At 37.5% G+C, this 288358-nt stretch overlaps 1 protein-coding gene and 3 pseudogenes across 1 annotated transcript; 1 reads left to right on the plus strand and 3 right to left on the minus strand.

The window, feature by feature from the left end:
* The first annotated feature begins 2670 nt into the window (after positions 1–2670).
* On the plus strand, positions 2671–234437 carry Gpr158 (G protein-coupled receptor 158). The gene is given in 11 exon segments (XM_090319031.1): positions 2671–3618; positions 26148–26253; positions 122748–122850; positions 130079–130302; positions 155312–155380; positions 195393–195502; positions 214433–214671; positions 221114–221252; positions 226269–226374; positions 229104–229250; positions 230015–234437. Coding segments are annotated over 11 exon segments (3567 nt in total). The 5' UTR covers positions 2671–2788; the 3' UTR covers positions 231509–234437.
* Positions 20648–20867, minus strand: LOC150046012 (NADH dehydrogenase [ubiquinone] 1 subunit C1, mitochondrial pseudogene; annotated as a pseudogene).
* LOC150046013 (nascent polypeptide-associated complex subunit alpha pseudogene) lies at positions 33072–33713 on the minus strand (annotated as a pseudogene).
* Positions 234438–269201: 34764 nt separating the features above from the next.
* Positions 269202–271167, minus strand: LOC150046014 (melanoma inhibitory activity protein 2 pseudogene; annotated as a pseudogene).
* Between the last annotated feature and the right edge of the window lie 17191 nt (positions 271168–288358).

The following is a 288358-nucleotide window of genomic DNA, read 5'->3' on the forward strand; positions in this document are numbered from 1 at the left end:
GTCTTACAGCAAAAACTTGCATCACTGCTGGGCGCGGCTGCTCACACCTAGTTCTAGCTACTCAGGAGGCTGAGATCTGAGGATCTAGGTTCAAATCCAGCCCAGGCATAAAACTGTGAGACGCTTATCTCCATTAATCACTAGAAAATGGAAAGTGGGGCTATGTTTCAGGGGTGGGGTGGTAGCCTTGAGCTGAAGAGCTCAGGGACAGTGCCCACACCCAGAGTTCAAGCCCCATGACCCACAAAAACAAAACCAAACAAAACAACAAATACAAGTTGCATCACTGGCACATAAGGTATAGTTCTCCTCTTAGATAAGGAAAATAGTTTTAAAATCAGTTTTAGCTTTATGAGCTTCTTTTAGTTTATTCATTAGTTTAGAAGATACTAGGTTAGAAACTTTTCAAGTTTGTTCTGGGCACTCAAGATATTATAGTGATCAAGGCAGATTGTTCTTTTCTTTTCGCTTCTTTAGAGTTCACATTCTATCACTTAGGTACTGCTATGGCTTGTATATGGTTTTTCTCCCAAAGGCTCATTCCCTGGGAGTGCATTCCTCAGTGAGGTGGCATTAAGAAGTTAGGACTAGTGGAAGAGAATTGGTTCTTGGGGTCTTTAAATGGATTAATGTGTTCTCTTGAGAATGAGCCAGGTTGTATGGGATTGAATTCATTCCTATAAGAGTTGGTTATTAGATAAGAAGCAGTTTCATTCTTCCAGGGTCTCTTTGTTTTCTCTCCTGCTTAGCAATTTCTACCTCTTCCATATGTTTCAATGTCATCCATGGTGTTCTCAGGTAGCCACAGGCCTTCCTCAGAGGCTAAAATGATGGGGTTTCCTGACCCTGGCACCCACATTCAAAACTATGAGCTAAACAAACCTCTTCTCTTTATGCATTATTGGTATAATGTGAAAGGTACACAAAACAGGCTAAGACACATGTTGCCAATAGAGAAGATGAAATGGTGCCTAAATCTAAGCAGTGTCATCTTGTAAATGCTGTGAGTGACATTTTTGTTATTTGGGGATTAAAGTGAATTAGAATGTTTTGTTTGTGTCTTTCTGGTAGAATTTGAAAATGGAGATGTATCCATGAAGTACAGACACATACCATGCTATCCACAATTAGTCTATTTCCAGAGTGACAGAAACACTCTTCAAATGCTCAAGAAGTTTCAATTTGACTGTGTTATGAGATTTCCCAATAATTTAGGAGATTTGGCCTATTCCTTGAGAACTTTTTGTTTGTTGTAACCGAAAGCAGAACTAACCAGAAATCTTAGTTCTTAGCCACAACTTCTAGTAAGTCCCCAGCATCATCTTCTGTTCTCACGACAGATGAACTGCTTTTCCATTCTTTCTCTCACAGTCCACAACTTGTATCATGTTCTCTGGCACATTATTTTTTTCTCACATATTTTTCTCAGAGGTTCCTTTCCATCCTGGTTCTTAAGAAGAGATGTCTTACATATGACATTTCCCCCTTAAAACTCAGCCGGTAGATGTCTCTGTAACTCTCCCATAGCTAAGACCAGCCTCAGCAAGCAGATTTTAATAATTTCTTTAGCCCACAACAAGGAAGAGGATTTGGTAATTTGCTTAAAAATGAGCAGATGCTCGGGAGGACACGTCTCCTTCCTAAGTCCCTCCTCTCCAATTTCAATCAGAAACGAAAACTACTCCCTTCTCCCTCTTTTCCAGGCAGAAGAGAAAGCGACGCGAACTAAGCATGCAAGATGCCAACACCCTCCACCTCAGTACCTCCAAGTTTCCTTGCTCTCAGCCACCACCCAAAGCCCTGACACTTCCCTCCCTCCGGCCCATCCCTGCTGGTCTCCCAGTTATCCAGAGGAGTGGGTGAAAGGACCCTCCTCCTCTCCCTCTCCTCCCTCCTCCTCCTCCCCCTCCTCCTCCTCCTCCTCTCCCCCCCCCCCCCCCGCCCCGTCTTCAGGCCGCCTCGGGTTCAGCACTGGACAGCTCCCGCCCCCCAGCCCAACAACTGTCAGTCAGCTGATTGACAGCGGCGCCGACCAAACAGGGCCCAGGACGACTCTCAGCCGCCCTGCCAGGGTTTGGTTGCGGCCAAGCCGTGTCTTTAAACTGGTTTCCTCCCGAGAGCTGGGTGAGGCGGCCGCGTGTGGTTTGTGGCCAAACCCAGAGGCTGGGATTCACCAGCCGCCGGGCCCTCCGGGCTGCGGAGGGACGGGCGTCTGAGGAGGGAGCTCGCCCGGGGCTCCGCGCGGGCCGTGCGGGTCCGGGTGCGCGCGCCGCCAGCCCCGCTCGCTCGCTCGCCGGCTCGCCCGGGGCGCCGGGGTTCGAGGCGGAGCCCGAGCCGGGGGCGGGGACGGCCGGCGGGCGGGCGGGCGCGCGCGGGGATGGAGCGGCGCGCGGGGCGGCCGAGGTGGCGGGCGTAGCCGCCGCCGCCGCCGCCGCGGGCGCTCCGGAACCCACCTCAGTGAGCGGGCGAGCGGCGCGGGCCGCGGCCGAGCGGGAAGACGTCAGCAGGGGGATGGAACCTGTTCGCGCCGGGCCGCCGCGGGCTGCGTAGTCGCCGGGCGCCCCGGGGTGGAGCGGGGCGCCGCCAGCCAGCCCGGCACCGCCACAGGTGACGACGGCGGCGGCTCAGCCCGCGGGGCCCCGTCTGGAGACGCGCGCGGCGGCCGAGTCCTTCGGACGCCGAAGGGAGAAAACCGCCCGCCCCCCGAGCCCCCCGGGGAAAAGTCTTCCCGCGGAGACCGTCGACGGCCCCCCACCCGCCGGGGGCCCCCGCCGTCCCGAGTGGAGCCATGGCCCGCCCCTTGCTCCTCTGCCTCCTGCTCGCTCCCCTGGGCTGGGGAGGGCTGGGCGCCGGCCGCGACCCTCGAGCCCCGGCCCCGGACCCCTCGGCTCCGTGGAGCCGCTCCGTGGATGGCACCATCTTGGCGCAGAAACTCACCGAGGAGGTGCCGGCGGACGTGGCCTCTTACCTCTACACCGGGGACTCGCAGCGGCTGAGGCACAGCAACTGCTCCGGCCGCTTCGAGTTGGCGGGGCTGCCGGGGAAGTCGCCGGCCCTGGCCGGCTCCCAGCCCTCCCTGCACGGGGCGCTGGACACGCTGACACACGCCACCAACTTCCTCAACACCATGCTGCAGAGCAACCAGTCCCGGGAGCAGAACTTGCAGGCTGACCTGGAGTGGTACCGGGCGCTGGTGCGCAGCCTCCTGGAGGGCGAGCCCAGCATCCGCCGGGCGGCCATCACCTTCAGCACCGAGTCGCTGTCCGCGCCCGCCCCGCGGCTCTTCCTCCAGGCCACGCGCGACGAGGGCCGCGTCCTGCTCCAGGACCTGTCCTCCTCCGCGCACCACCTGGCCAACGCCACGCTGGACAGCGAGTGGTTCCACGGCCTTCGGCGCAAGTGGAGGCCCCACGTACACCGGCGTGGCGGCTCCCACGCGGTGCCCCGGGGCCTGGGCCACGGCTGGAGGCGCCGGGATGGGGTCGGTGGCGACCGGAGCCACGTCAAGTGGTCTCCGCCTTATCTGGAGTGCGAGAACGGCAGTTACCAGCCAGGGTGGCTGGTGACTCTGTCAGCCGCCTTCTATGGCTTACAGCCTAACCTGGTCCCGGAGTTCAGGTAGGGAGAGGGGACACAGCCAAACCCCCAAGTCTCCCTTCCGGTTTCCAGGGTGGGGAGGGAGAGGGGGGGGTTGGCGAGGACGCATTGTTGCTCCTTTTGAACACCTTTCTCTCCCACTTTCAGATCAAGCCCCAGCGGGCTTGCGTGTCTAGAGGTGAAAGCACCCCCACTTTTGTCAGCTTCAGGCACATGTCCAAAGTCGACCCTCCCCTCCCCCAGGAGATGACCAGTTTCCCTGCAAAAGGACCAGGGGACGGGGGGGGGAGGGGGGAGACCGCACAGCCTCTCTGAGCCTCTCTCTTCATCCCAGTGTATGGGAAGGAAGGGGATCCCCCCTCCACCCCCCCCCACCAGGGATGGTGCCATTGAACTTGGAGAGCATGTGGGACAGACATCAGGCAGAACATCAGAAGCCAGGAGAAAAAGGGAGCTGGAGAAGAAGAGGAGAGTTCTTTGTGGCTGTCACTTCGGGGTATCCTCTGCCTGCTTCCGGTCTGTGTAGTTTGGGGCACCAGTTTGCTTGTTAGTCAGCGACCGAGCTTATAATTAAACCTGTGCTGTCCCCTGGGCACTTCTGGCCACTCAGCAGTGAGTCACTCGGCAGCAGAGCTGTCTGGAGGATCCAGACTTGGCAGCTTGGCCAGTGTGTTCCTACTATCTGGTTTTCCTCTCTTCCCCGCCCATCTTTTCTTTGGTATCTTTATTCTCTTGGTCCCTGGGTTTTCTTAAGGGCTCCTTGTCAATCCCTTCTATGCTCATGCACTTTATAAATGAACCTAGTAGTATCCCAGGGAGGAAGAAATCAGTCCTAATGGAAGCGTGGTGTATCTCCTGCTTGGAGCTATAGTATGACATTTGAGAGAAGGTGATAACTTGGGGTTATCAGGTGGCCTTTGTGGTGAAGAGCTCCAGGAAGCAGTCTCTAAGAATGATGCAATGGCTCATGCCTGTAATCCTAGCTACTAAGATCTGAGGACTGAAGTTCAAAGTCAACCTGAACAAAAAAGTCTGTGAGATGCTTTGCTTCGATGAACCACCAAAAAGCTGGAAGTGGATCCATGGTTCAAGTAGCCCTAGACTTGAGTAAAACAGCTTAGGGACAGTACTCAGGTCCTGAATTCACACACACACACACACAGACACACCTCACATAGAAAGAACAGATGAAAGGAAGGTTTGGGAAAGGCTGTAAACTGACTGTTCTCCTTAAGTCCTGTGGGGGAGGCTCTGGATGGAAAGTCTTGGAGATGGAGATAAGGCTGCTTCTTTACCTTGTGAGACCTGGGAAGAAGTGAGGAAACTGCACGTGGGTGGTTCTGCTCTGGCACAGCTTTCATCAGGATGCAACCTGATGAAAGTCACCAGATCAAGTACTGAATGATCCAGAGGGAAAGTCAGAGGCTTAGTCATCTTGGTGCTGCCAGTTACTGCTGAGTGGCCTCAAGCAAGTGACTTGAACCTTCCTGAGAATTATGCAATTATGAATTCTGTAGCCTTTGAGGAGGCATGCATGAAAAACAACCCCCTTTCTTGGATTCTGTATGACCTTATGATTTGTTATAATGATCATGTCTTAAACCACAATAACATTTCTACTTTCAGAATAATCTCATTTCCTCCTATAAGAGCTTTGAATCTTTGTCACAGTGCTTTCTCAAAAGAAAGGCCAGTAGATGCCATTGGCTACAGCAAAGAAAGCCTTTAAAAGAGTCTTTCAGGGAGCATAGGATTTCTCTCTCTCTCTCTCTCTCTCTCTCTCTCTCTCTCTCTCTCTCTCTCTCTCTCTCTCTCTCTCTCTCTCTCTCTCTGTCTTTCTCTCTCTCTCCCTCTCCCTCTCTCCCTCCCTCCCCCTCTCTCTTTCCCCTTCTCCATGTTTATTTTCCAATCTCTAGCTCCTTCTTCCTCCCTCCCTCTTTCCCTCCCCCCTCTCTCCCACTGCTCTGTATCTCACCCCAACCTGTCTCTTGTTTATGTACATATTTAGTCTGTGTGAGGCTCTGTGTCACTTTGCAGGCACTGTCTTGTTTAATCTTTACAACAATCCTATGAGTTTGGTTTTATTCTACTTTGGTGTCTAAAATCACAAAGGAGTTAAATTTCTTGTCCAGAACTACGCAGTGGTTAATAGATCTAGCCTGGATTTCAGCCCACTTCATCCTGTTCTGACTATACTGATCCACATTTTTTGAAGGTGGCCTAAGGGAGAAGCACACAATGTAGCTAACACATAATATCAAGGAATGTATTCCCAAAGGGATGAAAACCATTCATTTTCACAATTGTTTCTCTAAGGACCCAAAAATATAGGTTACCTTAAATAACCCAATGCCTTATACCAGCCAGGATGAAAGGCCAAGTGTACAAAGGGTCAGAGGCTGTGAAGGATTTACGAGGCCCCTATATTCTTAATGTGGAGTTAGTTTAAGTGCTTTCATAGCCATTGGTGTTCTTCAGCCAAAGCACAAAGCCAGGACATTTTGACCAGTCTTGAGAGCTCCTTAAAGAGCAAGACACGAACTCCTAGAGCAAATTTGCTCTCCAAAAATAGTGTGGAAATTCTGCACAGATGCTCATCCTAGGAACTAGAAGAAACCGTAAAGGGATCAGAACTTTCTACCTGTTGTTTCTTATAGAGATTGAACCAGAAAAGAGAGTGAGTTATCCCAATATCACAATCAAAATTGTAACAACATGCATGGAAAGCAACCCTTCTGCTTCTGGTTTAGAAATATGCTTTAGTAAAAATCTAGGACATACTTCCAGGACAACTGCACATGAACCATGTTGGGTACATAACATTTTCCTTTTGAGACAAGGTCTTGCTAATCCTCAAACTCATGATACTCTTGCTTCTGACTCCCAAATGCTAGGATTACAAAAGTGTGCCAATGTGCTATGTTCTCCAGTATTGTTGTTGTTGTTTTTAACAACAAAAAGCACCTACAGAACACAGCTGTTGAGGTGCTTTTGTTTTTGTTTGTGATTTTTTTTTGCCAGTCTTGGGATTTGAACTCAGGGCCTGGGCACTGTCCCTGAGCTACTTTTTGCTCAAGGCTTGCACTTTACCATACGAGCTGCAATACCACTTCCAGCTTTTCTGTTTATGTGGTACTAAGGAATTGAATCCAAGGCTTCATGCATGGTAAGCAAGCACTTTACCACTAAGCCACATTCCCAATTTTTTTTTTGGATCAGTCATGGAACTTGAACTCTGGACCTGGGCTCTGTCCCCGAGCTCTTCAGCTCAAGGCCACCACTCTACCACTTGAGCCACAGTGCCACTTCTGGTTTTCTGGTTAGGGTGGACCTTTCTTGCCTGGACTGGCTTTGAACCTCAATCTTCAGACCTCAGCTTTCTGAGTAGCTAGGATTACAGGCATGAGGCACCAGTGCCCAACTTTTTTTTTTTTTAAATAAAGGATTATATTCACATATTTGAGAGATTTAAACAGCCCTTCTTATAGTGTTTTGTGGTTAATACTCTATTGTCTAATATGTGTAATCTAATTGTATATAGACCTGGTGCTGGTGGCTCAGGCCTGTAATCCTAGCCTTTCAGGAGGGTGAGATTTGAGAGGTTTGAAGCCACCCTGGGCAGGAAAGTCCATGGCACTCTTATCTCCAGTTAATCATAGAAAAAGTTGGAAGTGATGCTGTGCCTCAAGCAGTAGAATTCTAGCCTTGAGCCAAAGAATCTCAAACACAGTGCCTGAGTTCAAACACCAGCATTGGTGTGCGTGTGTACATGCACATGCACATGCACACACACACACACACACACACACACACACACATAAACAGAGATGCTTTAAGTGTTGTTGAATTTACATGAAGATGAGTTGGGAATCATTTTTTTTGACAAACTGAGCAAAACACTAGAATTCATTTGGTTTCATCTCACTTCACAGGTGAGGATACCAAGTCTCAAACAGCTAAAGGAATTTGCTCAGTACTTATTGAGATGTTTATCTACATAACTAAATTCAATACTTAGAATGCTAATGTACTTACTCTTTCAGAATAGTGGGCCAAAATCGAATGTAAATCAGCTGTTTATAAGGATCATGTACTGGATCAGATTCTGTTCCATTTTATTTTATTTTTAATTATTTTTGCCAGTCCTGGAACTTGAACTCAGGGCCTGAGCACTGTCCTTGAAATTTCTCAAGGCTAGTACTCTACCATTTGAGCCACAGCACCATTTCTGGCTTTTTCTGTGTATGTGGTACAGAGGAATCAAACCCAGGGATTTATGCTTGCTAGGCGAGTACTTTATCACTAGGCTAAACTCTCAGCTCCATGTTCCTTTTTTTTTTAATGTTATTGGTTTTTTGTTTTTGTTTTTGTTTTTGCCATTCCTGGGTCTTGAACTCAGGGCCTGAGCACTATCCTTGGGCTTTTTCCTCAAGGCTTCACTCTGCCAATTGAGCCACACCACCATTTCTGCTTTTTTATATGTATATGGTTCTGAGGAATTGAACCCTAGTCTTGGTGTCTGCTAGGCAAGGACCCTACTACTAAGCCAAACTCCCAGCCCCCTCATGTTCCACTTTAACAAAAATAAAAATAGAGGGCAGGCACTAGTGACTCATGTCTGTAGTCTGTACACAGGAGACTGAGAGTTGAGGATCACATTTTGAAACCAGTCAGAATAGGAATGTCTGAGAGGCACTTATCTCCAATAAACTACTTAGAAAAAGCCAGAAGTGGTGTTGTGGCTCAAATGGTTGAGCACTAGCCTTAAGCAAAAAGAAACAAAGACAGAGAGCCCAGGCCTTGAGCTAAAGCCTTGGGGCTGGCACAAAAAAAATTGAAGATAGCATTGACTAGAATTTATATATTTGTTTCAAATAGGTGGTATGTATTTACTTTCTTTCTATGAATCATACAATTAAGTGTCCTGTATTGTGAGAAACATGATAGCCTTGATTTAAAACTTCATTAAAGTCTAACTTTTGTGTCTAGATGTTTGGAGATCAGATTCTTCATAATTACAGTGTAGCATTGGGCTTGCTCATCTGCATACCTGAGACCTCTGTAGTAAGATTTTTTTTTCCAGTCCTGGGGCTTGAATTCAGGGCCTGAGCACTGACCTTGGGCTTTCTCAAGGCTTGAGCTCTACCACTTGAGCGACAGTACCATTTCTAGCTTTTTCTGTGTATGTGGTACTGAGGAATCAAACGTGAGTCCTCATTTATGCTAGGCAAGCCCTGTATCAGTAGGCCATGCTCTGGGCCCATGTCATGAGAATCCTTAAGTGGCCTGGCTACGTAAACAACAGGAAACTTTGGGAACAGGTCTGATCCAGATAGCTCCAAAATCCTTCAGAAGTGACATTGATGAGAAGAGAATGTCAGATGTGGTATTTGGTTTTGTGATGATAGCAATTCTCTCACAGAGTATTTACAGAAAGTCCAATCCATGTATACAGAGATAATCAGATAAGTTAAAGGAAATGAGAGCTCTATTTCAAAATAAGCATAAGTATTATGAGTTTCCTGATCTTAAAACATTCCCTCCTACAAGTATATTTAACCTCAATATGGAATTGTTTCACAGATTTCTAAACCAAGGACCTCAGTATAAATCTGTAATTTCCACTAAGATAATCAATGTTTGGACATTTTTGGAGTTTCTTACTTACTCTTAAAAATGTTCTGTTTTCAATTTGCCTCTATAATTATCTTTAAGTTTTCAGAAAGAGCTATTTATTGTGGTGTGGAAGTGACACAGAATTTTCTTGCCATGTTCTAGAATATGCATTTGAAAGCAGAAGTGGGACTTCCAAAACTGCTAACTGAATTACAAGAATATATGCTTACCCTCTAGCCAATATAAGCATATACAGTACATTTTGTATTTATATTTTAGAATACTTCGATACCATGAAGTATGTTGTTGTTATTTTGTAGTTGGTTGATACTGCAGCATCAGGGCTTGAACTATTTTCTCTCTTCATTTCTGGTTGGCATTTGAAGGATTACTTATGCAGAATCACTAATAGAGTGCATTGGGTGTTTATATATATATATATATATATAATTTAGGCAGCTTGATGATTACTATGTGCAAATAGACAGTTCACTGGCACCAGGGTTGTGTTTCAGAGAGTTTAAAGCCAACAGTGTTATTAAACTCTTTCCCAGCACATCAATAACACATGCATTGGTAGGGCTTATTTTGCTGGCCTTATCTGCTCTTCATTTTTTCATTAACAATTTATTTCTGTGTGCAATTTCTACTCCAGTTAGAGATTTGCTCATTAATAAGTCTTCCTATAGGAAAAAAAGGTCTATAAAAATATTTGGGTATGGCTGGTTGTCTATGGTCCATGCTTATAATCCTGGCTACTCAAGAGGCTGAGATCTGAGGTTTGAGGTTTAAACCAGTGTGGGCAAGAAAGTTCATAAGACTCTAATTAACTACTGAGAAGCCAGAGCTCAAACAGTAGAGTGCTAGCCCAGGAACAGTACCCAGGCCCTCAATTAAAGCCAGAGAATGGAAACACAAAACAAACAAAAAGCATTCAGACAGAGTGCGTCTCCATGAAACACTTCTTTAGTTTAGAAGTTTTAATCCTCTTGGCAAAAAAATCTTCTAGTATTTTCCCCCTTTCTTCCTTCAATGCCAGAGCAATACTAGCTTTAGTATAGTAGTGCTATATTATACTGGAATATACCCATGTAGAAGCTGTGACTGAATTTATTTTTTATATCCAAGTATATGATAGTGCCTCAAAAAAAATCCTAGGATGCATCTAGTTGGATGCATCTAGTTTAAGCACTTTCATTATAGATAGTGTTTATGAGCTTACATGTGATTTAACCTCATAACTGGAAAATTAATTTTACCAAGCAATAGTCTGGTTACCTAAGAATCATTTCAATCTCCAAGTCTGAACCCCTCCTTGCAAAAACAATAGAATAAAGAAAATAAGAGTTTTAAAATTTTTATTTTATTGTAAGCATGTGATATCAGAGGGGCTACAGTTACATAAGTAAGGTAATGGATACGTTTCTTTCCAGCATTGTTACCCTCATTATTTTCTCCCACTTGTACTCCCCGGACTCCCCTTCCCCGCCCAAGTTATAAAGTTGACATCTAACACAGTGTCTTGTGGATACCGCTGTTTCTAACACAGTGTCTTGTGGATACCGCTGTTTCGTTGACTCACTCTCTGCCCTTTGTCTCACCATTTTGTTACTCCCCACCCAGTCCCTCAAATCATAAACATATGTACAAGATACAGGGCACTAAAATAAAAAAAAAACAGTGACATCAGAGGATAAACCAAAGGGAAGAAAAATGAAAGAAAAAAGAAAGAACTTTACACAGTGCATTAAAACACAAAAGCAAAGAAACGAACAAAAAATCTCTCATTTCCATATCTTGGAGTTCATTTCAATTAGCATATCTTAGGTGGTCATATGTACATAGCTATTGAGTTATTGTGATCCTCTGCTAGGACAATCCTAGACATATATACTCATTATTACAATGAGGGAAACCATGGAGCCTATGTTTCTTTGGGTCTGGCTTACTTTACTTAGTAAGATTTTAGCCGGGCACTGATGGTTCATGCTGTAATCTTAGCTACTCAGGAGGCTGAGGATTGTGTTTCCAAGCCAGCCCAGGTAGAAAAGCCATGAGAGATGCATTTCTCCAATTAACCACCAAGAAAGCAGAAGTATATATATATATATATCTTTATATAAAAATATATGAACATATATATATATATGTAGGATTCTTTAAGTCTTGTCTAATTAGCAAATTTCTTAGTACACCCATATCTTAAAAGAAATCTTAAAGTTAGGAACAATTTTGAATACTTCTTTACATTAGTTTTGTCACCATTTATTTGTTCTACTAATATATATGACTTGTTAAATCATTATAGACAGACCTATAGAATAGTATCATACATTAATTTTTATCCAAGAGAGGAAAAGATGTAATATTAAAGACTAATACATATTTATAACCTCTAAGCTTTTCTCATTTTCTTATCTCTAACTAAAATGGGTTGATTTATTCAAGATGTTCCACAATATATACATAGAAACATGAATGTAGACCTCACTTAGTGCTTCTCTCTCTCTCTCTCTCTCTCTCTCTCTCTCTCTCTCTCTCTCTCTCTCTCTCTCTCTCTCAGTAGATTTCTAGTTTTCTTTTTTAGTTTTCCAGTCCTGGGGCTTGAACTCAGGACTGGACACTATTCCTGAGGTTTTTGGCTAGTGCTCTACCACTTGAGCCACAGAGCCACATCTGACCTTTTCTGTTTATGTGGTACTGAGGAATCAAACCTAGGGCTTCATGTATGCTAGGCAAGCATTCTACCACTAGGCCTCACTCCCAGCCCCTGTGTAATTATTTTAAAGATGATAGCATATGATTACAAGCACCTGAAATTGGACTACATTCATATGATAGACAAAATCCATGATCTCATTGACTATTTTATGGATGTGGGGAGAGATATGAAAAACAAATATTCCTAACCAAAGAAAAACATATAGTTGATAGTACTATGGTTTGAATTCAGGGCCTTGTGCTTAATAGGCAGGCATTCTACCAGTTGAGTCACATCCCCAACCCTTTTTTTTGGCCAGTCCTGGGGCTCGACTCAGGGCCTGGGCACTGTCCTTGGACACTTTCTAAGCACTGCTCAAGGCAAGTGCTCTGCCACTTGAGCTACAGCACCACTTTGGGTTTTCTTTTTTTGGTATATGTGATACTAAGGAATTGAGCCTGGGTCATTGTGCATGCTAAGCCAGCACTCTACCACTAGGCTATGCCCCTGTTTCCTCCCTCTCCCCTCCCCCCCAGCAATTCTTTTACTTGAACTTTTCCTCAGTCTCTAGACTGCTTTTGTGGTTTTGTGGTTGGAACTGGCCTCTGGCCTGGTCTAGGAAACATACAACCCCCCTTTGCTTACGCCCCTCCCCCCAGTCCCCTGGGACTATGGATGTGTACCACAATTCCCAGTTCATCGACTGAGACAAGGTACAACTTCTTGACTGGGATGGCTTCAAACTTTGATCCTCCTAATATCTGCCACTAGAGAGCAGATGGTATTAAAAATGTGAGCCACCCTTCCTGGCCTAAAATAATAATTCTTGATGTGATCAAGTGCTTCAGGGAAATAGAAGCACCTGATTTATAGTCAGGTGAATAACTTGTTGCACCCAGGGCCCCCTTACTATATGGACATTAGACAGGATAATGTAGAGAATGGCTGAGTGCAAAATAGGATGCATTTAGTACAATGTTCAAGAGAGAGGTTTCTTTGAAGAGGTGACCTTGAGCAGAGAAATGAAGGATGAGAAGGAGACAGTTTTGACAAGCAGAGGCAATCATATTCCAGATTGGAATAGCAAGAGGGAAAGTCTTCAGACAGAAATGAGCTTCTAGTGTGTTTGGCACAGAAAGAAAGAGAATGTTGCTGGAATGTAATGAGATGTGGGTAAATGGCACAAGATGAGAGTAAGGTATAGAGAAGGTGCTTGAAAAATGATTAAGGTGTTGTGGTAATGTAGAAACATATTAAGTGCTTAACAGCCCAACTTTAGTAACATAATATGTGAACATTCTCATCTGTTTTTTTGAATGGTTTTTTTTTTTTGGCTAGTTCTCCTTTTTTTACTCTTCTTTTCAGTCTTGGCATTCTTACCTAGTGGCTCCTTTAGCTCTGGGAATTTGGCTTTTTCAGTTTCTCTGAACAGATATTAGCCAAAGAATAAGCTATTTTGAGTTGCTCCATTCTTGAATGTGAATGGCTATATTGGGACATATTAGTAGGCGAAAGTTTAAAATCCAGCATTTCTTAGAAAAAAATCAGGTGCTTTTGTTGCTTCCAATCTGGGCCTTGTAAAGTGAAACAGTTTTTGGATACAAATAGCAAGTGAAGGAAAAGGAGAGACAGGTGTAAATAAACACGTGGCAAGACATTTCCTCCTCTCACCAGCAAGACTGCCATGACATCTTGCCTGATCTCTTTGAAGCCAATGACTAGCACGGCTGGCTTGGCATTTCCTGGGATACACTGGGCTCTCTTTTATGAGAGAGGTTCAAGGTGCTGAGGTCAATCAGAGGCCCAGATCCAGAAGTGAGATTGGAAGAGGCAGAACAAGGGCTATAAACATTAGGGACACGAATTTGAAGAGGTAAACTCTGCTTGACAGGAAAAGATGTATAGATAGGTATGTCTAGACAGGCATTGATAATAGAAGATTTGGATTATTGGTCTGAAGAAATCATCATCATTACCTTCTCTAGGAGGACAAATGCAGAATTTAGCTTTTTTGTTTTTGTCATTTCTTTGTGGTTCCCATTGTTTCAGTAACTTTATTTTCATTTAACTTTTATTCTGTTGTTTACTATAAATTTTAGATGGGATTTTATATCCTTTTCTTCTGTCTTTCTAGCCCTATTATATATGCAAAATACTTTTGCATAATTAAAGTCAGAAACATTAATGTTTTATAATTATGTTAAAAAATATTCTGTGATCTGTTGGTCAGTTGTTCCTAAGAACTGAACTTTCTGTGGCTGAATTTATTCTATTTAAGAATGTTCTAAATTTAAAGGTCCAGAAGATTTTCTTTTTAGATGACTTAGTTAAAACTTTGTTACACTGGACCTGGAAGGTGGCCTAGAAGTAGAATGTTCGCCTAACATGCCCTGGGTTCAATTCCTCAGTACCACATACACAGAAAAACCAGAACTGGTGCTATGGCTTAAGTGGTAGAGTGCTAGCCCTGAGAAAGCTCAAGGACAGTGCTTAGGCCCTGAGTTCAAGCCCCAAGTCCAGCAAAAAACAACAACAACAAAAATACACTTTGTTGCATTTAGTTTGTGTCTGTCTCAAGATTTTTTAATATTCCCTCCCACCTTGTGGTTTGCTAATTTGCCTAGTTTTCATATTAATAAGAAAAAAGGAATTATATATGATTCATATATTTTTAAGGCCACCTAACTTCTTAAATTAAAGCAATTTTTACATTTGTTAAATAAAATTCGTATTTTTATTGGTGATGTTTGTTTTAGGATCTCATAATTTGTACACTATTGTGCTTTCTGAAGTACTTTCTTCAGAAGATGTGTGGATGGGAAAGATCTCTAAGTCTTTTCTTGTCAGAAAATGTCTGTTTTGATGAATGATTGATTGTCAGAAACCAGGAGTATAAAGTTATTCTGCTTGCAGGATTAAAAAAAACATTGTTATACTGCTTTTAGCATTTACTGTTCTACTAAAATCTTTGATGCTAAACTTATTTATTATACCTTTGTAGATAATCTTCATTTTTCTTCATGACAACTTTTAAGACCTTTGCTTTTTCCTTGGGGTTTTGAATATTTAAAAAGATGTCCTTGGATGTGAGTGCTAAAAATTCATTTCCTCTGTACTTATTGGGCTCTTTTAGACTTTCATTTAGAAAATCTTTTGTGATTACTTGGGAATTTCCCTACTATCCTATTTTCTCTGAATGGAACTCCTGCAGTTGGTCATTTGACCTTCTGTGTATTTCTTAATTTTTCTTCAGTTTCCATCTCCTTTTCTGTTTTTAATATATTTTCTGGAAAACTTTCTTACTTTTTTGTTAAATTAGTTTTCAATTAACTTATTTTTCTCTTTTGTGCTGGTTCTGGGACTTGAACGTAGGTGTAGGGCCTGGGTATTATCCTTGAACATTATAGACATGAGCTACCTGCACCCAGCTGGGCAATAGTTTTTATTGACCTTATTTTCTGTTACTATTTCTGGACTGAAGTGTCTATTGATCTTAATTACCGTGAATGACTACTTTATATATAGTATTCCAATAAAGAACAATCTTATTTAGAATTTAAAAGTCTATGCTGATTGTCAGCTTTGTAATTTGATTTAAAGACCTATATGAATAAGAGCCAGTGGGGGGGGGGAGAGAGAGAGAGAGAGAGAGAGAGAGGCAGAGAGAGAGAGAGACACACACAGAGAGCGAGACAGAGACAGAGATAGAGAGAGACAGAGAGAGAAAGCGAGACAGAGAGATAGAGACAGAGACAGAGAGAGAGAGTGACAGAGAGAGATAGAGATAGAGAGAGAGAAGCAGGGAGGGAAAAAGAGAAAGCAGTTCACATAATTGTAAGAAAGTATTAACAAAAGATATATTTTTTTGCTTAGATATTGCAAAAACTAACTTAAAATGGTAGGTGTAATAAAATTGCCAGAAATTTTCCAGGTACAAAACACCTATTATTTTTTCATTTATTTTTAAAATTGTGTGTGTGTGTGTGTGTGTGTGTGTGTGTGTGTGTGTGTGTGTTGGTACTGGAGCTTGACCTCAGGATCTGGGCCCTGTCACCTAGTTTCTTTGCTTAAGGCTACAACAACAAACCAAAGCTGCCACTTCTGGCTTTTTTTGTGAATTAATTGGAGATAAGAGTCTACTTGGGCTTGCTTCGAACCACTATTTCAGTCTCCTGAGTAGCCAGGATTACAGGTGTTAGCAACTGCTATCCAGCTATAATTTGCTTTTAAAATCCAACACTTTTTTATTTTTGTATATGAAATTTTTAAGACCATAATAAGTAAGGCTTGACCTGATTGCCAAAAAGACTTCTCAGTAGAAAAAGCTAGACAGATGGAAGACACATGTACTACATACAGTTCTGGCAAGCTTCTCCGGACATGTCTGCTACCAAGTGGTGTGGGGGAGGAGAACATTTGCTTGCTTTAGGACATATTTCTGTCAAATACTACTGCATGAATATCAATTTGTGAGTAGTTATATTGTAGGGAAATAGACTTCAATTAATAGCTGGCAATCTTTTGGGAAGATCAATTATTATTACATAATGGAACTAGATAAAATTGCTAAAGTACCTCTTTAAATTTGGTCTTTTAAATAAGCAGAATAACATTTGATAATCACATATTTGTACAACAAGTGAAGTGTTATTTTATGGAAATACAAGAAACCAAAAAATGAACTTATTTTAGGGCTGCATAATAGGTCACTATGTGCTAATAAGGGAAAAATAACAGCAAATACCATGATACTATGATTGCTCATTACCCTTAGTTGTCAGGTAGACCACAATTGTACTATTATTGTTCGTGTTCTTGTTATTAGTGATGGTCCTGGAAATTGAACTCAGATCATGAGAACTTCCCTGAGCTTTTTACTCAAGGCTAGTGCTCTATCACTTAGCCACAGCTGCTTTTCCAGCTCTTTTTCTTTTGGTGGTTAGTTGGAGTCTCACTAACTTTCCTGCCTGGGCTGGCTTTGAAGGATGATCCTAAGATCATCCTAAGGCTCTAATGAGTATCTCGGGTTACAGGCATGAGCCACCAGTGCTCAGTTTATGTTATTAACTTAGCATTCTGCTATAGGCACCATTCACTTAGGACCCATTTAGAGTGTGGATGAAACCTGACATGGAGCTAAGCCAAGAAAATTCTACTATTATGCCAATAATGTCTTCACCCTCCTTGTCTGTTTAAAGCCCACCACAAAAATATTTCTAATCAGGTTTCTGAAATTTAGAGGAGTAACTCTAAAGTTTTTAAAAAATAATCATTAGTCTTTTTTGCCTTGACCTATATCAAACACAATTGCTTAAATGGATGAAAGGGCTCATTATTGGCCCAAACAGCTCTTTTTGGTTGGTTGGTTGTGGGGCTTGAACTCTGGGCCTGGGCACTGTCCTTGACCTCAAGGCTATCATGCTACCACTTGGGCCAAAGCGCCACTTCCCAAATACAGATATTATATATTCAGGATCTCAAAAAGTAGTTGATTGAAGATGAGAATTAACAATTTGATTAATGGAAGAGATAAAATGCTTGGAAGATTGGGAAATGTTTTCCTATAAAATGCTCTTGTGAGTGAAATAAATGACAATTTTTAAATGAAACTTCTTTCTCTTACAAAAATGCATTTTTTATGGTAAGCAAAACCTACCCTTTTGTCAGGTGGAAAACATTACTTCCTCCCATAAGAAATAGGCTAAGTGGAGAAGTCAGGACCTCTCATTCTTGGCATATTCAGCAAGAGCCAGAAGAGAAACCCAGGGACTCATGTTTCTCCCAATCCAATTGCAAGTTTGAGTATGTTATAGTACTACTAGCTTGATTTTATATAATTTGACTTAATGTTCTATATCATAATGTACTATATCAGTTGGCAGAATAATTAGGTTTTGGTATGAATGGACTATATTTTTACTTATAAGACAGTAACAGACTCATATGACAATATAAATGCTACTTTTCCTAACTAATATATTCCAGATATGAGCTACCTACTTTTGAGATTATTTTACTTAGTCTTCTAAAGCTATGAATCAGACAACTGTGTATTTTATACCTAGTATTATAGTAAAGATCAGATATGTGTTAATTTTTTGAAAACTGAAAAGAACTGTATAATCGTAAGGATTTAAAATGTAATGTTTAGCTGGGCACTGGTGGCTCAAGCCTATAATCCCAGCTACTCAGGAAGCTGGGATCTGAGGACTGTGGTTTGAAGCCAGGGAAGGCAGGAAAATATGGGTCTCTTATCTCCATGCACTATCAAAAACCCAGAAGTGGAGCTGTGGCTTAAGTGGGTGAATGCTAGCCTTGGGCAAAAAAGCTCAGGGACAGTATTCAGGCCCCAAGTTTAAGTCCCAGAATTGGCACACACAAAGAGCACTAAATCATAAGGTTATTAAGTGGTATATTTAGTTGTGCAGATTAGGGTTCATAGATTATGTTTACTTTTCCCATTAGTCATATGACTTATTACTGGCTGGGTTTAGTTAACATTGTTTTAATTGATTCTTCACATTATTGTATGCTGTTAATAATGACAACTGTATCTCTAGTGAATTATTAAAAATAACCAGAAGTTATTAACCAGAGGTTAGATTAATAATTTCTGGTTATTTTTCTTGCTGTTGCTTTAAATTTAGCAATTTTTTTAGAAATGGAAAAATTCAAAAAAGAAAAACTTTGTATTCTAATTACTATAATTGAAAGAGGAGGATAAATGGAAAACGGAATCTTTGAAAGTTAAGTGACAGCTAAAGAAATCATTGTATTCAAGAAGGTTTTTATAAAATCATCTAAATTAACATCTTGTACAATGTATCCTGGTATATAAGACATGCCATCTCACCACTGTGCTACTGTTCTCAGGATAGAGATTCTTGGTGTGTGTATGTGTGTGTGTGTGTGTGTGTGTGTGTGTGTGTGTGTGTGTGTGTGCATGTGCATGTGTGTATTAGAACTAAGCAAAAGAGAAGGAGGTATTGGAACTGTTTAGCATGCTGCTAGAAACAAGAACAATATAAAATTTCTTGAACACAGGGTGACCTCTACAAAATATCCAATTGAATTACCCTGCAAACCCAATCCTACTCTATCTAATTTGGGGGAATACAATATAGATACCAGGTTATGTCTTGTTTTCTTTTTTTATCTTTTGTGCTTCTGAGGATAAACTCAAGGTCTCATGCTTGCTAGATTAATGTTCTACCATTGGAACTAAACTCCAATCTTTTTTTCTTTTTCTTTTTAAAAATTTTATTGCTGGGGTGATGACAGAGGGGTTACAGTTACATTCGTCAGGTAGTGGGTACATTACTTCTTGAACACTGATACCCTTTCCCATGTTTTTATCCCACTTTCCCTCCTCCACCCACTCCCAATCATCTTATTTTTCCCTTTCCTTTTCCTATTTCAAATAAACAAATACATATATATATATATATACAATATACCATGTACCAAAGTCAGATACAGTAACAACCTGAGATAAACCATAAGGGGGAAAAAGAGAAAAGAAATAACTTCACATAATACATTAAGAACAGCAATCACAAAGATAAATCACTTATTTCCATATCCTGGAGTTAAATTTGGTTTAGCCTCATCCTATATGGCAATATGAACATAGCTGTTGAACCATTGTGATCTTCTGCTAGGAGAATACTAGCAGATGTATACTAATTTCCAATTCTTTTTTTTCTTAATTTAGTGAAATCCATTTACCAATTCTTGCTCTTTTTTCCAGAGCTATTAGAATTCTCTTAAAAAAATCATTGCCCACGCCTATATCTTGAAGTACTTTGCTATGGTTTCTTTTAGTATGTTTCAAGTCTTATATCTGTCTTTGATCCATTCTGAGTCATTTATTTTTTTAATACTGATTGAGAAAGAGAAATCTATTTTTCAATGCTCTCTATACAAACTTGTTAAAGAGGCTTTTTTCCTGGCTGTGAGGGTAGCTTAGTGGTAGAGTGCTTGCCTAGCATCCACGAAGCCCTGGGTTTGATTCCTTGGTATCACATATTCAGAAAAAGCCAGAAGTGGTGCTGTGATCAAGTGGCAGGGTGGTAGCCTTGAGCAAAAAGTGTCCAAGGACAGTGCCCAGGCCCTGAGTTCAAATCCCAGGACAGGCAAAAAAAAGAGACTTTTTCCTAACACGTTTTTTAACACTCTTCCCCCCTAGAATTTAGATGGCACTACTTACTTGGGCTCATTTATGGATCTAATGACCTTACGTTATTTCCTCATATGCTGTAGGCTTGTCCTATTTACTCTTCTATATTAAAAATGCCATTTGCCCATTAAGAAAAATTATGATTCCTGTGTTTTTTATCTACAATTCAAGATATTATTTCCTTGTCAATTTTAGACACTTCTAAATCAACCAATATATTGTCTTTCAGTTACCTGTGTCCTTAATGTCCTTTCTGGAACAAAATCAAAACAATCCTTTTGTTATTTACTTAATCCAAAATTTGCTCAAGATTTTCTGCTTTAGATTTTGTTCATGAAATTTTTTTTTAAGGAATAAACAAGTATTTATTTTTATTTATTTATTTATTTTGCCAGTCTTGGGCTTGAGCTCAGGGACTGAGCTCTGTCCTTGGGATTTCTCAAGGCTACAGCTCTACCACTTGAGCCTCAGCACCACTTCCAGCTTTTTCCTATGCATGTGGTCCCGAGGAATCGAACCCCGGTCTTCGTGCATGCTAGGTAAGCACTCTACCACTAGGCCAAACTCCCGGCCCCTCCATTTCTTTTTTTATACTCTAAAACATCTTCATGACGTTGTGTGATGAGTTTGTACCACAGGAAGGCCGTGGTGGCAAAGGTCAGCACGCCCTTGGGCCAGTTGGGCTGGACGTGCAGCAGCTCGCGCACATAGAACTTGGACCTTGCGTGGCGCCAGCAGCAGGGAGAAGGGACACAGCAGAGCAGAGGGCGCCATCTTGCCAGCCGGGGACTGCCCCTTCCTCCTGAAATTTTTTATACATGATCACAAAAACAATTCTGTGCTTCCAGCCTATGGACTTAAGTTTTATTTTGTACATTCAAATCTTTTAACATCTTGTGCTTTTCTGTATGCAATAGTATCGAATAGGGTTATACTTCTCCTCCTCCTCCTCCTCCTCTTCCTTCTCTTCTTCCTCCTCTTCCTTCTCTTCTTCCTCCTCTTCCTTCTTTTTTGATTTGCAGCCATATTCATTATGGTCAAGCAGTCTGTCTAATAGCTGGTTGGGCAAATTATCCTCTTTTATTTTGTCCAAATGACTTTTATTAAATGTGAACTATCAAGTTTCAGAACTTCCATCTGGAATTTTGATTGGTTGTGCATTTAATTTATAGTTCAACTTGATGAGAATTGACATTTATTACAATGTATTATCCCCTTAGAGAGCATGGAATGTTTCTCATTTTGCTCATACCATCTATTTTTATTCATCTTTAGAGTTTACACAATTTTTCTGTAGAAGCTTTGTATAATCATGATTGATGTAACTACTAGAGAATTATGGATCTTGTTATTTTAAATGGAATCTTTTTGGTGATAAATTTTTACAGGATATTACTGATTTAGAGAAATACATACATTTCCCTCTTTGAGCTGGTTTCCACCAACATTTCTGATCTTACTATTCTCATATTTGTCTGCTGATGGTCTTATTGCTAGATAAATGAACACATTATCTATAAATAAGAACTTAATCTGTTCTGATCCTGTCTCATTTATCTCTTTATATTTTGTGAACTGGGATTTACATGTCTCAAAGGCTATATAGATAGCAGTGTACATAGCATTTAAGATTCAGACTCCATGTTTCCATGGGTATCTTCTAAAGTTCTGGAATGGGTACTATGAATGGGTTTTATGATCAATTGCTGTTTTGTAAAACTTAAAAAAGGTAAACATTTTAACTGCAATGGTTAACACTGCAGTTAAATTCTAATGTGAATCCATACTTTAGGATGTGGGATATTTTTTGGTTGTGGTAAAGCGGAAGCTGGATTTAGTACTATGTATTAAAGCAGTTTGCAGACATGTTTATAGCTAAATGAGTCCTAGTCATTCTGGCATAGAGTGGCTGCTGCTAAATTTATTATTTTCCATGTGCCCACCTATCATGCAGTTGTAACACAAATAGCTGTAGAGCCATAGGTCATAATGTACTTTGTCTGTCAATGACTCTTTATTTGCTTCTGCAGCAAGGCTCCTAAGCCATCTGTAAAATTTAGAACCCATAAACCATTACCTTTACTTGGTCAGCAAGGCAGAGCATGTATTTTGGGGAGACTATTTACATACTTCCCATTCTCTAGAGGCCATTTTCCCAGGCCCCTGTCCTGAAGACACACAACAGCAGCCATTTCCCCTTGGCCAGTGGCCCGCCCTCTTGTATGTAGAGCGGCACTTCCGCCGGGGGGGGGGGGGACCGGATATCCGGATATGCGACAACACTTCCGCCCCAGCGGGCCAGGGCTCCCTTCCGGAGCTGTCACCATGGAGGTTTCTAGTGTCTCTTGGCTAGCCTGTGCGGGGAGGGAAGGTGTCTGACATGTGTGGGTGTCAGCGTCTTATCTCAGCAGACTACTGAACCCCACAGAGGTGCATTTTCCCGGAGTCCCCCAAAGCCTGGCTTTCCTTTCAGGGAGCTTGTGGCCCAGCCTCCAGGGCTCTACAGGTCTCAGAGGGCGCCAAGGCCCGGCGCTAACGAAGAGGAGGAAGAGGAGTTCTCGTGCTTGATTTCCCAGCGGATGAACTCAGGCCCTGGCCTCACCTCATTGCCTCTGGGGTTTGCATTTGCCAACCCAGCCTTTCCCAGATGGCTTCAAAGCCTGCTGGAAGGAAGTTGGTGACTCGGTTACCTGTCTGTGTGCAAGGCTGGGTTAGGGCTGCTTTTTAGAATAGCCTCTTCTGAAGCCAGTTATATGGAGGAAACTTCCAGAACGCTTTGTAGCCTCTTGTAAGCTGATGATGAGGGAGCAGGAAGTTTCTGAGATTTCACAGTTCTGTGACTTAAGCACTCTTTGTGCTGAGGACAGTTGAGAAAAACTTGACCTCATTTATTGCTAGGGATTATGGTAGAAAATAGAATTGTTTTCATTAGTTTACACTTACATACACTCTGTAAATAAGATTTATTTTGTGCGTAGCACTGTCCTTGCGCCTTACTTCCCAAGGGTGGCATGCTATCATTTGAACCATACCTTCTACTCTGGCTCAAGAATTTCCTGTCTAGGCTGATTTCCAACCATCACCTCCAGATCTCAGCCTCCTGAGTACCTACCATTCCAGGTGTGAGCCATAACACAGAGTTATAATATGAGAGAATTTCATTGTGATATTTTTATATGAGGTTTTTTTTTTTAAATACTGATTTATTTAACTGATACTGTGTTTGAACTCAGGACCTCACTGCTTTCTTGTTTTGCACTCTACTACTTGAGCCATGATGCCTCTAGTGCACGTTTTTGATGATTATTTTGGAGATAGAGTCTTGATGCCTGAACTCCAATCTTTTGGATCTCAGCCTTCTGAGTATTAAGGTTGTAATTGTGAGTCACCATTAACTGGCTAAATTTAATTATTATAACCTTTATTTATTATCTGTATATTCCATGCTAGAATTGAGTTTCACAATCATTTCCCCTTTCTTCAAGCTCTCAGTAACTGTTTCTTAAATGAAAAGAGTTTCTATATTTTTTCTATTTCTATTATTTTCTAAAGAGCATGACACAGAGTCAGAAGTGGGCTTAAGGATTGGTACAACCTCTGTTGAAGGAAGTCAAAAAAACATTCACCAGATCCCTTCATTATTCTGAATGATGGTTTTCCACAGTCTCCAAAATATGAATGTGAATTATTTTTCTCCATTAAATGCGTTATAAAATGTCATCCATTTTAATTTTATTTGAGAGCAGGATATGTGTTTAACCTTCATGTCCACTGCAGATGAACACTTATGTCTTTAAAATATTAAGAAAAATAACCTCTGAAAATAATGAGGTCAAAACAGATAATCAGTACGAATTGAGAAAGAACAAAGGACTGAGCTAGGTTAAAAACAATAGGTCACTTGGAATTACAATAAAAATATATAAAAAAATTAAAAAAAAAACGAGCCCCCAATAGGTCACCTGGGAATCCAGTTACTTTCTATATGAACTTTTATTTCATAGTGTCAAAGCCACAATGGTATTTTTATATGGAGTACATTATCCTGAAGGATTTGCAGGTTTTGGGGGTTTTATTTTACTGAGCATCTGAAAAAAATTAAACATACTGTGGGTTATCTGTATAACCAAAATCTGGCTGGAAGTTTAGTAGTCCTGTTTGGTTTGGGGCCTATTTTGAGAACATTAGCCATAAATAGCACAGGATTTTGTTAAACTAACAGAAGAAAAAAGTAATTTATTCACCCTCGATTATAGACTAACAAGCCATTCCATAATACTTCACAGTAGATTTTTAAAAGAAAAGAAAAAAGAAATGTGAGAAATTAATCATAATTCATGGTAAAATAGAAGTGCCAGATTCTAGTTTTGAGAACTGACTTAGTACTGTCAAAATTTAAAATTACTTGTTTTCTTCATATTTTAAATTTAATTTGAAAAATTTTAAGTTTTGTTTTTAAGTTTGTGGGTACTTCATGGCTTTAAGAGCCAAAAGGAGGAATTTGTGGTGATTTTTTCTTTTGGCAAGTCCTCGGGCTTGAACTGAAGACCTGGGCACTGTCTCTGAGCCTCTTTTGTGCAAGGTTAGCACTCTATCACTTGAGCCATAGGGCCACTTTTGGATTTTTCTGTTTATGTGGTTCTGAAGAATCAAACCAGGGCTTCATTCATGCATGTTAGCCAAGCACTGTACCACTAAGTCACATTTCAAGCCCTGTGGCAAATTTTATGTTTTATATATTAAACAAGTTTAAGTTGGGGTGTGGGATTGAAAAAACATTTTTACTTTTAATGTTAGTTGGATGTTTATGCTCTACTCAAGTTTTTGGAAAACTCATTGGTAACTTTTAGGTTTCTGGGACCAGGGCACAGAATATTTATATTACTAAAATCCAAAGGACAGCTATTTTAATAAAATCAGGTAGATCAGCTGTTTCTACAAATGTTGCTGTTAATGAAAAATAGAAGGGATGGATTTTAGGAAATATAGAGAATTTGGTTGGAAAAATGGAGGAATTTTAATTCTATTAATTGATTTCACAAATGGCTAAGGGTCTTTTTGCTCCTAGATTTAAAAGAAAAAAATATTAGTCATTGTTTCTGTAGATGAGATGCTTCTGTTTGTGTGTGATATTGGAAGACCTAAATAACTGTTTAAAGTCATTGTGATCAGAGGAAAGAACAGCTTATTTTCTTATGCACTTCCAACCTTCCTGTACTTCACTCTGTAATAGGAATTAACATTAAAAAAAATGACGCCCGTGGCTCACACCTGTAATCCTAGCTACTCAGGAGGCTGAAAGCTGAGGATCCTGGTTCAAAGCCAGTCCAGGCATGAAAGTCAGAGAGACTCTTATCTCCAATTAACCACCAGAAAAACAGAAGTGGAGCTGTGAATCAAAGTGGTGGAACACTAGCCTTGAGCTGAATAGCTCAGGGACAGCTCCTAGTCTCATAGTTCAAGCCTCATGACCGAAAAAAAAAAATAAAAAAGAAGGAAGGAAGGGAGGGAAAAGAAAGAAAGAAAGGAAGGAAGGAAAGAGGTGAGGAATTGGTTTACTTTACTAGAAAGGATTTGGGGGCCAGGTATTATTTCAGAGAGGAGGTTGTTGGGATTTTTGTTTGTTTTTGTTTTTGCCATGCCCATAGTAGTATGATCTGGGTTCAAATTTATTGAGTATGTAGACATTGTATGAGGAGCTAAAGACAATCAACAATACAGAGTACTTGTCTTTGAGGCTTAGGTAAACTTTCTGCTTGCTGACTTTGTATCTTTGCTTATATTTCGGTTAAATATGAGAGGGCAGTTTGGAAAATTTTAGTACATTTCTTCTGCTGGTTTGTCTGGTTCCTTCCTTCCTTCCTTCCTTCCACTCTACCACTTGAGTCATACCATCACTTCTGGCTTTTTCTATATATGTGGTACTGAGTGCTAGGCAAGCACTCTACCACTAGACCATGCTCCTGGCCCGGTTTGTCTGATTTCTATGACAGAACACAAAGTTAGAAATTGTAAAGGCTCAGATTAATTTTTTTCTATTTTGTTCAATTTTAGGGGTGTCATGAAAGTTGATATAAATCTTCAGAAAGTGGACATTGACCAATGCTCAAGTGATGGCTGGTTTTCAGGAACTCATAAATGTCACCTTAACAATTCAGAGGTAAGAACATGTGATTTTCTGAAATCAGATGCTCAGAGGTAGCTTACTTTAATGCTTTATTTGAGAATGAGTGAACAAGAAGAATCCTATTGAGAAAAAAGTTGGGGGCATATCTCAATGTTGCCAAATGAACAGAAAAAGGAGCAGAAAAAAATTAATAGAGAAAGAAGGACTATTCATTTTGGAGACCAAAAAGAAGACTATATTTAAAGGTTGACTTTAAAGTGTGATCCTAGTCTTCAAAATGAACATGGAAATTTAAAATGACCATGAAGTAAGAAGATAATCCCAGAGGATGAACCAGATGATTCACATTTTTTTTTAGAGTAAAGTCCTTATTGTAACACTGATGGGATTCTTTCAGAAATAATTCTATGCGATAACAGAGAAGGTATGACAGGCCTATTTTGCAAAGAAAAACTATGCATGAACTTGGAAGGGGATTGTGTATAGTTGTGTGTGTGTATGTGTGTGTGTGTTTCAGTATTCAGCTCCTATCTATACTTAATTTGATAAGGAACAGGATCATATTTCTGAAAATAAGATTATTCTTTCCCTCAGAATAAAGACTCATTATTTTTTTTGTAGTTTCAAAGAGGAAATATGATGTTATCTTACTGATTTTGTATTCCATAATCAACATCTTGATGTTACAGTTTAGCCAGAATGGAAATTTTTCTGAATAGATATCATCTTACAGATATTAATCAGTATTTATTTATTTACTGTGGTACTTGGATTTGAAGCCAGGGCCCAATTCAGGAATATATTAATTTTTGAGATATAGAAATGAACCAGCCCTATTAAAAAAAAGTCTTCATACAGTTTCCAAAGTACAAGAATTTACATGTTGGATACACACACATATACACACACATAACATACAAAGTGCTGATGCATTTTTGATAGGAATGTGTTGTTACTTAACCTTTTGGAAATGTGGTAAAATCTTACCATTATTAAAAAGTGTATCTTTTGGGGCTGGGAGTGTGGCCTAGTGGTAGAGTGCTTGCCTAGCATGCACAAAGACCGGGGTTTGATTCCTCAGTGCCACATACACAGAAAAAGCCGGAATTGGTTCTGTGGATCAAGTGATAGAGCACTAGCCTTGAGAAAAGTCCAAGGACAGTGCTCAGGCTCTGAATCCAAGCCCCAGGACTGGCAAAAAAGTATATCTTTTTACCTTTGCCTCTTTACTTCTATTTTATATAGGTCATTTAGGAAAATGTTCTGATATTGTTAGAGCTTTTGGTACATGAATATATACTTGCCAGGCTACTCTCACAGTATCATATAGTGTACCAAAAAAATCTGAAATGGATTAAATGAACTATAATAAAGAATCATATGACCAACAAAAAGTATTAGTCATTGTTACGTCTGCCTGTGAGAACAGTTTGCTGGATTCCATCTCAAAAGTAATGGGCAAAAAAGCATAGCTAGAAGTATGACTGAAGTGGTAGAGCACAAGCCTAGTAATCTGAACTTGAGGCCGCAAGTTCAAATTCCAGTATTGCCAAAAGATAAATAAATGAAAGTGGACAGATCTTTTTCTTACTAAATAACAGTATGGGCCAGATGGAGCCCAAGTAGATTTTCTTGACAAAAATAATGGGATTCTATGCTTCCATCAGAAAGAATGACATCACCTCATTCATAAGAAAATGAAAAGACTTGTGAAAAATTGTATTAAGTGAAATAGGCCAGACTTACAGAAACATGGGCTTCATAGTTTTTCTCATGTGTAATAATTAGTATATGCCTAGGATAGTCCTAGCAGAGGTTCACAATAGCCCAATAGTATGTATATATGACCACATAAAATGTTGATGATCAAAATGATTTCTGTGATATGGAAATAAGAGTGGTTTTTTGTGGTGGCTTTGGTTTTCTTTATTAGTTTACAGTTATTTCTTTGGAATTTCTCCCCCTTCCCCCACCCTGGTCTGATTTATTCCCTGTGGTTACTGTTTCTGACTTCCATACTCTTTGTCTTGCATGAACGTATATTCATCTGTTTTAGGGAAGGAAAGGGGAATCACAGAAGTGATAGGATAAAGGGTGGCTACAACAGTGACATCACAAGACACTGTTGGAAATGAATTTTACAGCTTGTGGGGAGGAGATTTGAGGAGGGGAGGGAAAGCTGGAGGAAACATGGGAGAGGGTAACTGCTGAAAAAGTTATTACTGAGTTCAGAGACCTTCATTCTTAAAGATTGGCAGTATAAACAAACCCACCAAAATCAAATGGATGTATCCACAATAAAGAATAAGGAATGCCACTTTCTGTATTTCCTTTCAATACTTGAAAGTCTAAAATGTTGAGGTTAATAACAATGAAGATGGCAGCTGTCAGTAATGGTTGCTTTGTATCATGAGTTGTTTCTATCCTTTTGTTAGCCTTTCCTTGCATTCTTACATTTGATGTGCTTTGTGTATGCCAAACTGAAGATTTGTGATTTTTCTCTCAGCTAATAGTCAAGCTAACCATTATTCAGCATTCATACCTCAATTCAAGCTAGCTTATCAGATTTCATTTCTAGCCATTCAGTAAATGCATTTGGGTTGGTGCCGTAAGACTGATAAATTTGAATGAAATGAGAAGGAAAATAAAATGATATTTACTTGTCAATATATTACAAGTCTGAGGTAATTTGAGCCAGAATATAATATTGGGGATAACTGGGGATACAACTGATTAAAAAAATCCTAATTTGCCTTTTCTTTGCCTTTTGGGGTAATTGGACACTTTAGAATATGAGATAAACACATTTCCCAGCTACTCTAAGGCCATGATGTTTGGTGTCTGCTTCTGAATGACACTCTTGTCTATATTTTACGTCACTGAAATGTATCACCAACTTTGCTGAACCTGTTGATTTAATGTTAGGACCTTAAAGTATTTGAATTAGAATGAATTAGGAGAGAGCTGCCTCTTTATTCAAGGTGAATATGCTGTGTTTCTATTTGAGATAGAAAACCTAGCTCTTTACGGGGCTGCAATAAATTCCTAAGAGGCTGAGGCAAACTCACCAATCTAGGTTGGGATCCATACGAAAGTGATCTCATCTTGTAAGTGTGAGTATGGTGGCAGCAGGAGTTTCTTGCCGGCCATGGTACTCTTAACTTACTATATCATTATAACTTGAGATGTTAGTAATGGCGAATCTCGAACAAGATCCAAGGGATGAAGGTGGGTGAAAAACTATGCATTTGTCTAGACAACATTTAAGAAGCTTGTGTTAAGGGAAAGGATTCACTCTTTGTAGAGCAAATTCACAAATAAAATCAGAATACAGAAATGAAAGGGAGTGAATATGGAGGATTACAACTCGTTGTGAACAAGAGATGCCAGTGGGAATGTCTACATTCATGATAGTATATATGAGTAAATTTTAGACTGTTGCTGAGGATAAAACACTAATGATGCTGTTAAGTTTCTCTGTGGCTTAGAAATCAGGATTGAGATCTATAATTTATAGTGTAGGGCAAAGGCTAGGTTGGGGTAAGAGGATTAACTTGCGTACACTGGTGTTCACAGTACCAGCTTGATTGCCTTTTCAGTTTGGTGAGTGAATGTCTGTTGAAATGTGAAGTTCCTGAACAGATCTGGACTATGTAGATAAATTTATATTGGAGCCAATCAAAGGTAAAATCTACCTATGAAGACTTGGCTTTTGTTGAATTCAGCAGCAGAAAAATTGCTAGTTATCCAGTTCGAGGTATGAGAAGCAATCAGAATATACAGTGAGTTCCTGGGGGTGAGTTTTTGGGAGCTAAATATAACTTTGCATCATTAGTTTATGTGGCAAAAATCCCATTATGATAGCAAATAAGATCTAATCTGGCACTCCCTCTGCTACAGTTATATAAAATACAGTGGAAACTTGTCAAAGCTTTTGGTGAGAAATGAGACTACTGATGCTTGACAGCCCCTCTTTGAGCACAGTGAAAAATCATGTTGCTTAGCTGCAGCCCTTGGCTGATTTAGAAGGCTTTAACTGACTATATTATACAAGAGTAAAAGTTTTCTTTGATAGCCCTCTCTGCTCTAAAATTTAAAAAGCCCTATTTATCATCTTATTTTTTTCTTGGTATCTTTACAAAGTCATATATGTGTATTTTCTCAAGAAGGGTTATGATTTAGATTTTTTCCTTCTCCAGGGCTTATAGATTGAGAGGAAACTAGTGAGTGGTGGTGACACAAACGGAACAGAAAAAGAATGGAGATTAACTTGAAAATACTTTTAGCCATCAAAGTAATGTGCTTGTGTCAGTCCTGGGATATGAACTTAGGGTCTGGATGCTGTCCCTGAGTGGTTTGTTTAAGGCTAGCATTGTACATATTGAGCCACAGTTCCAATTCTAGCTTGGTGATTAATTGGAGGTAAGAGTCTCATAGACTTCTCTGTCTGGGCTGGCTTTGAACTGCAATCCTCACATCTTAGCCTGCTGAGTAGCTAGTATTATAGGCATCAGCCACTGGTGCCCAGCTGTATGTTTTCTTCTGTCATTTGAAGTCATGTGCTTACTTCCTGTCTTTTAGCTTATTCGTGATTTGGGTTGCTATTCTCTAAAATGCCTAAGATTACGGCTAAGTGAGTAAGATTTATGTTTTTTTTCAAAATATACACTCACATGTAGGTATATGGAGAACTAGGCAAGAGTGAGTGTTCTAGATGACACAGAAATGAGAATAGAGTTGGAAGTGGAACAAGAAGCCTTTGAAAACAGAGGCATTAAAGAAAAAAAAAAACAAACCAAAGAACTGTGCACAGAAAAAAACTCATAGCAGTGATTACAAATGAAGTAGAACAATGTGCAGAGAGAAATGTCAGATGACCACAGTCTATTTTAGTGGGATAAAAATCCTCAGAGACTGGGGGAGAGTTTAAGCTTCTTAATTATGCTTATCTCTAGGAAGTTTACATAGTTCTGAATATGTGGTTATCTACTTTATTTTAACAGCTCTTCAGGAAAGAGAGCTGTCCCTCAGCAATGCTTTCTATTATCTTACCATAATTACTGTAATGAAGTGAATCCATGACCTAATCTTGATTATGTAATTATCTTAGTAGATTTTATTGTTGCTTGTACGTACAATCTCTGTTTTGTGCACACAGTCATTTTTCTTTGCTGTTGCTTACAATTCCATGATCATTTGGAGGAATCTTTTTAGTTTATGTTATACTTACATAATCGTAAAATAATTGATAATGGTCTCTACAGGCTTGACTCTATTATAATTGTAGTTTGCAGAAGCCGAGAATTCATAAGCTATGCAACCATGCTTATGGATCTTTTTTCATGCTTGTCTGCAAATTACTTTCATTGTTGCCTTTTAAAATATGTTTTGTCCAATGTAGTTGTTTCCAAAAGTGAGATCTTGGAACCCTGGTGAGTTCTCAAGATTCTAAATCTGAAATTAAAACTATTTTTATGGCAATTCTAAGTCATCACTCTACTTTTGACCTCTCATTTTTTTTGAGTGTACAAAGATTTTAGAAGATGTAATATTGAAACTGAATGGAGAACAAGCTGAAAATTTAATTGTTTGATAAATAAACACTAAAATAATGATTTACAGAAATGAGAAACAGTAATACCTTTCTTGCTATTTAAAAAATATAGTTGCTTTTAATATATTAAAATGTTAAAGGCTTGTTTATTAAGTGAATTAATTTTTAGTTTCACAGTTTTAATATGTAAGATACTCAACATCAATAATTATAAACATATAAATCAATTTTTTCTTCTTAAGATTGGTCTGACATTTTATGCCTGTCCTTTGGTATTCTTGTTAGCAGCTAATTAATTTTTGTTTTTAATGAGCAGATTGAATTCTGTAATTTTCATTTGTGGTGTAGACAGAAGACAGTCTTAGGACCAAATGAATAGCCATGTGTATGTACAAAATGGAAGGTCAGTTTGGTATTTTATTCCTTTATTATAATAGTTTTCAGATCCCAAGATCTTTGTTGTTTTAAATGAAAGACTAGACCATTTTAGTAAGTAGTTGAACTAATGACTTGGCAGCACATACTGATATTTTGTTACCTGTGCCACAATGAGGGATGTGTGGTAGCTTAAGGGTAGATTGGAGGAGGGGATGAGTTGCAAGGAAATGCTTCACTTTTCTCCTGATTCGGAATCAGTTAGACTTTTGAGCTATAAATTAAAGTGCTTTGTAGTGTAGTATGTTTTTACCCTTCCAACTTTTTCCTCTCATGTCCAGTCACTGGTGCTGCTTTATGGGTTTTTACCTAAGTATCTCATATATCTGTTTTATTCTCTTGTTCTTACTAGATCTGACAGATTTTTTCCTAGTCATTTTTCTTGCTTTTCTTTAATAACTATAATAGTTTAAAAATTATAGTATATCTTATTTATTCACTTTCTTTTTTCTTTCCTTCTGAAATGATTTTAATATATATATACTTTTAGATGTACTTATGTATTTATTTATTTTATTTGTCTTATTTTATCTTTTGCCAGTCCTGAAGCTTGAACTCAGGGCCTAGGCACTGTCCTTGGACACTCTTTTTCTTTTTTTTTCTTCATATATTTTTTATTGTAATTAATGGAAGGGTTACATGATATTTGCCAGATAGATGGTGCATTAATTCCCATATATTGATACCCTTTCACATGTCTTGGTCCTGGACACTTTTTTTCATCCCAACAAGAAACCATAGCATTATTAATAATACAAGCAGTACAAATTTCAAACCAAGCTTCAGCTACCCTCTTGAAATACACACACACACACACACACACACACACACACACACACACACACACAAAGTTTCCTTGTTTTCATTTGGTTACATTGCTAATTCCATAAATAACATTTACAATATCATTACTATTATTCTTCATGGCTTGGACTGCCTTTGCTCTTGACACATTTGCTTGTGACATAACCAAGTCTATGTCCTTAAATTCCACACCTGTTTCATCAACCTCTTCCTCTTCACTCTTCTCTTGTACAGTTGGAGTCTATGTGTTTTCTTGAATGTTTGAGACAGCTTCACCTTGAACTTTGAATTTCTCAGCAGCTGCTAACTGACTGCTGAGATAAGTCTTCAATCTTGGCTTCCCCCAAAACTATGTAGGTATATGAAGCGGGGCTCTTGCGGACATTGGGTTTTGTGATGACAAATGACCCTAGTAACTCGTGCAGCTTGTTGAAGACCCAGTTTGGACCTAGCTTTTCATGACTTCTTTTCACTCTGACTCTTTTTTGCTTTACTGACTGGCAAGTCAGTAAAGCAATTCATCAATTTCTGCCGCTGCTGCCAAGTGGGCTTGTTGTGTGACTACTTGTGTGGAGTCTTGTTCCTCGAGCTCTGGTATTGATTCATCACTGTCAGATTCTGTTCCAGACCCTGTCTCAGCCTGGTGCTGTGGCAACTCCTGCTTTGTAGCAGGGATAGTTTCTGTGGCTTCGCCAGGCATTTTGTGCAAAGAACACGGAGCCAAGGTGGTAGCAGAGAGAGAACTGGCAAGAGCGTGCCCCAAGCTTGTGCAGCAGACCCTCCTTGGACACTTTTTGCTTAAGGCTAATGCTCTGCCACTTGAGCCACAGCATCACTTCCAGCCTTTTCTGTGTATGTGATACCAAGGAATCGAACCCAGGGCTTTGTGCATGCTAGGTGAGCACTCTACCACTAGGCTGCATTCCTGGCCCACAACATGTATTTAAATGCAATTCTACCTCAAGCAAAGTAGTACATCTATCATTTCACATATCCATCATCCGACGTATTAATCCTCTCCTCTCTTTTTTTTTTCTTATGGTAGGAGCACGTAACTTCTCCTGTGTTAGCTTGTTGGACTTTTGCAACTCACTCTTTTTAGTTTACCACTTGATTGCTGCCAGTGAGTTTTAAAAATATACTTGATATGATAATCATGCAAGACATTTTTTCATATTTTTTCTTTATTAACGTTGATTTTTATATCATATTTTAAATGACAGGTTTAACAAACAAGTGTTCAAGGAAGGAATCTCTATTTAAAATCACTGGGACTTAGTATTTAGAACTTAATCAAAATTAGGCTAAGGGTTTGTATGTTATAGAAACATATTAATTTTAGAAAATAAAACATGTCTATAGAGTCATAGGTTTTTATATCTATATAGTTATGTTTATATTTCCGTTACCATTTCCATAGCATTGGGTATACAGATATTGAGTCCTCGATCTTGTACTCTTTGGATTTAATAGCCACATATTAAGGATACTATGTGCCTTTTGTTCCTTAGGTCTTGACTTGTCTCACCCAACATGATTTGCTCTAGATTCATCCACTTCCCTGTGAATGCCATTATTTTATCTTGTCTGTTGGCTATGTAGAATTCCATTGTGTACATATACCATATTTTCTGTATCCATTCATCTGCAGTAGGGCATCTGGATTGTTTCCATCTCCTGGCTATTGTGAATAGTGCAGAGATGAACATAGCTGAGCAGGTGTCCTTATAATATCTTGGGTTATGATGTTCAGGGTAGATGCCCAGAAGTAGTGGTATGGCGGGATCATAGGGAAGGTCTATTTTCAGTTCTTTAAGAAACCTCCACACTGCTTTCCAGAGTGGCTGAACTAGTTTACAATCCCACCAGCAGGGTTCCTTTTTCTCCACAAACCTGCTAGCAACTGTCATTGTCTTGAGTTCAAAATCTTGGCCATTCTTGTTGGGGTAAGGTGGTATCTTAGGGTTGTTTTTATTTGCATTTCCTTTATGACCATAGATGATGAAGATTTTCTCATATGCTTTTCTGCCATTTTAATCTCTTCTTCTGGTAAGTCTCTCTTTAGTTCCCTTGCCCATTTAGTGAGTGGTTTATTGGGTTTGGGTGGGATTAATTTATTGAGTTCCTTGTAGATACTGGATATTAAGCATTTGTCAGATGTATTATTGGTGAATATCTTTTCCCAGTTGGTTGGCTGTCTCTCTAATTTTGCGACTATGTTTTTATCTGTACAGAAACTTTTTATTTTTAGGTAGTCCCATTTATTGAGTCTCTCTCCTATCTGTTGTGACCTTGGAATTCTGTTCGTGAATCTTTTGCCTGTGCCTATGAGTTCCAGAGTCTCTCCTACTTTATCATGTAGCAGTTTCACGGTTTCCAATCTGACGTTGAGGTCTTTGATCCACTTTGGGTTAATGCTTGTGCATGGCAAAAGGCTAGGGTCTATTTTTAGTTTTCTGCATGTGGCTGCCTAGTTTTGCCAGCACCAATAATTGAATAGACTGTGTTTGTTCTACTGTATATCTTTGGCTCCTTTGTCAAATATAAGTTGCCTATAGGTATGTGGTTCTATTTCTGGGTCTTCTATTCTGTTCCACTGATCTTCTGATCTGTTTTTGTGCCAATACCAAGTGGTTTTGTTATTATGGCTCTATAATAGAGTTTGAAGTCTGGTATTGTAATACCTCCAGCATTGCTCTTTTTGCCTAGAATTGTTTTGGCTATTCTAGGTCTTTTCTTGTTCCATATGAATCTTTGAATTATATCTTCTATTTCAGTAAAGAATGTCTTTGGGATTTTGATGGGGATTGCATTGAATTTGTATATCAGTTTGGGCAGTATAGCCATTTTCACTATGTTAGTTCTCCGTAGCCATGAGCATGGAATGTCTTTCCATTTCCTGGTGTCCTCTTTAATTTCTTTCATTAGGCTTTTGTAGTTTTCATTGACTCTTTCAAAAAGCCAACTTTTTGATTTATCAATTTTTTGTATAGTAGATCTTATTTCAATCTCTGATATTTCTGATTTTATTTTTATTTCTGTACTTCTAGTTGTTTCAGAATTAACTTTTTCTTGCTCTTCTAGGTGTTTCAGTTTTTTTTAAGGTTATTTACATGCTCTTCTTCTGTCTTTTTAATATGCGCTCCTAGTGCGATAAATTTGCCTCTTAGAACTGCCTTTGCTGTGTCCCATAAGTTTCTTTGTGATGTTTCTTGATTGTCATTACATTCAAGGAAGTTTTTAATTTCATTTCTGATTTGATCTGTTACCCAGGAGTTATTCAGAAGTATGTTGTTCAGTTTCCAAGTGATTGAATGTTTTTTGACTTTGACTGCATTGTTCAGAATTAATCTGACTCCACTGTGGTCTGATAGAATGCATGGGATTATATCAGTCCTCTTGTATCTGCTTAGGTTTTCTGTATGAACTATTATATGATCAATTTTGGAATGTGTTCCATGTGCTGCTGAGAAAAATGTAAAAAGTTTCCCCTTTGGGTGGAAGACTCTTGTGTATATCTATTAAGCCCAGCTGGGCTATGGTGTTGTTTAAGTCGATGGTGTCTTTGCTTAACTTTTGTTGAGTTGACCTGTTGTTTGTTGAGAGTGGTGTATTGAGGTCTCACACTGTGATTGTGTTTGAGTCTATCTTGTTCTGTAATTCTAAGAGAGTTTGTTTGACAAATTTGGGTGCTCCCCGTGTTGGGGGAGTAAATGTTTATAACTATAATATTATGGGCATGGATTGTACCCTTTACTAATATGTAATGGCTGTCTCTATGTTTATGTACTGATTTTACTGAGAAGTTACTTTTGTCGGAGATTAAGATTGCTACTTCTGCTTTTTTGCACGGTGCATTGGAGTGGAAAATTCTTTTCCATCCTTTCACTTGGAATTTGTTTCTGTCTTTGGCGGTGAGGTGAGTCTCTTGGAGGCAACATATGGATGGGTGGTGCTTCTTAATCCAGGCTGCTGCTCTGTGTCTTTTGATTGGATTGTTCAGTCCGTTTACATTTAGGGAAATTATGGAGAAGTGGTCAGTGTCCATTGTTATTATTTATTTTTACTTCTAAGTTTCTTTCTCTCTCTTTTTCTCCCCTTTTGTGTTTAGTGAATTATAGATAATTGCTTCTTGATGGCAGTTGTTGATGTTCTACAATTTGTTCTCGATTAATTAATATTTTTTGTAACGCTGGTTTAGTGTGCACGTATTCATAAAGCTTCTCTTTGGAGTGAAATATTTTTGTTTCTCCCTCAAATGTAAATGCTAGTTTTGCTGGATATATCAGTCTGGGTTGGCAGTTGTTGGTCTTTAGGACATCAATGATATATTTTTTCTATTGTAATTAGTAAAAGGGTTACATGATATTTGCCAGATAGAAGGTGCATTAATTCACATACATTGATACCCTTTCTCATGTCTTGGTACCCGTTTCCCTCCCCCCCCACACCCCCCACCCGTCTTGGTTTTCCCCCCTTCCCTATCAAATTTCAAATATCCAAATACAAATAAATTCAATATATCAGATAACAAAGTGAGATACTATACCAATATGAGATAACCAAGGGATAGCAAAGGAGATGAGAGACAACATAGTACATTAAGGACAACAATCATTCATTATATGGCCTTTGTTTCACTATCCTGGAGGTCCTTTCAATTAGCTTCACATTATATGTCCTTATGTATCAAGATTTTGCTCTATTGCAAATCTCTGCTAGTAGAGCCCAAGATTTCTACTGATTATGACGAATGAGGGAAACCATTGAGCCTAAGTTCCTTTGAGTCTGGCTTACTTCACTTAATATGATTTTTCCTAAGTCTTTCCATTTCCGAACAAATGGGGCGATGTCATTCTTTTTGACAGCGGCATAGAATTCCATTGGGTACAAATACCACAACTTGTTGATCCACTCATCAACTGAGGGACATCTAGGTTGGTTCCATATCTTTGCTATGGTGAATAGTGCTGCAATGAACATTGTTGTGCTAGTGGGTTTAGTATGTCCTTGTTTCTGGATGGTTGGGTAAATGCCAAGTAGTGGAACTGCTGGGTCATAGGGGAGTTCTATGTTTAGCCTTTTGAGGCACTGCCACACTGCTTTCCATAGTGGTTGAACGAGTTTGCACTCCCACCAACAGTGTAGTAGTGATCCCTCCTGGCCACATCCCCTCCAGCATCTGTTGTCATTCGTTTTCCTGATCCTGGCCATTCTAGCTGGAGTGAGGTGGAATCTTAGAGTTGTTTTGATTTGCATTTCTTTTATGACCAGAGATGTTGAGCATTTCTTCATGTGTCTATAGGCCATTTTTGTTTCTTCTTCAGAGAAGAGTCTCTTTAAGTCTTTGGCCCATTTTTTAATAGGATGGTTGTTACTTTGGAGGTTAGTTTTGGAGTGATTCAATTTTTTGAGTTGTTGACATATTTTAGATATGAGGCCTTTGTCCGTTGTTTGGTTGGTGAAGATCTTCTCCCACTCTGTAGGCTTCCTGATTAGTTTACTAGCTATGTCCTTTGCCATACAAAAGCTCTGCAGTTTAATGCAGTCCCACTTATCCAGCCTTTCTCTGATTTGTTGTGATTCTTGGTCCTTATTAAGAAAGTTTCGACCTGTGCCAAGGAGGCCTAGTGTATCTCCTATTCCTTCCTGTAGAGTTTTCAGTGTGTCAGCTTTTACCTCCAGGTCTTTGATCCATTTGGAGTTAATTCTAGTGCAAGGTGACAAAGAAGGATCCAGCTTTAGTTTTCTGCAGGTGCTTAACCAGTTCTGCCAGCACAACTTGTTGAAGAGGCTGTCTTTCTTCCATTCTATTTTTTTGGCTCCCTTGTCAAAGATTAGGTAGCCATAGGTCTGTGGTTTAATATCTGGGTCCTCAGTTCTATTCTATTGGTCTTCAGGCCTGTTCCTGTGCCAGTACCAAGCTGTTTTGAGAATTATAGCTCTGTAATAGAGTCTAAAGTTTGGAATTGAAATTCCTCCAGCGCTGTTCTTTCTGCTAAGAAGTGTTTTTGCTATACGGGGTCTTTTATTATTCCATATGAAATTTTGGATTGCCTCTTCTATTTCTTTAAAGAATGACATTGGTATGTTGATGGGTATTGCATTGAATTTGTAGATAGCTCTTGGCAAGATTGTCATTTTCACAATGTTGATTCTTCCAATCCAGGAGCATGGGAGGTTTTTCCATTTCCTTAGTTCTGCTTTAATTTCCTTTTTTAGGGTTTTAAAGTTTTCATCAAAAAGGTCCTTTACATTCTTAGTTAAGCTAATTCCTAGGTACTTTATTTTCTTTGAGGCTATTGTGAAAGGAGTTTCTTTCCTGATTATTGCCTCGTTCCTCTCACTGTTGGCATAAAGGAAGGCAGTTGATTTTTGAGGGTTGATTTTATAGCCTCCTACTCTTCCAAAGCTTTGAATCTGCTCGAGGAGCTTGGGAGTAGAGTCTATAGGATTCTTTAAATACAGAATCATGTCATCTGCAAAGAGGGATAGTTTTATTTCCTCTTTCCCTACTTGGATCCCCTTTATGCTTGCTTCTTGCCTTATTGCACTGGCTAGGAATTCTAGTACTATGTTAAAGAGGAGTGGAGAGAGTGGGCATCCTTGTCTCGTTCCTGATTTTAGAGGGAATGGCTTTAGATTTTCACCATTAAGTGTAATACTGGCAGTAGGTTTCTCATACACAGCCTTTATTACATTGAGGAATGTTCCATGGATTCCTAGTTTCTCCAGAGCTTTTAACATAAAGGGGTGTTGGATCTTGTCAAATGCCTTTTCCGCGTCTGTTGAGACAATCATGTGATTTTTTTCTTTGCTCCTGTTGATGTGTTGAATTATATTAATTGATTTGCGTATGTTGAACCAGCTTTGCCTTCCTGTGATGAATCCAGTTTGATCATAGTGTATAATTTTTTTGATGAGTTGTTGTAGACGGTTGGCCAGTATTTTGTTGAGAAGTTTTGCATCGATGTTCATCAAAGATATAGGCCTATAGTTCTCTTTCTTTGATGAATCTCTGTCTGGTTTGGGGATGAGGGTTATACTGGCTTCATAGAATGAGTTTGGTAAGGAACCTTCATTTTCAATTTCGTTGAAGAGCTTGAGGAGTATTGGTGTGAGCTCTGCTTTGAAGACCTTATAGAATTCAGCTGTGAATCCATCTGGCCCTGGGCTTTTCTTAGGTGGAAGTTCTCTTATTGCCATTTCTATTTCAGAGCTTGAAATAGGCCTGTTGAGTTGGCTTAGTTCTTCTTGGTTCAGTGTGGGTATGTTAATATTGGCTAGGAATTCATCCATTTCATCTAGATTCTCAAATTTGTTGGCATAAAGGTTTGAGAAGTATTCCCTCATGATATTCTGGATCTTGGTAATTTCTGTCGTGATATTACCATTTTCATCTGCGATTTTGTTTATTTCGATATGCTCTCTTCTTTTTTTGGTAAGATTTGCTAAGGGCTTGTCAATTTTGTTAATTCTTTCAAAGAACCAACTCCTTGTTTTGTTGATTCTTTCTATAGTTTTTTTGGATTCCAAATCATTTAATTCTGCTTTGATTTTAATTATTTGCTTTCTTCTACTGGGATTAGGGTTGGTCTGTTGCTCTTTTTCCAGGAGCTTAAGGTGGGACATTAACTTGTTGGTTTGCAATTTTTCCAACTTGTTGTTGTAGGCACTCAGCGCTATAAATTTTCCTCTGAGTACTGCCTTTGCTGTGTCCCAAAGGAGTTGGTATTTTGTGTGCTCCTTACTGTTAAATTTCATAAACTGTTGGATTTCTGTTCTGATCTCTTCGATGACCCATTGGTGATTCAACAATGTGTTGTTCAGTCTCCATGAGTTACAGGGTTTTCGTTGGTGGAGATGTGTGTTCAGTTCCAGTTTGATGCCTTTGTGGTCTGAGAGTGTGCATGGAATAATTTCAGTGTTTCTGAATCTGTCCAGGTTTTTTTTTATGGCCTAAGATGTGATCTATTTTGGAAAATGTTCCATGTGCTGCTGAGAAAAACGTATATTGTGTTGTTGCTGGGTGGAATATTCTGCAGATGTCTGTTAGATCTAGTTGGTCTATATAGTTGTTCAGTTCTAAGGTTTCTCTGTTGAGTTTTTGCCTTGTTGATCTGTCCATAGGTGAAAGTGGTGTGTTAAAGTCACCGACAATCACTGTATTTCGATCTATGTATAGTTTCAGTGTAAGTAAAGTTTGCTTGATGAAGTTTGGAGCTCCGGGATTGGGTGTGTAAATATTTAGGATCGTTATGTCTTCCTGGAGGAAAGATCCCTTTAGTAGTATGTAGTAACCTTCTTTGTCTTTTCTTACTAATTTTGGTTTGAAGTCTATTTTATCTGATATGAGGATGGCAACTCCAGCCTGTTTATGGGGGCCGTTAGCTTGATAGAGTTTATTCCAACCTCTCACTTTCAAAAGATGCTTGTTTTTTTGGGTAAGATGTGTCTCTTGAAGACAGCAGAACGATGGCTCTTGCTTTTTGATCCAACTAGACAGCCTATGCCGTTTAATTGGAGAGTTGAGTCCATTGATATTGAGAGTTAGGACTGAGAGATATTTATTAGGTCCTACCATTTTTAAAAGCTTTTATTTGGGCCTATGTCTTGACAGTTCTTGTTGTCCTTAGGTGGTATGCTGTTTAGGTGCCATTTCTTTCCCTATATTGCATTAATTTTGGTTTTCTATGTATAGAACATCTTTCAGAATTCTCGGTAGTGTTGGTTTTGTTGCGACATATTGTTGCAGCTTTTCCCTGGAATGGAATGTTTTTATTGTTCCCTCAGTTATGAATGAGAGCTTAGCTGGGTACAGTATTCTTGGTTAGTAGTTATTTGACTTAAGGGCATGACATATATGCTTCCAGTCACTTCTTGCTTGCATGGTCTCTGCTGAGTAATCTGGGGTTATTCTGATTGGTTTTCCTTTATAGGTTACTGAACCCTTTTCCCTGGCTGCCTTTAGGATCCTTTTTTTGGTTTCTACTGATCCAGTTCGGATTACGATGTGGCGGTGAGATGTTCTTTTCTGGTCAGGTCTGTTTGGGGTTCTAAAAGCTTCTTGTATCTGGATGGGTCTGCCCTTCTGGATATTTGGGAAATTCTCTGAGATGATTCCCTGAAGTATATTTCCAATACCATTGACCTCTTTCTCCAGACCCTCCTCAATACCAATTAGCCTTAAATTAGGCTTCCTAATTGTATCTTGGACCTCCTGAAGCGCTCTCTCATTTTTCCTAGATTTGGATTGACTCATTTTGTGTTCTTTCTCTATAATAACTAAATTATCTTCAGCCCCGGAAATTCTCTCCTCTGCATTGTCTAACCTGCTATCAAAGCTATCTACTTTATTTTTCATCTCCCTTGCTACTAATTGCTCATTTTTGATGCCTTGCATCTCTTCTTTTAGATCATGTATGGATTTCTTTAGCTCCTTGATTTCCATTTGAGTGGTTAACTCAGTAGCTTTATTTTCTTTGAACATTTGCTGGAGTTCGGTCACATTTTTATTTGTGGATTCTATGAATTCATCCATCTTTCTTTGAACAGCCTTTATTATGGCTTCCTTTATGGCTCCTTCTTTTTCACTTATCACCTTGTTTATGGTTTCCTCTTGTTCAGCTATGGCTTCCTCCCTTATCTCTTTCTTTATATTTTCAAATTTTTCATTAATGATGTTTATCAATTGCATTTGTACAGCACTTGGAAGACTCTCCTCTAGGCTTGCCAGTGACTGTTCCATTGGCTGTTTACATTGGGTGGGGGAGGTGGGAGGTGTTGTTTCTTGATTTGACATTTTTCTTGAGTTTCTTGTTCTGCCCATTTGAAAATGGGAGCAAGATTAATACTAAACACGATTATAGTTTTTCAGATATAACCAACCTAGACCTCTGTAGCTGGCAGACTCTAGATGTTCACGAGTTTTGATTGGTGTTATCACTCTTTCTTTTCGTGCAGTTACCGACTAGTCTAATTTTTCACTGATAAGCAATTTATATTCAAAACAATAAGCCTCTCAATCCAATCTCTATTGTCTTTAAGTCCCTCTGAGCCTAGAGGATAATTAAACACCTAGATATACAATGTTGCTCAACAGCCATCAAGTGTAGATCCATGCAGTATAAGGATTGAAAGAGGAGCAGAGGTCCAGAGATAGAGAAATAGAATGAGAGAGGTCAGGGGGTAAGTAGGTAGAGTATTTGAGTACAATGTTTGGAAAGTATTAGAATAAAACTTATGTGTTGCTGCACGACTAGCTCTTAGCCCAGCCAGTGGCCTCACAGTGGACCATGGGATGGACCTGCGAGCTTCCGTCTGAGCGCGGTGGGGGAGGGGTCCTCGCGTTCCGAATTCTTTGAGAAAGTTGGATGTGAGCTTTATCTGGATTTCTTTTCCGGTTTGAGTCCTTCTCCGTTGCTTTTTGAGTTTGTTGTTGTGGATTTGTTTAGAAAGTTGGCTCGTGGGACTCCCTGGTTCTCTCTTTTTGTCAGAGAAAGCTAGGCAGCGTCCCTATTGTCTCGGCGCCATCTTCCTTCTCCCATCAATGATATTTTTTCAAGCTGTTCTTGCATTTAGGGTTTGCGTGGAGAGATCTGCTGTAATTCGAATTTTTCCCCGTTTTAGTATAGCTCTTTTTTTGTTTTTGCAGCATTTAAGATCAATTCCTTGGTATTCAGGTCTTGTGTCTTTACTATGATATGTCTAGATGAGTTCCTTCTAGGATCTTGCCTGTCTGGAGTCCTGAAACCTTCAATAATATGAGTATTTTCCCTTTTGAGGTTGGGGAAGTTTTCTGCTATGATTTTGGTGAATAAGGGTTGCATTCCTTTGTCCTAAAATTCGGCTCCCTCATCAATCCCTATTATATGAAGATTAGACTTCTTTGCTGCATCTGCCAGGTCCTGGAGTTCTCTCTGGTGGATTCTGACTAATCTTTCCAAGGTGGTGATTGTCTGTTCCAGCTCTTGTGTTTTATCTTCCATTCCTGATGTTCTGTTCTCCATCTCAATCTGCTGCTTAATGCCTCCATTTTTGCTTGAAGTGTGGACACTGAGGTGATCAAGTCTGCTTAGAGGGTATTGAACTTTTCTTCCACTTCTCTTTTGAATTCGAAGAGTTCCTTGGAAATTTCTTGCTTTTGTTTTTGGAATTCAGCCTTCATTTCCAAAATCATCTCCATGATTTGAGTCATAGTTTGTGTCTCTTCAGGTGCCATTTCTTGGGATGGTGACATCTCTCACATCCCTTTGCACTTGTTTCCTTTTTGGGCTTTGCGTGGGACTTTGATTATTTATGTATGTCGTAATTCGTCTTTGTGCTCTTCTAGGCATGGAGAACTGTTGTTGTAGTTCGCTCTGTGGTCGGTAGGTGGCAGTCTTTACTTGGATTGGGACAGGTGGTTCTGGGAATCTATGTATACCTGTGGCTCTCGGCCAAATTGATTCCACTGCTGACTAGGTCAGAGTTTGCAGTTTTTGCAGGTGTTCAGCCTGTTCCCAGCTCTCAACCCAACCAGTGGCATCACAGTGGGCTGTGGGATGGGTCTGCGCGCTTCAGTCTCAGCGCGCTGGGCAGATGGTTGGTTTTCTTGTGCTGTTTCGAGGGGCGGGCCCCTCGCTAAGGGTCTGGAGTTTGGGGGTTTTCAGGAGCTCTCAGCTGGACCAGCTGGTTTCTGCTCTGTTCCCAGGGGCGGGGCTCAGCCCGGATGTGGGCTCCAAGGGTGGAGCCACGCCTTTCTGATTCTCAGAAGGTGAGCTGGGCTACTGGTCTACCCTTCAGTTCCCTGCTGTGTTTCTGCACTTTGGCCAGGAGTCTGTGACTATGGGGAGCCCCTTGGTGCGGTCTTGCTGGGGATTCCCAGCTGGAGGGTGCCCGGCTCAAGATTTGAGTGGGACAGTTGCTTCTCGACTCCCGCACACCCCACCCGCTTTTGGAAGGCAGGGTCTCAGTGTCCCCCACTCTCCAGACCTAGTGGCCTGGGAGAGGAACCTATTCGGCGGGTGGTAGCAGGGACACCTCCACCCCTTTGGTGGGGTATTGGGTTTTAGCACCCACCCACCTGTCAGTCTCCAGTCCCAGGCCTGGGGGAGGAGGCTGTTGGGAGAGTGGGGGCTGGGACACCTCTGCCTCCCTTGGTGGGGTGCTGGGTCTTAGCACCTGCCTGCCTGTCAGTCTCCAGTCAATGGCCTGGGGGAGGAGGCATTTGAGGGAAGGGACAGGATTCTAAATTCCTTGCCTCCCTGCACTTGCCAGTCTTTCTCAGGCAGGGTGGAGGGGTCTGAGTTAAGTTCTATAGCTCGCACCAGCTCTGCTTTCCCAATGGGTTTGGGCTATCTACTGGGCTACTCACTCCTCTGCCTTTGGCTGTGGGCTGCTCCACAGTGTTGGAGAATCAATCAGTCCCCTCAGATCTCAGCTGCCGCCTGTGTTCGGCGTCTGTGTTCCGCTGCTTGCTGGCCGGGTCTATGGTGGTTTCTGCTGTGATTGGGGCTGCCCGCCCGGCGCCCTCCCCCGTGGCTTTTCTGGCTAGGGATGGGGGAGGGGTCCTCGCATTTTGAATTCTTTGAGAAAGTTGGATGTAAGCTTTATCTGGATTTCTTTTCTGATTTGAGTGCTCCTAACGTTGCTTTTTGAGTTTGTTGTTGTGGATTTCTTAAGGTAGTTGGCTCATGGGATTCCCTGGTTCTCTCTTTTTGTGGGAGAGAGCTAGGCGGCATCTCTATTGTCTTGGCGCCATCTTCCTCTACTGCAAGACATTTTTCTTGAGAAAATATTGCTTTGTAATATGTGCTGGTTTGGGATTAGACTGTCCATATATCCTAACCTTTTTGAGCCTCCATTTTAAGTAAACAGTGATAATTCTATGATGTAAAACTGTTTGTACATGGTGTTATAAATGTTAGTAATGCTCTACAACATTTTGTGTGCATGAAAGAAGTACTTATTCATAATTGTTTAGTCATATTAATTTTCTGTACTGTAAGTTTCATGAGGTCAGAAACCCCATCAGTGTGTTTATAGTGTCATATCAGTACCTCTAAAAGAGATATGCAACAAATATTATTTATCGATTATCTAAATCTAAATTCAATCTCATTCTACAATCTATGTTTCCATGCATTATTTTCACATGTTCTTCCTTTGGAAGAACATACTTTTATCCACTTTGGTCATCTGATATAGCCTCAGTCCTTCAAATTATCAGGTTGTACCTTTGGGACCTCTTAGTAGTCTAATTCCCACTATAGACAAATTGTTTTCTTCTATGTTCTACTGTTGTATATTGTACATATATTTTAACACTTCTGTTAATTATAACTTCATTTACTAGATATATTCTCTTTTACATTTTTTGTGCATACAAGTATATATGTACATTTATAAATGTATAGTTTTTATTTACAGTTATAGAAAATATTTATTATTCTGAGAAATTCTGAGAAAACTGAGGCTTAGAAATTTTATAAAACTAATACAGGTTAAAGAAATAAACATTTGGCTGGGATTTGGCCTAGTGGTAAAGTGCTTGCCTAGTGTGCATGAAAACCCAGGTTTGATTCTTCAGTACCATATATACAGGAAAAGCCAGAAATGGTGCTGTGGCTCAAGTGGTAGAGCTCTATCAAGCCCAAGGACAGCACTCAGGCCCTGAGATCAAGCCCCAGGACTGATCAGTTGCTGCTGCAAGATTTTAGTGGGGCAAGGTTGTTTATCTAATTATTAATCTCATAGATAAGGCTGGTCTTGTTGCTTAAATCCATGTCTTGTATCAGAATAATTTTTATCATTATCTCATGCCCATATAAAGGGTTTAAGTGATATTTGCCCTTGTTTGCCAGATATTGTCACCCTGATTCAAGACCAAAAAATTCCAGGTAGAGTCTATTTACTCATGAAAGTCTTAGTATTGTGAGAACATACTTGGATATTTAGATTCTGGATCTAATTTTATTTTATGTTTTACTTTAACTCATTGAAAATAGTTCAATTAAAAATGAATACAGGTTCAATTAAAATTAGCAGTTGAAATTCTTATTAAAGAACTCTATTACCATACACACTGAAATCAACTGTTATCTTTAGAATCAAAAATTGCACACATCATGACTTAGTTATGTGTTTCAGTTTCTATTGTTTTTCATTTGTAAGAGATGCATTTTATATAAAGAGTATAAAGGATTTAGAGTAGGTGGCTCTACAAATTGTCGAGTGTTCTTGTCATTCAGGTACATTTGAGTGAATGAACACAAAGTACTTTAAAAAACTGCACTGTCTTCCTTTTTTGACATAGTGTGTTCCACAAATAATATTTAACTAAAGTTATATAAATCTCACTCCATGATTGAACTACCAAATTAAAACTGAAGTTATGTTCTTGAAATAAACTTTTTCATTTTATATAAATGGATAACTGAAAAACATATCTAGCCACAAAATGTGCACAAGAATAGGAAAGGGAAGGTGGACCCTGGGAGTTCATGTCTGTAATTTTAGCTACAAGAGACTGGGATCTGAGATTCACAGTTTGAAGGAAGTTCAGGAAGGAAAGTCCAAGAGAAACCTGATTTCAGTTAACCATCAAAAGGCTGGATGTGGAGCTGTTGCTCAAATGGTAGAGCAGTGGCTTTGAACAAAAGAGCTTCAGGGCAACTCTCAGGCCCTGACACCAATCCCCAGGACCAATAGCTTTAAATAAATGAATAAATAGAATAAGAAAGAAATGCAGGCTCATCCTCCTGAAGGGGCCTTGCGTATAGATCTCAAATCTTTTCCCATAGCCACTTCCCTGGTGTTGCCCAGCAACTCCTCACACAGCTGCTTTATGAAATCACACTGCTGACTGCCACACCCTTTGACCACCTGGACCCCAGAGTTTCATAATGTGGAACACATTTCTGCAGTGGTTCTAACCACAGGGTGTGTGTTAGGACTGCAGAAGGAGCATTGATGGTTTGTATTGACTTTTGAGACTCAGCCTAGTTCTGGCAGCAGCCAGACCAGCCTTGGAGCAATGGAGGAGCCTAAGGCTAACATTCAGCCATACGTTTGGCTTATTTGGACAGAAATCTTCAGGATTGTGAAAACAAGACCTGAAAAACTGATTTTAGATTTAAATCCCTACAGTTTTCTATGGGAACTCGTGGGGTGTGTGGCTATTGTAATCTTGATCATTCCATTAATCTTGTGGGTAAGCTTTCAGTCAGTCAGAGGTTGGATTTACCTGAAAAGACAAAAACAGCTTGCCCAAACATATTCAGGAACAATTGAAGAAACCTGCAAACTACCTTCAGAAGGTAGCCTTGTTCAAGAAGAGCATGAAGGCTTCAAGTCATCAGTAAAGGATGCCAGTTTTGAGAAAGGCTCCTCAGAGTTAGAGAATTTGGAGGCAGCATGTGAAATGCTGGCCAGGTCCAGCTCTCAACTTGAAGAGCTAGTCTTTCTAGAAAAGACTCTAGAAGAAGTCAGAAGGAAGAATTCTGAGCAGGATGCAATGTTGAGCATGTTATCAACAACAGAACAGCAGCTAGAAGACATGTCAAAAAGCCTCAGGTCAGAAGTAGATGAGGCTCAAGAGAACCTCAGTGTGTTGTGGACGAATAATGCACAACTACAGGACTCCCTCACAGATACTTTGGATGAGAATGCCCAGCTGCAGCAAAGTCTACAAGACCTTTCCCAGCAAGCTGAAATCCTGAGACAACAGGTGAGTGAGCTTGGTAAAGAGAGAGTAGCAGTTGAAAACTGCCAAGTCCATGCAGAACAAGTTCTGAATGATAAAGAGAATGAAGTCAGGGCTCTTACTGAAAAGTTGGTAAAGATGAATGATTGGGATGCTGTGCTAGAAGCAGACATGTTAGAGGATGGTGCCTTGAAGCTAAAGAGTGAAGTAGAACTTGGTGCCTCTAGCTATTCAGCGCAACTTTGAAGCTTTGCAGAAACTAGTATATGCCGGCAATTTAAGTGCTTCCTTACAAACCTTAGAAAGAGAAAGAAAGCAAATTTACACTAAGCTGCGTGAAATTGATACGACAAAGGAAAAGCTTCTTGAACATGTTAAATATCTCCAGATTGAAAAAGAATCTTTACAGAGTACAATTGATGATTTAGAAAGAGAGATGCCATTGCTTCAGCAGAGATCTAAAACCATGGCTGAAGTATATCAAGAGAAAGTACCAGAACTTTATAGGAAATTGGTGTTTGAGGAACAGAAATGGCTAGAAGTAGAGGAGAAAATTTCCAAAGCAGATGAAAAGCTGTGTTATGTAACTGTTCAGCTGGACATCTATAGAGAAGTAGCTGGAAAGGTTGAAGAGAAAATGAAGAAATGTGCTCTTCATTATCAAAATGAAATTATGTCTTACGAGAAAAAAGTAAGTGTCACACGGTTGGCATCTGAGGCAGCTGAAAAAAATCTCAGCTACTTTAGAAGCGTAAATGCCTGCAAGAGACAAAAATTAGCTAGACTGAAGTTGGAACATGAACTTTCAGGAAATGGTCCTGATATGTTTGACATCCCAAGTACCACATTTGGCAGACGACATTTCTCTAATGATCCCATTGCAGTAGGGCCACTTCCATGCAAGAGGATGGATTGTCTGAATACTACAATTTTTTGGGGGGGTCCAATCAGACCCCCATTTCCATGGTCACATGACAGAGGAAGAATCTTAAGAGTTGACAGTGTCCCAAGCTATCAGGTGAAGAAATACATAGCAGGCTCAAGGTATGACCCACCTGCCGCCTGCCCAGCCACCTTCTGATCCCAAGTCCCTATCTGATGTGTGCAAAGGAGAGCAAGAAATGTTGTCTCCTCCATCAGGTCACCTATATCCTGACCGAGCTCTACCTCTGCACAGTCAAAGTAGACTTTACCCTGATTCTGCTAAACTGCCTGAACCCGAAGTTCTTAGACATTTGAATATTCCTTCTTTGTATAAAATGAATGCATCTGTCTCTTCGGAAATGGAATCCAGAAGAAAAGATGCCAAAAGTCATCTTGTTTAATACTAATGTGTCTGATTTAATTCTACATGTTGAGAGAGAAGCATAGGTCCTGTTCCTGGTCCTCCTAGAGGTTTACCAGGAACAGTGGACCTCAGGAGCCAGTGTGTGGGGAGGGGCCACCTCGTCCTCCAACCCCAGAAAGCACCAGGTGTGGACTTAGTCCGGATTATTTTTCATCAGGGGACTTTTATGGACCATCACATCCTCAGTTACCTGTGAAAAGTGTCAATTTCCACATGGATTTTGATCATTTCGTTTCACCAAGAACTGGTTTACCAAATCAAGTCTTACCAATGGATACAATGAGGAAGTCAGTGAGAATGGGCCCTCCTGGTCCCCTGTCTCATCCGCGTTGTCCATATTTTTGTCCACCAAGGAGCTTTGACCAATGTTTTCTCTGAGAAACGAGTATCACCAATGGCTTTTCTTCATTCAGTACCCCCAAGACATGAATTTCCTTTCCCATTTCCCCTATTCTCCAATTAGTAGTGCATTCAAATAAAGATGCTACTGCTTTCTAGAAAAACAGAATGTTGATAATGTTTTTCATCTGTTTTCAATGTGATTTTTAATCTTGTTTTCTTTTAAACAGATGTTATTCAAGGGATTCTATTCTTCTAATTCATTTTTGTTTTTGTTTTAGTCACTTGTGGGGCTTTACCCAGGGCCTAAAGCTGTTTTGCCTTAGGTTTGCACTATACCATTTGAAGTACTGCTCTACTTTTTCCTGGTGATTAAATGTAGATGAGAATCTCATGGACTTTCCTGCCTGGGATGGCTTAGATCTAAGATCCTCAGTTCTCATCCTCCTAAATAATAGGATTACATGTGTGAACTACCAGCTCCTGAGTGAAATGAATATTAATGAAAATCTTCTATGTATAGTATTTTTCAAATTGATTACTGAAATATGAATATGATTTCCATTTTATTGTATTAAGGTGGTATATTTTCTATGGATAACAATCTGCAAATTTATATTTAAATATGAATATATTTCCAGTTAATATTACTTAGGCTGTATATTGTCATATATTATGGTAGTGTAGATTACATGTGTCTCTATTATCTATTATTACCTAAACAATAACTGGAATTTTATCCATATAATCTTTTTTTTTGGCCAGTCCTGGGCCTCAAACTCAGTGCCTGCACACTGTCCTTGGGCTTTCTCAAGACTAGAGCTCTCCCACTTGATCCACAGCACCACCTCCAGCTTTTTTCTATGTATGTGGTATCAAGGAATTGAATCCGGGTCTTCGTGAATGCTAGGGAAGCACTCAACCAGTAAGCCAAACTCCCCACCCCCACACATATAATCTTGAAATTTAATATTTTAAATATGATATATAGATGGGTTAAAGTTATGTAAGTAATGCATTGTGTACATTTCTTGTCCAACATTGTCATTCCCTCCCTCATTTCTTCTCCCACTTTCCCTCCCCCACAGCTTTCCCCATCCTAAATTGTAAAGTTCATTTCCAACATGGTGTCTTGTGAGTATCACTGTTTCATTGATTCACCCTTTGCCCTTTGTTTCATTATTTTGTTATTCTCCTGTCTGTAGCAAATTGGATAAATGTATATGCAATATACAGGGTACCTAAATCAAAAACAGCAACAGGAGGGCATAAAAGGGAAAAATAAAAAGAAATAATTTCACGTAGTACATTAAAAGTAACAACAACAACATAACCTCTCCTTTCTCTGTCTTGGAGTTCATTTCTATTGAGATTCCTCTTCACCCCAGTTAGAATGGCCATTATCAAGAAAACAATAGTAGATGCTGGCAGGGATATAACCCCCAAAAGGAGCCCTATTACAGTTGGTGGGAATGTAAACTGGTTCACCCATTCTGAAAGCACTATGAAGGTTACTCAAAAGACTAAACATGGAGCTCTCCTATGACCCAGAAATCCCACTCTTGGGAATTTATTCAAATAATCACAAAGTCACACGAAAGCTTCCAGCACAACTATCTTCATTGTATCATTACTTACCATAGGTAAGATATGGAACCAATCAAGGTGCCCCTCAGTAGATGAATGGATCAAGGAAATGTATGTGTACACAATGGAATTTTATGCTTTCATTAGAAAGAATGATATCACCTCATTTGTAAGGAAATGGAAAGACTTGGAAAAAATCATATTGAGTGAATAAGCAGACCCAAAGAAACATAGTCTCCATGGTTTCCCTCATTTCTAATAATGGGTATATGTCTAAGATAGTCCTTTCAGAGGATCACAATAGCTTACTAACTCTGTACATATACGTATATAAAATGATAGTAATCAAAGTGATGATATTATATACACTTCAAAGGTCTCCTTTCATTTCAAGAAATGTATTCACTTCAGTTGCAAAGAAGTATGAAAATATGTTTATACTTTAATAGATTTTTAATATGACTTCATGTTTGTCATTGATAAAAAAACACTAGCTAATTTTATATTAAAAATATATAGGTTAACTGGGCACTGGTGGCTCAGTTTTGTAGTGCTAGAGGTTGAAAGCTAACCTGGGCAGGCAAGTTGTATGAGGTACTTATCTCCACCAAATACTAAAAAGTTGGAAGTGGGTCTGCAGCTTGAGTCAGAATGCTAGCCTTGAGGAAGAAGGTTATGGACAGAGCCTTGTCTCTTGAGTTCAAGGCCCAGAAGTTTGTGTGCACACACACATAAGCTCAAACTGTATGTGTGTGTGTGTGTGTGCATTTTTCTGGGACTGTCAGGATTTGATCATAGTAATAAAAAAAATGCTGAACTTTATGCTATGTTTTTCCTCAATTAAAAGTTCTGAATCAGGGTATTCAAAGGAAGACCTTAAAAATTGCAGATATAAAATATCTAGAATGTTTTTTTCTTTCAGCACTGCCCTTCTAAAGTGCCAATGAACTAGTGTGTAGAGTGTGATACGTGCAGTTCTCTAGTCCTTACAGAAATGGAGTCAGCAGCTGGCGTGGCAGCTTAGTCATCAGGTAACTGTGCGTCCAGCCTTTGCCTTCACATGAACATCAAGTACATTTTATAAAACATCATTGCTATTCATTAAAATATTTCAACCCAACTAACACTATATAAAGACTATGTTAGGGCTCAACTAGGCGAGCCTCTAAATCTTGCTGCTCTGGAGGCACATAATTGCAGTAAGAGTTGAACTAGCCATAAAATGTGCACAAGATTCTTCATAGGAAGAGTATTATAGCCTGCATCTCTTACCCTAGCTACAGAGAAAGCACATTGGTTGCATACAATGACAGAAGCTTGTCATCTTCAGTAATGCAGGGAAACACAAGTCAGAGAATTACAATCCAGGTCAGCCCAGGCACAGAGTGTAATCCTAACTTGAAAATTACTAAGGAAGCCAGATAATGGTTCTCAGCTGGAATTCTCTCTTCTCTGGCGGCCAGAAATTTCAGTTTAAGATTGTCTTGCTCAGAAAAGTATGTGGGAATGTGATCTATAAAATAACCTGGAAAAAGCCAGGGTGGAGCTGAGGGTCAAATGGTAGCTCTTCCATTGGCAATGAAAGCCATGCATGAGCAAATGATCTTGAATTCAAACCCCAATTGGGGGGTGGGGGGAGGGTAAAAAAGCAGTGTTAGGAACCACCTGATAATTTTTAAAGTGAAAGCTCCAATCTTTTGTTATTTAGTTTTTGATGTCCTCAAATACATGAATCAAAAAATTTAGGCTCCATTTAGCTTTCTGTTAAAATCTATTTAATCAGTAATATAACTTCAAACAAATTACAAATGTTTTTTCTCATTTTCTTCACTTATAAAATATAGACATTTTTTATTTCTGTGTATACTTTTAATATCCCTGGACCCTATCATACGCAGAACCTAACAAACATTTGTCACCAGTCTTTTTGTTTTTTGCCAGTCCTGGGCTTGAGCTCAGGGCCTGAGCACTGTCCTTGGACTTTCTCAAGGCTAGAGCTCTACCACTTGAGCCTCAGCACCACTACTGGCTTTTTTCTATGTATGTGGTACCAAGGAATTGAACCTGGGTCTTCATGCATGCTAGGCAAGCACTCAACCACTAGGCCAAACTCCCAGCCCGTCACCAGTCATTTTTAAAAATAAATCAATAACCTCATAATACCAGTTAATTGATGGGTTAATCATGCTCAAGTAGTGTAGATGAAAGATGTATAAGAGACAGGAGAATGTTGAGACATGAATTTGAATTTTAAATCATTGTAGATTTGAAAGATACATTTGAATAGTCAAGAAAAGGTGAAGACATTCTACTGTATACCTTTTGCCTAAAACCTTTTTACCCTCATGAGTCTAGAATGATAAAATGATTTACACACATACACGCACAGAGGCAGTACTGGTGTACTGGAACTTCAAATCAAAGCCTCGTGATTCATAGCCTTATGGTCTTTGAGCAATGCCCTCAGCCCATTTAACTTCAGTTTTTGTAGGGAGATGATAGTCTCAAGTTTATGTACATGTCCAACTTCTATAACAATCTCCCTATTTCTGCTTCCTTCATGTAAAGCTTCACAGGTGCATGGTTTTTTTTGTTTGTTTGTTTGGTCATGGGGCTTAAACTCAGGCTCTGTAAACTGTCCCTGAACTCCATGTTTTTTCTTGCCACTTCTGGGGCTTGAACTCAGGGCCTGAACACTGTCTTCAGGTAACTTTTGCTCAAGGTTAGTGCTCTGCCACCTGAGCCACAATGCCACTTTTGGCTTTTTCTTTGTATATGGTATGGAGGACTCAAACCCAGGGCTTTGTGCATCCTAGGCAAGCACTCTACCACTAGGCTATGCTCATTTGTTTTGTTGAAGATTATCGCTCTACCACTTTGAGTTACAGCTCCACTTTTGTTTTTAGAGTAGTTGATTGGAGGTAAGAGTCTCAGATTTTTCTGCCTGGGTGTCAAACAATGATCCTCAGATATCAGACTCTGTTCCCAGTGAAATGCATTTTTTTTTCGGCTAAGGGAGAAGCGGGGGAATCGTCTCAGGCATGAACATAGACCCTGGATGCTGTGCCAGAGCTTTTTCACTGAAGGCTGGTATGCTACCACTTTGAGCCACAGCACCACTTCCTACACTTATCATTTATTGGTTGAGATGGAGGTCTAATGATCTTTTGGGCAGGGAAGGCTTGAACAGTGATCTTTCTGAATATCTCCACCTCTGGATTACAGTTGTGAACCACCATGCCTGGCCCAGAAAAATATCTTCTAGCCCAGAAACAGGCATGCATTTGCTTACATGGCTGTGATGTCTCATAAGTTTTTATTGTAGGATAGAAACTAAGATTTAAATTCAGGTTTTGCTTTTACTAGCCTTGGGAACTTTCACTGATAATTATGACTCATTTTACTGAGTGCCAAAAGAACACTAAATAACAATATTAGTCAATTTTGAACCAGGCACTCCTGTAAACTTTCCCCAAGTCAAGTCATTGAGTCCTTGTTACAATCACATAATAAAATATTTTCTCACTTGATGGATGAGAAAACAAAGGAGCAGACATGTTGTTGCCAGGTTGTTGTATATTGTTACTCATGCAATGATATTATTCTGATACACAGAGGCATTTATGCACTCTGTTGCTTTCTAGAAACATAAGGTTTGGTTATTTGCTTTTTTATTCCTTTTTGTCATGGTTTTTTTCTAACAAGGAGAAAATAATTTGGCCTTACTCAGGTACCAGAGATGGTATAATATACTCTGGATTTTAAGATGATTTATGTACTTCCCTTATTTTATATCTCTTCTCCACCGCTTTTTAAAAAATCTTTCTTACCGTCTTCTTTGTATCTTCTTTTTGCTTCACCCTGTCTGAAGATCCCAGCTCTTATTGACATGGTTTCATACTTATTTCAATATTTCCTGAAAGTCCTAGAAATGTCAACTTTCTTTTTTGATCAGGAAATCACAGAATGTTTATAAAAATGGGTTATTTCTCTCAGGGAATTCATTTCTCAAGACAGAAATTGGTCTTCCTATATGAAATGGAATGGAAATAGAAACAATCAAAAATATTCTAGGATAAACACAGCAATCATAAGATTGGGTATGGAGGGGAAGCTTAATTTGGAGGAAATATGTTGGCTGCTTGCGAAGCAAAGAAATAGAAACAGCAAATGTTCCTTCCAATTGCAGCAAGAGAAAAATATTATTCAAGATGTACTAGACTTAAAACTTTATTCAGGACTGCTTTAACCAAGGTTGAATACCTAGAATTATCTATGAGTTCATTTCATATATTAATATCAGCATTTTATGAAATTTTAAGTCATTAGAGCTTGAGGACACACTAAGACAAAGAAAGCCGTGTGTCATCTGAACAACTCTTCATATCACAACTGGGACTATATTTTAGAGCTTCTATTTTCCACTGCTTGAAAGATGATCCCACTAACTGTCAAAGCTATGTAACTATTACAGAGGAACTAAGTTTTTTTGTTTTTGTTTTTTGTTTTTTAAGAACATCACAGGGGCAGGACCTAGTGGTAGAGTGGCTGCCTAACATACACAAAAGTCTGGGTTTAATTCCTGGGTACCACATACACAGGAAAAGCCTGAAGTGGTGCTGTGGCTCACATGGCAAGAGTGTTAGCCTTGAGAAAGCCCAAGGATGGTGCTCAGACCCTGAGCTCAAGCTGCAAGAGAGTGGGGGGGGAGAGAGAGAGAACATCACATGCTTTAAAAAAATGAATGAACCTTAACTAACTTTATGGTATTCTTTCATATGTGATGAGTTGAGTGGATATTTATTTTAAAATATTCTGCATCTTTTTTTTTTCTTTATGCCAGTCCTAGGTCTGGAATTCAGGTCTTGGGCACTGGGCACTGTCCTTGAGCTTTTTCTTTTTTTCTCAAGGCTAGTGCTCTACCACTTGAGCCACAGCACCATTTCTGGCTTTTTCTGTAGATGTGTTACTGAGGAATTAAACCAAGCCTTCATGCATGGTAGCCAAACACTCTACTAAGCCACACTCCTGGCCTTATCATATATATTTTTTAACAGAACTTTGTAGTTGTTGTTGTTGTTATCTTTAAGTAGTTGTTCAGAGTGGTGTTATCATTCAGCATACCAGGTTATAAGTACAATGTTCTTTAAAAAAAAGCACAATGTTCTTGTTCTCTTAACTCATTAACAACTACAATAATAAAAGAGACAAATGGCCTTCAGAACCTACTATCAGGAAGAGAGATTTGGGAGGTTTTCAAAGGTGGGATGCTTACAATTTGAATTCTTCAAGCCTTTCCTTCCTTTATTGCTCCAGTCAAATTGATCATGACAATGACTATTGTTCATATACCCCTCTGAAGCTGAAAAAGCATTTATCACACAGTATTTTTATAATTTTATATAACTTGTGCTTCTATGGACATTTCAATCATTTTGTCCAATTTATTTTATGCATAAAGAAAATGGTACTTAGGATGTGAGATTGTTCAAGATCACTATCCTACTTATTGGAAGAACTGAAAAGAGAACTATTATGATTCCCAGGCCATTTGGGGGTGATGGGGAGCATACTATTTAAAAATACATGCAGTTATTTATTTATTTAAAGAACAAATTATTTTCTAACTATTTTCATCTTTTATATGTTAGTCTTAAATAGCCTGATTGCTTTCCAGATCTGTTTCTGCTTATTGTTGTGTTGTGGGGAAACAGCTGAAAAACATAGTTCTTATTATGAGCTTTTGAGCAAATTGTACTTTTCAGAGGAATTGGATCCCTGCTGCTTGGGGTTGAATTTGGTAACACTTTGTTTTAGGTGTCAAGACATGGTACATTTAATTAGCATTCACTGTAATAACACTGATCTGTGTGAATTCCGTTGATTAAATGTGGATAGTAGTATTACTGTACCCTGGGCAGAATCCACCCACATACTGTGATGTTCACAGAATTTTCTCTCCTTTGCTCAGTTTTGATTTAGCACAACAACACTGCTTTTTAATTCTTCTTTTGGGATGTTTAATGATAGTTTTGGGGCATACTTAGATGTTTGATAGAATGGGTAGAAGAATAAAAGTCCTTTACCTTTTATACTGTCAGAACTGAGTTGAGAGGGTGTTTGAATTTGCATATGGGGCATTTTATATAACATACTATAGTGGTGAAATTGTACTCTTAAGACAAAATTTAGATAGAAAGCTAAGAAACACAGAGCATTAAAACATTAGTGGAAATCATTGTAGTTGGACCACAATGGAAAGAGATAAGGTATGAGGAATATGATATTTTCTAGTCTCTAAACCAGTAGAAAGCTATTATTAAACTATTTTTAATGAAATAGTAATATTCTAGTGCTTTCTTGTTGCTTACCTTTTTGAACTAAGTTTTTGTGTACCAAGTTATAAGCTAACATTAACCTGTTAAGATTTAGACACTCCTAATTACTGAAACCACATCCAGTGAAATACCCCACTGAGTTCTATGCAGCTTAAACATCTCTTCGGTAAAAAGTCAAACCAAGTGAGTTTCTCTTTCCTTCAGATTTCCCAACTCATTGAACTAAAGTCTTTATGTAAGAATATTCTAACTCAAATGAGAAAAATAACAGATGAAAATAACATGAAAAATAACAGATGGAGATAACAGAATCCATTGAGCAAAGAAATCAATTTTAATCAAGAAAAATGTTGTGTATACATTCCTAAGCATGTAAGTTACCTGAGTGTACACATTTCTAAGCATGTAAGTTACCTGAATCATTGAGAGATTTCTGAATGAAGGAAAAGAAAGACAAGTAGAATAAATTATCACAAAAACAATAAGGTCATAAGTGAAAGAGAAATAAGCATATATCAAGAAAAATTACTTTTCATACTGAGTATTCACTCATAAATTCAATTTGATTGAAACTTTTTATAAACAAAACCAAGGGAAGTAGACACTAAAAATAATGGGAATTTTCAGGTAAAGTTATAGTTAATAGAATAGCATTGTTATTTTATTATTTATTATTTATTGTTATAGGGAAAATTAATACAAAAACTTAGGCTTCTGGAAGCATAATAGAGATATTTTGGAAATCTAGATTAAAATAATCTTAATTGAATAGCTGACTGTATAAAATGAAAAGAAAATTAGTAAATTAAAGTACCTTCTGCTTCCTCTCAACCACAAAAACAAAAATTAAAACAAAAATCAAACTCAAATGAAAATCTCAACCAAAACCAAATAGAAAATCAGAATTGTTTGGGAATGTGGGCTGCTATGGGAGCCAATGCTGCTGTGATGACTTGTGTCCTTTACATGACTGGCTTTCTCACAAGAAACTGTCACCATTTAAAAGTGGCTAAAACTAGACCCTTAAAAGCAGAGTGCTCTTCATAGAAAAGTGGCAAAGACTTCTCCTGGCTGGAAAACTGAACAAAGAAGCCTTTCACACACAGTGTTGACTCTGGTTTGAAGGAAGGAAGAAGAGCTTTGTCAAGAATTTGCTACTGCAGGCCTCAGGCTTGTCCAACTCTGGACTTCATAACTGAAGATTTTCAAGTGTCTTTTTAGAAGTAAAAGAAGATTTTTGTGAAAGCTAATAGTAAAACCCTTTAGATAGTCTTTGAGCCTTCAGTCTTGAAGGGGGATGGAAAGATTGGTATCACCAGCTTTTAATAAATACTTCTATAATCTATTATGTGCTTACATGCAGAGTTAAGCAGGAGTCTGAACTAAAGTAAAGGAAAAAAGATAGAAAATAAAGATAAGAGGGCTAAGGTGTGTTTTCTGCTTTGTTAACCTTGTGGGTCCAAGTGAGAAGTCAAAATCTATTTTTCATACCTGATATATAATGAATAAATGAAAAAGTCATGTTTTAAATATGTTAAACTCAAGTTGTAAGAGAATGTACAAACTGAAAGACTGAAGGAAATGCAGACAGACTGAGACAAATGGGGAATTAACTAAGAACTGCAATTAGATAGACGCCTGGATAGTCAGTTGGCTGAACAGAATGAAGAAGAGGCAATGTTTGAAGAAATAATTGTGTAGGAAAATCAAATTTATTTTCTTTTAAATAATTTATACAAAGATATATCATGACAAAACTGTAAAATAATAAGCAAGAGAAATAAAAAGTGGCCTGAGTGAAAAAACTAATTATAAAGGAAGAATAGTTATAAATTAATACCTTTGAAATGTTGGGAGAAAATGCTCAAATACTCAGCAAATCTGTATTTTAAGATAAAGTATTAACTAATTAAAAAGCTGAGAGCACTTACCATTAGCAGATCTTTAGTGAAGGAAGTTCTAAAATATAAAAATAGAAGAAAGTGATGCCAGAGATAATATAAGAAATAAAAAGGTAAGCAAAGAAATTATACACATGCTTACAAATGACATAATCTTGTGTTTAAAGAACTTCATAGACTCCTCTTCCAAGCTACTTGAGCTAATCCAAAACTTTGGCAAAGTAGCAGGGTATAAAGTCAATTGCATAAACCAGCAGTTTTTCTGTATGCCAACAACAAGAAGAGCAAGGATAAAGTCATAAAAAGCAACTCCTTTTTGCAATTGCCTCAGAAAACAAAAACTCTAGGAATTAACTTAGTATTGTTTTCTCAGTGTCTATTTTAGATTCAGTTTTAGGCCTTATCTCATTGCCTTACACAGAATTTCTACACATTCTTGCTTAGGATTCCAACAGTGTACCATTGTTACTGGATGCTTATTATCCTCATGGTAAGGGCAGAAGAGATTTAAAAAATAGCTACTATCGTTCCTTTGTTCTAGCAGATACTATATTCATGAGCCTCAAGGCTATGACTTCTTCTGTGTTCCTACTCTATCCCTACTTTGAAGGTCTGGGTCTGGCATGTACTCTTCTTTCACTTGGGAGAGAGATTTTCCTTTCCTTCTAGCATCAGAGTTCTCTTTAGAGACTTCAAAGTAAGCAGCTTTGTTTGCTTCTCACCTGTAGTTGAAGGTTTCCCTTTTTTCTTTTTCTTTTTTTGGCAGTCCTGGGACTTGAACTCAGGGCTTGTGCATTGTCTTTGAGCTTTCTCAAGGCTAATCCTCTTCCATTTGAGCCACAGCACCACTTTCGGCTTTTTCTTTGTATGTGTTACAGAGGAATCAAACCCAGGGCTTCATACATGCTAGGTAAGCACTCTACCACTAGACCACACTCCTGGCCCCAAAGTTTTTCCTTTTTAAAGAAGGAAGATAACTTTCAGACTTCATAAGTTTTTTTTGTTTCCTATGCCTTGCACTGTGAAGGATGCTATCTTCGACTTGACCATTTTTTCCTTTTTTTATGTGAGCAACAATCCACAACTATGTAACAGAGACTGTAAGTGGTATGACTTCTCACATATATGGATCATAAATATTTTATACTTTCATGAGCCCGCATTTGACCTCTGGCAATTTGTTAAAAAGTGTAGCTGAATTCTTAACTGGTGTCTAGCAGTGTCTATCCCATGTAAACAAATAAGCAAATACTGTGTCTTGTCTCCTGAAGGTGTATTTCCTTAAATTGTGTTTTGTTTTTGTCAGTCCTAGGGCTTGAACTCAGGGCCTAGGCACCGTCCTTGGACACTTTTTGCTCAGGGCTCTGCCACAGTGCCACTTCCGTCTTTTTCTGTGTATGTGGTACCAGGGAATCGAACTCAGTGCTTTGTGCATGCTCAGTGAGCACTCTACCACAAGGCCACACTCCCAGCCCCTATATTTCCTGAGATTTTATGTTAATTTGTTGCCCTGTTATCTGATGAGTTCAAGAAAATCTGAGAATTTGAGCTCCTTCGTACCTTCTCAGTTTGGCAGTAGCTTAAGCTACCTAGAAAGACCCTCCACAACAACAAAGAAATGTTTGTACTTTAGGGAATTCAGCATTTTCCATTTTTTTTTATATTAAAGGGGGAACAAGACTCTTCAGAGATTTCTATATTTCAGTAGATACTGGCAGAATTCATTTCTTAATGAATGTGGACAGTGTGTTGTATTTGTGCGTGGATTATATTTAGAAATCAACAACTCCTTGGGTTAGATTAGCTGGATCAGAACTCCAGTTAGAGTGTTTTCCTTTTCTCTTTCCAATTTTCTGCTATTGGGTGCAAAGAATAGCTAAAGTATACATACTGCATACTATATGTTAGATTCTATTTCAAGCATATTTCACATGTTAATGTACTCCTCACATTTTTTATATTACTTTTAGGGAAGGTGAGGCAAAATGAAGTTGTTACTTGCTAATGATATAAGTAACTTCTAAATAGTAGATCTGGAGTTTGAACCCAAGTGTTTCTAACCACTAAGTTTTAATGCTTCACAATTAAAATTATATAAAGAACACAAATGAAGTTACCTTCATTTAGAATTCTGAAAGGCACACAGTCCCATTCTTTCATCTTACAAATGAGCTTCTTAAAAAAACTGAATGAAGGGCCGGGAGTTTGGCCTAGTGGTAGAATGCTTGCCTAGCATGCACGAAGACCCAGGTTTGATTCCTCGGTACCACATACATAGAAAAAGTCAGAAATGGTGCTGTGGCTCAAGTGGCAGGGAGCTAGTCTTGAGGAAAAAGCCCAAGGACAGTGTTCAGGCCCTGAGTTCAAGCCCCAGAACTGGCAAAAAAAATGAGTGAAATGATTTACCTAGAAACAAGCACATAGTTTGTGGATGATTCTATATAGAACTATGAAATTCAATTTCCCATCTTATTTTTATTAAATAATAGCAGTTGATTACAGATAATTCCAGTGTTTCAGGATAGGATTTCATTTGTCAACTATTTGTCATTTGAGCTAGGAGTTATTTATAACTTTAGTTTGAATTGTGGAAATGAAGGCAATTTTCAGTTTGCTGTTTAATTATATAACTTCCATTTTTACATGCCTAAGGCCAGAAAGCATCCAAAGTTAAAGAGCCTTTGTTGTTCAGGAAGTGGAAAATGAGATATGTATAGTTGGGAATGTCCTGTCAAGGGTTTATTTTTCCCCCAAATTGCTTGTTATTGCTTGTATTTGATTGTAGAAGCCATTTGTTCCTTCAGCCCTTTCCAACAATACCTAACTTTTGTTAGTCTTCTGACAAAATCTAAACATATAGTTAATTCATCAGCATGACCTTATTTTAGTTCTTAACTTCTGCTTAATGAAATGTAATGGAGAATCTGCAAGAACAGAGATTCCATTGTATATTCATCCATTTTTCCTTTTTTTCATATCATGGTCACATAGGTACAGTGGGGAAAATCAGAAAACTTGAATTATTTATCAAGTTCTGATTTATTAGTTCTGATTTATAGGAATTATTTTATTGTTTTTGACTTTTTTCTTCCTTACCTTGAACAGTATTGTGAGGATTGTATTAGGTCATTCATTAACTTACTAACATATGTTGGCTCTTATTATAGGACAGACCCACTATTGGGGTTTGGGGGCTGAATAGGACATAGCTACAGCTTCCCAAAGAGTTCCTACTCTAGCATAGGATTGATATGTAAATAATTAAGACACATGCTGATATTTACAAAGTTAAAACAGGCAGATATGAGAAAGTCAAAATATTCTCAATCTGTGAGTATAAAATATGAGAAAGTATTCATCAAGCCCCTGATACGAAAGCATTTTAAACAATGGGAAAACATTTAAATATTTCCTGGACTGGAGGCATAATGCAAGTGGTGGAGTACTTGCCTAATAAGTATTGAGGACCTAAGTTCAATCCTCAGTATAACCAAAAACTAAATTTTTTCTAAATGTTCATCAAAAAGTGATCGAGGTCCATAAATATGAAGGAGGGTCTTAATTTCACAGACTGAATATCTATGAATAACCCTTATAATATAGAATTGTTTTTCTATATTATTATTATTTTACATTATACGTAATTCTTCTATTTTACACTAGAATGGAGGAATTTTTACTGTCATTTATTACTAAGTCATTGGAAAAAAAACATAACATGGCTACTATGTAGAGTCAGGAGAGCTATCTGTCCAAAAATCCAACTTGGTTCCTAATACTTTCACTTAGGTACTATTGTCTAATGAAGCCCAGCATGTTTTCAATAAATGAGGTAAGCTTTACAATGAGATAAATTTTTGTTTAACTGATGAAATGAGATATAATGTACCTAATACAATGGTTAGAAATGTTTGTTAAAAATTTGTGGCCATTGTTGGCAGAAATGCATATGAGAAAATGTTCATCATCCATGGTCATAAATGAAATGCAAATAAAAACAACCCTAAGATACTACCTTACCCCAACAAGAATGGCCAAGATTTTGAACTCAGACAATGACAGATGCTGGCGGGGTTGTGGAGAAAAAGGAACCCTACTGCACTGCTGGTGGGATTATAACCGAGGTCAGCCACTCTGGGAAGCAGTGTGGAGGTTTCTTAAAGAACTGAAAGCAGACCTTCCCTACGATCCCACCATACCACTTCTGGGCATCTATCCTGAACACCATAACCTAAGATATGGTAAGGACATCTGCTCAGCTATGTTTATCTCTGCACTATTCACAATATCCAGGCGAAGGAAACAATCCAGATGCCCTACTGCAGATGAATGGATACAGAAAATGTGGTATATATACACAATGGAATTTAACATAGCCAACACACAAGATAAAATAATGGCATTTGCAGGGAAGTAGATGAATCTAGAGTGAATCATGTTGAGTGAGACAAGTCAAGACCACAGGAACAAAAGGCACATGTGGCTATTAGCTCCAAACAGTACAATTTCAAGGACTCAATATTTACATACCCAATGCTATGGATATGGTACTGGAAATATAAACACAACTACATAGACATAAAAACTTATGACTCTATAGACATAATATTTTATTACATAGATTAATATGTATCTATGATATACAAACCCTTAGCCTAATTTTGATTATGTTCTAAAAACTAAGTACCACTGATTGTATATAGACATTCCCTTGTTGAATACTTGTTTGTTAAACACATCATTTGAAATATGATGTAAAAATCAATGTTAATAAATTCTTTAAAAAATGGTGGCCATTGTTATATTATTTGTGGTATTTGGGGAAGTAAATTGGAAAAATTATCAACCATTTTCTTGAAATGACTTTTATAGTTGCTATATATTTTGTGGACAAATATTTCATATGAGAAAGAATGTGAGGAAGTTGATAATGAATTTTTCTCATATAAATTTATATCCTGTTATTTCCTTTCTTTATTTTTGAAGTACTTCTGTTTGAACTCAGAACCACACATTTGCTCCGCAGGCACTCTATCACTTGAACTTCTCCACCATCTTTATTTATGTTGGCTGTTTTTGAGATAGAATTTCACTTTATGTCAGGGCTGGGCAAGCATGGCTTTCAATCCTCTTTTTTCTCTTCACAGTTTATGTTGGCTGACACATGAAGCCATTGTTCTCAGAGCAGCAATGACAGGCACATGTCTGCACCCAACCATGGATCTCAGGGGAGTCTTAGGAACTGTTTTTGTTCTGAGTTGGCATCAATTGTGGTATTCGGATTTGTGCCTCCTAAGTGGAATTATATGACTCATATCTCAAGTTATCACACTGATCATACAGATCAGATCATCCCATATCCCGATCCTAGTTTTGGATTTGAAAATGTTCTTGAAATACTTAAATTCTTATACATCTCATGATGTATATTTACTTATAAACTATTTTGTGGGGTCATTGTTGTATCAACTGTTTAATAATCATTAAATCACATGTTAATTTTAATACTTTTCTAACTAAAAAGAAGAAGCATATAATCTCCTCTTTAAATCTGTAGTCTGTTCCACAAAATTCTTGCAGATCATAAAAACATCCCCTTGCTCAGTTTTCTGAGTTGTGCTTGTGACTCACTGGGCTGGCTTTCATAAAGATGAGTCACTGCAGGTTTTCTGGGAATGAGGGTATACATGCCCACCACAGTGCAGTCTTTGGGTTGTGATAAGTAGAGGAAGTACATAGTCATTCTGGGTGGTCATAGAGATAGCAAGGGGAATGTGGAAAGGAGGCCTATGAATTGGATGTAATCACTTGCTGGTAACTGCTAAAAGAGACACTCTGTTAGTCCAGAACTTCCACCACACTCAGAAAATGGAAGGAAGCAAACGTCCCCATACACATTGGAATTGCTTTTGCCTTTGAAACCTCAGATTATAGTGGGAAAAGAAGTTGGTCCTATCTTCAAACGAGATCAGACTGTTGGTCGATATATCTAGCTTGTGAGGTAACTTATGTACATCTATAAAATTCATCAAATCTGAAGTAAAAAGGAGAACAATCATTAATATCTGAAAATATTCTAACCTCTGCCAATTTAATTCTTAAAAAAGTATTAAAATATCATGTGAGTTGATTCCTTGATAATTTTATTTGGATATTCTTTTTCCCTTTCCTAATTTTTTCCTTTCCCTAGTCTTCCTCATGTAAGTACCTTTTGATGAAAGCTGTGCATGTGGCCCAAATCCCAAGTTATCCACAATTATGCTTCCAATTATCTCCACTTCTGCCTTTTTTTTCTGGTTAATTGGAGTTGTAAAGCTCAAGGACTTTACTGCCTGGGCTGGCTTTGAACTACAGCCTTCCAGTCTCAGATTCCTGAATAGCTAGGATTATAGGTATAAGCCACATTTTTCCCCCACCCGAAGTCCTGGGGCTTGAACTTGGCCAGCATGTCTCACAGAGATGTTATTTCTTTTTAAAAAATATTCTCTCCCAATTGCAAATTTTTGACATGTCTCCTCAAGTATATGGACTTAATAGAAATGCTTTTTTCTTTCTACTCTTATGCTAATATATCCTTTAATAGAATTGCTGCAGAAATAGACATTTTGACTCATACCAAAATCTTAAGAAGATTTTAATTTTACCTCCAGTTTTTATTCCATATGTATTATCTTTAGCTGACTTAAGTATAATGATGTCAGTACGGTTCTTCTTATTTTCTAGACTGTTTTGTCAGGAATGATTTGAAGTTGTGGTTAGCATAATTGAAAAGTTTTCTCTGAAGTTTGTTCTGAAAGCTAGACTTAGAACAGTTTGAGTGTATTCGCTGTACAAATTTTTATTATTGCATATGTTTAGTATACAATATGATGATTTAGTGTCTATTTACATTGTAAAGTGATTGCCATAGTTATGCAGCATTTTTCTCTCTTTATTTTACTTAGCATGACATCTTCTGAATTCTCACACACACATAATCAGGGTCTCCACCAAAAAACTGAATAGTATTCCATTGTATATACATATTTTATTTTCTTTACTAGCAGATGTATTTAAGTTGTTTCTTTATCTTGGCTATTGTCAATAATGCAGCAATAGATATGGGAATGTAGTTATGTTTCTCTCAGATCTCAGAAGTCATTTGCCTTTTATGAGTAGAAAATTTGAAGGGAGAAGTTTATTTTATATTAAATATAGGCTATGTTAATGTTCCATTCTTGTTGTAACAAATCCTCTACATTTTAGTTATTTAAGGCAACACATGTTTTGTGGGGGGAGGAGGTGGGGAGTGTCCCAGGACTTGAACTCAGGGCCAGGTGCAGTCCCTGAGATTTTTTACTCAAGGCTAGTGCTCTACCACTTTGAGCCACAGCACCATATCCAGTTTTGTGTGGTTAACTGGAGATGAGTCTCATAGACTTTCCTGTCCGGGCTGACTTCAAACTGTAATCCTCAGATCTCAGCTTCCTGGGTAGTGAGGATTATAGAAATAAGTCACCAGCACCAGGAGAAAAATATTATCTTGTACATATTAGAACTCAGTTATCAGTGAACCAAAATCAATCAATATGTCTACAGCACTGCACACTTTTTTAAGAGTTGTTTACACTCCTTCTCTAGTAGTTTCTTTTATCTCCTTGATGAGTAATTTACATCTCTCTATCCCTTTAAAGTCACATTACTTTTTAATTTTCTTTTTCTCCCTCTTCATTTCACTTCAAACTGGAAGTGTCTTCACCTTTAAGTTTAGAATAATATCTCTTTTTTAAGGGAAGCAGTCTTAGCTGAATTCCATTGGTAGCCTAGTTCTCCTTTGAATCATAAAGTAGCATTTACAGATTTTTGAATTAAGATGTGGGTGCCCTCTGAGTTTATGTCATTTAGATGATTTTTCCTTTTTTCAACCATTTGTTTACCATTAACCTACAGTTTATATTGTAACTACCTATGGTTTTTCCTGTCATTTTTTTTTTTTGCCAGTCCTGGGCTTGGGCTCAGGGCTTGAGCACTGTCCTTGGACTTTCTCAAGGCTAGCACTCTACCACTTGAGCCTCAGCACCACTTCCGTTTTTTTTGCTATGTATGTGGTACTGAGGAATCGAACCCGGGTCTTCATGCATGCTAGGCAAGCACTCTACCACTAGGCCAAACTCCCGGCCCCTTTCCTGTCATTTTTAATCACTCCAAGATGTAACGTGAATATTTGGTGAAAAATCGTAACTATCTACAAATAAGAGAATTAGCAAGGAGAAAACCTCTTCAGATAGTGCTCATGTTACTGGAAAGTCAAAGCAGCTAGTCCACCTTAGTCTTTGAGTCTGACAAGAAAATTCAGGAAAGACCAGAACATAGTGAAAGTGATTATGAAGTGTACTAGGAAAGGAATATGATAAAGAAAGACAATTATGTGCAGTATCAGAGGGAGATAATACTTGAGTTCATATTCAGCCATATTCAGTGTATAGACATTAGTATTAGATTAAACAGAGGAAAAATAAGGGGCAGTGAACAAAATTATGCACAGTTTAGAGTGTTACTTATTTACATAGTTACAGGTGCTATTTAGCTTATCAGAGTTGTGATTCTCCTGGGTTCCAGAGATGTTATCAGTGTCATCATTGAAAGGGAACAGTCTGGTTCCCATGAGATGACTTCTCTGGTTCCAGAGTACAGCTTTATTATTAAAGGTGATTGTTTTTATTTCAATGTAATCTGTTCTACAAAGCTCTGCTGTTCCTGGGGGGTAATTTAGTCCCTTGTGAAGGTTTTTATCACTCACTCTTGTCTTTCTCAGAAGTCAAGGTGATTGCACAATGACTGTGGAAAGAAGAGCTTACAATGACAAACACAAAATGGAGACAAGATGCCAGGGTTTTCTCCTGCTTTTATTAATCATGGCATCAAAAACAGTTTACCTGTTAGACATGTACTTCCAGTAGAGTGAAAATGGGTTGTCTTTATGGTGAGGACAACAGAATGAGCCTTTAGGGTTTGAACACTTAAAGAGGTTACCTGGGAGAAATTCCCATTTCTTGGTGCAGTTTATAGGATTGAGGTTACCTGTGAATCAAGAAGTTCAATTATAATATTTCTTTTCAAAGACTGCTCCATTTAGGTTTCTTTTACATTTCCCCATTGCCTATGCCTAGTGGTGAACTATGTTTTTCTAAAACAAGACGGTCTGGTTAGGTAACCTTTTAAGATCCCTCTTCTTGTTGAAAAGTCTACTCCTCTAGGCTAGTTTCTCAACCCAGGCTAGTCATTGAAAATTAAATAACAATGTCAGTCTATGGGCCTTACCTTCAGTGATAGTGATTTAATTGACAGAATTCCTCAAATTTCATTTCAATTAAATGTTCTTCAAAATCAAGGACAAAAGGAACAGAACAAGTTAAAGTAAAAATACATACCAGAAGAGTGAAGAATACATAAGTGGACATTTATTGTCTTTATATTACATCTTGGTCTGGGTACATCTTATTCTTTGTGTTAGATTATGTGGAATTTTTGAAGAGTTGGAATGGTGGTGTGGAAAGGCAAATGGTCTGAAATTTAAAAAGGGAAAGCAGTCGAATACTGTGTACTGCAAATAGCTTTGTCACTGTTGTTGCTTTAGAAGATATTCTAGAAAACATTTAAATCAACTCTGGTGAGGTATAGTTTATGTGTAATAAAATATATGTTAGGGTCATCTACTATTGACCCAGATTTCATTTGTATAATGAGATGTGTGGCATTTTCGAGAAGAGTTGTCTGGTGTTGCTCTATGATAAATCTCTTACTATCCTCTGCCCCAGGGAACTACAGATCTGGTTTCTACCACTAGAGATTCAAATGTTCTATAAGTTTATGCAAACGAAAACATAAATTATACAGTGTTGTGTTTTTTTTGTATAGCATACTGTCTGCTTGATTTATCTCTTTTTTTCAGCTATCTTACTTTTTAGTGTTACATGTTATACTCCATAACAAAGAATGGAATATTTTCTGAGCCACTCTGCTTTTGCAGGAATCAGCTTTTAAACTCCTTTTGAAATTTGTTCAAGGCTTTTGTTTTGTGCTTTTTGAGGACTAGAATATATTGTACATTTCAACATAGTCAACAAACTTTTCCTGTACATGTCTAGGTAGCAAATATTTTGAGATGTGTGATCCGTGTAAGGCTTCTGTCATGGTTTCTTCCTAGTGTCTTAAATAACTCCTTAAATATGTAAAAGGAATTCTGGTGGTTAATTGGATAAAAGTCTTATGGATTTTCATGCCCAGGCTGGCTTTGAACTGTGATCCTCAGATCTCAGCCTCTTGATTAGCTGGTTTAGAGGCATGAGCCACTGGTACTTGGCTTGAAATATTTATTTTTATTGAACCTATATAAAGAAAATCTTTATGTACTTGGAAAACAAAGGAATATCTTATCTATATTTTTTAGGAAATTGTAGGTGTTTTTCTTTACACCTAAAAACCTGATGTGGGAGATTTAAAATTTTTATTTGCAGTTTAAATTTGGAAACCACTTTAATACAGTTTTTTTAAATTACATTAAAAGTCATTAATATATCTTTTAGTTTTAGAGAACTTTTACTTAAGTATAACATTGTTATAGTATGCATTCAAGGTATTATTTCACCATGTAGATATTCTAAATGATCGCACACCTGATCACAAAATGCCAAAAAAGTCACAGTTGTCAAAATTATTATTAATTTAATGAGAACTATCATTAACATTAAGAAACTGTCAAATTCATGCTACTACATACACGTTTTCCTAAATCTGAATTTTGTCACGGACAGAAAATCTCAACAATTGTTTTCCCTGAAGTAGAGTTTACTTTGTTCGTGCTTCTAGACAATGCCTGCCAGATATCCAATTTGAATAACCACAATTTGTCAATTTTTCTTTCAGGGAAAATGATTTTCCACAACTAAGTGCTAATTCAGCAGACAAGTGAATAATTGTACAAGTGATTTTTCTTGAGATATACACATTGCCATTTGGTAGGCAGCATAATTTGTACAAACTTTCTCTTTTATTGCACTGAATATGAAATGTACTCAAGGGTCAATATGTAATAATATTTGTTTAACTGAAAAGAAAAATAGTCAAAAGTTGGGACGGAAAAACTTATTAAATGAAATCGGATGTTTTTTTTCTTCTAGCAACTTAGCTGAAGAATGCGAATAGCGGGTGTCATTTCATTTGTGTGCCTGGATTCATGTTACAGTGCCAACAATTTTAAATGCCATGCTTTTGTACCATCAGCACAAGTTAAAAAGCAATATCATTGGGAGGAAACATTTGCTATTATAGACACTTTGCAAGTCTTTAGGATTTCGTTGAGATTTGTAAACTGCACTCTTGTGAACTACTGAGAAAGTAAATGTCTCTCTTCTAGTTGTGTTTATTGTTTAAGTCGTAGTAAGAAAGAAGATATTCTTGCCTTATTTCTGGTCTTAGGCAAAATGTATTTTGTATCTCTTCATTAAGTAAGGCCTAGGTTTTAAGATATTAATTTTGTGGTTATTTGAAATTGGATAGGGAAGGGGGGAATCAAGCAGGGGGGAAGGGGGAGGGGGGAGGGAAATGGGGACCGTGTCATGAGAAAGGGTATCAATGTTTGTGAAGTTATGCACCTTCTATCTGGTGAATATAATGTAACCCTTCTTTTAATCACAATAAAATTTATTTAATAAAAAATAAGACATTAATTTTGTTTCTATTAAAGTATATTTCAAGTTCTACTTTGAAGGCTTTAGTTCAGAAAAAAATTGAAATAAAATAATGTTTACATTTTGTTCCTAATTCAGTTCACCTAACCATTAGGATGTGTGAGTCTATTTTTGATTACTGCATAATATCTCAAACTTTGTAATCAATTTGGAAATCATATGTTCCATATTGATTTCATGTTAGCTTTTATTTTTAGCACAGTAACTGCTGAGGACACACCTTCACAGTGATTTTGTTTTGCGGAAATAAATACAAATGCTATATAATGTTCAATTTGTGAATTACTATATATTACTTGTTCGTATAAGTATCAAACGGTCAAATGCAAATATTACATATTTCTGTTTTGTTAAGAACCTAAACTATCCCATACTTGTGCTGGTATTAGAGTTATATGAACAATGTCCTTTTTAGCAGATGTATGATAAAAAATATTTGATATGATGGGTAATCAAGTTGGCAAAATTTTCTCAAATAGTTCAGGATAAAAATGTTTCTGGCACATTTCCTACACAGATATTTTATTTTTAATTTTTAATTGTTATTATAAAGATGATAGAGAGAAAAGATGATAGAGGGATTACAGTTAGAAAAGTCACGTCCTCCTCCCTCTTCCTCCTCATTTTTTTCCTCTTATTCCTTCTGCACCTCTTCCTCCTTTTTAAAATTCCACACTGTGGTGTGGGTCAACTCTGAAACCATACTAACTCTCTGTTTCTTGTTACCAAAGAAGAGATAAATAATAATTATAACAATGTTAGTAGCAAATAGTATGTTTACATGGAACCTCATTGAATCTTATCTGCACACTCACACAATTGCAACGAACATCTGAGCTTTCCCATCTCCACGTAAAATTCGACGAAACAGAATGATTATGACAATTAGGAAACTATTTAAAATGTCTGTTGCAGTGCTAGATGCAGAGTACTTACTGAGTGATGATGTTGCTTACCTAATTTATAACTTTTCTTTAGAGTTGTTAGGAAGGCTTCTTTATCCACTACATTATATATATTTTTTCTAGCTTTAAGTAGCCATAATAAATGAAACTTATTTTTTATTTTGATAACAACTGAATTCTTATGACATTCGAATAGCTCCTGGATAATTCAAATTCATATTCCTATCCTGTCCTATCAATCCATTCATATACTTATCCTATTCATTCGTTGAGGCATGTCAATGCAATTCTTTAATACGTACTTAATGAATATTGATTAAATGAGAAGATGTTTGGCCTTAATGAATTGAATGCATATATAGAGTAGGTAGCAATTTTTACAGATCAGTACTTAAGTGCCTTTCTGTAGTCATGTGGATTTGTGGGAATTGGAAAGGAACCCCCCCCCCCGCCCAAAAAGGGGAGCAGCTACTGTTGATAGCATAAAGCAACCTTGGACATGCTTGAGGCAATTAATCCACAGATGCAGACAAATATTGGCAGCAGATCTGGTGAATCTTCACTAAATAGTATCAAAAGCTAGATTGGTGGTATCAAATGATGAAATAAAATCAGATTTAAAAACCTGGTCAGTAAAAAGCTGCCTGTTAATTGCATAGGAAAGGTATTCATTAATTAGAACCACGGATTTTTTCTTTTTTAAAAAGAGAAATAAAAAAAGTGAATTCATCTCAGTGAACAAAAACTTCCATATTTTTTGAGTGATTGAATTTCTTAGGAAAAATAAACTGGAAGAAGATTTCTCCATAGAATTCTTTTTTTAAATTGTATTTTATTGACAGGAAAACATATAGAGGAGTTACAGTTATATTTGTCAGGTAATGGGTATATTACTTCTCGAACTTAGAGGAAAGTAAGTAAGGGAAGTTAATACTAAGGGAAAAACATCATTTATGGGAACTAATTATTAACAGAAACTTTGATGTTGATTTTTTGAACAAATTGCCACTCATTCTCCATCATAAACTGGATTTCTTCAGTTGATTTGAAACATTTTAGATTTAGGCTTGATTTACCTTTACTTAAGATGAATGCTAGAATAACATGAAGTTGAAAATTTATTCTTTGACTGAATAACTCAAATATATATATTTTTTTTACCTTTTTACCGATGAAACTTGAAGTACTGTAGTCTTAACTGCTATATACGGGGAATCTCAGATGGTATATATCACGTGGTTAGTTTTCAGGCCTGGCAAATTGAAATACATAAGGTGGGTATGCATGTTGTTATAGTTGTAGCTCCCAGAACTTAGATAGTAAAATATTTATCATCAGATACCTACTTCGTAAAGATATCCAGTCCTATACTAGATCTGGAATTCACTGTCTTGGCAACATGGCAAATCTTCTGCCACAGTTCACAGAACTGTAGTTGAGATCAAAGACAGAAACAGATATTGAGCATTTACTTGTATTAGAACAAGCACAATCTTGTTACTTAAGATAACCTGTAAGGGCCTTTATGATGATTTTATACAGTCTGCCTAATCTCCCTCTCCATAACTTCTTTTCAGATTATACTGTCTTTCAAATATGTCATACAATTTACCTTCCTCTGTCTATACTTAGTGTGTTATCCTTGCTTGAGAATGCTAGTTAACCTCTTTAAAATTTATCAGTTCTTCAAAGCCCAATTTAAGACCTGTCACTGCATTGATCAATAGGACCAAACTATTTTACTTTAAAAATGGAAGGGATTTTCTATATCATGCTATTTAATTTGGGCTTCAGTCATGCATTGTGTATGTGAAATAACTGCATATGTTTCAAAACCCATTCTCAATGGATTATTTTAAAAGCCTTTCTTGAAGTGCCAGTTTCTCATGTATAGTTCCTTTGCAAAGAGTTATCATCTCAGGCTCTTGACCTGTTCAGACATGGATAAGTTTAATTCCTGAAGCCAATCTTGATATTTTACCCTTTTCCTTGATTTCTTGTTTATTCCACCAAAGCTGTGTGTGTGTGTGTGTGTGTGTGTGTGTGTGTGTGTGTGTGTGTCTGATTTTTGGAGCCCGTTCCTGTCACTCGATTCCATTAACATTACAATTTTCAGTACCACATAGAAGTAATATTCTACATTTGATAGTTACTTAGCTATCTACCATTTTAGATACTGCTTCTGAATTCTTTTTTATTCCAGCTTAGATTTTATTCCAAATTCTAGGTCTGACCTGTCGTTCCTAGAGCAAATGGAAATGTTTATAAAAACATCTTTGTCCATGAAAGTTCTGAGGAGGACTGTAGATTCAATTAAAAGGAGATAAAGGAGAAGGCTTCAGAGGAATCAATGCCTTGGTTAGCACACAATCAGTCCCTCACAAATGTAGGATCAAAGGTCAGGTCTCTAGGGTGACCCTGGCTCAGGCCATGGTTCCTTGTCAGTGAAATATGTAAGTGAGTCACCAGGTTATGAGAATTGATGATCTTTCTATTCAAAGTTAGAGACAATTAATTTGAAAAAAATCAATCTATTAATAGTAATGTAGGAACTGATGATCTATTTCTGGAGTGTAATCTGTTGTTGAAAGGAAAATGACTTCTACTTTCATTACAGGTGTGCGTGGGGGTGGAAGAAGGGGTGTGATATTGTGCTTATCAACCTTGGTTTGTGACAACTTTGACAGTTTCCAAGGTTGTAGTAAGATTCTTTTTCTTTTTAAAAACTAAAGCAAAGAACTTTGCTTAGTAAATTCTGACCATGGATGACCTTATGGGACTGAATGAAGTGCAGTTCATCAATCCCTGCACAGAGTTTATTCTCTCATCTGAGATAATAGAAGTTATGTTTCCAACATAGTCAGCTAGGCCTTATTTTCTATAATCTTATTATACTGAGAAGAGTATAGTACTGAGAAGAGTCTAGGATGCTGACTTATACCTGTAATCCTAGGTATTCAGGAAATGAGTACCTTGTCCAGGCAAGGAAGTCTGTGACAGACTTATCTCCAATTAACCACAAGCAGATGGAAGTTAAACTGTAGCTCAAGTGATAGATCATTAGCCTTTAGCCCAAAACTAAGGAGTATCGACCAGGCCTACTTCAAGTTCCAGGACTGACACATATACCCATGCATACATGCATGCACACGTACATGCATACTGAGAAGAATGGAAATTGTTCATCGTGAAATCTGTTCTAAATCTTGAAAGCATCACAGAACTATTTCTGATATAGATATAAATCATGAAATATTGTCATTTTCTCATCACAGTAGGCATTTACTTTATTAATAATTAATGATTAATTTGCTTTACCAAATTATTATTACTGAAAGATACTTTAATAAGCTTAACTTGTATTTGAAAATAGGTATTTGGGTTTGCTTCAGTTTTGCCAGAAGAAGCAGGCGGGGCTATTGTTGCTACATAACTGTGTTTACCTCTCAAGAGAAATCTAGGAAGATGAGTTCCTTCAGTTCTTTAATAGTGACTCTCTTATTATTATTCTATTGGATAAATCGCAATTTTCAATTTAGGTTTTTTTGTGTGATGGTACTGGGGCTTGAACACATGGTCTGTGCAATATCTTTTTACTTCATTACACAAGGTCAGCATCCTAACATGTGAGCCATAGTTCCACTTCCAGCTTTTTGATGGTTAATTGGAGATAATGGGAGTTCCTTCCAGGACTGCCTTTGAACCATGATTCTCAGATCTCAGCCTTTTAAGAAGTTAGGATAGCAGGCTTGAGCCACTAGTGTTCAACTTTAAAGGCTTGTTATTTTTACGCAATTAGAAATGCCAATTGCAGTGTTGAAAACCAATCACAAGAATATAAATAAAATATTTCAAGTTCCTAATGAACTGTCTCTATGTAAAAATGAAAATTGCTCATTTTGTAAAAACCTAGTAAACACCATTTTTTCATATTTTTTATTGTAATTAATAGAAGGGTTACATTATATTCACCAGATAGAAGGTGCATTACTTCACATACATTGATACCCTTTCTCATGTCTTGGCCCCCATTTCCCTCCCCTCCACCCCCACTCCTCATCTTGTTTTCCCCCCTTCCCTATCCAATTTCAAATAACCAAATACAAATATATCCAATATAGCAAAATGAAATACTGTAACAATATGAGATAACCAAGGGACAGCAAAAGAGATGAGAGATAACATAGTACATTAAGGACAACAATCACTCATTATATGGCTTTTGTTTCTATATCCTAGAGGTCCTTTCATTTAGCGTCATACTGTATGGCCTTATGTATCTAGGTTTTACTCTATTGCAAATCTCTGCTAGGAGAGCCCAAGGTTTCTACTGATTATGACAAATGAGGGAAACCATTGAGCCTATGTTCCTTTGAGTCTGGCTTACTTCACTTAAAATGATTTTTTCTAAGTCTTTCCATTTCCTTACAAATGGAGCTATGTCATTCTTTCTGACAGCAGCATAGAATTCCATTGTGTATAAATATCACATCTTGTTGATCCACTCATCAACTGAGGGGCATCCGGGTTGGTTCCATATCTTTGCTATGGTAAATAGTGCTGCAATGAACATCATTGTGCTAGGTAAACACCATCAACAAAGACAGTTTTAAATACTAAGGGACTTGGATTCTAATCCATGATAGTAACTCCTTCATAAACATAAGATTAATTTTGTAGGTTACTTACTGTTTCATGGAACTGATAACCGTGGACTTAAGGATGTGGGAATTTAGCAAACTTGGAATTTTGGCCATAGAATCTTCATTATACTCTCAATTGAGAATGTAATTGAAAATTTTTCTGAAAATGAAATTGATGAGGCAATAATGCATGCTTGTTTATAAGTATTGAGAATGGGCTTCAAGTGAACTACTTATTCTGAAATCATGCTGTTGGAAGCTTCAGGTGTGTTGATGAAGATCAATATTGCCTTTCGGCAACTAGATGATATTTGGAAAAGTATAACAACACCATTTTATAACTGTTTCTTGGTTAGTGTAACAAGCTTTAAGGGATTGTTTTATAACTTACATAAGCCTCATAATAATGCAATGCTAAAGACATGGTTTTTCTCAACATTTATATTAGTACTAGCTGGTGCCATTCTCTTTTTCATCAAAAGGTTCTTTCTCACTGTCTCTATCATGCATGACCATTCATTTTTTGTTTTGTTAATTCAAACTTTGATATTATGCTGTCTGTATTTCCAAATTTTGCTGTAATTTACTTTTGAGCCCTGAGCTTAACTCTTGTATAAAGTAATTCTTTAGTGACTCATCACATGTCTTCTTTTTTTAACACTGAATCTTACATCATATTTCAAATGTCATGTTTAACAAACAAGTATTCAAGAAGGGAATCTGTGTACAATCACTGGAACTTAGGTTTTAGAACATGATTGAAATTAAGCTGAGGATTTGTATGTCATAGATACATATTAATCTAAGTAATAAAATATTATGTCTATAGAGTATATAGCCCATCATAGATTTTAATGTCTATGTAGTTATGTTTATATCTCCAAGGTCATGTCTACAACATTGGATACCCAAATTTTGAGTCATCGCTCTTGTACTGTTTGGATCTAATATCCACATATCAAGGATACCATGCACTTTTTGTTCCTTTGGTCTTGACTTGTCTCACTCAACACGATTTGCTCTAGTTTCATCCACTTCCCTGTGAATGCCATTATTTTATCTTGTCTGTTGGCTATGTAGAATTCCATTGTGTGTGTGTGTGTGTATATATATATATATATATAATCACATTTTTTGTATCCATTCATCTATAATGGGGCATCTGGGTTTTTTCCATCACTTGTCTATTCTGAATAGTGCAGCAATGAACATAGCTGTGCAGGTGTCCTTATGATATCCTTCTTAAAAATTTATTAAAATTTATTTATAAAATTTATTTCTTCTTAGAGAAGGTGTCTCTTTTTGGTCAAGTCACTTATGGAGCTGATGCTAATACTTACTGTATTTATGCTAAAGAAAAAAGCTATGAAAATCATCTCCACACTTATGGGAAGCATAGGAGCAGAATCCTAGTTCTAGAAATTTAATCTCAGCTTCAAGAAGATTGGAAAGAAGTTTCATTAATGTGGCTAATGTTACAAAGAATATTCATTGACACAGAGAAAACATAATTACAGAAGCTATGCTAATTTCACAAGTGGAGAATATATTAGTATGACATGAAATGTTTTCTAGTAGAGATGCTTTGTAAACATATTAATCCTGGTCAACCACAATTTATATAGCACTTTGATAGTTTCTGGGCTAGCCTGGAATTAATTGCATAATCAAGGTAGTTCTTTGTTCAAAGGGTAACTGTTCATTTGAAATAATTTTTACTTTTTGGAAGAAAATTACAAAATTTGCCCTGAAACAAAAATCAGAAAATGATGTTTTCCACTGCTGGTGGCCAATTTAGTAATTATAAAAGTAGTACATCAGAGTGATAACACTTGTAGGAAGTATAGCAAAGTTTCTATTTCTGATATTTCCAAAGAGCCCCCCATTCCAGGCAGGGTTTAAAATAAAAACCATTTTAAGGCATCTAGGTTTCAAAAAATAAGAAAAATAAAATAACTGATCTGAATAGGCTACTTTTGTTTTTACAGATAACTTGGTTTTGATATGTATGATACATAGTAAAAGCCCAAATGCAAATAACAATATAAACCTTAAAAATGTTTCTTAAATTTTAGCCTAGAGAAGTACTCTTTAGTAATTCATACATTAATGAATGCCACACATTAGTCAAAGCCCTCATTTTTAGGACATGTTAAATAACGTAATTTAAATGACTGAAATAGCTCTTTGGTGTTGTTGTATAAAGCTCAGGCCTAATTTACCAAGAAGTGATATGTCCCTAAGCAACTGTTAGTTATCATATTACTTACTTCCAGGGATTTATTCTTTTCATTCTTGGCCTCTAAAAGAGGCCAAGCTCTTACTAACTTTGAAAGGTATTATAATGTTTAAAATGTTTTAATTAACATTTTTATTATGCTATAGCAGGAAGAGACTGTATCCTGTTTTGCTAGATTACTGAAACAAATATGTCCCATGTAAGCTTTACTTACAATCCTAATTTTGTCCTGAATCAATCTGTTTGATATTGCCTAATTTTCAGATCACCAGTTCTTCATTCTTGCTGTATACTGAAACCCCCTAGGAAGCTTTTAGGAATCCTAGCTCAGGACACACACCAGGTTTATTACATTGGAATATCTGAGACATTAATAATATTTTCCACTTTCCTGTAAGAGTTCATTGTGTAGCCTCTACTGACAATAACTGTTAAGAATCTAGTTTCTTGTTTTGATTCTTGCCTATGTCTGTTCACCTGTTTTTTTCACTATTATCATCAAGTAGTTTCCTTGTGAGCCATGTGTTCATATTTCCACAGAACACCAACATCCTTATACTCCCGACCCACTTTTAGCGTGTGCACTTTCTGTGAAACCAAGTCTGCTACACCTATGGTCGTATACAGTTTGTTTTTACTCCCGACCCACTTTTAGTGTGTGCACTTTCTGTGAAACCAAGTCTGCTACACCTATGGTCGTATACAGTTTGTTTTTACAGTATTCTTTTTAAAAATACTTTTACACTCTACCAATGTATTTTATTTTTCTTTTCTGAGCTTTTTTTTCATAGTGGAAAACCTAAAATTTGGCTAATTAATCTTGGTAGACTATGTTCATAGTCTCAGGAAATCAGTGTGTGATATTCTTAGGTTACGAAGAGTTTAGAACAGAAAAATGTAAATTCTTCAAAATAAATAATTAACATGGCAGAGTTAGTTCTTTTTGAATAATGCCAATTCGTTTAAGAAAGTATTCTTCTCTTAGCAGGAGGGTTCATCCACTGCGTAAGATCAGCTAGCAGATAAGTCAAAATAGGAAAGACATGTCATCATATTGGGTTGTAGGTCAGCAGATATTAATTGACAATAACATGTGACTATAACAATATTTTATGACTGTCTTTAATGTATGGTCAGAGAATCTAAAATATGCTACATCACAAATTTATAATTTTCTATTAGGTACAGAGTAACTTGTAAGTAAAATAGGTTGTTTCATTTTCCTGGAGTTTTCTTTTATGTCATTAAAATGTAGAGATAAATAAACTAACAACAATATTAGCAGCTTATTAGCTTAACATATTTTTAACCCCTACAAAATAAAAGATATTTAAAAAAGTAAACGGATGTCTTAAGATTTAATGAGAAGAATTGAGGTCTTCTGTACTCAAGAGAATCATAATTTTGCTTATGAAACTGGGCAAGTTGGTTTTCAGAAGCCTGCTTTTTCTTCCTATAATAATGGACAATTATCATTCTTTTCCTCAGGGAAACATTGTATGGAATGACTAATAAGTGATTTCACTTTTGATGGCATTCTGAAAAATTTCTTAGGTTTAAAACTTGAGTATCAGAGGAAAAACTTGCATATTCAGATGGATAAAGGAAACCTGGGGGAAAAATTTATTTCCAAATTTTGTGATATATTTTTCCCATAGTTTTAATTTCTTTATATGTTAATGTAATTCAATTTTATGTTTAAAAGATGTTACTCATAGGGACCAGGAGTTTGGCCGAGTGATAAAGTGCTTGCTTAGCATTCATGAAGACCCAGGCTCAATTCTTCGGTACCACATACATAGAAAAGCTGGAAGTGGTGCTGTGACTCAAGTGGTAGAGCCTTAGCCTTGAGGAAAAAAGCCCAAGCACAGTGCTTAGGCCCTGAGTACAAGCCCCACGAGTGGCAAAAAAAGATGTTACTGATTGTTTTCCAAATTTCTGCTGCTTTATAACTATGAATACAAGGACATAATTTTGGCACAGTAAATCTTATATAAATGTAAACCTTTGGTTAATGTTATCTTTTGTCATTTGGACACTTAAAACCTTTTTTTCCCATTAAGTACATTGGAAATCTGTTTTCAAAGTAATTGCAACAACTACTGCCTATCAGTGTTCTGCTATGTATCTCTAAAGCCAGTAGTGTGATTAATAGCTTCTAAAGGTATCCCTTTCAATGGTTCACATTTGTGATATTTATGCCTTTACCTAGTCTTTACACAGTGAGACCAAGCAGTCTCTTTATAACCAATAGTCAGTAACCAGTTGAGATACAGTAGAGGTCTTTTAAAGTTAGACCATAAGTACCCTTAGAACTTGACTGGTTTCTTGGAATGATTGCTCTGGGGAAGCCAGTTTCCATGGAAGCAATTCAACTAACCAGTGATTTCTGTGCTGCATGGATGTTTAAACAAGGCATTTAGATTGGTCATATGTCAAAAAGGAAGACCCTTGGTTCACACAGTAAGATGTATACCCTTATCCTGGGTTGGCATACAAATTTGGTTCATATCAATGTTATAAATCATCTTAACTTGAATGTCAGACATGTGAGTAAAGAAAGATTTTGGTTGTCCATACCAGACAAGCCCTCATATGACTCCAAGCCCATATCATTTGACCATAACTGCATAATGTTCAGGTGTCAGCCTCCTGAGTAGCTAGGATTAGAGGTACGTGTCACCACCTCTCGGCTTTCTATTTTATTTTTTAATTTTTTAAGTAGTTGTACAAATGAGGTACCATTTTGTATTTCTCAGTGTAGCTGGGCTGACAAATGCATGCTACCACTCCAAGTCTTGTTATTCCCTAATTGTTGAGATGACAGGTACATAGCACTGCATCCAGCTATTGATTTTAGTAGAGGCTTAATGAAATATTTTTTGTCCTGGGTTGGATTCAAACTGTGTTCTTCTGATCTATGCCTCCCAAGCAGCTGGAATTTATAGGCTTGACTCTCTGAGCATATCTCAAGTTATCATCTTGATCATATCATCCCGTATCCTAATCCAAGTTTGGGATTTAAAAATGTTCCTGAGGGCTGGGAGTTTAGCCCAGTGCCTAGCTTGCACGAAGACCGGGGTTCAATTCCTCAGTACCACATACATAGAAAAAAAAGCCAGAGGTGGTGCTGTGGCTCAAGTGGTAGAGCTCTAGCCTTGAGAAAGTCCAAGAACAGTGCTGAGGCCCTGAGTTCAAGGCCCAGGACTGGCAAAAAAAAATGTTCCTGGCAAAAAATTTAAATTCTTAACATATTTAAATGGTGTATGCTTACTTACAATTTTTGTATCATTGTTGCATCAGCTGTATTCATATTGCTGCCATATAGTCCATAAAGTAATAAAAGATGAATGAGATTCCAATTATGGGAATTAAGGAAGAAACATTAGTAAGAGTATGCAAACAAACTGAGGGAGAATAATGGGAGAAACTGCCAGCCACCATATTTAACAGAAAATTTAACAATCAGTTAAATCACATGTTAATTTTTAAATCTTTCTAACTACAAAAAAGAGGAGTAGAATTCCCTCTTTATGTTTGTAGTCTGTTCCACAAAATTCTTGCAGATCATAGACATCAGTTTTCTGAGTTGCTTGTGACTCACTGGGCTGGCTTTCATAAAGATGAGTCACTGCAGGTTTTCTGGGAATGAGGCAATACCTGCCCATCACAGTGCAGTCTTTGCGTTGTGATAAGTAGAGGAAGTACATAGTCATTATGGGAGGTCATAGAGATAGCAAGGGGAATGTGGAAAGGAGGCCTATGAATTGGATGTAATCACTTGCATCTGATAAAGGGTTGCTGGTAACTGCTAAAAGGGTGCAAATGCCTTTTCACTGCTAAAAGAGGCACTCTGCTACCAGAACTTCCACCATACTCAGAACATGGAAGGAAGCAAACTTCCCCATACACATTGGAATTGCCTTTGCCTTTGAAAACCTCAAATGAGATCAGTCTGTTGGTCAGTATATCTGGCTTGTGAGGTAACATATCTACACCTATAAAATTCATCAGAACAAAGTAAAAATGAGAAGAAGCATTAATACCTGATAATATTCTAACCTCTGCTAGTACTAAAAGTACTAAAGTACCATCCATGTAAGCTGATTCCTTGATGATTTTATTTGGAAATTCTGTTTATTCCCTTTCCTAATTTTTTCCTTTCCCTAGTCTTCCTCATGTAAGTACCTTTTGATGAAAGCTGTGCATATGGCCCCAAATCCAAAGCCATCCACAGCTAAGCTTCCAATTATCTCCATGGGTTCTCTTGATGAGTTCTCTATCTTCATTAAAAATGCAGTCTGCTTCCAGGTTACGTCATCTCTGCTGTAGTTATGCCTTCATCTCAACCATCTTAAGTTCTTTTGTGCTATTCTCTAGCAGATTCTTATCTCTCATCTCTTTTAATCTGCTTGTCCTCTCCAGCTTCTATTTATTCATCCCAGAGTAAATAATTATAAGATGATTTATCCCTTGTGTCAAAACATCCCTTTACTCATCAAATAAAACCTGAAAAATCTCTTTGTGGATCAATAGAGCATTTTTGGTCCCCTGAATGCATCAGTTTTTTTGAAGATCAAGAACCTTTGCTTTGCCTAACATACTTCATCTAACCTTACCAGTGTGTTAGGTCAGGGACTCCAGAATGTTAAGGTATTGTTGTGAATGCCGTTGATAGTGCTTTTAGGGGAAGAAAAATGAGAACATTTTTGAACCAGTAAGGATAGTCCATCAGGATATCTCTGAGCTGGAGACTTGGATCTGCGAGATTGTGGAAGGAGAACACAAATGATATAATAAGGCTTAGTCCTACCTGAGGAAAGGAGACTGGCCTTGGGTAACATTCTTGCCACTACTTTAATTAATATTAAATCTTTAGTACTTACCTATTTAGTACTTAATAGATATTAATTTAATGCAAGTTAGGCAACACTTAATACTTGCATTTACTTATGGAGATAAGGGGAGGATACCTTCCGGATTAGGCAGCTTTTTATTCAGGTGAGGGCAGATCTCATGAAGAGGCACCTGTATGCCTGAACCAGCCAACATTCACAGTACGTATGGGTGATGGAAATGTCACTGAATAAGGTAGTCTGTAAGTAGTCTCTCCAGTTAGGCACCCTCCTGAAGTTTCCATTACAACATTCATTCCTTCTATCTTTGTATTGTGTATTTGACTCTCTTTCTGTAATTTATCCCACTCTATCTGCTTGTCTGTTTGTCTTTACTTGTCAATATAAAATTGTAATCGTCATAAGGAAAGAGGTTTTGTCCTTCATTTTTTTTTAGCAGATGCAAAGGTTTTTTGAATGTGAAAGTAAGACTCCAGGGAAACTAGGGAGTTGCTGTAAGCACCCAACTGTGACTCCCAGATGGGAGGTAAGTCTTATGTAATATGAGGTCCTGTTCACCAGCTTCCAAGGCAGTGAAGGCGGAGAGGGAGCAAGAGGGGGAGCGGGAAAAGGGAAGATGGAATGAGGATGGAGGGGGTGCAAAAGGAGAGTGGGCTATTCCCAGTGCAAGAGAGTGAGAAAGAGACCTAGAAATTGGTAGCTTGTTTTAGCACTTGTGAGGTCTTCCTTTTATACCCCTTTTGAATGAGTCTCTGTTGTTCTGGCATCTGGTTTATTCACTGTCCACCTCGGGCACCACCCCCATGCCTAAGTCTGGTCCAGTTTAGTGATGTTGCTTTTATCCTGGCCACTGTCTCTTTCTTTGGCTTTTCAGGAAGAAGGAAGAGACATTATTTCCACCTGTATCATCTTTCCAGACTTTCTCTTTCTGCTTCTCCCTCAGTCCCCTATCCCCAGTTGTAATTGAAACTACCGTAAGGGAAAGGGGGTCTATGTCCAAATTGGCTTCTTCAAGCTGAGAGGGAGCATTGAGCTTCCTGAGTAGGTACACAAGCCACAAGCACCCTCTTACTTTTGAGATGCTCTGTATTCCCAAAAGCTGGGAAGGAGTATCCAGCTTTTTTTCTGGTCCTATACAAATAGTAGGTAACAGAGGCAAAGTGACAGTTGGAGGGAAGACAGGCATGAGCATCAGGAAGCCATGTTTGGGAATTATTCTTATTTTTTTAATCTCTTGGCTTTACTTTAGATAGTATGAATACTAGAGACTCCTTTAAAGCGCCTCCTCCTTTTTCATTGGGTGAGATTTTCACATTACTTGTACTATATTCCTCGTACTCCGGTCAATATCTAATACCTGCCGTATTAAGGAATCATATATGAGTGGCTATAACTAGCATTCATAATTGCTTTCAATGTACCAATGTTTAAATCTAAAATAATGCTTTGTAGCATCAAATCTATTTCATTAGACTGAGATAATATTTTATAAAGTATTCTTTCATGTAGCCTTTGTCAAGTACATGTGAAAACTCCAGGCTAAAGTTAAATTGATTTCTTTAACTAGATTTTCCAAAACTTGAAAAATGCCAGAATGCTTTGAGTTTGTAAGGGAAATAAATAATTCATAAGTTATTTTCAAATGTTTATCAAATGTAGTTGCCCGGGGCAACTTTTTCAAGAGCCTCCTGCTCATGAAAGGCTAGGTAAAGTCAAAATACATTACTAGAGAACATTCATAAAATATTGTTATATATAGAATATTAAGTCCAATTTGTGCATTGTATTGGCAAAGAGCAGCACTTTGAAGGAATAATCCAGAGGCTTTTATAGTCAAAGGACAGGCTCTATAGAAACTAGGGCAATAGTTTGAATAACCAACAACTATACATGTGATGTAGCAGAAAATTCACACATGTGGGAACACATGTATAATTCAGGTTCTTCTTTATTCTTTGTAAAAACATCTACATTCTACATTTTAGAACAATTCTGTAACAACTCTAAGTTTCTCATTGCCAAAGAGGTGATAAATAATTTTGGCAGTAACAAATAGCATGTGTACATTAAAGCAGATACTATCTAATCATTTAGTATGTATTTACTCATTGAATTTTATCTTTACACTTACAGAAGCATACAGAACATATGAACTTTTCTTATCTCCATGTAAAATTCTCACCACACAGAATTGATGTGACAATTCAGACATTGATATAAAATGTCTGTTTCAGTGCTGAGGCCAGACTGAGAACTAATTAAGTTTAATTAAAATAATAATGATACTTATAGTTATCATCATCATCACCATCACCATCATCATGGGGTCATTAGCACTGGGAGTTTAAGCAAGAGCTAAAGCTGAAAGTAATGTGGTGGCCTAGAAGGACTAGAGGAGCATTCAAGATAAATTTTCATAGCTTTCACAGCCTTCCCTGGAGCTAATTAAGGCCGTAAGTTCCTCCTCTTTTTTTATTTTTACATACTTGTAATGTTGATTTTCTTCCTACAACATTATGTCACTTTCACCAAACAGATCTGGTTTCTGTTGATACTTACATGCCATCACTGCTTCATATTCTGGTAATGAACTAGCATGCACACCTACTCCCAGAAGCATACCTTCTCATAGTTGAGGATGGATGGCAAATGATATCTTTAAATATATCATCTATCAGATGTTCATAAGAACTATGTAGAAAAGTAAATCGGAGAGACAGAAAGTGTTCAGATGAGACTAACAATGACATTTTTGTCTTTCATAATCTGAGATTTTCATAAATCAAGTCTACACATCAGAAGGAAAGGCAAAAATGGAAGAGATGGGGATAGAGGGGAAAAATCTGCTTATAAAAACTGTGATTAGAACTTAGTACTTGTTTTATGTAATATGGTATTTCTGTTTCTGTACATAGATTTTTAAACATAATATCCTTCAGATTTACTAATGTTGTCAGAAACAATAGGATTGTCTTGTTTAAGATGAAATGAATAATATGCCATTGTATGCACATTACCAGCAAGAACATTTAGGTTTATTCTTAGCAATTATGAATAATGCTACCATAAACTTGGAGTATAAATTGTAATTTCACTTCTATTCAGTATATACCCAGAAAAGAGATTGCTGGATCATATAGTAATTCTATTTTTAACTTTTTGAGGAAGCTTGGCGTTTGCCATAATAGTTGTATAATTTAACTCCCCACTTTTGTTGGGATAAGTGTTCATTTTCTCCACATCTTCACTAACACTTTTATCTTTTTCCTTTTGAAAAGAAATATCTTAATAGATGTGAGGTGACAGATAGATAGCTCATTGTAGTTTTAATTTGAATTTTTGATTATTAGTGATGCCAAATGCATATTCCTTCACATATATCTCCTTTTGAGAAATATATTCAGAACCTTTGTGCATTTCCCTGAATATTTCTCTCCTATTTGAGTTGTCTGTGTTCCTTATATATTCTGGATATAAAGCTTGTATCAGATTTATGGGTTGTAAATGTTTCCTCTCCCCTTAGGTTCTTTTCACTCTGTGGGTGGTTTCCCTTACATATGTGGAATCTTAAAGAAATAAACTTACAGTAGCAGGTTAGAATGATGGCTTCCAGAAGCTTGGAATGAAGAAGAAAAGTTGGCTACAGTGTACAAAGTTTCAGTTGCATGGGATGAATGAATATGAGATCTTTGTAAAATGCAGTTAATGAGTTCCTTATAGACTTGAAAATTGCTTATAGTAGATGTTAAATGTTAGCACCACAATACTGGCATCCATTTACAAAAATCCTAATAAACTTGGGGAAAGTTCTGATAATGAAACAAGCACAAGAATACAAAATTACAAACAATGGAATAAAAAAAACCTTTCCCTAAGCTGTTCTCCCTGCATATGTTTTAAGCAGATATTCTAAAGTCTGGATTCAGAGTCACCCAAACAACATGATTCCACTGACTTCTTCAGTTTTTCCCATATCCTTAAGTATTTGCTAGCATAATGCCTCCTAAATGACTACTGTATTGCTGTGCTAAGCAGCATTTGTGCTGTCAGCAGTGCAACAGTGCCTGGAGTACCTCAGCTGGGAGCTATTGGATTAAATGATGCACACTGGCTTACCATGTTCTCTCTCTCTGTGGAATGATTTCACCTTTTCAGCTCCCAAGTGGAATAAAAAACTCCTTCCATCTGTGGCTAGCTTTGCAATATGGGGATTTATGATTCCTAGAGATTGACAGCAGGGGCAATGAGGCAATAAGTAAATTCAAATAACTTGGCTTTAATCACTGTTACTGTTGATGAAAAAAGTAAATTGTCAGTGTTCTTTTTGAAGCATTGGACTTAAGTGGAAGTCTAAAATTTGGTATTACAGAATGTTTAAAAGACAGCACAAAGAAAATGAATAGATTGAAATGCTAAAGTGACCTGGCTTAGAATACTAAATCTTCTATCATGACTACAGTAATTGCAATCTTTTAAAATATTTATGATTTAGAAGTGTGTGTACAGTGCTATTACATTAGCTTTATTATCTTAACTAATACTTTTGTTGCTAGAGAAGCAGTTTTCTAAAACTTAAGAGTGACAATGCTAGGAATATGTTCTATAAATAATGCTAAAACAGACAGAAACATTTTGTTGCTGTAATTTGGTCAGTGCTTTGAGTCTGAGAGTTCATTTACTTAGAAGGTGCCTGACTAAGGAGGCTCTAATTCTTGTCTTGCTAGTGAAGAAAATGAAATACATATTGACCTGGTTTGGTGTTAGTTATCAAAGACTCATTCAATTTATAATCCTACCACCTAACTGTGGCAAGCCTTGAAGGTGTATTGAAGAAGAGATCTCAGAAATATCATTAAGTGTATATTCTATTATATGACTATTTGGTACCTAATATTTATTTTGTTAGAAAAATTCCTTAGTTTTTAGAGATCTTGAAAAACACATTGATGGAATAATTATTAATGATACAGACACCACTGTGTTCATAAATCAGTAAAAAATGAAACCTGTTATATTTCTCTACAGAAATAACTAGCATATGTATATAACTCTAGCAGCTCAGGAGTGTGAGATCTGAGGATTGTGATTCAAAGCCAGCCTAGGCAGCAAAGTAGGTGAGATTCTTATTCTTATCTCCAACAAACCACTGAAAAGCCCCAAGGGGTAAAGTGCTAAGCTTGTGCATAAAATCTCAGGAACAGTGCCTAGGACTAACACATACACACACACACACACACACACACACACACACACACACACACACACACACACACACAAAAGAGAACAATATGTATGACATCTTATGCATCTCAATTTTCTAATAGCATCTTATAGGACTAAATTCCATTTTATTGTCTTTAGCTAACTGAAAATATTCTCAGGTCATTTTGCCTGATAGTTGGATTGAAATGCTTTTAAAGTTTCCTTTGTTGTAAGTAATTTTCACATTATTTACCACATATTTGGCCTGCCATACAGTCAGTGGTTTTAATTCAACCTTTGGGTTCCACTGTATCTCTTGAGGCACAATCCCAAAGGAAAAGCTGTTGTGTGATCCAGCTCCCACTTTTCTAACGGCTGTAAGGGTATATAACGTCCCTTTTTATTCTTTAAACTTTTAAAACCCATTCTCTTCCAGCTAAGCTATCTTTTTACTTTACTTTTCTGTTCCAAACATTTCTCTTCATTTTAAAATTGTCCCCAACAGTAAGGACTCACATTTACTGAGACTAGATTTGTGTGTGTGTGTGTGTGTGTGTGTGTGTGTGTGTGTGTTAGCTGAAAAACACAGGAGGAAAATCATATACATTTCAGTTCAGCAGAATGGAACTCTAATTCAATGTTTCTGTATGTTGAACAGTTTAATAAGTAGTATTACAATAGAAAAAAAATCCAAATCAAAAAAGACTAGACTCAGTACAAAGCTCACTAGGGTTTCCAGCACTTGCTGGAATGCCATAAGTAATCAGGCCCTGCATTTGGGGAGGCGTTTAGGACACAAGTTCTAAAGAGTTGTAGTTTTTGATCTGGAGAACCTGAACTGACTTTCTTCTGTCCTTATGTCATGCCACCTCTCTTCTCATCTTTTAACTTTAATATCAAAGGAAGCATTTCAATTTCCTATTAATTTCTGAGAGTAGCCCACCTCCTTATTCCGTCAAACTTAGAACTGTTCACCACTAAGGATGGATGGCTGTCCTCTACATTAAAAGTGAATCACACACTTCAGCTACTTCTAGCATCTGCATAAAAGGTTATCTTGGAATAACTGGAGGAAGATGAATTCCTTTGCCTTCATTGCCTGACCTGTACAGGATATAACTGCAACCAAGTAGGAATAAATCTTCCAGAAAGGAACTTCACTTTCTAAAGCTTCATAGAGTGAAGGTTGGACTTCTATTGATTTTTTTTTTAATGTGTGGGTCAGGGGGCTTGCACTCGGCTTGGGGACTGTCCCTGAGCTCTTCAGCTCAAGGCAAGCACCTTACCCTTGAGTTAAGCCCCACTTCCCCTTTTCTAGAGGTCAATTTGAGATAAGAGTCTCAGGTCCTTTTGTGCTAGGGCTGGCTCAGACTCCTGAGTAATTAGGATTACAGGCATGAGCCACCATGCCTGGCTTGATTTTTTTTTTTGCCAGTCCTGGCTTGAACTCAGGCCCTGAGCACTGTCCTTGGGCTTTCTTAAGGCAAGAGCTCTACCACTTGAACCACAGCATCACTTTGGTGCCCAGGTGTTCGTGAATTCTAGGCAAGCACTCTACCACTTTTTTATTTTGTTGTTTTTTAACTTAAGATTTAGAACATAATTCTTCCTCCATATGACTTTTCCATTTCTTCTAATTCCCATAACAGCTACCACCATCACATAATCTGAATGTATTATTTGAGGTGATAAAAACTTAGTGCCCAAGGAAAATGGAGAAAACACTGCTTGCAAGCAGAAACACATAAGATATTTCCTCCTACTGCTGAATAGCTAGGAATCTAAAGTTTCCTTAATTCCAAAATTGCTCCAATGTGCAAGTTTTTGCAAATAGTCTTTTTCCTGGCACATATTTGGGCATTTCTGGGTTCTAAGATTTATATGTAAAGAAATAACCATCCAATGTTATATATTCATATCTACATTCTGACTTTAGGGTAGATTTTAAAGTTTTTTTTTTTAACTTTAAAGATGTAATATTTGACTGCAGATACCCTTAGGGGTTACTCTGAGTATGAGAGTAAAACATTTTTCTCACTATAAGTAAGTGACTGAATGTAATACAATGGATAAGAAGTCTTGGGGACTAGAAATGAGTTTTCATTCTAGAGGGAAAAAGTAAATCACTATTTACAAGTTTCTAACTATCTGCCAAAATGAAAAAAGACCAATGACTATACATATAAATAAAACTTAGACATTGATTTTTTAAAATTCACACAACATAGTGATTGCTCTTTTTTCCCTAAGAGAAGATTATATTATTGATCTTTTTTGACAGGAAATTTAGTTTTGATTTCTAAAGTGCCCTAGGTTAGCAGCCCACATGCAATCTACCCCCTTCCTTGTAGAGTTCCTCAGGTGTTGTTTTATTTTTTAGACATTCAGATTATATATGAGATATACTGTGATTCCTTCAGAAAATCAGTGTCAGTTCTATTTATAAAAGCATTAAAGGAAGAATGAATTTCTGTGAAATTAGAGGACTAATTTCATTTATAAAAGCTAATGTGGAATTGTCAAAACGATAATAGGACACCTGCTGAAAATGACAAGAAGTGAAAGTAGACTTCCTTCAGTCTTTGGCATATCATCACCTCCTCAAACCCTAAGAGATAGGTATTAAACCAGACTGTGGGTAGCTAAACATTTTAATATACATTTAAATACAGAATATACTAACAGTAAACTGGTTTTGTAATAATTATGAAAACAGGGAAAGAAAATTGGCAGCTATTACTGTCATTCTTCCCCAAATCTGCAAGTATGGATTCTATCCCATAGAAGTATCTCCTAACCTCTTCTGCTTAATCCCTGTTTCAGTTCCTCTGACAAGAGAAGTGAAATTAGGAAGCCAGAGAAGTGAAGAACTGTTGTGGCAGGTCATTTTCAGCTTTAAATAGGCAATCCTATTTCACACTATACAAGCTGAGTGAAGAGTGTAATATCTGAAGGAACCAAAGTCCAAATGAACTGATTGGCATGAGGAGACCTCATTCTCCTTATGAAGATATATATATGTATATATATATGTATATATATATATTTACCTCCTTAACTATCCCATAAGATTCTTGGAAGAATAAACCATAATATTAAATGTGTCAAAGGAGGTAAAAGCAAATATGAGATGATATTTTGAACTCAGCACTCTACACTCACTTATTTTTCTAACTCTTAAAGAACTCAAAGTCCTTTCAAATGTGTCTTGATGGACATTTGCCTAGGAATCAGTGCAGTGTTAAGGAAAGGTCAGAACACGGGATCTCCCGGTGAACAGCTTCCTGGATAGAAAAGGTCAAAGCACAGCTCCTGGGTATTTTTCTTTTTCTTTTTTTTAGGTTTTCTCTACATTGCTTTCAGAGAGACTATTATACAAATCTTGAGGACACAGAGAGGACCCCATGTGTCACAAATAACTAACATAATTAGAGTTTAAATGCATTCTGAATAATTTTAGGATATTATAATGTTTTCAGAATAACCCAACACAAACTATTGAGATAGTACTGAAAAAAGAGGAAAGTAAGTGACATACTTGAATTTTTTGCAGAAATACTGATTTATTTGGCTTAAACTTGGTCAAATGCCAAAAATGTGACTGCATTCTTATTATGAATATTTTATTTCACACTAATAGCTTTTTGCATAGGAATAGAAATTTTCAGTGTTGTGGTGGGATGAAGTAAAAGTTGAAGCTTTTAGGATGGAAGATTCTTTTTATAAATAACTCATTGGCTTCCATTGGCTTTTTAATTTGACTCATAATTCTAATCAAAGTGTCTCAACATGGTAACTGCAATATTCCACAGCCTATACATTATTTTTAGAACTTCATTGTTATTGCTGTATGGACTTTTGGACTTTTCCTAAATGCTGGAGTTTACACTTCTTAGTGTTTTGTTCACTAAGAACTTCTCTCTGAATACTTCTGTTTTTTTATGTTGGGTTGTGGATTTTGGGTGAGGGCGCTGTCCCTGAGCTCTTCAGCTCAAGGTTAGCACTCTACCACATTGAGCAACAGAGACACTTCTGGTTTTCTGGTAGTTAATTGAAGGTAAGGGTCAGACAGACTTTTGTGCCTGTGTTGCCTTTGAACTGTGATCCTCAGCTCTTAGCTTCCTGAGTAGCTAGGATTACAGACCTGAGCCACTGGTTCCTGGCTCTCTCTGAATAATTCTTAACTCTCCCTGCTCAGGGATTCACAGGCAGAAATGCCTATTCTGTTAAAATCTTATGTTTTTACCTTGAAGCTTAATATTTGGCTAACAGATTAAAATCATTCAATACGCCTTGGTTATAGCATGTTTGTTTCTCTGAGGCCAAGTCATTGCATTGTAAACTGCTTGTGAGATGCAGCAGGAGTGCCTCCTTGCATTGAACTCAGGGTCTGGACCTTATCCTGGAACTTTCTCAAGGCTAGTGCTCTACCACTTGAGCCACAGCACCACTTCTGGATTTTTCTGTATACCAAGGAATTGAACCTAGGACTTCATGCATACTAAGCAAGCACCTTACTAGTAGGCCACAGTCCCAGCCCTTCCATTCAATCTTTGATTTTCAAAATTACTGTAGCTCCTTAGATATGAAAATTCAAAAAGAGTGCTTTGCATTTTAAATGCTAAAATAAATAGTTGATGGAAAATATTTCACATTATTACTATTGTTATCAATGTGATGACTGATAATTGTTACAGGACTATTAAGAAAATGTAGATAATGGAGAAGGTTGTACTGCTGACAGGTAAATGAATGAACTAGGAATCTTAAGTGGTTCTAGTCATCTCTTTATACTTCCTTTTCCAATTACATTTATTTAGAAGCAAGAGTAATATTTTTTTACCTTTGCAAACTCCCTGAACAGAAAATTCTAGAAGTTCTGAATATTTACTTATAGCTTAGAGGCTACCATAGTTCATTTCTAATATCCAAGCAGATGTAAAGGGGCTTGCCAAGATGTGCTACATTCATTTTCATATGACTAAAATCTAAATCTCATTCTCCTAGAATAGGAAATAGAAAGCTTATAAGTTATTTGATCAAAGATTCATTTTCCTCACTAGCGTTTTTTGATACTTTATGTGACATGATGAATATTTTATCTTTCAGAAGACTCAAATAGATACAACTATGTTAAACAAAGAAAGCCGGAGACCCAGTTTTTCCCAGCATATTTGTGGTTTGGCTAACACCTACAACAGAAATATCTCCTAACCATAAGCATGTGAAAGCATTAGAACAAAATGGTCTCTGAAAGCATGAAATTTGTGACAGAGTATGAATCATTGGGGGAAGACTCCACTTAATTTTCTTCCTTAGAGTACAATTTATATAGAAGACAAAAGAAAAGGTATTGAAAAGGGTACTGTTTGGTATTCTTATATCACCATACCAAAAGTCATAGACTCCAGAGACATGAAAATGAATGTCTGAAACATGGAAAGCATTGTGCTTTCTCTGAAGAATACAGACCAAAAATTTTAAGTGGTTCTCTCAAAGGGCAAGACCTTAGTGATTTTTATTTTCTTTGCAGTGATTCTTTTCGGTGCATTACAAAAATTTTACTACCTAAGTTATTTTTCCTTTAAAAATAATTTAACAGAGAGTAGGTAAACTTGGTCAGGTATATTATATGTACATATGGAAATACCTCAATAAAACCCCTTTGTACAATTAATAGCACTACTAATAAGAGTAAACTAAATGAAAATAATATCATTGTAACAGTAAGAATTGAAAAGATGATTAGCCAGAAGGACATATCTCTGTGGGGTTATTAAAGAAAAAGGATATTAGATATCAGAATATAAAGTAAGGCAAGAAACTAAATGGCTAGATAACAATTAGAAACAGGACAGAAAATGTGGGCAGTCATAACTGATAGTAAACATGGAGAGTCTCTGCTCACTAACATCTTAGGCTTTAAATAAATGGGCTAGAATGTAAGTGTCCAGAGATAGCACAGCCATGTCCTGGTTTAATGATGAAAGTAAAATGGAAAAAATAAGAGATTTAAGGGTAATTTAGCATAGTGTTTTAGGAGGTTATTATCCAAATGGATTCTTTTTTAAAAAATATTTTTACTGTCTGTAAGTAGTTGTACAAGTGGATGTCAGCAGATCAGTTTGTAAGTAAAATGCATCTTGTTCTCTTGTCCCACACATACAGTGAATATAAGGGCTATATCCACCCATACTTCCTGAATTATTCTTCGACAGGTATGTATGCTAAGTTTTACAAAGATGTGCTAGTATGGCCTGTTTCTATATCCAAAGACTTTAGAAGGGAACATAATCTAAAAGCACTAATGACAAGAAATCCTATGAGTTAAGTTCATGCTAGGCAAGCACTCTACCACTAGGCCAAACTCCCAGCCCCACTTTAAAGATTTAATCAGTTTAAAATATACTTTATGTCACGTTGTTCATATATATTACAAAATACAAAAATATGAGTAATTTATAACATTTTTATGTGTTTTAAGAATAGTGGTCATATTAGGGACTAATTTCTTAATTTTAAATTGCATTTTAATCAATACATAATAGTATACATTATGCTTTTTTGTTGAGATTTATTTCAAATATTTATTTATTTTTTTCTCCCATATATTTTTTATTGTAATTAATAGAAGGGTTACATTACATTCGCCAGATGGAAGGTGCATTACTTCACATACATTGATACCCTTTCTCATGTCTTGCTCCCCATTTCTCTCCCCCCTACACCCACCCTCATCTTGTTTTCCCCCCTTTCATATCCAATTTCAAATAACCAAATACTCATTTATCCAATATATCAGATAACAAAGTGAAATACTGTAACAATATGAGATAACCAAGGAACAGCAAAATAGATGAGAGATAACATATTACATTAAGGACAACAATCACTCATTATATGGCTTTTGTTTCTATATCCTAGAGGTCCTTTCATTTAGCATCATACTATATGGTCTTATGTATCTAGGTTTTGCTCTATTGCAAATCTCTGCTATGAGAGTCCAAGGTTTCTACTGATTATGGCAAATGAGGGAAACCATTGAGCCTATGTTCCTTTGAGTCTGGCTTACTTCACTTAATATGATTTTTTTCTAAGTCTTTCCATTTCCTAACAAATGGGGAGATGTCGTTCTTTTTGACAGCAGCATATAATTCCGTTGTGTATAAATATCACATCTTGTTGATCCACTCATCAACTGAGGGGCATCTGAGTTGGTTCCATATCTTTGCTATGGTAAATAGTGCTGCAACGAACATCACTGTGCTAGTGGATTTAGTATGCCCTTGTTTCTGGACGGTTGGGTAAATGCCTAGTAGTGGAATTGCTGGATCATAGGGGAGCTCTATGTTTAGTCTTTTGAGGAACTGCCATACTGCTTTCCATAGTGGTTGAACAAGTTTGCACTCCCACCAACAGTGTAGTAGTGATCCCTCCTGGCCACATCCCCTCCAGCATCTGCTGTTATTAGTTTTCTTGATCCTGGCCATTCTAACTGGAATGAGGTGGAATCTTAGAGTTGTTTTGATTTGCATTTCTTTTATGACCAGAGATGTTGAGCATTTCTTCATGTGTCTATAGGCCATTTTTGTTTCTTCTTCAGAGAAGACTCTCTTTAAGTCTTTGGCCCATCTTTTGATGGGATGGTTGTTTCTTTGGAGATTAGTTTTGGAGTGATCCATTTTTTGAGCTGTTGATATATTTTAGATATGAGGTCTTTGTCTGTTGTATGGTTAGTGAAGATCTTCTCCCATTCTGTAGGCTTCCTAATTAATTTACTAACTATGTCCTTTGCCATACAGAAGCTCTACAGTTTAATGCCACTTATCCAGCCTTTCTCTGATTTGTTGTGTTTCTTGGTCCTTATTAAGAAAGTTTCGACCTGGGCCAAGGAGGTCTAGTGTGTCTCCTATTCCTTCTTGTAAAGTTTTCAGTGTGTTAGCTTTAACCTCGAGGTCTTTGATCCATTTAGAGTTAATTCTAGTACAGGGTGACAAAAAAGGATCCAACTTTAGTTTTCTGCAGGTGCTTAACCAGTTCTGCCAGCACCACTTGTTGAAGAGGCTGTCTTTCTTCCATTCTATTTTTTGGCTCCCTTGTCAAAGATTAGATGGCCATAGGTCTGTGGTTTAATGTCTGGGTCCTCAATTCTATTCCATTGGTCTTCAGGCCTGTTCTTGTGCCAGTACCAAGCTGTTCTGATTATTATAGCTCTGTAACAGAGTCTAAAGTTTGGTATTGACGTTCCTCCTGCACTGTTCTTTCTGCTAAGAAGTGTTTTTGCTATATGGGGTCTTTTATTATTCCATATGAAATTTTGGATGGCCTCTTCTATTTCTTTAAAGAATGACATTGGGGTATTGATGGGTATTGCGTTGAATTTGTAGATAGCCCTTGGCAAGATTGTCATTTTCACGATGTTGATTCTTCCAATCCAGGAGCATGGGAGTTTTTTCCATTTTCTCAGTTCTGCTTTAATTTCCTTTTTCAGGATTTTAAAGTTTTCATCAAAAAGGTCCTTTACATTCTTAGTTAATTCCTAGGTACTTTATTTTCTTTGAGGCTATTGTAAAAGGAGTCGCTTTCCTCATTGTTGCCTCGTTCCTCTCACTGTTCACATAGAGGAAGGCAGTTGATTTTTGAGGGTTGATTTTATAGCCTGCTACCTTTCCAAAGATTTGAATCAGCTCAACGAGCTTGGGAGTGGAGTTTATAGGGTTCTTTAAATCCAGAATCACGTCATCTGCAAAGAGGGAGAGTTTTACTTCCTTGTTCCCTATTTGGATCCCCTTTATGCTTGCTTCTTGCCTTATTGCTCTGGCTAGGAATTCTAATACTATGTTAAAGAAGAGTGGAGAGAGTGGGCATCCTTGTCTCATTCCTGATTTTAGAGGGAGTGGCTTTAGCTTTTCGCCATTAATTATAATACTAGCTGTGGGTTTGTCATAGACTGCCTTTATTATACTGAGGAATGTTCCATGGATTCCTAGTTTCTCCAGAGCTTGTAGCATAAAGGGGTGTTGGATCTTGTCAAATGCCTTTTCTGCATCTATTGAGACAATCATGTGATTTTTGTCCTTGCTCCTGTTGATGTGTTGAATTATATTAATTGATTTGCATATGTTGAACCAGCTTTGCCTCCCTGTGATGAATCCTGTTTGATCATAGTGTATAATTTTTTGATGAGTTGTTGTAGAGGGTTGGCCAGTATTTTGTTGAGAAGTGTTGTGTCAATATTCATCAAGGAAATGGGTCTATAGTTCTCTTTCTTTGATGGATCTCTGTCTGGTTTGGGGATGAGGGTTTTTCAGGCTTCCTAGAATGAGTTTGGCAAAGAGCCTTCATTTTCAATTTTGTTGAAGAGCTTGAGGAGTATTGGTGTGAGCTCTGTTTTGAAGACCTTATAGAATTCAGCTGTGAATCCATCTGGCCCTGGGCTTTTCTTAGGTGGAAGGTCTCTTATTGCCATTTCTATTTCAGTGCTTGAAATAGGCCTGTGTAGTTGGGTTAGTTCTTCTTGGTTCAGTGTAGGTATGTTAATATTGGCTAGGAATTCATCCATTTCTTCTAGATTCTCAAATTTGTTAGCATAAAGGTTTGAAAAATATTCCCTCATGATCCTCTGGATTTTGGTAATTTCTACATTATGTTTTGATATATATATATATGTATTGTTGAATGTCTAAGTGTTGCTCATTAGTACATGTATTTTATATTATATTTATTATTTTTAATGGTGAGAACGTATAAACTAGAATCTTGTAGCATTTTTCAAGGATAGTATAGTCTAATCCTTGAAGTTACTTTTCTAGATTCATTTAAAAGAGATTATTGGAATCTGAAATTCATTTGCTTGATGGTTTAATTCATTCATATATAACACATTCTATGTTTTCCTCCAGTGCTAGTGTTTGGACTCAGTGCCTTGTGATTACTAGGCAGGTGCTTGAGTCACACTTCCAGCCCTATTTTTGTTCTGGTTTTTTTGGAGATAGAGTCTCCCTTTTTATCCCTAAATCAGGAGGCCATGCCCTCTGCTTGAAGTGGCCAAGCTCAGATCCACAATATACACATAGTTGGCTAGTTTGAGAGGGTAGGATGTATTTCCATAGAGTGATCATGAATAGACTTTAAGATTAACAATCTTAATAATGCATACCCTCTGCTACTTTCTTGAATGTCCTGAATTGGGTCTTAGTTGCTTATATACTTCGCTGCTTTACTTGCTGATATTGTTCTAGCAGAATAGAGTAACCAGCAAGAGTCAAGCCACCAAGCCAAGGCAGGAACTTTTTAGAAAAGATAATTCTCCCAAGACTGACAGAAAGGAAGCAACGTATTTTATAGTAAAGATGCTTTTCTCACAACTAGATATGGAAATCCCAGTTTCATTTTATAGTTTTTACATCCAGTAGTAGTGTATTTTCTGAAACAAATGTTATTTGCCGTATTTGGTTCTGAATTAAGATAGGAGCTATTTTCAGTGGTGAAGTTCACCCAGGTTACTTTAGTGAAATACCATAGACTGGGTAGTAATCAAGAATTCTGTTTTGGATACTAGGAAGCAAATTGATAGCAAAGTTACAGTTCAATAGGGACTGACTTTCTGGTTCATAATGGTGACCTTTAACATTGTACTCACGTGAGAGGAATAACAAAACAACTTTTAGGAGTCTCTTTTGTAAGGGCACCGTTCCCACATAAGAAGCCTTGGCCTTGTGACCTGAGTCTCCCAGGTTTTCAACATTTAGTATTATCACTTCAGGGACAAAAATTTCAAAATATGAAACATTCAGACCAGAGCATTCCATTTGCCAAGGGAAATTGGACAAATTCCACTTGTCCTTTATGGCTACAGCAGAGCATCAAATCTGTTCCCTCAGTGATCCTGTCAGGCAACATTCTGCAAACAGAGACAAAAGGATCCTCCTACTGGTTGACCAGTGGGAGATCAACTAAGCTTCTCTCTGATGGAGGCCTGTCTCTGGCCCATCTTACTGTGTAGAAACGTTCTCCACATGGTTTCTGACATCCACCATAGAACACAAGCTAACCTAGTCTTTTTAGTACTTTGATCTCTTGTGAAATCAGGCACTAAGAGTACCCCATAGGGATCCTAAACATGAGTCTGAGAAATATCCAAATTCCTACTCGTCTTGCAACGTATACATTTGTGTTTTAAAAATGCATTTAAACACACCAGAATCATATTAAAATATTGCAAGGGATGGGAATAAAGGATTTGCTGTTTAAGCATGGAGGAATTGTTCCATTTATTTTTGGTTTTGAGGTTTTATTTTGTATGTTCTGTGGTACTGAGGGTTTGATCTCCGCAGGCTAAGTTGGTGCCATATAGCTGGAGCCATGCCTCCACTTCTGTTTTTCCCTAGGCTTGTGCCTGAACTGCAGTTATCTTACCTTTAGATTTCGCATTATTACTAGAATCCAGATGTGTACCATTTCATCCAGCTTTTTTCCTGTGAGTTTCGTGAACTTTACTGCCTGGGGTGGCCAGGCAAGTTGCTATTCTCAATCTCAGCCTTTTATGTAGTTTGGGATGGCAGGCATATACCTTTGCACCCATTTGTAGGTTGAAAAAGGGGTCTCAAACTTTTATGCCCTGGCTGCCTCAAATGTTTATTCTCCTTTTCTCAGCTTCCTAGGTACTTCTGATTTCAGTTGTAAGCCTTAGCATCTAGCTAACTCAATTCTTGTGCTCCTAATAACTTATAATCTTTAGTAATCTAAATGAACTGATGATACTGTGCATCTGTTTTTATTCATGATATTAGCAGTGATTTTCTTTTTGAATTTCTTCATAGAAAATTGAAACTTGCTGGTTAATATTGACTTTCAGTGTGGTTTTCAAGTTAAGATATCTTAAGAGCTTTCTTTTTATTAAGAGTGTTCTTCAGTCCAAGTCCTGAATTCAAGCCCCATGATTAACAAAAGAAAAAAATGCAAAAAACAAAACCAAAATGGCCACAAAATTAAAAAATTTCATTCTTGTATTGAAATTTCCCAACATTTTGATATTAGGCCTTTGAACTTTTCAGATTTTCAGCATTTGGAAAGTAAAAATGATATTAGTGATCATATGGTTCAATTCTTGGTTCACAGTGGACAAGCTGAAGAGTAGGCACATTCTAGCACCTGACTACAACCATACAGTTTGTTAGAAGAAATGTCAGAGGAAGCATCTTATTCACTTTGCTTCCCTATCCTGTCCCAGCATCACTACCACCAACTCCTAGACTTTCTGTGGCCTCTAATAGGCTTAAGTCTGGTAAACCTTGTTTGCTGTTTTGTTTTATGCATGTCCTTTTCCTCTGCCATACTTCTTAGCTGTGATTCAAAGCTCTGGGAATAGGTTGGACTGAAACCTTTAGGAGAGTTAATGCAAATCTCTGAACTATTTTGTTTCTTGAGTTAGTATAGTCTTTTAGAATTCTAGTTCCTCAATTCTGTTCTATAATGGTTTGGTTGTACAAAACTGTGATGTATGAATATGATGATTTTACTTATTTCAAGCAGACATGTTTAATGGACAGAGCTTTCAAGCCAACTCCTGCATAGCATGGATTAGAGGCTTCTATGTGTAAACCTTCTGCCTTTCTGAATACTCTTTGTCTCTAAGAGAAAACTAAATGAACAACAAAAAAGTAGATATTAAAGGCTGTTCAAATGGTTCTCATAAATTTGATATTCCTAAAAATCTACACAAATTTACAGTCTCATCAATAAGTATTAACAGATTTACATAAACTAATCACACTAGTAATAGCACTGGGGAGCTACGAATAGTATACAAGTGTCAGATGTTAATGGGTGAGGAGAATAAATACTATCGGCCCTGCCTGACACTCCACGTGGCCTTGGAAATGTGAACTGAAAAGTTAATTGCCCTGTTGGAGCCTAAACTCGATTGTTACTGAAAACAAAATGAGTCTATTATATCATCCAAAAGGCCCTTGTTTCTAAATATAATATACATTTCCCTTTTCAGAGGGAGGGATGAAGTTATAGAACTGGGAAATTTGCATGTATTATATAAAAAAGAAAACTCAGCAATAGGCTCTTTAAGCCAACTGAAAGTTGCTTTGAAGATTCACTGTAGTTAGATAGCTGTTCAATTTACAAAGTATTAGACTCTATTTTGAACTTGAAATCCAACAACCTGAACTCTGCAGTTTATTACTGTTTCTGGATTTACAAGCCAATTCTATTTGTCTTAGAAGATGTGTACTCTTCTCCTATGGCTAACTTAACAAATTACCCAAACTTAGTGACTTAAAATAATGTAAATTTATTACACTACCCATATGGTTATGAGAAGTCTTAAATCAGCATCACTGAAATAATAAAAGTCAAGGTGGCAGGTTCTTTTGATTCTAAGAGACAATCTGTCTTCAGTCCTTCTCTAGGTTAGGGACTACATCTATTCCTGGGCTCATGAAATTCCTAATATTACTCTGATCCCTGCTTCTATTTTATTTCTCAGTCCCTGTCTCTAGATCTCCTTCCTTCTCTTGTTTTTCGGTTGTGGGGCTTGAATTCAGGGTCTAGGCACTGTCCTTTAACTTTTTCACTTGTTACTGCATTACTGCTTCCACAGCGCCATTTCCAATTTTCTGGTGGATATGAGTCTCGTGGTCTGGCTTTGAACTGCTATCCTCAGATCTCAGCCTCCAAAGTGGCCAGGCTTAGAGACCTGAACCACCGGTGCCAAGCTTCTTTCCTCCTTCTTAAAGAGACCTTTTGGTTATGTTGGGCTCACCTGGATAATCTGTGTTGAGATTACATCTCAACATCTTAATATAATCTCAACCCTTTTCCCATATAAGATAACATATTCACAAATTCCAGAGGTTAGGTTATAGATATCTTAGGGCTGACAAGGGAATCATTAAGCCTACAGAAAGTAAGATAACTTGATACCTTGTATGCTCCAGCTGTTGATATTTTATAATGAAACTGAAGGAAAGCTGTACTTACCAACTGTCACAACCTGTGGCAACCAGGGGCAAGATAATAACATACAACAGAGCCTGAAATTGAAGTTTGGGGCACCAGAGGCCTGAAGTCTTCTTCCAACTTCTGGTATCCTGGGTCCATTTTACAAGGTTTTTATTGAGTAGGGTACAAGTGCATATACAGAAAGTGAATTCTCAATTTCCTTGAAGTTACAAGCACCAATAATGCAATGTAATCTTAATCCTCAAAGTCACAAGCACCAATCACGTGGTACAATTTTACTCAAGTGATAAAAAACTGTTTATCTTAAAAAGCAGGCATCAGCCGTAGATGACTTATAGTTAGCATAGATTTTTGTCTGTCCCCAAGTTCCCAGAAAGTTTGGTGTGGAAATAGCCTACAGCCAGGATAGAAATCTGTTTGAGCCAGGGCCAGGCCTGGTGGCTCTCACCTGTAATCCTAGCTAATCTGGAGACTGAGATCTGAGGATCACGGTTCAAAGCCAGCCCCAGCACAAAAGGATCTGAGACTCTTATCTCAAATTAACCTTTAGAAAAGGGAAGTGGGGCTTAACTCAAGAGTAGGGTGGTAGCCTTGAGTTGAAGAGCTCAGGGACAGTGCCCAGGGCAAGTTTAAGCCCCATGATCCACAAAATATAAAAATTAAAATTAAATTAAAATTAAAAAAAGAAACCCTAAGAAATCTGTTCAAGCGAGGACGGATTGACCATTTTGGGATATTCTCTGCCTTCTGACAGTTCTGGGAGGAGGCATTCCATCCTCCCCATCCTTTGGAGTCTCATAGCTAGGCAGTTGGGGGTGCTCACAATCAACTTTATTTGGAAATTATAGTAAGGGAACAGTGTGGGAGTATGTCTTTCTTGCTTTGTTGAAATAGTTTAATTCTTGTTGCTAAGATGATCCTGGTGGCAATAAAGTTGAACGAAGAGGTGATAGGAAGGTGATGGGGACTGTCTAGTGAAATGTATCCAGGCTGGCTGGTTAAAGATGAATCAGAGTAGATTTTAATGTAATCAGTGTAACCCAGGGATCAGTGGTGCATGGGGAGGCAATATTTTTCCCTAGAGACTATGTATTACTGATACTCTGAAACACAATACTTAAAAAATAAAATAAATAAAATGGAGTTATGGTTATAAAATTTTGTTGGGAGATATTGTCAGAATAGTACTAGTTAAGTGTATTTAAATGATCCTTTCATATATATATATATATATATATATAAATTTCTCCAAGTTGCTATAGTTTTTTTCCTTCTCTCTTCTCTCACAGCTGCCCTTTACATGTGAACATGGTATTGAAGGTGCTATTTGTAGAGCTACAATACCATTTCCTTTTTAAATACTAATTTTAAAAGGATTAGGGCCTGGATCAAATGTGGGATGGTGCGGAAGGAGGGGAATAGCAGCTTTTTTTCCACATTTATTCTCCAAGGAAGGTACATGAGAAAGGAAGTCATACTTTCTTATTTCCTGTTTTCTGAGATTTGGTGGCTTTGGAGGCAAGACAGTTGTTTCAGGATTAGACCTGAATGCTAAAGAGACAATTGCCAGTTCCTGAGGTTCTGCTTGAACTCCTATTTTCTTTGCTTCCGTTAGGATATTTACCATTGAAATGACTATGTGATGCCATGCTTACAGAGTCTGTGTGGCAGCTGCAGCAGAAGGCAGTGGATAGGAGCAAGTCAACAACTTTATGATCATGTTCAGCATCACTGAGGAGCTGGGGTGGTGGGTGCAATGCCTGTGCTGTCATATGGGCTAAACCACTGACATCAGACGTTAGAGAATATAAGGAAGATGTGAAGGACTTCAGAGATAGAACAAACCCGACAATATAAGCAAGGGCAGGGGATTCAGGGAAGAAGAAAACTAGCCACTTTCTCTTTGCACTGAATTCTCATTTTTTTTTTATCTGTGTCAGGTGGAACTAATTTCTTTTAGGGGTTAAAACCATAACCCTGTGAACCAGTGCTGCCATATCGCTAGTATTCATCTTTATTTAACTTTTTGTTCCTTGTTTCTTCACCCATAAAATTAGGATATTTTTTATTCTGCCTCTAAAATCTATTTTATTAAAGGGTAAGATTCGCTTTAATTTTTATTTTGCTGTACTACCCATAGATACCCAAAATGGCTAAGGAACTTAGCTACTTTCCTTAACATTTATATTCACCCTGTAATCCTAGCTACTCAGGAGGCTAAGATCTGATGATCGAGGTTGAAAGCCACCCCCCAGCAATGGCAGTAAAGTCCATGAGACTCTTACCTCTAGTAAACTACTCAGAAAAGTCCAGAAGTAGGGCTGTGTTGTCTTTTATAGTTCAGAACTGGGTTTAGATAGCAGATAAACCAAAACATACTAAATACTTATTGTTAAAAGCATGAGTGTAAGACTTTAAATGTATTATGCCATAAAGAATATTTAGAAGGAGTCTGCACGCGTAAGAGAGATTGCTCACTAATATCCAATTATCTTCATAAAACTGGATTTCCCTAGTGTATTTTGAAGTATTTTTGTTTGTTAAATATTTACATTTTTTTCTATTTTGGCAAACCTTTTTTTAATATTTTGACAATGAATAAAGGGCACTTAAGAATCTTTAAATGTTTTCTGAATTAAACAGATGAATTATTTTCAAAACCTTGCATATTTTTCATCTGAGAATCATAGCAATTACAGCAATTAAAATGATTTTCTTTGTACACGATAGATGATATTTTATTTTATCCCCATAATAAAAGCTCAGTGCCATTTGGAAGAATAGCATTTAGTTTTGATTCAGCATTTAATAGACATGATAGTTTCTGACTTATGGTTTACTCTCATGCCCTTTATCTTAAGTGATTTGCTAATTATATTGAAAAACCCTCCAAAATTTCACTGGGAAAAATGCAAATGTGAATTCAGTTTCTAAATATTCAAGATGCAGCCAAGTACTTAGTGCATGCAAATGCATTCTTAGTTTTACATAATTTTGGTAGAATTGCTTTTAATGTCTGGAAGCTTTCTCCTTAAATTTCTGTACACAGATTGCATCTCTGCCATCAAAACTGTAATGTTTAAAGTGTTAGGATTCTTTCACATAAGTCATAATATTAAATAATAGAATTTGTATGATAGGTAAATGAGAAAGGAACTAAGAGGTTTTATGATAGGAAAATAGCTAGAATATCAGTTTTATAATACCTTTACTGAAATATTAAATTACATAAAGCACACAACCATATGTTTTTAGCAAAACATTATTACAGTAAGAAACTCATATACTAATTATTACAAATAAGGGAAGCCACTGAGCCTATGTTCCTTTGGGTCTGGCTTACTTCACTTAATATGACTTTTCCAAGTCTTTCCATTTCCTTACCCATGGGGTGATTTCCTTCTTTCTGATGGAAGCACAGAATTCCACTGTGTATATATACCACACTTTTTTGATCCAGTCATCCAGTGAGGGCATCTGGATTGGTTTCATATCTTAGCATATACTGCAGTGACAAGACAACAGTAGCGATCCAGCGTGAGTGGCTCAGCAGTAAAGCGGCAGTGAAGGCTCCGCAGCAGGAACTGCCCAGTGGTGTGAGGAGTCTGGCCACGGGAGCTCATTTCAGAGACCACTGAGCAGCCACACAGGCGTTTATCAACTCCCAGACCCAGTGTGGGCTAGCCTTCCCAATGTGAACTAACCCCAGCCCCTGGTGTGCCGCTTCTTGTAAGTCCCAGACAGGCTACACTGGACCTGACAGTCTCTGAACCCAGATGCCTAAATCACACCAAAAGATTTCAAGACTTATGAGCAATCAAGACAGCCATCAGAATCCAGTGTTCAACACCAATTCAGGGAAGGACTCCAGTGAGAATAAAAAGAGATGGGAGACAAATGAACTATTAAAGAAATGATGACAGAATTGGCAGATCAAAAGGAAGATCCAAAAACAACTTCACAAGCACAAAGAAATAACAAAGAAAATCCAAGACTCCCAGAAAAATATAGAATGAAAAATAGACATGCTATACACCATATTAAAAGATGAAATGGACACTATGAGAACTGATCTTGAACCATAAAAGGCTCCGTTTCTATAATGCAAACCACAGGGGAATCCATATGTAACATAATAAGCGAAATGGAAAATAGAGCTTCGGAAGTGGAGAATAAAACAAATGAGCAAAAACAAAAAGTCACAAGCATGGGGAAAATAAAACTCAACCTACTAAAGAAAAGTCCAGGAATTAGTAGACTCAGCTAGGAAATCTAATCTATGCATAATTGGAGTGGAAGAGGAGGAAGGACTTAATAATAAAGGCATGGAAAATATATTCAGTAAAATAATAGCTGAGAACTTCCCCACCCTTAATCTCATCTTCTTAACAGAAGCAATAAAACCCCCAGTAGACTTGACACAAGAAGAAACCCTACTAGACACATCATACTAAAAATATTAGATGTGAATAGCAAAGATTTTAAATGCTGCAAAATTAAAGAAGGAACTATATTAAAACAGAAAGAAAATCAGCATCACTGCAAACCTCTCCACACAAGTCCTCAACGTAAGGAGAACCTAGAACAGTATAATTCAAGCACGTAAGATCAACAACTGCTAACCCGGAATGATCTAGCTGACCAAGTTATCATTCACATTAGATGGTGAAATCAGAACTTCCATGACAAAAAAAAATAAAGGAATTCCAAAAGACTAAACATAAAGCTCCCCTATGACCCAGCAATTCTACTCCTTGGCATTTGTCCAATCGTCCAGAAACAATGATATACTAAAGCCACTAGCACAATGATGTTCATTGCAGCACTACTTTACCATAGCGAAGATATAGAACCAATCCAGATGTTCCTCAGTTGATGACTGGATCAACAAGATGTGGTACTTATACACAATGGAATTCTATGCTGCCATCAGAAAGAATGACATTGCCCCATTGGGAAGGAAATGGAAAGACTTAGAAAAAAATTGTATTAAGTAAAGTAAGCCAGACCCAAAGGAACATAGGCTCAATAGTTTCCCTCAATTATAATAATTAGTACACATCTAGGACTCTCCTAGCAGAGGATTACAATAGCACAAAACCTAGATACATAAAGTCATATAGGAAGAGTCTAAATGAAAGGATCTCCAGAATATGGAAACAAGAGCTTTATCTTGTATAATTGTTGTTCTTAATGTACTGTGTTATTTCTCTTCTCTTCTTTTGCCCTTTGGTTAATCTCATATTGTAATTGTAGCTTTATATTGTTTTTAATTTCTCTAAGAAGATAGGCTTTTTGTGTAAATAGAATTTTCTCAGGTATCCTTCATTGTTACTTATCTAAACAGAAAGTATATTTTTAGACATGACTAAGTTTGAACTATGCTCCTGTCCTTATTAGTTGGTGTTTTTATTTCTGTAAATGGTCTTTTAAAAATATCTGTTAATTCCTTAAGATCTACTCTGATGAGCTGCACAGCTTTCTTTAGTGTATGTTTACATGTTATATTATTTGCATATATGCCATTGCCCTGTCCATATTCTTTCAGGTCTTGCCATTGAGTTGAGAGCAATGGCTGGATTTCCAATTGCCTGAGGGCTGTTTTCCTTGGAATGTTCAAATGCCCGAAAATGCATATCTCTAGGAATAGCTCTAAGCCACTCTCAAGTGGGATGGTATGTGACTTTTGTTCTAAGTTGACTATCTAGAATTTCCTAAAAGAATTAACACTCATTTATAAGAATCCCACATTCTTGATTAAGCATTGTTGCTTTTATCTTATCTTACTTTTCTTATTTTCTATACCACCCTCTCATTTTTCTCAGAATTGTGTGTGTGTGTGTGTGTGTGCGCGCGTGTGTGCGTGCGTGCGTGCACGCATGCATGAGAGAGAGAGACAGAGAGAGAGAGAGAGACAGAGAGAGATAGAAAGAGGGGGAGGCATTACTGGGTCTCACACTCAGTCATTTTGCTCATGGCTGGCACTTTATCACTTGAGCTAGGCCTCCAGTTCTGGCTTTTTGGTGATTAAACTGGAATTATGATCTCATGACTTAGTTTCTCTGAGCACTTGAGATTCACAGATCCTAACCTCTTGAGTTGTTAGGATTATAGGCATCAGTAACCAGCACTCAGTTTAGAATTAACATCCATTTCTAATGTGTTTCAAAGTAAAGCAATGTTTTCAAACTATTTACAATATTTATGTGGCCTTATATTTGTATTCCAAGTATATTTGTTTCTGAAGATTTTTTTGTGTGTTTAACAGTGTTAGTATCTTTTTGAAGTATTTCAAGTATGTGTGTGTGTGTGTGTGTGTATAGTAATTATTATTATTGCTCAAACTTAAGCCTATCATCTGTTTTATAGGTCTTTTTATTACTGATTTTTACTGTGTCTTCTCTTGAGTTAAAAATACTTTCAATCTTCCATTCCATTATATAAATTTACTCATTTGTTTACTTATTTTTTAAATTTTTACTCTTTTGTGTCAGTCATGGGATTTGAACTCAAGGCCTGGTTGCAGTCTCTGAGTTCTTATGCTTAAAGTTAGTTCTCTTTCAGTTGACGAGAACTATGTATTTTGTGGTTCATTTTCAACTGTTTAATCATTATCAAATCTTCTATTTTATATGTATCAGACTTTATCTTTTCATTATTTTAATTTCTATAGTAAGAATTTCTGTCATCCTCATGAAAGTAAGAGTAATTAAAAAGAAAAGTGATGGGGCCGGGAGTTTGGCCTAGTGGTTAAAGTGCTTGCCTAGCATGCATGGGGACCCGGGTTCAATTCCTTGGTGCCACATATATAGAAAAAAAAAGCCGGAAGTGGTGCTGAGGCTCAAGTGGCAGAGCTCTAGCCTTGAGAAAGTCCAAGGACAGTGCTCAAGACCAGGACTGGCACAAAAAAAAAAAAAAGTGATGTCATTTTGATTAGTGCATAGGAAATAACTGGTGCAATACCAATTTGAGTAATCATGCACAAAGCAGTTGTTGAATGATTATGGAGGCTTTAGTAGTACAATACGAATGACAAAAAACGGTGTCAATCATTTATCTAGCAGGCAAAGTGGTAGAGGTTTGTGAGTAAAAGAAAAAGCAAAAAGCTTCTAATCCAGGCTTCTGTAGTTAGTAATGAAGCAGCTGACCTTGATATTGGCATCAAAGTTTTAAAAGAACATCAAGAAGAAAAGTGGAGTAACCATTAGTGTAAAAACCCCAATTGCAGGCTCAGGAAAAGGAGTGACAGTTCCATATTGAAAGAACTGATAGGAGGAAACCTGAAAAGGAAAGAAAGTATCCCTTGAAGGAGGAAATCATTACAGAAAGGTTAAAAAAGCATGGCCTGAAAAGTAATACTGTATTGTCTGGCACAGGTATCCTACATGTTTGCAATATCAGGCAATGAGAGCTGCCTTGTGTAGATGGTAGATAAATGCAGATGTGTATATAACTAAAGCTGTGAAGAAGCTTGGGTAGTGGGAAGGTGAATTTAGGATTGAGGGAAGATATATTTTTGTCATTATGTTTTTTATATGGCTGTTATATAGTTAATAATGAGGAATGTAGTTAGTAAAAATGAAAAAAAGTAAACAGAAAGGAGGCAGAATTGCTAGTTGAAGCCACTAGGAATGTGTTGAAGAAGATTAGACCCAAATGAGGGAGTTTAATTAGCTGTAAATGACAGGTAGGGACAGATTATGGGAGATTTGATCATTTTCTCAAAGGCAGTGGAAGGATTTTCTGTATATTAACTTTTATTCTCATTTCAAAATGTTTTACTTAAACTTATCATGAAATCAATGACTCATTTCTGTTTGTATTTAAAGATTCATAAGGCTACACAATTTCTGTTAGTTTTGTATCACTGGCTGTCTTTAAACTAATTGATTTTATGTCTAAGGATGGAATGCTCAAAATCAGATGCACATGAGGCTTTAATTGTAACTAGAACAGGGTATATATTTATAGCATCTCTGCTTTTTTTGTATGCTGGTGAGGTGTGATCGTTCTCAAAGCCAGCTTGTGAATTTGTTCTTTGTTGTTGGAACAAATAGTATAGAGAGATCACTACACAAGACCTAAATTAAATCAAGAATGGAAAGACTGTTCCCAGTGCTTATGAACTAGGACCAAAAGGAACATGGAGTTTGTTCCGACGTGGAGCACAGTTGAATCATATTGAACTTGTGGTTTCCTGGAGGGAAGAGTTTTGGTTTTTTAAAGTATTGAACATATTAAGAATTTACATTTGTCTGTTGACCTTGTTCTGGTAGTTAAATGTGGGCACTTATTGAACATTCAGTGATTTATAGTATCACTGGTTTTGTGCTAATCTGCTGCTGTCAAAATTAATACATTTTTTTCTACTACAAAAATTTATATTTATCAAGTCTCTGAGGCTATTTCTATAGGCTTCATAAATGCAATATCTGGAGGGGTAAGAGAATTGGGTTTGCTCACTCTGAGATGCAATCTGACATTTTCCTGAGTCCGTTTCAGCCCCCACAAAACATCCTGCTGCCCGTCAGGATAAAGCTTGCAGACTTGTGATATGTCTGTGCCAGATGCTGTGTTGCTATCCTGGAGACCTGTTTTGTAAGTGCTAGCTCTACTTTCCATGATGAGAATATTTCAAAAAATTAATCATAGAAGAGTGCTTCCTTTTAAAATTGAACTATATCATAAAGGAAAACATTGCCACTGGATCATGTGTTTTAAACTGAGTGTGGGCATATACTGAATTAGAGAGATCTGATAGAGTTCTTTTTCTCCCTGTGAAACACTGTTATTTGTTATTCACGAGTTCTTATTTTCTTGGGAGATGGCATGATAAAATTTGTGAGTGTTGTGCATGCTATCAGTGTCCCAAGATCATTCACATTTCCTCTATTCAAGTGATTTCTTTCACTTTAATAAGCGTGCAAAAATTTGTGGGGAAGAAGACATTGGGTGTTAATTTTAATTGATCTGTTTTATTTCCAACTTCTGCAAAACTCATTCCTAAATTGACAGATGCAACATTTCACAGCAGTGTTTTATGAGTTAGGGGGGAAAAAAAACCCTTAAAACCAAACACATAAACTATCCACCAAATAAAAGCCACATTTTTTTTAACTCTAGATGACTTGCTTACTACTTCATGTAGCCAGCGTGAAGTTTTTCATCTTTATGCTTCCATGGTGTTGCCATCTGTTTTTTTAATGAGACTCTGGAAAGTCACGGAAGCAGGAGACTTTCTGGAATTAGATGAGTCTTTAGTCATAGTAGGCAGAACCATTATTTGCTGCCAAAGGGAAAAAATGACAAACATTGTGGATTGCCATAAAAATCCCTTACTTTGTGCATCTGTTTGCTTGATTTGGTGTGGAGCTATGCATTTGCATAGGTATTTGTATATTGAGCCTCCTAATATATACTGGAGAGACAAAGAGTTTGATGTTTTTCAGGAAACTGAGGTTGAAAAGAAATACTCATGTGTCCTGGAATGAAGATTTGTTTTCTAAGATCCGATGTGGTGAATTCTGCATGGGGAAGGGTGAGGTGCTTTAATTAAAGTATTTGTTGGTGCCAGTATTAAGGCTTGAACTTAGGACATAGTACTCGCCTTCAATTTTTTCTGCTCAAGGCTAGCACTCTACCAATTGAGCCATACCTCTTATTTTCACCTTAAATCTCTCAGATTTGTTTGCCCAGGCAGGCTTCAAACCTTTAGCCTTACATCTCAGCCCTCTCAGCAGGCAGGATTATAGGAGAGAGCCACTGGCACCTAGTTTTTGAGTTTTTTTAAAAAAACTAAACAGTCATAAGATTTAAGTTGCATTTCTTAAAATATATATTTCTAATATGTATATATATTTCATCTCTTTGGCAGTATTGGGGTTCACACTTAGGGCTTTGTGCTTGTTAGGCAGGCACTCTACCACTTAAGCCATGCCTCTGGATGTTTCTCTTTTAATGACTTTGGAAGTGTGTCATAGTTTAGCCTGGGTCATCTTGGACCACAATCTTTTTACTTATGTTTCCCATATAGTTTGGATAACAGGGTCTCTTCCCTACATCCAGCTTTTATTGATTGAATTGTAGTCTTTCAAGCTTTTTTTCCAGATCTTGAAATGTAATCTTCCTAATACTCACTTTCTAAGTAGCTGGGATTATATGTGTGAGTCATAGCACTGAGCTTTATACTTACACATTTTATTGCTTGTCCTGGGGTTTGAACACAGGGGTTGACCACTGTCTCCGAGATTCTTTGTCATCTCTACCATTCTTTGGCTCTCTACCACTTGAGCCACAGTGTCATTTCCAGTTTTTTGAATAGTTTATTGGACATAAGAGTCTCAGGGACTCTTCTGCCCAGGCTAACTTGTAACTGGAATCCTCAGATCTCAGCCTCCTGGATAGTTAAGATTTCAGGGATGAGCTACTTGCACCCAGAAATATGCATATGGAATAAACAACTTTTTATTTATCTGAACTGTAATGATCCAGCAAACTAATCCATGTAAAATAGACTATTACTTGGGACCAAGAAGAATGGAAAACTAAGTGTTGGAACAATGAAAACATATTTTAAAGCATTCATACACTAGGATTGGCTTCCTTTTTTATAGCCTTCAGGGCTACCTTGTTCCCACTCAAAAAACTGTTTCCTTGTTCTCCATGAAGCTTGTCTGCTCCGGGTCTCCTGGCTCTGCCAGTTGGTAAGCAGTGTGGCTTTGGAGAAGGTACTTTAGCTGTCTTCTCTTAATCCTGTCTTTTAAAAAGAGATAGTAGCAGAACTGAAGTAGGATTGAGTTAGTATTTGTGCTGCACTTAAAGTATGGCATATAGTAAACAGTAAATATTAACTGTTAGTCATTTTTGTGGACCTTACCAGATATTATATCATGTAATCTTGCTTGTGCATATTGGGTGATCTAGTTCCAAGTAGCCAAGCAATTATAACCATAACTTCAGAGAGGGAAACACTTGTGAAGGTAAGTATTTTAAAACTAAAACATAACCACTGGTAGCTTAAAAGAAAGAAAGAAAACAGACTGGGCCATTAAGAATATGAGAATATAGCCATTAAACTTCAGTACCTCTTGACAGCGTTAGAACATTTCAACATAATTAGTATCTATTGTTCAAAGTTATGCTTCTGACTCATGAAGAAAAACATTAAAGTCTGTGTATAGTGTTGAGTTCAGAGAGGCCAGAATATGGTTTATATTTTAGGAAGATTCTAAGATGAAACATAAAAAAGGTATTTACATTTCTTAAAAGATTTTGAATTATATAAAGTATATTTTGCATTTTTACCATTTCTTTTTACTCCAAATTAGCTCGTCTTCAAAATCATGTGTAAATATGATTTCTTAGGCACAAATGTTACTCGGTAAATGTGAAACAAGACTTCCCTGTATATTTCTTTAGCCATTTCATTGCTTAAAAAGTGTATTACTCTACAAAAACTGTATAAAAATCTTCAGGACTGTCTAGCTATATAGGTTTTCTCCACAAATATATTTAACCAGGACTTAGAGGATATGACATGTGAGATGAAATTACATGTCAGCTAATTATAGTATGACCTACAACATATACAACATGGAGGTCTTTAAGAATAAAAGGTCTTTTTGTTCTAAAAAGACCATCATAAAAACATGTAGCATAACATTTAAACCTTAACCTTATACTTCAGTGATGTTAACCATATTCCAATATTGTATAACAGATTTCTGGATCGTTTTCATCTTGCAAAATAAATATTATGACTATTTAATGACTCCTTTTGGTCATTAGTGGTCAATTTCTATGTGTTTCTGAAGTTAACTACATGTAAGTGAAATCATACAGCATTTTCTGCCTGTCTAGCTTCAAAACATAGTCCTCAGGTCTCAGCCTGTTAGTAGCTAGGATTACAGGCATGAGTAACTGGTGCCTGCCTCCTCTCCACCACTTTATTTTTTCTTTTTCATAAAATGAGTTTGGAATTGCTCCTTCTGCTTCTATTTCTCAGAAGAGTTTCAAGAGTATAGGTGTTACTTCATCTTTAAATGTCTTGTAGAATTCCGCAGTGAAACCATCTGAACCTGGGCTCTTTTTGGTTGGCATTTCCCTGATTGCTTCCACAATTTCATTGTAAGAGATTGGTTTGTTCAATTTGTTTACCTCTTCATTGTTCAGTCTGGGTAGCCTATATTTATTTTAAAAATCATCCATTTCTACTATATTTTCTTGTTTCTTTGAATATAGGCCCTGGTAGTACTTATTCATTATGGACTGAATTTCTTGAAAATCAGTTGTGATTGTTTCTGGGGGGTCTCTAAGCTTGTTTATTTGAGTCTCCCCTCTCCTTTTTTTGATTAATCTTGCCAGGGGTCTGTCTATTTTGTTGACTCAAAGAACCAACTTTTTGATTTATTAATTTTGTGTATAGTAGATCTTATTTCAGTCTCTGATATTTCTGATTTTATTTTTGTTATTTCTGTCCTTCTAGTTGTTTTAGAATTAATTTTTTCTTGCTCCTCTAGGTGTTTCAGTTTCTTTTTTAGGTTATTTACATGCTCTTCTTCTCCTCCTCCTCCTCCTCCTCCTCCTCCTCCTCCTCCTCCTCCTCCTCCTCCTCCTCCTCCTCCTTCTTCTTCTTCTTCTTCTTCTTCTTCTTCTTCCTGGCCAGTTGTAGGCTTGGGTTCAGGGCCTGAGCACTGTCCTCGGATTTTCTCAAGGTTAGCGCTCAGCACCATTTCTGGCTTTTTTCTATGTATGTGGTACTGAGGAATCGAACCCGGGTCTTTGTGCATGCTAGGCAAGCACTCTACTACTAGGCCAAACTCCTGGTCCTTCTTCTGTCTTTTTAATATGCGCTCCTAGTGCGATAAATTTGCCTCTTTGAACTGCATTTGCTGTGTCCTGTAAGTTCCTTTGTGATGTCTCTTGATTGTAGTACATTCAAGGAAGTTTCAAATTTCTTTTCTGATGTGATCTGTAACCCAGGAGTTATTCAGAAGTATGTTGTTCAGCTTCCAAGTGTCTGAATGTTTTTTGAGTTAGACTGCATTGTTCAGAATTAGTCTGACTCCACTGTGGTCAGATAGAATGCATGGGATTATACCAGTCCTCTTCTATCTGCTTAAGTTTTCTGTATGAACTAAACTATTATATGATCTGTTTTGGAGTGTGTTCCATGTGCTGCTGAGAAAAATGTAAAAAGTTTTGCCATTGGGTGGAAGACTCTGTGTATATCTATTAAGTCCAGCTGGGCCATGTGTCGTTTAAGTAGATGGTGTCTTTGCTTAACTTTTGTTGAGTTGACCTGTTGTTTGTTGAGAGTGGTGTATTGAGTTCTCCCACTATGCTTGCATTTGAGTCTATCTTGTTCTGTAATTCTAAGAGAGTTTGTTTGACGAATTTGGGTGTTCCCGGGTTGGGGGAGTAAATGTTTATAACTGTAATATTGTAGGTATGGATTGTACCCTTTACTGATATGTAGTGGCCATCTATATCTTTATGTACTGATTTTACTGAGAAGTTACTTTTGTCGGAGATTAAGATTGCTACTCCTGCTTTTTTGCATGGTGCATTGGAGTGGAAAATTCGTTTCCATCCTTTCACTTGGAATTTGTTTCTGTCTTTGGCAGTGAGGTGGGTCTCTTGGGGGAAACATGGATGGGTGGTGTTTCTTAATCCAGGCTGCTTCTCTGTGTATTTTGATTGGATTGTTCAGCCCATTCACATTTAGGGAACTTATGGAGAAGTGGTCAGTGTCCATTGTCATTATTTATTTTTACTTCTAAGTTTCTTTCTCTCTCTTTTTTTCCCCTTTTGTGTTTAGTGAATTATAGATAATTGCTTCTTGATGGGAGTTCTTGATGTTCTACAATTTGTTCTCGATTAATTAGTATTTTTTGTAACGCTGGTTTAGTGTGCACATATTCATAAAGCTTCTCTTTGGAGTGAAATATTCTTGTTTCTCCCTCAAATGTAAATGCTAGTTTTGCTGGATATATCAGTCTGGGTTGGCAGTAGTTGGTCTTCAGGACATGAATGATGTTTTTCTAAGCTTTTCTTGTGTTTAGGGTTTGCATGGAGAGGTCTGCTGTTATTCTAATTTTTTTCCCCGTTGTAGTACAGCTCTTTCTTTGTTTTTGCAGCATTTAAGATCAATTCCTTGCTATTCAAGTCTTGTGTCTTTACTATGATGTGTCTGAACAAGTTCCTTCTAGGATCTTCCCTGTTTGGAGTCCTGAAACCTTCCCCAGCCTTTGAGGTTGGGGAAGTTCTCTGCTATGATTTTGGTGATTAAGGGTTGCATTCCTTTGTCCTAGAACTCAGTCCCCTCATTAGATTTCTTGGCTATATCTGCCAGATCCTGGAGTTTTCTCTGGTGGATTCTGACTGATCTTTCCAGGCTGATGATTCTCTGTTCCAGCTCTTGTGTTTTATCTTCTGTTCCTGATGTCCTATTCTCCATCTCAGTCAATCTGCTGCTTAATGCCTCCATTTTTGTTTGAAGTATGGACACTGAGCTGATCCAGTTTGCTTAGAGGGTATTAAACTTTTCTTCCACTTCTCTTTTGAATTCGAAGAGCTCTTTGGTAATTTCCTGCTTTTGTTTTTGGAACTCTGCTTTAATTTCATTAGTCATATCCAAAATCATCTCCTTGAATAGAGTCATATTTTGTGTCTTTTCAGGTGTCATTTCTTGGGATGGTGACATCTCTCTTGTCCCTTCACTCTTATTTCCTTTTGGGCTTTGTGTGGGACTTTAATTATTTATATATGTCATAATTCGTCTTTGTGCTTTCTGAGGCATTGAGGACTGTTGTAGCTTTGCTCTGTAGTCGGTAGTTGGTGGTCTTTACTTGGCTTGGGACTGGTGGTTCTGGGAATCTGTGTATACCTGTGGTTCTCAGACAAATTGGTTCTGGTGCTAACTAGGTCAGATTTTGCAGCTTTTGCAGGTGTTTAGCCTATTCCTAGAGGCTATGTGCCTCTGCACGGCTAGCTCTCAGCCCAACCAGAGGCCCCACAGTGGGCCATAGGATGGAGTTTCACACTTTGGTCTCAGCTAGCCGGGTGGATGGTGGGTCCCAGCTGAGGGCCTGGGATTTGGAGGTTTTTGAGTGCTGTCAGCTAGACTAGCCTGACTGGTTTCTGCCCCGTTCCCAGGGGCAGGGCACAACCTAGGACATGAGCCATGCCTTTCTGACTCTCAGAGGGTGAGCTCTGCCCCTGCTGGTCTGTCCTTCAGTTCCCTGCAGTGTTTCCAACTCTTTGGCAGAGACTGTTTGTGACTCTGTGTGAGGTCCCTTGGTGCTGTCTTGCTGGAGACTCCCAGCAGGGGGGTGCCCACAATTTATTTTTTTTCTAATAGAGTCTTTCTTTTTTTGCCCTGCTTTCCTAGACTATAGTCCTCTTATTTATGCTTCTCATGTAGGGATAATAGTCTCAAGAATAGCTAGTATTACAGGCATATGCCAGCACACTTGGCTAGAGTAATGTTTACAAACTAGATCTACTATATTAAATTCCTGATCTTGAAAAGGTGCCCCTTTGTTTGGGAAATAACAGGGTAACATTATAGAGATAAGGAATGATAGTGATAGATAGAATAAGAAAGTATGGAAAATGCAAATTTACATTCCTTAATACAAAACATTTTACTCTCCAAGTCACACCAATGTGAGCTACACGTTCCAGGATCGTGAAGATAGAGTAAATATAGCAGAAAGATTAATTTGTTGATTTTAACTGACAAAGTTTTTCTTTGATTTCTATGATATTAAGAGAACTTAAGAACAGAGCAAAATGATTGAGATAACTAATAACTCACGTTGCTGTATTCTTTAATAAATTTAGGAATCATTGTTTCTTTTATTTAAGGGTAACATTTATTTTTATCTGGCAATATTTACCCAGTCAGCTTGTTATCCTTTCTATTTTCTTTTAGCTCTAGAAACAGCTAATGACAGAGACATACCTTTATTTCACTAAACTTTCAGACTTTCCCACGAGCATTTATAAATCTCATCTGACTCATTATAGCAGTGTTGAGTCATATCATCAGGAATCTAGTGCTATTGAAATGAGTAACGTTAACCTCCCAACTCCAGTGAAGCAGAGGTTTTTAAGTACTCCTATCCAGCATTGCTATCTCAAAGATATAGCTTGCCTGGATAAATCTTTGCTGAATGCAACTCAAAACAATTCCATGGGTTATGTTTACAGCATTAGAGGCTACTCTATTAAATAATAAAAAATCCCACTATTGCTGTTTTAGTATTCTTTCGCTCTTCCTTTCCACCTAATTTACTGGCACTTAGAATGTCCTCAGTCATTCCAGTTTTTCTGAGACTTGGTTTTTCTGGAGAACCTGCCTGGAAGTTTTGGTAGAGAAATAAAGCTACTCAGGTAGCCTTTGACTTATCTGTGGTCACCTACAACCTACTCAAATGAATCAACCATACTATTCAGTGGAGTGACCAGTGGGGTATTTGGATTACTTTCAGGTAAACTGGGGAGAGTACAGGGATTGAACTCAAGTCTTCTGAGGGGCCGGGAGTTTGGCCTAGTGGTTAAAGTGCTTGCCTAGCATGCACGAAGACCTGGGTTCGATTCCTCGGTACCACATACATAGAAAAAAGCCGGAAGTGGTGCTGAGGCTCAAGTGGTAGAGCTCTAGCCTTGAGAAAGTCCAAGGACAGTGCTTAGGCCCTGAGCTCAAGCCCAGGACTGGCAAAAAAAAAAAAAGTCTCTCGGGGCCGGGAGTTTAGCCTAGTGGTAGAGTGCTTGCCGAGCATGCATGAAGACCTGGGTTCGATTCCTTGGTACCACATGCATAGAAAAAAGCTGGAAGTGGTGCTGAGGCTCAAGTGGTAGAGCTCTAATCTTGAGAAAGTCCAAGGGCAGTGCTCAGGCCCTGAGCTAAAGCCCAAGACTGGCAAAAAAAAAAAAGTCTTCTCTACTTGAGCCATGCCCTTAGACACTTTTGTTTTTAGTTATTTTTCAAATAGGGCCTACTGTTTTTCCAAGGATAGCCTCAAACTGCAATCTTCCTGCTTTTACATCTTGAGTAGAATATTATAGGCATATGCCAAAGCTTACTTTATCGTTAGTCTTATTTTCTTACTGTCTGTAGGCATTCCCCTAATGAGTTTCATTTTATTATAGCTTTATCATTTATTCAATAGCTTCTAAATTATACAACCTGGAAATTTGTCCTAAACTTCATCCAACTTTATTAGCCTTGTTACTTGAAGTTTAAAGTAAACTTCAAACATCTATTTGAAGTTACCCTTTGCAAAAGGTAACTTTCAGTCCTTTCTTAGAATTCATTCTACTTGTAGCTTTTCCCAGAGAAGTTGATGGCAACTCTATCTTAAGATGGCTGAGGCCAAAATTTTTGGCTTTAGTATATTTTTCTTCTTCTTATACCCTGTCTTTAATCCATTAGGGTATCTCCATGGCTCTGTTTTCTTCAACCAACATCTGAGGATAGTTGAATGAGTGTTCCTACAAAATGGAAAAATAAGGCTCAAAGAGGTTAGGAAAACAAACACAAACCCACAATGTTAGGAAGTGACAAAGTCAGAATTCAAGTCTACTACCATAAATAATATGTCCTTTTCATAATACTCGTACTTCTACAATGTAAATATGGCAATTTATCTGATTTACACAGTTCAGAGATATGACTTAACCTATTATATAACTGGATATTTATAAACAATGTATTTTTTCAGTTATGTTTATAGGAATTCTTTGTGCCCATAAAAGTTATTTTGTAAATACTTGCTAATTCACTTGAATTGAATGGTACACATATACCATTTTATTTTGCTTTGGATCAAGAACTATGCTGTTAATTATAATGTGTAAGCATGTGAAAAGAGGTATAATAATAAAATAAAATTAACAAGAAGGTCCTTTCTAGAGATCCTTCCCAAAGATTTCTTGCTATGTCTCTGACTTTAGAAAATATATTAAATGCTCTTAGGACCTTATTTTCTGTTTTTTGATTAATTTTGATGACAATCATTTAAGCTTAACTAAGTGCAGAACTATTACTTGGAATTATTTAGAATTTTCTCTCAAAGGCCTCTGTATGAGACCTCTAAGATCCTAAATTCCTTAAGATTATAGTGGATAAAAGTTTTGGTAGAGATAATAAAAATTAATTTGTGTTATTAGAACCTTGAAACACCTGTTTTACTTAAGAAGTGTTTATAATTTAACTGATATTATTTCTTGCTTATGTGATTGAATGAGGCAAAAATGAAGAATGATAAACTGAATTTTACTTGGATTGGTGATTGCGTTAAAGAAGACACATTACATTTTCTCAGAGATATGTGTCATCTATTGGTGTGAAGTATTTACGAATCTGGCCATGGATTTTCTTTTATGCATAATTAGAAGGCTTTTCTATGAAAAATACTTTTAAATAGAGAGACCTTGGGATCATTAACTCATCTGTATCTTTCTCATTACATTTGCATTTAAAAATGATTTGCCATAACACAATTGGTTTATTTAATCCCACAGATGACTTTAATTCGAACAGTAATTTCTGTATCTCAATATCCATGTGTCTGTTTATCTACCTACCTACGTGCCTTTGCTTTGGCAAGTCATTCCTTTCTAAGGAATGACTTCTACAATTTGATGTTACGAATATTTCTTAAAGTAGCAGGATAATCTCTAAAGCTTCAAAACCAGAACTATGTCTAGTAATTACCATTTGGCAACTGAATGAGTTAAAGGCAGATAGCAATTGCAGCTGTAATAACATATATTTAGAAATAAAACTGAATTTGTTATCTCTTAAAAAATGTTTGTTAGCAAACAAACCTAAAATAAAAGTTCAGAAAGGGGGCATTTTATTTCTAGAAAATGTGTTAGTTCTGTTACCATTTTCAGTGATGGATATGTATGAGTCTTCCTACTGTAAATTGAACTATGATCGACTATGACTCTATTGCTGTTTTCTTTTTCCTAGTGTATGCCAATTAAGGGCCTTGGATTTGTACTTGGAGCCTACCAGTGCATTTGCAAAGCAGGCTTCTACCATCCTCGAGTCTTCTCAGTGAACAACTTTCAGAGTAAGTGCCTTTAGATACTATGCATGTATGACCTATATCCTTGATACATCCTTGATGTATTCTCTTGATACATCTCAGAGTTCTGTCATGAATCCTCATTCATCTGTCATTCTTTGAACATTTGTTGTTTGCTTTTGTCACTTGTAGTGCTCTGGAGTACCATAAAAAGATATGCCCATTCTTAGGTATATTTTACTTTTTTTTTTTTTTTGCCAGTCCTGGGCTTGGGCTCAGGGCCTGAACACTGACTGTCCTTGGATTTTCTCAAGGCTAGAGCTCTACCACTTGAGCCACAGCACCACTTCTGGCATTTTTCTATGTCTGTGGTACTGAGTCGAACCTGGGTCTTTGTGCATGATAGGCAAGCACTCTACCACTAGGCCAAACTCCCGGCCAGTATAGTTTACTTTTTAAAAAAACCTGAAAATATGTAGGTATTGGTAAGAGAGTTGATGCTTATTATTTGAGAAGTTACTGCAAACAATTTCTACAATTAACTTTCCCAGTTTGTTAATTTTTTTATTTGCTCATCACTTAGTTTTCCAAATTGCAGTGAGTAGCTTAAAGTCACATAAACATATTGTCATACGATTTCCATTGTTGAGTTCGTGAGTCATGGCTTGCTAAGTCCTCTGCTCAAGGTCTCCAAGTTAAACTCAAGTATCACCTAATGTGCTCTCGTAGGGCTGAGGATGCTCTCCCAGAACTAAATTTCTTGTTGAGATCTGAGGTCTGAGATCTCCATTTTCAGGCTAGATGTCTTCCTGAGGTCATGCTAGCCACCAGACCCTTTTACAACATAGAAGACTACTTAAGGACCCAGCTACAAGAGGAGCCGCCACAGCCTTCTAACATAGTCATGAATAACACAGTGTAACTATGGGAGTGGCTATCCTATTATTTTGCCATAAAATGTCATCTAACCAAAGGAGAGAATAGTTACATGTTCAAAGTGGAGTGGTTACACAGTGTTTATAGCCCAAAAATGAAACCGAGTCATCTAGTTACCTTATTTCTATTCCAGAAAATTGTGTTATAATTTAAATATTGATTTTTCTTCTCTTTGTAGATAAGGCAGTATTTCTGTATGCAATAGCTTGTAGCAACCAGTCAGGAGTGTAGTGGTTAAAAATGGGTAGTCTTATGGCTTGAGGTATTTGCTTAATAAGCAGGATGCCCTAAGTTCACAGCCCAACCCTGGGAAAGAAACAGAGGGTTTTTTTTTGTTGTTTTGTTTTAAATCAGTTTTGGAGTTGCTAAACCCAGAAATATTTTATATTGTTGGCTCCATTATTATAATTTTAATTTCTGCTAGATATAGTTCAAATATACTTTAAATCACATATCAGGATCTCTGGGTACTTTTTTTTTTGCCAGTCTTGGGCTTGAGTTCAGAGCCTGAGCACTGTCCTTGGACTTTTTCAAGGCTAGAGCTCTACCACTTGAGCCACAGCATCATTTCTGGCTTTTTTCTATGTATGTGGTACCGATGAATTGAACCCAGGTCTTTGTGCAAGCTAGGCAAGCACCTAACCAGTAGGCCAAACTCCCAGCCCCGATCTCTGGGTACTTTTAAGTTTATCAATAAATTTTTTTTGCTTTCTTTTAGAAAACATTCTTGATATTGAGACTATATTGAACTTTGTATTGCACTCCAGTTTCTGGAGATGCGGAACATTTTTTTCTATCCTCAGTCATGTGTTGTAGAGTTTGGATTTGGTCTGAGTATTAGTTGTAGACAAAGATTTTTAAATGGTCTCCTAGATTTGTCTTCCAGATATACTTCAGAGTATCTGCCTTCTTAAGTAAGAAGGCAGCCTGTCAATACAAATGGTTAGTTGCTCCCTGTTGAGGGAGATTTTATAGGTCCTTCCATTTTAGCACACTGAAGGCTCATGACAAGTGAAGGAGTGGAGAAGGGAAAAGAAAAGAGAGTCAGAGAGAGAGACAGTAAAACAGAGAAGGAGTCAGAGGGAGAGAAAAAAATTGAAAGGTTCTTGTATTGGTTTTGAAGAAGCAAGCTACCTTTCTGTGAGACGATTGTGCTAGGGACTTCATCACAGTAAACTCCACTTATAGTTCGCATGAAAACAGGGACTTTAGTCTCAACAACTGTAAGAAAGTAAATACTTCTAATCACTGGAATGCACTTAGAAGACAACCAAGAACTCCCAATGAGAATTATAACTAGTCTTGATTTCATGTAGGTATGACCAACACTAGAGAGCCCAGTTAACTGTACCCAACTTTGAATCAATAGAAACTAGAAAATTACAAGTAGATTATTTAAACTTCTAAAATGGGGTAATTGATTACATAGCTCTAGAAAAAAACAATAGTAATAATGTTGATATGTATTTGATATTCAGTGCCAAAGCTACTTCAGCATTCTTCACAGTTAGGGGCCAGACATAACATATGATTCATAACACTGAAGGTTTAAGGGAATAGGTTTTAGCTTCTGTTCTGTGAAGGTATTTTGTATCTGGTTTGCCCACATTTGTTCTCAGCTCCTACTATGTGACTGAAATAAAACATCTAAATATTGTAGAACCAGAGAATGACTATGCCATTTGCTTGTTAACACCACCACAAGAAACTGATTAACCTTTAACAAGTTATCTTTATTTAATTTCACATTCCTACTCTCTTCCTTATTTTAAAAGTCAGTAGGTTTTAAAAAAAACTGGACATACTCTAAGAAATGTCTGCTCATTTGCTTTTTTCTTGGTTTTGTTTTTGCTTATTTTGTTTATAAGTCTAACTCCCACCTTATACACATTACAGCCATTGAAAAAAGATGATAGTTTTCAGAATAAACTAAAAGATTTTTAATGAGGGATAGCTTTGACCTCACTACGTGCTTAAGTATGGCTGACCTTCCTTAGTGACAGAGCAGAAAACTGCCTATTGTTATAAACAAATCAGTAAAGTGCTTGTTGATCAACTATATTTTTCCTGATCATGTTGTCATGTGGCATGAAAATCCAACATCAATCACTTCTTGTCCTAAAGAAAAACTACAACAATCTGACTGAGAATATGATCTATAGTATAGTACATCAGTTTCATCAGCCAAAATTTTTATACTTCCCATTTACTTCTAGGATAGATCACATATCTCTGCATGTAAGTTAAGTTATTTAATAATAGCATCCAGAAAAATTACACTGACAGTTATTTTTATATGTTCTTGAGGAGTTTTACATAATATAATAAATGACCATATGAAGCCCTGACTTACACAGGAAGTATGAATAGGAAAGACTTTGGCACAAAACCAGCCTATGCAACAAATACAACCCCATCTCAACAAACAAGCCAGAAATGATGTTGCCTATTTCTAATCCTAGATATTCTGGAAGTGTTAATAAGAGGATTATAATTTAATGAGAATGGGTATCAATGTATGAAAAGTAATGCACCTTCCACCTGGCAAATATAACTGTAACCCCTCTATACATTAAAATATTAAAATAAAAATATAATATGAAAAAAGAGGATGACAGTTTAGATCATTCCTGGGCAAAAATGTTTCAGATCATCTCTGAAAAAGAAAGCAAAATTAGTTGGCAGTGTGGCTTAAATGGGAATGTTCCTGTATATTAGGTTCAAGGCCCTGAGTTCAATCTTAGTACTGGAAAAAAGAAAGTATCAGAGACTGAAAATATGTGATAACATGTAAAGCTGCCAATATCCATGGCATATAATAAGGATTCAACAGATGTAGTTAAATAAATGAATATGTATATATGTATACATACATATACACACAAACATATACAAGTGTCAAGTAGTAATGATATAATTTGAGCTCATCCTTAATCCCTCACCCCATATTTTAAACATTTTACTATTTTACTTTACTTTTAGACATTAAGGAGAATGACCTCTCCACGTATTGGAAGGATGTTGTGGCAGCAAATATAGCAAGCAGAACAGCACAGCACTGAGAATGGCAATAAGAAGGAAGAGCCCTGAGAGTTAAGAGGCAACAGGGTGAAACATAGTCAGCTTGCCTACTAGGGAGAATGGGGTATAGAAAATGCAATCAATCAATCAATCCCCAGAGTAAAACTCACCTATTTATAATGTAAAAACACTCCACCACTTGCCCCATCTCTTGCAGTTTTGTATCCACTTTGGAAAGAATATGCAAATATGGAAGTTGAAGTACTTCATTAAAATGTGAAGTGATTTTTAAAAATCCTTACTTAGTTCTAGGCCCAAAGTAAACAAGGTGCTTGTAAAGACTAACAGGTATATATTCAAATGACATGTTTTGAAATTGGGCTGACAGCACAGAGCCCTTCCCAGCATCTCTCTTGACACTGTTGTGCATATGTTAGCTAATGGGATCCGACACCTAAAGAGCAGAAGGATCTCAGGATAACCAAGTGCTGATGTGTAGCTGTCTATCAGATCCAAGATGTTCACGTCCAGGTTAATGAAATACAGGCCCAGTGACAATCTGATCACCTTTCTCAAATTCACCTTCCTTAGGATGCATTCTGTGTCCAGTGAAAGCTCTTTTCTTTTATTGGACATCAGTCTTTTAGTCTTGTTTCTTCTGCCATTTGGATTCATTTCAGCTTGTACATATTTAAAAATAAATCCCAATTATCAAGTAATCCCTAGCTAAAAATAATAATTTTCCTATTGCCAACTGTAATGTATTTTTGTGAGAGGAGTATGGTAGGGGAAAAGAGACAAAAACAGTATAGTTTGGAAAGAAAGAAGATATTCCTTGAAAGAGACGGAAAGTAGGGATAGTGAGCTAACTTGGGTTCCACACTTTCTCTCCTTCTTTGGTTCCATAGCCAGGGAGCTCGCGATGTTTGGCTTTCTTTAGACAATACATTAGATAAAAATATTGTATCACTATTGAATTTCTTATTATCGACTATCATAATGAGGTTTGATGAGAATACTCTTTTCTAGGAAACACAAACTGAAGTGTTTGTGGATGAAGAGGCACAGTATCTTCAAGCTATTTTTAAATGGCTCAGAAAAAAATATTATAAAATTGCAGTCATTTATCAAGACACTACTATAGTGAGAAATATGGGTAAAGATAGATAACATTTCTGTGAATACTTCAAAGTTTTCCAGTAAAATTTAATTTATGTATAAATGAAAACTAGAAAAGTGTCCTATTACAGAACTTACCATTTTTTAATTCAGAAGACTGAAATTTTTCAGTAAATATGAAGTGATATGCTAACTACAAAAATTATCAAATTAAATTCATAGCCATCTTATTTTAAAATAACTAACATCTAATTTAAATGATTTAATATTTTAAATATTTACTATATAAAAATAGTAAATACCTAAATATTTGAAGTAATATAATAAATAATGTATTAAATCAATATTTTAACATGTTTTTTGGTTTTTTTTTTGCCAGTCCTGGGCTTGAGCTCAGGGCCTGAGCACTGTCCTTGGACTTTCTCAAGGCTAGAGCTCTACCACTTGAGCCTCAGCACCACTTCTGGCTTTTTTCTATGTATGTGGTACCGAGGAATCGAACCCGGGTCTTCATGCATGCTAGGCAAGCACTCTACCACTAGGCCAAACTCCCGACCCTTTAACATGTTTTAAATATCAATATTTGAAATATTAACTATGTAGACTTTTTCATACATGATACAAGATATTTATTATAGAAACATGGAAATGAATAGAAATGTAGAAATTCAAAAAACATTCCAAACTTTTTTATTTAGTGATTTCTACTTTGTGTTTTCTACATCAATGTCTATGTGGGATCTTTCTAAAAATCTTGGTAAACCTGGGTACATAGTAATTCTTATTCCATTAGCAACTAAACAAAGTGGCCACAAGTGAGTTGTCTTTGTCAGACCTATTTAAAGGTGGGAAATATGTCTGTCTGTGTTTCTAAAATCCATTTATTTTTCTTATAGAGCAGAATGCAGACTATTAAGTAACAATGTATCCTGAATTACCAAGGAAAGTCGTCAATATGTTTTTGTTATTGCATTTAATGGAGAAGGAAAGTAATCAATTGCAATTCAGAAAGATTGTGAAACTTTAACCAGAATTGATAGGAATAAAATTACTGTTAAACATCATTAAAATGATATAAACTTTCCCTAATTATTCAATTAATGAAAATTATTTTTGTACCAAACTGAGTACAGATTAACTCCTGTCTTCTATATTGAGTTTATATATATATATATATATACATATATATATTCATTTATTTTTGCTATTCCTGGGGCCTGCATTCCAGGCTTGGACTCTGTCCCTGAGCTCTTTCGCTCAAGAATTACACTCAACCACTTGAACTACAGCACCACTTCTGGTTTCTGGTGGTTAATTGGAGATAAGAGTCTGAGGAACTTTCCTATCTGAGCTGGCTTTGAGCCATGATTCTTCAGGTCTCAGCTAGGTTAACAGGTGTGAGCCACCAGCATTCAGCAGATTTTATTTTACATATTTGTCTTTTATTGGTTTTTTTGGTGTTTATATCAGCTCAGTGTTAAAGACAATCTTTAAGTGTTTGACTTGAAAGGTCAAACAGAAGAATATGAAATTAAACAAAGGATCATAGCAGCAGTAAGCAAATAGTGTGAAAATGCCCTATGGGTATGCAAAGTGGGAAATTACATGATACCTTATAAATATAGATTATACTCTGAGTAAAGGATATACCATCATTAGGCAATTGCATACTGAAAGACTGTTATTTAAATATCATTTTATCCAATTTAAACCTAATGAACTTGGTAGATGAGATCTTCCACTAAATTAAGAGACAATCATTTTGAATTCTTTGCCATATAGGTCAAGAAGTTTCAAAAGTGATGGGAATATTTACTTAGTCCATAAAACAAATTAACTTTGTCATCCTTCCTCTGGTTAATTGTTGAACAAGTATTTGTGGAATATGATTTGTGCTTTAAGAATGTTAGTTTGGTGAGGGGTAGATGATGATATCAAAGACTGTGAATTGTTCTCTGCCCTTGAGGCATTTTGTTTCCATATTTGCTATTTTTTTCTCAGTTATTCTGAGTGATGCTTTTGAAACCAAATGAAAAAAATTCTGAGTCTAACAGCAAAGCAAGTCTCATAGCAGGAGAGTTGACAAAATAGTCAACGGAAAAATGAGTGAAGATGAGAAGGGGTGGTATGATGCTCTATTCTATCTTACCTGCCACAGAGGTGCAAATAACACTGTGGCTTTATCTGAAACTTTCAGGAAGGGGTCCAGATCATCATTTCTCAGGAAGTGCAAAAGACGTGTCAGAAGAAGCCCATGTCTGTCTGCCCTGCCGAGAGGGCTGCCCCTACTGTGCAGATGACAGCCCGTGCTTTGTCCAGGAGGATAAGCATCTGCGACTTGCCATAATCTCCTTCCAAGCCCTGTGCATGCTTCTCGACTTCATTAGCATGCTGGTCGTCTACCACTTTCGCAAAGCAAAGGTAAACCCAGGTACCCTCTTCTCTTTTTTTGGGCAAATGGAATTTCAAACCCTCAGTTATTTCTGTATTATAACTCTTTCTAAAATATGATTGAAAAATTTATATTCTTTTGTCCCAAGGAAATATAAAGGATCATAATGATAATTTATTTTAATTATTTGTTTACAGAACATTGTCCCTATTTAGCCCGGGGCTCACATGCCTCATTTAATTGAAAGATGCTTCTTGACATCACCTCTTTGGCCTTTGAGGAACTTATTCTACCTGTATCTGATGAATTTTTAAAATTTGTTTCCTATTTAGAAAGCTTTTTATATTTATTATTTAGTTTTAATTACTTAGTTATATTCAAACATGTTTAACGATTGATCTAATTTATTTGTTATATATGTGCCCATCCTGGGTCTTGAATTCAGAGCCTGGGCTCTGCCCCAGGGTTTACTTTCAAGGTTAGTGCTCTACCACTTGAGCCACAGTTCACTCAGGGGTTTTTCTGGTATATTGGTGATAAGAGTCTCACAGACTGAACTGTTCAGGCTGACTTCGAATCACAATCCTCACATCTCTGCCTCCTAAGTAGCAAGGATTATAAGGCATGAACCACGAGCACCTGGACTATTCACCTATTTTTTCATGTATTTTATTTTGAAGAATAAATTTATTTATGATCTTGTATTTAGTTTTCTATTAATGTCTCACAATGATAGTGACTCTTGAAGGCATCTTTTGAGATCATGGATCCTTTAGTCCTCTTTGAGAAATCAACCTGGTATAGATCTGTATGCTTCTCAGTTAAGGGCAGAAGTAATCCTAATATGTTCAGTGAAGAATTTTCTAAGGAGCTTTATCCAACAGTCATCAACTAATTGAATAAAGCCAGGATTGTGTTGGACTTTGTAGTTCTACTGCTGAAAGAAAGATGGTTATATCACTGGTAAAAAGACTAAGCTTAACGTTTCAATCTTTTCTGAATTCAAATGAACTCTTCACATTGGTAATGTTGTATAGATTGGTACAGATTGTAGAAATTATTACAGGTATAAAGTTCCTCTTATAAATTTTTGAAAAAGAAAATATTTTTCCATAACTCTTATAAAGCCTCAAGTTAAGATAATTTTAAAGGTTGTGATAATAATCTGAGAGTATGTTCATTATTTTCATGTTATTGGTATTATTTTTTCCAGTAGTTTAGCCAAGAGAAACATTAAAATCCAAGTTTTGAGTCAGCAGGAAAAGTACAGATAGGAAAATTGTTCTTCATTCAGTTACTAATTTGGGGGACAACAAACTATGTGCTAATTTGTATATAGTAAGAATAGTAAAAAACTAGAATTTGGGAATATAATTTTTTTTAATGTAGAGTTGCTCCTCAGGATGAAGACCAGTGGTTAGTATCATATAAGTATCATGGAAGCTCAGACTGGGTGACCACCAGCCCAACGTAAGCATAAATATTCATCACCATGGGTTAGGCAGTGGTTTCAAAGCTATAATATGAAAAGCATAAATAGCAGATAAATAAATAGGTAAGTTGAACTTCATGGAAACAGAAAACATTTGGTTATCAAAGGCACCAAATAAAAACTTATTCATAATACTAGAAAGTATTAAGTCATATATGTGATGAAAGAGTAGTATTGATTATATGGAGAATTCATAACCAGCAAAAAAGACCTGAATAGACATTTGCTCAAAATGGTATTAAAGTAAGCCAATACATATCTGAAAAGATACTTAGCAAAACTGATGATTAAGAAAATGCACATCAAATCAAAAGCAGTATGGCTACTTTTTTTTTTTTAATTTCAAAAACAGACAATAGCAAACTGTTGAGAAACTGAAACTCTTATTAGTGCTTTAAACTGTAAAATGGTGCCACTATTTTTGAAAACAGCTTGGAAGGCCTTCAAAAATTAAAAATTTTCAAGTACAAGAGAGGCAGAGGTAAGAGGATTAAGGCCCAAGTTTGGGCTATGAAAAATTCTAAGACCCTATCTTAAAAACAAACTCTGATTCCTCTTTCATCTGGAATTAGCCTGAGTCCCTCTCATCCAAAGGATTTGGAGCAGATTCTATCTATGCTCCCAGATTTTGAAAGATAAGATGACAAATCCTTTGTCTAACTTTCAAAAACATTGGTGTTCTTTTTTTTTTTTTTTGCCAGTCCTGGGGACTGTACTTAGGGCTTAAACACTGTCCTCAAGGCTACAGCTCTACCATTTGAGCCACAGCACCACTTCTGGCTCTTCTATGTTTGTGGTACCAAGGAATTGAACCTGGGTCTTTGTGCATGCTAGGTAAGCATTCTATCACTAGGCCAAACTCCCAGCCCAACATTGGTATTCTTTGTGACAGTGCATCTGAGGTTACATTCCTTGCTAAGAACTGTCAGCTGGGGACTGGTGGCTCACACTTGGAATCTTAACTTCGTGGGAGGCTAAAATCTGAGGATTGCAGTTTGAAGCCAGCCTAGGCAGGAAAGTTCCTGAGACTTGTATCTCCAATTAAACTACTCAGACAAGGCTGGAAATTATGAAGTTGTGTGATGTAATAGTGAGCCGTGCTAAGGCTAGAACTGGCATAATTATAAAAAATGAGGCTGAGATGTCTAGTGAAAGACACATTTAAACAGAAATGTATTCTCTTATCCTCAAAAAGAGACCCTGAAAGAGAACAGGGGACACCTGGTTGGAAAAAGGATCTAAGCTGGAACCTGACTTGTTCTCTGCTACCCATTTTGTTAGCATGTGAGATATATATATATATATCTTCAGCCATTTTCACCAGAATTCATTTAATGATATATCCTAATGGATTTTAGGTCCTGCTGGAAGTGGATCATTCCAGAATGTGGGCCATTTTATTTATGTATTTCTGTGAAATGACTGAAATATCCATATATCCATATTGACAAATTAGAAACAGGAAAAGTATGAACTTTATTAAACACAGAAGGTGATCCCTTTTTTCTAGGCAGCAAGATAATGTGCTGCACTGGCAACAGTGTTGTCTGTTCTCAATCGAAACATCAGGTGACCATATTATGAAATCCATATTGATCCAGAAATTGTCAGCTGCATTTTGAACACCTTTAAGTGAAAGATGCTTATCAAATACTTGTACTGGAAAGAGGCCTAATCAGGCCCCAAAGCGAACTCTGTAGCAAATAACTAAGAATGATTATGAATCACTTTAAATGAACAGATGATATTCTGTTACATTTTGGGTAAGTGGCAATTTAAGGAGCAGATTAAATTTTTCATCACAGAAACATTTCGGGAAATAATTATGTACAGTGTCCTTATGACTTTTGTTAAAGACCAAACCCATCAGTTAATGTGGTTGATTTTGAACACATTTTGTCTTCTAAAACAGTAGCAGTTTCAATGTTTATATTCTAAGGAGATCAATTTTAAATGTTATGGGATAATTTCAACAGTATTTTTTTACAAAATATTATGACAAGTAGCATATTTTTCTATTAGCTATTCCAAAGAAAAAGTGTGGTCCCTTATGAATTAATTATGTTGTGTTGGTAAAATTTATTTCTGAGTGGAAATTACAAAGATCTACTGATAGGAAGAACAGGTTAAATCTTATCTAAAGGCACTCTTTTGCTAGACTTATTCTTAGTAAATTTTACCATTTACTTTTGAGTCTGGCAATAATAGAAAGATAGTAATGTATTAAAGTGAATATACTGTGGATGATATTTTTCTGTCCATTCTTGTCAGGCTTTTTTTCAATTAGAAATTAATTTGCAAGGAAGTTAATAACAATGCTAATTTCTAGCTTGGAAAATTAGATGTTTTAACATAGTGTGTGAATCAATTTTGAAATAAAATTCTATCAGGCTAATGATAATGTTTTAATGTCTATTAGATGTGAAGCGGACATACATTACTTTTTTATTATGGTGAACTATCTAAAATTTACCAATTTAATCATCTTAATTATATAGTTCAATGGTTTTGAAGACATTCATGTTATTATACAAACATCATTAGTATCCATCCATTTTCATTTTAATAAGCATATGGCCTTCACCTCAGCCTCATATGTTGTATTTTGTTAACAAAAAATATTTTATGAGCTCTGAACGAAGCTTAGTCCTTTAAGCTCAAGTTGAGAGATTCTATTATGCTGGGTTTAATACCTTGGGTAGTAATCCAAGGTAGGTGAGACGGGCTGAGAGGATCATGATTTGAAGCAAGCTTGGGTAAAGGGTCAGAGACCTTACCTTGAAAAAAAAAAGTGGTTCATGCTTGTAATCTCAGCTGTGTAGGGGGTAGAGAAAGGAGAACTGTAGTCTGAGGCCTGAAAACAGCTAAAGCAAAATTTCTAGGGGGGGGGGGTATGGTTTAAGCAATATCCTGAAGGGGCAGTAACCTGAAAATCAGCTAAATAGTTACACTTGGAGATGGAGTTATTGTGGCTTGAACTCAAGGTTCTACATTTGCTAGGAAAGTGAATTTAGATATGCCCCTAGTCCTTTTGATTTTAGTTTATTTTTCAGATAGAGTCTTGATGTATTATTGGGCTAGCCTCAGACTTTGTCTTCCTACCTTACCACCTGTGTAGCTGGGATCATATGTGTGATCACCACACTCACACCAAGCTTGTTTTTCGACAAGGTCTCACTGATTTTCTTTTTTCTTTTTTTGCAAGACTGATCTTGAACATGATCCTGCTGTTTCCATCTCCCAGATAGCTTAGATTATGAATCTATCCACCTATCTCTATCTATCTATCTATCTATGAAGTAAGAAAAATTCTCAATTGAAAAATATACAAAATATTAACTAAAAGCTTAGGCCCGATTCTTCTGTCTGTAAATCACAAATAGGAGATGAGAAGTGTATCATTGAGGATGAGCCATTGCATTTCTCCATTATCTTGAGATAACAGATATATGTCACTGTGTCTACCCACTTGTCAGTATGGAGTCTCCCAAACTTTTATGTCCAAATTACCCTCAATCATAATCCCTTAGTCTTTGCCTCTCAAGAATCTAACATCACAAGGTTGAGCCACTGTGCCCATCCTGGAGTTATAGAATATATCTACTACTTAAGGTTGGTGCTATCTTCATTTTACATTAAGTACATCAAGGTATGGATAATTCAAGAAACTAGTCCCCCATTACTCAGGGAAGCTAGACGTTATGCTCATATCTGTGTAACTATAGAGCCATTTCTGTATTTCAGCTATTGTGCTATACCATTCTTACAATGAAATTTGATCCTAATTTCTTTAATGACCAAGACATCCCTAGTCTCATTCTAATTGACATACTTTTTCACTACTTTCATTCTACCTTATCAAAATGTACATATTCTGTGGTTAATTGCTAGGTATTCTTTAATAAATGAAGTCTCCCATGTTAGCAGTTCAGTGGCTTTATGTGTTCTTGACACTTTTCCCCTTAATGGCATCCTTAATGTCTTAACTAGGAAGCAAAAATACCATCGTGTAGGCATACGTGTGTGTATGTGTGCACACATGCGCACATATTAATGTTAGGATGGCGTTAGGGTAAATGTAATGTGAAGGCAAAGAATAGATAGAAAAATGATTTACCTGAAGGCATCTTTTTCTTTGTGTGTTTCTTAAGAAAAATCATTTAAATAATCATCTATTCTATCTGGTAGCAGTAATTCTAATTATGAATTATGAAGAGCAACTAAAGTGATTGTAACATATTTGTATATGCCTTAAGAGACATAAAATGCTTAATTATTACCACAGCTCCATTATCAAATTCTCTTGAGGAGTTCATGTTTACTAATGTTTATTTATAAAGCCAGTTACTTATTAAATATGCTAAAAATAGCTTTTTAAAATGTACAGCATACTGAACTGCTTGCTATTTGAAAGATATTGTGAATTTAAAATCATTGTTTTTCCCCCACAAAATTCCTAAGGTCTTTATGTGTGAAGCCTATCAGACATTATGCAAATAAAGAACTTTACACAATCATAATTAATGCTTCCATTAGCTAGTTATTCATGAGTAGCTAGCTAGGTTCACAAAATGATATTACTAGCTTGCCCAGGAGTATTTTACAATAGGGGTAGGAATATAAATAATATAATATATGTAATACAGTGCGTGTACTTGGCAAGGAAGGCAGTGAAGAAAAGTAATTGAGGTCACAGATGTTATACATATCCATCTTGTGTTCCTGGTTCTCATATAATCACTTGTAAACCTGGGATGTTACCAACCCCCTTTTCATCTTATTTTTACTCTGCTGTAAAATGGGGATACCAATAAATCTATCATTCTGGGGTTGTGGTGAAGATTAAAATGTGTGGAATATTGATCAATGCTATTGATCATTACAATTAATGGCCTTTAGAAAGTACTCAGTAAATATTAACTGTGAGTAGGAGTGTGTTCAGAACATGATAGTAAAATAAAAAATGAATGGTTAAGTCTAAATCTACCCTAGGTGATCTGGGAACACTTCAAAGATTTTACAAGAATACCTGAGACGTCTAGGCAGATGCATGCACATTCAAGGAAATTAAAATATTTAAGTGTGGATTCTTAAAATACCTGGTACAGGTATAACTTTATCGTAGGATAAAGTCCAGTCTTGATTAAGTATGAATAGCTCTACATTACATATATGTGTATATATATATATACATATGGATTTGTCACTATAGAAATAAGTTTGTAAGTCATTCACTCCATGTTTTTGTAATGAGCAAGGATGTGTGTGTGTGTGTGTGTGTGTGTGCCTGAGCATACTCCTGTGTATGTGCTAAGCAGGAAAGTAACAAAGTAAAGTGAAAAGAGATAACAAGCTTGAATAAAATAATGGAAATAATGGGGTTGGGACAATGTATTCACATGGAATTGTTTCCAAGTTTCCTGAGGTTGAGGTCAAGGCTTTCAGTCCAAGCCCTCAAGAATAACCAGAAGGGAGAGAAGGTAAGAATAGAAAGAGATAGTGGGAGGCGAGATCCCAGGAAGAGAAAGCTACATCTGTGAAGTTACAGAAGTGAAGTTTGGAGTTGGGGAACTGAGGAAGGCCAGCAGGGACAGTGGGTGGTGGAGTGGCAGAGTGGAAGATAGAAAGGAAACTGTGCAGGGGAGTGTGGAGAGGGAGTCCCAAGCTAGCCATTCTGAGTGCTAAGGTTATATTTATTTATATGCTACTGAAGGATTTGAAGCAGGAAAATAAATGATGACATTCATTGGAATCCTGTTTTCTGATGGCCTTTTTATTGATTATTAAACCAATTTCTCTAGTTATTTTGTAGCAAATAAATTAGTTGAAGACAAGTATAAAATAAGGGAAATAATAAATCCTTTGGGGGAGTTCAAGGGAGAGCTAGTGGTATTGTGCAGTTGGGGGAAAGAAGGGAAAGAAGCTAAACCACTGACATTCAATTGCAGATAGAAACAGGACCTGCTAATAAATTTGATGGAGAAGGTGAGAAAATTTTAAAAACCATCACGTTTGGGGCTGGGAGTCTGGCCTAGTGCTAGAGTGTTTGCCTAGCATGCACGAAGACCCAGGTTCAATTCCTCAGTACCACACACATAGAAAAAGCCAGAAGTGGTGCTTGGCTCGAATGGTAGGGCTCTAGCCTTAAGAAAATCTAAGGACAGTGTTCAGGCCCTGAGTTCAAGCTCCAGGACTGGCAATAACAACAACAAAAACATCAAGTTTGATTCCCTCAGATTTGTCACAAGGAGAACTTGATGAAGAATAGTGCTTTCTACTAAAATTAGGATAATGGCAAACACTTTGAGCCAAAAGTCTCGTTTTAGATATGTTAAGTTTAATAAGCAGTGAAGTATAATGAAGCTAAAAACATAGGCTTCCCAATTTATATTTGAACTTCAGATCTGAAATTCAAACTATTTTATCTGGGAATCCTAGGGGTTAATCTACCTAAGAGGTGGGAGATATATGAGCTGGAAGCCAAGAGCAGGGGCAGGACAGAGCTGTAAATCAGGGGTCATAAGCATTAAGTCATGGGGATTAAATCTGTTAGGGAATGAGAGAATCCATATATGAAATGTATAAAGAGGAAAAATTTGAATGCCCAGGAGTAAGCTCTTCAGTCTTTTAAAGTAGAATGCAAGAAGTCTTTGAATATTTAAGGAGAATGAAAAATCAGACCCTTTTCATAGGAGATGGATATATTTAAAAGTAGAACACAGCCAACTGTGGATGATAGACTAAAATAGGGGCAAAAGAAATGCTGGACTTAGCAACATCAGGATTACAGGCAGTTGCAGCAGTACATTCTTATACAATGTTTAAGGAAATGGAGAAAGCACATGCACACAAACCTTCCACAAATCCTAGTTTGGAACGAACAGAGAAATAATATATTGACTAGAAAATGGCAATTAAAATGTGAAAGTCTGAACTCTCTGAGGGGTTTATTCAGATTAATGAGACCACTAAACCAATCTTCAGAATAGGTAGAAGGAAAGAAAGGAAAGGAACCATGTGAGCCCACAGAATAGTTTTATTGTGATGAAACAGACAGAAGGAGTTCAGATGAAGAGGGGTCTGTTCACAGTAGATGATGCAAAGCAGTGAAGAAGAATGAATCCTAATGTCATTTACTTGTGTATCAATGACACACCGTTTTAATCATGATGCTTTTACTGGTTCGACTAGTATTAATATAAATTCTCATAAAATTCTTGGGTATTTTTAAATTAATTTTTATATAGCTTGGAGAAGGCAGATTAAATCAATGCAAAATCCTATCAGGATTTTTGTGATTGCATTTAATACTGCAAGAATTGTTCATATGGGGGAAAGTAGCACATATTCTTTCACCATTTGCAGCAAATGCTAAATGGGAATATATCTGATGATCATAATAAGAATTGTTTTTTGTTGCACTGTTACTTGGGTTTGAACCCAAGACCTTGCTTGGCTCCACCTACACTGATGCTCTATTAATTGAATCACCTCCATTTCCTGATTGTATTGAAAACTTATGCCTGTGCCATTTTTGAGCAGTGATAGGAGCTTAGGTATTATTGCTGTGGGCTCTAGAGGTAAATTGGACAAGAAAAGTAAGAAGTAAAAATATATAGCATTCTCTTTGGAAGCTAAGGCAAGCAGATAGAGGACATGATCAAATGAAGAGACTAAGTGTTGAGGGAGTTTTATTTTTTTTAATGGAAACATATTTATAAATGGTTAGAAAAAAATATGTGATAAACCTGGAATAGTATGTGGAGCAGGGAAGCATGAGGCACGGGTGGATATTTAATCTGCAACTAAAAAAGTACCAAGTGTTCTCAGTTGGAATGGGGTAGAGACTCAAGGAGACTAGTAAAACCTTGGTTGAGTCACTGCAGGAAAGAGGAAGTCCAAGCACACATGTCGGGATTGCTGAGAGCCATCTCAAAATGGAAGGCACATGGGGTTCTCTGAAAAGAAGGAAAGACAAAACGTGGGGAAGATAGGACATATTAACATAAGCAGTTATGTTAAATGAAAATCTGTCATACAGGCAACTGCCAATACTTTGCAAGCAGCACTTTATGTCCATTTGTTTTCCTCTTAAAGCTGATTTACAAAATGTAAATCTCTCTGTGCCTTGGTGCATTTGCAGCATTAATGTGTGTGACCACTAAGTAATTGTAGAGAAGACCTGAGGAGGAAAGGATGTACTAGTAATTAGAATCTTCCCTTATAAATGAAGAAATGTGTGCCTAAAGATACTCTTGTTTACTCATAGTTAACGAACAATGTCCTCCAAATTTAATAAAGAGTATATTTTATGTGACACTTGTAGGAATATGACAGTTTGCAAGTCACCTTGAGCCAGATTTGTTATGCTTAGACCTAGTAAGACCTAGGTTATACAGACCTAGTTATACTTAGGCTTATCCTTGTTAAAATTTAAGTCATGAGGTGAGGTGGGCTGGGGTGCGGTGGAGAGCTTTTCTTAGGTCTGACTTTCTAATCCAGGGCCTGCTGAGATCAGCAAACCCTAGGACCTATGCCTGTTTTGAAAAAGCAAATCAAAAGAATAATACTTGGTGACATGTGAAAATGATATAAAATTCAAATTTTAGTATTTATAAATAAAGTTACACTGGAATACAGACACACTTGGTTATCTCTGTGTTGTCTCTAATTTCATGCTAACGTGGCAGAACTGAGTAGCTGCAATGGAGACATCATGGCCTAGAAAAACGAAAATATTCACTGTGCAGATCTTTACAGAAATCAAATTCATATCTCTTCAAATATAGCACTTACATAGTCCAGTTTCCATTCCCATCTGTCCACCTGTCACTTCTTTGCTCCTTGGTGCTGCACATGTGCTAAGGAGCTCGGTGTGGTCCTGTGCTTCATTCAGGAGACTAAATTGACCCAAAAAGTTTTTAATTCAAGAGAAGAAAACTCTCACTGACTTTGTTTCTTTCCTTTGGTGGGGGAAGGGGGCAGTGGTCATGGGGCTTGAACTTGGCCTGCGTGCTGTCCCTGCGCTCTTCAGCTCAAGGCTACCACCCTACCCTTGAGCCAAGCCCCACTTCCCGTTTTCTAGAGGTTAATTGGAGATAAGAGTCTCAGGTCCTTTTGTGCCGGGGCTGGCTTTGAACCTTGATTCTCAGATCTCAGCCTCCTGAGTAGCTAGGATTACAGGTGTGAGCCATTGCACTTGACTTTGCTGATCGGCAATGACAATTTATAAGGATCCTACTAGGTGCAGTATTTTTTGGAAATTAAAGTATCTTTAAAGTTTGTTTATTCATTCTCATGATATCTACGTTTATATTCTCATTTTCCCATAAAAGATTCCTAAATTTAAGTACAATGCTGTTTTATAGTACTACTGAGGCCTCTTAAGGAGAGAGATATGCATTTTCTATTTCAGAATATAATATTTAGGAACTTAGGCAAACTGGATTTAGTTACAAACCTGGCATTTTGAACTGTGAAATCTTAGACACTTGATTTAAATTTTCAGAGCTTCGTTCACTCATCTAAAAAAGGTTTGGATACCTCATACACCCAATTGTAAGGTATGGGGCCAGGTGTTTGGCCTAGTGGTAGAGTGTTTGCCTAGCATGCACAAAGACCTAGATTTGTTTCCTTGGTACTACATACATAGAAAAGGCTGAAAGTGGTGCTGTGGCTCAAGTGATAGAGCTCTACCCTTGAGATAGCCCAAGGACAGTGCTCAGACCACTGAGTTCAAGCCCCAGGACTGGCAAAAATAAAATAAAATATAAAAACATTACATGGTATGGTGTGACTGCGAACCCTCACAGTGCCTGAGCAAAAACAACCATGAATTTTAATTGAATGAATGGTATTTGTAAAATGATTAGTACGGTTATCAGTTAAAGAATTAATAAAGAAGTAAAACCAGGAAAAAAAGAATATAATATTTAGATAGGATTATTTTTGACATTTCAGCAATGCAGTCAAGCATTAGCCATAGGATCTGCATTTAAAGTAGACTTAAGGATAGGCCTTCATGGTTTCATTTCTTAAATGTTTGGCTTCATTTTCCTTGTGAAAAAATAAGGAAAAGAAGCAATGTGAAATGAGAACAGAGGAACTTAAAACAAGAAAAAAAGACTGTAACCTTTATGAGCTCGTAGCTGAGGAAATTTAGTACATAATTATTATGGGGCTATAATCATTCATACTTTTGTTTTATTTCCTATCTTTGAGCTTTATGATTCTTTTTATCCAAAGAATTTTCTCTCTACTCAGCTCAGACCTCTTAACTCAGCATATAGAAATGTTTTAATGAAGCCACGATTCTGCCTCTCTCCCAGACTACCCACATCTGTTTAAAGGTGTGTCTATCTTGATTATGTTAGCAGTTAGTATCATGTGCTAGCACTGAAAGATACCCACCTTTCCTGTTCAGTGCTTTTGTGATTTTCCTCTTTTTCACTGAATTCACTCCACAATCCCCAACCTTCATGACATCTAGCGCCTTTTTGGCCTATTTATATATTAGTATCATACCCTTATTGCTGGTAAATATTATTTTCCCATCATTGGTTTGAGTGGATGTCAGCTGAATTCATTAGGCCATCAATTTCAGAAGCAACAATTAAGGTGAGCTGAGTCCTCAAATCTTAAGTGAATTTCCTGGGATGAGATCTCCATGTACATTTAAAACTATTAAATCATTGTAGTACTTACAATATATGTTAGCATTGATACTCACTAACCTATAACTTAAAAAATCACATTCTATGTCCTTTTCTGTGGCTAGACGTAAACCGTAAAACCAGTGTTACTTATCTGAGATAGCAAAAATGAGACTTGATCTTTTGTAATCTTATGCTGAACATAGTAACATAATAAAAAAGAAAAAAAGTATAGATATTATAGTTTTCCCATTTCTTGTTTTTCCTAGTCAGGGAGAAGCAAAACCAAGGGAAGATGTATTTCTTGAAGACGTGGATTTCAGGAACATAGCAGAGAGAAGGGAGTCATATGAACTGTTCAGGATTCATTCTGTGAAATTAATTCCTGAGCTTTTACGCAAGGCCAGGAAATAATCAAAAAGACATATTCTTTAAAATATCTAAAGGTAGAGATGGCTCAGATATGGAAGCTGATTCTTAAGGCTTCAATATTGAGGAAAACCCTGCTTTAATGCTGTGGGGGATCTTGGCCTGACATGAACAAACCAGAAAAGAATTCAATAGGTTACTTTTGTTTTTGTTTTGTTGACTGTCTTTCACACAAATAAGCAAACAGGCAATGCTTGCCTGAAAGTAAATGAGCAGTTAGGCACAACAGCAAATGAGCTAACAATATAGAAGGCAAACACTCATGGCTCACCAGTGAGATAAATATGGGAACAAATGAAATGACATGACTATATAAGACAGATGTAACAATAACAGACAGCAGATGAGATTCACATTGAAATAATAGAGACAGCTGGATTTCAGTTGAACCCAGTACTCTCTCTTCTTTTATTATCTCAGCCTGGGCAATCTCAGACATTTTCTCTCCTCTTAAGACCCATATCTCAGCTGCCTAATTGATACCTCTGTTTGTATATCAATACATCAGTATGTTTGAAACCAACTCCTAGACTTTGCTCTGCTGCACAATGCACTCCACTTTTGTCTGTCTCATGGTCCTCCATTATACAAGAGATTCATTTAGAATCAGTATCATCATTGACACAGCTTTTTCCTTTATTTTCAACAAAAATCTTTTCAATTTCACAGCTTCAAACTGAATCACTCCCCCCTTCCACTGCTACTTTCTGCATCAAGATTCTCTTAGTTGTTAAAGAATTTTCATGTATCCATCTACATATCCTTTTCATACCACATACAGAGAGAACTTTTCTATATTTAGTTTCTGTTATTTAATACCGGTCTCTTTCCTCCAGATCACTGTTTGCACTACAACTGTAGATCGAGACCCAAAGCCCTAAACCATATTTAAAAGAACATGATTAGCCTTGGCTATTTTCACAAGTTCAACACTGACTTCATTCCACCTTCCTTTTTGCCTCAACGACACCTCTCTTTTCCTTCTTTCTTTCTTTTTTGGTCAGTCATAGGGCTTGAACTCAGGCTCTGGTCACTGTCCCTAAGCTCTTTTGCCCAGGGCTAGCGCTCTACCACTTTTTTGTCAGTCATGGGACTTGAACTCTGGGCCCAGGCACTGTCCCTGAGCTTCTTCAGCTCAAGGCTACTGCCCTATCCTTTGAGCTATAGCATCATTTCCTAACACTCTACACTTTAAGCCACGGAGCCACTTATGGTTTTCTGGTGGATAATTGGAGATAAGAGTCTCATGGGCACTCTTCAACCAGGGCTGCCTTTGAACCATGATCTTCAGATTTCAGCCTCCTGAATAGCTAGGATTTCAGAACTGAACCACTTGCACCTGACTTCAGACACACTTTTTTTTTTTTGCTTGGTGAGGTTTGTTCTCCTAGAACTAAATATCTACTAGTCCTTTTATTTGCAGTGCTATCATCTACTAGTACTTTTTTTTATCATCCTTATATATTTCAGATCCCCACTCATCTATTGCCTTCAGTAAAGCCTATCTGTGAGAATAATGTCATCACTTGTTTTTAAACTCCCAAGTTTTAGAATGTCTTCCATAATACTATTGAACTATGTAGTAATGTAATCTTTTTTAAGTAGGATTTTTTTTAATGTTAGCTATAAGGACACTGAGTCATGAGAGTATGTGAATAAAGAACACGTAGAAAGCAAACTCAACAGACGGATAGACTTTTATTTCAAAGGATGCCAGTCTTCTAGCCAGATTGGAGAGACAATGGCGGGCTCTCTTACAACTGAGATCTCCTTTTATTAGGTAGAAAGAGTGAAGTTAGGTGTGCCATGGGTCTGGGGTAGTTTGTCAATGGAGGGGAGCAGAATGGGAACAGAGGAAGGGTATTTTGTTCAAAGCATCAGTTTTTAGCAGGCGTGTCAACAAACTATATGACCCTCGAGTCACAGATTATCTCTTTTACAGCTGCAGGGCCAGAGGGAAGAGGATGGGAACATGGATGCAGCAAGGGAAGTTCTAAGACATGGCTGTCAGGGGAAAGGAGAGTGTGTTTAGTTTAAGTCATTTTCTGTCACTAGCTATTTGGGAGCTGGAAATTGGACGATCACATTTCCAGGCTGATCTAGGCAATAAGAAGCTCAGAGAGACTCCATCTCAATCACCTTGTTACCCACAGCAACATGGTGAAGTGCATGTAGGGAGATCTGAAGTAAGTCTCTGATGCCAGAAACGGGCTGGAGGCACAGATGAAGTAGTAGAGTGCCTGTCTACCAAGCATGAAACCCAGAATTCAATCCCCAGTACCACCATCAAAAGAAAAAAATTTAAAAAGTAGCGTCATCTTGACATGGTTTATTAGGAACCATTACTTAATGGTAGAAGCTTCTCATTCACTCTTGTATAGCCCCAGATCTCAGGAGGGCATGCCATTCTCTGTATTTTTAGGCATCCTGTAACCCACTCAATTTCTTCATGCAGTTAGGATTGTTAACTACCTGGAAGAACTCCTATATCTTAGCAAATGTTTAAGCTGTCATGGAGGACTCCAAAGCATTTTATGCTTTTGGTGAAGTACTTTAGATATTTAGTGAAAAAATTAGACATATTAGTACTAAATGAGAAAATATTTAGGAATGAGTACACAGAGACAGTAACAATTGATTCTAAATGGAAACTTGAGGTATATATTCAAGAAAAGATGATATTTGAATTGCTTTAAGAGATGTGAGATAATAAAATATCATCTGTGTTGGGTGATCCAGCTGTAAGCTGGTAAACTTAACTTCTCAGGAGGTAGACATGGGGAAACCACAATTTTCCAACAGCCCAGGAAATAAGCTTTTGACTGCAACTCAACTAGCCTGGCTATGCTATCATGATATTTTTAGGCCAGCTATGTGCAAAAGCACAAATAGGGAAATTGTAGTCCAGTTCACCTGGGTATAAATCCAAACCCATATCTCAATAATAACAAGTACGAAAGGACCAGAAGCACGGCTCCTGCAGTAGCAAGTGCAAAGTCCTGAGTTCAAACCCTAATACTAACAAAAGAAAGATGGAAGGAAGGAAGGAAGGAAGGAAGGAAGGAAGGAAGGAAGGAAGGAAGGAAGGAAGGAGGGAGGGAGGGAGGGAGGGAGGGAGAGAGGGAGGGAAAGATGAAAGAAAGAAAAGAAATAGGAAATAGCTATGGGGCATTTGAGGATGGCTATGGCCAGAAAGATCATAGAGTGTAGTCTGTAGGATAATTTACAAAGATGGGGTAGAACATGGAGGGCTTTAAATGCTAACCTATAGAAGCAGGATTATATTTAGCAGAAATCATTATTGTGCTGATATAGGAAGAGAAAATGACATCAAGGTATTTATAGTTTGAGAAACTGGCTGACTATGGAAGGTAGAATGTGTGAAGCTGGAAGTATAGGCAGCAGATAGGGATCTGTGGTAGTAGTTTCAATGAGGAATGGGGGAAAAAGTGTCTAAAGACAGCAGGGAAGGCAGGGAATGACTTCCAAAGATCACGAGGAAGTAGAAATGACATTATATGAGCAATGTCATGATATATAAACAAAAGGCTTCCTAATTTATAATTTATTTATTATTATTTATGAAACCATTAATAAAGAGATGAGATTTAGAAGGAACAGTTTTCAATGCAAAAAATGAAATTTGATTTGAGACATGCTAAGATAAAATCATTCCTCAACCTCTAGTTAGAGAAATCCAAACTGGTGCTCAGAAAGAGGCGAGAATTGGAGAGAGATTTGAGTTTATTTTACTAAAATAGAGTGGTAGGTTGGGAGAAGAGTATGGAAATGGTAGCAAATTCACATTTTATGTCATTCCAGAAATGTTTAGCTAGGAAGATCCTTGTCTTCATTGAAAAATTTGCACCACTCGTAGAATTTAAATTTTAATATTCAGAAAGCTAATCAAACCATCCTCTTGTCGAATTGCATGGGTTAATTTATTCTGCTTGTATTCAAACTAGTACAGAAATGCTTTAAAACAAATAGTTCTGTTGACAGCTCCGTATGATTCAGGAAGTCACAAAATCTTTGTAAATTTTGCAAATCTGAGAACAGCCTTCATGGCGTGTGCTTTCAAACCACAGGCATATGGTGAGCCAGTTCTTGGCTTTCAAAGACGTGTGACTGAGAACGAAGAGTTTGAATGTAATTTAGAAGGGTTTTGAACTGATTTAACATTAATGAATCCATTTTGTCTTAATGGCTATCTTTGTATCTTTGTTCTGTTCTCTTGAGATCATATTTTATGGCTTTCCATACAAAATGTTATCTGGCATGTGGTGCATTCATGTTAATGACTAGATTTGTGACTGTGGTCATTTTAATTAACTAAAACAGATTTGTATTTAATTACTTTATGTTTGACATGCTCAAGACAAATTTTAGCCTATTTGCTTATTGTATTGGGTCACTATAAAAATTATGTCTGCCAAAATCAGTTGCAAACAGCTATGTAAAATGAATAGAATTTTGATATGAATTAATGTAGACATTCAACAGCAAAATGGATACAACATTTTTTCTACAACAGCCATAAATTATAAATCATAAATTTGTACTTGCCCTAATATTTTAAATAAACAGATAAGATAGGGAAGACTAACCCATCAAAACCTTCTGCTGGTTTTAATAATGGCAAATGGAGTTTATGTTGCTTTATTTGTTTTTATTATGTACTTTTGGCTAAAAGTCATTATCTGAAGCCAGGAGATTGACTTACAAACTGAAAGGTCATAAAAATGTTATTTCGGGGCCGGGAGTTTGGCCTAGTGGTAGAGTGCTTGCCTAGCATGCACGAAGACCCGGGTTCGATTCCTTGGTACCCCATACATAGAAAAAAAAAGCCAGAAATGGTGCTGAGACTCAAGTGGTAGAGCTCTAAGCCTTGAGAAAGTCCAAGGATAGTGCTTAGGCCTTGAGCTCAAGCCCAGGACTGGCAAAAAAAAAATGTTATTTCAAATATCACCACAGTTGAAATATATTTTTTAAAACTTATTCATGTCAGAATTGAATTTGTCATTGAAGAACAAATTGTTAATACCTAAGGAGGACAGAATTAAAATTTAACTGTGGATTTATGGACATTATATTAAATAATTTGATGTGCAGTAAAAATGAGCACACAAATATATTTCACAGAGTTGCAATATATTTTACCATGCATAGCATGTTCTTAAAGAATTGGATATAAATTGCCTTTGAGTAGCTTTTAGAAGTAGACTAAAATGAATAGTAATAAAATAGAGATTTCCCGAGGACCTCAGAGCAAATAAAATATCTAGAATTTATACCTTTCATCACCAACCCATATGTGGCCCTCCTAGACTTTTATGGAGACCTGTGAACTTAGGTATGTCAGTATGTTGATTTTTCTATTTATATGGCTTTTCTGATTTACTTTTAAGTTTTCATTAATTTTTGTAAAATATAACTTCCTAAATGAACTAGATAAACTAATAATAAAAAAGCATGCCCACAAACAGTCACACGAACAAGAAAAGAAAAGAACAATCTTTCTAGAAACTCCCATGCCTGCCTCTTTGCTGAATATAGAGGAAGTACTCAGAAAACAGCCAACCTTCCTGTGTGGAATGTCAGTGAAACTCGCAACAAGCTAATGTGGAACTAGGTCACAGGTGGGAAGATGAAATGCGTGGCCCTAAGGGTGCAGGGCAAAGTGGAGCTAAAGCATGGCCAGAAGAGCTGCTGGGTAGGAGAAGAGAAAATAGATGAAATTCAAGTCCATACCATACTGCCTTCTTTTGCATGCCTTTCAACTTAAATGCCTCTTGCAATGATGGGCATTATATTTTCTTAATTTGGTTTTACATTATAAATCTTTGACAATGAAAATGTACACCTTTTCATCTACATCTCCTCATATGAGTTCTATCAATTTCCTTTACAGGTGCTTTTGTGTGTGTGTGTATGTGTGTGAGAGAGAGCGTGTGTGTGTGTGTGTATGCATGCACTCTGATTCTGGGGCTTGAACTCAGGAACTAGATGCCATGAGCATTTTTTTTTTTTTGCTCAAGGCTACCCCTTGAGTCACAGCTGCACTTCTAACTTGTGGTTAAATAAGTGGAGATAAGACTTTCCTCAATAGGCTAGCTTCAAACTGTAATCCTCAGATCTCAGTCAGCTTCTTGACTAGCTAGGATTATAGGCATGAACCACGACACCCAGTTGAGCAAGTATTATTTTTATTGGTTCATATTATGTCAGGAGATTCAGTTGTTATAACTCTTCACATTGTATTCCAATCAATGTGATCCCCTCTCAGATTCCATGTTCCAACATTCCCAAAACAACATCTTTAGTAGGGTTTTTAATCTCCTTTACTCAAGCACCTCATTTATAATGTAAGAATGATAATAGTGCACTGTGAGGAGGGAATGCTTTCGTCAGTTAAAGAATGGGGAGTGGCTTTTAAAGAAATTCAGCTGTCATCACCATTGGTGTTATAGCTGTTACCCATTACCACATCTATTAACAATCAGTAAAAGTGAAATTCTATTTTCAATTGGGAAAATTGTTAAATGGATGAAATAGCAATAATGGCTTACTCCTCAGTCTCTACCAGTCCAGGGTTCTAGGTGTGCCTTTCATTTCTCCAAAATCAGCTCTTTTGTTCCTTGAATTTAAGTATTTCTCTTTTATGGCCATAACAATATAGCCAAAAACAGACAGGGAAAACTACAGTGATTGGAGTAGTATCAGCAATGATAACACCCTATATTTAAAGTATATTATTTAATTTATCCCCTTATAACATATAAGAAAGAAATTAGGCAAGGGAGAAAATAGAAGTAAATAATTAGGGAGAATAAGGAAATTACTTTGATTTAGGTTTTTTATTTAAACAGGACAGACTTTGAGAAAAATTATAGGAAATATAGCACTTATGGTATTTATTGATGAGGAGAGTCGAACACAGTAGAGGAGTGTGACTTCATGTATACCTGAATTTAGGTTTGTCTCTGCCCACCCTGTCTGCCTCAACCACATTTACCCATGTAGAACCAAGAAGTTATCGAATGTCAATCTACATATACAGTTTCTTCTATTTCCCCTATCTTCTTCTCTCACATTTCTTCCCTTACCCCCTTCTCTTTTTCCACTTAGGACATTGGCTATTTATCTTACTCAGCAAATCACAGTCCTGTGTGTATGAAAATGTGCATTCAATGTGAATCAACATGTACATGACATTACACTTTAAGCATTTATTCAGTCTCTCTCTCTCTCTCTCTCTCTCTCTCTCTCTCTCTCTCTCTCTCTCACACACACACACACACACACACACACACACACACACACACACACACAGCTATTTATGTAATGAAGCAATTTGTCAACCAAATTTTGGAAGTTCTTAAAAATGTCTCAAACATTTCTTTTATATTGAGACTGTAAATGCATTATTTACAGTCAATTTTTACTACAATATAAGTTTAAAATGATTAGACCTGAATAGAATGAATAATAACCTGAATAGAAAAGTGATGGGAAACATTTTATGACATCTTTAGTTTTAGTTGCCTTTAGTTCATTGAGACAAAAATGTCTTACAGACAAGTAAAAATATTACTCTAGAAATGCAGATAAAAGTTGAAGTTAAAGGGGGAGAGGGAAATTGGGACCAAGACATGAGAAAGGGTATCAATGTATGTGAAGTAATACACCTTCTATCTGGTGAATATAATGTAACCCTTCTATTAATTACAATAAAAATATATGAAAAAAGTTGAAGTTAAAGATAAACATAGATATTTGGAGTCGTTCATTAATTTAATAGAATTTAAAAAGCTTATGACTTCTAGTAAAACTGGTTTAGTAATAGTCCAACTTTAGTTGAGGCTAAGCTTTATAAAATCTACTGCAATATAATTTCCTTTCCTAATTTTTAACATTAACAAATTTTTACTGTCACATTTCTGAATATACTTGCTTCTCTTGTGTCTTTTTTTTTTTTTTTTTTTTTTTTTTTTTTTTTTTGCCAGTCCTGGGCTTTGGCTCAGGGCCTGATCACTGTCCTTGGACTTTCTCAAGGCTAGAGCTCTACCACTTGAGCCTCAGCACCACTTCCGTTTTTTTTGTATGTATGTGGTACCAAGGAATCGAACCCGGGTCTTTGTGCATGCTAGGCAAGCACTTTAACCACTAGGCCAAACTCCCAGCCCGACTCTTGTGTCTTTTTGAATTGACATTCTGATCTTAATGCATAAAAGATACATTTTAGACAAAAAGATCTATCATAGACAAGAAAGCTAATTAAAACATCTATCAGTTTTGTGACCTTTTTAAACTTTGTATGTAAGAGTAAGCACTTATTAGCTGGTTAAAAACTTATGAATTAATTATTTGAAAATCTTTCCTGAATCATATTTATGATATGAGAATTAAAAATTTAAAATTTCAAGGTAATTATTTAATTGAAAACACGCTATATCTTGGGGATAAGGATAAAGGCTGAGGCAGATTTTAGTGAACTGACAACATCATATGTAAACAAGATGTATTCTAATTAATATTCTATCTCTTTTCCTGTCTTAGCAAGCAGCTTTAATATGGTGCTCTTAATATGGGCCGCATTCTACACGAACCATTTGAGTCCTCACACTGCTAAGTTTAGGCAAGTCAGAATCCACCATGCTTCACATAATCCAGAGATAGTTAAAGCTATTTTAGGGGTTGACTTTTGAATTCTTATCTTCATAATTTTGGGATATCAATAACATTTTCCCAAGCAACCTTTATAGCCCACCTTTGTTCTCTTGTGTCAAATACAGTGTTAGCGTCTTGAGTTTCCGAACATCCTACTTTTCTTGCAAATGTGGTTATTTATTTCACTTCATTAAATCATTTCTTGTATTTTTATTTAGATGCTTATTGTATTTTTGTGTTTATTTGCAAATGTCTTGTCAGACGCAACATTTTTTATGTTTTCAGCAGAATAAAATTAAAATCAATACAAGCTCTAGAACTTTTAGGCTATTTCCAAATGTCAAATTAATAAAATGAGATCTTTGTTTTACATGTTTTTTCCCAGTCATTCTATATACTTCCAAATATTCAGCAGATCAGCAGAACACATTAAAGACAAGGTTAACCATGCTGAAAAATTTTATCCTTTTTTCACATTTTCCTTCCTATGTAAGAAGACTGAGTAAATGCTGATATTCAGGAAACAATTGATAAGCTTTATTGCAGAGGTGTGAGCATTAGCATTTTATGTTCTTACCTTACACATTATGATTCTCAATGTGTCAAATTAGAAAAACAAACTTCTGAGATTAACCAATAAAGAAAAAATTACTTACATCTGATGCCATTTAGGGTTCAGGTAAAAATAAGCAATGATTTGTGAATGTCTTGAATTTCTCTGGTAAAAAAATTTTAAATTTACATTTTAATATAATGGATGTCAAACTAAATGACATTTGAGTTTTCCAAGTGATATTTTGAAAAAGTGATCCAAGTATTTTATCACGTTTATGTCAAAAATTTAAATTAATATTTTTTTCAGGTTTGCAGTTTCCTTTATTTTTTATATTTTTATTGTAATTAATAAAAGGGTTACATGATAAATATAATATTAAATTAATATTTTATACTTTAATAGTGTGTGAATTTTATTATAATCTTTTTATGAAGAGATGTTTTTTCTTACAATTATCTACCTTTTATTTGATAATGTATACGTTATTATCAGTTCAAATGAATAAAAGAAAGCTAAGCAAATGGCTTAATGTTTCAATAATTTTACTTATTCATATTACCCTCCCATGGAAAGATCTCTTTGTGATATTTTAGTTTTTTCATTCACTTTTGTATGCATTTTTGATACCCAGAGAATTTATCTCCATTGTATAAAAATACTTTATTTAGCAGTATTGAAAGGAAAAGGGAAATAAAGGTTACAAATAGATTACAGAGAAATAGCAGCTATTTGCATAGTTTTGCAGTGAAGCCATGGAAAATGAGGACAAATGGTCCTTCATGGCCTAGAGATGCATTCTAATGGTGTGTTAGAGGGCAAAGAGCTGAGAGATAGGAAGAAGGCTGATAGGAGTCATTTTGGTGATAAGTTGCTTTGGACAGGAGCATGAACAATGTAGCTCAGAGAAGATTATACGCAACATTCCTTCTCATGTACCTCAGTCATTCTGCATCTCTGAAACTGCATTGTGTCATAGATATTGAGTAATAAAGCAGATGAGGCTGGGGGAATACCTTTAAGTGTGCACATTATGTGAAATGAAACAAAATGAATTAGTAAACATCTCATGGTAGTCTTGCACAATAGAGACATGCAAAGTTTCTGCCCTGCAATAGATGGTAAATTGTAAGCAATATTGAATGACTTGTTTTTAATTTCAAAATGCAGAAAATTACTGGTTTTTTGTCTTTTTTCTTTAACCTTGTTGTTGCTTTGAAACTTTTTTCAGAAAATACATTGAGAAATATTAGAATATTTAGTAAAATTTTTAAGGATTATTTTAGTAACATGCATTAGTTTTGCAAGTGGTTCACTGTGACATTTCCATTTATGCATACATTCTGGAAAATATTTCTTAGACTGTATTTAGTGCATTGACCTGTTTTAAAGAATATAATACTACGCATGTCACTCTAAGCTAGATTTTTGTGTAAAGAGGTAAGTTAAAACTCAGTTATGGGTCCAGGAGTTTGGCCTAGTGGTAGAGTGCTTGCCTAGCATGCACAAAGACTAGGGTTCAATTCCTCGGCACCACATACATAGAAAAAAGCTGTAAGTGGTGTTGTGGCTCAAGTGATAGAGCTCTAGCCTTGAGAAAAGTCCAAGGACAGTGCTCAGGCCCTGAGTTCAAGCCCCACAACTAGCAAAAAAAATCCTCAATTATGAATTATCCTGTCACCTGAAAAATGAACTGTTATGTGGTCTTAAAGATGAGAAATAATATTGTTTAAGTAATATGCCAATTATGAAAATCTTTTGCATAAATCTCAAGAATATAAAATTTACTAGCACATTTTTACAAAATTTGAATGACCTCTTACTTGCAACTCTTTTTTTTTCTTTCAGTTTTTTTTATTGTAATTAGTAAAAGGGTTACATGATATTTTACTTGCAACTCTTACTTGAACTCTTTATACTTTAATGTTATTGCATGTTTTGTTATTATATAATTCCTTATTGTGTTTTATTTATTTGGGGTAAGAAAAATCACTGACTATAAAAAAAAAATCACTGACTATTAGCTTGAGTGGTCAGTTCTGACTCTAGAACTAGCACTGAAGGAAGAGGGAAGCCTTCCTGAGTCTGTTACTCAGCAACCCCAGGAGCTTCCAAACTCATGGACTTAGCTTCCTCTGTCTTGGCATGTCCCCTAGGGGGCTAGAACTGCTGCTTATCCTTGAAGCAGTACTTCAAGCTGGGCCTTAGGACACCTGCTGTGCAAGTGAAAGCTCAGAATGTGGCATTTTGCCACAGTCAGCGAATAAACAACTAACACTGAGGTTTAAAGGTATCTGAATGGCTGTTGCTGGTGGAACACTCCTGTAATCCTAGCTAACTCAGGAGACTGAGACCTGAGGATCATGGTTTCAAAGCCAGCCTTGTTCAGGAGAGTCTGGGAGACTCTTATCTCCAGTAACCACCAAAAAGCCCTAAGTATAGCTATGGCTCAAGTGATAGCACTCTAGCCTTTAGCAAAAAAGAACCAGTGACAGCACCCAGACTCTGAGTTCAAGATGTAAACATCAATATTTTTATATTAGATCTATATATTTATATAGATATATAGATATCATTTATTTATAGAGATACCTATATATCTCTAATTATCTATATCTAAATCTATATCTAATTATCTATATCTATACCTATATGTCTATATCTATATATCTCTAATTATCTATATCTATACCTATCTTTATCTCTATCTATATTTTAAAATAATTAAATAAATTTATGCTTAGTGAACTAAATATTCCAAATCTTATTTAATAAGCAATTTAGGTTTTTGAAATTTGATGGAAGGGTAAATAATATTACAGCTGTTATACAGGTTGAGATTGCTCTCTTGGTTAAGATGATTCATGTTCTTCACAGAGTTGAGATTAATTGGTGAGTTTGGACTATTATCATTTAGTATAGAAGGAGATATATCACTGAGATTCCAAGACCTTATACATGTGCCTATTTAATCCACAAGAATGATCCTGCAGGTATTTAAAATGATTAAAGAATAGCAGTTGGTATATACTGGTGGCTTTTATTTCAGAAGTACAGCCAGACCTTTATAGCCAGTCTTTCTGCATGTTTTACTTTCCTTCCTAAGTGCAAGACATTTTGAATGATATATTTAACTTCCTTCAAAGAATACTATTTTAATAGTTCAAGCATTTTCATAATAGTTTAAATTTCTTCATGTCTAGAAATGTAAGCTAATCGCAACATTTCCTTTTTGTTTTTAGAGCATCAGGGCATCCGGCCTTATCCTGTTGGAAACAATCCTTTGTGGATCATTGCTCCTATACTTTCCAGTAAGTAACATCATCACATTTTTTTCATATATTTTTATTATAATTAATAGAGGGTTACATTATATTCACCTGATAGAATGTGCATTACTTCACAAACTTCGATACACTTTTTCATGTCTTGGTCCCCATTTCCCTCCCCCTACCCCCTCCCCTCATCTTGTTTTTCCCCCCTTCCCTATCTGATTTCAAATGCATCATTGCATTTTACTAGGCATTTTCATTTTGCTTTGCTAAAATTGTGAGTGAGTGTGTGTGTGTGTGTGTGTGTGTGTGTGTGTGTGTGTGTGTGTGTTGCCAAGGACTTCACAGATATTCAAATCCTTACTCTTATCATTGGGATAACCTTAAACAAGTTATCATCTCAAAAGTTTGGTTTCAAATAGAATTCATTATGCTTTTCTTCCTAAGTTTGTGAGGGTGTGTAAGTAAATAGCACATGAAAGTCACAGTTGGTATATGTACTTAGTAGATACAAACAGGTATTTATTTCTTCTCCCTTGATTTAAATCAGAATACAGAGACATTCCAACTAGTAATGCTGGAAAATTCCCTGTGGAAATACAGATTCGAGAATGCATTTAATAAAACAAATATAATATATTAGACTTCTGTGTGGTGCCAGTGCCATCGTTGGTTATTTTATCATATTAGTTCCATGTCTAGATAAGAAGGTAAGGACCAATGTATTGACTTAGTTCAACCAACTTGTGCTCAGCTATTGTGGGCTAAAGCAGCATGATAATTTCTGGGAATGCTGTATGAAAAGGATAAACTTGATTTCTTCTCTTGAGAAGCTTACAATTTACAGGAAGAAATGAGTCAGCACAAACTGTAATACAGTGTGACAAATGCTAAGTGGATCTTGAGAGTGGGATGATGCAGAGGCACTTAGAAATTGTATCTCACCAAGTCCAGGGAACAGGATACCAATGCAAACTCAGAACTGAAAGATGAGGAAATAGCAGGGAGGGAGATTGGTTGCCTAGATATTATGTTTCTATTCCTGCTGCCTCCACCCAAAGAGGGCCTCCACTCTTTGCAGTCTCTCTATCTTCTCTCCCATCTCAGTAATTATCTCAGAGCCCCAAAGCTCTCACTTAGTGATCTCATAGACTCTCAATTTTAAATAAGAGTACTTGCATCTTGAGCTGAATTTCTTTCTCTGGGTTAGATCTTTACCCTCTGTTACCTCCATGGAACTACAACAGAATTGTCTACTGTGTTTTTAACTGAGTTACCAATCACTGATTTTTATGCTTATCTTTCTGGTTTCTCAGGCCAGGAGTCATGTGTGATACCTTTCATTCTCATGTAAACTGGGAAACTTCTCAAAATATATCAACAATCCAGTCAAGTCCAATCATGTTCACTGCTATATCCATGGCTTAGTCAAGATAAGTCTTTACTAGATTATTATCATGATCTCTTATTAACTCTTCTTCTCCCACACTGGTATCTTAAAATCCATTTGTTTTCAAGACATCTGTTAGTTTTAACACCAAAGTTACACTAATCAAGTTATTCTTCTCAAATCTATTAAATGATTTCCTTATAGTAGGAGGAAAAATCCTTACAAATGTCTCTAAAACCAGACAAGATTTGCTCCTCTACCCCCATCGCCCTAATTTCTTATCTTCTTCTCCTGTTGAGTGTTTAGATCAAGAACTCATCGATCTGTTCAGGTCATGAATTACATTTTCTACTTCTCCTCAAAATAGAAGTATATTTAGATGATTAAGTAAATTGCAGTTATGGTTGGGATGTGGGCCCCAACCCAAACTTCCATGTCAAACAACTGAATCCTCATTACAGCAGTGTTGGGAGGAAGAGCCTTTGAGATGGTATTTACATCACAGAGGCCCCTTAAGGGAGTTAAAGCCATAATAGCAGAGTGTAATTAGGGAATTTTGGTCCCTTTTCTCTTTCTGCCATCTACCCACAAGAATGCAAAAAGAAGGTATTCACACATCAAGTGCCAGCACTTGATCTTGGAATTTGTGGTCACCATATCTGTGAGAAATACATTCCTGGCTCAGCTCCTTTCATATAGCACTCCAAATGAATCATGACAATATGTTTTTATTTTTCCATAACACTATATTACCTTTTTCTAATTTACTGGCATGATTTGTCCATATTAATTAATATTAGAGACAATGCACTAATATCAAGACTGAGTATTTTACCAAACCTTCCTCTTCCTGTATAAATGGCAATTGCATACATCATAACATTCGGACTTTCCCACAGACAAATCAGATATTAAACAATGTCATAGAATCAGCTAGTGAGTAAGTGCAAGATCTGAAATCTCCTAACTAATCTGACAAATATTCTTCATAATATTCTTCATAGTTTGAACATCTGTTTCTGCTATTGCACTTTTCCCTAAATCTGTTATTTTGTTGCCAATAACCAGAGTACAGCTCCTGAGGCTATACTATGTACCTTTGATTTTAATTAGGTTTGTGTTTATGCTCTGAAGATCAGAGTCAAATTATTGTACAAAGATATGAATATAGCATGAGATACTGGGGTTCTCAAAGATTCAAATATAGTACTGCTCAAGTATGGAAAGGAGACTAAGTTTATTTTATATGAGGATTAGAAAATTCTATTTGGATCATTGATAGTAAAGTCTAGTTGCATGGCAACATGTGTATGTACATGGGTGTACATGTATGGTACCTTTTTGACAAGAAAACAAATGTAGTCATTAGGCCAGGACATATTGCTTTCTTAGGATTTACAGAAAAGAAGTTTATGACTTTTGACTAGAGTCTTTGTTTTAAATTCCCAGACACCTGCAAGATGAATTTTGCTTATCTGAAATGCTTGGGACTAGAAGTGCTACAGCTTTTAGAGTTTTTTTTAACTAGAATATTTGCATAGACATTATCACTTGCATAGCCTCAGTCTGAAAATCCAAAATCTGAAGTGCTCTAGAATCTGAAATGAAGTTTTCAGATTTAGGATTTTGGGAATAAGGATGCTCAAACATGGGTAGCCAGAAGGTCTAGTGGTATAAATATAATTGGTACCTTTCCATTCTGTTAAATATCTTACTCGTTGAACTCTGGTGTGGACACAGTTACCCATGAAATTTATAATTTATAATTTATTTTTATTTAAATATACTTGAATAAACAGAATTGTTTTTAAGAATGGCTAAATCCATAGAAGTAGTCTCAGGAAACTCCCTGATCTACTGTGTTATGCAATGAGACTTTTATTCTTTTTTTATGCTGCATATTGTTGTTCAGATTTGCAAGAATTAAGGTTATTTTTTGCCTTTTTTCAAGCAATCTTAGACTACAGACGATTTCATAACAATGCTTATATTGGAAAGTCCAAATGAGAGATTATCATCATTGTGCAGATGAGGACAAACCAAAATCTGACTAAATTTAGCATTGTTATAATTGTTAGTAGAGATATGAAACATTTAAAGCATTTTCTTACCAGTTCTCAAAAGTGTCCCATGATTTGATGCTATACATTTGTGGGCAAATGATTCCTATTCATGATCACCTAAAAACTTTTGTGAAACATATAAAAAGAACTTTAAAAATTTGCAGAAAACAAGCTAATGTTTTGAGTTCCTAAAAATTAAAGTAAATAAAGAAGGCATCATACAAACTGATAAAACATATTATTGGTAATATAAATTCGGACAGTTTTTCTTCCTTGACTATAACACCAGTTTCATTTGTTAAGATAGGTTCTTCCTTCCTCATACAGTTACTTATTTGATTGGCAATGTGCTTGTAGAAAACATTAGTTCAAGTAGCAAGACAATGGTGTTCTCAGAATGTCTCACCTTCCACGCTAGCCCAGATCCTACTAAAAGAAGTACAGGCCAGGTACCATGGCTTATGCCTGTGATCCTAGCTACTCAGGAGTCTGAGATCTGAGGATCATGGCTCAAAGACCATGAGACTCTTCTCTCCAGCTAACCACTAGAAAACTGGAAGTGGAGCTGTGGCTCCAGGGGTAGGATGGTAGCTTTGAGCTGAAGAGCTCAGGGACAGCACCCCGGCCCAAAGTCCAAGCCCCACGACTGCCAAAAATAATGCAAAGTATTAGAATTAAAAGAGATATGAGACACAACTCAGTCTTTGCCCAAGAGACAGACTGAAGAAAATTGCAATTTATCCAAATTTTTCGGCTAGAAATGAGAGGAAGTAATGGGAATGTCAATAAAGAATCCAATCTCTTTAATCTCTTTAGTGCAATAATTTACACAAAAGGTATTTAAATAAGCATTAAATATGTAACCAGGGATTCCTATGTGGTACCCTTGGTAAGTCACTTCAGTAGGTCTCCAAGGAAATGAATGGCATAGAGAATGGGACAAGAAATTGATCTATAATAGCCCAAGATTTGGCATTAAGTCACAGTGTAAATTTCATACAAACTTGGATGAACCATGTATTTGAACCACCTAAATATCCAACTTTCTTTTGTTGGTTGTGTGGCTTGAGCTCAGGGCTTGGGCAGTGTCTCTGAAGAACCTCTTGGTGTTCAGGGATAGCAGTCTTCCACTTCAACCATATCACCACTTTTTGTTAACTGAAGATAATCTCATTGGGACTTTTCTGCCTAGCCCAGCTTTGAACCCCAATCCTCTGATCTCAACCTCCTGAGTAGCTAGGATTACAGGCATGAGCCACAGGCACCTGTCTTCTTATCAAACATTTTTGCTTATGCAAATGGTCATTTCTTCTTTTCTGTGCTGGTACAGGAGCTTGAACTCAAGCTTGAGTCATACCTCCAACCTGGTATTCTACTGGTCACTTGGAAATAAGAATCTCTGGACTTCCCTGCTTACGCTGACTTTAAATTTTGTTCCCCAGATCTCAAATTCCCGAGTAGCTAGAATTACAGGTGTGAGCCACCAAGATCTCATCTAAGTCACTAAAGAGGGTGTTTATTTGTTTTGTGATCCACCTAAAGCCTAAAACTAAAACTACAAAATCTTTCAAAGCCCATCCAGAGGTGACGTATCATTTAGACACAGAGGAAATGTAAGAGGTTATTGCTCCCATGTACTGTGCTTAAAGGAAGAGAAATATAAGGAGATAATTCATAGTGGAAAAGAGAGTAAGTGAATAAGACCATGTAAGTATAGCCAAAGCAGCTAAGCTTTTAATCTGCTACTGTTATTGTTTATATCGATGCTGAAATTGTTCAAGATCTGGCCATCAGGAGCCCCTTCAAGCTGCCTTCCAGTCCCATTTCACATCCCATCTTTCCTTAAGCACTTCCCTACTCCCTACTGCAACAGAATGTTTCAGGCTTATTCCATCCTTTTCCTCTGCCAGCTCTGCAATCAGCTTTTTCTCTAAGGATCTCTGGTTCTTTTTAGGGAAAAGTAGAAGCAGTTTGGTTCTGAGACAGATTCAGTTCCACTGTGAGAATATAGAAAGTTCCTAATGTTATGGGTAGGCTGGTATTTTTAATCTGTACCAGAAGCCATCTCACTGGGTGTCCTTCAGATCCATTTGGATTTATACCAGAGCCAAAGCAAAAATGAAATCAATTGGAAAGAAAGTTGAATACTAAGTTTAACAATGCCAAGAATACAATAGTATGAGGAGAGTGGTTTCATGAAGAGGCATGTTAAAAATGTATGAGACAAGGAGATTCATAAGTCACTAAGTGTGAGAGATATTCAATAATATTGAGGGCAAACTACGTGAGACCTCTGGACTACTTTATTTAAGGGAACTTGAGGAGTGTAATGACGGGACAATATATTCTCTTCCATAAGGGAAGTTAGAACAGAAGAGCCAGTTACAAGTGCCATGTATTTCTGTGCTATTCCATTTATCCATTTAGCTTGTACCCTGTCCACTTATCAGAATTTGGGGTGACCATTGGTGGAATCATGAAAGATCATGGAGTCTGTCCAAAGTGCATATCTAGGATAATTGGTGAAGAGACTGGTTGGTGGTATGTTGAATTAACTAAAGATCTCCATTTAGTTGAAAGAAGTTTTTTAAAAATAGGTAAATATATGGACTGCCTTGTTTTTAATGTACTTTTATTGTAAAGGTGATGTACAGAGAGATTATGGTTATATAAGTCAGGTAATAAGTATACTTCTTTTAGGACAATGTCACCTCTTCCCTAACTCTTTCCCAGTTTTTCCCTCCAATCCCCTCCCACAAATTGTGTAGTTCATTTTCAACACAGAATCTAGTAAGTACCACTGCTGCCTTTGTTTACCCTTTGCCCACCATTTCCATGCCCCCTTTTACCCTCCTTCAGCAAATAAATCAACAAATAAGACAAAGGTAATGAAAACAAAAATAGCAACAAAGGAAAACAAAACCCCAAATAATCTTGTTTCCACTTTCTGGAGTTCATTTTGATAAGTATTATTTTATATGGTCAGATGTACATAGGTATTGGACCTATGTGGTCCTATCTCAAGAATATCTTCCTTTGTTCTCTGTGTGAATGCCTGTATTAATTTGTCATGTCCCTGTGTATTTTCTTTTCTTTTCTCATCCAATTTACTTACAGATTTATAGGCACATTCTAACTACTACAAATGAGAGAAACCATGCAAAATATGTTTCTTTCAGACTGGCTTGCTTTTTCTAATTCATAGTTGAAATTCTTTTACTAAGCTAAAAGAACCTTAATGGATATTTGGATCCCGCGCCTTAGTTATCCATGAAAAAAAAAAAAACCAATGTCATTTTTAATAGAGTAAATACTCTTTCAACTTTACTACCTTTTAAAAATAATTCATTGTTTTCAAGAGATGTAATAATGACTCATTATTTATAAACTAGAACAAAATAGGAAAACAGAGAAAAAGATACAGATCAACTAAGGTCTTTATACAGAAATAATGAATGCATTTAATCATTTGCAACATCTCTGTGTACATAAATACATATATAAACCCTTACCAAAAATAAGCAAATGGCAGGAATTGATATATAAAGAGAATTATTTCATAGGTTTTATAAGAGATACTATTTATAGTCTTAGTAATTCAACAAAATAACTAAAGTGAGGCTGAAAGATAACTTTTAGATTGCTTTGTCTTCATAACAACCATTGTTAACTCTAAATGATCTTTTATCCTGGGCTCAGTGTTTCTCTCCTATAATTTCAGATACTCAGGGGGCAGATCAAAAGGACTACAATTCAAGGCCAGCCCAGACTAAAAAAGAAAAGAAAAGATTTAGCAAGACTACTAGGCTGAACAAGCTGGTTGTGGTGACCTGTAATTCCAGCAACATAGGAAGCATAAGTAGGAAGATCATGACCAGAGATCAGTCCCAGCAAAAATTAACAGCATACCTTGTCTGAAAACTAATCTAGAAGAAAGAGAAGGAAAAAAAGGCTTGTCTCTAGTGGTAAAATGTTTGCCTAGTAAGCATAGTCTTGATTGATTTCAAACCCTAGTAACATACACACACACACACACACACACACACACACACACACACACACACACAACAATGCTTAAGAGAAAAACATTGAGAAATATTAAATGACGTTATTTTTCATTTGACTATGTTACTGATTTAAACAGATCAATCAACTTTTGTTTGGGCAGGTAAGAATTTTTAAAAATTTAATTGTTGGGGTGATATATAGAGGGGTTATAGTTACATGCATCATGCAGTGTATACATTACTTTTTCTCCCACTTTCCCTTCCCCCACCCCCTCCTACTCTTCCTTTTCAGGTAAGATTTTAAACTCAAATACAGCTCTTTTGGCCCTTTCTTGGTATCCACTCATCTGAGTAGTTCCAGGAATTGAAGAGAGGACAATTGCTACCTTTCGTAGATGACCTCATACTTCTTCCCAGAGTCCAATGTCATTCATTAATCTTGCAATCAAATACAATAGAATTACTTTCAAATTTCTAGTTCTTTATCATCTTTTCCCAGATCATCACATTTCATTTACATCTATATATTTAAGTCATATTTCAGATATAGACTATTAAAATATATCTTTGTATTTTAATGTTCTATCTTTTCTCTTCATCAAAACCTTAAGTTGTTTGCACATTGGATTTTCTTTCCTACTTTCTTAGAGCAATGGTATCCCTTTATCTGTTTTTCTTACTTCTTCACTGAGTCTCTTTATGAGAAGAAACATGTTTTCTCTATTTCCTCAGGGGCTTATGAGACACTCTGAATCTTTTCTTTTTTCTTGATTAGTGATCCCTTTTATTTCCAGTTGTCCATCTGCTTCTCTCATCCAGAACTTAGTTTCTGTATGTATTCTGACTGAAATTATTTTTATTGTGATAAATATACACATCAAAATCTTTCACCATTGGGGCCTGGGAGCATAAGCCAGTGGTATAATGCTTGCCTCACACATTAATTTTGTAGTATATACAGTAGATTTGTATATGCATTTTCTTCCTCCTCTTCATTCGTCCTTTCCACTTAACCCCACCCTACTTACAAGTGCCTGCATAAACAGCAGCCAGAAATCTCCCATTAAAGCTCAGTCAGACACTGTTACTCTTGGATGGTTGGGCATGTCACTTGGTGCTATAGCAGTTGCCTAGCATGCTTGAGGCCCTGGTTGCAATCCCTAGTAAAAGAAAAAAGGCAAACACACAGAAATGAAGGTAGTGTTACTCTTGCTCAAAACCTAATTCTCTCTTTCACTTAGCATAAAACTGGATAGGCTACCAGACTTACATGATCTGCTTGCATTTTATTGCCAGAAGTGGCTACGCTCTGTCCTTTACAACTCTGGTACTGGCCAGTGTCTGCCAGGAACTTGCTTCTTCATATTTGCATGTGATAGCTTCTTCTTGTCTTGTATGTATTTACTGAAATATGCACTCAAGTGCTGTGGTCTTGGCTTTTTCCTAGAGCACTTAAATGCATATTTCTCTATAACTAATGCCCTATCCATTCTAAATCTTTGTTCAAATGTCAGCATCCGAGGTAAAGGAAGTTAAGGAGCTCATTACTTTGGAATAAGAAAGGAGAGGATAGTTCAAAGTTTGTGACATTGGAGTGAGAACAAGCATTCCAACTGCCAAGAATTCCTAATAAAACCAAATGGAAACACATACAGTGACGTCGTAGTGGCAGAAATGTCACCATTTGACAGTAGACTAAGAACATTATGAATGATTCTGAGATTGCTTTCATAGAAGCAGATGAGAAAATGCTGGCTCTGGCAGCAAGTGAGAGCCTGACAGTCAGATGGTTTAAGCTGTGAGTTAAGAAGTGATGCCTCTACCACAGCGTCATAGCTAGAACATTTCAGCTCTGTAGTAAGAAAATCCTGAAGGCAGCAAAATATCGATCTATTTATAATTCCCTTGCTATATATACTTCATGGCTTAATGCCTTTCCTCACTGGCAAAATGTGTGACAGGGATATTCTATATCTTTCCCTCTCGATGAAATAACTGCTTCTGTGCTGGCCCATGAAGATAGGTAGCTGTACGTTTCTAAGGTCCAGCAATTTATGCTTAGTTAACAAAGGCTTACCATTTAGATTTAGATTTTAGCTATTTTAGGTAAGCATCTTATTTTAGAGAACTTTTAAGTTTCAAGTAAATATCCTCAAAATCATTAGACATCTTTATTAGCTGACTGTCAGTGCTGTGATGTCTAAGTTTACTTCTGTGGTCTTTTATATGAACAATTTGACAAACAAAAGGTATGAAATGTCTGGAAATGTCTGAGATATTATTAATAAAATAGCTCTATAAAGAAAAAATGTTGAGTTCAAGAGTATGCCTTGAGAAAGTTTCTTCTTTATTGCCTCTGAGGGGGAATAAAAGCAAAAAAACCCAAAAAACAAAAATAAAAGCAGTAGAAGAGTAAGACATGAATTTCAACTTTTCTTCATAAAAATAACCAAAGATCATAGTAAGCAAATGTAAGAGGAAGGGGTAAGTGAAAAACACTGGGGAAGTAGCCATCTGCAGAGTGGCCCAGAGAAGTACACTAGAAAAGAAATTTGAGCCATCCCTGGGGACTGTGATGAGTTGAGGATGGGTTAGAAAAAGCAAAAAAAGTTTATCTAGCAAAGTATATATATATATATATTTATATATATAGAGAGAGAGAGAGAATAGTAAAAGTAGAAAAATATAAAGGCATCATACTTGCATGAAATTATGTTACCCAAATTTAACCTCAGAAGATCCAGACCCAAGAAAAGTGTAGCTTAAGGAAGTATGTGGCATATAGTCTAAATAGAAAGTCCAGTGTGAGCTTTTAGGAGAAGAAATGAAATGCTTTCTTAAAGTTTATCCAAGTATCTCTACCTTCTATGTTTGTTTTGGTTACACATTCATTTAAAAGCTTTGGTTGCTATATGTGAATATTTATTTATATTGCAATTTCTGGAACAGGAGAGAAAATAGGTTACATTTTATGAAAAGATAATTCTATTATTACACTTTAGAAATACTTAGTATGTAAATTATGTAAAGATGCCATTTGATTAGATGTATATTATCTCTGTGCTTGGTTTATCTTTGAGTATTTACTTTGTTACTTTTTTATTGTATCCTTGAGTATTTAGTTACTTCCAGTTTCATCTCTAGGCTCTGGGGGTTACAATGAATGTTTCTGTTCCCTCAAAGATCATGTTGAATCCTATCCAATCCTAACCCCAGATAATGCTCTTAAGAGGAAGAACTTTTATAGAAGTGATTAGGACATGAAGACTAAGCTCCCAGAAAATAAACTATAAAGTAAACGCAGAAGATACCACTCATTGTCTTCATAATGCAAGCCAGGATAAGAATGTTGTCCACAGTTAAACAGATCCTCAAGCAGACACAAATTCTGCTGGTACCTTAATCTTGGCATAAATTCTGATAGTGCCTCTAGAATTGTGTGAAATAATATTTTTCTGTTATTGAAAGAGCAGTTCATTAAAAACACCAAATATGGTATTTTTGTTATAGCAGTTTGAACAGACTGAACCAGGGAATCATATAACTCTGATGAATTCACACATATATTTGAATGACATCCTAATCCAAACTCTACTATCAATTTAGAATTTACTCTCCTCACTTTTCATACTTTTATTTCTATAACCAATATTTGCTTTTCATCCCACTGATTGAAGCATGAAAAAGAGTGGTTGCTCCACCCATGAGCTGCTATCCTGTACAGGTAGAGCATGAAGATGTTTCCTTGCTGATATGTTCATATGTATAAGTTATAACCTTGTGAGGTCAATTATAAGGGAACAAAAGAATTAGAGAAACAAAATGCAGGATGATGATTACTACTGAGGAGGAAGGAAAATAACAAGGTTATAAGGACATAAAGGAGCAATTTTAGATAATCATCGTAAGTGTTAACTCAGCTATAGATAAAGGATTATTCACTGAACTACGAGTCTGTATTTCTGTCTGATTAGCTATTGATTTATTGGCTGTTCGGTACATTAATAAAATATTACAGTAGTCTAAAGATTAGAGTCCTAAAGGACAAACAAGTGGCAGTAAAGGAAACTGGACATTCACTGACAAGGAAGGAAGAGGAGAACCAATTAAAAGCCTAGCATTGGTGACTCAGACATGTAATCCTAGTTACTTAGGCTTAAATCTGGAAGATCGTGGTTCAAAGCTAACTCAGAAAAGTCCAGGGACCTATCTCCAAAATAACAGGCATAAAGCCTAGTTGGAGGCATTTGCTCAAGTAGAGCACTAGCTGAGAGAGCAAGCAAGCCTGAGTTCCAACCCCAGTCCTGGGGGGAAGAGCACATAATACAGTGTTTAAAAAGGAGGAATTGTCAGTTCGTTCACATGTTGCTGATGCGTCTTGGAAGATGGGGAATGAGAATTGCCACTGAATTTGACAGTGCAGAAGTGATCCTGACCAGAGCAGCATTAATGCAGTGCTGATACAAGGCCTATATGAATGGGGCTAAAGGAGATGAGACAGCAAGTATAAACAACTCTTTCTACAAGTTTTGTGGAAAGGAAAGTACGGAATTGGTACTTGAGTGAGAATGTTTCTTTTTAAACATGAGAAAAATTGCAGAATGTATTGCTAGCCTTAGAATGACCTCATGGGAAAGGAATGTTATGCAGAAGATAAATGAGTACTGTCAATAAGGATACTTTTAAATAGACAAATAACTATGAGATCCAGTGAGTAGGGGAAAGGTGAAATTAGGGGTCAGAATCAGTCAGTTCATTTGTTGTAATAGGAATAAAGGAGCTATCAAGACTCATTTCTGTACATATAAATTTAAAAGCATGAGTCCAGAATAAAATGAGAGCTCAAGATTTCTCTGGGAATGTAGACTTAGAGGCTATTTCTCTCATTCCCCTACTGTTTAGGGCTTACCTGAACAATGTAGATATAGTAGTATCTCAGTGCAGTTGAGTGTGAGCTCTCTCCATTTGTATTAATGATTCCCTGGGCTACAGTATATAAGTATGTCTTCAAATGATTGATTGCTCACTATTGACAAAATGATCATTCACAACAGAATAGACCCAAGACAATGGAGCTAGCCTTCAAATTGGACTCAGTCTCCATCCACACACAATTGGACCAGGTCCTCTTCATAAGCTTTCCTTGTATCACTTACTCAGGTTACTTGAGTTATTTCTGCAACAGTAAAGCATGGTCAACATTGGGCAGCTATTCTAACCAATTCTAGTCATTCTGATGATCTATGTGTACAACTAGATCTGATTTTCACACTTCAACTAAATTTATATGTGACAGGTGTTCAAATAAAATGGATTATATCATTAAATATCTGGGTCTTTGAGAGTTCTTAAAAATTCTAGACAGTATTAGAATTTTTTTCTTCATTGTGTCAACCTTTTGCTCTCAATTCATTTCTGTTTCCTACTCTCATTAAACAGATTATCAGAAAGTCAAATGTTGAAAGTTGGCAAGCCATTCCATTTTTGATAATGTTTAAATAGTATTTTCATCCTGGAAGTCTTGGCTTTGGGGAAATAGGACATTTATCTTTAGGTGTCTTCTCAGTTCATACATAAGGAAAGCATTCATTTAGTAAAAGTTAACCTGCATATATTTATTTCATGTTAAACTAATCCTGTATAGTATTTTAGTAACATTAGCCACTGCTACCCTTCAAAACAATGTTCCAACTTCTCCTCCTCCTCCTCCTCCTCCTCCTCCTCCTCCTCCTCCTCCTCCTCCTCTTCCTCCTTGTCCTTCTTTTTTCTTTTTGCCAATCCTGGGGCTTGAACTCAGGACTTGAGCACTGTCCTTGGGCTTTCTCAAGGCTAGAGCTCTACCACTTGAACCACAGTACCACTTCCAACTTTTCTCGATATGTGTAGTACCAAGGAATCAAACCCAGGTATTTGCGCTTGCTAGGCAATCACTCTATCAGTAGGCCAAACTCCCAGCCCCATATTCTGTTTTTGTTGTTGTTGTTTGTTTTGTTTTATCTTTTATTTATGCTCAGATTGATTCTTGCTGTTTTGCCCAGGCTGGCCTCCAATTTGTGAGCCCCATGCTTTAATGTTCCAAGTACCTGAGGGGATTGTAGGTGTTTACCACTGTTCCATCTACCAACAGCCCTCTCTTGTAATCCCTCCTTTAACTAGGGATCAAGATAGAGCATTTCTGTAGCTTTCCTAGAATTCAGAAACAAATATCTCTGGGTACTATCCTTTTACCTACCAAAATATTCATCAAGAACTTGAGCTCCACATATCCTTCAGGTGTTCCTGATCTAACTAGAACCAAGGCAAACTCCAGGACCTTCTAATATCCACAGACTACAAGTAAAAAATTAAATATCTTATTTCATAATGCCTCTATCATTACTCTGTACTTCAGAGAAATTTGTTTTTCTGTATAGAAATTACCTTATTTTTCCTCAACTATTTGAAAGTTAGAAAAAGTCTCATTAAAAAGTCTATTTTCCCCCTTGTCTAAAAATAAAGGCTCAACCATGCATGGAAGCCATGTACTACTGCTTCTCCCCAAGAGAAAAGAACCCATGTGTTCTATCTAGTTTCCCATAGTTCATCTCCCTGCCTCCACCGCACCCCCATTTTATTCATGTAGAGGGAGATACTGCTTGGCACTTCAGCATGAGCCTTGGCTTGCTTCCTTTGTCCTCTATGGGAAGTTTTGACCATTAAAAGGATCTTCATCTTCTGATACATACTGATAACCCAATTTAAACAAATCTGCCTTTTGGGGGATTGAGCACTTGGCCTGTGTGCTGTCTAGGAGCTCTTCAGCTCAAGGCTAGCACCCTACCACTTTGAACTTGGACTTGGAGATAAGAGTCTCATGGACTTTTGTGCCCAAGTTGACTTTGACCTGAGATCCTCAGATCTCAGAGTCCTGAGTACCTGGAACTACAGGCATAAGCCACCAACCTCCAGCTCTAAATCAGCCTTTAAAATATGAAAGACATCTGAATATATTTTTTCACATATTTTTATTATAATTAATAGAAGGGTTACATGATATTTGACAGATAGAAGGTGCATTAATTCACATACATTGATACCCTTTCACATGTCTTGGTCCCCATTTCCCTCTCCCCCACTCCCACCCCTCATCTTGTTTTCCTCCCTTTCCTATCCAATTTCAGATAACCTAATACAAATATATCTGATATATCAGATAACAAAGTGAGATACTGTAACAATATGAACATCTGAATATCTTTAACAAATAAGCCACAAAATAAAAATAATGAAAAGAAACTGATTATTATTGTGATCACTTAATAGCTCAAAAAATAGAGAACAAGATAGAAGAAAGATTACAAGGTAAGATTAGGAGTAGGATTGACTGCAAGTATCAAAGAATATAAAATTGGAGGCTTTATAAAGCCAAACTTTCAGGGCTGGGAGTTTGGCATAGTGGTAGAGTACTTGCCTAGCATGCACGAAGACCTGGATTCGATTCCTGGGTACCACGCGTCCATAGAAAAAAGCCAGAAGTGGTGCTGAGTCTCAAGTGGTAGAGCTCTAACCTTGAGAAAGTCCAAGGACAGTGCTCAGGCCCTAAGCTCAAGCCCAGGACTGGCAAAAAAAAGCCAAACTTTCCCTTTTTAAAAAAAGAAATGTGAACGTGGCTGGCTCAAAGATAAATGGATTTCACTGTGATGAGCTTGACTCGCATTCCCTCAACCCCATTCTACAAAGGAAGAGGCAGGAAGAAAGGGCAAAGCAGGACACATTATACTATGCTGCCTTTAACCTCCTTAAGTTAGAATTTAATCACAAGGTTGCTTCTAACTTCAGGAAGTCTTCTCTCATCTAGGGACCATGCACTCATCTTTTCCTAAGAGAGAAGGGAATTACTCATATTTTGAGATCTCCATCTCTGACATGCACTTAAGCTTTTCTTTTTTGCAAGTTATTCTTATTTTCTACATTTCTTACAAGATGTTAGCTTTATAAAAAGGAGAAGAAAAAAAAAGTACAGATAAAGAATTCCTAGCTCTGACTCTGCTAATCAGTTACTTTGGAGGAGAAAGTGAACATTGCTGAGGTTCTGATTATGTAACTCACACTATAGACTGGGTTTTGTGGAAAACTGGCAATCATTCTTAATTATACCCTTTATATAGCTCTCTTTTCTTGTTTCTTTCATCTGGTTGGAAAGAAACTAATTATGTAATACATGTGATTTTGGCATAAGAGAAAAGTTCTTTTTTAATCTATGAGGCCATTAGATAACTATTAAAGGGGATTCACCTAAAGTGGATTTTCCATGCTATCTTTTTTCTAGTGACAGCTCAATTCCTTTTAGGGTGCATTAATTTCAGTGGTTCAAAAACCTTTAAAAGTTATTTTAAGCTTTGGTGTAGAAACACTAAGTATAGTATGCTAAAGCTGATGTAAAAACAAAAAAGAATGTTGGTTTTACTCTGTTCTTCATTTTCTTCTTTTAAAGGAAGATAATATTTCTGTGACATGCTAATTTTAATGTAGAACAAAATACTCAGAAGGTAAAAGTACTAAATAAAATGTTGTGCCAGAAATCCTAATCTGAAGGGAAATAATGAAAAGAGATTTCTTCCTAATGCTCTTTCTAAAATGGAAAAGATAAATATTGGCAGTCTCTACAAATGAGAGATATCTAAGATATTGCTAAGAAGTTTAATTTAGTTCACTTATGAAACAATAGAAATCTTACCTGGACTGGGCTAGGATTTGACCTGTTTCAATTTACATTCAACTTTTCTAAATCCCAGTAAATAGATGGCACTGATAAAGTTTCATCTTGTATAGACTACCAATAGGAGTCTTTAAAAATACTAAAAATATTCATATTCTGAGTACTAAATGAAGTACTAAGTTTTCAGTGAATGCAGGAGTTTCATCCTAGAATTCTTTGAAAAATAACCCACTTTTTTTTTCAGTGAGTATGGGAGTTTTATCCTAGAATGCTTTGAAAAAAACACCAAATTTGGTAGGTCTGTGTTCTTCACCTTCAACTATACCTTGTCTCTTTTCAGATCTTTACTCCCCCAAGTAGGTGAGTGTGTTCATATGTGTGTGAGTATATGTGATAACATATACATACCTGTATATACAAACACATACATACATATATACACTCATACACAGAAAGTATACATAACTAAGAAATATAAATAGACAAGTAAAAACATAAGCTATTAGGAGAAACAAAAAGCTATCTTTGTGACCTTGAAAAGACTTCTTAACTGGGACCAAAAACAAAATTATTCTTCTGTTCATAAATTTTACAACTTCCAGGTGGTTGTAGTACTTCATGCTTGCAATCCCAGCTTCTTGGAAGCAGAGATTGAGAGGATTGTGGTTCAAGGTTAATGCAGGCAAAAAAAAGTAAGAGTATATCTCAACAAGGAAGGTAGGATAATTAACACCTGTAACCCAAACTAAGCAGGAAGCAAAAGCTAGGGAGATTATGGTCCAAGATGAGCCCTAGCAAAAATGTGAGGCACTATATGAAAATTTAATAAAGGAAAGAAAAGAAACAAGAGCAAAATGGCCTGTTAGTTTGGCTCAAATGGTAGGGTAATTGCCTAGAAAGAACAAAGCAGTACATTCAAATTCTGGGACTACCAAAAGAAATAAAGACATCTGCATGAAGAAATACATATAGGCAAAATGATGCAAACCAAAAGGAAACCTCTGATGTACTTAAGAAACGTATCTTTAAATGGGCATACTGTGTCTGGGGAAATGTAGAAACCTAAAAGCTATACTGAAAATTTTCTTATTGTGTTTGCATGCAGAGCCATTTTTAATGAAAAGCCTTAGCCTTTATGCTAATTAAAGCACATACAAATGCATCTTTATAGATGTATATATATAGAACCTCAACCTAATGCCACAAAACTCTGTTTTTCAATAGGTATTTTAGAGAAAGACTCACTTTTTTGTGAGTAGATGTGTTTTGGGATAATCATAGTGAATATACTTAAGGGAAGTCCCTTCATGACTATAAATTAGAACATAAGATATATATATATATATTCCTTTTGGAAAGCAAAGGAGAATGTGGCCTGAACTTTCTCCATTTCCTTTATTATTTTTATTTTTGCAAATGACTGTGGTAGTCAGGGCACCCAGTATCCCTGAAATCTCATATGTTAAGGGATTGTTCCCCAACAAATATATGCAGCCATGAAAAGTGGCTGGATCGTGAGAGTTCCATCTCATCAATATATTGATCCAATGGTGGATTCATAGTTGGATGACATTATTGAGAGAGTGTATGAGTGGGGCTGGTTGAAGGAATAGGTCACAGGGAGTATATCTTGTTTTTTTTTGGGGGGGGGGTTGAGAGGTTTGAACTCAGGGTCTGGGCGCTGTCCCTGAGATTTTATGCTTAAGGCTAGTGTTCTACCACTTTGAACCTCAGCTCAATTTTTGTTTTGTGGTGGCTTATTGGAGATAAGAATCTCATGGACTTTCCTGCCTTGGCTGGTTTAGAACTTCATCCTCAGATCTCAGCCTCCTAAGTAGCTAGGATTACATGTGTGTCACCAGTGCCAAGTTTAGGGGAATGTCTTTGAGGAGTATTTTGGCCCTAGCCTGCCTCTTTCCATGCCTATCTCTCTGTGTCTCTGTCTCTATTTCTCTGTCTGTCTGTCTGTCTGTCTGTCTGTCTGTCTCTCTCTCTCTCTCTCTTCCCTCATCTGCTCTTCCTCTTCATTTTGGCTGTTCTGATATGCGTAACTCTGCTTCACCATACACTCTCTCTACCACAGTAGTGTGCTTCAGTTCACATCCAAAGAAAGGAGGCCAAAGGGCCATGGACTGAATAGAAGAAACCATGAGCCAACGCCAACTCTTCTCTCTTCCTATTGCTTATGTTAGGAATTTTGTCACAGTGATAAATGGGTGAATAACATAATGATTAACTGAATTTTAGTAAAAATTGCTATTTGCGAAATGTCAAAATCAATAGTGACTACAAAAATGTTCATGGGCAGAGTTGCAGCTTAAAAGCAAAGCACACCTCCTGGTAGATGTTCAAACACTATTGACATATAGCCCTTTCAAAGAGACAGATTGTGGGTGCTTGAAGGCCTTTGTGCAAGCAGCACTGAAGAGTTAGACTTGGAGAGGACTCCTACCAGGAGGCCCCCTTAAATACAATTGCTACAAAAGTCCCATGTTGTCCCTTGTCCTCCCGGGCCCCACTTCTGCATCACTCATCCATTCCTTCTCTCTTTTATGCAACCCAGTGCCATTCTATTCTAGCCAAGTTTATCTCTGCACTCCTGCCGAAGCCCCATGCTGCTCTTGGTAAATGTCACTCTGAGAAGATACCCTGTTCTCTGAAAGAATTATTTTCTGAAGGGCTCCATGACTGAATTTACTCTGAAGGGAAAATTCTCTGAAGAGCAGTTTGTATAGGAGGGATTATTTGTTTGTTTAGCTAGTTAATTTTGTTAGTTTTTAAGGCTTATAACCTTTCAGGAGAGCCTCTGATGGCAGGTTGCTCATTATTGTCTCAGAAAAGTCACTAGATTTGTGAGATGGATAAACACAAAGGAAAAAAATATAACTATATCTCTGTCAGATACAGAAGGATGCTCTGTAGCCTCACCTGTCATGGATTTCCATCTTCTGCATGGAAGATTTACAGAAAAAAATGAAGCTTAACCATTTAGACTAGTTAATGAAATGTCTCTAATGAAACCTACTATGCTGTGAAAATATAGAGTTTGTGACAGTTCACTCACCTCTGGATCATGCAGTTAGCAATATAAATGAGCTTCCCTCATTTATTTTTGATAAGAAAACACAAGAGATAAGCCGGGCACAGTGGCTCATGCCTGTAATCTTAGCTCTTCAGGAGACTGAGATCTGAGGATCAAGGTTCAAAGCCAGCCCAGGCAAAAAAGGACTTGAGACTCTTATCTCCAATTAACCCCTAGAAAACGGGAAATGGGGCTTGGTTCAAGGGCAGGGTGGTAGCCTTGAGCTGAAGAGCACAGGGACAATGCTCAGGACCAGGGATAGGGTGGTAGCCTTGAGCTTAAAGAGCTCAGAGTCAGCGCCCAGGCCGAGTTCAAGCTCCATGACCGCCGCCCCCACCACACACACACAAACAACAACAACAACAACAACAACACACACACACACAGAGACACACACACACACACGAGATGATTCTGTAGTTATCTCTTCATGTGCTAGGGTTTCCTCAAAGAGCATAAATGCCTGTCTATACTGTTTACATTCTAAATGTATCTATAGGCAATTCTTATTTCTTCTTCAGAGAAGACTCTCTTTAAGTCTTTGGCCCATCTTTTGATGGAATGGTTGTTTCTTTGGAGATTAGTTTTGGAGTGATTCAATTTTTTGAGCTGTCGATATATTTTAGATATGAGGCCTTTGTACATTGTATGGTTGGTGAAGATCTTCTCCCACTCTGTAGGCTTCCTAATTAATTTAATAGCCATGTCCTTTGCCATACAGAAGCTCTGCAGTTTAATGCAGTCCCACTTATCCAGCCTTTCTCTGATTTGTTGTGTTTCTTGGTCCTTACTAAGAAAGTTTCGACCTGTGCCAAGGAGGCCTATTGTGTCTCCTATTCCTTCTTGTAAAGTTTTCAGTGTGTCAACTTTAACCTCAAGCTCTTTGATCCATTTGGTGTTAATTCTAGTGCAGGGTGACAAAGAAGGATCCAACTTTAGTTTTCTACAGGTGCTTAACCAGTTCTGCCAGCACCATTTGTTGAAGAGGCTGTCTTTCTTCCATTCTATTTTTTTTTGGCTCCCTTGTCAAAGATTAGGTGGCCATAGGTCTATGGTTTAATACCTGGGTCCTCAGTTCTATACCATTGGTCTTCAGGCCTGTTCTTGTGCCAGTACCAAGCTGTTTTGAGAATTATAGCTCTGTAATAGAGTCTAAAGTTTGGTATTGAAATTCCTCCTGTGCTGTTCTTTCTGCTAAGAAGTGTTTTTGTTATACGGGGTCTTTTATTATTCCATATGAAATTTTGGATTGCCTCTTCTACTTCTTTAAAGAATGACATTGGGATATTGATGGGTATTGCGTTGAATTTGTAAATGCTCGACATCTCTAGTCATAAAAGAAATGCAAATCAAAACAACTCTAAGATTCCACCTCACTCCAGTTAGAATGGCCAGGATCAAGAAAACTAGTAACAACAGATGTTGGAGGGGATGTGGCCAGGAGGGATCACTACTACACTGCTGGTGGGAGTGCAAACTCGTTCAACCACTATGGAAAGCAGTATGGCAGTGCCTCAAAAGACTAAACATAGAGCTCCCCTATGACCCAGCAATTCCACTACTTGGCATTTACCCAACCGTCCAGAAACAAGGGCATACTAAATCCACTACCACAACAATGTTCATTGCAGCACTATTTACCATAGCAAAGATATGGAACCAACCCAGATGCCCCTCAGTTGATGAGTGGATCAACAAGTTGTGGTATTTGTACACAATGGAATTCTATGCTGCTGTCAGAACGATATTGCCCCATTTGTTAGGAAATGGAAAGACTTAGAAAAAAATCATACCGGGTCAACTCCAGGCAGGTTTGTTTCAAGCCAAGTAGACTCCTTTTTCTTTGTGTTGTTTTGAGAAGGATTGAAGGCTTTAAGAGGTTTTCCCAAGATTATTTTTTTTTGTAGGCCAAGAGAGACACTGGTCTCTGAACACAAGGTGCTCCAGGGAGTGTGGTCGAAAGCCACTTGGGGCATGGGTTGCGATACAGGAGCCCTGTCTCTGCCCTGGGCTGTGGAGATCCATCCCCACGCGGCTGCTGGGTGCCTGTGTCTGGGAGCAGGGCCCTCCTCTGTGCCCCCCTTCAGGTGTGGGTAGGGGGGGTCCTTCCCAGCATGTGCTGGGGTGGTGGCCGGCAGTACACAGGGGGCACGGCCCACAGCAGAGATGAGACCACCACCTTCCCCTGGGCCCTGGCCCACGGGAGCGGCAGGCGGCCACGTTCCCTGTGTCTGGGGGAGGCACGGCACATCCGCCAATGCTGTGACTCCGGTGACTTCTGATTCCAGAGTGTTTTATTTACTGAGCAGCAACAAAAACCTTAGGCCCCCAACCTCGCGGGGCTGGGGGTTCACAGTGGCGCTGTGAGCCTGGGCCATGCCGCGTGGGGCGAGCCCACTGGGGCCGCCACCGAGGGAAACGTCGTCTTCCTTAGCTTCCCCAGGTGGTACTCTGAGGCAGTAAAATGCAAACAACCATAGAATTTGTATTTCTTTTTTTAAAAATACAATTTATAACATTATATTTTGTACTCTTTATATTAGAATTTGTAACTAGATTGATGTATTTAACTATTTCTGAAGAAAATAATTCAATGTTTCAGTTGTGATAAGAAAGTATTTAGATAAAGCATAATCATTCTATTGGAATTTGAAATAAATAAAAACAAATCTTGGGGAAAAAAATCATATTAAGTGAAGTAAGCCAGACTCAAAGGAATATAGACTCAATGGTTTCCCTCATTCGTCATAATCAGTAGAAACCTTAGACTCTTCTAGCAGAGATTTGCAATAGAGCAAAACCTAGATACATAAGGCCGTATAGTATGACGCTAAATGAAAGGACCTCTAGGATATAGAATCAAAAGCCATATAATGAGTGATTGTCCTTAATGTACTACCGTTATCTCTCATCTCTTTTGCTCTCCCTTGGTTATCTCATATTGTTACAGTATTTCATTTTGTTATCTGATATATTGTACATATGCGTATTTGATTATTTGAAATTGGATAGGAAAGGGGGGAAAACAAGATGGGCGGGAAGGGAAATAGGGACCAAGACATGAGAAAGGTTACAAATGTATGTGAAGTAACGCACCTTCCATCTGGCGAATGTAATATAACCCTTCTATTAATTACAATAAAAATATATGGAAAAAATAAATTCTAAATGACTATGGGATTTGAAAATATGATACAAGTTAATTATTTAAATTATGATACTACTTTAAATTAATGTAGCGTAGGTCCCCAAAGTGTTCCTCTAGAGAACAAGTTGTGTTCTGTGTGAGGGGAGGCTCATTAGCCTAGGGATTGATTTTGTTATAGAGAAGGGAATCTGCGATCTGTATAGTAGAATTTTTTGTATGGCATAAATCAATATGCAAAGATGTCAGTCTCTTATGAACTAATCTTAAATACCTGTCACTACTGATTAATTTTAATTTCTATAATTTTCCAACCATAAGTCCTTACCATGCTTCATTAAAATATGTACTAGTCAAAAAGTTATATAAAAACTAAAGATACCATATATCCCATTACTGAAATATTATTAATGCGCCCTTGTATTTTATTTATATTAGCTGTATAATATTCTTGCATCTGATAGCTGTGCTTCCCTTATCAAAAATTAGGTGGCCATAGGTCTGTGGGCTTATTTCGGGTCTTCAGTTCTATTCCATTAGTCCTCAGGCCTGTTTATGTGCCAGTACCAAGCTGTTTTTATAATTACAACTTTATAACAGAGTTTGAAATTTGGTGTTGATATTCCTCCAGCATTGTTTTTCCTGCTAAGGATTGTTTTTGCTATTCAAGGTCTTCTGTTATACCATATGAATTTTTGGATTGCTTCTATTTCATTAACAAATGTTGGGATTGATAGGTATTACACTGAATCTGTAGAGGGCATTGGGCAGTACTGCCATTTTCACAATGTTAATTGTCCCACTCCAAGAGCATGGGACGTTTTTCTACTTCCTTAAATATGCTTTAAATTCCCTTTTAGATTTTTTAAAGATTCCATCATAGAAATCACAACAGGTTTTTCTTGTGTGGTTGTTGTTCTTAATGTACTATGTTATTTCTCTTCTCATTTTTGCTCTTTGATTAATCTCATATTTTTACTGTATTTGACATTGTTACCTGGTATATTGTATATACCTTTATTTGTTTATTTGAAATAGGAAAGGGAAGCAAGGAAAATAAGATGATTGGGAGGAGTGAGGGAGGGGAAATAGGAACAAAAGCATGAGAAGGGGTATGAGTGTGTGAGAAGTAATGCACCTACTATTTGGCAAATGTAACTGTAAACCCTCTATACATTACCCCGACAATAAAAAAAAAAAAGATTTCGTCACAGAAGTCCTTCACCTCTGAAAATTTTACAAGAAAGAATAGGGGTTCTTGACAAGGGTTAAAACTTCCTAAATAAAGATCCATAAACACAACATATCAAAGAAAGGCTAGATAAATGGGATTTCATTAAACTGTGGGGCTTCTGCATAGCAAATGACATAGCTAGCAAGACAAATAGAAAGCCCACAGATTGGGAAAAGATCTTCACTAGCTATACAATACACAAGGGCTTCATATGAAAAATATACTTAGAATTCAATTAACCCCCCCCAGTACACATAAATCCTCAAAGAAACAACCATACCATTAATAAATGGGCTAAAGAATTAAAAGGAGAATTCTCTGGAGAGGAAATAAGAGTAGCCAATAGACACATGAGGAAATGTTCAACATCTCTGGCCACAAAATAAATGCAAATCAACACCACATTGAGATTCAGCCCCAACCTAGTTAGAATGGCCAGCATCAGGGAAACAAATAATAACAGATGCTGATGGGGATGTGGGCAAAGGGGAATGCTACTACACTGTTGAGAGGAATGTAAATTTGTTCAACCCTTCTGGAAAGCAGTATGGAGGTTTCTGAAAGGAGTAAATGAACATAGAACTTTCCTACCCTATAATCCAGCAATCCCACTCCTGATATTTACCCAAAGAACCATAAAAAAGGATACACTAAAGCCACCAGCACAACTAAGTTCATTGCAGTATTATTTACCATAGCTTAGATATGGATCCAACCCAGATGCCCCTCAGTAGATGAATGGATCAAGAAAATGTGAGATATATATATATATATGTATATATGAATTCTATGCTGCCATCAGAAAGAATGACATCATTGATAGGTTATGTAAGACTTCATTCTTTCTTGACATTAAGAATGTTGTTGTGTGCTGCTACATTCTTTGTTAAGGAGAAGATACCAATATGGTAACTTGTCGGTTTTCCTATCTAGTCAGCTTTGCTTGTGGAGAGGAACTCTGGATGCTTCATTAGCTTCTATTTCCAATAGTGCAAGTTTCCCCACCTCAGCACTGCCGGCACTATGAGCTGGCCAGTTCTTTGGGGTCTGTCCTTGGCATTGGAAAATGCTCAGCAGCATCTCTGGCTCCACCAACTATATGCCAGCAGCACTCCAACCCCAATCATGGTAATTATCAATGTCTACAAAGTCTCTTGAGGGATTAAAATCAGTCCTAGTTGAGAACCACTGATTTAAAGATAATCCAATTCTTTATTACCTTACCAGTATTCGCTCTATTATTTTGCCACTTGGTTATTCTTCTGATTGTCAGCTTCTGGGCTTTCTGTCTTCCCGTGACTTCAGATGACTATTTTGGACCTTAAGAGGTCTTAGTTGTACCAAGTCCATAAACTTTCAGATTATTTCTGCATGTCAACTACAATAAGGCAGCCTGCAGAAGGGGGCTGCCTTGTAACAGGAGAAAGGAGAGAGATTTGCAGTTTGCCCGTGCTGCTTAGAAATGGATGTCAGGCATTAACTCCAGGTGACTCTCTGCTAGATCTCATTCTAAACAAATGAAGCACACCTAATTTTACTTCTAAAGTTAAACAGGTGTTTAACAAGGTTAAAAGGGAAAAAGGCTCCAGGGAATTTTCCAGTTAGTAGAACTCCTTGGTGCTTTCCCAATTACCTGGGAAAGGATGTTTCAAAGAATTAGAAGAGATTGAGAGGCAGGAAAGGAGTATTATAGGTGAAATAGCTTTCTGCATCCTCATTTTGAGTTGTAGCTTCACCTCTGGCAGAGGCAGGGAGATAAACTGGAGTAACAACCATTACTTCATGCTCAGTAGACCTTTTGCTAAAGGTACTGTTCCAACCCGCTTGAGGGAGAAATAAGAAACAGTGGAGCTTTGGTCTCCTCAAATCACAGTCGGGAAAGGCATGGGTCTAGCTTTTACACTTAGATAGCATCACTACCTGCTTCAGCAACAGGGAAGTCTTTCATTGGTTGCAAATGAGTAGAACAGACAACAGCAGGGGTTTAGGAGAGAATTCTTGACTTTGTGTTGTTGTTGACCAATTATACTGAAAGAGGCCTTTTTCTTCTCTTAAATATATCATCAAGAAGGAACCATTTTACTAACAGCAATATTATTAAACTTGCCAAAATAACTTAACATTAATGTGTGTGTGTGTGTGTGTGTGTGTGTGTGTGTGTGTGTGTGTGTGTTGTGAATAAGTACAGCCATTCATTATACGGAATTTAAAGGAAAATTAGAAGGTATCCTTAGTGCTAACTACTGTACAGATCGTTCTGGAATGCAGAACTACTTGCGCTAGTATAAACTCTGTTCAGATTTTGAGTAACTTCAGGTGGGTACTGGCTGGCAAAACTGTTGAATTCCTGTTGGAAGGCATCACAACTATGCAGAGACTGGAGAGCAGGAAATTATTTTCTTGAATGCTCTAGGATTCCTAGAAGCCTTCAGAGCCAAAGACTGGCTCCAGGGCCCAATTTTCTTCTCATAGCTAAAGGAAGGCTTCCAGAATGACTTAAGATTTGGGGAAGAATAGAGATCTCGGGACCTATCAAGTAGCAATGACAGAAATAGTTTTGTTCTTTGAACTTGTTTTCTTTTAAGCCCAATTATTGACTCAGCAGCAAGCTAATAAAAGTTGATGCTGTTCATTGATTTCTTTTTAAGCTTTTCCCCAATTTTTCTTAAGTGATATAGATTGCAGTTTCAAGAGTCTGTGGTTAAAAAGTTTATTATGATTCAGTGAAGAGTTCTCCTACCCTGAAATACAGTAAGTAGTTCATGAGTTCCATACCCAGGTTCCAACCTCTTTGTGAAACCTTCCAATGAAAGAATATCTGACCATTCAGAAAAGCTATCACCTGCCACCTTGGGATCTCTCTAGATCACACACACACACACACACACACACACACACACACACACACACACACACACACGCAAATCTATACATGACTTGAATCTCAAGGGCCTGTGGTGTTACCTTCTTTCTCTAAAGATTATGTGTTGGTTTTCCTTGCCTTCTCAAAATTGTCCTGTGTTCTGCACTAATTTATCTGGTTGGTTTTTGAGGACACCTCGGTTAAAGAAGAATCCCTATGTTCATGCAGCTTATAATTTAATGAATGAAACAGGAAATAAACTGGGCCAAAGAAAACATATGAGTATCAGAAAAATGAAGTGCACAAAATAGGAGAGGGTGGTAGAGCGAATCAACACAAAGAGTACTTCCAAGACATGAGTGGGCTTTGCCATCATTGAGGTGAAAGGTGAGGGGAGACCCTTTGTTTTTGGAGCAGGGTAAGAAAGGGGAGGAATAACAGAAGTGAGCTTGGAGAGGTGGATGGGGGCTATAGAAGTTTGAATTTTAATTCAAAAGAGAAGCATTTGAGTCCAACAGTAGTTAGAAATGCCTTGATTTGATTTGATACTAGCATGTAATTAACCAGCATTTTTTAAAAGAATGAATCTATTTTTCTCATATCAGACATTTGTGAATTTTCTTTTTAGTTGTATATTAATTTGATAGCTAGTGCCAAGTCATCAAAGGAAGATGTGACAGAGACATGTGTTTGAATACTTGCCCTTTGCCCTGGTAATAATTGAGTTTGTGGTCTGTGACAGTCATTATTTTAATTGAATTTGCTGTGCCAAGAGCTGGAGACTTCTTTGAGAACCTGTATTTTACAAAATTAAGATGCCTAAGTACTACAGATAAATATGGAAAGAAGCACTGATGTGGTGAAGCCTTCATTCCTTTTTGAGGTGCGATTTGCTTTTAATTTAATAGTCTGCTTTGACTTTTTCAGATATCTGGACATCACCACCTGCCTTTGTCAGAAAAATAGAGGTAGCAATGAAAGAGTAGATTGGATTTCTATCACTTTTAAATCCTGAGAGTCAGTTGAGCCTTTTATTCAGTTTGAATGTGACACATATAACCTTTACACAGTGTTTTAAGGTGATCAATCTTAAGTAAATAAACACATTTTATTTGTTTGGAATTAAATGGTTTTTCCTGTTCCCTCTCCTGACTACAGAACTTGTTGAGCTTATATTGAGGTAAACATTAGCATTTAAATCTTTATGAGGTACATGTAGCATAAAGTGACTGATAGATGAACAGGGTTTACTTACAATGTTATTATACTTGGCAGCTTATCAGCATATAAATTAAACTGCTGCAAGGTAGAAAAATGGGCAAAAATTCAGGCTACTGTGTGTGATCAAATTAATTTGGGACTCATTTGGACATTTGATTCCTCTGAAAACAGTTTGCTTAGAGGTCTCCAGCTGTGTCTGGCATCCGACCACATTCACAGTGAAGAAAATGTGAACACTTAAAGTTATGGAACATGCATTGGCATTCATCTAGCATGAGTGCTTTGGGGAAATGATTTCTGGTAGGAAGTGGTAGCCAGAAAGGGGCCCAAGGGAGATCAGAATCAGACAAGTTGTGTGCAAGCTGGGTTGGAGAAATCCCCCAGGACATAGCACAGAAGAGAAAGTCAGATGTTGGATTGATACAGGACAATTATAAGGATTTCACAAAGGGGCACTGCACTGCACAGTGCATGTGAGAATGAGGGTTGTTCCTCCCCACTCCCTCCAAGTCACAGTTCTAATGCCATTTTCTTCAGAGAGGTCATTTTTGACCATCCTATCTTTTTCTTGTAATTTAATGATTTAACCATTTTTAGTAATTTAAACCTAGATTTCTTTACTTCATGAGATATTTGTGTTTGTATTTTATTCCTTCTTATTTATTTTGTAGTATTAGGGTTTGAACTCAGGGCCTGTGTTTACTAGGCAGATACTTTGCCACTTAAACCATGCCTTCACCTCTTTTTTCTTTCAATATTTTTTAATAGGGCATCACATTTATGTTTGGGCCAGGTTGTACCCCGAACCTCCTATTTATACATCTTGAATAGCTTAGGTGACAGGTGGATGCCACCATGCCAAGTTATTGATGGAGATGGTATAGTACAAACATTGTTGCTAAGGCTGGCCTCAAACTATAATCCTCTTGGTTTCCACACTCCCAGTTGTTGGAATTGCAGCATAAACCACCATTCCTACCTACATTTAAGTATTTGTTCTTTATTCCTCTGTAAACTAGGCATAATTGTATACCATAGCCGGGTTGTGTAACACCCTGTGAATAAACTGGAGAATGCTGTGTATCCTTCTCATTTTGGTGCATGGGAAGCAGAATCTACACTGTAAACAGAACTGGCCTATTTGGCTCATGGATAGCAATATTAGGATTTCAACTCCAACACCAATCCCTGGCTTCCATTCCATCTTGTCCTTTGACATTGCTCTCTTTACATTTGGCACTCTATTTTTTGTACACTGTTTCTCCCTTTACAGAGACTGTTCCTGAATTCTGTAAAAACTGCCTCAGGCACAAATCTCTCTTCCCAGATGCTGCTATAAAGCACTCCCTAGGTCCCTGTAGATTACTGGCTCTGATTTCTGCTTCTTGCAACTTGACAGTCCAGCCCAGGGTAGTCCCAAGCCAGGAATGTCTGAGTCTGATACTATTTTAAGCTTCCTCTGAGACAGAGATAGGCTTATATAACCTCATACCCATCATGATTCCCAAGACTGACTGCGGAGAAGATGAAAGGAGTTCTAGGTAGGGTTGGTTCACAATAAACTACCCTCCCCAAGTCCTTGCCAGGAAGAAAACTATGATGCACTCTGCACCTGATATGTCTGACATGTTAGATAGATTATGCGAAGTAAAAAGGGCCAAGGCATTGGTATGATCCAACCAAAGTGTTGAGTGATGCTGTAATTTAGAACTGTGTTATAGTGTTGCCCCAGTAATGGTACTGTGACTTTAGCAGAGTCCTTTTGCAATGTTGTAGTTTTCCATACATTGAAAATAAGCTGGCTTATTTCCCCGGTGTATGCACAGTGATACCCTGATGGTTGGACGATTTTAATACTGGGAGAATAGCCTATAAAACACACGCGCGCGCGCACACACACACACACACACACACACACATACACATACACATGTAAACACACATACACTATAGACAGTAAGAGGTAGATCATGTCCCACAACCAAGGACTGTGAATAAACCTCTAGTAAGGAACTACTTTGAATTATACTTTTTCTTCTTTGCTTGCACATTCTCACATACACAGGTGCTGTGATATTTACAACATTCCTTCCTATCAACATTTTCTCACCATCATGACATACTTGACATAATTTATGAAGACAAAAGGATGTCTTTGCTTCATAGTCTGGAAAATCCAGTTCATGATCAATTAGCCTCACTGCTTTGCACCTGCAGCAAGCCAGCACACCATAGTGCAAGTGTATGTAAAACCACTGCCAAAAAGCCAGAGAAAAGGGGAAGACAGGCTATGCTGAGGTTTGACAATGCCCTTCTTGAGTGCACACCCAAAGACCTATATACTTCCCATAAGGTCCTACCCTCCTAAAGATTCTCACATCTCATGGGACACCCTGGGGACAGAGGGTTATGGCTTGAATGTCCAAATTTGTGCTTTGCCATTTGAGCTACATGTCTGTCTTTTTTTGTTTTATTTTGCTGTGTGTGTGTGTGTGTGTGTGTGTGTGTGTGTGTGTGTGTGTGTGTGTGTTATTGGAGCTTGAACTCCAATAACTATTGATTGGATTTTTCACTCACATCCAGTCTTATAGCACTTGAGCCATACTTTCAGTTCCCAGGTAATATCTTGTGCATTTGCATGGTGCTAGGTTCAGACTACCATCTTCCTATTTACATCTCCCACATAACTGGGGTTACAAGCTTTTTTTTTTAAAGAATTTATTAACGTTGATTTTTAATCATATTTTAAATGACAAGTTTAACATACAAAGTGTTCAAGGAGGGAATCTCTATTTACAATCACTGGGACTTAGTATTTAGAACTTAATCACAATTAGGCAAAGGGTTTGTATGTCATAGAAACATATTAATTTATGAAATAAAACATTATGTCTATAGAGTCATAGGTTTTTATGTCTATATAGTTATGTTTATATTTCCATTACCATGGCCATAGCTTTGGGTATGCAACTATTGAATCCTTGCTCTTGTACTCTTTGGATTTAATAGCTACATATTAAGGATACCATGCGCCTTTTGATCCTTAGGTCTTGACTTGTCTCACTCAACATGATTCGCTCTAGATTCATCCACTTCCCTGCGAATGCCATTATTTTATCTGGTTACAAGCTTTTGCCACCATACTCAGCTTGTTTTTTTTTTTTTTTTTTTTTTTTTTCCAATCCTGGGCTTGAGCTCAGGGCCTGAGCACTGTCCTTGGACTTTCTCAAGGCTAGAACTCTACCACTTGAGCCTCAGTACCACTTCCGGCTTTTTCTATATATGTGGTACCAAGGAATTGAACCTGGGTCTTCGTGCATGCTAGGCAAGCACTTTAACCACTAGGCCAAATTCCCGGCCCTCAGCTTGTTTGTAAGATCAGGTCTCACTAACTTACTTGCCTTGGCTGGCCTTGAACCTCAGTCCTTCTGTCTCCTTCAATTCTGGCTGGATCTCCCAAGTAGCTGGAATATACACATTTGCTACCCTTCTAGCCAACAAAAACTGGGTAAGATCAGCTTTTTAAGGTCATAGGAAAGAGGATAATTGCAAGTAGAAATTTCTCCTTGAATTCTCTTATTGTGTAAGAGGGTATGGTTGGCATTTTTGCAACCATTGTCTGAATGACATGGGGAAGAATTTTGTCTAGACCAGCAACCCAATAATGCTTATGAATAAGTAGCTCAAAGGAGAATAAATATAGATGATATATACATCTTCTATAAATAATAAATTAGTTAAAAGCCTATATTATGGAGATAATTTATATTTTGACAATGCTACAAAAGCCACATTTTAAACTCTTCTATTATACTTATTATAGTCTGATTTGTAAATGCACACAAGAGTGGTTATAATATTCAGTAACTTGGCCTGGCAAAATCTAAGTGAGTTTTCCAGACTCCATCAACTTGCTCCATCATTTTGTTGATGATGTCAAAGCAATTCAGAAACCCTCCTACTAATAATAGCTTATATGAAAACCTACCAAAGTGTATTCAATAAGTCATTGTATCCTATATAAAAATAATAGCTTTAACATGATGATAACAATTTTCAAACTTAAAGTATTTTGGGTAAAAGAGAACAAGAGCTTACAAGCTAACATGTCTAATGTTTTCTTTGATCCCTATAAATAAGTCCTAGAATATTTCCATAGGTTTCAACTTAATATCCAGTAATTAATATAAGAATTAAAAACTGGAAGACCTGAGTTTCAGTCCTGGATTGACCAATCATAGAGGGTCTTCATTTCTTTATAAGAAAGTTGAGATAGGTAGTCTCCAAAATCCTTCTCACTTCTGTAATACTTTTGTAGTTTTCCTACTGCCCTTGCTCATCTCCTGACAACCGGCAGAAACCCAAAGTAGTTTTCATGGTGATGTTCCAATTTCCCATGGCCTTGCTTCTGTGACAGCTGGTCCAATCCCTTACATCCCAGAGCCAAGGTGCTTTGCCTCTTCTGCCCTTCTCTGTGAGTTTGTAGCGGGAGCAACAGGACTGTTGCTTCATACGCATTCTTCCTTCTTTGTCCTCCTGGTATAGAAATCTAACTGAGAAATAAAACATGAGAAAAGTGTTGGAAAATTCTCAAGGGTATTCCTAATATATGGGAAAATCATAATGCAATGTGAAGCATAATGATTTTACTCACAAATCCACCCATCTGAAAATAAATTTTATGTGGTTCTTAAAAGTTTTCTGTAAATTTGATTGCTTTAAAATATAAATAGACCCCAAATTTTGAAAATGAGATAGGAAACAATCTCATAAGCCATTGGTGAAAGAAGGTCTAAAAGGAATGGGTGTTCAATAGTAAATTCATCAGGATAGGAGGAAAGATACTAAATTGTATTAGAGGTTCAGTTGGTGTTGGGAAAGCTAAATACATAAGTAAAACTTCCAACTAGGGGAGTTTAATATATTTTCCTCCCAGGCATAGCCTTTCCAGAATAAAGATGTTAAGTTGTATGGGTCAAATGCTGTTGATAGAAGTGACTTACCCGAGGACAGTGTACAAATGATGTTGAAGTATAAACTAGGATGGGTAGAAAAGGAAAGAAAACCAATCAGAAGACAGCATGAAAGCTGAAGATCAATAAAATGACCAAAGATCTTGCTTAGATTAATTAATAGGCATTTGAAATAAGGGCACAAGAAGACTTGAAAAGAAAAGTTTTGATAATAGAGCTCTTCTAGGTAATGTCCAGATCTAGTCAAAGCCAATCTGTACCTCACTAAAGAAGATGAGAGGGGAAAGACAGTGGAGTAGAGGCAACAGAGGAGCTGTGGGGCTAAAATGCATTGGACTGTGGAGGAGGGCAAGAGTTGAAGGAGGAAGGTGCTTGTCAATTCCTAGAAACGTGGTGTGCGTAGGGAGTGGGTGGGGTCTGATCCTTGAATCTCAAAGAAAGAGTGTCTAAATATAGGACAAATCTAATTATCAGAATTATTCTGTTTTTGAAATCCTTAGGTTGTAGAGCTATTATTAACTTTTGCAAATATACAATTTTCATTACAAGTCTATATAAAACATGAAAGTATTGGCAATTCAGGATAATTTCACTTTTGAAAGGGCAAAGGTAACATCATAAGCAAGTCATCTAAACTCTTACATATTGCAAATTAGAAAAAGAGAAAAATCGAATATGTAATACACAGTAGAAACCCTGAGTACGTGCTGGTTTTTATTCTTTAGCAATGGTTGCGTGTTAAATAGAACTCTTCCTTAGAAGACAAGTGGGTAGAAGGAATATAAAAATAGATTGACAAAACTCATTTGTTATTCCTTACGGAGAAATTCTGAAGAGCTTTTATAGCAACGTAATGTTCCACTTAGGTATTTATGTTTAGCCCTTTTATTTGCTGCTGAGTGATAAGGATGATTTCTCTCAGAAGGGACACAGCAATGAGTCAGACTAAACAGGCTGGCAGAGAAACTCCACCATCATAGGAGTCTGCTGTTGCTTATGTTAATTTGCTATTGAGAGAGAATGTGTATGGATATGGTAAAATTACCTAATGTTCTCTTCACACCGGAATAAAAGAGGTTTTGCATCAGTCTTTAGGGAATAAATGTAGAAGAAATAATTACACTCCCTTCTCGTGAGAGGTGAGGATTATTCCAATTTCCAAATGAAGGAGGAGGCAGACAGAATAAATGGCTAGAGGTCACATTTAATAAGTGGCAGACCAGGCCCTTTTGTCCCCCAATCCTATGATATTCATACTATTCCACGTTGCTTTCTAAGAGCAACTAATCATCCCTCATTATTTGCTGGGGATCAGTTCAGCCAACACACATACACACACACACACACACACACACACACACACACACACACACACACACTTAAAATCTACTGCAGATCCTCAAATTGCTGAGATCAAATGGTGTAGTAATTGCAAACAATCTATGTATGGGCTCTTGTCATATTTTAAATCACCTCTGTATTAATTAGAAAACCTAACACAATGTGAACACTTACTACACTGTATTGTTTAGAAGTAAAGGTGAGAACAAAATCTATAGATGTTCAGAGCAGACTTCAGCTATGTAGCAGTACTGGAAAAGGAATGGAAGGTCTCATGCAATTGCTATGCTACTGAACTCTACCCCAAGCCCTTAACACAATTTTCTTTTTCATATTTTAAATCAGCAGGTCATTGGATCCAAGATGTGGCACCCTAATGTAGGCATGGCCAACTGTGTTTCTTGTTTGTTTCTGCCCAGGGTATTGAGGGTTGATAGGCATTGGTCTCTTCATGGACAGAGGTATATCATTAACAGGACAATTCTGAGCCAGATTATGACTGTAGTTTACATTACTACTGTTTTAGACTTCAGTTCAAATTGTGGCTCATGAAAACTGCTACTGCTTTATGATTTACATACTTTCTTTAACCAAGTTGGGAACTCGAACCATGATAGAAATGACTAGATTTAATTTTTTTTAATTGTATATTTTTTCCCATCTAATGCATGGTCTATGTGATACTATGGGTAAAAGAATGAACCACAATTCTGAGCAGAGGAATCGCTGCTGGGGAAAGGGCCCCCCCTCCTATGAACTAGGAAGGGTAATGGGTCTATTGAGCATACGTTCCTGTGTCCTTTGTGCTAGACTTTAAAGCATTTACACATTGGTCCAGAAACAAGGACATACTAAATCCACTAGCACAACGATGTTCATTGCAGCACTATTTACCATAGCAAAGATATGGAACCAACCCAGATGCCCCTCAGTTGATGAGTAGATCAACAAGATGTGGTATTTATACACAATGGAATTTTATGCTGCTGTCAGAAAAATGACATCACACTATGTGTAAGGAAATTGAAAGACTTGGAAAAAATCATATTAAGTGAAGGAAGCCAAACCCAAAGAAACATAGGTTCAATGGTTTCCCTCATCTGTAATAATTGGTACACATCTAGAACTCTCTTAGGAGAGGATTACAATAGCTCAAACCATAGATACATAAGGCCATTTAGGATGAGGCCAAATTAATGGACTTCCACCACATGGAAACAAGAGCTTAATTATAAGTGACTGTTACTCTTTATGCATTATGTTTTTCTCTCTTCTCTTGTGTTGCCCTTTGGTTAATCTCATATTGTTACAGTATCCCACTTTGTTATCTGGTATATATATATATAGATGTTTACTTGCTTATTTGAAATAGGTGGGGAAAATGAGGGAGGGGCGGAGGGGAGGAAAATGGGGACAAAAGGATAAGAAGGGATATTAATGTGTGAGAAGTAATGCACCTTCTATCTGGTGAATATAACTGTAACCCCTCTATATATTGAAATAAAAAATTATTAAATAAAGAAATGAGGGTTTGTTAAGTTTATGACTTTGTGATTTTGTATTATATACAAATGTAAACAAATACACATTGGCTTTGCTACATTTACCCACCACGTTAATAGCTCTGCTTGTGCTTTAAGCTCAGTCTGCCTTGTTTTTTTCTTTCAATTCCTCAGATCTCTCCATTCTAAACTCTCAATGTTCAGAATCTTTTTTCCTATTGGCATTTGAAGCTATATGTACAAGAAGGCTAAATAGATTGTTAATTCAAATGTTAGTCTCCCATATTAGCAACAAGACTGGATCCATTCTTGTATGGTTTAGTGAGTGCTTCCACAAACACTATGCTTTCATTAAGTCCCTGAGGACACTGAAGCCCCCAGTACTTAAGGGATTTGTCTCAGGTCATGGCTTATTAGTTATACAGCCTAGGCTGGCATTTAGGGCAACTAACTAACTCCAAATTCCTTATTTTATCTACTGTATTAGACTATAAAATCTCTCCTCCTGACATGTAAGTAACTCAAATATTTCACATGATTTTACAAATGAACTTTTTTCATCATAAGGTTTTTTTTTTATTTTATCAGATCTCTTCTAACTCTTTATGCCAAAACTTCATCCTGTGTATTTGTATTTTTATTTAGTTATAAACTAGGTATAACATTCTGCCAGCAGCCAACACAAATCTTTTATAGATGTGTTGTCAGTATTTTCTCTTCTGAACAAAGTAATATAAAGTCTTTTAGTTTCTTACAGCTTTTCATTACTACTCTATCAACTCTTACACTGGTTTTTTTTACTCATTATAAAGAGGAAAATCGAAGGTAATATGTCATTGATTGTATTCAAACCACATTTTTTTAACTTGTCCATTTCCCAAGACAGTTATTTCTCACCACTTTGACAACTATTTAGTTGTCAAATAAGCAGTCCACTTTTAGGAGATGATTCAGAAGGTGTAACTTTATGTTTCCATTTTCTGCATAGACAAAGATCATAGCTGTCCTATGTTGTCAGGCTTGTTTTTTGCACAGCTCAGTCAGCCTGGTCTGTTCAGGCTATGATCACATGAACTGCTGATCACCACGCTATGGGAGCTGGTCAGCAATACAGACTCTTCAGCATCCTCCCAATTTTGATGAAGCTCAATTGGCATTTTAACAAAATTACACAGGAATGTTTTTGGAATATTATGAGGACTCCCTGCCCACACAGGGAAATAACTTCTTTGACAAACTGTACTTCTTTCCCAACCACTATTATCACCTGCCACAAAATGGTGAAATTAATCAAAAGTAGACAGTATCAAGTATTTAAAGCATTCTTGCCAGTTGTGCAAACTGTGCAGTTACCTATAGAGGCTCTGCCTGTTTCTTCAAAACAAAACAAAGCAATTCCCAGGAGTTATTCTAGTGCATTAGCTATACATTTCTATGGGCTCTAAATTGGTTTGTCTAGTTAGCTGACTTTTTATACCATTCCTAATAAAATAGTATCATTCCTAAGCATTAAATCTTATACTTGTTCTATAGCTTCATGACTTAAATGTTATTGACTATTTATTGAGTACTTGCAATAGCTATCATTTTCCTACTTATATTAAATGTGTAAAATATTGAGACATAAGTGCTTGTGCAACACCATACCAAAGAATCACCACAAATAATATAAGCTATGCAAAATATATATACATACATTTAAATCGGTGTGTATATATAAATATATAAACATATATACCCACATTTAAAATTTTTAAAAATATAAAAAATATATTCAAGATTTCTATTTTCTTTTCTTTTCTTCCTTTTGTGTATATGTCAGCATTAGAGCTTGAACTTAGAACACACAGCTCTAAGATCTTATTTGGCTTTCTCCCTGTAGATTAGCACTCTACTTCATGAGCCACTTCTGATTTTTTGGTAGCAATTTCTTTAAGGATTTGATGCACATATGATTTTATTTTATGACTTCTAATTCCATTACAGTATCAATAACATTGAGTATGTATACCAGAAGCACAATGATGAATAAGCCCTAGTTAGAGTTTTCAAATGAACTATTCTGAAAATAATATTTTCTCTTCAAATTAAGTAGGTTATTAACTGAATATTTAACACATATATAAATTTCAAGTCTGTGAAACACATGAAATATGCAGAGAAGCATGAGATTTTCCAATTTTGTGTTCAGAAAGGCTCCTGTGCAGATAACTAAAATATAAGATCTAGTTAAAAAAGAAGTAATTCTTATAATTACTTCTTATTCAGGAGAAGGAAAAAAATGATTGGAGTTGTCAGAGGATGATTTATTGGTATACTGTAATCATACTACAACAAAAATTAAATTTCAGACCAATTTCAGTAATCTTTTCCAGGGTCTCTTCCAAGTTTTTCTCTGTTAAATAAAAGTTTGAAAATAAATCAATATTTTACCAACAATTCAAGAGGAATTCTTTATTTTCAAGTATAAAAAGAATGGAGACCTCTATAATATAATAGCTACCTTTGCTCACTTATTCCCAGAGAGAGCATGCTAGATAGTAATGGAAAGGCTTATAGTTACTTACAGGATTTGGGGGCCTCTAGGAACCCAGTGCTCTACGGAAATTTCTGGAGCCATTTTGGTAAGAGTATTTGAGATTGTATGTGTTTTTTATTTAATATTATTGCCCCTCTATTCTGTAATCTGTCACTTATCTTTGCCTTGATAAGGAACATCAGTGATTTAATCTTTTATCACTTTCCCATTTGTTTTCTTCCACTGTCTTCTGTATTCTTAAATTCCATCAGAAAGCTTGCTTTTAGAACGCTTTTAGTACAATTAGATTCTTATACAAAGGAATTACATCTAAAATACAAATAAAATAGAATACAATTTTGGGAATTTTAATCTGATTAGAAAAAAATTACTAAATATTTATTCCCCCATCTCTTTTTCTCTCTTTCCTTTGCTAAATCTATACTTCTGTTTTGACAACCTAAAGGCAAATCTTTATTTTTAGTTTATATAGTAAATTGGAAATTTAATACTGTGCATTATTGGAAGAATGAAGTTAAAGTATTTTCCTCATCTTCAAAAAAACTCAAATCAATGTTATCTTCTGTTTCTGCCTATTCAAACATTTTTTCATGACACTTTTTTCCAGTACTTTCCCCACTTCTTAAGAATTTAGTTCCTTTATGTAGTAGAAATGCTTGAGAAATATCAAGAGAGAATTGTAAGTGATGCCATTCATGGCTCTACTTGATATTGGGGCTCCATTTGTAAAATATTAATAAAAAATGTTAGATCTCAATAACACATACTCTCTCTGCCCCCCACCCCCATCTCTCTCTCTCTCTCTTTCTCTCTCTCTCTCTCTCTCTCTCTCTCTCTCTCTCTCTCTCTCTCTCTCTCTCTCTCTCTCACACACACACACACACACACACACACACAAAAAAAAACCCTCTGGTAGGAAAAAAAATAACAAGATTGGGGCAGTGATTGTATTTTTAGTTATGATGGTGTTGATTTCAGCAGGGTTAGCTTACATTGTATATGCCTATGTGTGCAAATAGCATTAAACCTTCAGCACTCACTATACTATAAGTTCCACAGTCTAGGTCAAACCAATTCTTATTTTACAATGGCTCAAAGAAAGTCAAGCAGGAGCACATGAAAAATAGTGGAGTACCTTGCAAATATCCTCTACGATTCCCCTAGAATTGTACACCTTTTTTTTGGCTTCACTGAAACTGCACTGAAAGATATCATAGCTGTATTTGTTTGGCCTTTGTGCATTGTATCATCAACATGCAGTGTTGGAATATTACTGTTGGAGCAGAGTGGAAAAGTAAGGAGTTAGTGAGATAATTGGTCCACATTCTAAGTAGTAAAAATGTGGTGATTGGTGGCTTGTTTGGGGGTGTATTGTGCAACACTCTCACCAGACCAGTTCCAGACAAGAAGAATGCTGTAAGTCCAGCTGGGAGAAGATAAAGGCAGATATGCTTGCCTATATTAGAGACCTGGGAACAGTTTATAGAAACTCCTCAAAGTCAGATTCCAAGAATTTACTTTTGTTTTTGAATTTGTTCAAGGGAGTTACAATTTAATATGTTTATCCAAATGTCCAGTGCTTGTCTAATAGAGTCACCTCTCTCAGTGTTCTTTTTGTCCTCTGCTCCCCTCAGACACATTTCACATTTCCTACTTCCTTTATCACTAATGGACATTGAATATTCTTACTTTATCTGCGCCGTTTGTTCCCTTTTACATTCACCTATGCCCTTGCACTGCCACCCAATCTCATTTTAGCTTTCTGATATTGTTTGTTGTCATTTGTTAATCATTTGAAAGATTTATTTGGAAAGCAGTAGGGAGACTGCAGTTCTTCAATAATGCAATGATAAAAGTAGCGTTTTCGAGAATTATTTGAATTGCTGTGCTCACATAAAAATTTACATGTATTAAGACATCAAATTATGAAATGTCTCATTTTGGGTGATCCATCGAGCCTGAAGGTCTTTTCCTTTTTGTTCTCCTCCCACAGGTTGTTATTTTATACTTTGAGCCAAGTACGTTTCGTTGTATTCTCCTGAGATGGGTTCGTCTGCTCGGTTTTGCTACTGTTTATGGAACTGTGACTCTCAAGCTTCACAGGTACATTACATTTTATTAGTCTTCATTCCTATGAAGGGATCAGATTGTTTGCCTTAGTATCTTGTAAGATGTACTGGCCACTTAAATGCTTTAATATTAAGAATTTAGATAGCAAGATCACATTTTCATATATACATATGATATATATAATAAATATGCATGCATGATATCACATATATATGATATGCATTATATCATTTGAATTTTCTGGAAAAAATCATTAATAAAACTGAACTCTTCACACAGGCATTTTAACAAAAGTATTACACTCAATTTCCTGAAGTCCAATTTAAATCAGAATCTAGCCCCTAACTCTAAACACTAATAGGTCTTTTCTTTTGAAAGGAAAGAATTAGACCAAAGTAGATGTCCTCTCTGGCTCTTGCTTATTTAGAAGGACACTTTGCTGCTGTGTACTGTGTACTTCTATTCTTCAAGAACATTCTAGACTTCTGTTTCTTGTATGATAGCTCATTTTAACTGATGTTTAACAAAGGAAAAGAGAGATCAGTGAATTGAGTCTTCTAGAAATTCTAGAACAACATGTGCAGGTGTCCTCTCTACTTGAGAATGACCAGTGACCTCTCTCCTACTAGTCCAGTACTTAGTGACTAGGATAAACTGTTTTTTATTTTTGCCAGTCCTGGGGCTTGAACTCAGGGCCTGGACACTGTGCTTGAGCTTTTTCAAGGCTAGCACTCTACCATTTGAGCCACAGTACCATTTCCAGATTTTTCTGTGTATATGGTACTGAAGAATTTAACCCAAGCTTTTGTAAATGCTAGGCAAGCACTCTACCACTAGGCCACACTCCCAGCCCTGTAAGCTGTTTTAATACTGCTTTAGTTTTCTAATTTCACTGACTTCTTTTTTAACACACTTCTCAAAGTGAGAGGCTTACTATTGAATCTTCAGCACTCAGCCCCAATGAATGACATGTGGGAGGTTTCAGTACAAATAAGTGAATAAAGGGAATCTCAGACAGAGACCTGAAAAGCTGCTTCTCAGACTTCTCTCTATGCATAATACAATCATTCCCTGAAGCAATATGTACACTTGTGCAAAACACATAACACTGTGGACCCTAGAGTATTAAGTAGCACTAAAAATAAAATAGGGAATTACTTCCGTTCATTTCTCTTCCAGTCCTTCTGATTAGTTCCAAGAGGACAATTAGTCTAGAGCTAGCAGGTTTTTAACACATGTTGAACTATTGCCTACCATTCTTTGGAACAGAGTGGATCAAGATTCAGTCTCAGAGCTTTGCACTTTAACCCTGTCTCCTTTAGATTCATCCTCTTTATTTTACTGTGTTGTTTATAGTTACTTTCCACATAGGGAAAGTATTAGTTCTTATTTAAGCTAATAATGAAGTTTCCTTTTAAAATATTTAACACAATGAGTAGAAATTGATTAAAAATAATTATTAATTGGCACACAGATCCAATAGAAATCTTGAGGGTATCATGACTGAAATTTGAGGAGTTAGGTTCCTTTTATCGTCTCTTTTGTGTATTTTAAAAATTGGAATTAAAGCTATTTCCTGTTTTGTGTCCCTAGGAATCATTTCAGGGAAAAATTACTCCACCAAAAGCTTAAATTGAGTGGAAACTATGTCTAATTTAATGAGCTGAATTGTTATTGCACTGCATGAACCATATGGCTTTACTACTGTATTTGGAGTTTTTTTCCATATTGCTTAACTGGTTATACTATTGTTTATCTGTAAAATGAACAGTCTGAACATCCCTGAAGGAATGTTATCAGTCTAGAGAAAGGACCAACCAACCCAGCCAGCCTTGAATCCCCCATTTCTAGTGCTGTGATTACCCATACTTGATATTCAGATATGTGTTGAATGAATGTGTGGGTAGTAGTTACAGTGAAAGGTGTTTGATAGTTGGTATCTCTTAGAGATGGACAACATAGAACTCTGAAGAAAAGATGTCTTAAATTTTGCCATGACAAAGGTGAGGTTAATGACATAAATCTTAATTTCAAGTTTGAATTGTAATTTTGCAGTTGTTTAAATATACAGTGAAGAATGAATTATTTTTAACAGCAAAAATAAGTTTCCTCTTATATAGAATGATTTAACAACTCATTCACGTTATAAGGATCCAGTGTAATTTCAGTGTATTAAAATATACCAAATTTGAGCTGGGTGCCTGTAGCTCACATTGGTAATCCTAGCTACTCAGAATGCTAAAATCTGAGGATTAAGGTTGGGAACCAGCCCAGACAGACAAGGCCATGATACTCTAATCTCCACTGAATCAGCAAAAGGCCAAAAATGGACAAATGGCTCAGATGGTACAACACCATCCTTGAGCAAAAAAGCCAAACAAGAGTTCTGGATGCTTAGAGGTGAACCACAGAAACTCACCACAGCTAGGCAAACAAAAGAAGAAATCTTCTAAACATCACAGAATTAAGGAGAAAGCTAAAGAACAAGTCTTTGGGAGCACCTGATGCGAGTGTCCTGAGGAACTGAAGTAAATGGAGCTAGGACATAATATCTCTTTCACAGTCTCATTTTCATAGAAATTTAATTTCACAATTACTTTTAGGGATGGGAATGTGGTTTAGTAGTAGAGTGCTTGAAGCCCTGAGTTCGATTCCTCAGTACCACAAAAACAGAAAAAGCCAGAAGTGGCACTGTGGCTCAAATAGTAGAGTGCTAGCCTTGAGCAAAAGAAGCTCAGGAATGATGCCCAAGCCCCAAGTCCAAGTCTAGGGACTAGCAAAATATTACTTTTAAAAGTATACCATACCTATCTAGGCAGAAAATTCCAGTGATATCATAAGCACGACTCTATGAAATGGCTTTTACAATGAATAGGCAAGAAATATTTGAGTTACTGCTTTATCCCAGCTTTTTACCACAAGGTTTAGAGGAAATACTAAGCATCATTTTCTCTGTCACTTGGTCTCTCATTGCTCAATTGTAGTATATATAGAATTCCTAGGATACTGTAAACTTGAATCAAAGATAAAAAGACATCAAATCTTACTCTCTTCCTAGAAATGCTATTATTAATCTGCAATGAGGTCCTGAAGGCTTCTTTCACTTTTACTAAATCACCAGCTTTTCTCTCTTGATCTCTTTCCATGTCTTAGAGTAATACAGCCAAAAGCTTCTAGAATAGCCCAAAGAAAAATTATACAACAGTTCTTTGATTGTTAACAATTGTATGCCACACAGAGGTATACCAATTTGGGAGTGAAAGGTATAGTAATCTTTCACTTTTTTTTTTTTGCCAGTCCTGGGCTTGACTGTCCTTGGACTTTTCTCAAATCTAGAGCTCTACCACTTGAACCTCAGCACCACTTCCAGCTTTTTTCTATGTATGTGGTACCAAGGAATTGAACCCGGGTCTTTGTGCATGCTAGGCAAGCACTCTACCACTAGAGTAGGGACCAAACTCCCGGCCCCCATGATCTTTCACTTTATGAAGAAGCATTTCACCATTGAAAGAATCTGTGACAACAAACAACAAACCAATATTTATTTATTTATTCATTTATTTATTTTCTTACTCATTCATTCTAAGGTTGAGCCTATGACCATGCATAGTCTAGGCACATACTCTACCACTGAACTATATTCCTGGCCCCAGACCAAATTTTAGTTATCTTACTTTTATATATTTTCTGCAAACAAGACCCCTGTTAGCAGACCATCCATACACTGAGATGTATATGAACTGTAATTATTCCTCTCTAGATAAAGAGAGATTGAAGGAGGGACTAAAAGGGAGTTAAGGAGGGAGAGGGGAGAAAGGGGAAAAAGAAAGTAGGGAAATGGTATATGTTTCAACCATCTCAGTACAGAGGTATCTAAAAGGGGAAAAAATAACATTAGTAAGCAAGACAAAAACAGTTAATTAAAAAAGACTTTCCTAGCTAGACACTGGTGGCTTGTGACTGTAATCCTAGCTACTCAAGAGACTGAGATCTGAGAATCACAGTTTGAAGCCAGCCTGGCAGGAACATCTATGACACTCTTATCTCCAATTAAGCACCAAAAAGCTGGGAGTGGAGCTATGGCTCAAATAGCTAGTGAGCAAAAACTCTCAAGGTCAGGGCTCAGGTCCTGAGCTGAAGCCCCGGTATCAACACATACACACACACACACACACACACACACACACACACACACACACACACACACACACACACACACTTTCTATCAAGTAACCCTAGGTGTATTTGACTTCCTGCACAATGATTAGCCAATTCAAAAGCCATTTTCAAAGCACATATCTATGGTGGGTTCACAGAATAGCTGCTCTGTTGGCTGTTGTTTGTTTGTTAGGAAACTTGGGAAGGCAGCATCTCTACGCTCAGGGAGGCCAGGTGTATCTCTTAGAGGCAACACAAGGAAATACTTTAAATGAAAGAGTCTGTAGAAAGACTGTTCAAGTTGATGCTAAAAGAATATTTTCTTATCCCCTATAATAGTGGTTCTGAAAACATAATCGCTTTCTTTCCAAGGCTAATCAGGAAAAATAAAAACAAAAAGGGTTTTTTTCCTGTACTGTGTTTCAAATGAATATTTAAGAAAGTTGTGGAGAGCCTTCTTCTGTTGTGGACTGGGATTTGTCACTCCATACATTATTCAGTGCTCCTTGCCTGCAGAACCACCGGCAGCAGTTTGCTCTGCTGTGCTCATTAGCACCAAATATTTACACTTTGTGGGAAGGTTTATTTTTTATAGGTTTAGTTTATTTAAAATATGACTGGGAGATATTTATATTTCTTTCTTTTATGCATTCTTCTACAACCACATATAACATAGTCAGATACTTGAAATTTTTAGAAACTCTGAAAGAAAGCAAGTGTGTGATTATCTAGAAGAGGTGAGAGTTTTCAGCGTGATGAAGATCAACACTTCACTTGTGACTAACAGAGGTGGAAGAGAATTTACTAATTTTATATACTGTTATTGTAGAGGTGATAGGTTGCAGTTATATGAGTCAGGTAGTGAATACATTTCTTTTTGAACTTTTATCTCATTCCCAACCACAAGATGTATAGTTCATTTTCCACATAGTGTTTAGTCACGACCACTGAATTTGTTCACCTTTGTTCAACATTTTCTGTGCTCTTCCTTACCCTCTCAAAGATAAAGTAACAAACAAGACAAAAGGAAAATACAACAAAAACAGCAGCAACAACAAAAATTTCCCTTATTTCCTTTTCTTGGTGTCCATGTCATAAAATATTACTTTATATGATCATATGCCCATAGCTATGGAACCTTTGCAATCCACTCCTATGCTTGTCCTCCTTTGGTCTCACTGTGTGAATGTCTAGAGACATGTATAATTTATCATGTCCCTGTGTATTTTCTTTTTATTTTTCTTTTAACCATTCAGTGTGTTTATTTGTAGATTTATAGACACATTCTAGTTACACTTGAGAGAAACAATGCAACTTGTTTCTTTGGATCTGGCTTACTTTGCTTAATATACTTTTTTCTAAGTCTCCATTTTCTTACAAATGGTACAATAACATTCTTTTTGGGAAAATGTAGAATTCCAAAAACAGGTTAGTACTGGCACAAGAATAGAGCTAAGGACCAATATAACAAAATAGAATACCTGGACAGACCTATAGCCACCTAATATTTGATAAGAGAGTGAAAAACACAGGTTGGAAGAAAGACAGATTCTTCAATAAATGGTGTTGATAAAATTGGCTATTTTTGTGCAGAAAATTGAATCTAGATCCTGCACCAGTCAATTCTAAATGGATCAAAAACCTTAGTACAAGGCCAGATACCATAAAATATTACAGAAAATGTAGGGGACACACTAGAGCTCCTAGGAATAGGTCCAAACTTCCTAAGTAAAGATCCAGAATAACAGCCAATCAAAGAAAGGCTGGATAAATGGGATTGCATCAAACTGAAGAGCTTCTGCATTGCAAACAACACAGATAACAAGATATATAGAAAGCCTACAGAATGGGAGATTTTTTTTTTACCAGCTGTGTATCAGACAAGGGCCTCATATATGAAATGTACTTAGAACTCAAAAGGTTATATCCCCCCAAAATAAACCCTCAACAACCCAACAACCCAAATTAACAAGTGGGCTAAACATCGAAAAAAAGACTTCTCAGAGGAAGGAATAAGAATGGCCAATACACACATGAAGACATGTTCAACAGCTCTGGCCATAAAAGAAATGTAAATCAAAACATTGAGATTGTACCTTGCTCCAGTTAGAAGGCTCATTATTGAAGAACATTAACAATACCAGATGCTGACAGAGAGGTGGCTAAAGGGAACATTACTACATTGTTGATAGGAATCTAAACATGTTGAGCGCTCTGGAAAGGAATATGGTGGGTCCCCAAAACACCAAACACAGAATTTCCCTATAACCCAGCAACTCTTTTCATGGGCATTTATCCAACAGAAAACCAACAATGCCACACTAAAGTGATCGGCATAACCATGTTCACTGAAGCATTGCTTCACCATAGCCAAGGCATGGAATCAACCCAAATGCTCCTCTGTGGATGAATGGCCAAAAATGTTAAATGAAGCCTTAAGTAACTGCCTGAGTGGCAGGTATCTGATGGCTGATTGGGATAGTCCCATCTGCCTTAACAGGACATTGATCGGGATGTTGGCTACTCCTCATTCATGAAAACCACAACATAGTAACTTTCAGCTTGCATCTACCTTTCCACATAGAAGAAACATGTTTGAAATCTGTATTAATTTGTTACTGTAATAAAATATATGAGGCAAGCTGACTTTATAAAGGGTTTTTTTCAGTACTTTGTTATTTTATTATTGTCTTTAGGTAATGGAAAAAAGGAGCTGCCATTCACCAAAGCAGTTTATAAATTCAGCGCATCTTAATTATCACCCTTTTCACCATTCTCCCCCAACCCTCCAAACCCTACCTTTTCCCTCAATTTGTTTAATTTTATAGGATATGCATTGAATTTTATGGCTCATAGTTTTGAAGTCATAGTCTAAACAGTATGCAGCTAGCATGTAGCTAGAGGAGCAAGAGAACTGCATGAAACCAGACTTCTTTTCATAGAATCGTCTCAAGCTCAAGGGCCTCCTCTTTCTGAGGATTATACCTAAGGATTCACACGAAGCCCCATTGCTCACTTAAAGGTGCCACTCTGCCCATGTCCTCACTGGCCACACAACACACTGTCCTAGAGATACACACTCAAGCCACACTCAAACTACAGCAAGGTCCCATTTCATAGCCAAAGGATTTTAAATTGAACCAGTGTCAAAAAAAAGTTTTAGCCCATCTATGCCATAATAAAATACCAGAACAGATGTGTCCTTTGAGCACATCACTATAGGCTTTGCGTTTTGACTGGAAACTGGGTGAAGTTTTCCGTCTACATCCTGGCAATGATGTAGATGCAGGCCTCCTTTTGTTGAGCTCACTGTGGTTTGTGTCTTCACTGGCTGATTGATCTGAGATATAGAAAACCTTCAAGAGGAAAATTACTCATGGTGACATTTCTTAAGGAGCACATTGTTCAACAGAGAAAAGGAATTCATTCTTCCACTTCTAAAGAAGGCCTTTTCCTCTGTCAGTCAGTGAAACCTTTGGCCAGGGAGCTGAGTAAGCTCTGAAGTCCCAGAAAATCATTTGGCCTTTGAAGCAAATTGAAAACTACTAAAGCCTTTTTTTCATGGAACAATAAATATCTTATAAAAAAGATGGCATGCTTATGATAAATTCTGAGGATGAAGACTTTAGATTGTTGTTTCCAAATTGTAACTGGCAGTTTAGGAAATTAATTTTGTAAGTAACTTTGGCTTTCTCTTTTTCCTGTTTAATGACTCATTAAGTGCCATTCTGGGTTTTCTGAGTCTCTTCACCAGAGACTTTTTAAAAAATCATTTCTAACATTACTTAATAAAACACTGAAGACCAAAAGTCATTTGGCTCTTAACAAATGCAGACTTATTTCATGTGTTCATTAATTAAAGAAGCAGTATACAAAACATAGCAGTAATTCATGTTAATTCAGAGACAATTTGTGTGCTATCCTGATTCGAGCTAATTCTCAGAAATTTTGTGTGCTTGCATTACCTTTGCAGTCTGTTTTTCTTCTTAGTCTTATTTTCATCATCCCTAGTCTTCAGAGCATCTAGAGAAGGGATTCCTTGAAAAACTGAGAAACAAGCAGTTGCTGCTCCCTCGTATCTCCCTACAATCATCTTCCCTTTCTTGGCATATTCGTAGTCTGTCTGAAAGCATCTGAGCTTGTCACCCTTAGGACCTTACACACACCGATCTCTGTTGCGCAAATAGCTTTCCCAAGAGCCATAAAAACAACACATCAAGCTTCAAAGAGTGGCTCTTCAATTGCAAATTATCTAAGTAGCTATAAGAACGCTCTCTAATCCTTTTTGCCCATTCTACCCACTCTGGTGACTTACCACCTGATCCTGTCCCTTAGACTGCAGAAGCCCAGCAGAATAGCATAGTGCTATTGTGTTGTGTGCAGAGGTCACTCACAGAAACTAAGAACTGGTTTTTAACTTTGAATAGCTCCACTTGTAAATTAACAGTCAGTTAGTGTATTCTCATATGAAGTAAAAGGCTTGGTAAATACATGTGTTTGACAAAAGATGACGCTTCTTAAAAATCCAGAAGTCCATCCTCATACAAAACCTTGAACAAAAAGTATCTTCTGAACAATTGAAATGAAAGCAGATTGTAATTATTCTTCCTTTGAGAAAATGCTATTATATGTGAACAAAATAGGAATGCAACTCACCCAAACAACTAAGGATACTTAAAGCTTTACTTATTTTGTTTTGATTTCAGATGTTCCACTTGCTTTGTTGTTTGACACAGCATTTTAATGCTTTTGAAATGCACTTCATTTTATAACATCAAATCATTTCCATTTTGCTAATTCTTAAAATATTCATATGTTCTCTGATTTGTAATGACAGCATCAATATTGATATACAAGTCTCTGAAAAGCTTGTATTCAGTGCTTTATAGTATTTCTCACAACTGAAATCTAAAAACAATGCTGTCCTGAAAGTACAATAGTGTTTACTAAGGAGTGCTAACAGTGTGATGGGGAGAGGGATGGTGAGTTTGGAAGGAGGGTTACTGGGTATGCTCATCCATTGTCTATATGTACGTATGCATGTATGTATGTACGTATGTATGTAAATATCACTGCATATCATAGCAATATGTGTTAATTTAAAAATAAAATTCAAAAACAAAACAAAACGAAAAAAGAAGCTTGTAATCAATTATATAGTATGGCTGTGTGCTGTTGGACGGTACTTTTGATGCTGTGTTGTGTTGCCTAGGTTATTATTAATCTACCAATTTCTTATGAGTATATATCCATGTATGCTTTAATCACTTTCAAAATAACAACCCATCTGATAACTCAGAATTAGTTCACCTTAGACTATAGCTTTTAAGTACTTTCTTATATTGTGCTCTTTGATAGTAGCCTTATGTTCACCTCTTGCCCCTTGTGGAGATATATCTCCTCTTTCTCTATGTGAAATAGATAAGACATTAAGTGGGAAATGAGATTAACCCATTTATGCAGCAAAACAACTAGAGCCAAGCTTCTGTAAAAGCCACATTAAAACAGACTGCTCTTGCAGGCTTTTTGCTTCAGTGCTCTGCAGTTATCTGAGCCTAGAGTCAGATCCTTGGCTTGTTTGTGAGTGGATACACATATCATTCTACTGAAGTGGCAGTGGCTCACATGGCCTCTGGATATTCTGCTGCCAGAGTAGGCCAACAAAGAATGTGATGTTTTGTACAATGATCCAAGGCAGTTGAAACACAAATTACTGAGAATGACTCAGAAGGAAATAGAAAATCCAAACAGATCAGTAATGAAAAGACAAAACATCTAGTATTTAAAGTTTTCCACAAAAATTTCTAAGATAGATTATTTTACTGATTAATTACACCACAGACTTAACATCAATTCTTCATAAGTCATAGGGAAAATTTGAGGAGATATATCCAATTTTACTCTAATCACAAAATTAGATGAAACAGAGCTACACATCAGAATTACTTGTGAATATAAACATACAAATTATATTAAATATTACCAAACAGATCCTAGCAATGTCTAAAAAGGATTAAACATCATTACTAAGTCCAATTGAGCCCAGAAATTCAAGAATGTTTTCAATATATGAAAGAGTCACGGTAACCGCATATTAATAGAATAAAGGACAAAACCCACATAACTATCTCAACAGGTGCAGAAAAACCATTTGATAAAACCCATGATACTGTCATGATAAAAAACAGCCAATAACCTTGTAATAGATGGAAATTTCCAAGACCTGATGAAAGTAATACTAAAAATCCCACACAGATGACACCATACTTAAAAATGAAAGACAGAAGGCTTAGTCCTAAAGATCAGAAAGAAGACAAGGATATAGGATCTTGTACTCTTATTCAATATTCTTTTGGAAGTCTTCAGTTGAACAATTCAGCCACAAACAGAAATATCAGTTATCCAAATGGAGGGAACAAGCAAAACCATGTCTGCATCTTAGAGAAAAACTCAAAGAATACACTGAAAAATGATTAGAACTGATGAGTAACATTACCAGTATTACAAGAGACAATATTAGACTATCTATTTTGGGTTTGTTTTGGTTTCTGTGCTGGTCCTAGGGCTTGAATTTAAGGCTCAGGTGCTAACCTTGAGTATTTGCTCAAGGTCAGCACTCTGCCACTTGAGACACAGCTCCACATCAGGCTTTTTGGTGGTTAATTGGAGGTGAGAGTCTCACATACTTTCCTGCCAGAGCTGGCTTTGAACCACAATCCTCAGATCTCAGCTTTTTGAATGGTTAGTATTGCAGACATGACCCAACAATGACCGTCAATAACCCACTTTTTAGTTGGGAACTGAATGAACAGCTTTCCAAGAAAAAATGCGTTAGAGGCCTATATACAAGAAAAAAATTTCAATGAAACTAGTGATTAAAGCAGAGCACACATACTGAATTGCAATTTTTCAAGAATTTTAATAGGAAAGAATGCTTTGTTTTAAAAAAATTATATGTCTTTGGCCCATCTTTTAATGGGATGGTTGTTTCTTTGGAGATTAGTTTTGGAGTGATTCAATTTTTTGAGCTGTTGATATATTTTAGATATGAGGACTTTGTCCGTTGTATGGTTTGGAAGATCTTCTCCCACTCTGTAGGCTTTCTAGTTAATTTGCTAGCTATGTCCTTTGCCATACAGAAGCTCTGCAGTTTAATGCAGTCCCATTTATCCAGCCTTTCTCTGATTTGTTGTGTTTCTTGGTCCTTATTAAGAAAGGTTTGACCTGGGCCAAGGAGACCTAGTGTATCTCCTATTCCTTCTTGTAAAGTTTTCAGAGTGTCGGCTTTTACCTCGAGGTCATTGATCCATTTGGAGTTAATTCTAGTGCAAGGTGACAAAGAAGGATCCAACTTTAGTTTTCTGCAGGTGCTTAACCAGTTCTGCCAGCATCACTTGTTGAAGAGGCTGTCTTTCTTCCATTCTATTTTTTTGGCTCCCTTGTCAAAGATTAGGTGGCCATAGATCTGTGGTTCAATATCTGGGTCCTCAGTTCTATTCCATTGGTCTTCAGGCCTGTTCTTGTGCCAGTACCAAGCTGTTTTGATAATTATAGCTCTGTAATAGTCTAAAGTTTGATATTGAAATTCCTCCTGTGCTGTTCTTTCTGCTAAGAAGCGTTTTTGCTATCTGGGGTCTTTTATTATTCCATATGAAATTTTGGATTGCCTCTTCTATTTCTTTAAAGAATGACATTGGGATATTGATGGGTATTGCATTGTAGAGAGCCCTTAGAAGAAATAAAAATGGCCTATAGACACATGAAGAAATGCTCCACATCTCTGGTCATAAAAGAAATGCAAATCAAAACAACTCTAAGATTCCACCTCACTCCAGTTAGAATGGCCAGGATCAAGAAAACTAATAACAACAGATGCTGGGGGAGATGTGGACAGGAGGGATCACTGCTACACTGTTGGTGGGAGTGCAAACTCGGTCAACCACTATGGAAAGCAATATGGCAGTTCCTCAAAAGACTAAATATAGAGCTCCCCTATGACCCAGCAATTCCACTACTTGGCATTTATCCAGTCGTCCAGAAACAAGAACATACTAAATCCAGTAGCAAAACGATGTTCATTGCAGCACTATTTACCATAGCAAAGATATGGAACCAACCCAGATTGATGGAACCCCTCAGTTGATGAGTACATCATCAACAAGATGTGGTATTTATACACAGTGGAATTCTATGTTGCTGTCAGAAAGAACGGCATTGCCCCATTTGTTAGGAAATGGAAAGACTTAGAAAAAAATCATATTAAGTGAAGTAAGCCAGGCTCAAAGGAACATAGGCTCAGTTGTTTCCCTCATTTGTCACAATCAGTAGAAACCTTTGCTCTCCTAGCAGAGATTCACAATAGAACAAAATCTAGAGACATAAGGCCAAATAATATGACACTAAATGTAAGGACCTCACACAGTTATTTTGTAGATTATTCTATGGTCACAACCTTTTTTTCCTTTTTTTTGCCTTTTTGGCTAGCTACTACATTTGTATTTTTTACTGCAAGTTGAAATTAAGATGAGTGCAATGGTTATAGAGTTTTGTATCCTTTTTAAGATTTCTTTTATATGAGACATTTTTAAAATAGAAAAAAATACATTAACATAAAACTAATCTCTGAGAATGTAGTAGGTTATTTCTTGTTCTTGTAAATGATCACACATGTTAGATAAGCTCATATCTGAGGAGAATTATGTCATCTTTTTGTAGTCCCCTGTGGTCTGGTATGATTGCTTTTCTATAAATGTGTGCCACAGACTGAAAACGAAGAGACATTAGATCTTATGAAACTAAATTAAAACTGTCCTCTGAGAAACAATGTTGTTATCATTTTTTACCACATTCTAATCTGCACAGTCTTGATTAAAAAGAAACGATTTAAGAGGGTTCCCTTATGGCGTCTCTGGGAAATAAGTGTGATTAACCTAAATTTCATGAGAAAAGACTTTAGTCAGAGTGTAGACAAAATCTGAGTTACAAGTAAAAAGAGATCATGATTTAAATATTATGTAATTACTATTTTTGACATGAAATGGACTTAGTACCGTACTTATGTTACGTAACTATAACCCGTCTGACATCACCCTTATAAATAAAATAAAATTAAAAATAGACATCAACTCTCATTTGTTTAAAAAATAAAATAAAGTGACATAATTTTAAATTCTATTGTTAAATGGTTTGTATGGGAAGCCATGGATTTGGACTGAGCACTGGCATTTGAAAACCAATGTAGAGTTAAATCCCAGACACTGACCTTGGGCTTGTTACAGAAGACACTATGCCCAATCACTAGTGAAGCTCTTAAGCTCTAGCTAATAGACTGATTGACAAGCCTGCAGCCAATCAAACTGTTTTCTGTGACTTCTATTTTTAGATAAATGCTCTAATCACATTGCTGGTTAGAGGTATTATTGATTCTGGGAGATGCCCATTTCCTGAGCTATTGTGATTTTGTTTTAAGCAAATAAAATAATTTTATTGGTCTAAAGCATTTTTCCTATTACAGGTATAAAAACATGCAGTTACAGATACTTCCCTTTTAACACTCTACTTAAGTTTCTAATTTAAAGAATGATGCTATTTGGAAATAACATCTATAATAAATTTGTCTCTATAGTTATCTGAAATCATGTTCTTGGATACGAAATTATTAAATTAAATAGTAAAACACTTGTTGGGTGGCTATTGGCTCATACCTGTAATCCTTGCTATTAGGAGTTTGAGATCTGAGGATCACACACAGCTCAAAGCCAGCCCAGGCAGGAAACTGTGAGACTCTATCCAATTAACTACAAAAAAAAAAAAGATGGAAATGAAGCTGTGACTCAAGTGGTAGAGTACTAGTCTTGAACAAATGAAACTCAGAGATAGTGTGTAGGCAATGAATTCAAGCCCCAGAACTGGCAAAAAAATAAAAGAAAATAAAAAATAAGAGATAAAAATAGTGAAATACTAAATATTATAAGTACTAATCCTGGAACCAAAATTTTAAATCTTTTCTGCTGATCAATCAGTGCTAAGTAATTGGAATATAAGGACACACCCATTCTGACAAGCACTTGTTGAAATATGGTCCAATTCGTTATTACTACAGCTATAACAAAAAGAAAGGCATTATAATTCCAAAATAAACTGGTTTCTTCTTGATCTTCAGTGGATTGACCAGCTGCATATTGTGTAAATATCATTGTTGATGTAGCTGGTAGTAGTAGATCAGTGAGCTGATGGCCCCACTTTCTCTTTCACTCAATCTCTCTCTCTCTTTCCCTTCCTCTCTGTCTCTCTTCTTCCTCTTCTTCTCTTCTCCTCCCCTACCCCTCCCCTCCCTCCTCCTCCCTGCTCCAGGGCTCAATCTGTTCTCTTTTAGATTTTGTGCCATCTTCCATTCTAAACATTTTGCATCACTCGCGCCCAGTTGCTTGACCCATTAATTCAGTCTTTTGTTTAATTTTCATATATTCATTTCCCAATGTTCCTTCTGCAATTGATTATTCATTCTATTCACTGTAGTCAAGAGAAGATATTTGGTTGATCTCAGTGTTGTTAAATTTATTGAGACTCTTTTTGTGACCAACTGTATGGTTTATCCTAAGTAACAGTTCATGGTCTCTTGAAAAGAAGATGTGTTCTATTTTGAGGGAAGTGTTCTGTATATGTCTGTAAGGTCTAGTTGGACTATATTCAGCTGTCTACTATCTTCCTTATCCATGTCTAGTTAGATGTTCTTTAATAATGAACTTATTAAAATACTTTATATTTCTTGACATAGAGGTTGCGAAGTCACAAACAAATGTAAATGTTCTGAAAATAGAAAACTTTCTATTACTAGAGGTTTTATTTTATAACACCACCATAATAAAACCTGGAGAATTTGTCTAGGAGCATGGTCTAAGTAGTAGAGTCACCTGATGTGAACAAAACAAACTCTAAAATCTATCAGCAGACCCTAACAAACGGTCTATTGAAAAGACAGGTACCCATCTCAATCTCATTGGTAAATCCTCTCAGTGCATCTATTCTCAATCTTTAGCCTTTGTCAAAATTGCCTAGATTTGTTGAAATAGATTGTGGGGTCCTCTCTCCAGGGTTTCTGACTTGGTAGCTCTAAACAAAGAAGTCCCTAGTAAGTTTCCAGATAATGCTGATGTTACAGGTCTGAGCCTACAGCCTAGAGCACATGACCTCATTAAGGATATAGCAGAATTCTTCATTTTATTTTAAAGGTGGTGCTAAAAATGCATCTTAATCTATTTTACAAAAACCAGTATTCTATAATGCTTAGATTTAAATGCAGTCTTGAATTGTTTTCCATTATATGAAAACCAGTAAAGTCAATAATAAGAGACTCAGAAGGACTTTGCTTTGTATTTCCCTCTCTGGAAATGAGATTATGGGATTTATGGCAATCTTGAATTCTCAGGGTGCACAATGAATACTTGAAGGGTCATTCTGAAAACAAAAATTTCTGATCATGTCAAAGTAGGATTTCTTCATATATGTATGTATATATATGTAAGGATATATATATGTATGTATGTATGTATGTAAAGGTAATAGATAAGTGGATTACAGTTACACATAAAGGGCAATGCCTCATTTTCTCCTGCTTATCCCTTCTCACTCCCTTCTCCACTCCTCAAATTGTAAAGTTCATTTTCAACACAGTGTTGTCTAGTGAATATCACAGTAATTTATCCTTTGTCCTGCTGCTTCTCTGATTCCCTGTCCATTCCATGGATCAGATAAATGTAGGGACAAAAGGTACAGAAAATTAAAACAGAAAAAATAGAAATAGACAGGACAGAATAAGAATCTCTTGTTTCCAATTCTTGGAGTTCATTTTGATACGCTTCATTATATATGGTCCTGTGCACTTAGCTATTAGGCTATTGTGATCCTGCTAAGAATATCATAGGAATGCTTGTTATTACAAATGAGGGAAATCATGCAACCTACATTTCTTTGAGCTTGGCTTGCTTCCTTTATATAATTTTTCCCAGGTTGGAAGTCATATTTCTTGATTAGAAGACCAATTAAAATCCTATTGATTTTTCTCTGAAGTCAAAATTTGTCTGATTATGAAAGAATACTTTTATTTTATTGTCAGGATAATGTGTAGAGGGTTACAGTTACATTCGTCAGGTAATGGGTACTTTTTTTAGTGAATCCACTATTACCTCTCTTAGGTTTTGAGCTTCAAAGAAGATTGGAGAAGTCTTCACTATTAGAAAGTGAATGTGTTTATAAACTCTGCATGGAATGATGTATAGGTAATAACTGTTTGCCCAAAGCAGTGGTTCTTATCCAGATGAAAATTCCATGCAATAACTTGAAAGTTTCATAGGAATTTCTAGATGTTGGAATCCAAATTTCTCTACCTGCCAAACAATTCCACTCAGTGGTTTACAAAGCAGAGGTCCTTTGTACTTTATGTGAATCACTTAGAATTCCTCTTTAAACCTTATCCATTCCTCTCATTTCCAGGGATTGATATTCAGCAAGGCTCAGGTCAAATTCCTCACATGCTACCAAGTTAATAGAAATATTAGCTACTTACACTGCAAAATTATGTGTTGCTGCATATGTAGCAATATCAAATTATATCTAGGAGACTGAAATCTTAGAAGACAAGACTGCATTTAAGCCTCTGGTGTCACTTAACATGATACCTAAAGTAGTTTGTATTATTTGTTGTAATTTTATATAAGATACTCTAAGAGTAAAAATTAGAATTTTGTATTACAAAACAACTTTTTGTACTGGATATGTTGCGTTAATTCAAGAAAAGCTAGCAAATACCTACATTGTGAAGCAAAAATTGCATAATATATCTAGACTGCTTTAAATAAGTATATTTGTTTCCTCTCTGGATTTATAGTGATTTCTATAAAGAATTCAGATAGCTTGAATATCATGAAAATTTTTATTTGGATGGGGGGATACAAAGGCTAATGTGCACATTTTTCCTTATGGAAATTGGTTATGGATACTCTCAGAGTATCATTAAACACTCGTGGTAGTTCATGTTGAATCATAGTGTTATCACAAAATGTCAAAATGGGGGTGTAGAATTAAAATCAGCTGAGAATGTTTTTGAAATTCAAGAGTGGATAGAGGTAGTATTTTGTCTTTCTACAAAATTTAGATGTTGAACAGTTCTTGCATATTATTTAGTCCAGTAGTTCAATAATATGTAGAAAAAAATATAAAGACCTCCTCAGTTAAAAAAATATTGAATTCTTTGGGGGCCGGGAGTTTGGCCTAGTGGTAGACTGCTTGCCTAGCATGCATGAAGACCCGGGTTTGATTCCTCAGTACCACATACATAGAAAAAAGCCGGAAGTGGTGCTAAGGCTCAAGTGGTGGAACTCTAGCCTTGAGAAAGCCCAAGGCCAGTGCTCATGCCCTGAGCTCAAGCCCAGGACTGGCAAAAAAAAAAAAATTGAATTCCAGTCTCCTTCCTTAATGAAATGACTTGTTTCACTTAGCCTGAAATTTAACTATCTCTTGTTTTCATAATTATTGTTTTATATTAAGCTCATTTTTGATTTTGGTACCATAATAAAAGGCTATGAAGGGAGGTCCCATTAAGTAATGTCCAGAAAATACCTTCAATAAAATCTTGTCCTAAAAATACTGGTTCAAGGAAAAATTTTTTTCTTTTTAAAATTTTTTTATTGTCAAGATAATCTATAGAGGGGTTATAATTATATTCAACAGGTAGTAGGTGCATTACTTCTCACACATTGATAACCCTTCTCAAGGTTTTTGTCCCCATTTCCCTCCTCCTCCCATCCCAATCATCTTGTTTTCCCCCTTCCCTTTCCTATTTCAAATAAGCAAATAAACATATAAACAATATACCCAGTAACAAAGTCAGATACAGTAACAATATGAGATTAACCAAAGGGCAACAAAAAGAGAAGAGAAATAACAGTATATTAAGAACAACAATCACACAAGATAAAGCTCTTGTTTCCATATCCTAGAGATCCTTTCATTTAGTCTCATCCTATATGGCCTTATGTACCTAGGTTTTATGCTATTGTAATCCTCTGCTAGGAGAGCCCTAGATGTGTACTAATTATTACAAATGAGGGAAATCATGGACCCTATGTTCCTTTGGGTCTGGCTTATATCACTTAATATGATTTTTTTCCAAGACTTTCCATTTCCTTACAAATGGGGAGATGCCATTCTTTCTGAGGCAGCATAGAATTCTGTCATCAACTGAGGGACATCTAGGTTGGTTCCATATCTTTGCTATGATAAACAGTTGCAGCAATAAACATTGTTGTGCTAGTGGCTTTAGTATGCCCTTGTTTCTGGACTTTTGGATAAATGCCAAGTAATGGAATTGCTGGGTCATGGAGGTGCTCTATGTTTAGTCTTTTGAGGAACTGTCATACTGCTTTTCAAGGAAGATTTTTTTTTTCACTTAGTCTACCATTTGAAAAAAATCTATTTGTGACTCCTCGCCCAAGACCCTTTTTATTTGAGGGATGCTTGAGAATTTTTTAAATATTAAGAGATGATTAAAGAATTTCTTCATGTGTATATATATATATAACTTGATCTGATAGCCTGTAATACAGCATATTTGTTTTGCTATTGAAGTATAAACTAAAATTACATTAAGCTAAAATATGGATAGTAGTTTGCTGGCTTTTCTCATGTTAAAGCTTGACACACATGAGTTTTGTTTGGGTTTAAGTTTTCTAGAATAAATATAATACTGTAGAATTTTACTTGCTCAGTGTTAGGTTGAACTTGCATGTTGATCTTCTGTGTTTCCAGGGTTTTGAAGGTGTTTCTTTCACGAACAGCACAACGAATTCCATATATGACTGGTGGCCGAGTCATGAGGATGCTATCAGTAATACTTTTGGTAGTATTTTGGTTTCTTGTTGGCTGGACTTCATCTGTGTGCCAAAATTTGGAGAGGCAGATTTCACTTATTGGCCAGGGGCAGACATCTGATCACCTCATCTTCAATATGTGCCTCATAGATCGATGGGATTATATGACAGCAGTTGGTATGTGGTCACTTCCTTTTTGTGATTGCTTTGTCCTTTTTCTCAATAGCATTAAAAGTGGTTACTACAAAAGCTTTGCAAAATTGTTATAATGTCTAAAATAATTCCATCTAATACAATTTTGATAAGATAGCATTATGATCATGAGAGTAATTGTATATAAGTTACAAACGTTTTCTGCAAAATTTCATTCTTTTTCAAAGATATGTGGCTTTGTTGAAAAACATTAAACAAGTAAATCAGAGTGGAAAAAAAGTGCAGTGCATAAAGGCAATTTCTATGTAGAAGGAGATTGTCAATTGGTCTTTATTTGATTAACAGTAGTCATTCTTTGATTTATGTCTTTGGTCTGGAGGAAAAAGCAAAGGTTGATATTGTGCTATACTTTTGATCTTATAATATTGATCAGACTTGATAATTAATCTCTTTGTAAAGAATGTGCCTCTGTAAATTCCTGGTTAATCTTTCCTTCCTGATTAATCTAGCTGTTGTAATATTGAGTATTATAAGAAAACCCCAAGCCATGCATCATGTAGGTAGTAAAAGATACGGAGATGGTGGAAAGCTGAGAAGAACCTCATCATGAGTTGGTCCCACTCAAAGAAAAAAACATAAGACCTTCTCTGAAACATAAGTAAAACAAAAAGCGCTGGAGGCACGGCTCACATATTAGAATATTTGTCTAGCACACATAAGGCCCTGAACTCAAACTCCATTATTAATGAGGAAAAGGTTTACTATAAAGCCTTATACTGGGTTACCTATGAACCTCATATTTCCTGGCTCCCTGGATCTGGCAACCCTGTCCAGTGACTGCCCTGCACTGTGTATGCACTCCTCTGCATTCCTCTATGCCCCACACAGTGAGAACATTTCCTAACAACATAGCCCCACATTCAGCAACACACAACTGTTTTGACACCACATTTTCCTTCATCCATGGAGAAAGCTCATTAGGGAGCAAACCGTTCCCACCAGGAAGGAGGGGACTGTAAAAAGCAATGAGTGTTTTTTAAATCTACTAGTACTACAGCTCCTATGCAGAGGACTTAGAGAGCAAGGAAGAGCTAAGACTCCAGCAACTTCATCTTAGTGAAATGTTCACATTTTGGGAGATAGCCTTAAGTAACTTAAGTAAATTACTTTGACCATTCTCAATCATTTTATGAAATTCTGCTTCCATTCTACCCACATAATAGAAAGTACACATTTGGTATGGCAAACAAAAGTCACACTTCACAACTATTAGGACAATGAAATTTATTTTCTTTTGATGAAATTTTCTATTGTTTACTATCCTTCAAGAGCTATGATAAGAATAAAAGGGTTGAAACTGGGAAACATTATCCTAATGAATGAAGAAAAACACTCAAATATCCTGTTATATTCATTCTGAACAATGTTGCTAATGGAATTTTCTCCTTTTTTCTAAATACAGTGACCCACTTGAGAAACTGATAGTTCTTTCCTATTCATAATTTTGACAAAAGCATTCAAGCTTGGCATGGTGATAAGTCCATTTTTAGTCCTTTATGAGTTTCTTGCCTGGTTGATAAAATTTACAAATGTGCAGCATTGACTTCTTTAAATTATCCTTTATATTCTCACTCCCAGAGGCACATTTGGCACCTAGATTTAGATATGCTGGGCAAGGCCCTCCAATACAAGGCTTCCAAATTTGGAATACACAGTGGGAGATATGGTAATATAGTATACTTTATCCTTTGGTATGTTTAGTTGGAAGCTTTCAATTTATGATTATGTGTTTAGAACCTACACTGAATGATGAAATGATTTCAGTGAATAAGATAAATTAGACTAAATAGGAAAAATCTTACCCTACAATATACTATGAGACTGCCAAGGAACATTTGTATATTCTAATGTCAAGGTCAATCCTAATTCCCACTCCATGGCTCAGAGTTTAGTACAGAGATAGGCAAGCACATCACTATTTCCTCAATTTATTCCAGAAATTAGCAAAAACATAATTGTGAATAAAACTATTTTACGTTTCTTTTTTAGCCCAACAAAAGTATACACACAAAAGCTTTAGGGCGGCCTCTATTATCTTCTGTCATTCTAGCGTTCTATATTAGTGTCATGGTCCAAATCTTTTCAACAACATTTGCATGATCTAATAGCCATTGCCTGACAAGGGCCCTGTTATAAATTAAGTCTACCAATGCCTGAGATGTCTCATGTTCCTGGGAATTCCATAGAGTTTGACATCTTCTGATATATAGTTTACTTACCAATTGGGAAAGAACAACACAGGAAAAAGTCTAAGCAATAATTAAACTGGAGTGGTAGGCTTAAATTCCATTCCATTTTGAAGAATTTGTACTTTCAGTGAGTTCTACACTATTCAAAATTTTAGTCAGTTTGGGGATTTGCACATGAAATATTTGTACTGCAGAAAACAGTCTGCATATGTCATTGACATACATTTCTTCTTTGTTGTTCTCCTTTTGGGTGTAATATTTTAAATACACAAAACATACACTGTGTTTTGTAATTTACTCATCTGCCAGTGTTTAAAAGGAACTGAGAATATTGTACTGAGTTATATAGGGAAATTCTAAAATAGCAATTGTTTCTAAGGATTTAAACCATTATCCTAGAAAACTGGGCAACATTATGACAGGTGACATGTGAAATAAGTACAACTTAATGAGTTCAAAAAGCCAAACATCACATATTCTGCTTATTTATGGAATCTAAACCTAAAATGGTGATGTTGATAATAATGATAATAATAGTAATAATGGAATATGGAGATAAAAGGGAGACTGGGAATAGATAAGTAGGAAGGAGAAAGGATGCTAATGTTTCAAGAGAATTAAAATAAACTATATGCATGTATTTATGTACATGCACATGTGTATAGCATATATATGTACACAAACAATATACTGTAAATAGTACATATAAACATATACAGTGTACTTTAATATCTACATATGCACAAATATATATATATACACATAACGTGTATACAAATACATATGTATGTAGTTTTATATATATACACACACAACAGGACACAATAAACCCTACAAAGTACTATTTGATAAATCAAAAAGAAGGGAGAATGAACATAAACCAGAGGATGTGGTCTTACTCAGAATATACTGTAGTCATGTGAAGGATTATCACAACGATACTCCCTCATATTATTAATATATACTAATTCTAAACAATCAGAAGATTTTAAAAGAAATGTTTGGGAAACAAAAGCCTCAATGTTTCAACAATTATGTACTTCTTTATGCTATTTAAAAATAATTTCAATGGGGCTAAGAGGGGTGCAATATTGTGAGCACAAAATGCCTTTGTAGCATGGCTAGCTTGGGTGCCACAATTAGAGGGACATTTGCACTTTGAAATTGTTCTCCTCTTGGCCTTTGTAGGTGATCTAAGATCACAGGGCAGGAACATCAATTGTGTCACAGAACTAATATTAACTCTTCTTGCTTGTTCCAGCCCTTGAAAAAGCAATTGAAATTAATTAATTTTTAAAGGGCAACAGTACTTAACTTTTAAGCTGTTGTTCCTTATAGATTAAAAAAAATCTCCTTTTTCTAAAAGCCCTATATGGATCTTTAAATACAAATGTAATTCCCTTTTGAACTATACTTATGCTTCCCATCAAAATTATTTAACACCAGAAATTATTTTCTAAAGCAGAAGCACAACACATATTTCAACTCCTACATAATAACAAGGCAAAATTCGGTAACATCTGCATATTTTCTTTTCTAATTGCAGTGCTAGTCTGAAGTTAATTATATGAAGCTGATTTTTTCCTAAGCACAACTTTTATGTCTCACATTTAGTTTAATTGGTACTTTGAATAACAAATTGTTTTTCACAGTAAGAGCATATTGTTTGATATTGCTAATGAAATGATTTTCATGTTCAGCTTAGCTATTATGAGAAATCTTATTTTGTCTTATGTTTTTAAATATAATCCTCCATTGTAACAGACTAATTAAACTGATAACTACTTTCCTTTTTGTTTTTTTAATAGTTGGTATAGTAACATATAAAAACAATGCTTAACCTGAGTAGTAGGAAATTGTGTTTTTATAATGCAGCTACATGTGAATTCTTCATTACAGTAGTTTTTGTGCTGTCATTGCTTATTAAATATTTTTGTGTTCAAAATCTTTGTGCCAAGTCCAGCGCTACACACATGGCATAGGTTTCCACTGATGGTCATAATGCCAATATCATCCTCAACTTCTTAGAGGCCTGTTCAAATGTGAGACAAAAATAAAATACCACCTTTTATTTGAGCAGAGAACAAGTTATGAGTCAGAAGCACAAAACTGAAAGGAGGTTATGGGCTTTGCTTTAGCAGCCAGATTGCTGAGCTTTTTCAGCCTGAACTCAAAACCAAATAAAGAAATTACTCAATTGGCAACAGGGAGGGATCTGCCTTATTTGGAGTTAGTTTGAAGACAGGGCCCATGTCATAGAACCAACCAATCAGCTAGTTGGCTTGCAGTGATTGGCTGAAGTAGGATTTAAAATTACAGTTACAAGGCATGTCTCTAAGTTAAATTTCTGTGAGCTTCATCTAAGTAATCTGGGAACCATAATATCCCCAGTCCAGGCCTCTTGTGTGTTTTGTTTTAATAGACTGTGGTGTCAGATGGAGTAACAGGGTAATAGAAAATCTACATATTTCATGATTTAAATATGAAATTATCAGAATAAAATATTATTAAGTTGTAGAAATACTATTGGGTATTATCTGTATAGGCTAAATATGGTTACCAGAAAGTCAGAGGCTTTTAGAGTGGTTTGGGGAGGCAACAACTTAACAGGATTTCATGGGCAGTTTTCTTCTAATTATATGCATTGTGTGGGATCATTAAAATCTATAAAATATTCATAAGAGAAGAAATTCATGGTATCCATGAAAACCTCCTCTGTAAAATAATTTGAGCTAATAAAAGAAATTCAGCATAGAGTGATTTGGGGAAGCTGTATGATGTAAGAGGAGCTTCAACTGGACATTGGAAAACTGGTTATGTTTTTTAAAACAAGATAAGGGGAAATTTTCAATGGTATCAATAATGCTAGCAGACTCAAAAGTAAGGCCAATCTTTGTTGAGTCAGAAGACAATAGGACCTACAGAGAGGACTGGGAGATCATGTTAGTATATACTATGAAGTCATGCTAGAGGGACTCGGGTTATCAGGGTAAAAGATTTGTAAAATAACTTTGCACCACTGGAAATTTCTGAATGAAAATGCAATGGAGGCCACACAAAAGGCAACCTGGAAAAAAAAAAAAACGATGACTATAATCCTAGCTACTCATGAGGCTGAGATCTGAGGATCACGGTTCAAAGCCAGCCCGGGCACTAAAGTCTGTGAGACTCATATCTCCAATTAACCACCAGAAAACCAGAAATGGTGTTGTTGTTCAAGGGGTAGGGCTATAGCCTTGATCTGAAGAGCTCAGGGACAGTGCCTAGCATTCAAGTCTAGCGTTCAAGTCCCACAATCCACAACAACAAAAACAACAATAAAAGAGTTAAAATAATAATGTCCACTTTAAGAAAACAAATGAGAGGCTTAATAATAAGAATGCTTTAACAATTACTCCTGTTCAGAAACCATGTTAAGTACATATTGTGTTTGCATTATTTGTTTTAAGCAGCAAACAGTTCTGTAAAGAATTATCCATGTTTTCTAGATGAGTAAACTATGGTAAGGAAGGTTAAGTAAATTGCCCAGGATTATGTAAAATAAATAGAAATAGAACCAGTTTCAGACTTCAGTCTTGTTCATAGCTGTGCCTACCTCCTCTGGCTTTGGTGATAATGCTAGCTGATAGCAAATTTCATAAATGTTCTAGCACTTCACTCACAAAGGTAGGATTCTTCTCATGAGTGAAGAGATGATAGCCCATTCATGAAATATGCCGTTGAATGTTTAGTAACCTATGATCTCACACTATTGACAATGCATATTCTCCTTGCAGAACTAGCTCAATGCAGTAAAAAATTAAGTTTCTAGAAATTATGTTTGAATACATGATAGACTTCCTGTTTTCATCTTGATAGCATCATTGTGATCCAGATTCTATATGAACATCCTAAAGTCTGTTTATTTTACAATAAATTTATTTTAAAGTGAACAAAATTGGGTTTAGCAAAAAATTTTGAGAATCCAAATGTTTAAAATGATTGCATCAACATTTCATTCCTTTAAAAAAGCTCTATACACTGAATAATATGTAAGCACAGTATATATATATACATATACATATGATGTCTGTATTATGTGAATGACACTTTATAAGTTCTATTTCTGTAAGCTCATTTCTAAATGTCACTGAGTAGAGAAGATGCATGTTAAAGACATTGGGTTTTGTTTTGTTTTTCTTCACTTATAAAACTAATACAAATTGTTCTCATTCCAGCTGAGTTTTCCTTCCTTTTGTGGGGTGTATATCTCTGCTATGCAGTACGGACTGTCCCATCAGCATTCCATGAGCCCCGGTATATGGCTGTTGCAGTTCACAATGAACTCATTATCTCTGCTATATTTCACACAATTAGGTAAGTGATCTGTACAACTAGTAAATACTTTTTTAACTTTTCCTTGCATATTACAGTTTAAGTAGCAAAATTGGGTAAGATGTACTGTAGAAAGATTTAGAATGGATAATGCACTGACACAGATCAAGACATTGTAAACTGATCTGTTAGATGGTAACTCTGCACAATGATTTAAAGATAACAAAGACAGAATTTTTAAGGAAAAGTTGATTAACTTGTTACACAAAGGAAAAATGAGTAGTTTTGCAAATTTGACTTCTTAGCTACTTTTGATATGTGTTGTATTTGTTTTTCCTTTCACTTATAAAAGTTAAACTAAATATTATGTTAACTGAGTTATAAGCTATTATGGGATATTATGTCTTTGTGACACTTTATTATGAAGATACAAAACAACACACATAAATTATAACGCAAACTCTTAATACTCAAATAGATAGCTTTTTCATGTGAATTCTGGTTTTCTTTCATTCAAAACAAAATATCAACTTCAATTTTTAGATTATTCTGGGTATGGGGTTTCCCGTATAACATTTTAGAGACATATCCTTGCTTCCGCTCTTTTTCTCTTCTTCTTTTCTATATTGTGACACTGCACCTTGCCCTTGCTGTATTTCAGTAGGTCCCATTGTTGTATTTTGGTACATACAGATAAACTATGTGGACCAGATTCATCCTCACCCATTTGGTTTTCTGGCCTTCCTCTATTCCACTGGTGCTCACCTCCGCAACAGCACCTCTTATGCTTTTCTGTTATTCATTATTAATGTGTATTCATCACACCTAGGCGGGACTTTTAAAAGTTTTCAAGCAAGAAAACTTTCTGTGGGCCCACAATGCTGGAAACCCTCTTAAGAGGTTAGGAATCAAGGACACTGCCCCTCTTACTCTGTGAGATAAGGGTAAAAACAGAAAGTAGAACTACAGCATTGTAAATAAGCAAAGGGACATCTGTCTTTTCAGTTCTGCTCATACTAGAGCTCCAGAATCTGAGATTCTGGGAAGGGATGTCCTTAATGCAGCACACAGCAAGTACCAGAAGACACTTCTCTTTTCTCTGAGTTCCAGTATAGCTTATCTTCCAAGTGAAGCTCCTTTTATTTTATTGGTTTCAAATTTTCCAGTATGTATATTTCAAGATCTAATATTAAAACTCCCTACATAATTTGCCATCCAGTGTTATATTAACAAACCACTTAAGAGTTCCAAACCTGCAAGTAGGTTTATCACAGATGAGCTTAAATGTCTTCTGCTGTCAGAATATGCCCACAATAAGCTGCTAGCCTTCTGAGAAGCAAATTGATTGCTCAAGCTAAATCTGTTCACACCAGTTATGTAAACACTCTTTTCTACTTTAGATGTGCTCTGATCTGGTTGTTTTTTTTTTTTTACTTTAGTGCCAATTTCTCAGTGGATTTCAAATGCTAAACTGGCCTAACTTCCTTCAGAAATTAATAAGGCAAAATATACAGATGGTTAGCATAGAAAAAAAATCACAAAATAAAAACTAAAGTCTCTAATCATTCCATTCAAAACTTGGCACTATTGTTGGAAGCTTACACCTGTAATTCCAGCTACTCATGAGAATGAAATCTGAGGATTATGGTTTGAAGCCAGCCTGGAGAAGGAAACTCTATGAAGTGCTTATCTCCAATTAACCACCAGAAAACTGGAAGTAGAGCTGTGGCTTAAAGTGGTAGGGCACTAATGTTGAGCAAAAGAGCTCAGGGACAGAGCCCAGACTCTGAGTTCAAGCCATACAAATGAACAACAACAAAAAAGGCACTACTAACAATATAATAAACTCAAATATATACAGTATCTTCATTATACATATTTTAGTTCACAATTGATATGATTCTGATGTTTATAGAGCCCCAAAGTAAGAGCAATACAGTTTAGAAATATTTTTCTTGAATGAAATTAATACTAAATATGATTTCTAAGGCTAACAGTATAGCTCAGTGGTAGAGTACCTGGCTAGTATATATAAGACCCTGGATCCAATTCCACAATAAATAAACAAACAAAGCTTCTGACATAAGGAAAAGTATCATATATGAATATATCATATAGTTTCTTATCTGCTTAAAATATGATTTTTGTGTATATCCATGTACATATAAATAAATTGAAATAACTACATATTTTATATTATTTACTTTCTTTTTACCACATATCACATCAAACAAAAATAGATTAAACCTAATGGACTGTCGCAGCCAGACTGGGAATGATCACAGACTCAAATCACTGCAAGCAGAGGTCTTTTATTTCTCTCTCCTTTCTTCTCTGCCTCTCTCCTTTCTCCTTCTCTCTTCTCCCTCCTCCATCTTTTCTCCCTTCTCTCGCCTTCCTGGAAACCCCACACTATTTATATCCTTAAGCAGCCAATCACAGTAAAGGTCATCTGCAAAGCAGCAAACAAACCTGTAAGAAATTTAGTGATCCACTCTATCCACAAGCACAGAAGAAACAAATCAACAAATGCAAAGAAACTTCCTGGTCAGCAAGTACTGACTCATTAGCGAGCTGCCAGGTGCCATCTTATAATCTTACTTCCCCAGGAGGCTGAAAGCAATGGTCTCCAACAATGGACTAAGTCTAAAACTTTAATATGCAGATCTTTCCTTCAGCCTATTTGAATTATTTATTTATTTTTGATGATAAGCATGTAAGCCTTTTAGAAATAGTAAAACCTTTTTATAATCTGCTTGGTTTTTTTTTCTTTTTTATGCTAGTCCTAGGGCATAACCTTGGGGCCTGGACACTGCCCCTGATCTTTTTTTTTTTTGGCCTGTTCTGGGGTTTGAACTCAGAGCCTAGGCATTGTTCCTGAGCCTCTTTGTGCTCAAGTCTAGCACTCTACTATTTGAGCCACAGCACCACTTCTGGCTTTTTCTGAGTAGTTTATTGGAGATCAAAGTCTCATGGATTTTCCTGCTCAGGCTGGCTCTGAACTGTGATCCTTAGAACTCAGCCTCCTGAGTAGGTGGGATTACAGGCATGAGTCACAGGCACCCAGCTTCTCTGGCTCAAGGCTAATGCTCTATCACTTTAAGCCATTGTTCTGCTTCCAGCTTTTTGGTGGTTAGTTGGAGATAAAAGTCTCACAGACTTTCCTGCGTGGGCTGTCTCAGATCTCAGCCTTCTGAGCAGCTAGGATTAGAGGTGTGAGCACAGGTTCCTAACCAAAATCTGTTTAATTTTAAATCTCAATGTTAAAATATTTCTAACCTCCTGGAATTTAGGCCTATTTTTCAATTTAAAATACCCTTTAAATATTAAGCTTTAAAATGACAGCAAACCCAGCTTTCTTTAAGCTTATTCTAATTAAAATGACAATCAAAACATAACCTCACAACCTAAAGATGATAAATTTTAAAGTAATTAATGTAGCATATCATGCTAATATTTTTAGCATATTCACCATTTTAACTCAAAATATATAGAAGAACCAGTATTCCTTTTAGGTATGTGTTTCTTGCTCAAAGTTCACTTGCACTGGTATTTGCGATAGACATGCCCAGTATATCAGTGTGCTTACAGCCAATAAATTCATTTCCGTTATGTGCGTTCCCCTAAAGTACTTGCAGTACTTCAAAGGGAATAATATGTATACAATACAGAATACATAGTCTATAATATTCATATAATATTCATGGATAAAGGTATATAATATTATATGTATAATATACTTTATAATATAAAGTATTTAAAATAATACTTTAATAATTGAATACTTTCAAAATAATTTATTAATTTATAATGTTAGATGTTTTTGAATATTTTAATATATAAAATATACATTTCATGCAATTATATCTATATTAGAAATATATATATATTAAGAGACTAAATTTAAACAGTCCTCAAAGACTAAAACTTGTTACTAAATATGGTCCTACTATAATACTTTAAAATGCAGAGAAAAAGGAAGAAAATTCAAGTAGTATGAGAAATATTGTGAAAGGAATCTCATTCTTGCACATAGTGAATGTTGAATTATCTCCCGTCATCCCTGAAAGGAGTTAGAGAAAAGGGTAATCTGGAACAGCCTTTTTAGTGACGTGTGAGGTATAATTCAGCAATTATATGTATGTTACAAGTCTATTTTGAATCCACCTCCAGAGGCATAGAAAAATGGACATTTATTTGGAATGACCTTGAGCTTCCACTATAGCTTGATGTCTTAAAGAGTGGACAGAAAGGGGGAATGAGGAAGAAACTCCCTGTCTGACAACTGGTTTTAAACAGTAATGCAATAGTTCCTTAGCAAACTTGTCATGATTATGGTATAATGAAGATATTAAATTAGCTTCTTTCTTTCAGTCATTCATGTATGTTGGTTTGTGGCTATAAAATGAGCTTTTTTATGTAACATAGTTTCTGAGTTAAAAAAAACTTACCAGATTTGATGGCATATATTATTGAAACAAAGTTCTAATTCTCTAGTTCCAAAAGTGATCAAATACTGTATCATTCATGAGTAGACAATGAAAAATAGCAAAGTAAAAGAAGAGCTGCAAAAACTTTAGTTGAAACAACCATTAATTTTTTGCACAAGGATGAATCTTTCAAACCCAAACTTGGGTTTGTACAAGTACCTATTACTTTACAAAAGAATTTCAAAAGTATTCAAGTATGCCTTGATTCTGTCCCTCTCAAGCAGCTTGGAACACAGCTTTATAAATTCCTCAGTAAGAGAATATTTTAAATGCTGCATTTTTAAGTTGTTTAGGACAATTTGAGAGTTAAGAACAACTAAAATATTTACTACAGAAAATGCAATTTGCAAACGATAGTACATATATTTAAAAGATTGCATGTTTACCATGAAACTTTGAGTTCATTCACAAAAACTGATAGTACCTATTCATTCTAATTAATTCTTCACTCTCATTTCCTCTTCATTCTAAATTAATTAAATAATGGATATTAGAGTCTTGGCTTATAAATTCTAATTTGATGAAATGATATGATCTTGATGGCTTATGTAGTAAATTGTCATTTCAGATTCGTTCTTGCCTCACGGCTTCAGTCTGACTGGATGTTGATGCTGTATTTTGCACATACTCATTTGACTGTGACAGTTACTGTCGGGCTGCTTTTGATCCCAAAGGTATTCTTTTAACATTATCTTTTTTAATGCAAGACAGTTTTTAAAGAAGTTGTCTCTCTTTTGTAAAATATCTTGTATATAAAAAAAATACCAATGTGGAAATTTGCTTAAAACTCTGGAAGATTTAAGAAGTTCTCTGATTGGGAAATCAGCCATCTATTTTCTTTCTGAATTTATTAAACACCTTAAAAAATCCTAAGAATACGTACCTAAATTCATCATATGTTTCAGTCCTTTTCCAAATACTTTGTCTATTTATATTTTTGTTGGTTCAAAGGGGTTTTCAATGTAAATATAACCTCAATATTATTTATTAAGACAACTGTCTTTTTATATGAATCATCTTGTTTAGATACATATGCAGGAGTTATATTTTCAAGACATTCATACAATTGTGTAAATAGAAACAGTTTCAGTGTTACAGAAGAATTTACCAGGTAACATAGTCTGACAAAGATTTATCTAGACTTTAATAATGAAGGAGAGATGGGCCAGCACTCAGAAGACAAGCATTTTTTACTTGCTCTTCACTGTGAAAGTCTGGGGGCTGTACCACGAGCCCACACATATTCTCCCTGAGCTTCGGTTTGCTCACATATAGGTAGTAGACCTGCTTAGAATGAAGTGATATTGGAGTCTGGGGAAAAGATGTACAAGTGGCACCTTTCTCATCTTTCTTGTTTATACATGCAGAATCTTAATATTAGAGCATTATATTCCCATTAATACCTTACTATGTGACGTGAATACATGACTAGCCTTGTCTTTACTCCAACTCTCCTGATTAATAATAATACTATTGAAGTTCAGCCTAATTGAAAAGGACAAACAAGTTTCAATAGAAAAATGTTTATTTTAATTCCTATTTGAATTAACTAGCCACAGTAGTCTGTTACTGTAATTTATTGCACAATATTATTGTATACTTACTAGATGGATGAATTCTTTTCAATAAATTGTTGAGTCTAAAGATAATTGAAAACAAATTCACACAAAAATTATGCTTGAATGTTCATAGCAACATCATTCATAACTAAAAAGTATGTACAATTCAGTGTTTTAATGATAAATATATAAATTGTGATATAGCCATATAATGAATATTGTTTGTCAATCAAAAGGAGTGACATGCTGATAAAACCATTCTATAATTTGGATAAACTTTGAAAGCATTATGCCAAAGTTAAGCCAGATCCCAAAGACACTATGATTCCATTTATGTAACTTGTCCATAACAGGCAAATTGACAGAGATGGAGAGTAGACTAGTAATTGCTGTAGCAGGGAGAAGGAGACATAGACATAATTACTAATAAGTTCAATGTCTCTTTTTTGAGGTGATGAAAATATTCTGGAATTATATAATAGTGATGGTTATACAACCTATTAAACATACTAAACATTAATAATTAATAATTACATACTTAAAACTTGTACATATTTTCTCATGTGAATTACATTTCAACAGAAAAACAGTGTAAAAATATTAAGGAGTTTGCTAATCACTAGTTATATTCTTAACAGAATGAACAGATAAAAATTGGTGCTCTCATTTTGCTTATATTATGTGAAAGGTGGAAGAATAGACAAGATAAATATTGAAAGTAATATTTCGATAATTTTCTTCAGGAAGATAATGGAGCAGGTAGAGTGCTCACCTAGCATGCACGAAACCCTGGGTTCCATTCCTCAGTTCCTCAGTTCAATTCCTGCATATACAGAAAAAGCTGGAAGTGGTGCTATGGCCCAAGTGGCAGGGTGTCAGACTTGAGAAAAAAGTGCCCAATGACAATGCCTGCCTACGCCCTGAGTTCAAGTTCAGGGCTGGCAAAACAAAAGTTGATGTTATGTTTAAAGCAATCTTTCCATCAATAATAAGCTGAGCGAGGGGAATCTATGTTCTCCTAGCTACTACTTCAATTTTCATAAAGCAATTCCTGGGTTTGTATGCCAGATAAAATGTACCCGTATTATTTTGATTATTCTTACAACTTTCCATCATTTAGTCAATTCACTCTTCCAGACTTAAAGAAGAATATAAACAAGCACACAAAACTAAAACTATAAATAGGAAATATTAGAAAAAAGAAACTAACATGTGTGGCAGGAAGAACTTGCAAATGATGAGTCAAGGAAATATCTGTCATTTCAGGGAATCTTTCCATTTAAACTTAGATGCTATCTAACTCAAAGTATGTTAGACCAAGAGCACATTACAGAGAGGTTTCATGCTGACAGAGTCAGAGATAGGATTCAGATAAACTGTCCATTGTTTTGAAAGTAACTTTTTGAGTGCTTTGTGTATACACCGAAAGTCACCTTCTTGTGGGTAGGATGATCTATTTCACCGGTAAAAATAGACCCATTCCTAAATGAGGCAAAATGACAAGTATAACTTATTCCTCCTGGAAAGTCTTTCCTTGGATTCCCTAAAAGCAAATATGCCATAGGTGAGAATTAAGTTTAGTGTAAGTTAACACTTGTAACTTGAAGAGAGCAAGAGTGAACGCTATAGCCAAAACTAGGGCCAAATGGTAATTGCCTTACTAAGAGCTGCCGCCATATGGCATGCAAAACAATGTAAGTAGAGTAACAAATCACTGGAAAGAACTTAATGGATGAACCCATCCAGCTGAAGAAATGAAGTTGACATTAGAAGCTTTCAGCAACGTTTATGCTGTGTCTTTAGTGAACTAATACCTAAGGCTCATATTGAATTATCTATTGCAGTTTTCACATTCAAGCAATAACCCACGTGATGATATTGCTACAGAAGCATATGAAGATGAGCTAGACATGGGTCGATCTGGATCCTACCTGAACAGTAGTATAAATTCAGCCTGGAGCGAGCACAGCTTGGACCCAGAGGACATCCGGGTATGGCCAGTTCCAGATTCAGAGCCTTTAGATTCCTTGACTCTGTGTGTGTGTGTGTGTGTGCGTGTGTGTTCACATTTGCAGGAAGTGTTAGAGAAAAAAAGAATGTATGTGTAAAACTGAAGGCATTTAGAGTTAATCAGTGCTAAAATAGGTAATTGTGGTATTAACTGGAAAGCACAGGCTACTTCAACTCTTATGTCAGATTTGTCAGTCATAATGTTGAATTAATTCTATATATTCCATAGCATTGCTTCACCTTTTCTTGCTGATGGGAAGGTGAGCAGAGAGGCCGAGTTATTTAAAATAATGCTGGTATAATGTGACAGCAGTCAAAGGGAGAAAATGCTTTATGGTAGTCTACAGATCACTGCTCCTAAAGCCTAATCTAACATTAAACTACATTATTCCTATCGATTGCTCCAGCGCCTCCAGCACTGTTTGTGGAATGGTTAAAAGGTGGGCTGTGTACTGTGTTTTGTTATGGTCTTGGCTAAATCGTTCCCACACGAGTTGGAGGTGAAGGTCCTTGCTCCACGAAGAGGAGCGGATTACCTAAACTCGTGTCTTAAACACAAGCTTTATAGAACACAAACCACAAAATAATCAGGAAGAGTAGGAGAACACTGAGGAGCCCAGGTGCTGTCAGACGCCGCAGAGCAGTTCTGCCGGAAGCCGTGGGCCTAGTCATTGAACGTCTCATTCGGTGGTACCATCTCGCTGAAAGGCTAAAGTGTACCTTTGATTTGTTCTTGTCCTGACAGGATGAGCTGAAGAAACTGTACGCCCAGTTAGAAGTATATAAACGGAAGAAGATGGTCACGAATAACCCCCACCTCCAGAAAAAGCGGTGCTCGAAGAAAGGCCTGGGCCGCTCCATCATGAGACGCATCACCGAGATCCCGGAGACCGTGAGCAGACAGTGCTCCAAAGAGGACAAGGAGGCCGCCGACCACGGCAGCGCGGCCAAGAGCACCGCCCCGGGCAGGAGGAACCCCCCCGAGGCCTCCGGGAACGCGGGGAGACCCAAGGAGGAGTCCCTGAAAAACCGAGTCTTCTCCGTCAAGAAGTCCCACAGTACCTACGATCATGTGAGAGAGCAAAGCGACGAGTCCAAGAGCCAGCCGACGGAAAGCCAGGAGGAGGAGGCGGCGGAGGGCTCCACGCTGGACTCCCTCTCCAGTAAAAAACTCAGAGACGACAGCGAGGCCGAGTCCACGGAGTCCGTGCCTTTGGTGTGCAAGTCAGCAAGTGCCCACAACCTCAGCTCTGAGAAGAAGCCTGGCCACCCCCGGATATCCATGCTGCAGAAGTCTCTGAGCGTCATCGCCAGTGCCAAGGAGAAGACTCTTGGACTGGCTGGGAAGAGCCAACCATCAGGCGTCGAGGAACGTGCTAAACCCCAGAAACCCCCGCCCAAGGAAAGGGAGACAAACAGAAAATACTCCAATTCAGATCAGGCAGAAACTAAAGAGTCTACGCCCCCAAACTCCAACCATTTGGAGGAGCCCAAAAAGCTCCAGAAATCTGGGATCATGAAACAACAGAGGGTCGATTCCGCCACTGCCAACGCCGACCGGAGCCCAGCGGCCACCCAGACGAAGGACAACTTTGACATCGGGGAAGTATGCCCTTGGGAGATCTATGACCTAACCCCTGGTCTTGTGCCTTCCGAATCAAAATCTCAAAAACATGTGTCTATTGCAGCTTCTGAAGTGGAGACAAACCCAACCTTTTCCTTAAAAGAAACTTCACACCACAAGCCCAAGGTGACTGAAGGATGTCAGCAGTCCAATCAGAAGAGCGTAGATAAGGCTGCCACATGCCCCTGGGAGAGCCAGGATCAGTCCTTTTTGGAGGAAGATAAGCACTTGCTATCCAAGCCTCCCATTGTCCCGGGAAGAGCCAAAGATGAGAAGGAAGGCCAGCATTATTCAGCCAAGGTGTGTGCTGGGCAATGTGAAGAATTGCCCCCCAGAGTCGTAGCATCAAAAATAGAGCATGAAAATCTCAACCAAATGGGATACCAGGAGAAACAGACATTGTCCTCTGTGGAAAATGTGCCTGGCTCTTATAACTCAAGTAATAACTCCCAGCAGCTGTTAACTTCACGAGCCGAGGTGTGTCCTTGGGAATTTGAGACCCCAGATCATCCCAATGCTGAAAGAAGTGTAGCTTTACCTGCCTCTTCTGCTTTAAATGCAAATAAGATCGCTGGACCTCGGAAATAAGAGGACCAGGACACTTGTAAAGTGTAACATCCCCAGGGATAAAAGGAAGAAAGCCCAGGTTCTGTATAAAATAGAAGATCTCAAAACAAACCTTTCCCAAGAACACTTGCCAAATGAGAGAAACAGAATGGAGAATGAAGTGGAATCTAAGTGATGGGCAGAAGAATGAGGGGGCGGGGCAGGGTGGCAGCATTCCACACAATACACCAGGCAGTCTATGGCCAGGAAAAGTCAGTCCTCTGGTAGCGCTAGTGAAATCTCTGCATCTCAGCATGTTGAAAGGAAATGGATCCCAGTGCGTGCTGTGTCCCAATTTACCCATGTGGCTTTAAACATTCTATCGACAAACCTGGAAATAGAGAAGATGTGTCATGTTCGTCAAAGGAAAAGGCAGAGATGTGTAAGACTGAAGTTCAAGTAGTCAACTGGAAAGAACATACTTTACCTATTTAATCTCGATAGTACGCTCACTTAATGCATCCCCAATTACCTTTTCTATTAATGATTGCTCTCATTTTCTTACAAATGTATGTTTCTGTACATTGTTGTGTCTCATATTCAAGCATTCCAGATTGTATAATTTTTGCAAATAACTTTGATATTATGTGACACAACACATTTATGCAATCTGCAGCTACTCAATTGTTATTGCAACTTACAGAATACCTTCTATCTATCAACTTTAGTTGGTTCTTGGAGTACAGTAATCTTTCTCTGGCTAGGAAGCTGTAACTTACGATTAAAAACTCTTAGTTTGGGCTGTGATTTATAGATTGTGAATTTGGATTTGACTATTATTTCACATCATGATTTGTTGTACTGTCTTCTTAATCAGGGTTATTTTTTTAAATATACAAGTTGAATTACTTGTTCTGCACTTCTTGTTAGGCTCAGAAGCTTTATTAATCTTGGAGATCAAATGGTCCTACTTAGTCATATGTCTTAATAAGGTAAGGACAACTTATCCATTGTTTGTTCAAAGTCAGAGATAGATCATTCCAATTGATTGTCCCTTTTAACACTTTCAGTATTTCATATTTAGCAGCATTTTCTAAGGAAGAAGTTAAAAGAGAAAAATATACTGTTTTGTCATCACTATTGGAAAGGGAAGACTCTAGGAATGATATGATGATTCCAGCTTTACTGCAGATCCAGGAAATTTACCTTCAAGATGAAGACAGGAGGCAGCTCCTAATAGCACTCTCAAGGGATTATTTTTTTAAGGAGTAAAATTAACGATAGCATCAAGATTGTTGTATGGATATATATATATATTTTTATTATTATGCATACTAAAAATACAATATTTTGAATTACCTTAAACTACTTATTCTCATAAACTTTTATGCATAACTTTGCATAGGAATAGAACTTTCTGGACTCAATACCCAAAGAGATTTTATAGTCTGATTTATTCAAAGCCTATAAAGTGGTGTGGGTTCTTCATTCTCCCAAGCACTAGAAAACTTACATAAGTCTCACAAATTGCCTCTGCAGACTTCCCAACTCCAAATGTAAAATTGATTTGCAAGGCAAAACAGTCCTCAAAGCTAATCTCACAAAACTGATTGCATTCCACACTGATCTCCTGGCATGAAAATCATAAGCTGCTGACTTAGCCTCAGTGATGTGATCTCACAATGAGATTCCAAAGCTAAAGTCTTATTTTATTTAAAGATGAGTCACAGAGCCCGTGCTTCCCTTTCTCTCACTGTAAACACTGAAATATCAGCGCTTATTTGGCCATAACCTCAGCTGAAATAACTGGTTTTCATCTCATGAGCCTCAAGAACACACAAGGAGAACAAGAGTGCATAGGAGGCTGTTCTTAGACAATGTTATTCTCAGTGGAAGATAAAGTCAGAATTCACTTTATCCATCACCACGGTTTTCTTAGTAACATAAATTTAGGAATCATCAAGGACTTCACCATTTTGCAAAGGTATGCATAAATCTTCCTCACCCATTTGCTTGCTCAATGCATTACTCAGGTTGGTGGGGTAAGTATAAAGAGTATAGAAATTCTATTTTTTAACTGTTGCCTTCTTTTATTTCTTTCATCCTTTTCAATCAAGGCTTATGTTCTTGGGGACCTTCTCGGGGATCTTATCTTACTATGTTAAGATAAGCTCACAAATTTGTTTTAGAATTTTTAGACCCACTTACTTGTTTCCTTCATGTTTGAGATCTGTTAGTAGTGGTTTCACTTTTGAGAATTAAGTGGTCAAGCATCCGTGTCTTTATTGCACCTCAGGTTGATCCTGCTCAAAATGTGGCTTAAAGAAGACTTGCCAAATTTTACCTTAGTGACAGTCTATGTAGATTATTCTCCACCAATGTAAACCAGTAAGAATGCCTAGCATCTTCCTAGAGTTTCATTGCCATTACTTATCACCCAGAGAAGTGGAAATCTCTAATTCGGAGATTCTTTTCCCATACAGATAACAACAAATAAGTGAATTAGATACTATTAAGGTCTGGCAAACATTTGCTAGGTTGTCCTTTTCAATGCATGTGCAGGCTGCATCCTGTCCTTGTTTTTAAGCCAGGGTTTATAAATAAGTAGATTTCTATCAATCTTAATAGAACTGTATATTTTATGCAAGAACTACATGCTTCACAACATGAATTATAATTCAACCCATTGTAAACTGGTGGCAAACATGGATTTGAAACTCGACCGTTCTCTTGTATTTGCTTCCTAGGTTTCTGCATGCAACTGATGACAGGTAGGACTGAAAAGATACTGCCTTTTGACCTCTAGCATTTAGCAACTGAGAGTTGTAGAGTCAACAAAGCTGTAAGTCTCTTCACTTAATCTGTGGTTCTTCTAAAAATATTATCTGAAACCTACAGCATCCCACCATGGAATATCTGGTAAATTTATGTTGTGATGTATTGCAGCATGTAAATAACTATAACTTCTCTGCAATAAAACATATTTATATGAAAATAATGTGTGTGTTCATCTACCAAAATCTGATTTTAGATCATCCAACCTACTTTAGGAGGAATTCTATAAACATACTTGGTCTATGCCTAAGACCTCCAAGAACTCTAAATCTCAACAGTATCCAGTCACTGGTAGGATAATGCACAAATGAGTCAAGGAAGACCAAATAGTGAGCTCAGGTTCCCTGGAGTTAAGTTCCATAAAGGAAATCAGGCACATAAAAGAAAATGTATTGCTGGAAAGATAACCAGACTCCACCTTGGATGCTATTGACTACTGCTTTATTACACCCTACTGAAAGCTATCAAAATGCCTGAAACAGAGTCATAAATGAGTCAGAAATGGAACAAAATAGAGACTGATACCCGCGAGGCCAGTTGGAAGACTAGTGTGCTGCATGGTAAGGAAGATGAGGGCCTAAGGAAGAGAAGAAACGTGGCTCATTTGAAAAAAAAATGAATTTTACTCTTCAAATGAGTTCACTGTTTTGTTATTCTTATTGAAGTAAATCAAAATAAGTAGATGATTATGACAGATAGCCTGTTTAACAACATGACGGCTGATCTTGTAAGTTTTTAAAGCCCCCTCTGAAGGCCCTCATGGTTCAGGTCATCCACTCCTGAAGAAATCTGTAGAATAAGACCTCCAGTTCTGCTTGGAAACCCTTGTAACTGGGCTGAGCTGGGAAAGAAAGAAACAGCTTCCCTTCAGGATGATAGACTTCTATGAACTGATAGCAAGAGAGACTTTGAAAGGTTACCTTAGGATGGACTTTAACTCCTGTCTGGAATTGTTAGCTCTTAGAAGCAACTCCAGAGGAAAAATACAGACATAGGGGTGGCAAGAGACAGAAGAGAGAGATGCATCCCAAACCCTCTATTTCCTTAAAAGAAGCCTAGGTATTTCTCTTCCCATCTGTTCACAGCCATTGTGCTTCACACTCTATGAATAGAACACTTGTAAAATACATAACTACAGCTCTTTGAACATTCCTAAAGGCTAACATACAAGTGTTGGTTGATTGATTAACAAAACATGTAGTGTAGTTTTATATAATGAGGAAGGTAAGACACAGTCTTCAGTTATTGGTAAAAAATTGCTGTATTGCTTATTTACAGGCATTCATAGAGTTATTGTTTCTTTGTTCTAAATTTAGACTACTATTTTTTTTAATATTTTTATTGTAATTAATAAAAGGGTTACATGATATTTGCCAGATAGAGGGTGCATTAATTCACATACATTGATACCCTCTCACATGTCTTGGTCCCCATTACCCGCCCCCCACCCCTCTCCCCCGTCTTTGTTTTCCCCCCTTCCCTATCCAATTTCAAATAACCAAATACAAATAAATCCAATATATCAGATAACAAATATATCAGATAACTGTAACAATATGAGATACCCAAGGGACAGCAAAAGAGATGAGAGATAACATAGTACATTAAGGACAACAATCATTCATTATATGGCTTTTGTTTCAATATCCTGGAGGTCCTTTCAATTAGCTTCATACTATATGGCCTTATGTATCAAGGTTTTGCTGTATTGCAGATCTCTGCTAGGAGAGCCCAAGGTTTCTACTGATTATGACAAATGAGGGAAACCATTGAGCCTAAGTTCCTTTGAGTCTGGCTTACTTCACTTCATATGATTTTTTTCTAAGTCTTTCTATTTCCTAACAAATGGGGCGATGTCATTTTTTCTGACAGCAGCATAGAATTCCATTGTGTACAAATACCACAACTTGTTGATCCACTCATCAACTGAGGGACATCTAGGTTGGTTCCATATCTTTGCTATGGTGAATAATGCTGCAATGAACATTGTTGTGGTAGTGGATTTAGTTAAAAATGCTTTGAGGAAGTATTTCTTTCAGAAATATACTATATCACAAGAAGTAATATAACTTTGTTACCTAAAACAATGCAAATTAAATTTTTTATTTTGGTATATTCTATTCTTTCCCCTTGAACAGTTTTGAAGGTAAAAATAGTTATCTTTCTAACAATGTTTAAATGCTTTAAAGATTATTTTCTCTTAAACACTGGCCTAGAGGAACATACATAGACAAATTGAAACACATTGTTTATTCTAATTTAGTATTCACTGGATAAAAAGAAGATATGAAATGTCTGGTTTAAATCTTCGCTTTTTTCCTATGATGTGAAAATAGTACATTGTAGACATGAAACTTCCCAATCAAATGAAAATGGAAAATGATTAATAAAGAAAAGGTCAAGCTAACTAATAGTTAGAATCCAAGAAAGAAACTAGGTGAAGTACAAATGAAAGGCACATGGCAGTCCTTTTCCAATTCAGTCACCCGAGGTAAAAGTGCCCTCTTTGGTCCATACAAAAGAAAGATTATACAGACACACCTGGGATTTAATTCTTTGGGTAGCTGCTCTTAGATCTACTTGAAGTCCTTCCGCTCCTTGTACAATGTATTAATTTCTTCTTTCTGCTTCAGTGAGAGAGCCAAAACCATGTATTTTGTTGTACTTTACTTTGACAGTGCAAGTTTAGTATTAAAAATTAGAGTTTGATGGGCTCTCCCAGGACACTAAAGATACTTCCTTTCTTATCCTACTCAAAATGTAGCATGGATACCCTGTCTTCTGTGCAGCCTTTCCTGGTGTCCCAAGTTAGAATGGATTCCTTCTCCTCTACGCTCACTTAGGAACTTGATTAAATTTGTCACTGCACTGACTCGCAATTGAGTCACATAGGCCTCTGAATCATCCACTAACTGAAAAGCTGCTTCATACCCAGAGTGTTTCATTGATCAATAAATCTCCAATCTAGATGAGTGTGTTTTTCCATGAGTTCAATAAGTATTTGCCAAAGTGAAATAGTGTATTATAGTGTTAAAAATGCTTCAATTTCAACCATGTAGAATATTAATGCAGCTTCCACATCACGTTCCTGGAAAATCCACAGATTATGATTGAAACACATGAATTCTAACTCTCCAGTTTTATGACAAATATTGATTGATCACCACAAGGAAGGAGTAGCCTACAATTTAGGTAATGGCCTAGATTTTCAGCAGTATAAAGCATTTCCACATGTTCAAAAAAGTAAGATATTTATTAGCCATAGAAATGTGCTTTTAGTTATTTGAATACATTCTGGAAAATAAATCATTGGCTAGCTTTATATAAAAAGACTGATTCTTATGCTTGGCTGTGGAAAACAGTGCACATATCCACGTATAGAGTTTGTTAGTATTTTAGAAAATACATAAAAGGTACCAAAATTCTCCACAGGCTACTTATATTAAAAGGTCATGAAAATACTGTTCCTCATTTTATATTTTAAAAGCTAATATTTATAAGCACATATAATAAACAATTTGACTGGAAATTAATGTCTGCTTCTTTTTTTGTGGGTCATGTGGCTTGAACTCTGGGTTCTGGGCATTGTTGATGTCTGCTTCTTACAATACTACATATAGTCCCTTGTTAGGTACAATCAATAACCAGAATGAGAGATAAAATTTTACATTGCAAGCCACTGGCTGCTGAGATATATGTTATTTGTACCTTGCCATAACCTAAAGATAACTGACTATGATAGAGAAATCTGTACCCAAAAGTAGGCTATGCATAGAAAACAACACAAAATGCAGCACTGACCTTCGGATCAGGCAGTGGGTGTCAAAAATATTGTAACTAATCATTGACATTTTTAGTGGTCAAACCTTTGGTAAAACTGTGCCCTATCGTAAGCTTGGAGGATAGATAATACCCTTCACAAACTTGTGACCTCATACAAAAACTAGGAAAAAAAGGTTGGAATTAAGAGCTTCAAAGATCTATAAGATATTATAAACAAAATCTACACAAAGTGATGATCTCACAAAATCTGCTTTGTAAGCATAATAAAAAAATTTAAAAAGAAGAATCATAAGTTTAGGAACACACAGAACTTGGAAGTGGAAGAATTTCTCTACCCTAAGTGATAAAAATAAGTTTTTTTCAAAAAAAAATAAAAGAGCCAAAACCTTGCTACAACGATCTAAGGAAAAATTGAATTGGCTTCCAGTAAATCTCTTTAAATGAATAAAATGGTTTATGAAGAGATGAATAAGGGTATAGCTCTCTCACAGAAACCTAATGAGATCACCATACCAGCCAATTAAAGACAAAAGCCTAACTTGAAAACAATGGCAGGAATGGTTATCTGACAATGATAATAACAGACATGAAATAAATAGGAGCTAGATTGATTTTTAACAAAGAATTTATCAACCAAGTATTGAAATGCGAAAGAAATATAATAGATAATGCTGAGATACTATACCAGAGCTTCTGCACCAATTAGTATATAAGAACCCTAAGAAAAAGAGACTACATTGATTTAAGATGCAAAACGACCTCCCCCCCCCCCCCCCCGCTCCCAGCCTTTAATAAGGAAGAAATAGGCTCCACTTTCAAGGAATGTTCTTCTCCAAAGCAGTATTCAGATTTGGAAAAGGACCATGGAGAAGAGACAACTTCCCAGAAGATTACAGACGAAGAAATATTTTCAATTGCAGAGAATAAAACCAGTTTTTATCGAAGAAACTTTGCTTTCTTGCAGGCTAGGAACATGTCAAACCAGTGTGCTTTCCTATCTGCCACCAGCATGCAACTGCTGTGAATCCCATCACATCTCCACCCAGCTATCTGTATACCGTTCTCCTTCAGAATGGCCTTAATTATTAGACTCATTCCTCTTTTTTCCCCCTGTTGTTTCTTGGCTGTTTGGAGGTAGAAGTCAATAATAACTTGCTTGCCTGTTTCACCCAAAAAAAACACAGATTAAGGAAAGTTTTATCAGTACCTACGAAAGATGACAGGCTTTGAGTTTGGCATGATACTTAAAGGACATTCTTACAATGTCTTTCTTGGAGAAGTTTAATGAAAGAGAAGTTGGACTGTTGTAGGTGGTACTGTCTTTCCATTATTGAAGTTTTCCTGGAAGAGTATCATATACCCATCCTATTTATTGCCACATCCCTCCACATTGCATATACCTTGAAGGGCCTTCCTAGCGAAAAAAGCATGCAACACTCTCCATCAACTTCAACCCCAGACACGTTCTAGCTGAGCTCTAGGAGTCACTGTGTGTTTGAGGCTTACTTGTTCTCTGCCACAAGAATAGCAAGTTCTAAATTGAGATTTTTTTCCTTTGGCCTAGATCTCAGAATAAAACACGCACACAGAGCAGTGCCAAGCAGAACCCAGCAAAATCACAGCTGTTCAACAGTCAACATATGACATGAGCAAAATATAAAATCCAGTTTTGTGCACTACTGAAAATTTGGGGATTTTCTGTTATCACAGCTCAACCTAGCAAAAGTGGACTAATTGAAAGATATTCATCATATTGTAGACTCTATCATTTTAACCTGGCTGTCATTCAAATGACATGGAAGGAGACAATAAATAAAAGAGATAAATGGAAACCTTCCTGTTAAATGATTAATCTATTCTTTGAAGACTCTGAATCTTAATTTCATTTTGCTTGATGAATAAGTGAGACAAATGTGTGGTCCACTTTTAATTGACATTGTTTTTTACTTTACTGTTGCAATGTAATACCTGTAACAGGTACTATAGAGGTCAGTAATATAGAGTTTTCCTTCTGAATCTCTTATACATATATATTTATTTATAAATATGTATGTTTATATATAATACATGTATTTATATATATTCTTTTGGTTGCAGAGAAAGTTTGAATTTTATAAGGACAAATCAGGAAAAATCTATAAACTGAAGTTATCTGCCTTTCATGATGAAATTTAGGTTACCATAGCACCCAGGTGTGAGACACTGAACTGAGTTTTCTAAGTAGTCCTAACAATCTCCCAAACTGGGAGTGCCCTGAACATGGTACACTATAAAATAACAGCCGATGGGTGATATAAAGCCTGGGTTTCTGAACTTCTGTGCTTTCTATTCCCTTGGTTTTGGCTTTTTTATGATGCAACCCTAATTGACTCACTTGGGGTTCAGAATGTGTGCTTGACTATAAATAGGCAATGAAAGAAAAAACACCAGTTCCATGGCCTCATTGGTAACTGGTGACATAGGCAATAAATAGATGATTCCAAGTAACGGAGTTCTAGCAAAATAACCTGTAAATACCTAGAAAGTTTCTTAAGAGCCAGGACCAGTGGCTCATGCCTGGAATCCTTCCTGTTCAGGCGGCTGAGATCTGAGGATTCAAAGCAAGCCCAGGAAGGAAAGTCAGTGAGACTCTTAATCTGCAATTAACCACCAGAAAACCAGAAGTGGTGCTGTGGCTCAAGTGGTAGGGCACTAGCCTTGAGCTGAAGAGCTCGGGGACAGTGCCCAGGCCCAGAGCTCAAGCCGCACGATTGACAAAAAAAATCTTAAAAGCACTGCTTTCAGAAATTTCACCACCAAGAATCAAAGGAGAAATCCAGAAGAACACTGAGCATGAGTTTGTCACAAAAATCTACAGGAGCTGAGAGCTAGAGGCTATGCCTGGCCTGAAAGCCAATGGCTCACCCAGTAGGCTGAGGTCTGAGAATACCCTCTCAAAGCCAGCCAGCCCGTGGAGAAAGAGCTGTGAGATTGCCATCTCCAATCAATCATATACACTTAGAAAGGCTGGAACTATGGTTCATAGCTTGAGCAAAAAACTAAGGGACATCACCCAGGCCCTCAGTTCAAGTCCCAGTATTCTCATATAAATATACAGCAACCAGGTGTGGTGATGCACACATTAATCCTGACATTCAAGAAGACCTGAAGCAGAAAGATCACAAATTTGAAGCCAGCCTGGACTATATGCCAAGATACTCTCTCCCCACCACCAGAAGAACAAGAAGGAGGAGGAGAGAGGAGGAGGAGGAGGAGGAGGAGGAGGAGGAGGAGGAGGAGGAGGAGGAGGAGGAGGAGGAGGAGGAAGAGGAGGAGGAGGAGGAGGAGGAGGAGGAGGAGGGGAAAGTTTTTTTTCCAATTAACATCTGAATTAAGATATTTCAGTCTTTTGGGGAGAGATTCTATGCAATATTAAATTCAGGTAAGAAGATATAAAAGGACACTCTATGCCAGATTTGGTCATAAATCATGACCCAACTCTCCACTCTGGGCTTTCTAACTCAGTCTGTGAATTATCCATGGGTGCCTTCTGACTTGAGAGTTGAGCTTGGAAGACTCTGGAATCTGACTTTAAGATGCATAATGTCCTTCCTCAATCTAGTTCCTCAGGTGCCAAAACACATGAAGCTGTTGACAGATTAGAATGCAAAACATTGTCATAATTACAAATCCAATTAATATATTAAAATTGTGTTTAAAACTTGCAACCCTTACTTGCTTACCTTACCTCTAAGACCCCTGGGTAAATTTCCTCCACATGAATGGGCCTGGTCTAAGCTTGAAATATTTATTCTCCCAAGGCTCTGCCCTTTGGCTAATGCTTGACCTTTGCAGTATTGTCAAGTATTAAGAATATAAAAATAACCTGGCATTTACATAGCACCTCTTTCCACTAGCTCAGAGCTCATTGTAACAGGAATTCTCACAGGCATTTCTCTCACCAGTGTTCTTCCTGAAGGCACATCCCATTCTCAGACCTATTCTTATTCATTCTCACTTTCTTGGTTTTATCAAGAACTTATTTGCCAGCTCCTAGATTCATTTAAGAATCACAATTTTAGCAAAATCTATTGTTTCATATGCATTCTATGCATAATTCAAACAGAAGCAAGATAATCAGTATCTACAACCTTGTAGCAGCCACATTTTTAAGATTTTAAATCCCCCCTTATCTGACAGATGTTTTTCTTTAATCATCTCAATATTTTAGCATTATAGTACCTGGAGTTTTTTTATGCCTGGGAGATCTAATTGCCTTCAAGTTCAAGAATTTCCCTAAACCTGTAAGAGACAAGGGCCAGTTACCAAAACAGCCATGAAACCTGAAAATAGTCAAAGTTCACCAGGCCCAATATAAGAGAAAAGTCTGATGGAACCAGAAAAGGTTTCTAAATCTTTGTTCTAGTAGCATCAACGGAAGAAGTATCTAAAAAGGGACACTAAGAGGAAAGTAAGGTGAGGTAAAGCTGCAAAATGCACAAATAATTAGCAGAGATCTATGACAAAGTTAATGAAGTGCATTACCAATGGACATTGCCAGATGAGCCAGCACACAGGACAATGTGGGATTCCCAAGTGTGGGGAAGAAAAATGTTCAGAGACTGTCACCACCACCACCAACAAAAAAGGTCACTGTGGTACATTACCAGAGTAGGGTCTTACGGAAAAAAAGTCCACTGAATCTTAGCTCACAAATAGCTCACAGGTCTCTGTATGACCCCAGTTTCATCCCATGGTTATTTTTTTTTCACTTCAGAACCAAATAACTGGAATAGAAATGCTGAGCAACTGGCAGAATCCTACAGTGCTTCTTTATTCTCGTTAAGGCTAGGAATGGAGAAAAGAGCAACTAGCAAGTGCTAAATAAAATTGCCTCACATAAAAATATCAGAAACATAAGAATGTCAGAAACAGCATTGCATTTCTGGAGAGATTGCTGAGATTAAGGGCATCACAAAAGACTTGATGGATCCACAGGTAACAATTTCCAGCACATCACTATCAACCACCTATCTGGCCTTTTCAGAAGACAAGAGGATCTTAGACTATGACAGTGAGGTCCTGTAAAACTAACCAGGTATGAGTCCTGATAGCAGGTATTTCTCTAAGTGCAATTTCCTTGCCTGAACATATGTACACACTTCTAGTAACCCAATATGTAGCCACTGATCTGTTCAAAGCTATGGATATGCTCAAAGGCTCCCCAAAACCATTTTCACCTTTCATTCTCCCACTTCAGAGGTTTATCGATTCTCTAGCCTTATGCTATACTTTGGAATATAAAGGCTTTAACCACTGCTCCTTACCACAAGACACCATAGTGGTATTGAGCTGCTTGGGCCTAATGAGCAAAGTAAAAATTGCACCTGCTCTACCAATGACACAGTCAGAAACAAATCAGACAAAAAGTATTGAAAATGTTCCATCTGAGGGAAATTAGGGAGGTGGTTTCAGTAGATGTCTAAAGCGATTTCTAAGAAATATGATATGATGTTGTGTCTGACCCCTTACCCTTGTTATTGAATAAGAGGCACAATACCTAGTGGATCTTGAAAGTCGTTAAGTGACTTATCTGTGTATTCTATTCCAGTCCCTCTCTTGAGTAACCCAGAACACTGCCAGTTTGGCGTGGGGCCTAGAACAACAAGAAAACTCTGAGACAGGGCCAGGCTACTGAGAAGGCTGCTCTTCCATTTGGCCTATGTGACTCAATGGATCCAATAGTGTCTGAACTGTCAGTGGCAGAAAGAGTTGACAAGAGGTTAAGAGCCTTTCACAGAATCCCAAGCGATGAATCACACCTCAGATCTCTTGTGTGTTACAGCAAAACTGAAATTCTTGATGGATAACTACTCTTCTCTTGAGAAAGTTTCTTAGATGGTTACTAGACCTTTGTGGCAACTGCCCTTACCTGTGAACTACTAAAATATGTCATCTGAGCCTATCATAGGCTAGGTTTTGTGTTACTCACTAACTGAGTGCCAGAAGAGCTGCTCCATCAGCAATTGAAGTGACATAAAGGTTACATCAGGTGCAGGCAGACCCTGAAAGGTATAAGTGAGGTACATAAGGAAGTACCCCAAACGCTGTGATTCTCAAGTCAATGTTGCTAACCTCCTTTCTCCTAGTCCACCCTCACGTCTGTGCAGGAAAATCTCTATGTTTAGCTGAAGAGGAGAAAACTTGGCCTAGTTTACAAATGGCTCTGTTCAATATCTAAGCATCTCCTTTCTTGAATGCCCTTGGAGAAAATTCTGTCCTAGTGGACAAAATTCCATGCAGGATATCTGGTTGGTTATTTTATTTGGAAAAAGAAATAACCAGAGGTAAAATGTATTGTGACTTATGGGCTTGTGGCCAAAAGTTTGGCTGGATTGTCATTCATGACAAGGAAATCAGTTACAAAAAGACCTTGGGAAGAGGTATGTGAAGAGATCTTAATGGGCAACAAAACATATGAGAGTATTTGTATCTTATGTGAATGGTTACCAAAGAATGACTTTGACAGAAGGGATTTCCTTTACCAAGACCACTTATAGCCACTAATGCATGCTGCTATGAAACCAACACTAAATTCTCATATCACTATGGCATTGATTCTCATGATGATTAGTCAGCTAGCCAGTGGATACTGGATTATACTGAATCATGTTCATCACATGAAAAGCAACATTTTTTTTCTTATTGAAATAGACTTAAATACAGACTTTCCTTCCCTGAATTCTATTTCTGCCAAACTACCATCTGAGGACACACAGAATGCCTATCCATCATCACAATATACCACATAGCATTGCTTCTCATTTCACAACAAAGGAAGGTCTCAAAGGGCCTGAACTTATCAATTTCCACTATTTGGAAGCAATGAAAGCAATGGAATCATTTTTGAAGACTCAGGTGCCAAGCCCAACAGGTAACAAATACTTTGTAAGGGTAAGGTATTTGCTTAAAACTCAGCATCCAATCATGTTATAGTGCCATTTCTCCAATAGCCCCGGGTCCAGATCCAGGAAAGAAGTGTGCAGGTGGTACTAGAATTAACTCCAAATGGATCAAAGACCTGGAGGTAAAAGCCAACACACTGAAAACTTTACAAGAAGGAATAGGAGATACACTAGACCTCCTTGGCACAGGTCGAAACTTTCTTAATAAGGACCAAGAATCACAACAAATCAGAGAAAGGCTGCATAAGTGGGACTGCATTAAACTGCAGAGCTTTTGTATGGCAAAGGACATAGCTAGTAAACTAATTAGGAAGCCTACAGAGTGGGAGAAGATCTTCACCAACCATACAACAGACAAAGGCTTCATATCTAAAATATATCAACAGCTCAAAAAATTGAATCAATCCAAAACTAATCTCCAAAGTAACAACCATCTCATTAAAAGATGGGCCAAAGGCTTAAAGAGAGTCTTCTCTGAAGAAGAAACAAAAATGGCCTATACACACATGAAGAAATGCTCAACATCTCTGGTCATAAAAGAAATGCAAATCAAAACAACTCTAAGATTCCACCTCACTCCAGTTAGAATGGCCAGGATCAAGAAAACTAATAACAACAGATGCTGGAGGGGATGTGGCCAGGAGGGATCACTACTACACTGTTGGTGGGAGTGCAAACTGGTTCAACCACTATGGAAAGCAGTATGGCAGTTCCTCAAAAGACTAAACATAGAGCTCCCCTATGACCCAGCAATTCCACTACTTGGCATTTACCCAATCATCCAGAAAGAAGGGCATACTAAATCCACCAGCACAACAATGTTCATTGCAGCACTATTTACCATAGCAAAGATATGGAACCAACCTAGATGTCCCTCAGTTGATGAGTGGATCAACAAGATGTGGTATTTGTACACAATGGAATTCTATGCTGCTGTCAGAAAGAATGACATTGCCCCATTTGTAAGGAAATGGAAAGACTTAGAAAAAAATCATATTAAGTGAAGTAAGCCAGACTCAAAGGAACTTAGGCTCAATGGTTTCCCTCATTTGTCATAATCAGTAGAAACCTTGGGCTCTCCTAGCAGAGATTTGCAATAGAGCAAAACCTTGATACATAAGGCCATATAGTAGGACACTAAATGAAAGGACCTCTAGGATATAGAAACAAAAGCCATAGAATGAATGATTGTTGTTCTTAATGTACTATGTTATCTCTCATCTCTTTTGCTGTCCCTTGGGTATCTCATATTGTTACAGTATCTCACTTTGTTACCTGATATATCGGATATACTTATATTTGGTTATTTGAAATTGGATAGGGAAGGGGGGAAAACAAGATGAGGGGTGGGGTCAGGGGGGAGGGAAATGGGGACCAAGACATGTGAAAGGGTATCAATGTATGGGAATTAATGCACCATCTATCTGGCAAATATCATGTAACCCTTCTATTAATTACAATAATAAATATATGAAAAAAAACAAAAGACCTCAGCCCCGATGCAAGCAGCTGTGGACAGGGATGTGTACGTTCTAAAAATGGGCCTGCTTCCACAGCAGCTGCTTGTTTGGGCTGAAGAGGGACAATATAAAGAATTATGGAATCCCAGAGCACTGGGGAGACAGTCATACATACCCACTAGTGGTAATTGTACAGTTTTATTTCTCAAAAGATGAAAATAAACCACATGAATTGTTAAAAAAAAAAGAAGTGTGCGGGTGGTAATGGCACTTCCCAATGTTACCTCGAGTATTTCTGTAGAAAAATATATTGTCTTTCTGTCCTCACATTCTTATACATTGCAAATTTAGGGGCCTTAGGTATGAGGGAAGAAACAGCAAGTTTCTATATTGAAGTAGAAGTGAACAATATAGCCTGGCCACTCCACACTCCTAATCCCTCTGAATTTACAGGTAGAAAGAGAGTTACTGTATTGTACCGGCTGAGATGATTGATCATGATTGCAAGAGGAAATTGGATGCTACCACAAAGAAGAGCATGTGTGAGAGGATAAGAGGTCTTTTAAAGTAAAGATCTCTTTGTTAGCACCTGAGAACAACATTGAAAGTCAAATAATGAATAGGCACAGAGGAGTTAATCAGCAGTTGCTTCTTGATGGAACAGAGGCCAAAGTTTCATGAAGTGGTTCTAAGACAGTCAGATGTCTGCAAAAACACAGAAAACACATTAGTAGCTTGCACTAGGAAATTTGAACATAAAAACTAGTAACTTGAAGGAAGGAGTTCACTTCTAAGAGAGCTGTAGAAATACCTAAGCACTTCCTCTAGGAGAAAGAGAAGTGGGTAGGGGAAAGGGAGGGAAAGAAAGAGAGGGGTGGAGAGGAAGAACCAGAGGAAGTAAAACACTTGGACAAGGCCTTACTCAGTGGCCACCTTTACCCAATGGAAATGTTCCCGTAGCCCATTGAATCATGGGGCATTTTACTGAGATCCCTGTGGTCAAGATTGACTCCTTTAGGGGACGCTGGTGGAACTTAGGAGAAAGCCTTCCCCTGAAGCCGTGGGTATGATGGATATACCACTGTATGTCACCCATCCCACTGGAAAGCCACCTGCTCACAAGGAAATTGCTGGCTGACAGCCATGGCCAAGCCACAGGAGCAAGAATAGTAAAGCACCAGGAAGGAAAAGAGAAGCTACTTTTTTCAGTGTTTCTCTCGTGCTCTCAGGGTCTACCAAGCACTCACTGGATGTCCACCTGAGGGCAAGTATTTCCAGCTCCAGCTCCAGTAACACAGAACAGGGCGGAGAAGGATGAAGAAATGGAGCTGAGACTTGGGTAACTGCCATAAGTACCAAGTGGATAAAATGAAGTCACAAGTCTGGAGAAATGTTCTTAGTCCTCTATGGTGACTTTCAATGTAATGACCTTTGACAAGGAACATTGGGGCTGCCTAGGAGAATACTGTAGCGCTAGTAGCTCTTGCAATTAATCTGTTTCTAAACATATAACTGCCAGTTCTCCAAGAATGCCTCTACCTCCCAATGCTGGCTCCTGTTTGTCTCAGCAGGATGGTCTAATGAAATGCCTGCAGTGTGCGCCCAGCTAGAGCTGCATGCCTATTTCTAGTAACTTTCCAGAGCATACGCTGGAACTGAACAAAAGGAGAGTTGGAGTAAATATTGGCTACAGGAGCATATAAACCCAATTTGAATATTTTAAAATTCAATTAACTGCTGCTATGAATTGTATCACTGAATTTAATCACTAATTCAATCAGAATAGTCAAGCTGATTGCTATTGCAATTTGATTTTACTTCCTAATCATGGGATATATTAGTTGAGAGACACTTGGAAATGTTAACTAGTGTTATAGTAAGAAAACAATTGCATCAACTGGGGTCTCCTACTACTGACTTCTAGTGGGTTCATGGGGGATTAATTGGAGTTGTATACACCCCTGTGATCAAAATAACCTTTTTCCACAGTAGGCCCAAATGCTGGAAATGGTCTATGATTTATCTGGACTTTAAGCCTGTTTTCCTGCGCAACATAATTTAAACTATTATGCACCCAGTTCTATGCTCAAGGTTTGGGGGAGCTTTTAGTAGAGGGAAATAGACTACTTGGCAAGCCATAAGATTATGATTAGGAAATGCAAATGGAAGAAAAACATTAACTACAAAAATAACCAGCCACACGAACACCAAATACCCTGGACAGAACTCATAAAGAAGGATGACACTGACTTTCCTGACGTGTGTCACGTGTATGTCAGAATGACGCACGGGGGTACTAAAGGAAAAGAGCAGTGAGTGATGAAACCTCTCGGCATGGCTTCCAGGTCACCTACTCAATACTCTGTGATGTTAAGCAAAGCCCTCATTAAGCCCTGATCTGATTATTCTCATAGTGAGAATGATAAAGGGTGATTTGTCCACATGAAATGAGACTCTAAACAGGAAGGCGCCATCAGTGTTTATTATTAGTAAGATTAAGGCTGTGTGATTAGTCAGAATCCTCTTTCCACGGCTACACTTGATTATAGTTACCTTTGAAAAGAGTTGCATTTAAATGCATTTGAAAGGAAACAGGCCTTCAGCTGCATGATTCACCTTAGCATAAAGACAGTAGCAAATGAATGAACACAGCAGGCTTCTACACTCATATGTGTTTGGTCTTCATTTTAACCTAACAATGCAGTGATTTTTTTTAAACCTCCCAGCAATCAGGCCAAAGATCCCCGTTTCTGCAGTGTATGACAACTCAGAGTCCAGAATGAGCTGCAGGCTCTATTTTTAGCCTTTAGTCAAAGGATAAAAATCAGACCTTCCTATGAGAATCATCCGTTCTGAGTCATATAACACCACCAGACCAGAAGAAAACAGTTCTAGCACCCAAAACACTCATTACCTGTGAAACAAGGAAACAGGGGTAGATTTAAAGGTCCTTCCCCACCAGCCTGTGAGCTAGGTAGCATCATGAGGCCAGCATGCTGCATCCTTTGTGCAAGCCAATGGCCCACGGGTGGATTTTTGCCATTCAGTGAGAAAGGGAAGGGAGTAGTTTTTAAATATACAGAAATTAAACACTTTAAATCCAAGCCAAGGACATATGTGACATTCTATTTCTCTGCACATTGTGTAAAGGAAATATCTAAGCTTTCTGCTCAACCTGAGTAAGAAATCCTTATTTCTATGTTCAAGGATAGAACCCCAAATACTTGGTTACTCCAAGAATGTACAGAATGTGTGCATCAAAACAATAGTCCTTGTTTTCCAAGGGTTATTGATTCGTGTTCAGAAAGATAAGCATCTAATTGAAACATCTTCACTTTCAAAGGGAGATAGCTGAGACCCAGAGAGTTGTAACAATTTATTCTAGGTGATTAACCAGTTACAGCCAGAGTCGGATGTGAGTAGAAGAAACAGGCAAAAATGATCATTAATAGCATTCCGATTTCTAACTCAGGGAACGGAGTAGGACATAAGAACATTGTGGAAGTTTTCTAGCTAGAAGGAACAATAGAGAACATTTGTTCTGACTCACTTTTTATTTCCTGATGAAATGGGATGAGACAGTGTGGCGCTCGCCTAGCAACAATCAGCTTGCTGATGACAGAGCATCAGAGCATGGCTAGAGCCGAGGACTTCTCATCGTTGCCTGGGGAGCTTTCCACTTTGTTAGCACTGAGATTCTTCTCAGGCAAGATTCTAGAATAGATTATTAAACAGATGGCTTGGAAGCATTTAAGAAAGAAAGCAATCATTAGCAGCCATTACGGGGTCAGTTAGCACAAGTAAGTCATGCTGAGCTAAACTTATTTCCTTTTTGATGCATTTCTCAAATCTATACATTGTGGTAGTATGACAAAATGGGGCATAATCAACCAGAACTCAAGTGACACATAGTTGCCCAGAATAAGGTCAAAAGAAGCCTGTCTTAATCTCCAGTTTCCCTCTCCTTGCTTTCCTGGACTCTACTCTTAATAGAACTCTAGAATCTACTCAGGCTAAGACAGGATATCCAGTGAGATCCACACTCATTTGAAACCTCTGTACACTGGAGATCCTTTATTCGTTCTAAATTGGAGGTAATAATTTTAAAATCTATTTTGTTTATGAATATGAAATATTGTGAGGAAGACATTTAAATGGGTAACCTTCATAAGAAGATACTGGAAGTTTTAGATTTACTGGGTGACGTACCTAATGCTGCTTGGTAGATACCTGTGTTCCCAAATGTGAAGAGTATCAGGAAGGATGGGAGGGAGGGAGGGAGGGAGGGAGGGAGGAAGGAAGGAAGGAAGGAAGGAAGGAAGGAAGGAAGGAAGGAAGGGAGAAAGGAAGGAAGGGAGGCTTTGCCAGATGATATAAACAGAGATAGACATCTCTCAATTCATGATCTTCCTTATGGAAGATGACAAACTTTGAGAGGATGGAAGAAGGGACTTTAAACTATACAAATCTTTCTCAAATCTATATATAAGGTTGAACTTACTTAATAATATTTCCCAGTATCAGTATGTCACAGGACAACTTGGGGTTACCAAAGCTACCTAGACTAGGGAACAGTCACCAGGGATGCTAATGGAATACATCATGTATTTTAACTTCTATAAAACATTGCCAACGTTTACTCTGATCTTCTCTTTCATGACAGCCAGATTTTAGGATGCAATGTGTCTTGACTAGTGTAAAGGTCTCAGAAGTTGAGCACTGTGTTCTCTCCTTATCTTTTTAGTAGCCAATTGATGATTTGGATAAAAGAGCATGTGCTGTTTGATGATCAAACTAGTAGTCAACGATGTAGGTATGACTTAACTTTTTAATGATGCCGCCTCTGTCTTGTGTAACCCCAAGAGGGAGTTGGTACCATAGGATAGAAGTGGCAAAAATGGCAGCATGAGGAAGCTTGATGAAGACCCAACCAGAGATTGAACTTATCTATGGTATCTAGGGCCTAAGAATGTATAAAACTTCTTTCTAGTTTATTCTTCAATCTCTCTAAAATACCTGTGCATAAAAATATTTGAACTGAAAATGCTTGCTACTGGGTAACAGTCAGGAAAAGCAATGTTAGTTTCTTTGTTTCTTGTCCTTTTCTTGTTTTTTTTTTTCCTGCTCAAGGTGACACATGCCATATGTGTTCATTATGTTCCAGACCTGGATGAATAACCCAGAGACCAGCTGACAACGGGGAGTCTCTAGGTTAAAAAGGTGAGAACCAGTCACAGACAGATGCAGAAGGTACATTTGTATGACTTGTTTGTATTCAAAAAAAATAGTGCTTAGGAAAATTATCCATTTATTCTAATGCCCTTGTGCAGAGGAAATATTGCCAAAGAGCAAGACGCTAAAATATGCCTTGATTTTATATCAGCACACATAGCAAAACATCTTCTGATCTTTGCAGCTGTACTAAAGTGTATGCGGTCTATGGATCCTGCTGAGTTCATATCCATACCTCTCCCACAGCCACCAGCCCACCTGCCAAGATCACCACTGAACACCTGAAATGTCCTCCCTGCTTGCCAGATTCAAAAGAACACAAATGAAAAACATTAAAAGACATTGTCCTTATCGTTCATAATTTCTCTGAATCATCATAGACGAAATGCACATAAAGGACAGGCTGACCTCAGGCATGTTCGTAGGGGCAGGCAAGGAGTTGGAAGAATAACCTTTGTCCTGTCCAGGCTCTGTGCTCCAATGGCTTTGCTTCCCCCTGGAGTCCCGCAGTGCCCATTTTTGCCGGGAGAGTGGCTTGAAGGATAGCATATGGGAGCCAAAGCCGGAAGGCTCTGGAGAACCAGCACATGAAGAACCAGCAGCTGGGGCAGAGTCTTCAGAAATAGTAGTCCCTGATTGTGAGGATGAAACTTAAAGGAGTCTGACATGGCTGTAAGAGGAAAGGAAGGAGTGATAGAGAACTCGGAAAGGAGCCAAATTATGCACAGTCTTCCTGAGAGAGTAAACTCAGGTTTTTTTCCCCCAATGACTCTACAACACAATAAAGGATTCAAAGTAAGTAGGGATATTTTAAGGGTTATCATTGTCAACGCCTTCTCAGGGCATTACATTGAATAGATTGCAACAGCAAGAGCAATGTAATTAATAGGCAAACCAGTTTTGTGGCATTTGATGTTGTTAAAGAATGATAAAGATTTCATCAAGGAGAGTGGAAGGGAAGAAGTGGCAGATTAAGATGAATCTGGAAGTTTGCTAGTAATGAATGACATGATGTTGTGTGGATAAACTTGTAAAAACAAGTTTAAGAAAGTTTAGCTTCCATACAAGATGCAAGACATTACAATGAATATAGCAACAACCATAATCTAAACTGTGTGATTCATACTACAGAAGGCTTCTTGACATGCTTGTTAAACTTAGTCTGAACATAGAGAACTGCTTCACACATATGCATTTATTCACCAGGTAATCAAGGGCTCTGATGGGTCTTATTAGGAACAATTCAGAAAACTTATCCATAATAATTGTTTATCCAAGTATGCTCACTGTAATTCATTCACCATGGTTAGAGTTGCTCCTTTTGAGACAGAGCATTTCTAATAAAGTTGGAAAGTATCTGGAACTCACCAGGGCTGCACCCATTCCATATCTGACTTCCAAGAATGACACATCCACTGGTACCTTATAAAAAGAGGTCATGAAGACATCCCTAAGAGCTTTTGACATTAATAGGTGATGAGTTGCAAAAGATGAATCCATAAAGCAAAAGGCATTGTGTAACTTTGGAAGCTCCCGGACAAACTATTTATGTGACATTTACAGGAAAACAAATCCTAAGTGATTTATGATGTTCATTGTTTTATGATCTATTTGCTATGAGGCTAAATGTTTTTTAGACATAGTCAAAAAAAATCATTGCCCAATTTATTGCTAGGGTTACCATGATCCTGAAAGATACAATATAAAACTTAGTTCTATTTCCAAGATTGCTGTAAGATCAAAATAAATCCTTATCAGTCTGCATATTCACTTATACATACATACTGTACCTTCTCTAACAGAGACTCATTCACACAACAGATTGAAGTCAATATGCCTTCCCTGAAGATGTTATTCTGAAGAAGGAAAGCGCTATTACCTAAAATAAAGATAAGAATATTAATTGCATTATGATTTCATTGCCTCTACATTCCCTTTACTGATGACTCTCCTAACTTTTCAAATTACTAAGTGACCCAAATAACTAGGCTAGATTAATTCAAAAATATGTAGACATATTTGTAATTATGGAAGGTTGCACTCCCAAGCCACAAATTAACAGCTGTAGAAGAGGAAAAGTGTCTTTGGGATATTTACTTTCCTAGACATTACAAGGCAAGAAATAAATACTAGGCTATGGTACTGAATCAAGAAAGATTTTTTAATGATGTTTCTCAAAGTTAGCAATCAAGTAGCAATGGCACTATAATTGTTCTAATCAAGCAGTGTGGATCAAAACCAATTCAAGAGTTCATACCCAATTTTGGGATTTTGCTGATAAAAAGGATGACAAGTCTTAATAATTTACAAGTCTTGAATTATTTACATCTTCCCTAATTAATCTATGAACAGCTGTCAATTGCGCAGAAAACCCCCCAGACAGTTGACCAGGACACATGTATGCAGTACACATGCACAGGGAATGGTGGTGGATGCCTGTGGGTATTTATTTGTTGTACACAGTACATTTGATGTAGGCATAACAAGATATTATAATAAAGTACTTTAAACATAAAAACAGGTAAACAAGAAAGTTCCTTCCATTTATGGCCCTTTATGCTGTACTCAAAAGTATGAAATTATAGCCCAATAAAATGTTCCAAACTATTCAGAAAAACTTGTATCTACCCAAAGCATTTCAGAGCATTAGTTACAATAGCAAAATATTGGAAGAATACTATATATCCAGCAACATGGAAACAATTAAATTATGGAATAGCCAATCTATTATTATTAAACTTTTTATGCCATCAATAGTGCTTATTGTAAGATAATCAAATTATTCGAGCAGACCCTGAGCTTAAACCCAGGAGTGGCAAAAAAAAAATCGTTCTTGGTCAAAACCACATGTGATCAGTGAATAAAAAAAAAGAAAAAGAAAAAAAAAAGGGGGGGGGGAGTTTGGCCTAGTGGTAGAGTGCTTGCCTAGCATGCACGAAGACCAGGGTTCGATTCTTCGGTACCACATACATAGAAAAAAGCCGGAAATGGTACTGAGGCTCAAGTGGTAGAGCTCTAGCCTTGAGAAATTCCAAGGATAGTGCTCAGGTCCTGAACTCAAGCCCAGGACTGGCAAAAAAAAAAAAATTATTCGAGCAGGCCAGGAGTTTAGCCTAGTGGTAGAGTACTTGCCTAGCATACATGAAGACCTGGTTCGATTCCTCAGTCCCACATACATAGAAAAGAGTAGTTTATTGGCTCACAGTGAAACTCCCTAAGAAGAACTCAGCACTGCCTTGTGTGACCTCACATATGCATTGTGAAGGCAATAAGATATTTTCATGCCATGAGGTTGAAGCTGGGGTTGTAGCTTAGTGACAGAACACTGTCTACCATGCCCAAGGAGTTTGGATTCCATTCCCAGAGCCACAAGAGAAAACACGAACAAGTTTCTAGTGTATTAAAACCTAGTGGAACTAGTTATTTTGCTTATCTTATTTTATATTTTGTGAGTTGTAGGGAATGGGTGCTGTCCTTGAGCTCTTTTTGCTCATGACTAGTGCTCTACACTTTGAACCACAGTGTCTTTCCTGCCTGGGCTGGCTTTGAACTGTGATCCTCAAATCTCAGTCTCCTAGTAGTTAGTATTGCAGGCATGAGCCACCAGTGCCTGACAAGATATCAGTTTTTGTTGTTGTTATTTTCTTTGATAAAACCATATTTAAAATGTACTATTGATGTGTTTTTATCATAAAATCTTCCCATAAAGCCAGATTTTTTTTGCCTTCTTTCTGTTTCCATTTGGATAGCTTCTATAGCTGTATATTCAACTTCAGCTCAGTCTTCTGCTTATTCCACCTAATGACAATGACGCTTACAACTTTGCTTTTATATCCATAAATTTCATTAAATTTATTGAAATGTATTTTCCATATCTTAGCTCATAATGTACACATTTTCTTTAAAATCTCTGAATGGATTTATTAAAAGTGCCTTCAAATACTTGATAGATATTTTTGTTTGTGTGGGTTTTGGTACCAGTACTAGGGCTTGAACTCAAAACTGAGGTAATGTCCCTTAGTTTTTTCCACTCGAGTCTGGTGTTCCACCACTTGAACCACTGTTCTACTTTCTAGCTTTTTGTTGGTTAATTGAAGATAACAGTCTTACTGACCTTCTCAGCCTCCTAAATAGCTAGAATTACAGGAATAAGCCACTACTAGTTTTATTATCTTTTTTTATTTTCCAACATGTTCTTTCTAAATTATAAATGCACTTTACTTCTTCCTTGTTCTGTTAGTGTTTTACTTGAAGACAAGCTTTATTATTCATATCATTCATAGCTTTTCTTGTTTTGAAAGACTTGGGCTTTGTTCTCTATTGTCAAAAATTATTTGAGAATCAACATAATTCTTTTAAAGCTTGTTTTAAAGCCATGCCAGGGTAGACATAGCATTGCCTTTGCTTAAGAAAGAGTTTCTCCCTAATCCTAAACTGTGACTTTTGGGGTGGTTCTAATGTGACTCCACATGTTCACTGCAATTTGAAGTTAAACAGCTTTTAACCTTAGGAACTATGAGAACTGTTCTGCATACAAATCCCTCACCATTCCTTTCTCAGCCTTGTGGAATTTCACTTACTATCTGGTCAATCTTCTATTTTGCCATATCCAGCTGATTCTATGTATATAGAATTCTATGTACAGAACTCCTTTTCTGCACACTCGTTTCTGTAGCACTTTACTGAAAATTGGATATCACCTCAACTCTTCCAGGCTTTGGTCTTTCTTTTCTGCACACAGTGTGAGATCGTGCTTTTCTCATGTTTCTTATGCCTGGATAGCTGCCCAGAAAATGCCCCCTGGGGGAAAGCCAGGGTGATGGTAAGACTTACTTTCTCTAGTTTGCTTCCCTCAACAATATCAGTTATCCATTGCATTTTGTACAGTATCTGAAAATGGGTTTCTAGGCATCTGTGGCAGAATATCAAATATGGTATCCGTAACTTCATCATAGTTTGGAACATTCTTTTTATAAAAGACGAAAGGTAAAGAATTACCTATAGTGAGACAGCAGAGCTAGTCAACCTGTAATTGCTCATGCTTTTTTTTCTGTTGCACCACAGAACAAAAGTAGGTTTGTATCCTGGTTTTGTTTAATCTACCAATATAACTAAAATATCCCTTCTTTTTCTACTAGAATCCCCACTCAAAGTGTGGATAAAAGAAGTATAGACATTTAAAAGAAAGTTAAATATATTTCTATTAGAAATTTGCATTTAGATTATTTTTTCACTTTATTAAGCAATTCTATTCTGTGATAAAGTAAAACTCACACTAAGGACAAAGTTTTATTGTTCTATTTTATAGCGGCCATGGAAGCCTGTAATCCCCACTAGACAATTATAAAGAACACTCTTTCTGCTTTGTCGTTGCCTCTTTCCTTTCCATTTGATTAATCTTTAATGAGTATTTTGAGGTCCAACGCCAGGCTGTTTCTCTAGGGAGTCTTATCCAACTACTTCATCCCTATTTTGGTTATGATAAAGCTAAACCACTGCCAAAAATGGAGGACATAACATCTGAAGCCTTGAAGCATAAGGAACTTTCTCTCTTAGCTAATAGTTTCAGCTCACTGTAAGTAGAGAAGCTCCTTCCAAACTTCCTCTCGAATCACTGAGTCACCCTAATTGCTGCCCCTCCAGGGCCAAAGCTGGCCAGCTGCCATTGGATGGTCCAGAACATCCAGTTATGATGAAGAAGAGTACAGTAAAGAAGATACATCCTCATGGATTAAGTCTTAGTTTCACACGTGATTAGTGAGCACTTAATCGCATGTGAACTGAGAATCACGCATGAACTGAGGGAGAGACTAGACCATGCAATCTAGCTGGTAGCCTTCATGGCTACAGATGAAAAGGGAAGAATGGCCTTTGTTGAGCCTTCTCCTTACATTTCATTCTCCCTTTGTGGAATTCATCCCTTTGTTCAGATCTAGAAGAGCAATCTCTGTTAATCAGACAGGTGAGAGATGATGCTTGAAATAGGAAAGAACATTTGATAGTTTTTCCCAAGTAAAAGTAAATGTATTATCATTTATCTTTGTCTATGTGCTATTATTTGTCCAAATGAAGAATTAGCTAATGGGACCCTTGCTTGGTTGTTTCCATTAGTCCTTTGCCAACTCATGTTCTGTAACTTCTACTGAGACTTTGTCCAGTCAATTTCTCAGTGCTCATTTCAGTTAGACAATGTCATCCACTCATGACTGTTATGGGTTTGGATGATGGGATTACTTAACTTCCATGAAGATCAGAATTTGCTATGTGCAGTAATATCTACTTTTCACAAAATGGCACAGATTAAATGAAGTAACCTTTATAAGCACCCAGTAGTGCAGGCACACGGCAGGAGTCCAAGTTACAATTAAGGAACATTGCCTTCACATATCTACTTCCCTTGCTCTGTCATTTTCTCACTACTCTCCTTTCTGTGGAAAGTACTAGAGGTTTTGGTAAGGGGTTCCTCACAAGTACTGATGCGGTTATTCTGTTCTACTACAAAAATGCAGAATTTGCCTCTAGAGAAGGAGCTTGTTGATCCAAGTCTATATCCAACATTCCATAAATAAAAACCATCAACTGAATCTAGAAAGTTTCCAGCAGCACCACAGTTAGAATAGATTGCTTTGGGTTTTTGTTGTTTTTGGTTTTGGTTTTGGTTTTGTTTATTTAAGTAGAAGAACCATTTAAGTCAGCCATCAACATAGTGGTAAGTGCATTTCTCTTGGAATCCTTATATTAATCAAAATTTTCTCACAACTATCTATAAGTCACTAATTTGGCCTGGCCCAAAAAAGATAAAAATCAGAACTCATGAGAAACTAATTAATGATATGTGTTTTATTATAGTTATTATATTTAATTTTCCTAGATTTTTGAGCAGCAAACTCATTTGAATCAAAATCTATATCCAAAAGTCTTGCACTTAACCAAATGGGGAGATCAGACTAGCTTATCTTTTAGGTTGGATAAAACTCTCAAATTCAATGAGTATGAATTTAGGTCAAGGGAAGATCAAAACAAAAGAGAGTTGCTCAGAAGATGCCACATTGAAAGCTATGTTTTAATAAGGCGAATACATTTGCAGCTCAACCGTGCTACTTAGCAAAAATCTGAAACATAGAAAATCTAGAATGGAAGACTCACAGACTCACTTTTCTCTCTCTCTCTCTCTCTCTTTTTTTTTTTTTGCCAGTTCTGGGATTGAGCTCAGGGCCTGAGCACTGTCCTTGGACTTTCTCAAGGTTAGAGCTCTACTCCTTGAGCCTTGAGCCTCAGCACCAGTTCCAGCTTGATTCTACCAAGGAATCAAATCAGCCTTTGTGCATGCTAGGCATACACTCTACCACTAGGCCAAACTCTCCCAGCCCACAGAGCTCTTCTCTTTCTCTTACAAGCACAGGTTAAGACATCTCAATAGAATGAAGAATACAATGAAAAGGTCATCGTTTCACAATTCCCCTAAAAGAATTTTCCTATTACTTACACCACCACCACCACCCGTCATACACATTCCAGTGTGTAACTGCTCATACCCATTCATTCATGCATTCAATTGTTTACTTGTCTGGCAAAGTCTCTTCTACTGTACTACTTTCTCCTTAGAGTGGTCCATGTTTTTGCATGCCTTCTCCAAGGCCAACACTGCTGATTGTCTCCGTTGCTGAGTGATTGGATAGGCCTCTTCCTTCACTCTGCCCAGGTGATCAGGTGATCTCTACTGATTGGGGGCAATCTTGGGTGGCTACTAGTTTCCAAGTTAGAGCTCATCATTTTTTTTGAAAGTACAGGTTAGTAACTATTTCATCTTAGAGATTTATATTAGGACCAACAATGGTACCTGAGTTCAAAATCTATTTGTTCCACAAATTTAAGACAAATGTGAGTTTGTGCTCAGCTAAGCCAGTCTGCTAGGCTCTGATTGCTTTTGCACTCAGGTTACCACACATCAGAAAAGAGATGTATACTTCAGCTTCTTTATCCGTGAATCCTTGCAAGAACTCTATGGAGTGGACATTATCTGATCCTCAAAGCAGTTTGTCTCCTTTTTCTCCATTAATTATGAACCTGTTTCCACCTTTAAATATGTATTTTAAGCTTCTAAGGTTTAGCCCTTCAGTGGCTCTATAAAACATGTCACTTACTAAGTTCTTGTCAATTCAGCTGGCATAAACCAAAATTAATTTAAATGGAATGGTAACATAATATGGGAAAACAAGATAAAACAATCAGCAAACTGAAGTTACCCTTTAGCCTGAATCTAAATAATGAATAAATAAATAAAAATAAACAAAAGGCTATGACATAGGGTTGTGGCTCTAAAACTATTCACTTGTTATATAATTGTGTGATTTATCTTCTATATCCCCAGAAATAAGGTGACAGATAGGCATATGTTGGAATTAATGCACAAGTGAATATATTCTCCTTGAAACCTGCCATGTGGAATCAATGTGTAAAAGTTTTAAATCTCAAAATTCACATAGATTCCTCCTCACACCTCTCAGCCCACACGCGTGACCCCGCTCTGCCATTGCGGAGAGTCAAGTTTAGAAAGAAGTCAGATGATGTGGCTCAGTAGTAAACTGTGTGCTTGGCATGCACACATGGCGCTGGCTCAATCTCTAGAGAGAGAGAGAGAGAGAGGGAAGGAAGGAGGGAAGCAGACAGACAGACAGACAAACATAAAGAAAGGAAGAACGCCTGAGGCAAAAACAAAGGAAAAGGAAGAAATAATGTCAACAAGTTTAGTAATCAAGCCTGCTACTGAGAGGCTACGCTCCTCTCATGGCTCAAAGCCTTGCCACTGGAAGACTCATGCTGTCGCCTCCAAACCTCCCAAAGACGAAACAACTCTGCCACATTTGAGCCTAGGCACCACTGCTGAGAACTACGGTAAATTTCCCTGGTGATTAAAAAATGGTGCAGTTCTTTCTCATTTCTCCCCTTAAGAACAGGTTCTTCATTCATGGTCACCATTGTAGGTTAAAGTTATGAGACAGACCCTTAAATCCTGACCAGTAGAAACAGTGTGTGGAAGTGGCATTAATATGCCCAGAGGCACTGCCAATAAAAGCAAGGGGAATTATAGGTAGCTAAGCCTTCCAGGAATAATGTATTTCATTTACCTAACCTAATTTACCATGCCAAAATACAATCAGACTAAATTTCTTTTAAAAAGAGGAATATAAAATGATCAGTTTCCAAAAAAAGCTATTAACAGATAAAGGGTCAAGTCTATAATTGGACAAAATCTTTAAATATCTTAGAGAATGCAAAAAAAAAGTTGTGCTTGTTTCTCAATAAAAATATGTTCTTTACCTTAAAACTTGAAATAAAGTTCTTATATAAAGCTTAAAATAAAAAATGCTGAACAACCAAAGGAAGGACATTTCAAACCACTTTGTTCCATTAATCCAGTGGCAAAAGCATGTAGAGCCTCTCCTTTCATTAGTTCTGTGCTGTCTTTTCAATCTGAAATGTTCCCCCAAAGACCCATGCATTCAATGCTTAGGTCCTAGCCCAAGAAAATACTGGCAAATGAAAGCATCTTTAAATGGTTGGGCCAAATGGGAGGTCCTTGGTCAATGAGTCCACAGCCCCTTCCTTTTTGTCTTCTTTATGACTCAGTCACACTTTGTGCCATTCCTGTCCACTGCGCATTCTCTACCATGATCGCCTGCTTCACCCACCAGACCAAAAACAGGCCAACCAATTACTGACTTGGATCTTCTGGAACCATGAGCCCAAATAAACCTTTCCTCTTCATAATTGACTATCCCAAGTACTGTCACAGTAACAGAAAGCTTCCTGCTGCATCCCGAAAGTCAGTTCAAGGACTATCACTAGACTTCAAATTTGCAGGCTGTTAAAACTGCCGACAGTTTTTATCTAGGGTGGGACTGTAGTATTTCCGACTGAATACTATTTTTATTTTGGTTGTACATAAATATCACTTTCCTCTTTGGAGACTTTTGAAAGAAAGTTGAATGGCTGACAGGTCAAGATGACTGTTGTGATAAATATGTGGAAGCACAGGTATTTAAGGCAATGCCACCTGAAAATGGGACACCTTGAGGGAGCCACCCACACTTTCAACCGAACAGACTTGCACCCATCTGTCTACCACTTCCTCTCAGAACGCGAGTGAGTAGACTCACCCTGTGATGGGAGGCCTGTGTCTACAGTGAGCTGCCTTGCGTCGAAGTGAAGCATTCACATGGCTTCACCGCCATTTCTTCCCCAATCCACTCCTGTGGATATGATCCACTCACCTTGAAATGATCTACCCCAGGTGGGGACTCGGCTCGGTTCCTGCGTAGTGGGGTTCAATCCTTGCAGGCCCCTGGAATGACTCGAACAAGCCAGCCACAGCCTCCAGAGGTCACACTGCCCCGCCGCTAGTCACCACAAAGTCAGGGAGGCCTCACAGTGGCTCAAAGCATGGCTCAAAAGCCATACACCCAAGACTGTCATCTCCAGGCCAGAGGAGATGGCCAGTGGATTGTGGACCTCATTCTGTGGTGGTTGTTGCTGTTATCAGTCCTAGAGCTTGAACTCTGGGCACTCTCCCTGAGCTTTCCAGCTCAAGGCTAGGTGTCTAGCACCTGAGCCACAGCTCCACTTCCAGCTCTTTGGTTAATTGGATTTAAGAGCATCACAGACTTTCCTCCCTGATTGTGGCTTTGAACCCAGGATCCTCAGATCTCTGTCTCCTGAGTATCTAGGGTTATAGGAGTTTGGCACTGGCGTCCAGCCTGTTGATCTCATTCTTCTCTGTCATGCCCACCCTGAGGTGAGGAAGGTCCCAACTCTTCTTCCCTTTCCCATTGTTTTTCTCAATCTTTTTTCAAAGTAACATTCTTTAAAAAAAAATTATTGTAATGGTGATGTACAGAGGGATTGCAGTTACATAAGCAAGTAAGGAGTACATTCCTTTTCCAATGCCAAGCAGGCTGCCTGCATTAGAATGACCTGAAATCCTTGAGAAAAGTGTAACTTATGGACTACAGTGACAAGAGTCTTTGAACGTGGGTCATATGGATTGGCATGTTCCCTTGATTTGGGCTTCTCGACAGCAGCTATGCCCATGACTCTCCACTGAGAATCAGCTCAGCCCAAACACATGTTAGTTAAGGTGAGACCCAGCCAGGGAGGCCCACTGGGTTCAGAGTCTGAGAACAGCTGTGGGTGCTGTAATTGCTGGTCTTGCTTTAATGGGGGCACTTTGTCCTTAGGCACTGCAGAGATGTTCTCTTGTCTTGTACACTCCCACCTAACGCTAGCCCAGGAAACTAAAAATAAATACCACCTGCACAGAACACTCTAGAACAGGGCTGTTGTCTCTTTTGAGGCTGTCGTCAGCCACATTGCTCTTGGAATATTTGTTCTCCATTGTTCTTGCTGAGAACTGACCTATGAGACAGCAGTGTGACCTCATTTTTCCTTGAATAGGATAGGTCTCCAACTCATAACTATAATTATATACATCAATATTAGATATCAATGAACTAAGGGATTTGGGGTAATTCTTAATATATAGGTATATCTGTTTTTATTCTATGAATGAGTGTTGCTTTTACAAATAACCAGACACAACAGACCAAATCTCTGGGCATTTCTTTAGAGATACTCAATTTTAAGACTTAGATAAACTGTTTAACAAAATGAAGACCAGGGAGAGGAAACATGTTTGGAAAGAAAGGAATAGGGATCATAGGCACAGGAAAAGAAAAGAAAGGTGAGCAAAATATAGTCATTATATCCAATATATATCATGTAAAACCTGAACCATGTAGTTTGAGGGCAGGGATGAGAGAGATGAAAAAGGAAAGAATAAGGGAAGGGGTGAGTTGATCAAGATGGATTTTACTTATTACCTGACGAATTAAATTGAACCCTCTTTATATAACTCCTTGTGAATAGAAAAAAGAGAAAGAAAAGAATTTAATTGGGACCAGGAAGATGGCGCCGAGACAATAGGGACGCTGCTTAGCTTTCTCTGACAAAAAGAGAGAACCAGGGAGTCCCACTAGCCAACATTCTGTGATTTCCTGATCAAAAAAGAAAGTTGACATTTCTAGGACTTTCAGGAAATATTGAAATAAGTATGAAACCATGTCAATAAGAGCTGGGATCTTCAGACAGGGTGAAACAAAAAGAAGATACAAAGAAGACAGTAAGAAAGATTTTTTAAAAAGCGGTGGAGAAGAGATATAAAATAAGGGAAGTACATAAATCATCTTAAAATCCAGAGTATATTATACCATCTCTGGTACCTGAGTAAGGCCAAATTATTTTCTCCTTGTTAGAAAAAACCATGACAAAAAGGAATAAAAAAGCAAATAACCAAACCTTATGTTTCTAGAAAGCAACAGAGTGCATAAATGCCTCTGTGTATCAGAATAATATCATTGCATGAGTAACAATATACAACAACCTGGCAACAACATGTCTGCTCCTTTGTTTTCTCATCCATCAAGTGAGAAAATATTTTATTATGTGATTGTAACAAGGACTCAATGACTTGACTTGGGGAAAGTTTACAGGAGTGCCTGGTTCAAAATTGACTAATATTGTTATTTAGTGTTCTTCTGGCACTCAGTAAAATGAGTCATAATTATTAGTGAAAGTTCCCAAAGCTAGTAAAAGCAAAACCTGAATTTAAATCTTAGTTTCTATCCTACAATAAAAACTTATGAGACATCACAGCCATGTAAGCAAATGCATGCCTGTTTCTGGGCTAGAAGATATTTTTCTGGGCCAGGCATGGTGGTTCACAACTGTAATCCAGAGGTGGAGATATTCAGAAAGATCACTGTTCAAGCCTTCCCTGCCCAAAAGATCATTAGACCTCCATCTCAACCAATAAATGATAAGTGTAGGAAGTGGTGCTGTGGCTCAAAGTGGTAGCATACCAGCCTTCAGTGAAAAAGCTCTGGCACAGCACCCAGGGTCTATGTTCATGCCTGAGACGATTCCCCCGCTTCTCCCTTAGCCGAAAAAAAAATGCATTTCACTGGGAACAGAGTCTGATATCTGAGGATCATTGTTTGACACCCAGGCAGAAAAATCTGAGACTCTTACCTCCAATCAACTACTCTAAAAACAAAAGTGGAGCTGTAACTCAAAGTGGTAGAGCGATAATCTTCAACAAAACAAATGAGCATAGCCTAGTGGTAGAGTGCTTGCCTAGCATGCACAAAGCCCTGGGTTTGAGTCCTCCATACCATATACAAAGAAAAAGCCAAAAGTGGCATTGTGGCTCAGGTGGCAGAGCACTAACCTTGAGCAAAAGTTACCTGAAGACAGTGTTCAGGCCCTGAGTTCAAGCCCCAGAAGTGGCAAGAAAAAACATGGAGTTCAGGGACAGTTTACAGAGCCTGAGTTTAAGCCCCATGACCAAACAAACAAACTAAAAAACCATGCACCTGTGAAGCTTTACATGAAGGAAGCAGAAATAGGGAGATTGTTATAGAAGTTGGACATGTACATAAACATGAGACTATCATCTCCCTACAAAAACTGAAGTTAAATGGGCTGAGGGCATTGCTCAAAGACCATAAGGCTATGAATCACGAGGCTTTGATTTGAAGTTCCAGTACACCAGTACTGCCTCTGTGCGTGTATGTGTGTAAATCATTTTATCATTCTAGACTCATGAGGGTAAAAAGGTTTTAGGCAAAAGGTATACAGTAGAATGTCTTCACCTTTTCTTGACTATTCAAATGTATCTTTCAAATCTACAATGATTTAAAATTCAAATTCATGTCTCAACATTCTCCTGTCTCTTATACATCTTTCATCTACACTACTTGAGCATGATTAACCCATCAATTAACTGGTATTATGAGGTTATTGATTTATTTTTAAAAATGACTGGTGACGGGCTGGGAGTTTGGCCTAGTGGTTGAGTGCTTGCCTAGCATGCATGAAGACCCAGGTTCAATTCCTTGGTACCACATACATAGAAAAAAGCCAGTAGTGGTGCTGAGGCTCAAGTGGTAGAGCTCTAGCCTTGAGAAAGTCCAAGGACAGTGCTCAGGCCCTGAGCTCAAGCCCAGGACTGGCAAAAAACAAAAAGACTGGTGACAAATGTTTGTTAGGTTCTGCGTATGATAGGGTCCAGGGATATTAAAAGTATACACAGAAATAAAAAATGTCTATATTTTATAAGTGAAGAAAATGAGAAAAAACATTTGTAATTTGTTTGAAGTTATATTACTGATTAAATAGATTTTAACAGAAAGCTAAATGGAGCCTAAATTTTTTGATTCATGTATTTGAGGACATCAAAAACTAAATAACAAAAGATTGGAGCTTTCACTTTAAAAATTATCAGGTGGTTCCTAACACTGCTTTTTTACCCTCCCCCCACCCCCCAATTGGGGTTTGAATTCAAGATCATTTGCTCATGCATGGCTTTCATTGCCAATGGAAGAGCTACCATTTGACCCTCAGCTCCACCCTGGCTTTTTCCAGGTTATTTTATAGATCACATTCCCACATACTTTTCTGAGCAAGACAATCTTAAACTGAAATTTCTGGCCGCCAGAGAAGAGAGAATTCCAGCTGAGAACCATTATCTGGCTTCCTTAGTAATTTTCAAGTTAGGATTACACTCTATGCCTAGGCTGACCTGGATTGTAATTCTCTGACTTGTGTTTCCCTGCATTACTGAAGATGACAAGCTTCTGTCATTGTATGCAACCAATGTGCTTTCTCTGTAGCTAGGGTAAGAGATGCAGGCTATAATACTCTTCCTATGAAGAATCTTGTGCACATTTTATGGCTAGTTCAACTCTTACTGCAATTATGTGCCTCCAGAGCAGCAAGATTTAGAGGCTCGCCTAGTTGAGCCCTAACATAGTCTTTATATAGTGTTAGTTGGGTTGAAATATTTTAATGAATAGCAATGATGTTTTATAAAATGTACTTGATGTTCATGTGAAGGCAAAGGCTGGACGCACAGTTACCTGATGACTAAGCTGCCACGCCAGCTGCTGACTCCATTTCTGTAAGGACTAGAGAACTGCACGTATTACACTCTACACACTAGTTCATTGGCACTTTAGAAGGGCAGTTCTGAAAGAAAAAAACATTCTAGATATTTTATATCTGCAATTTTTAAGGTCTTCCTTTGAATACCCTGATTCAGAACTTTTAATTGAGGAAAAACATAGCATAAAGTTCAGCATTTTTTTTATTACTATGATCAAATCCTGACAGTCCCAGAAAAATGCACACACACACACACACACACACACACACACACACACACACACACACATACAGTTTGAGCTTATGTGTGTGTGCACACAAACTTCTGGGCCTTGAACTCAAGAGACAAGGCTCTGTCCATAACCTTCTTCCTCAAGGCTAGCATTCTGACTCAAGCTGCAGACCCACTTCCAACTTTTTAGTATTTGGTGGAGATAAGTACCTCATACAACTTGCCTGCCCAGGTTAGCTTTCAACCTCTAGCACTACAAAACTGAGCCACCAGTGCCCAGTTAACCTATATATTTTTAATATAAAATTAGCTAGTGTTTTTTTATTATCAATGACAAACATGAAGTCATATTAAAAATCTATTAAAGTATAAACATATTTTCATACTTCTTTGCAACTGAAGTGAATACATTTCTTGAAATGAAAGGAGACCTTTGAAGTGTATATAATATCATCACTTTGATTACTATCATTTTATATACGTATATGTACAGAGTTAGTAAGCTATTGTGATCCTCTGAAAGGACTATCTTAGACATATACCCATTATTAGAAATGAGGGAAACCATGGAGACTATGTTTCTTTGGGTCTGCTTATTCACTCAATATGATTTTTTCCAAGTCTTTCCATTTCCTTACAAATGAGGTGATATCATTCTTTCTAATGAAAGCATAAAATTCCATTGTGTACACATACATTTCCTTGATCCATTCATCTACTGAGGGGCACCTTGATTGGTTCCATATCTTACCTATGGTAAGTAATGATACAATGAAGATAGTTGTGCTGGAAGCTTTCGTGTGACTTTGTGATTATTTGAATAAATTCCCAAGAGTGGGATTTCTGGGTCATAGGACAGCTCCATGTTTAGTCTTTTGAGTAACCTTCATAGTGCTTTCAGAATGGGTGAACCAGTTTACATTCCCACCAACTGTAATAGGGCTCCTTTTGGGGGTTATATCCCTGCCAGCATCTACTATTGTTTTCTTGATAATGGCCATTCTAACTGGGGTGAAGAGGAATCTCAATAGAAATGAACTCCAAGACAGAGAAAGGAGAGGTTATGTTGTTGTTGTTACTTTTAATGTACTACGTGAAATTATTTCTTTTTATTTTTCCCTTTTATGCCCTCCTGTTGCTGTTTTTGATTTAGGTACCCTGTATATTGCATATACATTTATCCAATTTGCTACAGACAGGAGAATAACAAAATAATGAAACAAAGGGCAAAGGGTGAATCAATGAAACAGTGATACTCACAAGACACCATGTTGGAAATGAACTTTACAATTTAGGATGGGGAAAGCTGTGGGGGAGGGAAAGTGGGAGAAGAAATGAGGGAGGGAATGACAATGTTGGACAAGAAATGTACACAATGCATTACTTACATAACTTTAACCCATCTATATATCATATTTAAAATATTAAATTTCAAGATTATATGTGTGGGGGTGGGGAGTTTGGCTTACTGGTTGAGTGCTTCCCTAGCATTCACGAAGACCCGGATTCAATTCCTTGATACCACATACATAGAAAAAAGCTGGAGGTGGTGCTGTGGATCAAGTGGTAGAGCTCTAGTCTTGAGAAAGCCCAAGGACAGTGTGCAGGCACTGAGTTTGAGGCCCAGGACTGGCCAAAAAAAAAGATTATATGGATAAAATTCCAGTTATTGTTTAGGTAATAATAGATAATATAGACACATGTAATCTACACTACCATAATATATGACAATATACAGCCTAAGTAATATTAACTGGAAATATATTCATATTTAAATATAAATTTGCAGATTGTTATCCATAGAAAATATACCACCTTAATACAATAAAATGGAAATCATATTCATATTTCAGTAATCAATTTGAAAAATACTATACATAGAAGATTTTCATTAATATTCCATTTCACTCAGGAGCTGGTAGTTCACACATGTAATCCTATTATTTAGGAGGATGAGAACTGAGGATCTTAGATCTAAGCCATCCCAGGCAGGAAAGTCCATGAGATTCTCATCTACATTTAATCACCAGGAAAAAGTAGAGCAGTACTTCAAATGGTATAGTGCAAACCTAAGGCAAAACAGCTTTAGGCCCTGGGTAAAGCCCCACAAGTGACTAAAACAAAAACAAAAATGAATTAGAAGAAAGAATAGAATCCCTTGAATAACATCTGTTTAAAAAGAAAACAAGATTAAAAATCACATTGAAAACAGATGAAAAACATTATCAACATTCTGTTTTTCTAGAAAGCAGTAGCATCTTTATTTGAATGCACTACTAATTGGAGAATAGGGGAAATGGGAAAGGAAATTCATGTCTTGGGGGTACTGAATGAAGAAAAGCCATTGGTGATACTCGTTTCTCAGAGAAAACATTGGTCAAAGCTCCTTGGTGGACAAAAATATGGACAACGCGGATGAGACAGGGGACCAGGAGGGCCCATTCTCACTGACTTCCTCATTGTATCCATTGGTAAGACTTGATTTGGTAAACCAGTTCTTGGTGAAACGAAATGATCAAAATCCATGTGGAAATTGACACTTTTCACAGGTAACTGAGGATGTGATGGTCCATAAAAGTCCCCTGATGAAAAATAATCCGGACTAAGTCCACACCTGGTGCTTTGTGGGGTTGGAGGACGAGGTGGCCCCTCCCCACACACTGGCTCCTGAGGTCCACTGTTCCTGGTAAACCTCTAGGAGGACCAGGAACAGGACCTATGCTTCTCTCTCAACATGTAGAATTAAATCAGACACATTAGTATTAAACAAGATGACTTTTGGCATCTTTTCTTCTGGATTCCATTTCTGAAGAGACAGATGCATTCATTTTATACAAAGAAGGAATATTCAAATGTCTAAGAACTTCGGGTTCAGGCAGTTTAGCAGAATCAGAGTAAAGTCTACTTTGACTGTGCAGAGGTAGAGCTCGGTCAGGATATAGGTGACCTGATGGAGGAGACAACATTTCTTGCTCTCCTTTGCACACATCAGATAGGGACTTGGGATCAGAAGGTGGCTGGGCAGGCGGCAGGTGGGTCATACCTTGAGCCTGCTATGTATTTCTTCACCTGATAGCTTGGGACACTGTCAACTCTTAAGATTCTTCCTCTGTCATGTGACCATGGAAATGGGGGTCTGATTGGACCCCCCCCAAAAATTGTAGTATTCAGACAATCCATCCTCTTGCATGGAAGTGGCCCTACTGCAATGGGATCATTAGAGAAATGTCGTCTGCCAAATGTGGTACTTGGGATGTCAAACATATCAGGACCATTTCCTGAAAGTTCATGTTCCAACTTCAGTCTAGCTAATTTTTGTCTCTTGCAGGCATTTACGCTTCTAAAGTAGCTGAGATTTTTTTCAGCTGCCTCAGATGCCAACCGTGTGACACTTACTTTTTTCTCGTAAGACATGATTTCATTTTGATAATGAAGAGCACATTTCTTCATTTTCTCTTCAACCTTTCCAGCTACTTCTCTATAGATGTCCAGCTCAACAGTTACATAACACAGCTTTTCATCTGCTTTGGAAATTTTCTCCTCTACTTCTAGCCATTTCTGTTCCTCAAACACCAATTTCCTATAAAGTTCTGGTACTTTCTCTTGATATACTTCAGCCATGGTTTTAGATCTCTGCTGAAGCAATGGCATCTCTCTTTCTAAATCATCAATTGTACTCTGTAAAGATTCTTTTTCAATCTGGAGATATTTAACATGTTCAAGAAGCTTTTCCTTTGTCGTATCAATTTCACGCAGCTGAGTGTAAATTTGATTTCTTTCCCTTTCTAAGGTTTGTAAGGAAGCACTTAAATTGCCGGCATATACTAGTTTCTGCAAAGCTTCAAAGTTGCGCTGAATAGCTAAAGAGGCACCAAGTTCTACTTCACTCTTCAGCTTCAAGGCACCATCCTCTAACATGTCTGCTTCTAGCACAGCATCCCAATCATTCATCTTTACCAACTTTTCAGTAAGAGCCCTGACTTCATTCTCTTTATCATTCAGAACTTGTTCTGCATGGACTTGGCAGTTTTCAACTGCTACTCTCTCTTTACCAAGCTCACTCACCTGTTGTCTCAGGATTTCAGCTTGCTGGGAAAGGTCTTGTAGACTTTGCTGCAGCTGGGCATTCTCATCCAAAGTATCTGTGAGGGAGTCCTGTAGTTGTGCATTATTCATCCACAACACAGTGAGGTTCTCTTGGGCCTCATCTACTTCTGACCTGAGGCTTTTTGACATGTCTTCTAGCTGCTCAACATTGCATCCTGCTCAGAATTCTTCCTTCTGACTTCTTCTAGAGTCTTTTCTAGAAAGACTAGCTCTTCAAGTTCAGAGCTGGACCTGGCCAGCAAATCACATGCTGCCTCCAAATTCTCTAACTCTGAGGAGCCTTTCTCAAAACTGGCATCCTTTACTGATGACTTGAAGCCTTCATGCTCTTCTTGAACAAGGCTACCTTCTGAAGGTAGTTTGCAGGTTTCTTCAATTGTTCCCGAATATGTTTGGGCAAGCTGTTTTTGTCTTTTCAGGTAAATCCAACCCCTGACTGACTGAAAGCTTACCCAGAAGATTAATGGAATGATCAAGATTACAATAGCCACACACCCCACGAGTTCCCATAGAAAACTGTAGGGATTTAAATCTAAAATCAGTTTTTCAGGTCTTGTTTTCACAATCCTGAAGATTTCTGTCCAAATAAGCCAAACGTATGGCTGAATGTTAGCCTTAGGCTCCTCCATTGCTCCAAGGCTGGTCTGGCTGCTGCCAGGACTAGGCTGAGTCTCAAAAGTCAATACAAACCATCAATGCTCCTTCTGCAGTCCTAACACACACCCTGTGGTTAGAACCACTGCAGAAATGTGTTCCACATTATGAAACTCTGGGGTCCAGGTGGTCAAAGGGTGTGGCAGTCAGCAGTGTGATTCCATAAAGCAGCTGTGTGAGGAGTTGCTGGGCAACACCAGGGAAGTGGCTATGGGAAAAGATTTGAGATCTATACGCAAGGCCCCTTCAGGAGGATGAGCCTGCATTTCTTTCTTATTCTATTTATTCATTTATTTAAAGCTATTGGTCCTGGGGATTGGTGTCAGGGCCTGAGAGTTGCCCTGAAGCTCTTTTGTTCAAAGCCACTGCTCTACCATTTGAGCAACAGCTCCACATCCAGCCTTTTGATGGTTAACTGAAATCAGGTTTCTCTTGGACTTTCCTTCCTGAACTTCCTTCAAACTGTGAATCTCAGATCCCAGTCTCTTGTAGCTAAAATTACAGACATGAACTCCCAGGGTCCACCTTCCCTTTCCTATTCTTGTGCACATTTTGTGGCTAGATATGTTTTTCAGTTATCCATTTATATAAAATGAAAAAGTTTATTTCAAGAACATAACTTCAGTTTTAATTTGGTAGTTCAATCATGGAGTGAGATTTATATAACTTCAGTTAAATATTATTTGTGGAACACACTATGTCAAAAAAGGAAGACAGTGCAGTTTTTTAAAGTACTTTGTGTTCATTCACTCAAATGTACCTGAATGACAAGAACACTCGACAATTTGTAGAGCCACCTACTCTAAATCCTTTATACTCTTTATATAAAATGCATCTCTTACAAATGAAAAACAATAGAAACTGAAACACATAACTAAGTCATGATGTGTGCAATTTTTGATTCTAAAGATAACAGTTGATTTCAGTGTGTATGGTAATAGAGTTCTTTAATAAGAATTTCAACTGCTAATTTTAATTGAACCTGTATTCATTTTTAATTGAACTATTTTCAATGAGTTAAAGTAAAACATAAAATAAAATTAGATCCAGAATCTAAATATCCAAGTATGTTCTCACAATACTAAGACTTTCATGAGTAAATAGACTCTACCTGGAATTTTTTGGTCTTGAATCAGGGTGACAATATCTGGCAAACAAGGGCAAATATCACTTAAACCCTTTATATGGGCATGAGATAATGATAAAAATCATTCTGATACAAGACATGGATTTAAGCAACAAGACCAGCCTTATCTATGAGATTAATAATTAGATAAACAACCTTGCCCCACTAAAATCTTGCAGCAGCAACTGATCAGTTCTGGGGCTTGATCTCAGGGCCTGAGTGCTGTCCTTGGGCTTGATAGAGCTCTACCACTTGAACCACAGCACCATTTCTGGCTTTTCCTGTATATATGGTACTGAAGAATCAAACCTGGGTTTTCATGCACACTAGGCAAGCACTTTACCACTAGGCCAAATCCCAGCCAAATGTTTATTTCTTTAACCTATATTAGTTTTGTAAAATTTCTAAGCCTCAGTTTTCTCAGAATTTCTCAGAATAATAAATATTTTCTATAACTGTAAATAAAAACTATACATTTATAAATGTACATATATACTTGTATGCACAAAAAATGTAAAAGAGAATATATCTAGTAAATGAAGTTATAATTAACAGAAGTGTTAAAATATATGTACAATATACAACAGTAGAACATAGAAGAAAACAATTTGTCTATAGTGGGAATTAGACTACTAAGAGGTCCCAAAGGTACAACCTGATAATTTGAAGGACTGAGGCTATATCAGATGACCAAAGTGGATAAAAGTATGTTCTTCCAAAGGAAGAACATGTGAAAATAATGCATGGAAACATAGATTGTAGAATGAGATTGAATTTAGATTTAGATAATCGATAAATAATATTTGTTGCATATCTCTTTTAGAGGTACTGATATGACACTATAAACACACTGATGGGGTTTCTGACCTCATGAAACTTACAGTACAGAAAATTAATATGACTAAACAATTATGAATAAGTACTTCTTTCATGCACACAAAATGTTGTAGAGCATTACTAACATTTATAACACCATGTACAAACAGTTTTACATCATAGAATTATCACTGTTTACTTAAAATAGAGGCTCAAAAAGGTTAGGATATATGGACAGTCTAATCCCAAACCAGCACATATTACAAAGCAATATTTTCTCAAGAAAAATGTCTTGCAGTAGAGGAAGATGGCGCCAAGACAATAGAGATGCTGCCTAGCTCTCTCCCACAAAAAGAGAGAACCAGGGAATCCCATGAGCCAACTACCTTAAGAAATCCACAACAACAAACTCAAAAAGCAACGTTAGGAGCACTCAAATCAGAAAAGAAATCCAGATAAAGCTTACATCCAACTTTCTCAAAGAATTCAAAATGTGAGGACCCCTCCCCCACCCCTAGCCAGAAAAGCCATGGGGGAGGGCGCCGGGCCAGGCAGCCCCAATCACAGCAGAAACCAGCATAGACCCGGCCAGCAAGCAAAGGAACACAGATGCCGAACACAGGCGGCAGCTGAGATCTGAGGGGACTGATTGATTCTCCAACACTGTGGAGCAGCCCACAGCCAAAGGCAGAGGAGTGAGTAGCCCAGTAGATAGCCCAAACCCATTGGGAAAGCAGAGCCGGTGCGAGCTATAGAACTTAACTCAGACCCCTCCACCCTGCCTGAGAAAGACTGGCAAGTGCAGGGAGGCAAGGAATTTAGAATCCTGTCCCTTCCCTCAAAAGCCTCCTCCCCCAGGCCATTGACTGGAGACTGACAGGCAGGCAGGTGCTAAGACCCAGCACCCCACCAAGGGAGGCAGAGGTGTCCCAGCCCCCACTCTCCCAACAGCCTCCTCCCCCAGGCCTGGGACTGGAGACTGACAGGTGGGTGGGTGCTAAAACCCAATACCCCACCAAAGGGGTGGAGGTGTCCCTGCTACCACCCGCCGAATAGGTTCCTCTCCCAGGCCACTAGGTCTGGAGAGTGGGGGACACTGAGACCCTGCCTTCCAAAAGCGGGTGGGGTGTGCGGGAGTCGAGAAGCAACTGTCCCACTCAAATCTTGAGCCGGGCACCCTCCAGCTGGGAATCCCCAGCAAGACAGCACCAAGGGGCTCCCCATAGTCACAGACTCCTGGCCAAAGCGCAGAAACACAGCAGGGAACTGAAGGGTAGACCAGTCGCCCAGCTCACCTTCTGAGAATCAGAAAGGCGTGGCTCCACCCTTGGAGCCCACATCCGGGCTGAGCCCCGCCCCTGGGAACAGAGCAGAAACCAGCTGGTCCAGCTGACAGCTCCTGAAAACCCCCAAACTCCAGACTCTTAGCGAGGGGCCCGCCCCTCGAAACAGCACAAGAAAACCAACCATCTGCCCAGCGCGCTGAGACTGAAGCGCGCAGACCCATCCCACAGCCCACTGTGATGCCACTGGTTGGGTTGAGAGCAGGGAACAGGCCAAACACCTGCAAAAACTGCAAACTCTGACCTAGTCAGCAGTGGAATCAATTTGGCCGAGAGCCACAGGTATACATAGATTCCCAGAACCACCTGTCCCAATCCAAGTAAAGACTGCCACCTACCGACCACAGAGCGAACTACAGCAACAGTTCTCCATGCCTAGAAGAGCACAAAGACGAATTACGACATACATAAATAATCAAAGTCCCACGCAAAGCCCAAAAAGGAAACAAGCGCAAAGGGATGTGAGAGATGTCACCATCCCAAGAAATGGCACCTGAAGAGACACAAACTATGACTCAAATCATGGAGATGATTTTGGAAATGAAGGCTGAATTCCAAAAACAAAAGCAAGAAATTTCCAAGGAACTCTTCGAATTCAAAAGAGAAGTGGAAGAAAAGTTCAATACCCTCTAAGCAGACTTGATCACCTCAGTGTCCACACTTCAAGCAAAAATGGAGGCATTAAGCAGCAGATTGACTGAGATGGAGAACAGAACATCAGGAATGGAAGATAAAACACAAGAGCTGGAACAGACAATCACCACCTTGGAAAGATTAGTCAGAATCCACCAGAGAGAACTCCAGGACCTGGAAGATGCAGCAAAGAAGTCTAACCTTCATATAATAGGGATTGATGAGGGAGCCGAATTTTAGGACAAAGGAATGCAACCCTTATTCACCAAAATCATAGCAGAGAACTTCCCCAACCTCAAAAGGGAAAATACTCATATTATTGAAGGTTTCAGGACTCCAGACAGGCAAGATCCTAGAAGGAACTCATCTAGACATATCATAGTAAAGACACAAGACCTGAATACCAAGGAATTGATCTTAAATGCTGCAAAAACAAAAAAAGAGCTATACTAAAACGGGGAAAAATTCGAATTACAGCAGATCTCTCCACGCAAACCCTAAATGCAAGAACAGCTTGAAAAAATATCATTGATGGGAGAAGGAAGATGGCGCTGAGACAATAGGGACGCTGCCTAGCTTTCTCTGACAAAAAGAGAGAACCAGGGAGTCCCACGAGCCAACTTTCTAAACAAATCCACAACAACAAACTCAAAAAGCAACGGAGAAGGACTCAAACCGGAAAAGAAATCCAGATAAAGCTCACATCCAACTTTCTCAAAGAATTCGGAATGCGAGGACCCCTCCCCCACCTCTCGCCCAAAGCCGTGGAAAGCCGTGCAGGACCAAGCTGCTAAAAGCGGCTTGAGCGGGTGGGGGGCTCCACGCGGGGAAAGCGGGGGCGGGCACCGGCTCTAATCCACGACAAGCGGCGGTAGTGGAGGGCACCAGACTGGGAGCCCACCTGCTGCAGAAACCAGCACAGAACCGGGCCAGCGAACGGCGGAAGCAGCGGAACCCAGACGCGGAACCAGAACAGCAAGCAGGGGAACCCAGATGCAGAACACAGGCGGCTGCGGAGACCCCAGGGGAGTGAAAGATTCCCCACCACCGTGGAGCATCCGCAGACGGACGCAGAGGCCTGAGTAATACAGCGCATCCCCAAACACATCGGGAAAGCGGAGCGGGTGCCAAGCAATAGAACTTAACTCAGACCCCAACACCCCGCCCGAGAAAGACTGGCAGGAGCAGAGGGGCAAGGAATTTAGAATACTGTCCCTCCCCTCAACAGCCCCCTCCCTCATGCCATTGACTGGAGATTGACAGTCGGGCTACCCATAAGTCCCAGCACCCCACCAAGGGAGGCGGGGCTGCCCCAACTCCCACCCGCCCAACGGGCTCAACCCCCAGCCCTTTGACTGGAGACTGACAAGCGGGCGGACCCTAAGACTCAGCACCCCACCAGGGGAGGCGGAGCTGTCCCAGCTCCCACCCGCCCACCAGGCTCCTCACCCAGGCCACTGGATCTGGAGAGTGGAGGGCTTTGAGACCCTGCCTTACAACAGTGGGTAGGGGGTGCGGGTAAATAGGAGCCAGCATCTGCCCCCCCTCAATTCTCGAGCGGGGCATCCTCCAGCTGGGAATCCTGAGCAAGACACCACCGAGGGCCCCCCCCACAGTCACAGACTCTGACAAAGCAGTGGAAACACAGCAGGGATCTGAAGGGCCAACCAGCAGCTAAGCTCCCCTTCTGAGAACCAAAAAGGCGCGGCTCCGCCCTTGGAGCCCACGTCCCCAGCTGGGCCCCGCCCCTGGGAACAGAGGGGCCTCCTGCTGGTCCTGCTGAGAGCTCCTGAAACTCTCAATCCCCAGACCCTTGGCTTGGGGCCGCCCCTGGAAGCAGCACAGGAAAACGTCCGCCAACCTCGCTCAGACGGAAGCTTGCAGATCCATCCCATGGTCCACTGTGAGGCCACTGGCTGGGCTAAGAGCTAGTCGTGCAGCAACACATAAGTTTTATTCTAATACTTTCCAAACATTGTACTCAAATACTCTACCTACTTATCCCCTGACCTCTCTCATTCTATTTCTCTATCTCTGGACCTCTGCTCCTCTTTCAACCCTTATACTGCATGGATCTACACTTGATGGCTGTTGAGCAAAATTGTATATCTAGGTGTTTAATTATTCTCTAGGCTCAGAGGGACTTAAAGACAATAGAGATTGTATTGAGAGGCTTATTGTTTGGGATATAAATCGCTTATCAGTGAATAATTAGACTAGTCAGTAACTGCACAAAAAGAAAGAGTGATAACACCAATCAAAACTTGTGAACATCTAGATTCTGCCAGCTACAGAGGTCTAGGTTGGTTATATCTGAAAAACTATAATCATGTTTAGTATTAATCTTGCTCCCATTTTCAAATGGGCAGAACAAAAAACTCAAGAAAAATGTCAAATCAAGAAACAACATCTCCCACCTCCCCCACCCAATGTAAACAGCCAATGGAACAGTCACTGGCAAACCTAGAGGAGAGTCTTCCAAGTGCTGTACAAATGCAATTGATAAACATCACTAATGAAAAATGTGAAAATATAAAGAAAGAGATAAGGGAGGAAGCCATAGCTGAACAAGAGGAAACCATAAACAAGGTGATAAGTGAAAAAGAAGGAGCCATAAAGGAAGCCATAATAAAAGCTGTTCAAAGAGAGATGGATGAATTCATAGAATCCACAAATAAAAAGGTGACCGAACTCCAGCAAATGTTCAAAGAAAATAAAGCTACTGAGCTAACCACTCAAATGGAAATCAAGGAGCTAAAGAAATCCATATATGATCTAAAAGAAGAGATGCAAGGCATCAAAAATGAGCAATTAGTAGCAAGGGAGATGAAAAATAAAGTGGATAGCTTTGATAGCAGGTTAGACAATGCAGAGGAGAGAAATTCCGGGGCTGAAGATAATTTAGTTATTATAGAGAAAGAACAGAAAATGAGTCAATCCAAATCTAGGAAAAATGAGAGAGCGCTTCAGGAGGTCCAAGATACAATTAGGAAGCCTAATCTAAGGCTAATTGGAATTGAGGAGGGTTCTGGAGAAAGAGGTCAATGGTATTGGAAATATACTTCAGGGAATCATCTCAGAGAATTTCCCAAATATCCAGAAGGGCAGACCCATCCAGATACAAGAAGCTTTTAGAACCCCAAACAGACCTGACCAGAAAAGAACATCCCACCGCCACATCGTAATCCGAACTGGATCAGTAGAAACCAAAAAAAGGATCCTAAAGGCAGCCAGGGAAAAGGGTTCAGTAACCTATAAAGGAAAACCAATCAGAATAACCCCAGATTACTCAGCAGAGACCATGCAAGCAAGAAGTGACTGGAAGCATATATGTCATGCCCTTAAGTCAAATAACTACCAACCAAGAATACTGTACCCAGCTAAGCTCTCATTCATAACTGAGGGAACAATAAAAACATTCCATTCCAGGGAAAAGCTGCAACAATATGTCGCAACAAAACCAACACTACAGAGAATTCTGAAAGATGTTCTATACATAGAAAACCAAAATAAATGCAATATAGGGAAAGAAATGGCACCTAAACAGCATACCACCTAAGGACCACAAGGACTGTCAAGACACAGGCCCAAATAAAAGCTTTTAAATGGTAGGACCTAATAAATATCTCTCAATCCTAACTCTCAATATCAATGGACTCAACTCTCCAATTAAACGGCATAGGCTGTCTAGTTGGATCAAAAAGCAAGAGCCATCATTCTGCTGTCTTCAAGAGACACATCTTACCCCAAAAAACAAGCATCTTTTGAAACTGAGAGGTTGGAATAAACTCTATCAAGCTAACGGCCCCCATAAACAGGCTGGAGTTGCCATCCTCATATCAGATAAAATAGACTTCAAACCAAAATTAGTAAGAAAAGACAAAGAAGGTTACTACATACTACTAAAGGGATCTTTCCTCCAGGAAGACATAACGATCCTAAATATTTACACACCCAATCCCGGAGCTCCAAACTTCATCAAGCAAACTTTACTTACACTGAAACTATACATAGATCGAAATACAGTGATTGTCGGTGACTTTAACACACCACTCTCACCTATGGACAGATCAACAAGGCAAAAACTCAACAGAGAAACCTTAGAACTGAACAACTATATAGACCAACTAGATCTAACAGACATCTGCAGAATATTCCACCCAGCAACAACACAATATACGTTTTTTTCAGCAGCACATGGAACATTTTCCAAAATAGATCACATCTTAGGCCATAAAACAAACCTGGACAGATTCAGAAACACTGAAATTATTCCATGCACACTCTCAGACCACAAAGGCAGCAAACTGGAACTGAACACACATCTCCACCAACAAAAACCCTGTAACTCATGGAGACTGAACAACACATTGTTGAATCACCAATGGGTCATCGAAGAGATCAGAACAGAAATCCAACAGTTTATGAAATTTAACAGTAAGGAGCACACAAAATACCAACTCCTTTGGGACACAGCAAAGGCAGTACTCAGAGGAAAATTTATAGCGCTGAGTGCCTACAACAACAAGTTGGAAAAATTGCAAACCAACAAGTTAATGTCCCACCTTAAGCTCCTGGAAAAAGAGCAACAAACCAACCCTAATCCCAGTAGAAGAAAGCAAATAATTAAAATCAAAGCAGAATTAAATGATTTGGAATCCAAAAAAACTATAGAAAGAATCAACAAAACAAGGAGTTGGTTCTTTGAAAGAATTAACAAAATTGACAAGCCCTTAGCAAATCTTACCAAAAAAAGAAGAGAGCATATCGAAATAAACAAAATCGCAGATGAAAATGGTAATATCACCGCAGAAATTACCAAGATCCAGAATATCATGAGGGAATACTTCTCAAACCTTTATGCCAACAAATTTGAGAACCTAGATGAAATGGATGAATTCCTAGCCAATATTAACATACCCACACTGAACCAAGAAGAACTAAGCCAACTCAACAGGCCTATTTCAAGCTCTGAAATAGAAATGGCAATAAGAGAACTTCCACCTAAGAAAAGCCCAGGGCCAGATGGATTCACAGCTGAATTCTGTAAGGTCTTCAAAGCAGAGCTCACACCAATACTCCTCAAGCTCTTCAACGAAATTGAAAATGAAGGTTCCTTACCAAACTCATTCTATGAAGCCAGTACAACCCTCATCCCCAAACCAGACAGAGATTCATCAAAGAAAGAGAAATATAGACCTATATCTTTGATGAACATCGATGCAAAACTTCTCAACAAAATACTGGCCAACGGTCTACAACAACTCATCAAAAAAATTATACACTATGATCAAACTAGATTCATCACAGGGAGGCAAAGCTGGTTCAACATACGCAAATCAATCAATATAATTCAACACATCAACAGGAGCAAAGAAAAAAATCACATGATTGTCTCAATAGACGCGGAAAAGGCATTTGACAAGATCCAACACCCCTTTATGTTAAAAGCTCTGGAGAAACTAGGAATCCATGGAACATTCCTCAATGTAATAAAGGCTGTGTATGACAAACCCACTGCTAGTATTACACTTAATGGTGAAAATCTAAAGCCATTCCCTCTAAAATCAGGAACGAGACAAGGATGCCCACTCTCTCCACTCCTCTTTAACATAGTACTAGAATTCCTAGCCAGTGCAATAAGGCAAGAAGCAAGCATAAAGGGGATCCAAGTAGGGAAAGAGGAAATAAAACTATCCCTCTTTGCAGATGACATGATTCTGTATTTAAAGAATCCTATAGACTCTACTCCCAAGCTCCTTGAGCTGATCCAAAGCTTTGGAAGAGTAGCAGGCTATAAAATCAACCCTCAAAAATCAACTGCCTTCCTTTATGCCAACAGTGAAAGGAACGAGGCAATAATCAGGAAAGAAACTCCTTTCACAATAGCCTCAAAGAAAATAAAGTACCTAGGAATTAGCTTAACTAAGATTGTAAAGGACCTTTTTGACGAAAACTTCAAAACCCTAAAAAAGGAAATTAAAGCAGAACTAAGGAAATGGAAAAACCTCCCATGCTCCTGGATTGGAAGAATCAACATTGTGAAAATGACAATCTTGCCAAGAGCTATCTACAAATTCAATGCAATACCCATCAACATACCAATGTCATTCTTTAAAGAAATAGAAGAGGCAATCCAAAATTTCATACGGAATAATAAAAGACCCCGTATAGCAAAAACACTTCTTAGCAGAAAGAACAGCGCTGGAGGAATTTCAATTCCAAACTTTAGACTCTATTACAGAGCTATAATCCTCAAAACAGCTTGGTACTGGCACAGGAACAGGCCTGAAGACCAATGGAATAGAACTGAGGACCCAGATATTAAACCACAGACCTATGGCCACCTAATCTTTGACAAGGGAGCCAAAAAAATAGAATGGAAGAAAGACAGCCTCTTCAACAAGTTGTGCTGGCAGAACTGGTTAAGCACCTGCAGAAAACTAAAGCTGGATCCTTCTTTGTCACCTTGCACTAGAATTAACTCCAAATGGATCAAAGACCTGGAGGTAAAAGCTGACACACTGAAAACTCTACAGGAAGGAATAGGAGATACACTAGGCCTCCTTGGCACAGGTGGAAACTTTCTTAATAAGGACCAAGAATCACAACAAATTAGAGAAAGGCTGGATAAGTGGGACTGCATTAAACTGCAGAGCTTTTGTATGGCAAAGGACATAGCTAGTAAACTAATCAGGAAGCCTACAGAGTGGGAGAAGATCTTCACCAACCAAACAACGGACAAAGGCCTCATATCTAAAATATATCAACAACTCAAAAAATTGAATCACTCCAAAACTAACCTCCAAAGTAACAACCATCCTATTAAAAAATGGGCCAAAGACTTAAAGAGGGTCTTCTCTGAAGAAGAAACAAAAATGGCCTATAGACACATGAAGAAATGCTCAACATCTCTGGTCATAAAAGAAATGCAAATCAAAACAACTCTAAGATTCCACCTCACTCCAGCTAGAATGGCCAGGATTAGGAAAACGAATGACAACAGATGCTGGAGGGGATGTGGCCAGGAGGGATCACTACTACACTGTTGGTGGGAGTGCAAACTCGTCCAACCACTATGGAAAGCAGTGTGGCAGTGCCTCAAAAGGCTAAACATAGAACTCCCCTACGACCCAGCATTTACCCAACCATCCAGAAACAAGGACATACTAAACCCACTAGCACAACAATGTTCATTGCAGCACTATTCACCATAGCAAAGATATGGAACCAACCTAGATGTCCCTCAGTTGATGAGTGGATCAACAAGTTGTGGTATTTGTACACAATGGAATTCTATGCTGCTGTCAGAAAGAATGACATCGCGCCATTTGTTAGGAAATGGAAAGACTTAGAAAAAATCATATTAAGTGAAGTAAGCCAGACTCAAAGGAACTTAGGCTCAATGGTTTCCCTCATTCGTCATAATCAGTAGAAACCTTGGGCTCTACTAGCAGAGATTTGCAATAGAGCAAAATCTTGATACATAAGGACATATAATGTGAAGCTAATTAAAAGGACCTCCAGGATAGTGAAACAAAAGCCATATAATGAATGATTGTTGTCCTTAATGTACTATGTTGTCTCTCATCTCCTTTGCTGTCCCTTGTTATCTCATATTGGTATAGTATCTCACTTTGTTATCTAATATATTGAATTTATTTGTATTTGGATATTTGAAATTTGATAGGGAAGGGGGGAAAACCAAGACGGGTGGGGGTTGGGGGGGGGAGGGAAATGGGTACCAAGACATGTGAAAGGGTATCAATGTATGTGAATTAACGCACCTTCTATCTGGCAAATATCATGTAACCCTTTTACTAATTACAATAAAAAATAAAAAAATAAAAAAATAAATAAAAGAATTTAATTAACAGATTTAAATCTAATGTATGTATGAGTTATCTAGAGAGCTGTTACATCTTAGACTAAGAGGGCTTTAATTGCTAGTGTTTTGTGTAAAGTTTACCAGAGAAACACATCAATAGGATAAATCTCTGTGCATGTCTCTGCTTCTCTTTGTCTCTGTCTCTCTGTCTCTGTCTTCTCTGTCTCTGTTTCTCAACACACACACACACACACACACGTCATCCATGAAAGGAGCAGAGAGATTTATTACAAAGGATTCTCACTTAACTACAGGCGCTGAGAAGTTCTATGATTACTTGCAAACAGGAGAGACACATAAGCCAGTAGCATAATCCAGGTCATCCTGGAAGCCTGAAAACCAGAAAATTGTTGGTGCTAATCCAAAAGCATAAAATAAGAAATGAGCTGCCCTGATGCAAGCAGTGCAACAGTAGCTTCCTCCTTTCGTTGGGTCTTTTGCTCTATTTGGGTCTGCTAAGATAGCATGCTATCCATCCCTGTGGGAAGTTTTATGTAGTTCCCTGAATCCATCAATTTTAGGTGCTAATCTCCTCTGGAGAAGCCCTCAGAGTCACACCCCAACATCACTGTGACCCAGACTAAATCAACGTCACCTCCACTTATTAGCATGTTGCCTTGCACAAATTACATTAACCTTTCTGTGTCATAGTTGTTCCATTTCCCAATAGACATAATAACAGGATGTATCTCATAGTATTAGTCTAAGAATTAAATTAATTAATATAAACAAACCTTTGGAAAGTATCTGTCAAACAACAAGCAAACAGTGTGCATTAATTTGCAATAAAATGACTAAATGGCACTTCCAAAGACAACAATATTCACGTAGAGTAAATCGTGGAAAGGGAATCTGCATTTGTCAATAGTTATTTCTGATCATCTGGTGCTGATAGCTTGTGGACCATCATTTAAAAGATAATGATTTAAATCTGGTTTTAAGAAGAGCAAGCAACCAGGTCATTAGGGACATTCATTAGGTTTAGGGAGAAGTATGAGTAGTCTTTTTCTGTTTGCCTTCTTTGTTTAAAAATTAAAAATAGCTCACCTGGGTGTCAGTGGCTCACACCTGTAATCCTAGCTACTCAGCCGGCCCAGGCACAAAAGTCCATGAGACTCTTTTCTCCAATTAACCACCAGAAAACTGGGGGTGCTGATGTGGCTCAAAGTGGTAGAGCACTAGACTTGAGCTGAAGAGCTCAGAGACAGTGCCCAGGCAGAATGAGAATTCAAGCCCCACGACTGACAAAAACAAAACATCTGATACTCTCCGTCAACTAGTAAATTAATATGTACAGAGATCAACAACAGAAGCAAGCAGTCTTCTTAAATTCAGAATAAGATTACCACCTCGCTAGAAGCAAAGCAGAGGAGCCCAAACGGTCTCACATATGTGAAATTAAGTTGCTTCTTTGGAGCATAAAATAAAATTAAACTCAATTCCTCAGTCTGAACCCAGATGCAACTGACTTCATTTCCTGTTCGACCTTTGTTTGACCCGAGTATATTTTCTATATTTCCCCTTAGTCTTGGAAGATGACTTAACAATTACTTTAAAAAAATTATGGATCCAGGTAGCCATGACTCATGCCTATAAATCCTTAAGCTACACAGGAGGCCTAGATCTGAGGATCAAAGTTCAAAGCCAGCCCTGGTAGGAAAGTCTGTGAGACTCTTACCTCCAATTAACCACCAAAAAGCTGGAAGTAGAGCTGTGGCTCAGGAGGTAGAGTGCCAGCTTTGGCAAAAAAAAAAAAAACGCTAACAGAGAACACCCAGGTCCTGAGTTCAAATCCAAGGACCCTTCTATCAACATTGACTGGATTGTTTATCATTCTTGGTAACCATATCAGAGCATCCTCCTTCTAGTTTGTAGCTAACCTAATCTTATTGTGAAATGTGCATAAGTCTTCAGATTAATACCACAGCAGTGAAGGGATGAGAAGAATAACCCTTCAATAGCTTTATGGTACAGATAACAAAAAGTGTCCATTGTTCAGCCCTTTAGGAAGGTACATGGGCAGACTTACTTGGACTTGAGCTGTGGTATTTTTATTCGATGACATTTACTAAGAACTCAAACACAAATACTGTATCCCCTGAACTTTTAAATGGTTTATATTATCTTCTAGCCCAGCTTCAGTAACCTGCCCATCAAAATCAAATATTGATTCATGGTTTAATTACAGGCACAGGCCTAAGGCAGTAGAGCTTAAAATTAAGTTGAATCAGATGAATTGCCATTTTCAGAAAACAGAAATGCTTATTTTTACAAAAAAATATCAGGTCTTCAGTCAAGCAAATCTAAATTCAGATTGGACCTGTCGAGGCTAACGACTGGCCCTGGTGCAATCTAGGGCAGGCCAACGTCAACATCAGCTCCAACTCCAGCTCCTTCCCGCTGTGAGCGGTGCAGACATTCATCACCCTCATACACGTGGCACATGGAACTCTAAGCCCAAAGCTCTCACATGCGGAGCCTCATTATACAAGCAAGCTCTCCAAAAGCCAGGCTCATTCTTTCAGACATGAGACACCTTCCGTGCAAAATGCATCCATGCCCAAAATGACCCAGAATCAAAATCACTTACAAAAATGAAATTGAGGTTTGACTGTTTGGACAATGGTTTCATCAAACAAAGGAGTCTCTCCTTGCAGAGTATCTCTGTGGTCGTTCTTCACAGGAGGGTATTGTGTGAAGCAGGGCTGGGAGCCCTGTCCACGTGATCCACTGAGACCCAGCAGAAAGCATCCCCATTCTTTTCTAGCTACACCTTGTAACGCTGCTTATTTGAAGAGAGGTCAGCCAGAATTGCACCTGCTGCTCAATGTACTTTCACAGCGATGAGAACACTGAGAATAACAGCCACTTCATCGAAGTGTAAAGGAAGAACCCCTAAAGCCATGAACACTGGGTTGAATTTATGGCTGTAAATTCACCAGTAAGTGAGAAGACAAATGAAATAACCATGGGGGGTGGAGAATTATTAATGTGGTGGATTTCGGTATTTTGTTCCTAAGAAATAGTCTGCTATGTGATTTCATGGGAGGGCTCTAAGTTTGAAGAGTGAAAAGGGCTTGGAATCTGTCAGATAAGTATCCTCTGAGCCTTTTATGTTTGGGGTTTTCCTGCCTGGGAACCTCAAAGTATGGCTTTCCCCAAGCTTCACATCTGCGCTCTTTCTTTTCTTTTCTTTTTTTTTGTGAGTCCTGGGCCTTGAACTCGGGTCCTGAGGACTGTCCTTGGGCTTTTTCAAGGCTAAAGCTCTACCACTTGAGCCACAACATCACTTCCAGCTTTTTTCTACGAACCCAGGTCTCCGTGCATGCTAGGCAGACACTCTACCACTAGGCCAAACTCCTGGCCCCACATCTGTATTCTTTCTTACAGAGTGAGGGTTGTGGAGCCTTTTATCCACAGTTATTCTCCTCATGGACAACACCTTGAGTGAGACCCACAAAGTCAGCATTCAGCCCTAGAGCTTAGCATCATAAATTGGAATTGGCTCTTTTCTAGTTTAATGTTTCTTATCCAACCTCGTCTGGTTTATCCCATCTCTATACACTCAGTACTATCTAGCTTCTATTTTACAGAGACTTTCAAATTAAGACTTTTCCAATGAGACATGAATGTCAGTTTTTATCAGTTCAAAGTAGGGAGGTTCCTATCCAATTCCTGATAAAACCTTCTTCCTGGAGGTTTTCCTGTCTTCTTGATCTTATAGATCAGCAGTTCTGTTACAACCTCTCTACAATACTGGCAACATGAAAGGAGAAAAAAAAGCTTAGGACAATTAACACCAAAGCCACTGACCTTTACAGGCAGTTAAATGGAGCAAGAATGCCTGACAAAGGAGATGACTGTAGGCAACATATTCTAAGAGGTCAGAATTGACCAGCCCTGGGTCACAGTAAGGTCACAGTTTTACACCGGCAGGCCCAACAAACATTTGTGATTGCTTAACTACAGAGCCCATTTTCAGTTCACTCTGGCCAACAATTCTAGCAATTTCACATCATTCAGTTTAATCTCTGCTCTCCGAAATTTCTCTTCCTTACTTCCTCTGAACTCTGAGTATATTTCTTGTGATATACTAACCTCTCCAAGCTCTGCCAGTTATTGAATGATCACTTGCTGGATTCTTAGTTTTGTGTTTTCCCTGACAGTGCCTTCTTTCTCTGTACCAAATATCCAGTTTTCCATCACAGAAGTTCTCCCAGATCTAGGTATCACAGCTTTTACAGGATCACAAGGGAATTCAAAAGAACTCCCAACACCAGAACTTTTACTTGGAGTGAGGTAGCAGAGGAAATATCTCTGGCTGTGTTGGAATGATGGTGCCGTCTTCTTAGATTCCTATTCTACCCCCAGCCAAGTACTGGCTTCCTTTGCTTTGACATACAACAGCTTTTTAAAGATGCCATACTTATAGTGATTAAGAAATGAGAGAAAATATTCCCTGGTTTTCTGTGGCATGTATTTTTTTTTCTTCTTTCAGACTGTTATCTCTCTCTCTCTCTCTCTCTCTCTCTCTCTCTCTCTCTCTCTCTCTCTCTCTCTCTCTCTCTCGCAATGGCTGTAAATAATGTACTTTAAGAGGCAATTTGAGATCAAAGGAGTTTACCTTTGAGATCATTTTTCTTCTTTGTCAGGTTTGGGGCCAGTCTTTGACACAAGATATATGCTGTTATGATATTGCAATCTACTGGGTTAAAAATAACTCATGATGTCAAACCCGCAGCCCAGGAGATCAGCCCTGAGCCAGAGCAGTGGGGTGGGCCAGGCCTAGAACCCTGCAGACAAAAATAGAGCACTAGGCTGCCGTGACATGGGAGAGAGTGAGAAATGGACGGATGTATTTATAAA

The sequence above is a fragment of the Megascapheus bottae genome, chromosome 26, assembly GCF_031878675.1.
Source record: "Megascapheus bottae isolate mThoBot1 chromosome 26, mThoBot2.hap1, whole genome shotgun sequence".
Classification (NCBI taxonomy): Eukaryota; Metazoa; Chordata; class Mammalia; order Rodentia; family Geomyidae; genus Megascapheus; species Megascapheus bottae.